This window comes from Sceloporus occidentalis, unplaced genomic scaffold (genome assembly GCF_023333645.1).
Source record: "Sceloporus occidentalis isolate IW3139 unplaced genomic scaffold, rSceOcc1.0.p SCAF_1, whole genome shotgun sequence".
In the NCBI taxonomy this organism is placed as follows: Eukaryota; Metazoa; Chordata; class Lepidosauria; order Squamata; family Phrynosomatidae; genus Sceloporus; species Sceloporus occidentalis.
Genome location: NW_028316981.1, coordinates 154,244,525 through 154,532,882, shown reverse-complemented (window position 1 = coordinate 154,532,882; position 288,358 = coordinate 154,244,525). Strand labels below are relative to the sequence as shown.

Sequence of the window (288,358 nt, the reverse complement as noted above, 5' to 3'; positions counted from 1 at the left end):
GAAGGCAGAAATCATGACCATTCCCTGGACTGTTTCTGCAGTGGAGACATAACATTTAACACTTCTTAGTGCTTGGTCATTCTGATAGATAATGCCTAATTAATCATGCATAACAGCAGTCTTTGTGATTCAATTTGAGCTCTGCTTTGGTGCCATAAAAAACACACTTCCCAGAATTCCATTGCATGGGACCATGGCAGTTAAAGTGGTGTCAAACCAGGTAATTTCTGAAGTCAATGCAGCTTAAAATATATAGCCTCCTCCCTCCCTGCTATCAACCCCCTTAGTGGTTTTGCAACCCTAGTTTCTGTTTATTCTAATCCAATAATTTCCCAAATGGACATTGGATTTTATAGTAACATACTTATTCTCCAGATTGACTACCTAGTGGTGTGAAACTTTTTTGATTAATATATATTGCCCTTCTTAGAATTCTAGGTATAAGTATGTGTTCAGATGGGCTGATTTAGATCTAATCCTCACATCTCTATATTTTAATTAAAATTTGTCTTGGGAAGCTCACTTTTGTACAGGTAAATTGAAATTCTCCAATTCCATTAATTCCTGATTTAGATCTAATCCTCACATCTCTATATTTTAGTTCAAATTTGTCTTGGAAGGCTCACTTCTGAGCAAGTAAATTGAAATCCTCCAATCCCAAAATTCAACTAAGGAATTTTGTAGAGGGGGAGAACTTTGTTGCTCCTACAGTTGAGGTTTTCCAGAAGAAAGTTGTTCTACAATTATTGTATGGCACAGAGATTTGGGGATACAATAATGTTTCTCCTTTAGAAACTGTGTAGAATGCTTTCTTGAAATCTCTGCTGGCTTCCCCCAAAAGTACACCTGCTTCCTTTTTAAGAGCTGAAAAGGGGCTAATCTCTCATAAAGCTGGTGTGCATATGGCACTAAACTCATATTGGCTGAAGATGGCTAGCATGAATGACATCTGGCTCCCCCAAAATTGCTTCCTAGAGCAATTTCAATATCTCGCCCTACATTTCCAGTGAATGCTATCCACCTAGTTGAAGGAAAGATATAATAAAATTCCTGTTCATAGAAGATTTTTGCATTTGTGAGCCAGAGGAAGTGAGGACATCCAGCACTACCTTTTGTAATGTCCTCTCTATACAGCCCCCAGACAAAAGTTTCTTAACTATATTCTCCACTCTCTTTCCAATCAACCTTTCCTTGAGCAGATTGGTATCCTACTGTCTGGCAACAATGCATATACCATTGTTATCATCACAAGATTTGCCAAGAAAGTTAAGATCTAAGCATCAAAATCAAGACTTATACGGGGGTGATGAAGATACATGGTTCCGCATCTGTTTTGTTTTTTAACTTATACAGTTGCCCCTCCATTTTCATGGACTTGAGAGCTGCGTTTTTTGATTATTCATGGAGGGGCAACCTCCATTAAAGTTAATGGTGCATACTCCCGTGACACATGCACATGGCCACACGCAGGAGCACACAGCCATTCAAAGCTATGGGGCTTGAATGTATACGAATTTCCAAATTTTTTTTTGGGGGGGGGGCAGAATGGTCCTCGTGAATTTGGAGGGAGGACAGTATATAATTTTATATTTCTATACTTGTACACTTTCTGTATTGTTGCTGTTGTGTGTCTTCAAGTCCTTTCCAGCTTATGGAGACCCTAAGGCGAATCTATCATGGATTTTCTTGGCAAATTTATTCAGAAGAGGTTTGCCATTACCATCTTCTGAAGCTGAGAAAGTCTGACTTGCCCAAAGTCACCCAGTAGATTTCCACAACCAAATGGGGAATCAAACCCTGGTCTTCAGGGTCATAGTCCAGCGCTCAACCCACTACAACACACAGGCTCTTAATTATTTATTTTCTGTATTGCTTGCTCATTATCTGTAATTTATTTCATATTTATTATTGTTACTGTATTTTATTAGTTTCTTTTTTATCTCAATTATATCATATTGTAATGGCTTATAGCTTTTTGTAATAAGCACTCATTCATTCATTCTTTCATTCATTCCATGGTGTTACACATGGGGTCATTTGGTAGTCTCCCTCGCAAGCATCAGTTACACACAGTTCTGTAGTAACTTTGCTGCTTCCCATGCTCTCAAGTCATCCTCTGTTCATCCCTTTTGGAACGAAATGAAAAATAGCTTCTTAACAGACAGATATCTCAGTGGCAGAATATTAACAAATTTGCCCACTGCTTAAGGTTGCATTTGTTTTCCTTTCAGTCCCACCTCTTTTGTTCCATATTTTTGCTCATTTTACCTTTTGCAAAAGGTCCTCATTGTCTTTGAGTTGTTCTACAATCATTGGAAAGCATGCTCTGTACATCAAAGCTCTTTGGTCCATAGTCTTAAGCATTCCTGCCCTCAAGCACTCAATGGTTGTTGTTTTTGTAGCAATGAGAACAAATAATTCACTGCCTTACTCATTTCCACTATTCTTCAGAAACAAATTAACTTTTTTTTTCTTTTCAGGATCCTGATAAGCAAACAGCTATATAAAATTCCTTTATTATGAAAGAACTAATAAACTCCCTAGTAGTCAAGCTATAATGACCATGACCTTCAGAGAGCTCACCCTGCTAAGCATATTGGCTGTATTATTGGTATGAATAATTTATACTAGCATTTATTATCTATGTTCTTTGCCAAATATGGCACTCCAAAAGTGTACTAAATTAAATTAAATTGCAATTTCAATTTAAAGCCATGAAAGCATTCACATTATGAAATTTAAAAAAACAACCTGAGAATGCCTAAAGTTAATATGCAAAACAGCACCAATCTAGGAACAATGTACTCATATCAGAACTTTAAAATGCCATAAACGTGAAATCAGTTTATTCAGATGATATCAAGCATGGCGTGAGGAATACCCTCACAAAACTTTCTGTCTTCACAAAACAAAAAAATGCTATCAGTAAAAATATCTAAGTAGCTTCTTGTACAAATTGATTCCACAATGGAGACATGAACACATTCAGCTCTCCTCTCTTCAGTGAAAGGCAGGACACAGCACAGACTATCATCTTCTGAACTGTCCCTATTATTCAGCATGAGGCAGCTGCTTCAGGCAGCAGTTTGTGAGAGGTGGGCAGATATGTGTATCAGTTAAAATCCCTAAGGGTGCATGCATCCAAACTGTGGAATAATGTAGTTTAACACCACTTTAATTGCTATGGTTCCATCCTACAGAATCCTAGGATATGTAGTTTTGTGAGGCACCGGCACTGTTTGGCAGAGAAGGTTAAAGTCCTTGCAAAACTACAGATCCCAAGATTCCATAGGATGGAACTACAGCACTTAAAGTGGTATCAAACTGCATTGTTTCCACAGTGTCAATGAACTCTGAGTCAACTCAGGTGAGAGGAAGAATGTTTTCCTATCACCAGAGCTAAAGTGAAATCCAGCTGCCAGTCCCAATGTCTTCTGTATATTAAAGACATCATTTTGTCTTTTGTAGCATTTTGTCCTCTGGCAGCAAACTGACTTGGGTCAGCCCTGTTTTCAGAAGATGTGATTATAGAATACTCCAGGAAGGAAAAGAGAAAGCCATTTAGTTTCCAGAGAATCTTCTAGGAACTGGCGAAAACTCCCTCTATGTGATTGTAATGATCATGTGAATTGTTTATGTAAAAAACGTTGGGCACTCATGAATGTATGATGAGAGATCGCAACAGGAAACCATGGAGAGTTATGGCTGTGTCTCATTTCAGCCAGAATATGAAAGTAGTCTGTGTTGTGTGCCATGATGAGGATTCATGAATAAAGCAACCATCAAAGTCAGTATTAGGTCAGAGTCCCATCAAGTAATTATATAGGGAGGCAGTGAATTATATTGGGAAGGAGATCTGAACATTTTACATCCCTAATGATATTGAATTTGAACTTGACACTTCAAAGTGTGATTAAAATCAGACCCGTGCCGAGTCATCTCTTTGTGAAATGTTGAAACGCTTTCATACTATCTTGCTTTAATATGACATGAAATGGCTTCTAATGTCTTTCTCATTTACTATAATAGGGTTTTGAGTCAGAGGGATTCATTTTCCCAGATGAGCCTCTTTTTATACCCATGTGCCCATCCCACTCCTATGATTAATTATGGGTATGTTGGTCTTCTCTTTGGTGTCTGGGACAGCACTTTGCTCTTGCTTCTAATAGCAGTTGCTGGATTGCTGCTGACCACAGCCAGTAGAAAGTCAGCTGGAACCTTAATACATCAATAAGAAATTAGTTTTTGCCATTTTTAGATTTTTGATCAACTTCCTCTAGATAACAATGTGTCTGACTTTGCAGATGCCATTTGTAGCAACTGTTTGTGCCATTTTAGCATCTGGACATCAGAAACGTGTGCCTTTTTGTTAAACTCTGTGTGTGTGTTTTAAATATTTAAAACTCTTTACATAATATGAACATTAGGGAAAAATAGTTTCCTAGCAAAGACTTGTTGAGAGGATAAATATGAAATGAACAATTCCAGGAAACTGTGCTCTACTTCAAAATTACGCAGTTACAGAAATAGAGAAAAAACTGAATTCATCCTTCTGTGCTGGCACCACTATGTGTAAGGGATGGCATTGTGCATCCCTCCCGATGTTGCTGGACTACATTTCCCAGCATTCCCCAACATTGACTGAGCTGGTTTCTAAGAGTTATAGTAAATAAATACCTGGAAGGTCACATGCTTCCCTCTCCTGATGCATATGGATGCTGTACTTACTCTCTTTCCTCAGTCAGTGGGGTTATCTTATATGAGGAGAAATTGCAAAAAATTGCATTTTTATGGAACTCATAAACTGCACATTGCTTTCCCCATGCAATTGAATCAGTTGGGCTGTTCTTCATGGAGGAATAAATAGTGGTACCCCTTTTAAAAGCTGTACTGAAGACATAACTGCTGGGGGGAGGTGAATTTACAGATTATAGTCAGGGGGCACAATCATGAATTGGGAAAGTTACCTTATGAGCTAAAACTCACAGAATTCCACTGTTTGGCCAAAAATAAGTTTTCCAAATTCTAGACATGGCCCAGATGACTCTGTGTCCTCCCCCCTCACATCCCCACATTCATCTTCCCATGCACTTGGTTGCAGATATAGTCGCCCCTCCTAACTTTCAGGGGATCTGTTCCGCCCCCCTCCACGAGTTAGGAGTCTCACATATAATCAACCCCCATTGAAATGAATGGGCCACACTCCCATGCACGAGCATAGGACATGCACCGTGGAAGTGCCCTATTCACTGCAATGGCAGGTTGTCCCTCTGCATATAATTAAGTCCGCAGATTTCAAGTCCACAAAAGTAGCAGCAGGCTGGTAATCTCATGGAGATATCATTTCATTAGGATTTGGCTGGATTGAAAGGCATTTTTGTTATGCATCTAGAAATTAGACTATGAGTTAATTAACATGTACCACAGATGCTGCCTAAAAACTCTAAAGACACCAGATCACATCTAATTTTGGAAGCCAAGCAGGGTCAGATCTGGTCAGTACTTGGATGGAGATTGCCAATGAATACTGGATGCTGTGGGTGTATTTCAGAGGAAGGAAATGGCAAAAGCATCTCTGAAGATCCCTTGCCTAAGGGAACCCTATAAAATCCATGGGATCACTATAACTCAACAGGTGATTTGAATTCACACGCACACCACAGATGCTTTGAGAAGTGGAGACCTTTGACCCTCCAAATGTTTTGGATTGCAATTCTCACTATCTATTACCATTGGCCATGTTAGGAGGATAGGAGAAAACTGGAGACTAAAATATCTGCCAGAGCACCATCCCTGGGTTCTACAAATGTCACATGCATGAAAAAATTGTAGCATGGTTGGAAAACAACAGGAAGACCAAGCAGAGGTGAAGCAGCCCACTTCAGAGAGCACCATAGGTAGAATAAAATAATGCAGCAGTGAACGAATGAGGCAGCAGAACTTTTCAGAGCATTGGCCCTAGCTAAAGGATGGGCCTTTCAATTCTGCTTCTCTTGGGTTGGCATAGTGGACCCAGCATTGCCATGATTAGGCCTCTAGTCCTACCTGCTTTTGCAAGGCTACACAGCAGCCTGCTCCTAGGAATTAAAATATTTATTCTCACAAGCACAGATAAAAAATTTTCGCCCCCAGGTAAGATTACATGAGATCCACCCTCCACCATTTTGACTTATTAAATATATATATATATATATATATATATATATATATATATATGCATTTTAAGACTTTTTTACAAAAGAAATCACAAAGCGCCCCCTCAAATATAGTATTTTGTGCAAAAATGTTTTAATGCCCGAAACAGGAAATATAAAAAAAATCCTTCATGTAAAATAATAATAAAAATAATCCCAATAATCCCACAGCACAACTCTTGTGTTGGTTGATGCAATTTCCTCCCCACTCTGCAGCATCCAAAGTCCCTCCCTGTCAAATGTATGATTCAGCTCTGAAGACCCTCACTGACCAATTCCACATATGGTGGACAGGATCAGAGAAGCATCTGGTTGTGTTACATCTGCACTGAGATCTTCAGAGGGCCCTGGCAGATCTCAGTATTGCTTTAATCATTTTGCATCTGGCAATAGGGGCATATGCAGATGCTTCTGTGCTCTGAGAAATTATCTCTCATTTATTTATTTGTTAATTTATTCAGGTTGTATCCCATTTTTTATTTTAAAATAGTGCTCATGTGTTGTCATTGTTTATGCTTATGGTATGTTGTTGTTAACTGTTGTCATGGAAACTCTGTGAATGAAACCTCAAAGTCCCATTGTCATCAATCTGGATGTCTAGCCATCTGGTCTTTCTCCTTTCCTATTGCCTTCTACATGACCAAGCATTATTGTCTTTTCTAGTGAGTATATGCTGTTACGATGTGTCCAACGTATGACAGTCTCAATTTAGTCATATTGGCTCCTAGGGAAGAGTTCAGTGTCTTTTGTTCTTCCATTTTTTTGAGAAAATATAATTCTTGCTATTGTGATCATATAAAACAAGATTTTACTAAATTCTTTCTCCAGTCTATCCTCAGACATACCTAATAGATAAAATTCTGGTTTCAGTTGTATTCTAATATTCAGAATGCTGCTAACTGAATCATTTATCATCTTCCAGTACCTATTTGCATATTTACAGGACCACCAGCAATAATAAACACTTCCAGGCATTTCCCTACATTTCCAAAATGTATTGGCCTTTGTTTTTTAAATCCTTGCTATTTTGCTGGGAATTAGATACCACTGGAAGTACATTTTATAATAGTTCTCTCGTAAGTTTTGGGAGACCATGTGCTTAATTCCTTTTGTCCATGTTTTTCCCCACTGAGACTGTTATAGAGTGTACCACATTTCTTGCCAATTTAATCATAATCTTTAATTACTTCTTCCATCTCCAATTTTAGCAATGTTTTGTAATGTTTTTGACAATGTTTTAAATAATAATAAAATAAAATTTTTATTTATATACCGCCCTTCCATCGGATCAGGGCGGTTTACAGCAGTTAAAATACAATACAATAATGAACAATTAAAAGCATAGCACAATTACAAAAAACATAAAAACAAAAGGCCCCAAGATTAGCCAGTCCCGCTGCCAGTGCGGCGGAGGAGGCCTATAGGACCTATTCAGGGAATGCGATCCGGAACAGAAAGGTCTTTAGGTCCCGTCTGAATTGGGCCAGGGAGGTAGCTGAGCGGAGCTCTATGGGCAGCGTGTTCCAAAGGGCCGGGGCGGCGATGGAAAAGGTCCTCCTGGTAGTGGAGACCAATCTCGCCCCGGGAACCCTAAGTAATTGCTGCCCAGATGTTCTGAGGGTGCGGGGCGGAGTGTATGGGGAGAGGCGGTCCTTCAGGTATCTTGGGCCCAAGCCATTTAGGGCTTTATAGGTCATTACCAACACCTTATATTGCGCCCGGAAGCAGATGGGCAGCCAATGGAGATCTTTTAATACCGGTGTTATGTGGCTGGCCCTGGACGTGCCAGTGACCAGCCTGGCTGCCATATTCTGCACCATTTGAAGCTTCCGGGTTTGGTATAAGGGTTGCCCCATGTAGAGTACATTGCAGAAATCCAGTCTCGAGGTTACCAGGGCGTGTACCACAGTTTCAAGGTCCCTCTGGGCCAGGTATGGGCGCAGCTGGCGAATAAGCCGAAGCTGATGACAGGTGCTCTTGACCGTCGCATTCACCTGAGCAGTCAGGCGAAGGGACGAGTCGAGAAGCACCCCCAGACTGCGCACGGAGTCCTTCACAGGGAGCGTGACCCCGTTCAGGACAGGTGGAACCACCGCCATTCCTGGACCAGGGGAACCTATCACGAGTACCTCCGTTTTCTCTGGATTCAGCTTGAGTCGGTTTTCCCTCATCCAGCCCATTACTGACTCCAGACAGGCCACGAGAGGAGAGACGCCATCCTCAGTCACTGCATCAGTCGGAGACATAGAGAAAATTATTTGGGTGTCATCAGCGTACTGATAACCCCGCGCCCCATGTCTCCGGATGATCTCTCCCAGCGGTTTCATGTAAATGTTAAATAGCATGGGGACAGAATGGCTCCTTGAGGGACCCCAGTTTTAAGGGCCCTCTCGTCGGAGCACACGTCTCCCAGCTGCACCATCTGGGACCTCCCGGAGAGGTAGGACCGGAACCACTGGAGCGCAGTGCCCCCGATTCCCACCTCTGCCAGGCGCCCCAAAAGGATACCATGGTCTATGGTATCAAAAGCCGCTGAGATGTCCAAGAGCACCAACAGGGACACGCTCCCCCTGTCGATGCCCAGACGGAGATCATCGACCAAGGCGACCATGGCCGTCTCAACCCCGTAACCCGCCCGAAAGCCAGTTTGAAATGGGTCCAGATAATCCGTTTCATCCAAGACCCCCTGAAGCTGGATTGCAACCGCCCTCTCGATCACCTTCCCCAAAAATGGCAGCAGTGATACTGGCCGATAATTATTATACACCAGGGGGTCGAGGGAGCGCTTTTTCAATAAAGGTTTTACTATGGCCAATTTGAGATCGGATGGAAATTGCCCTTCCCTCAGAGATGTATTGATAATCCGGCGCAACAATAAAGTTACAGCCGGACCCCCCTGGGCTGCTAGCCACGAGGGACAGGGATCGAGAGAGCAGGTTGTCTTCCGAACACTTCCGAGGATCTTGTCCACATCATCGGTACTTACCAACTCAAACCGATCCAGTTTAATAAAGTCCACGGAGGTCCTGGATACCTCTACTCTAGGTTCTGCCTGAATGTCGGCGTTAAGACTTTCGCTTATCCGAGAAGTTTTATCCGCGAAGAAGTTATTAAATTGGTCGCAGCAGGCCTTAGAAGGTTCAAGGATCTGGTTCAGGGCAGGAGGGAGCTGAGTTAGCTCCCTGACCACCCTGAACAACTCTGCCGGACGCGACTCCGCGGACGCGATACGAGCACCATAGAACGAGTTCTTTGCTGCTCGTATCGCCTCTCCATAGTCCTCTAACAGTTGGGCTAGGAGAGTCTTGTCGTCTAAGCGAAGGTGTTTCCGCCAACAGTACTCTAGCCGTCGCAGCTCCCGCTTCCTTGCCCGGAGATCTTCCGTATACCAGGGCTTACGTTTGGAAGCGGGTCTGAGAGGGCGCTTGGGAGCGATACTGTGTATAGCCCTTGAGAGACCGGTATTCCAAATACCAGTCAGGGCATCAACAGAGTCGCCGTCACTTCCAACCATGTGTCCCTCTAGGGCTTCCTGGAACCTTTTGGGTTCCATTAGCCTTCGAGGGTGGACCATCCTAATAGGTCCGCCAACCCCGGGAGGGATCTGGGTAGAGACCTTGACTTTCGCCTCAACCAGGAAATGATCCGTCCATGGCAGGGGGGAAATATTAGATATTTCCACCCACGGATTTTCCACATCAGAACAGAAGACCAAATCGAGAGTATTACCCGCACAATGCGTAGGACCCAGAATCAGCTGGGACAGGCCCATGGCCGCCATGGTATCCATGAATTCGCGAGCCGCACCGGGTGGAACATAGCTGGCTGTGAGGGAGATGTTGAAGTCGCCCAGGACAAGTAGCCTGGGCGTCTCCAGCATCAGTTCAGCGACCAGCTGTGTCAGCTCGTTAAGGGAGTCCGTTAGCGCAGGGGGTGGCCGATACACCAACAGAATCCCTAGACTGTCCCTAGCTTTTAGGGTCAGGTAAATACACTCGATATAGGACGTCTGTCGGATGTGGTTCCTAGTGAGGGGCACGGTGTTCCTATGTATCAAGGCCACACACCCCCCCCCCGCCCACCTAACCTGGGCTGGTCCTTCACCGAGAACCCGGCAGGCAGGGCCTGAGCCCACACAGCATCACCTTCAGGCCCAAGCCAGGTCTCGGTAATGCAAGCCAGATCACAACTTCGGTCCTCCAGTAGATCATGGAGGATGTGGGTCTTGTTGTTGATTGATCTGGCATTGCACAGGAGCAGCGACAGGGTTTGTGGCACGGTTGGAGTGACCCTCAGGTCCCTTGGGTTGGGAGGGGGACAGGAAGGGGAGATAGATATGAGGCATCGATCTTGCCTTCCCCTGGAACGCAAGTCCTTCTCCCACCGCCATACCTCCCCCTGCCCCACACAACCTCAATAGGAGCTCCGCTCAAAGTGATGTTATCCCCTTCCTCCCCAGCCCATGCATCCCCCGCGTCCATGACCTCCCCCCTACCCTACACCAGCAGATTAAAGAGCAGAGGTTAGCCACCACAGGCATCCTCTGCTCTAAGCTAACCCACAACCTCCCAAGCCCAGTAAGAACTGCGCAGCTGCGCAACTGCGGAGTCCCGCAACGGTAGCCCTTCAGTCCGTGGGCGGCACTCCCGGGGCGGTGCGCAGATGCGCACCTCCGACACCCCGGGAGGAGGCCGCCGGCAGAGGCGCGGCTCTGGCTGCGGAGTCCGGCGAGAAGGCAGAGGGGGCGTGGCAGGAAGGTCCGGGCGTCCGGCTTTTAAGCTCGCCGCTCTCACCTGGCGAGCGCTCTCCCTGTCTTCCCCCCAGAAGTCTTTAAAGGGCCCGCTCCCGGCTGCCGCAAAGTGCCAAAGCAGCCAACAAAAAGAGTCCCGCAACGGAGGCCCTTCAGTCCGTGGGCGGCACTCCCGGGGCGGTGCGCAGATGCGCACCTCCGACACCCCGGGAGGAGGCCGCCCGGCAGAGGCGCGGCTCTGGCTGCGGAGTCCGGTGAGAAGGCGGAGGGGGCGTGGCAGGAAGGTCCGGGCGTCCGGCTTTTAAGCTCGCCGCTCTCACCTGGCGAGCGCTCTCCCTGTCTTCCCCCCAGAAGTCTTTAAAGGGCCCGCTCCCGGCTGCCGCAAAGTGCCAAAGCAGCCAACAAAAAGAGTCCCGCAACGGAGGCCCTTCAGTCCGTGGGCGGCACTCCCGGGGCGGTGCGCAGATGCGCACCTCCGACACCCCGGGAGGAGGCCGCCCGGCAGAGGCGGCCTCCCTGGGCCATCCGCTTCATGCATCTGAGGAAGCAGACTGAAGTCTATGAAAGCTCATGCTACCAGTTTCTTTCTTTCAGTTATTCTGAAATATTTGGGTATCATTTTTTTTGTAGAAAAAAGGAAATAAAATTAAATATAACATAAATGTGCATCTTTCACTGTATACACGCCAGGCCTGCTCCTCTCGGATTATAACATGCTTTAAAAAACAATTAGAAAGAAAAGATACCATGCCTACTGAACTATGGTCCCCCATAGTCTGCTGCTCTCTGCGACATCATTTGAGTAGGCCTTGGGCTGTGGTATCCTGGTCATAGGAACCAGCATTAGATATGCCATATCTCCTAGAGTTCTAGTCCAACACTCAAACCATACTGGAAGACCAAGGTTGAAATCCCTGCTCAGCCACTGAAACTCACTGGGTGATTCTGGGGAAATCACACTATCTCAGCCTTAAAGGAAGGCAATGGCAAACCTTCACCAAATAAATTTTGACCAGAAAATTGTATAACAATATTGCCATAAGATGGGGTCAGCTTGAAGGCACATAACAACAAAATACAAAGCTGGACATGCTCAGACCATCCCCCCCCCCCTTTCAGCATAGGATTAAGAAAAAACAGTGGGGAAGAAGAAACACATCAATCATCTGTATCCCAAATGACATAATACACATGGTCAACTAAAGATCCCCTGTATAAGACCATTCAGTTGCACCACTGTCTTTAGAGGATCCAACACTTAATGGCATGGAAAGAGCAAATGAGAATAAAAGATCGTATAACATGTGGCTGATTCATGTTCTCCTAATTGATGTCATTTTGACAACATGGAGGTGAAAAATCTAATAATCATGTTAGTAGGAAAGTGAATTGCTTAATTAGAACATTTAATGGCTTGTGAAGCTAATGCCTATTTCCTCAGTAACACTGCAAGCCCAATGGTATCTGGCATTACCACAGATGTTGTTTGGAAATGCCCAGGGAGGGCCTCAAGCATGCCAAGAGTTCAATAGCTGCCACTACTGAGCTGACATCTTCTAGCAAGATTTGTTCAGAGGAGGTTTGCCTGTGCTTTCTTCTGGGGTTGAGAGTGTGTGACTTGTTCAAGGTCATGCAGTAGGCTTCATGACCAAGCTGGAAACTGAACCCTGGTCTCTAGAGTCCTAGTCCAGTGCTCAAACCACTACATCGTGCTGGCTCTCTTTGGTTCTAGGACCCCTGTGGATATCAAAATTCATGAATGTTTAAGTCCTTGCGGCGGCTTAGTGGTTAAGATGCCAGTTCTGATGATCAGAAGATTGGAAGGTTGGCAGTTCGAGGCCTGAGTGCTGCATGATGGGGTGAACTCCCATCACTAGTCCAAGCGTCTGCCAACCTAGCAGTTCGAAAGCATGCAAATGCAATGGGTAGGTACCATTTCTCAGTGGAAAGGTAACAGCATTTGGTACAGTCATGCTGGCCTCATGACCACCAGAGCAGACACTGGACAATGCTGGCATTTCAGCTTAAACATGGAGATGAGCACCATCCCCTACTGTCGGTTATGACTAGACATTCATGTGAAAGGACTACTTTTCCCTTTACCTTTTAAGTCCCATTACATACAATGGGGAAGTAAAATGGTGTCCCTTATGTAAAATGGCAAAAATCAAGGTTTGCTTTTTGCTTTTTGGAATTATACGTGTGTGTGTGTGTGTGTGTGTGTGTGAGGGGGGGTTATTTTCAATCCATGTATAGTTGAATCCATGGATGAAGAATCTGTGGATATGGAAAACCAACTGTATTTTCCATTTGCACATACTTATTTCCAAAATACATATACTGTATACATATTCATAAGTGAACCAAAACAGGTTGGCATTACCTTTATATGGCTCTATTTGTGTGTCTATCCAGGTACTTCATAGCAACCCCATTGTCTTGTAAACTAACATTTGAACAAGTGAGAGTTATTTCCCTGAAGCCATGCAATATTCATATCAGAAATGGGATTTTCCCCTTTTGAAGTTATCATCATGTTGTTCAGGGAATTGCATCTGATATTCATATGTGGGAAGGAGGAATGGGGGGGGGGAGAGACCTACATCTTTGTATAATAAAAATTGAAATCATTGGATTATGGTTACATACATTTCCTATCCTGCCTTTTGTTTTGTTTTTGGTTTGCCAATTCTCCCATTTGTGTAGATATGTAGCTGGACCTGGATGAACAGCTAAAGAACAGAGATAGCTAAGATCACTTTAGCAAACAGAACTGAAGCCAGAGAGCCCATTTTTGCTTTTCAGCAGTCTATGAAGAGGATGAGGAAAATGTAGCCCCTGTGATGCATGTGGACCCAATCCCCCCTTTTTTGAAACCTCTAGTCTCCCCTGGGACATTCCCCAGGATCCTATGCACTTTTTAAAAAATTCTAGGTGACTTTCCTCCCCAAATAATAATAATAATAATAATAATTATTATTATTATTATTTATATACCGCCCTATGGCAAACCAATCCGGGCAGTTGACAACAGTAAAATATAAAATATAACAATTAAAAACACTTTATCCCTCCCCCCCTTAAGACAATATTAAACAGTATAACATATTAAAAACACAATATCAAGCATAAAAACAGCAATTAAAACTAAAAACCCTGATATCCCTCTGTTGATCCTCGACCATCACTAAGATGGGGCCACGGGAGGAATGAGGGAATCAGGGAACCTGGGCCGGGATGGTTAGTCTGGAAAGGCCTGCTGGAAGAGATCCGTCTTGACCGCTTTTTTAAAGCTGTCTAATGATGTTATCTGACGGATCTCACTTGGCAGGTCGTTCCAGAGTTTGGGGGTGACAGCAGAGAACGCCCTCTGGGAGGTCGCCGCAAGCCTAGATTTTAAAGGCTGCAGTAAGATCCTCCCAGAGGACCGGAGAGCGCGGGGAGGATTGTACGGGAGGAGGCGGTCCCTGAGATAGCTTGGACCCAAGCCATTTAGGGCTTTAAAGGTGATAACCAACACCTTGTACTGGGCCCGGAAGCTGATAGGCAGCCAGTGGAGGGACCTCAAAACCGGAGTAATGTGGTCCCTCCTAGATGTTCCTGAGACAAGCCTGGCTGCCATATTTTGAACCAGCTGTAATTTCCGAGTCAAGCACAGGGGTAGCCCCATGTAGAGTGCATTACAGAAGTCAAGGCGTGAGGTTACCAGCGCATGCACAACCGTCTCGAGATCCCTTACTTCCAGAAAAGGGCGCAGCTGGCGTATCAGCCGAAGCTGATAACAGGCACTCCTGACCGTCGCATTTACCTGATTTGTCATCAGGAGCGACGAGTCAAGGAGCACCCCCAGACTGCGAACACAGTCACTGGAGGAGAGTGTGACCCCATCCAGGACTGGAGGTTGCAACCCAATTCGTGGTTTTGGGGCCGCTACCATGAGCACCTCCGTCTTGTCTGGATTCAGTTTCAATCTGTTTTTCCTCATCCAGCCCATTACCGCCTGAAGACATTCATTGAGAGAAGAGATGCCATCAGAATTCGAGGCCGACGAACGAGATACGGAGAAATAGATTTGGGTGTCATCAGCGTACTGATAACACCCAGCACCATGACTCCGTATTATCTCACCCAGCGGCATCATATAGATGTTAAATAACATCGGGGACAAAATAGCTCCCTGAGGAACCCCACAAGTGAGGTACCTCTTACTGGAGCTACAGTCCCCGAGTAGCACCCTCTGGGACCTGCCCGAGAGGAAGGACCGGAACCACTGCAAGGCAGTGCCCCCGATACCTAACCCCCTCAGGCGGTCTAAGAGGATGCCGTGATCTATAGTATTGAAAGCCGCTGAGAGGTCTAAGAGCACCAACAGGGTCACACTCCCCCTGTCAATGCTCAGACGCAGATCGTCGGTCAAGGCAACCATGGCAGTCTCAACCCCAAAGCCCGTCCTAAAGCCGGTTTGAAATGGGTCTAGATAATCGGTTTCATCCAAGACAGCTTGGAACTGAAGGGCAACCACCCTCTCGATCACCTTGCTCAAAAATGGCAGCAATGACACTGGCCTATAATTCCTCATATCCAGGGGGTCTAGGGAAGGTTTTTTCAGGAGTGGCCTAACCGCCGCTTCCTTTAAACAAGATGGAATATGTCCTTCCCTGAAGGATGCACCGATGATATCCGTAAGGAATCTCATCAGTGCATCCCCCCCCGGATGGCCAGCCACGATGGGCAAGGGTCGAGAGGGCAAGTTGTCTTCCTCACCTTACCAAGCAGCTTGTCCACGTCATCAGTACTCACAGATTGGAAAGTGGTCCAGTATAACTACATCGGCGGAGTCACTGCATTTTTAAACATTGTGGTTTTGCTTCCCTTCCCTCCCACACATTCCCAAAGCAACAAAAACAATGTAAAGCAAAACCTGAAGTGATATCACATTGTGGCAGTGCAGCCAAACAGGGGCAGGTCTGAAAAACTCCTAGATGAGGACCTTATTGTGCAATTGTCTTGTCTCATTCACAGAATTTTCTAAGGGATTAAATATCACCCTCTGGTGTTTTCCTCCTCCCCCCCCCTTTTTTTTTTTTTACTTAACACAAGAAATCCAGGGAGGAAGGAAAAATGGAACCAGTATCTACACAATAGACATGTTTGCAAGCCAAAATAAGACATGGTTCTTTTTCATCATGTTTAGTTGCTTATTCCACAAATTACACGGCAGTCAGTGAAATGGACTGTGACTTCTCTTTCCCATTTCTGCCTTATTTTTCTCCCATCCTATTTCCCAGCTCCATCTTCAGGGAGAGAACTTGCTAAATAATCCAGGGGAAAGCCACATTTCAGATGTCACCATCATAGTTTAAGCAAGCCGTAATTAGTAAGCCAACAAACTACAGGTTTAGATTGCAGTTTGTGACTAGTTTAAAAAACCATGGTTTCTTAGCAGAATTGGGTTTGCATTTCATGACAAGTTATAACATTTGTCATGATGTTTAAATACAATAAATACCTTTCCATTGCTAGCTGTGGAAATCCCCCACCCCAAATCTAGATGTATTTTTCAGTTAAGAAGGAATTGATACAACATTATTCATATCAAAGCTGAATATAGGTGGCTGGATAGCTCTACTGTTGGTAAGTGAAAAGCATTATGCAGTCACATAACTGGAGGGGATTCAAAGGCTTTCTAGTCCAGGCCCTTTGCTTTATAGGTAAATCTTCCTCTCTTTTACATTATCTACAAGTATGCTACAAGGAAAAAGCAACATGTTGCTGAAAGAATAAATGATCTCACATGGCCAAAGTAGGTAGTATTTTCTCTATTTCACAATTTTTGGAAGCGTTGGAGAACTGGGGATAGTTCTTGTGTAACATTATCAATGTCTTAAAATAATTGAAAATTAGTTTTGAATACGGAATCATTTTATAAACTGTATACATTCTGAAACTCTTAATATCTATGGCTCATATTCTATGGCTGTTGCCATACTGCAGAATTAATGCACTCTATCATCATCATCATCAACAAAACTGTTATATATATATCCCGCTCTTCTGTAGCAAGACAATCAGAGCGGCTCACACTACAATATCATACATAAAATTACAATATCCCCCCTTAAAAAAAAATAAATTTATTACAATTAAAAGAGTTTAAAAATCAATTTATAATAAACATAACATAGGCAGGGTGGTAGTAAATACATCGTTTGAGGGGGTAATCAATCTGTGGCCGGGGAATTTATTCAGGAAAGGCCTTCCGGAAGAGATCCGTCTTGACAGCTTTTTTGAAGCTGTCTAAGTTGATAATTCCATAGCCTGGGAGCAGTTGCAGAAAAGGTCCTCTCTGGTCTTTAAAGGCTGCAATAAATTCATCCCAGAGGACCAGAGTGTGCAGGGTGGGTTGTATGAAAGTAGACAATCCTTAAATAGGTTGGACCCAAGCCACGTAGGGCTTTAAAGGTAATAACCAACACCTTGTACTGCACCCAGAAACTAATAGGCAGCCAGTGGAGTGAACTTAGGATCAGTGTTATCCAGTCACTCCTAGAATTTCTGGTAACTAACCTGGCTGCCATGTTTTGTACTAATTGGAGTTTCTGGGCTAGGCACAAAGGTAGCCCCATGTAAAGCAAATTACAGAAATCGAGTCATGAAGTTACTAGTGCATGTACTACAGTTTCTAGACTACTTACTTCTGGAAAAGGGTGCAGCTGGCATATCAGCCAAAGCTGATAACAGGTGCTCCTGACCGCCGCATTCACCTGGTTTGTCATGTAAAGCGAGGGATCTAAGAGCACCCCCAGACTGTGAACACAGTCCTTTGAGGAGAGCGTGCCCCCATCTAGGACTGGAGGTTGCAACCCAATAACTGGTTTGGGGGCCCCTACTGTAAGCATTTTAACTGCTATAGCTTCATCCTATGGAATCCTGGGATTTGTAGTTTGTTGGGGCACCAGGGCTCTGACAGAGAAAGCTAAATATGTCATACAATTACAAATCCCAGAATTCCTTAGCACTGAGTCATGGCAGTTAAAGTGGTGTCATACTGCATTAATTCTGCAGTGTAGTTGCAACCTACATCATCTACTGAGTTGTAGGTGTTTTAGCACTTCACTGTTGTAGCACTATTATTCCACTTTAATTGTTATGGGTGCCTCCTATGGCATTCTAGGATTTGTAGTTTAGTGTGACCTAAGAGCTCTCTGGCTGAGCACTCTAAATTGTCCCCCTTCAACTGTAAAACTCAGGATTCCACAGGGGGCAGCCATAGCAGTAAAAGCAGGAAAATGGAGCTATAATGGTTTAGTGTGATATTGTCCTACGTCAGGGGTTCCCAACCTGGGGTGCCCACACCTTCTGAGTGTGTGAGATGGAATTTCAGGGGGTGTAACCAAGAGTGGCTTGTGTCCTTGAGTGATTAGTCACAAGTCATCACTCAGTTTTTTCTGAATGAATTAGAATCTAAGTGCTCAAATTAGATTGCATTTTATGCACTGAGTTAAAAGCTTTTTAAAGTTCAATTTATTCACTCACAGTATTGTATTTGGTTCTGTTTGTGATTCAAAAATTAGAAATGAGACTTCCTCATCTTCAAATATGGTTACTTATTTTAGAGATGCAAGCATTAATTAAACATTTTCTAGTAGTGTGGAGCATAGAAAAGGTTGAGAACCACTGTCCTTAGTAATTTCTCCCAGCCAGGCCAGCCCAAGCCCCAACTCCACTTCTCCAGACAGCAGCCGCACTGAAATGAATGTCAATTCCACTAGCATTTGGGGTGCAGAAGGATGACATTTCCACTACCCCCCCCCCCCCCCACACACACACCAGACAGCAAAGTTGTGAAAAGATCTTGCATCAAGGTCCTGCTTTTTATGGCCACAGCCTCCTTCGCTGGCAGGTTAGTAAAAGCTGGAAACATCCTCCTCCAGCTGAACAGACCTCCATCTCTCAGTAAAAGTAGTTTGGGGAAGGCATTTACAATGATGGCAATAGTACTGTGATCATAGTGTTAATGAACACAGAGCAGTGATGGCTCCATAACTCTAGGTTATGAATCTGTAACTCCAATGCAGAATGCCAGTCCCCATCTTTAATAATAAAACTTGTTCTCAGCATGGGACTGGAAAGGTAACAAGTTTAAGTACTCATTTCACTGTGTGCTTGCCTACCTGTCTCTTTATTTCCTGTACTTTAAAATCAGCTTTCCATCTCTGAAAGTGTCAGTATAAAAAGAAAATCTCTTCTTTCCCCTTTCTAAATGTGGAATTTCAGGTATGTTCTAGGTCTAGGATATGGGAAGCTGCTAGGTCTTTTTCTTTCTTTTCTTTCTTTTTTTTAAAAGTACCATTGGCTTTCAAGAGAATATAAAGCTGTTTGTGGCTGAAAGCTTTGAGGTGATAGATAACTTCTAAAGGCTTAATGGTTGAAAAAATGCATTTTTAAACAGCATGCGGTTAGTCTTTTTTTTACCTCCCAAAAGATAAGGTTGTTTTGTTGCTGTTTCCTAGCAACATAAATCTGAATGAATAATACAAGAAAACCATTTACTGGAAGCCTCCCCCCCCCACCTTAAATAAAATAAAATACATTTTTGTGCCTTTTAATTTCTTCTAGGAGGAAATTTGTTTCTTTAAACTGAAGAAGACTTCCTCAGCTACTCTGCAAAAATAAAGCAGTTTGACACAATCTTCACTTCCATGGCTCCATGCTATGGAATTCTTGGATTTGTAGTTTGTTGTGGCACCAGAGCTCTCTGACAGAGGAGGCTAAAAGTCTCACAAAACTACAGTTCCCAGAATTCCCTAATATTGAGCCAGAACAGTTAAAGTGGTCTCAAACTGAATTATTCAGTAGACAAGGGAAAATAGATTTTGTGGAAGCATCACTGTGCTTGATGAAATGGCAGATATGCTCCCACTGTGATAGATATGCTAGTGGAATAGGCCACCAATGAGCTGTTCTGCCAGTGAAGGCTAAGTACCTGTAGTACAATGGGTTGGGATGGAGAAGTACAAGGGAGGACGATCTCCTATACTCCACCAGCCCACAGAAACATCACCATCAGTCATATAACTTTATAGCAGAATCCAACCTCCCATTTTCTTTCTTTCACAAACTGTAGTTTCACAACAGAAGGACTGGAATTGTATTTAATTTGGGAGAAAAACCCCACAGAAAAACATGTCACATGCAGAAACCACTATGATGCCCTGTTTATTTCATAATATATTCAGCGCATATCCATACGCACATCTGGTGTTTTCTACTCTTTCACATAAAGTATGGTGGGGAAAATGTAGCCTTCCAGATGTTGACTACAACTCCCAATATCCCTCTCGATTTTGATTGGTTGGAATTAAGTACAGTGGGTCCTCCTCATTCGCTGGGGTTAGGGGCAAAGGACCCACATTAAAGAGAAAAAACCTGCAAATAATAAATCAATAAATAATAAATTCTCACTAGGAATTTCCAGGTCACAACTCTGTGGTCAACTTCCATCAGAGTTGTACTGGAGAACCTAGAGATTCCTAGACAGAACATATTAAATCCACAAATAATCAAATCTGCGCATAATCAAATGCACAAAAATCAAAGCTGTAAATGTATATAAAAATGATAATATTTAAATTGTTACTAAAATGGTTAAAATTAATGAAGCTGGCTTTGTAATCAAAACATTTGCCTCCATTGTATCATTCCATTTAAGCATGTTATTTCAGGGCAGAACAAGCAACTTTCTGAGCTCTCAGTAGCTGCTGGCCTGCCCCTTTCTTTGGAGCACAGAGACAGCAAGCTTGTACAGTTAAACAAGGGACTTGTAATCTGAGTACAGTGTTCTGTTTCCCTGTGTGACCTGCTCCCATGTGACATGTTATGCACCAGTTTCACAGTACTTAGTACATACAGAGGAAAACCAAACAATTTCTTACCCTAAGGTGAGGAGAAAAGTGTTCCTGCTACCATTCTCTACTGTCAGCACCTTGTACACTTGACCACTCCCTGGCCTCTGTTGCACCCATCTGCCATTTTCTAACTCATAGTTGTGGATCTATGGAGAGCAGCCCCATACATACCAGCTGGCTGACAGAAAAGAGCTGTTTAGGCACCAATGCTTGGCTCTGAAGAGTTCTCCCACAGATATTTCACCCTGTATAGGCAATCTCCAAGGGTACCCTGCCCACAAGGCCTGGTTCTTAGGACACAAAGGCATTTGATGTTCACTGGCTCTGGAGACTTGTTGCTCTTGACACTCCATTATCTAATGATAGGGATGGGTGGGGAAGGAGCATTTGTCCTAGCGACACTGGGAGTCAGAGATACTGGTAAGATCTACAAGCCAAGAATATAAATGAGTTGAGATCTCCTCCCTGTTTCTCTTCTGTGTCTGGCTACTAATCAGACAACCAGAGATGTAAGGAAGCTAAACAAAGAGAATAAAAAGAAGCTCAAGGACACCAATCGATTCTCTAGTTGTTCATCTTCAAGCATCTTCTATTTCAACAAAATGTGTAGTGGTCTTGCAAAGTTCTAGAAATCCAGATGACCCTAAAGGCTCGTTATTAATTGGTATATCACTGTTTGTATTGATTTCTTATATAAGTTAATGCTCAGTAAGTCAACCATTGAAAATATATTTACAAACATCCATCATGCAGCAGCAACAAAGGTATGTTTGACACTTCACTGTAAATCTTTTATCACAAAGCCTCTGGACATTGATCCTGCAAGATATTTTTGATGGCAATCTGTGTGGAAAAATCCACTCTCACCTTTGTGAAAGAATGAATATTACTGACAGGATTTATTTTCTTAATCCCTTCAGAAATGCACAAATGCCTTTAATTGGGTTTATGTAATGCTGAGATGGCGTTTGTGTTTACAGTGATAATTTCAGTTTCACGTAAGGAAGTCTGAACTCACAGTCATTCAGTAGCGCCTTTGTGTACTTTAACTCCTCTATGACTGCCACCACAAGGAAGTCCTGGTGGTTGCCAGCAGCTTCCATTTATGTGGGCAGTGAATCCATTCTAGATGTCAGTCCAAATGTTAAAAGAAGTCCTCTTTTAACAAATGTTCTGTTCTAAACTATTTGCAAAGCATATAAGGCAGTGATGGTGAACCTTTTAGAGACCGAGTGCCCAAACTCAGTGACGTTCCTGTACTGGGTATCACCCGGTGCCATGGGGCAACACTTCCAGGGGGTGGACTTCTGAGGGGAAAAATACAGAAGAAAAAGATGGAAGTTGGACCAGATTTTGAAATGGAGGACAGGTCCTGAAAAGGAAGAGGACCAAGTCTGGTCACCCTGAGCTAAAAACACCTATATAGATGTAAAATAAATCCATGCTTCTCAGCCCTGCTCAAAATGGAAGATGGCTTCCTCCCATCTTGTCAGGGAGGGGAGGGTGGAGGAATGGAGCCCATGGTGGTGAACTGTGCTGCATGCTCTCAGAGAGGGCTTTGCGTGCCCTCTGTGGCACGCATGCCACAGATTCACCACCACAGATATAAGGTGTAGAGAAGAGGTGTAGGAGGAAGGATGAATACACAGTCTCTGCCCTTGTTCCATCACCAAAGTGCAACCAAAGTACCAATTTCAAGATGTTGATGGATTAAAACTCCCAGCTTTTCTCCTCACCACTGGCTCTGCTACTTAGGGCTGATGGGATTGACTACCCCTGTTCTATATATAGAGGTCCAAGATGTGGCAAGTTATTCTTAGGTAAGAATAATGAATTCAAAAGGACTTCTGTCCTATCTTTTGGACATCCAGTGGAGATGCGTACAATTTCATCAATGAACTGAGAATACTAATTCAGACAGGATGCTACACTGAATAGATTATAATATTAGTAAATGTATTTGAAACACTGTGTTTACTCCCTGAGTTTTAAAAAACTACTTTAGCCTCGATCCAAATATCAAAATTATGTGAAGCAGAGAAGTCACCATTCATGAAAAATTTGAATGCAAAAATGAACAGCCAGTAATAATTTCTTTAAAAATGCTTTGCAATATAGAGCGGGTAGTTTATTCTGTCTGTGAAGGCTCTCGCTAAAATTTAGCAGCTAGGTTTTCCAGTGTATGTTTTGTTTTCTGATTTGGAATTAGATTGTGTTGTTATAATGGACTGTTTTATTGGAATCCTACATCAGAGACTGATCTAATTTTTACAGCTGGTGCCTGCCATATTGTTGCTTTACATTGTCTTAGCTGCTTTATGTGGTGCGTTCCCCCACTTTCCAGTGAAGCTCCCCCCTATTGCCACTAGCATTTCTTGCTTCTTGGTTAAATACTTATCTTTTGTGCAGACCAGGCTGATGGTGATAAGGTGATAATATATGCATGAATAACAGCCCTAGCAGGTGTGTAGGGTGACTCTTTAAAATCAGCTTAATGACTTGAAATGTTTTTTTTTTAAATGGTTCTATTATGGCTGATATAAACTACCAAGTAGCATGAGGTTCAATTTGCTTGCATGAATCATCTGGAGCCTGCTGTTAACCACTTTCCATTTACCTCAATTAATGACTAACCTGGCCTTGTGAAAAAGTGGTGATAACTACATGGCTTACGAATGCTTTGCATTTCTGATCATTTTTTACTCTTCCACTGTACTCTTTTGAAAGGGAAGTGACTCAAAATGAAATATGAAGAGTGATCACTCTGATGCATGTATGTCTCCCTCATACTTTTTGGAAAAGTTACTGTTTTGGACTAGAGCTCATCAAAAAATTCCTATCTGACATAGCATGTAAGCTGGAAGATTCTGGGAATTGTACTTAATTTTGATTCAGTTTAATTTTATGGGAGTTTTAGTAATAAAAATAACCTTTACAAACACTGATTCTTCAGCAGCATTTGTATACGGCTCAGGTCCAGGCTTTTAGAAGGAGTGTATCTCCCTGTATGAGCCCCCCAGAATACTGAGGTCATCGAGAGAGGCCCTTCTCTCTGTCCCACTACTCTCTCAGGTGTGTTTGGTGGGAACAAGAGAAAGGGCCTTTTCAGTGGCTGCTCCCAAGCTCTAGAATTCCCTTTCCAGGGAGGCCAGGATGGCTCCATCCCTGTTGTCCTTCTAGTGGTAGGTAAATACCTTTTTATGCTGATAGGTTTTTGCATGAGATGGATGCTATGTTGTTTTTGTTTTAAAGAGTTTTAAACTTTAAATTTCAATAATGTAATGTTTTATATTGTTTTAATTGTTTAAACTTGAGTCTCTGTATTGAGAAGAAGGTGGTATATAAATAATAATAATAATAATAATAATAATAATAATAATAATAATAATAGGCAATCCCAAAGTCACTTCAAGTGGCAAAAGTGGATTGCCATTTATGTACCAGAAAATTGTAATGAAAAATAGAGATTTTTCCAGATACTTGCATAATGATGTAAACTGCATCTGCATTGCAGAATTAATGCAGTTTGACTCTGCTTTAACTGTCATGGCTCAATGCTATGGAATCCTGGGATTTTTAGTTTTGTGAGATATTTAACCTTCTCTGTCAGAGAGCTCTGGTGCTACAAAAAACTACAAATCCCAGGATTCCATAGGATGGAGCCATGGCAGTTAAAGTGATGACAAACTGCATCAATTCTGATGTGTGGCACCAGCCCAAGAGAGACAAAACTGTGAAACAGGTAATCTCTGGTCCATTTTTTCTCAGATTAAATTCAGTGTATCCATTCTAGGCAAACCACTGCTTCTCAGACATTTTTTTCTGATATTTTTTAAAGTCCATGGAAGGTCAGAAAAGAATAGCTCAGACAGTGACAGATAAGCCTAAATCATGTTGTTAGTCCTGACTAAAGTAGACTCATTCAATGTGAGTCTAGTCACTATTAAACAATTGATTAAATTTACTCAAATTGGGATTAATCACCAGGATGCTATCTTTTGTGAGAGATAATTGAGCAGTATGGTAGGGGCTGTTAAAAGCATTTGAGGAAGGCTGAGGAATCAATGTTCCTCTGGATGTTGTTTAACACCAACCTTCCTCAAAGACTGTAGCCTCAAGCCCACTGAGTTAAGGAGAGTTAAATCTGCATCACTCTATCCTTGACTGCACCCTTTGCCTTTCCCTGAACAGTGTGGTTCAGTCACAATGCTATTCTTTTAACCATTGTTTCAGGTCTCATTGTCTCCGCTCCTATGAATTCATTTGCATTACAAATCACAATTTTATTTTTGCAAATGCTTGGCAGATAATAATTACTGCTCTAAAATGTCATTTGGAATATGCCCAAACTATGAATGGTATACCCACATGCTAGGTGACTTTACTGTCTGTTCACCACAAAAAATAATTATACTGCCTTGGCGAACACTTTTGAACAAACTGGAGAAGAATGGAGCTAAATGAAAGTGAGGCAACTGATAATTCATTAAAAATGCTTCCTCTCTCCCACCGCACCTTTGTTTGCTTTATCAAGGGCTAGAAATGGCTGTTTTGTTTATTTAAAGTGTACAAATGCTCACTTGCAAGTGTTTGTCAGTATCTCCTATGACCCAAGCTGCTGAATATTATTGTGTGTCCATGTAAGTTAGGTTAAATTGACACATGCATGTTTTATTAGGAGTCTCCCATTTTCTTTTGTATCAATGAATGGTGCTTAACCAATAATATTGCTTGCCTTGAATAGAGCCCTGCAAATGGACCAGAAATGACTTTGTGCTGTGCTTCATGGTGCAATGATATCAATCAGCAGGACTGGTCACTAGGTTTTATTTGTTTTATTTATTTAAGGAATTTATATCCTGTCTTTCTCTCAAAATGGAATTCAAGGCTGCAAGGATGGGTCCTGCCTTCCCCATAAACATGCCTGATCTCCCACAGTCCTATAGGGATTTAATTCTTTGCTAATTTCATTCTTTGAGGGAAGCAAGGAGTAATTTTAACCATGTTTTCATTGCATGAGAAAGTCTTTGAAAAATCCAGTTTTTGAAGATTATTCGCAGTGCAGGATTTATTTTGCACACTTTTTTCCACATGGTCTTTTGCAACAAAAACAGTATTGTCTGTGCAGAAAACAATATTTATGCATAGCAATATTATTTTTTGCACAGCAAGTGCTTTTTCCTATTTCTTCTACAAATAATATGCATAAATAAAAATCTATATATGAGTTTTATATGTTCCAAACTGCAAAGATTCAAGGATCAACCAAGTATTATCCTCGTCAGAGTTTTCTAATACTCAAGAAACACATTTTCAACCATTTCCCCTCCATTGCTACAAGCCTACCAGTCTGTTTACCTTAACAAGGCCTCAAAAAGATGTGCTATTGTCAGAGTCACCTCTCATAGCTCTCTGCCATGTTACATTAGGCCTGCTTAGACATGCTGGAGCCATGTTGGGAGCATGAGCAGCTGCTGGGGATTGTTGTGTGTGAACCAAGGTCATATAGTTGCCTGGAATTCTGTGAGAAAAATGTGGAAGGAAGGAGCAGAATCTATACAAGTAAAACATAGCTTGTTAATTCAGTTTGGGCAAAGAGTGTGTTTCTATGCTGATCTCTCCAATAAATCCATTCTAGTTTCATCCATGAAGTGTCTCCATTGAGTTAGACAGAGATAGGACATTACAACAACAACAGTAGCAGCATTGGAAACAGCATAACAACAACAACAATAACAACAACAACAAGCCACCTACCCCATGGATCAAGGTGAGGAACCACTATAGATTAGTAAATACACTTCAGTTAAAAATACATAAGGTAAAAACACACATCTATTTAAAAGAACAAATAAGACAAATACATATTAAAACAATTAACATTTCAAAGTTCATCATTTAAAATACACAGTTTAAAAATCATCTGGACAGATTTGCCAGAAGGGACTGGTCTTTAATGCTGTTTTAAATTAGGGCAGAATATTCAGCTGTCAAAATCTGGGCACCCAAATACTTTGGGGCTGAAAAGACGAGTGAAGGGAGCAAAGTCACCCAACACTTCCATCATGTACTTCAGAAGTTATGTTCCTTGGCAAGGCCTCACACACCTACATCATGTTACGATTTAGCTAAAACATGCAGTAAAAGTGGTAGGTTAAGGCAAAATTCAGTTGATGTTTCAGTTGACTGATTCAGTGATTAAATAGACTACTGTTCAACAAAGTGGTGTTTTGCTCAGGGGAAAACATAGAAGCTGTTCTGCTTATAGAGTTGTGACCTTTTGTTAAAATATTATCTCATGTTGTCATTAATGTCCAAAGCTTGGTTGAGGCCTCCACACATGTATGTGGCCATATGAAATTAGTTCCTGAATGTAGTTTAATTTCTAGGTGGCAGTGGACTTAAAAATAGCTGATATCATGAATTTCATATTACTATGAGAAACAATTACATTCTTTAGCATCTTGATTGGGGTGCCCCCAAGCTTCCTCTGAACACAAGGTACATCTGAACTCAAGGTACATCTCTCAAGTGTTGTTGTTGTTGTTGTTGTTGTTGTACTTGTGTACCTTCATTTCCAACTTATGGCGACCCTAAAGCAAATCTATCATGAAGATAGTGTGATTTGCCGAAGGTCACCTAGGGGCCATTTCCACTTGTATTTAAATCACTTTGCAAGTCGCATTGACACCGGATCTCTGAATCAATTCAGGCCGATGCATAGTTCCCACTATGGAACCGTATGATTTCATTATTCTTCCTCTTCCTCCTCCGTCTTTGCCTTCACTGCCAGCACTCAACTGCTCTCAACAAGAGGAAGAGCAAAGCATATCCAAAGAAGGGGGAGCTTTGTCCCCCTTTGTGGAGAGGGCATTGGGTCACACTGGTTACACCAAGTTAAAAAGTGTGGGGATCACACTCAAACCCTGGTCTCCAGAGTCCTAGTCCCAACACTCAAGGCACTACACCAGCCTGGCTCTCTACTAAGATGTAAATTCCCCTATTGCAATAGCACCCTAGTGGGTTTCTGTGGCTGATCTGCAAAGTTGTAGCTAGCCCTGAAACCACTACATCATGCTGACTCTCATGTCTGCCCTATGCCAAACTAGATTTTGCATCAGTAACAGACATGCATTCTGCTTTCTTCCACAGTATCATCATGTAAAACAGGATATAAGCTATGATGTTGTTGAGATCAGTTTTATCAGATTTGTTGGCTCTTGCTAGCAGAAATAAAGAAGAATGTGGTGAAGATATCATGTCAGGCACATTTTCAAAAGTAGATGTTATTGGAGATATGCAGAGAAGTCACTTTCATGCAGAATCTGTGCATCCCTTGTAATGTGTAGTTAGTCCCTGAATTATATTTTTAAAGTAGTGTGTTGTTCTTTGTTCTGTTTGCCAAATGCTATGTATTTTTCAGCTTCTCTGAGGTCTAATATGATTTTCTCTCTTTTTTTAACAAATAAACTTCTGTGATCTCTTTTCATTCCTTCCTTCAAACAGCACCCCATAATCGTGTCCAAAGAGCAGCTTCCTGTGATCATTTTATAAGCATATAATAAAGCTAAGGGTTACATTTATGACCCCATTTTCATCTTCTGGCATCTGTCTTGAAATAATTGCATTTGAGGACCCCCTCTTCCCAAGCCCTACTTTTTCTAGAATGACTTTGATACATTCTCTTTAGGCTGCTTGACCCACTGAATTCAAAGCTATGAAGGCTATCTGCTACAGTGTTCCAAATGTTCCTATTGTTTCCAAAGGCTTTTTGTGGAAAGAGAGCTGAAAAAACAGGCACAGTGTTTGTAGCAGATTCATTACGTGGCTGATGATGTGTGCTTCTTTTAGTAGTTTTAAATTTCAGTTTGCCGTAAGTGGAACTGGGGCAAGGCCTATAAAATTATATCTTTCTTGCCTTCATTTTCCCATACCACATGATGCTTTTATTAAGATGATATAGTATTTTTATTTGCCTTGAAATCTTAGTTTCATGATGCTAATTTGGATCAGATGGTGCCACCAGTCACATGAAGTTTTGAGGACTTTGATAGTCTACAGGACAATTAGAATTCTTTAATGGCAAAGAAGAAGGCTTTTTGTTTTTTAAAAAGGGTACTATTGTTGGTTTTTGTTGGCTATTGTATTACATGTAAAGCTCATGGTAAGCTTGCCAAATGAAAATGCCCCTCAACCCACTCCACGTCACCAAAATATGGGGGTATGCAGCAGAGAATAAGGTAGAATTGTGATTGGCTGTTCTGATAGATGTCGGATAGCTGCAGTATTCAGTAAGGACAGTATCAATTCAGTATCACTTGCAATATTCAATAAAGATCAGTATCAGGCCCATTCAATACCAAACCAGGAGTATACCCCTATTATAATGGATTTTAAAAAGTCACTAGTTGCTCTAGATCTTACAAGAAGATCTGGAACCCTCCATTCTGACTCCAGGCAACTGTTTAAAATGTGTCCCATTATATCCCCCAGCACAGCCATGGCAGTGGAAAGTCACTCACTCTGATGTCAGAATGAGATACCCAACTTTGTGATTAAGTCTGGCTGCCTTGTTCTGACTTCAAGGCAAGTGACTCATGGTCACAGCAGCTGCATCCAGTGGCACAGCAGGACATACATGTAAACAGCTGTCTGGCATTGGGACAGAGGGCTCCAGGTAATGGGGCAGGTCAGGGCAGTTCTGGGGCCAGGATAATCTCAACTGCTTTCTGAGTGTCCTGGGTTGTGCAGATACTGCCTAAGATGTAAGACATTTCCTTGGACTAAAGAGTAGCATATCCTATTAGTATGTACACATGTGACAGTAGTACATATCACTTGTATTTGGATATCCGTGGCCTTGCATTTTCTCAAGGAAAATAGAAGGGAAGGGAAAGGAAAAAACATACATGCATATATGCTTGTGTGCAATTGATTTGTTTGCTGAGCCTCTAAGATGGCTGCTCCTGTGAGAATATGGGCATATAACAAACAGTTGATTGCCTTGCAGTAGACTTTCTACAATAGAGCCTCTTTTCCTGGGCCCTGTAATGTAGGAATAGCACTGGGAGGAAAAACAGAGAGGTGGGTAGAGGTTTTAGCAGTTTTGCTTCATGCCCCACATCAACCATATTTCTTGTAGTTATCCAAACATGTGCCCTGCAACTGTCTCAGGTCAGCTGTGACAGCCACACATATTTTTCCACCTTCCCACTTTCTCAGAAGCTTGGGGAAAATACCAATTTCCTCCATCCTCTTCCCGTTGCTTCAACTGATGCAAACTCAGGTTCAAGCTACATTGAAATCAATAGAGGACATTCTACACTTTGGAGAAGAGAATAAGGACTAAAGTCTTACTCTTCCCAGTCAGAACAAAGTAGAAACTAAATTCAGACATTTTGGAGTATGGCAGCATGTGTTACGTAATTTGGAATAAATCTGATTAAGGCTTTTAATTTTAGAATAATGTGCTATTCGGAGTATGGCAGCATGTGTTATGTAATTTGGAATAGATCTGATTAAGGCTTTTGATTTTAGAATAATGTGTTCTATAACATTATATTTATCGGTATGCAAAGGGATCTTGTAGCACTTCTGAGATCAATTTACAGAATAAAGATGGTATATGACCTTTTGTAGACTTGAGTCCACTTCATCAGATGCATCTGAGGAAGTAGACTCATCTCTGTGAGATCCCTTTGCATACTGATTTTCCAGACTAACATGGTTATGTCTTTGAATTATATTTATTGCTGATCATGCTGTGTGCATGTATATATTCCTAAAGAGTACTGTATTTATTGATTTGGGTTTCCAGTTTTTTCAGGATTTCCTAAATTCAGTATCTAAAATCCATGGATTCCCACTGCCTATTTCCAAGGGTTTCCTTTTCTGTGATCTCCATCTCACTGTACAATTTACATAACTTTGATACCACTGTAAATGCCATAGTTCCATGCAATCCTGGGATCTGTAGTTTTGTGAGAGATTTAAACTCTTCTGCCAGAGAGCTTAAGTGCTTCCCCAAATTACAAACCCAAGGATTCCATAGGATGGAGCCATAGCAGCTAGCATTGGGTCAAGATATTATTGTTATTGTTAAAGTTAATAGTTAATTAGCATTGAGTCTGTTATTGTAATTCACTTTGGAGCCCATTGTGGGAGAAAAACTGGATATAAATTCTATAAATAAATATATATGTTTTTAATTATGCAGTACAAAAGATCATAATAACTTTGTTTCTTCCTCATTAATAACTTTAGTCCTCTTGTTACCAGGCCACACCCTTTGGACCACACTCTGATGTTTCTCAGCCATACAAGTCTGCTTTTCATCTGTGAAATGTTGGAGGGTATACAACCCCCAAGATATGATCCAAAATCCTGATTTTCTTACTTTACTTTAAAGTTTGATAAGCTGCTTTGGAGTTCTGTTCTGAGCATGGAACACTAGGTAAAATACAGGTCCGCTAGGTGAAACTCTTGAAGTCTTACTTCAGTCACTCCTAGAGCCAGTAGTGAAACTTAAAATAATGCTTTGCTTTCACATTCAATATCTTTATCCTGTGCATTAATCCTTAAACTTGGTTCCAGTTCAGTCACTTCAAGGAGAGCAGGCCAAAAAGGTTGTGGTCATGGGGATTATTAGATCTCTTTGCTGTATTAGGAGCCTAGATCAAGCCACTTCATGCCATTTATGGTTTTAGTGAAGTGTCAGATCTCAGATAGCCACATGTACTCATAGGTGTTATTTCCTCTCAAAAAATGCAAAGAAAAGTGTTTCTGTGATTTGACGAAAACTAAAACTTTAATGCTTTGTGTGTGGTATGTGTGTTTTGTTAATGGAAAATGGTTTGAGTCTCTATATGTTTTCGTTTTATTAAAAACACTGTAAACTCAGATGCTTCAGCAACTGTGGTTCACTTAATGCCTTGCCTGGTGGTTGGCACTAGAGCTGTTGTAAAATTGAGAAATGAGCTGCTTTTCTTCGAATTTATCTGACAATAGAATATTTAACAAAGAGGAGCAAATTTTATGTTAATGGCAAAATTAGGGCCTCTCAGTTTTAAGCAAAAACTGTGTGAACTCAGGCAGGGGTTATATAATGGCCATTTATTTATTTATTTATTTCACTTTTAGACTTCTCAGTAACCAACATTAACTAGGTGGCTATTCTGACTCATTCCACTGGGATCTCTCTTAGAGAACAATTTTGTTGAAATGGCTCCCAATAGACACTGTGCAGATATTTGTGGCTGAGCTGGCTAGAAGCACTGATTCAATCAAGATTCATGAAACTAATCCAGTAATTCAAAGAGAAAGGGGTTTGTGTAATGGCATTCCCCCATAACATGCCTTTTCTGATTCCTTTTCCTTCCTCATGCTTTTTTGAATTTAGTGCTGCTTATTTCCAGTGAGATATGTATAGGATGTCATGACTGATCTGATATCTCCCTCTGCCCCAGAAACAGAAAACAATTGTGTTATATAGAACTTTTTTTTAATTTGACCGCAAGCCAAAAGGTTTCAACAACCTTTGGGTCTGCTTTCAAGTAAAGCATCGTTACAAAATATTATTATAAAACACCACACGTACCAATTGAAACAACCCATTGCGATGTAAGTGAAGTGGCTTTGGTATGATAATTGGCCCTTCAAGCCAACCCTGGTGAGTGTTACAAATAAAATACACACCAATGTGTCTTTTATTCATGAAAACATGCCCACAGAGGCAGAACAATGTAAGAGTGGCAAATTATTTTTTTGCAGAGTTCTGGATTTTTGGTGCAGAGTACCAGTGCAAACCTTCATACTGAAAGCCCAGAACCAAGCTGACTAGATGTGGTATATACTCCTTGTGTATTGAGTGTCTAAGGAATTCAATACATCCTAGAGTGCCTGATTAGACACCCTCCATGTGTATTTATTTCTTTAAGGTCCTGTAAAAATACAGTTGGCCCTCCATATTCATGGATTCTGCATCTATGGTTTCAACTTTCCACAGCTTGAAAATATTTATTTTTAAAAATCCAAATAGAAACCTTGATTTTGTCATTTAAAATGGGACACCATTGTACTGTGGCAGGGTATATAATGGGACTTGAACATCCACAGATTTTGGGGTTGCCCTGGAACCAAAGCCCAGCAGATACCACTGTATTTTTATTTTCATCAAGTGAAGCTCACCCAACATGTCACTCCCTAGATGTATTGAACTACAGCTCTCATCATGCCTTCCCATTGACCATGCTGAAAAAGACTGATAGGTGTTGTTGCTTAAAACATCTGGAGGGCACAGGTTGGGGAAAGCTGGCTCAACTGGTAGCAGGGCTATTTTAGAGCAAGCAAGCTGAAGGTTTCAGCTGGTGACTATTTCTGCCTGAACAACCCTCCTTTTCCATAGGGGATGTTGCACGGGCCACAGGATAGGTTGAGAACAATCCTTAGATCTTTTATAGAAAATTAATTTCCCTCCAGACAATATCATGTGGCAGACTGTTCACACAGCCAGGCAGCACTGAACTATAAAATAAGTGGGCTCTGGAGAGAAAGTATCTTTGCTAAAATTGTCTTGGTATATCTTAGGGTAGAGTCTAATTATAGAGACTGGCATATATGGCATCCAAATGAAATCTGTACTAGAGTTGAAAGGGGGTGGTCTTTCCCCCCCGTGTGGTCTTTAACTGGGGGTTTAACGTAGGTACAATATACAAACATTTTTTGACAGACTATTAACACCTATGATCTTGTAAATATTTGCAATTTTCTAGATCATAAATATTGCTGCATAAGCAGTTCTTTCAGGACATCATTTATACTCCATTAAAGGTTAATTTACAAGTTAGTGCCTTATAGAAAGAAGATATGTGTACTTTTATGTTAATGCGCTGTAAAGGGAGACTGGTGTCTCCAGAAGCAATTTGTAATTCTCTAGCGGCTGTTCCTTGTGGCACCACTCAAAAGCTCCATGCGAATTCTTTTCATCGGTTCATGTTTATGGCAAGCTTAATCTTCTGTTTTGAAGGAGGAGGGGGAGAAAGAAGGGGGAGAAAAAGATCTTAGGTATTTAGGCTATATTTGAAAGCATCCGTGTGTTTGTTTTAACAGTCTCACATGACACACAGCCTCATTCGTCACAGGGCTCAGATACCTGCTTCTGAACCTTGACACTACTTACAATGAGACTTGGTCACTGCTGGACTCCAAGACCTCCTGATGTCATGGGGTGGGTTGAACAAGCAGGGACTGATGCTCAAAGCTGGAATGACCCAGTCCTAAAAGCAGGCACTCGAGGTTAACATGCATTGGGTGCCACACACTTTAATGTGGCCTGTAAGCTTTTGTCTACAATCCAAAGAAACCTAGTACTTGCTTGCTTTTCTTTTAGAAAAGCTAACTTTTTAGCTTTGATAGTTTGAGATTTTTTTTAATGGAAAGAATGAAACAACTGGAGAGCTTGGGAATTAAGCATTTGAAATAATAATGTTACATGCAACATGTAACAATGTACATTGTAGCAATGTTTTTGTGCAACCATGTTACCAGTGTCTTAACTTTCAAGTAGCAATGTACTCTCATTCAGAACTTTATCACACAAGCCTCGATCTTGCCGCAATTGTTTGATTTAAAGGCAGCAGAAACTAGTTTTGGAGCTTTTATTATCACACCTCTCTTCAGTAGCGCATCTGACCCTTTTTTGCCATCAGCAGCATGCTCTCTTCCACATTCCTCCTTTACCTCACCTCCTTGTCTTGTGTCCTAACCTTTAGGTTTTTTATTTTTATTTGTAACACAATTCTGGTATTATGCAATTTAGAAGCTTATCACATCCATTTTTTCCGCCGTTATGGTCACAGGAAGGAGCCGTGCGGGTTTAAGGAAAAATGCATTTTACTGCACCTCAAAGTGTCCTCAAAATGGCCCCATTCCATTGCCTGGTGCCACACTGTGCCCATTCAGTGCTGAGGAGCATCCTTTGTTTCAGTTAGAAGTCTTCCAACCAAAGGAAAGGACACTCCTCAGCACTGAATGGGGACGGCTTGGTGCTGGGTGATGGAAAGGGGCCATTTTGAGGACACTTTAAGGAGCAGTAAAATGTGTTTTTCTTTAGACTTGCATGGCCCCGAGCAGCTATAAGCTTCTTAGTCTGAGAAGGAGGAAGAGGAGGAGGAGAAAGAGGAGAAATAAACTGAAGGGAAAAGAAAATAGGATGCTTAAGGGAGAGGGGGAGAAAGGGAAACAAGGAGACTAGCACCATCTGAGTACTCAATATTGGGACTGAGGCAACGTTGCATGACAGAGGCAACGTTGCATGATAGGTATTGCCAAAGGTGCTATTCTCTTGTAGTTTAAAATCCAAGTCCTAAGAAGGAGTAATGCTGGTAACAACTTTAGTGGAACAAGGCACATTTACTCCTAAAGTCTCCCATTAGAGGAGGGTGATTTGGGGAATATTTGGCCATTTCTTTATTAAAAACAATCATTCAAAAGTAAACTAAAATTAACTAACATGCTATTTTGTAAAGTATTATGACTGTTTTATTCATGCATATAGCCCACATTTTGCTATCCTGGAACTCAAGGCAGCTTGTAGATAATAAAGCAATGAGCAACACCAACATCAACTAATACAACTAATACAACCAAGTATTTTTTTAAAAAAACTATTTAAAAGGCGAATAGGCACTGATGGAAATTTCCAAGAGAAGCAACCATTTTGCCTAGAAAAGTGCAGTTTGTGGGAAGTTCAGATGAAGGTAGAGGCCACACTTTTCCATCCTCTCACCCAAAATAAGGGCCACATCTCAAAATCACCCACTTCCCTGCCAGTATCCTCTTTCAGTCTTCTGCTGTATGTTTCTCGGTTACACTGAAATGCTGTTTCTGTGTGAAACCATTTATTCTGCCATGCTCTGCATACTTGGAGAGAAAGATGAAAAGTCTAGTGGGTCCAATCTCCTTTGTATGTGTATATCTCTCTGTGTGTATCTTTCTGTGCTTGCTAGTACATGTTACAAGCACTGGAAAAAGAAAGTGGCTCTTCCTCAGCCAAAGTGAGAAAAATTAGTTTTGCTGTCTGTATTTTTTCTGCATCAGAGTTGCTCCAGGGTATTGGAACTTTGCATACTGATATGTGGAGAGTGCCCCGTTGAAACAGACAAAGAGATCCTGATCTTCACTGAAGTGTGTTTGTGTCTGTATGTGTCCGTGACCATTAACTGTAACCAACGGCTCAAAGACTTTCATGGCTCTCATAAATATCTGTGTTGATCGGATCAGGTGGGGAAAGAGAAGAGGTGGAAACAGCAAATAAAAATAACATTCCACACTGATGCTCCAGAGAAGTCTTTTGTGTTTAATACATTATGTAAATGGTCAGAAGTGCAAGCTATTCCAAATATTGCCTAAGGGTACTGCCAAACCCAGTGGACCTTCATTCTGATGGGCTTTGTTCCTGAGAGAAGGTTTTTAATTCCACAGGACTGAAGCTCTTCACAAACAGCGGCTCTCATTCCCATCACACTTTCAGTATAGCTGTGTGTCATTATTGCTGTCTTATCCCATTCTGGAGACTGAGGATATTGTTTTCTTTTTAAAAATAAATAAATAAATAAATAAATAAAATAAACACTAAGTACACTGTGCCTAGTCAACACTGGCTAAGCAAAGCTGCCTCAAACAAATGCCACATGGAGAACTTCCAGGCAGTACTCAGCCTCTGCTGTTGACAAAACTCTCAATTGAAGAAAATGGTTGGGTGAGCATTACGGATGGGTGAGAATTTTGTTAAGCTTGGTTTCAACTTTTAATAAAAGCTTCCTAAATTAAAATATTTCTTCATAAACCCAATGAAAAGGACTTGAAAGTGTCTTTCTTTTTAAAACAAGAACATTAGAGAAAGTGAAACTGGAAGATTTGCCCATTCATATTGAGGACTTAACTCTTTAAAAATGGCATTTTCACTCATGCTTGTGCTCCTGAATTGGGATCACCACTTCTTCTTCTGACAATTGTTGTTGTTGTCTGTTTATTTGTGTATTTATTTATTTATTTATTTATTTATTTATTATATCCCACTCTTTTCCCAGGACTGGGACTCAGAGCGGCTTCACAGCATTAAAAAACAAACAAAAAGTATAATTAAAAACATTTTAAAAATAAATAAATAAATGACGTACATTAAAAAGAATGATTAAACTAGTCCAATATTCCAGCCTGTCCTTATAGTAATTCCTTAAATGCCTGTTTGAACAGGCAGGTCTTCACCTGCTGGCGGAAAGCCATCAAGGAGGGAGCCGTTCTTATCTCCCTGGGCAGGGAGTTCCAGAGTCTAGGGGCAGCCACCGAGAAGGCCCTCTCTCATGTCCCCACCAATTGTGTTTGTGAAGGTGTTGGGATTGAGAGAAGCGCTTCTCCAGAGGATCTCAGAGTCCAGGCAGGTTCATACCAGGAGAAACGGTCTGCCAAATAGTGTGGACCTGAGCCATGTAGGGCTTTGTATGTTATAACCAGTACCTTGAATTGTGCCCGGAAACAAACTGGCAGCCAATGAAGCTGTTTCAACAGGGGAGTTGTATGGGCTCTGTAATCTGCCCCTGTTAACAGCCTGGCAGCGGCTCTTTGAACTGGTTGAATTTTCCGAACACTTTTCAAAGGTAGTCCTATGTAGAGCCCATTACAGTAGTCCAAACGGGATGTAACCAAGGCATGTACCACTGTAGCCAGATCTGGCTTCTCAAGGAACGGGCGCAGTTGGCACACAAGTTTTAAATGTGTGAAAGCACTCCTGGTCACAGCAGAGACCTGAGCCTCCAAGTTCAAAGCTGAGTCCAAGATTACCCCCAAACTGCGAACCTGTGTCTTCAGGGGGAGTGTGACCCCATCTAACATAGGAGTACCTCTGTCTTGTCTGGATTAAGTTTCAACTTGTTTGCCCTCATCCAGTCCATTACTGAAGACAGGCACTGACTTAGAACCAGGACAGCCTCTTTGGACTGAGGTGGAAAGGAGTAGTAGAGTTGAGTGTCATCTGCATATTGATGACACCACACCCCAAAACTCTGGACAACCTCTCCCAGCGGTTTCATGTATATGTTAAACAGCATAGGGGACAACACAGAACCTTGAAGGACCCCACAGGTCAATGGCCAGGGAGTCAAACAGGAGTCCCCCAGTACCACCAACTGGGTTCGCCCCTCCAGGAAGGAACGGAGCCACTGTAGAACAGTACCTCCAAGCCCCATCCCAGAGAGGCGGTCTAGAAAGATACCATGATTGATGGTATCAAAAGCCACTGAGAGGTCCAGGAGAACTAACAGGGATACACTCCCCCTGTCCAGTTCTCTGTGTAGGTCATCCACCAAGGTGATCAAGGCTGTCTGTGTTCCATAGCCAGGTCTGAAACCAGATTGAATGGATCTAGATAATCTGTTTCATCCAGAAACCCCTGGAGTCGGGAAGCCACCACACGTTCCAAAACCTTGCCCAGAAATGGTAGGTTAGACACTGGCCAATAGTTATTCATTATTGTGGGATCCAATGATGACTTTTTTAACAGAGGCCTCACAACAGCCTCCTTTAGGTTGTTGTTGTTGTGTACCTTCTGGCAAACCTATAATAATAATTAATAATTTGTTTTATTTATATACCGCTATTCCAAAGATCATAGCGGTGAACAGCAAGTAAGCTAATTAGCAAGTAAGCTAATTTGCCCCCAACAGTCTGGGTACTCATTTTAGCGACCTCAGAAGGATGCAAGCCTGAGTCGAGCTTGGGCCCTTTTGCTGGTCTTGAACTCGCAACCTTGTGGTTTCGAGTTAATGGCTGCAGTACAGTCGGCCCTTCTTATACACGGATTTTTTATACACGGATTTAAGCATACACGGTTTGAAAATGTTCCAAAAAAGTATAAATTTACCTTGATGTTCCATTTTTTATTAGGGACACCATTTTGCTATGTCATTATACTTAATGGGACTTGAGCATACACGGATTTTGTTATACACGGGGGATCTTGGAACCAAACCCCAGCGTATAACAAGGATCCACTGTACAGGGTTTTCTTGGTAGAATTTGTTCAGAGGGGGGTTGCCATTTCCTTCCTCTGAAGCTGAGACTATAGGTTTTACCCAGTAGGTTCCCATGGCTGAGAGAGGAATACAAACTCTGGTCTCCCAGTGACATCAATAGTAGAACATAGGGCTTTCTCCATACCAGGAATAGCTGTCCCTATTGAATTTGGACAGTGAAGATGCTTTGAATAAGGGAACTGTCTAATTAACAATTTGTAAGCCGCTTTGAGAGCTTTTGTGGCTATAGAGCAAGGTATAAATACTCAAATAAATAAATAATTCATCAGTTCAATTTTGGTTAGAACTTATCAAAAAAAGTGCAGAGTTCTTCAAAAGTGGCATGGAAATAATATGGAAGTTTAAAAAATGAATGTGAGAGAAAGTTAAACTGACAATCTTGTCCATCCCTGGTGGCCATCAAGGATATTTATATTGTACTTCTGTGGCTTGAGTTTGCTGCTCACCTGGTGAAATTAAAGGGTGCTTGCAGTTGATCTTATGGATAATGATAAAGTATGGTGATAAAGTAGTGTCAGAGGTATTCGAATTCGAAATTACCACCATGAAGCATGCCGAAAAGAACAAAGAGGGAACCATCTGAAATGACACACTGAAGTATCTAATTGCATTTGCTAATGTCCTTCCCTTGTTATCCTTGGCTGTCTGTTTTCTCCTTATCCACTATCAGAGTGTGTATAAATAAACAAATATACCTATTGAAACCAATCCATTTTCAGCTCACTTTTTTTTCCTTTTGGGCCAATCAGATCAAGCAGTTTAAAATAAAACGATGCCAGATATATAGAGAGACAAGAAAAATCACAAACTAATAGTAAAATAGTAGTGGTAAATGTAAGCTCAGCTACAGGATTCTAATATCTTTGGGGCAGAAATCTGCTTTTTAAAAACATTTCTGGTCATCTTTAAAGCACCTTTTCAACTAATGGCTATCACCCCACTTTGTTTGCCAAAAGCAGCACCTGCACCCAGAAATCTCTTTTCAGAAGACTTCCACATTGCTCGTAGGATTGCCAGATCTCAGGGTTTGGCCCTGATTTCTCCAGTTTTTACGAATCATTTCAGGCAGGAGATTTCCTCAGTTTTGGTGGGCTCTGCTCCAGGCAAGAGGAAAAAAACTTTGTGCAAAGGCCCTACTCAGCTAATAGGGCCGTACTTTGCTACAATATATAAGCCTTAATTGATGTGTTGCGGCAACTTGCAAAAGCATTCCAGCAGTCTATTCATTTACTTAGGTGCGTTACAGACACGCCGAAGGGCCGTGCTAGGGTTAGGAAGGGGCGTCACTTCCTGATGCCCCTCAACCCTAGTATGGACCGAGTCCGTACAAAATGGTGGCGCCCGTCCACACGGGGCCGCCATTTTGACATCGCGGACATGTAGCATCCGGATGTCGTGCGGCGGAAGTGACGCCGCGAGTGCGCAACTAGCACCTTGCGGCACCACTTCCGGGGCCCAGAAAGAAGTGCCATTTCGGTGCTTCTTTCTGGCTGCGCCCAGGAACCGCACGGTTTGGCCCCTGCGGTTTCCAGACGCAGCAACCGGCGGCAGTGGCAGACTGCCCATTTTGGGCGGTCTGTAACTCGCCTTAGTTAGTAGTCTTTTGCTACTCACTCCCCAGTTGCTGTGGGGTCAGAGCTCACCCTATGCTCTGCTCTGCATCCACCTTTTGGCCAGAAGCAAGTAGTTTAGATTAAACATCTCTTATCCCTTTCCCTTCAGTAAGTAAAAAGGAATAATCCCCTAATTTTTCCTTGATCTTTTAAGATTTCTGTCTTAATTTCCAAACAGGAAAATTTGAATTACAAGCTGTAAGAAACAGCAGTTGGTACTTAATGACAAGACCAGGGACAGCCATACCCAAATATTATCTTTCAAAATTAAGAGATCTTACAGACATGAAGGTGATAGTAGTTTAGATGATGATGATGATGATGATGATGTAGCACCCAGAGCCAATAACAGGGTCTTGGGAGAAAATAAAGAATTACAACCTGAATGTTCATATAAGTTATTGTTGTTGTGGGCTTCCAAGTCATTATGGCAATCTTAAGGTAAACCTATCACAAGATTTTCTGGGGCTGTGTGCCTCACCTAAGGTCACTCAGTGAGCTTCCATGGCCAAACAGGGAATCAGACATTGATCTCCAGAGTTGTAGTCCAATGCTCCAACCACTATGCCACACTGGCTTTATGTAAATTCATATAATGCTTTCTTTATATTTGAGATCCAGTCAACCACTGTGAACTCCTAGTACATTTGAGATGTCCATCATAGCTGGCTGAATAGCTGGCCGATGTTACATTGTAATGACTGAGCTCCCAATACTAAAAGTAATTATTGTTTTGAATGAATATTAAAGCTAAACTTAATTCAGATAAGGGGATTGCATACTTAGCTTCAGTGGAATTATTGTGTTTTTGCCCTAATGTGATATTCAACCCATTGACTCTCTTAGCTGAAAGGCCAGTTACTCAAAAGGCCACCATTATTCTCCCCCGCTTCTAAATCACACATTAAGCAATGTTATAGTTATCAAATATTTCTTTTTTTCTCCTGAGGCAGCTTGGTAAAACAGTATCACATGTCAGCCCTTTGCCTCCTTCTTCCCCCTTTCTTTCTGGAAGACACTTAATACTCACTAAATGAAAGAAATTAGAGTGGGTTATAGTAGAATAATTAGGAAGCTTTTCTTATCCAAACCAGGGCTTGCAGCAGTTTGTTCCTCGAGGATTTGAAGTCACATTGTGGCACACTTTTGGCAAAACTTTGTTTCTCCAGCAAGTTTCCTTAGGATGCCATTGAATAATAATACAAATAATGATAATGATAATAATAATAATAATAAGTACTAGTATCCCACTTTCCCCCAAAAAAATTGCGACTCAAAGTGGCTTGCAATTTTTAAAAAGGAATACAATTATAAACATTGAATAAGTGAACATTGAAATAAAATTAAACTCTATTTAATGCCAGTTCTTGCGATGAATAATAATATATTTCATTGAGAATGTGTATATGGATGTGCCTGATCAGAGTAAAGATTGCTGTAGCAGCCAAGTAAGTCTGGATCTGATGGCTATCCTTCATTCTGTTTTAATTGTAAGCATTGCTTACCATTATTTCATAGGTATTTATAACAAGAAATTGTTAAATGAGGGGGCTGCAAATTGATTTTGATCCTTCTTCCCCAGGCTGGTGCTGCTTCTGAGGTTAGTGCCATATATAACTTACAGGCCTTTTCTTTCTCCTGAAAAAAAAAAGAAAACAAACTAAATTTGGACAACATATATTAGTAGGATTTGTGTAGAGTCAGTGGAGTGGAAGTTTGTTTCAGTAGCAGTGGTCAGCATAGGGGGTATAATTTGTTCCTGTACCAAATCCCAGTGGATAACAAAGACCCACTGTACAATGAAATCTAGAATAGTCAGTGAATAGGCAGCATGTAAGATAGCCCATTAGCATCCCTGTGAGAGATGTAAGATTTGGAAGAAGAAAACAATGCAACCCAGCAATAGTGGTGTGGGGTAAGTGTGCCAGTTTTTGATGTCAGCATTCAGTAGCTGGGAGCTGTTTCAGGCCAAAGGTGAATGACTTGGATCCACTTGCCAGGAAATAGATTCACCTTTACCTGAATTGGCAGTTAAAATAGATCTCAAGATTGAGTTGTATGAGCATTTGGGTATAACTAGACAAAGACAAATGCAGTGCTAGAAGGTCATTTGGGAGAGGCAGAGCTCAGAGACAGGCTGCATGTTTGAAAAGATGAATGGGGAGAGGACCTACTACACTTCTTTCCTTACTATTCTATTTAAATGAATCTGGAGGGATGAAATTCTGTCCCCAATTATACCTGGGATAACATGCTGATTTTGTTTCATGGGGAAGGTTGATGTAACTACAGTTGCTTGAAGGCAAGACATTTGACAGCTGTGTTATAATTCTTGTTGCCATTTATTTGGACAATTTCACATTTATATTAATGTAGTTTATTTTATGTCTTATTATTTTCCTGTCTATAAATCAACTTTGCATTCAGTTGCTTCCTGGTAGCACACAACATAAAGAAAATTGATTATTCAGCACAAATGTTTGAGAATATCCTTGCTGTGAGTAATTTGAGGTGTGTGGTACTTAAAATGAATAAAGTATTTTTTTTCACATAATCTCTATAATGCTTGGCTGATTCCTGTTTGATAGGCCATTTCTCTTATTTCCTGTATTAATAGTGTGTGTTTGTGTGTGTGTATATGAAAGAGAGAGTGAGTACATTGGTGAAAGAGTGATGTGCTCGTGTTTAAAGGTGAACTAAGGGCTCACTACTCACATTCAAACCCAGGTCCAGCCGTGTTCTTAGGCAAAATGCAGCAGTCATCTCAGCTCCCTGAATTTGCGTGTCATTAAAAGGTAGCAAATAAAGATATTAAATTTGTTATTGTTAGTTTTCCTTCCTAGGAGTGGCAGTTTTTGGATTTTCCACCCTAAGGCCAAAATAACTTGTCAAGCCTTCAATACTATGCACATTAAATATCACATTTGAATATCACAATTAGACAAGTTTTGTTATAGTCTTGGGTTGAATTAAAGATCAGTTGTACTTAAATTAGACACATGGAAATGAATGAGACTTGTTACAATTAATTTTTGTCACAGACAACCCATTGGGTTTACTCCCAGAAAACTGTAACATTGGAATCCGATTCTGTGGTTTGTTGATTAAACCAAGAAATGCATGGCAGACAGGTTCCCTTTACTGATAAGTGACTCACTTACCTCTTTTGTTAGATCCTGTTTTAAGAAGAGCAGCTGAAGAAACAAATCAGAAACAAACTGTGGTTATAAGTTTGAATGCTGGGAGAAGCCAGAGTTTAAACGTTTTAAATAAGCCATGGTTTTAGTTTGTAGTTTGTGGGTAGTTAGAAAACAGTGGCTTGTTAGGAAGGGTAGTTCTGCATATCACAGAAAGCTAGATTGCAACAAGCCACACCATAGCTTGTATAATCATTGCAGGTATAATCATTGACTAGGAAACAGCATGGCAGGATGCCACATGCTGTTCAGCCTTGGGCAGCATAATGTTTGAACTAGCTGTATGAATTATTATGACATTCTCCTGATCTGAGTTTCTCTACCGATTAGAGCTCCAAACGATCTGGCCTTATTTCTGAAGAGGAACAAATATCTTACTTAGGGCTGGTACAGACCAGCAAAAAGAGCTAGCTTTCTAGCAGTTTAGGGGCATGGTGTTCAGACAGTAGCACGCCTGCATGCTGCTGGGAAGCCATACAGCTGACTGCACATGTGGCGGCTTCATGGAATTTCTGTGGTGTAGTGTTTACACATGCTGCATTGCAGAAACCTGGAACATATACCATCGTGGTGGCAAAGGCGCCTTTTTTCCCAGAGGAAAAAGGAGCAGCTTTCTGTTACTTCTTTTTGTTCCAGGAAGATGCCAGATCGGGGTCACAGCATGTGGTTGCCACGGCCCTGATTCCGCGCTCAAAGGGGTGGCCAGAAGCCACTCCTTTGGGGAGGTCTGTTTAGCCCCTTAGTTAGCTTTTAAATTTCTGAGCATTGCATAGAACAATTGAAGCTTTTTCAGACTGCATGTTGATTATTTCATAAAGTAAATTCAGACACTGTTTACATAAAGACAGTCTCATTTTGAAAAGGATGACAAGCTTGCCATCAGCTAAATGTCTGCCATGAAAGTCTGCTGTGGATGAGCATATGCTATCGAGAAAAGGATGGTTTGCTTTGCTATTTCTCCTCCCTCCCTCCCTGACTGAGGCTCAAGCTACAAATGATGCTGTGGACACTTATACTTGTATTTCTCTACCACTTCTTCCCACGATGACACCATCAAGTTAAGGAAGGTGATGATTTAGACTGAGGAGAACAGCATGCACCAATGCTCTTATCAAAATCAGGACCCCTTACAGCTATTATAAAGTAAATGCACAAATGTCAGGAGATCTCATTACACATTTCCTAAGTCACATTTCATTTGAGCCAGAGGTGGAATTGTATTAGGAGGAAGAATCCACTTCCAAGTTAAGCTGTGTCTTTTTTTGATCACTTTTCTGAGTACCTTTTCATACCACAGGGCACTTGGGAATACAGTTCTCCAAGTGTCTGATCATTTTTCCTGGAAGTAGTATTACATCTTGTTCCACAGAATCCTGCTTCACCAGAAACTGAGTCAGAATGTAAAGAGTATATTGCTCCTTCAAGATGAGGGAGATTATATAGTGTGACATCAACTGTCTCCTTTACAATTACATAGGTAGGATATCAGAATGAAAGGAAAGGCTATTGCTACTTCCCCCCCTCTTAATGGGGGCCATGATATTTGACAACACACAGTGGGTGGGGATTGTCAGCCAGGCAAAACATATTACTTTAGTAAAATATTTTTCAAAAGAAGGAGCAAAGGTTTCAGAGAACCATGTTTTCATGCAATGAATACTGAATTTTTCAGTTGAAAAGGCCTGCTTACAGTTTAATGACTCTGTAGTTGATTGATAGCTTGATTGCTTAGTACATGAATTACTATTAATTAATTGATTAATGATTAATATACATGTTTTAATCTATTCATTTCTATTCAAAGCTGCCTTGCAACTGGATGCTCTCTCTTTGTTTGTTTCTTTGTCTGTGTATGTGTGCGCCTACCTAGGTTTCACATTTATAGTCAAAGCTGCTTTGAGACTAAATGCTGTGTGTGTATTCCCCCCCCCCCCCCCCATAAACAGGGAGTTGGGGAAAGGGGGATGTAGCTGACTGGTTACGCTAGTTAAGATCATGGCAGTTCCATTTCCCCTTTACATTCAGATTGACAGAAACAGCTCTTCCATAGAAACCAGGCACCTACATCTATGCTTGGAAAATGGAAGCTTCCATTACTACTCTCTAATAAGCAGCGTAATCTTAAGCGGCCAGGTTAAGGGCCCATTTTTCATAGCTATAATTTTTTCAGCCGTTGCAAGGATGAAGTTAACCAAGATGAAAATAGATATGAGAAGCTCTTGACATGTACCTGATTCATTTCTCTCAAGTGACTTGTTAGGGTCTAAATCAGAGGTAGACAACATGTGACTCCTCCAGATCCTGTTGGATTGTGATATCCATCCTCCTCCACCATCTGCTGTGCTAGCAAGGGCTGTAGACAGTTGCACCCTAATAATATCTGGAGAGGCACAAATTGCAGTGATCTATACCAAACATTTTGGCTTTAGGATACCCTCTGCCCGTGTACACACACAGGGGTCACAGCTCCTCTTAATGCAAACTATTTCAGAACAGAATACTCTCATAAGGGCGGCAGGGTTCACAGTATAAGGTACATAGGGAGTATTAATAGTTTTCTTTTAAAAATTCAAACTATGTTTATATTGTATATGATGTGTTACATGTTTTTGTATTGTCAAGATTTATGTGTATAGTTGAAATTTATGTTTCTCTTCTATGTTTGTTCTGTAACTTTTTAAATAATAAAAAAATTCAGTTCCATGCCTTACAAATATGGCAGTCAACTCCCCTGTTCCTTCCATCCCTCAGCCTTTAATTAATAAATATATATCACAGTCACACACAACAAATACAGTCCCACTTTCAAAGTATGCATCTTATTCAGAATGTACCCTTCCATAAAACTGCTTGATCAATGGTGGTTTAAATCCAGAATTTATACAACTAACATGAATATTAAGGGGTCTTTAAATTTATTCAAATGTGTATGCTTTTTCCTCTTCCTAATCTAGCTTTATATGTTAATTTTTTCTGATAATACAGTGGTACCCCGGGTTACGAAAGTAATTCGTTCCGCCGCCGCTTTCGTAACCCGGAAACTTTCGCTAGCCGAAAAAGCCCATAGGCTTTAATAGCGAAAGCCGCGATTCCGTGTGAAATCGCGCCGAAAAGCACCAAAATTTCTTTCGCAACCCGGAATAACCTTCGTAACCCGGAAACAATTTAATTAAGTGAATTTCTTTCGTAACCCGGAAATTTCGTAAGGCGGCGCATTCGTATCCCGGGGTACCACTGTACTATAGGCCAAAATCTATCTACCTATCTTTGAACAGAGAGTTCTGTGAAAATTTTGCATAATTTTCTCATTTCTTATTTTGCAGTATTTAAAAATCGATTTGAGATATTTTTGATTCAAATATTGAAAAGTTTTACTCCTCCCCCTTCCTGGATAGCCCTTTTAAAAATGGAAATCCATATTATTAAAAGATTTGGAAATAGCTGTGACATATCAGTATGAGATTGGTCTTGTTCCCATAACTAGAGGTGAAATAAATTAATATCATTTTGCAGAGGGCGAGTAGCAAGTAAAAATATCATTGTAATTGATTTCATACCTCAGTGACTTTTCTATTTTACTAGCCTACTAGTTTAATTTTCATATCATGCCCCTCAGTGTTTGCCCTTCCTTAACAGTAGAATTGTTCTCTTGTTCTGTGCTGGAAAATGCTACATGATAATTAAAAATGAGCAATAATGCCTAGGAAATAATTCAGCAAATGATTTCTCCCTTCTCATAGGTTGGCTAAGGTTAACCTTTGGTCTTCTCAGCATATTAAATCCTATTGCATGCAGAGCAATTTAGCAATTGCTTCAAAGACTACTGCAAGCAGGGGAATTATGCACCCCTTGATATCTTTAACTGCAGCTCCCAGCATTCCTCACCATTGGCTATGCTGGCTAGGGCTGCTGAGAGCTTCAGTACAAAACATCTGGAGGACCGGCCAATTCATACATGAAGTTTTTGGGTAGAACATACTATATCCACACAAAATGCAATGTTTGTTTCAGAAAATGCTGTGGTTGCTGCACAAAATACAAAATTTTTGTACAACTGAAATTTTTGCAAAAACATGATAAACCCTTGGAAAATGTATGAAACCTTGGTAATCTCATCCAGTGGGAAGAACACAACTGAATTTTTTTCATTCTCTGTTGCACCAACCTTTCCATCCCTGTTCTGGAAGAGCTCAAAAAGGAAAAATTTTCCACTGAAAAGTTTATCCCTAAAAAATCAGGGATAAAATAATTAATTATAATTTAAATTCTTATAGTATGACTATTTGTTAAGTGTCATTTGATATGATTACACACACACGTGTGTGTATATTTGCTCCAGCCTTAACATGAACAATGCATTTAGTAGGGCAAGAGCATTCTCCTTTTACCTGAACATTTTCTTGTTCTTGCCAATGTACATCCTGTGCTTAACATTCCTGCACTTTTTGTGTGTATGTAGTAGAAGAACATTCTATTTTTAGAACTCCTTTGACATTGTCAGTGTTCTCCAAGACTCCAGCTATCTTTCTCTTATTTTCTCTGACTTTTCTCAGCACCTTCCAATAGAATCATGTTTCAAGAGCTGGAAAGCTTATGAATGACTATTAGTTTCAAGCTTGTCTGGGTGTCTTTCAGATATAATGAGAACTTATAGTCCAACTGTGACAGTGGGAAGAAACAATTTCTCCAGACATCCGCACATCATATTTTGTTGTTTTTCCCCGTTAGCCCTATTATATCGAAGTGTTACATTTGAAGCAGGGGTTCAGAACTTGCCCTGTCTCCTGGTAGTTTCATGTAAATCAGTGGTGGGAATTATGTGGCCCTCCTGATGTTAGACTGCAACTCCTAGCATTCACCACCATTGGTGATACTGGCTAAGTCTGCTGAAATATTTAGTTCAACAGCATGCTTCCCACTTTGATGTAGATGTTTAAAAAGTCTTGGGGACTTGAAGTTATGAAAGAAGTCCCAAAGCTTCACTTTCTAAGACTGCCCTCCAAGTTGGGTTAGAGCTGGTTAAATGCCTGTACTGCAGCCATTTACTCGAAACCACAAGGTTGCGAGTTCAAGACCAGCAAAAGGGCCCAAGCTCGACTCAGGCTTGCATCCTTCCGAGGTCGCTAAAATGAGTACCCAGACTGTTGGGGGCAAATTAGCTTACTTGCTAATTAGCTTACTTGCTGTTCATCGCTATGATCTTTGGAATAGCGGTATATAAATAAAACAAATTATTAATTAAAATTATTATTATTTTGGTGGTATGCCCCAAAGCTCAGTCATCAAAACATGTACTAAGAATAACTAAAAAGGCTAAGATAACTAATGGGATTAAAGTCCTCAATCCATTCTCAGGCCCAAGTCATTCACCCTCTGGTGGATGCTTCCATTCCAAAGCCAGGCTTGAAAATAAAATTGGATGGGATCCAAATAACCATTTGCTTCAAATCTAATTTAAACTGGAGAGGTCATCACCAACACCTTGCTCAAAATGGAAGATTGGACAGTAGGGAATGATGGACTTTAATAACTATAGCCTTAAGGGCAATGGAAATTATCCCTTTTCTCAGAGGTGCATTGGCTATCACAATGTCAGTCCAAAGATGGTAGATTTCCCTTGTCCATGATTGGCAAGGATGCAGGGAACATACAGTGGGCATTGGTCCTCCAAATAGTTTATTTGCATTTTCAGTTTGCATGACTAAGGTTGCCAGAAGACTTTTATTGTAAGGGATTTCGCTTGAGAGTCAGAAAACCTGTCCATTATAGGGCTGTCAGGTATCCCATATTATCAAAGATGTTTCCTGTCTGAGGGTCAGAAAGCTTTTCTTCCTATATAGATTGAATAAGATGCCAAAGAAATCTCATATTTTGGGGGCTGTGATGCCTCCACTAAAGAAAGAAATATGTAAATTTTGAATGCTGATAGTATTTTAATTTTACAAATAAATACATGGATAAGTGAACTGAAATCAGTACTTTCATTTCGGTAGAATACACACTTGTTCATGGCTACTTCCTGATTGTCAACTTTGCATGTCATGAATTTTGGATTTTCCATATCGCTATTTTGAAAACCTGGTAACACTACCACAAGCTGAAATATGAATGGCAACAGGTCCAGTTGGTGTTTGAGTTGTATCCATATATGATTCTGTTGAAATGACATCCAATTGCTTGTCTTTTACAATAGGCCCATGAGATAACATAATTTTTGTGTAGAGTTCATTTACCAAATTCCCACTGATTCTGTCAGTTTAATATAATGGGGACTAACACTATAGGCTTTTGTGTACATGTTGGCACAGATACAAATGAATTTGTCCACAAACTGCAGAATGGTCATTGCAGTCCTTTGAGGGTTCCTCTTATATGATTAATTATCACATTAAATAGGCAGGTGTAATATGGCAGTCATTTGAGATACAGCTACCACTTGCTTTGAGAGTTAATTGGGAGTACTCCTGGACTCATCCCTACAGTTGTTATCTCAAATAGATGTGACAGCCAGGAATGCCTTGGTACCAACTTCAGTCGATATGCCAACTGCGTCTCTACCTGGACCAAAAAGAGCTTGAAACAGTGATACACGCACTGGTAATCTCTTGTTTAGATTTCTGTAATGTGTTCTACATGGGGCTACCCTTGTACCAAGTTCGGAAGCTTCAACTGGTTCAAAATGCAGCAGACAGACTGGTCACCGGTACACCTAGGTCTGACCATATAACACCTGTGTTAAAATCTCTTCACTGGCTGCCGATTAGCTTCCGGGCGCAGTACAAGGTGTTTGTTATTACCTTTAAAGCCCTACATGACTCGGGCCCGAGTTACTTGTGGGAATGCCTCTCCCTACACAATCTGCCCTGCACTCTCAGGACATTCAGGAAGAATTTACTAGAATACCATAAGACCAGGCTAATGACAACTTCCCACAGAGTGTTCACTGCTATGGCCTGTAAATTGTGGAATAGCCTATGGGAGGAGATCCGTCTTATTACCACCTTAGATGCCTTTAAGAAGGCACTTAAGATGGATCTCTTCCAGCGGGCTTATTAAAAATGAAATGCTCCACTTCTGACTATGATTGTATGATTAGATGATGGTCTAGCTATTTTATTGAACTCATGTTAGCATTTTATTGACTATATTTTTGCACTGTATTGTATTATTTTATTGCTGTAATCCTGCCTCGATCCACAGGGAGGGGCGAGAAATATAAATAAAATTATTATTATTATTATTATTATTATTATTATTATTATTAATTGCTATATAGTTTGAGATGTGCTACCGTTCCTCCTGCTCTTCTGAATAAAGATCCTTCACAGTTCCTCCCACTCTATTTCCAATAAATTTGAAATTGTATTACATGTCTATATACTTATTATGACAAATGTTATAGTTTGTGATGAACTGAGCAATCAATGAATTTTCTCACTTTTTTCAATTGATTAACTCCATTGTTATCATGAAATACTTCAAAATAACATTTGTATTGTCAAGCTGTGACTTCTGGATTAATTAGCTAGTTAATTAGGTGATAACAGATAAAAACACACTTCAATCAATCAGCAACTTCAGGCTATATTTGCATTCTTCCTCCTCCATCCACTTTTCCCTTAGAATACACTGTATTTTCAAAGGATGAAGCTGTCCAGACTGCACAGTTTGTCTTGATCACAGATTGATCCCATACAGGTCTCCATTCTAGCCTATGCTCTTCTTTGTTATCAGTATGTAGAGAGATCTTGTAGCACCTTTCAGAATAATTGAAAGAAAGAAGTTGACAACATAAGTTTTCATAGACTTGGGTCTACTTCCTCAGATGCTTTTGGTGGAATGGAAGCCAGGTACAGACATATATATGCCATAGGTATGTGAGAATGTCAATTCAAATTCAGAATCCTTTGGTTATGGAAATGAAGTAGCAAGTCTAGTTTTAACAATGGTCATTTGTGGACAAAGACATAGCCATTGGATATGGAAATGATATGGTAAGACCAGTTTGGCCTTGAAAACAGCCTGCATGTGAGGAGAATAGATGAGTGTAGGATGCCCCCATGGGGATTGGATGAGAGAGTGCTGAAATGAGTGTAGTGTTCAATCCATTGCTGAGGGACTGTAGTTTATGGATGAATTCCAATTCTGCTGTTTCTCTTTTCAATCTATCTTTGTAGTTCTTTTGTTCAAGCACTGCTGTTCTGAGGTCTGACATGGAATGCCCAGGGAGATTGAAATGTTCTGTCACTGTTTTTTGTGGATTCCCATTCCTAATGTCTGATTTATGTCCATTTATCCTCTGGCACAGGGACTGATCTGTTTGTCTGATGTAGAGTGCTGATGGGCATTAATGGCATAATATGGGATAAATCACGTTGGAGGATGAACATCTGAAGGTCTCCTAATATTATGGGTTATGCCATTTGGTCTTGTGATGACATTTTCTGGATAAATGTGCTGACAGAGTTGGCATCTTTGTTTGTGGCAAGGCTTGTGGCAAGGTTCGGAAGCTTTCTGTAGGTGAGTAAAAGTCTGCCACTAAGAGCCCTTGAATGAGTGGCATTATTGTCCAGAATGGGTTGTAACTCATTGATGATGCGTCTGAGTGGTCCTAGTTGGAGGCTGTATGTGACCACTAGTGGGGTTCTGTCATTTTCTCTCTTCAAATTGTTCTATAATAGATCAGCCATGAGTACAAGACTTGCCTTGTTTATTTGTTGTTGTTTTTTACTTTATTTGGCAGGTACTGCAGTTTGAGGAATGCTTGTTGTAATTCTTTGAGTTTGGCACCTTTTTCTTGTGGGTCTGAGCAGATGCAATTACAGCATGCCCGATCCTTACGCGGGCGCACCATACGCGGCTTCCGGTTTATGCAGAAGCTGCACTGTAATTGTTTGAAGCCACTGCACGTGCGCACCACACGGTCTTATGCACGAGCCCCATTCAGTATAATGGGGTTTGAGCATAGGTGGAATTTGCCTTACATGGGATCCGGAACAGATCCCCCACAGAAGGCAAAGGTCCACTCTATATTGGAGAGCTTGGCTGTAGATTATGGATCTGGTGGTGTGTTCAGGGTGGAAACTGGAGGCATGTAAGTACATGTAGCGGTCCATGGGTTTGCAATATAACATGGTGCTTAGATGTCCATTTTATGTCTGTACTAAGGTGTCCAGAAACTGAATTTGTTCTGTAGATATTTCTAGGCTAAGGTTGATGGTGGGATGGAAGTTGTTGAAAGTCTGGTGAAATGTCTTGAGTGGGTCTTCTCCACGAGTCCAAATTATGAAGATATCATCAATGTACCTCAGGTAGAAGAGTGGTTTCTGGGTGCAGGAGTTAAGAAAGTGTTGTTCTAGGTTGGCCATGAAGATATTGGCATATTGTGATGCCATGTGCATGCCCATGATAGTGCCATTAACTTGAAAGTATATATTATTACCAAAGGTGAAGCAATTGTGTGTGAGTACAAAGTGGCAGACCTTGGTAGCTAGGTCTGATAAGTTCCCATCTGGAAGGATGTTTCTGATGGTTTGTATTCCATCTTTGTGCAGGATGTTGGTGTACAGAGATTCCACAGACACAGTGGCTAAGATGGTGTTTCCTGGAAGGTTGTAGATGGATTGTATTTTTGTAGGAAATTTGTGGTGTCCTACACATAGCTGGGAGTGTTGGTGGCATATGGTATAAGGACATTGTCCATATATATGGAAGTACCGACTGTAAGTGTACCAATGCTGGAGACAATAGTTTGTCCAATGGGAGGCATCATATTCAGCAGAGAAACTGGCAAATTTCCCAGCCACAGGGAAAATTATGAGCTGAATTTTGTTATTAGTCCCATTTAGTGTACTTGAATTAGTGGGATTTACCTCTATGTATACTGAGTTACCAAGCAACAGTGGATTAAGCAGGTCTATTCTAGTTGGGACTAACCAATAGGATTCAGGATTATGTACTGAAATTAACTTTGTAAGTCAGGATAATTGAAATGTGAATTTGCCTCCCCATTATGACAAAGAATGGCTTGATGGAGAATGTTCCATGAGCATGTGATAATTTCAAGCAGCTAGGTAGCAACCTAGGGCAGGGGTGGGCAACCTGTGACTCTCCAGATGTTTCTGCGCTGCTGCTCTCCTCAGCTCTAGGTAGCATAGCTAATGATGAGGGAAGATAGGGGTTGCAGTCCAGCAACATTTACATTGTTTTGCTATTGTGTACTTTCAAGTCGTTATGGACTTATAACAACCCTAAGGTGACCCTATTAGGTTTTTTTTTCTTGGAAGGATTTGTTCAGAGGGGGTTTGCCTTTGCCTTCCTCTGATACTTAGAGAACGTGACTTGCCCAAGGTCACTCAGTGGGTTTCCATGGTTGAGCAGTGATTTTGAACCCTGGTTTCCAGAATCATAGTCCAGTACTCAAACCACTACACCAGACTGGCCAGAAACATTTGAAAGGACAAAAATTGTCCATGACTTCTTGTCACATCTGTGATGCTTACAGGAGTGAATGATATTTTCACCACCATGATTCATAGCCTCTCATTGGAAAACAGAGGGGGGATATTCTTCCCAGACTGAGGAGGGTCAGCAACCATATTAAATGGTTTAGCCCATATAATTTACCCCCAGTCTTTTCAAGTACTAAGAGTTCTGTGAGAGCAACCTCATTGCAGTAGCATCACTGTGGTGCTGACAACTTGTGAGTCAGACTGAAAATACTTATTACCTGGGAATTGAGAAATAGTTTGGAATATATCTGGGTAGAATTATGGAGAATGTCTCTGGTGTGAGATTTTAGGGCAAGGGGTTGTGATAATTTTTAATGGAACAAGGTTGCAGATACACTTTGTTGGAGCTGGGCATTTACAACCAGTGATTCTGAAACGGCAATTGATCTGTCACTTTGTCTTCTCTAAAGAAGAAGGAATTTGTCCTTTTAAGTCTCCTTTTAATTTCCATTATTGGCATATAAAACACTTGCAAAACTATATACAGCTCCTTTCCTTCAATGTCTTTATTGTTTTTTAAAAAAACAAATAGTAGTATATAAATGTACAGGGTGAAAAAGAGGTGGTATTTTTTTTTGTCTTGTGCTTTTTATTTCAGTTAATTTTCTTTCAGTAACATTTAATATGTTTTCCCAAACAGAGACTATTAAGTGCAGCAAATCGTGTGGAGAGGTGAGTGATAGGTGAAAAACCACCAAATCCTGACCCTGGAGGAAATTAGTTTCTAACAGTGAAACACAAGTCCTTTCTTTAATTAAGCCACCTAAGTTGCTCAATACTATTGAAAATATCTATTAACTCATTTCCAAAGGGCTTACACATTAGTCGTCCTTGTTCTAGCAAGTGCCTGTAGCCATGTGCACTTTGTTTCAAATGAGTATTTAATAAGATAATGTTGAAGTCATTTATAATATAGGCCAAAATGACAATAATAAAATTGTGACACTTTGCTTTGACTGCCCACATGCCTTATATAAAATGGAAGGGAAGTTTGCCTACACACATGCCTGTCAGAAATTTGATGGCTGTTAGCAGGATAACTTGCATGTATGGTGAGCCATCATAGGTATGACATACTTAAATTCACCTTAGACATAGGCTGGAATCCTATTGATGATATTTGTGAACCTATGTTTCTTTTTGGACAAGATGAGAGAGCTGTTCTCTAGCTCTTTTCACTCCCTCAGGCAACCATCAAATATGTATGGGGGTGCTGTTTACCAGTGGGCAGGGAAAAACCAGGGAGGCAGCTCTGAGTAGGGAGCTGATCTCAGCTCTGAGGAGAAAAAAAATGAGACATACAGCCATAGAATCAGAGAGTTGGAAGGGACCTCTTGGGCTCATGAGTCCAATCCTTTGCTCAATGCAGTGCCTCCAGCTAAACCAACTTCAGTGAATAGCTGCCCAGACTCTTTTTGGAGATACCCAGAGAAGGAGACCCTTCCATCTCTCTAGGCAATTGGTTATATTGCAAAATGGCACTTACTGACAAAAAATTACTTCAGTTAAAATCTACACTCTTGTAACTTCAAAGCATTAGACCGGCTCCTATCATTTGTGGAAGCAGAGAACAGTTCTGTACCATCTTCTCTGTCACAGCTCTTGAGGTATTCACAGTGCAGTCATGTCACCCGTCAGTCTTCTCTTCACCAAGCTGAACATGCCCAGGTCCTTCAACCTTTCCTCATATTTTTTTTGGTACTTCTTAACATTAACATTGCCCTTCTCTGAACCTGTTTCAACCTGTCTAAATCTTTCTTAAAATGAGGCACCCAGAACTGAACATAGGACTCCAGTTGAGGCCTGACCCATGCTGAATATAGTGGGACTATTACTTCCCTCAACTTGGAACCTGCTTCTACTAAGCCAGGTTAAAATAGCATAAGGAATATATGATTTTTTTGGGTAATAGGTCATGTCCATTCTGTCCATCCTGTCCCTTTGCTGTCTGAAGCTCTGATTTCCCATGATCTCCTCGGACTGTCATATGGAATACCATGGCATTTTACTGGCATGTAAGTGATCCAGAATATCAAAGTCCCTGTTATATCCTTCTATAGGTGAAACCTTGGTCATTCTCCTTTCAGCAATCTGTCAAAAGTGCTGTAATTGTTTCCTGCCTTGAATACAGCAGAAATGGCCACTGGTAGCCCACCAAGAGCTCTCCTGCAGCTCCTGAAGGTCCCCATGCAGTTTCCTGAGCCCCCACCCTTGCCAAATTTGCTTTTCAAAGGGGGGGGGGAGATAGTCAACATCACCAAGTGTGGTTCTCAGTTAAAACAAGACAAGTATCCCTGAACTTTATTTTAACCCCCCAGCCTCTTTTCTCTGTCTCTTATGGACAGAATATGTACACTAGGCCAGGCCAAAGATGTTCACCTTTCAATGGTGAACAGGGCCTGGAGGTTTTCATAAGTAAAAAATGAGAAATATGCCTGGAGCATTTTACCTAGCCTCTGATTTGTTTTGCAAAATGAATAATGGTCTGTACACGGGGCATCCAACCATAAGAGCAAAGCAATTTGTAGTTGTATTCAACCCTGGGTAGGTGGCCAGTTTCATCTGGGAAAAGTGCTTGCTTGCTACAGTGCTATGTTCTGTGGAATGGTATTGCTAGGACAAACTTGAGAATCCTAATAATCGTAGTTCCTATTGTGACAAACAAAGATGCAAGTGGAGAGAGGCAGTTTCGCTGAGTGTCTTAGAAGCCTAAGGCTACTATCAGATGTTTATGTTTTATTCTCATTATGAAAGAAATCACAAAAACAAGACAGACGAAACAATATACTAATGAAAGGAGACCTAAACTGAAAATGATAGATTCTTCACCTGCCTTTATACATTTTTACTGAATGTGTCTGTTTCCCTTGCTGAGATATGCAGCAAGGTATAAATCCAATTATAGATTGCAGAGGTTTCAGATAATTTCCATTCTGAGGACAATTCTATCTATGCTTGTATCAAAAACCTGTTTGTCAGTTCCATATCAGAGTCATCCACAATCTTTCTTAAACAGCCAGACAGATTTCTCAAATGATCATATGGCCAATCAAATTGAAAATGCCACGCATTGCATTTAATACAGTTATCTAGTTATCTACCACTCCTCCCCACCTCGGCTATCTATTTCTGAAATGCCACATTTTCAACAGGAATCAGAGTGAACATAAGATATTAAAGATATATATTGTTTCAAAAAGTAGTTCCAGCTCAATGTATCTTTAGAATTCATATACCATACCTTCAAGCTGTCCTGTATTGGTAGGAATAATCTTGATTAATCCTCTGCTGTCTAATTTTCAAACTGTTTTTAAAATGTCCAAGGTCCTGTCTTCACTAGGCCAGATACTCTGGGGCTGCCCCCACTTCATGCCATTATCTCAGGCCCTCTGATCCGATGCTGGGCAGCTGTTTGCATGTGTGTCCCACTGTGCTGCCTAGCATGTCTTTCACAGCAGTGGATTGCTTTTCTCTGAGGTCAGAACAAAGGGCCCAGGGACAACCACATGGCTGGGGGGTCTTATTCTGACCTCAAAGCAAGCAGCAAACTGTGGTGGCAGATGCACCAGGCAGCACAACAGGACATGTTTCAAACAGATGCCCTGAGCTGGAATGGAGAGCTGTGGATCTTCTGAAAAGATTCAGAGAAAACAAGGAGCTTCAAAAATGCATGTCAAGAGGGATATATTCTGGGATTGGCACTGAATCGGCTGGACATTGTCTGGTCTGTTTGGGCTATGCATCATTCAGACTCTCCATCAAGAGGAGGGGGAAAGCTAGTTCATTTGGCCCATGCAGACAGGGGCTCAGTTTATCTCTCCTCCTCCCACTTTCCCACTTTGTTCTTGGTTTACTTTAATTGCTGCAAAATTAGCTCAAAGTGCAAAAGATGGCTGTGTGGGTTCCCTCCTTGCTCTCTTTTTGTCACGAGGCCAAGACTTTCCTATTTAAACAGGACTTCAACTTTTTAACTTGGTTGGGGTAGTGCAATAGATAGTTTTTAATGTGTTTCCCATTGTTTTAATTTAATGTTTTATTTAAGAGGATTGTGCTAAATGCTTTTTTTAAAAAAAATCTACATTATTTTAGCTGTATTGTGTTAACATATGGTATGAGCTGCTTGGGTTCCCATATGGCAAAAAAGCAGGATATAAATTAAATTAATAAACAAATAAACAATACACACTGAACTAGAAATGCTAGATAACTTACTTTGGTCAGCACTGAACCAGCATACGATTCTCCAGATTCATATGCAGATGGTAACACAGAAACACTCTAATTCTTTGTTGCTGTTGTTAACTGTCATCAAGTCGACTTTGGCTTATGGCGACCCCCATGAATGGGAGACCTCCAAGTCACCCCAGTTTTCAACAGCCCTGCTCAGGTCTTCCAGACTTGGGGCCACTTTGACTTCCTCGATTGAATCTATCTATCTGGAATGTGGTCTTCCTCTTTTCCTGCCACTTTCTACTCTACCAAGCATGGTTTTCTTTTCCAGCAGGCTTTACTGCTTTAACAGCAGCTTTGCTACCAGAGGCAGAAACAACATGGAAAGATTAGGGATAGGCTCCAGCATCACAAAAGAAGACGGTTAGTTCAAAAGGTTTCAGCAAATAATTTATTCCAAACTAACAATATACACATGTGAAATGAAACAACCACATAAAGTATGCTTTGCATAAATAAACAAAAACATTTTTGACTTTCTAGAGACAACTTGAAAGTCTCGTCCAAAATGCATCCAGGGACACTTTTTTTTCTTTCATCAACCTCCACCTGTCTTATGATTTTCATTTTGGTGACCAAACTTACAGATCTATCTTCTTCTTCTTCTCCTCTCTCTTTTCAAAAAACTTACTGGGAGAAGCTGATAAGGTAGACTTATCTGTTCTTCCTCTTTTCCATTTCATGCATGCTCAATGAGGGAACTAGAAATTTATACTGGTATTTAGGCCTATTTGCTTCTATAAGGGAAAGATGCAAACATAATACAAATGCATAAAAAATAAATATGAATCAAAATTAAATATGAGGTTTCATATGGTTTCAAAAAAATACAGAATGATACAGAGGTTGGATGAAATAAGAGGCTGAAGTTGAAATAAAGGTGAAACTGACACAGACTGGTTATAGGCTGATCCATACATCCCTACACTGAACATCTAAAACTTGTTGATTTTATTCAGTCACATTCTGTAAATGTTGAAGAACTCAAACTGTGATTGTCTTCACAGGATATCATTTGGATCCCTCTAGCCTCCAATTAGCTTTGCCTATCTAGATTTTGGAGGGTAATGATAGCTGATCCAACATAGACAGTTATAGTTGCTAGCTTTGTCTCTCCACCTCCACCTCTGAGGACACCACATAATAATATAAATAGAATGTCCAAGATGGCAGCAGAAAATGGCAGTGGGAGCAGAACATGAAGAGGTAGATACCTGAATTCTGACAGTGGGAGGTGGGAAAAGGCGAAGGAAGGTTGGGAGTTAGTTTGTGTCTGCTTGTGTGGTCATCATTGTTCTGTGACCCAACAAGTCAATAGAAGACCGTTGAGCCATGTGTTGTGTGGATAGTTCAAGACTGAGCTGTATTTAGTAACTTACTTTAGTAGATTTGTATCCCACCTGGATTTTAAGCAGTTTATAGTTGTTGTTGTTGTTATTATTATTATTATGCTTTATTTATATAGTGCTGTAGATTTACACAGTGCTGTACATACAAACAATAAAATAGATAAAGTAAACCTGCCCATGACACACAATCTAAGAAATAATAGCATAATACAGATACATACTACATAACAATACAGGAAAGGGTACAATAAAGTGAAGCAGGCAACAAATTAAAAATGTCAAATAACAAATAATAGTCACACAATGCCTGGGAACGCTTCTCTGAACAGGATGGTCTTCAACTCAGTTTTGAAACTGGTTAAAGAAGGGATGAGCTGTGAAAAAAAAGTATAGACAGTATGTATTAAAAAGGATAAAATTAATATACAATTGAAAAACAATGCCAATAAAAGGATTTAGAACAAGCAAGTTGATTTTGTTTGTTTTTTGTTTATGTGTGCACTCACATCTCTGCATTTATACACACACAAATCCTGTGCCATCCAAATCATTATTCCTGTGACCTACATTTCAAATTATTTGTTGCCTTTACTTCTCCGGGAGCAATAATGGTTCCTTTCCTTAGAGTGACATAAACCATAACAAAGTCTGAAGAAAGATCCTGAGTGTAGGTAAATTCCTATTGGTACTAACTCCTAATCTGTTCTGTGTATCAGTGTAGTTTTCAAGCAATTGCTTCTCAGTTGGGGTCTCTTGAGCCTGAAAAGCTAACTTATATAAGCAATGTCTTAGACACTGTGATGGTACACTCACTAGAGGTAGCAGATATATAACCATGAATGAGATATCTTTGATGCTGTCTGTCTGGACCTTTTTCAAGTGGAATAGGAGAGTTGCATAGAAGCTTGTAGAAGGGAGAATAACAGTGGTAATGGGGAGCTAGGAGGCAGAATGAAGCAAAAAATTGGGAAATTGGGCAGGAGATTAGCAAGATATTTAAACTCCATTCAGGTCTTTTGATTTTGTCCTTAATCAAGGTACAGCGCACCCCCTCCATATGCGGGTGCTCCATACATGGCTACCACTTTACGTGGAAGCCGTGCCGCAATACAGGGAATAGCACATGTGCCCATGGCACACACATGACATGTCACCGCAACCGCAAGCCCCATTCTATTGAATGTAGCTCAAGTTTATGCAGTATTTACCTTACATGGGGGGAGGGGTCCGGAACAGATCCCCGTGTAAGGCAAGGTTCCACTGTACCACGGGAGCTGAATAAGCTTCTTCCCCTCTCATATTCCCACCATCCATCATGAGCTTCAAGTCAGAAATTCAAAAGGCTATCTTAGGGTCTTGACAGACCACCCCAAAAGGGCTGTCTGGAGCTGCCCGTTTTTCCTCCAGAGGGAGCCCGCAGCAGCCAAACCGTGTGGGCTCTCTCCGCTCCAAAAAGAAACTGCTAAAAGCATGTGCTTTTGGGCACACACAGGCGTTGCCATCACTGCACCATTAGCACACTGTGACCTGTTAATGATGCAAGCATGATGCCCCAACGTACGGACACGCCACCGTGCTTGTGTCATCATGGCTGCCCCTGTGTGGACCGGAGGCTGCCATGATGGTGGCGCCGCTCTGTATAAGGGTTCGGGAACATGCGGTTGCTGTGCACTCCTGAACCCTAATTTTGGCCTGCCCATCTGTTTTGGGCCTTAAATAGGTTAAGGGTTTGGGAGAAAACATGATCCTTGAAATATACTCACCTTAGGATAGATCTGTTCACTGAAGTACAATCCTGATATCGCTTGTGGTAATCTAGGGACATCCATCTACTTATCTCTTAATACCATAGCTTTAAAAAACACTTAGCCAGCCAGCCTTCACCCAGGCAAGAAAGCTGGAGTTCAAAAGGAGGTTCTTATTTATCCTGTGGAGTCACGTTACTGGTTCTTCTGCTCAATACCATGCTGAGTAACCTTATTGTGTTAAAACTTTGCTTCAGGGTTCCCCATTCCAAATTCCATTTCAAAACTATACTCCACATTTTTTGTGGCTTAGCTAGTGAATTCAGTCTCCTCATTATTGGCTATCACTGCTTGGGCTGATCAGGACTGAAGGACACCACTTACAGTTATCTGAGGTAGTGGTGCTCCTCAAGGTTGGCAAAGGTCAGGATCATCTATACCAGCTATCCAGGTGCTCACAACCAAGTTTGGAATTGCTCTCCCTTATCTTCCCTCTTTTCTCTGCAGTAAAGTAAATACAGTCAGACCTCAAGTTCTGCAGGTTTAACTTTCAACAGTTTGATCATTCATGACTTTGCCATCAATAATTAAATGGGATTTATTTAGTTAGTTTTGTGGCTTACTGTGGAAATTCACAGATGATGTAATTTCACAGGCAATGCAAAGAAAACTAAAAAAAAAACTAAGGGATGAAGCATATGACCAGGAGGAGCAGCTTCTGTCTGCAATTGGGCTGGGATGACGGTGGCCGCATGGCCCACTCCCAAAGCAGACCACCACCTGTGGTCCCAAGCCATTCCGCCCAGGAGCCGGATTTAAACAGCTCCTTTTTGATCCAGTCCTTTGGACTGGAGTGTGGTGGTGAAGTGGCTCCTGGCTACTTTAAAGCTGTGTGTTATCTAAATGCAATGCCCCCAAAGTGACTGGAAGCTGCTTCTTTTGGCCCATGTGTTCTTGGCCTAAGTCATAAATGCATAAAATAGCACTAAATATCCCTGCTTTCCTTTCCACCCCTGAAATCTCACCTGGCCCTGGTCACTCCACCACCACTGGTTGTCTTCTCTTTGGCCACATCCAGGATTAAAAGACCTGACATGCCCCATAACAGCAGGACAGAAATGGAGCTTTACTCGGGTTCCTTAGCACATAGAGATAGCAATATAGACAGGGTTATGGTTCTGCAGGAGCTACAGACATTTGTGGGTTTTTTATTTTATTTTTTGCAGGGGTCCTATACCCTTAACCCCTGTGCATGTGATGGGCTGATTGTATACCTGTTTCCCTTTCTTTGCCATCAAACTGTCTCTACAGCTTCTTGCATGGTCCAGTTCTTTCCCCACAAAATGTAAAGGATACCTTCTTATGTTTAGCCTTTCAAGAACTGTCCCACCATTCCCCCATCATCTGCCCAGCCCTTTTCCAGCAACACATAACACTTAATTTCTATCTTGCTTTCTTTTTGTTGTTGGAGTTCTGCTGTTAGCAAGTTCTACTGTTGGTGAGATAATATATTCAATCATTTGATTTATGTTTTTTTTAAAAAATGGCAAAATAAAATTCTTGCATTTTAACTGTCTATGTTCTTCTACTTGCATTAATTTTCCTCATTTTATTGAAGTGCAGTGTAAAACCGACTTTGTATCCACGATTCTGGTTGTTGACGTGTGCTTTCCAGTCGTTTCTGACTTATGGAGACCCTAAGGCAAACATACCTCTGCAAAATATCGCTACATCTTTGGGTCTGTCAGGGGCATATGAATTTGAGTAACAATTGTTACTTCCAGCCTCAGATTCCACAATTACATTTGTCAATGCAAGCTGGAACACACACACACACTGTAGCCTTATATTCATAAGTGTTAATTGAAAACTTCCTCTTTCCCATCTTTATCTATCCTGATCTGAGAGTTCATCATAGCACATAAAGTGTGTTAATGAATAATTAATCTATGTTAGTTCATATTCTGTATCTCTAGAGCTGTCAGGAGATACTGAAAACAATAGGAATGGGGTTGTTCAGCATTTCATAGGATCTGAGCCCCACAGCAGTGATACTGCCTTTATTCCCTTGTATAACTGAGCTACAGAAAATACACAGGAGCATTATAAACAATTTTGCAGACAATTGAAAATAGCACGGTTTGAAACAAATGTCCTAAAGGCTGTCTTAATTTTATTCTGTTGCTAGGTGCTTAATAGGACTCCTATGGTTGGCTGAAATAAACCAGGGATGTATAGGACAATGTTTGATCATATTTGTCTTAGATTTCTTTTCTTTTTTAAAACTGCATAGCTGTATTTTTCACAGCTTGCACTTTTGCAATCCTCTTTCATCTGGGAGAATCTGGTTTGTTTGTTTGTTTGTTTGAAATGACACATTTGACTCAGTCTCTTAAAATTATTATCATTACAGTACATGGTTCAATATAGTAAGAAAGATTTGCAGTTAGACCTTACATTCATACACAGATGGAGCTGTATTCAGGTTTGTCTGAAATGATTTCATAACCTTTTGATGGCTAACCTGTTTAGCACTAGCTGGGAACATTCCCAGGATTTTGCAGATGTCCCAGAGCTGTGGATGTGGTTTTTTTGCATTTGTTGCTGTGATTGCAGACAACAGCTGGATTGCAAGCTTGGCAAATGAGAGAGGGCTTCATCAAATGTGCTCATGAACTGCAGGACCAAACACTGAGCTTGGATTTCTTCTCTTCTTATGGATTTCACATAAAACGAATTGTTCTTTTTTTAATGGCTGCCCTTATGTCTGCTTGATCAGTCTGAGTGGCAGTTGCTTACCATTGTAATTTTGTTTGACTCTGGACAACAATTACTTTTCCCCTCTCCTCACCTCTCACTCGCTGGAGTGATCAGTCTAAAGCGAGAGAGAGAGAGAGAGAGAGAGAGAGAGAGAGAGAACAGGATAATAGCTTAAATATAGCATCATATGGCCAGGGGCTTCCTTGACAACATGAACACGACTCTTTGATGACAAGTATTAGCTACAGTGTGAAGAGGCTACAAAAGTATCGAAGAATCAAATTGTGTTTATTTGGCTATTGCCTCATGTTTCTGCTAGAGATTTTTTTGTTCCTTCGCTTGCTTTATGTTGTGCAGTCGTGATCTTCAACTTCAGCAGTTGCTCATGGGGAACATACATTGTTGTCATTGTTTTAATTATTCGTTCAGTATAGGGAAAAGGTTCACACAGTCTCTCTCCCTCTCTGTCTCCGTCTCTCTCCCGGAAGCTTAACTACATGAGAATCCCAAAGAGAAAGCAATGTGATTTCATTGAATGAAAATAGTGGACAATTACCACCAGTACATTTCTCTTCAGCCTCATACTGCAAAACTGGTGAGTGAAATTTTATTCTCTAACCTGCACATTTTCTGATTTTATAGTGGGGAAAGGAAGGGAGAGTCTCGCAAATGAAAGGACATTATGTGATGTTCTCCTACCTGTTGTGCACGCATATTTGAGAGATTCTTCACTTAACAAGTGAACAATTCTAGGTTCCAGCTTGAGTGGTACTGTTTCAATGTATAGGATTGGTGCATGTGGGTTGATCTACCCATATTGCTGAGGACTCCTCGGCAATCTGAGTTATAAGATTGCATTGATAAAGAATAAGATTGTTCATGAGGAAGAAGATAAGAGAGGGATGCCTGAGGTTATATTATGGTTTACATTTTTAGAAATGTACTGCTTTGTGATTAATCTATTTAAGAAAGCCATGCTTGTTGATAAAAGCTGTGTGAATATCGTGGAGGGGTGGACAGTATGATGCCTCCCAAGCATGCTTTGCGTTCTACGATGTACACGAGCATCGGAAGACTTACTGATTTATGCTTAGTTATGGCAATAATAATGGGAATTGCAAAATTAGGGGGAAGGGGTGTCCCCTCCCTTCTATTAGCTAAGCTTTCTGTCGTAGTCAAGCTACTAAGGTATTTACATTCATCATTGCTCTTTAATTGCCATTGTGGAATTAATTCTTCACAAAAGATAATGACACCAAAAGAGTGGCAGCTAGAGGCAATTAGCATATGAGGAACTACGATGCATGTGTGTTATTCCCCCTCCCCCATTCTGAGTTCTGCAGATGTTTTGATCATTTGATCATTGTACTGGCTCCGATAACTGCACTAAGGAGTAGGAAGTACTGTGACAAGTAGAGAGAGCTTCTAGGGATTATACTCACACTGCAGATACCTTATCTAAGCAATGACCCAAGATGGATATTACTTGAAGTTACCAGGGATGAAAGCCCTCCAGTGCATTGGTTTGCTGCACCACCTAGCGTCAACTGTGGCTGTCTTTCACAGCAAAATTGCAGTTTTTAGTTTCAGCAAGCAATTCTATCAATTCTAAAACAAGTATGGTCATGGCCCAGTTGTATCTGATGAGCTACATGAGGCACCTGGATTTCAACCTGCAAATAGAAGCAACTGAGAGAGGAAACCAGTGAGGAGTACATGCAATGGTATCCAAATATGATGGCACTAACCTAGGAAAGAAAATGAAGAATTAGGAGTCTAGGTAGATGCTGGGGGCAAGAGGAGCAGTTGAGGAAAAAAGCAAGAAGATTGGCAAATCTCCAAAGATAACTTTAGCAAAGAGAGAAGTGATGTCAAATCAGTTTTGCCATGCAGTTAAAGGGAGCACCATGATGGAATATTTTTGCTCTCTAATATTTGAGAACTTTAACCACCAGCTTTAACTTCTTATGCTGATTGAAGAAGCATGAGTGGCAGCACAGTGAGATCAATGTCCATGAAATGGACGTGTAAGCTCCCATTCTGAGAATAATAAATAAGTAGAAAGTGTTAGTGATTTCCTCTATCAGTGTAAATTTGTCATAGTCAAAGTTACCACAGAACCAATAGGCTTCTAAAACTGGATGTTTTAATTCAGAATGATAGGCTTCTAGACCTTCTTGATAGTAAGAGCTGTTCAACAGTGGGATGTGCTGCCTCTTGAGTATGGTTGAGTCTCCTTCTTGGGAGTTCTTTAAATAGACCCTGGATGGCCATCTGTTATGAGTGCTTTGATGGTGTGTTCCTGTATGAAGGAGGGGTTGGACTGGATGGCTCTTGTGGTCTCTTCCAACTCCATGATTCTATGATCAAGCTAATTGGTTAAGCTTTTTCTATGATAGGACTAAAACTAAAACAGTGTTAATACTTCTGATATAAGAAGGATCTTAAATGCTACAGGTTTCATCTCAATGGCAATGAGTTCTGGCTTGTTTATCATTGTTGGAGTGTGACCTGGTGGAACTCATATATTTTAACTGTTGTTTGCTTTGCACCATCTCTTACTTGTGCATGTTGAGGTTAGTATAGAAGGAAGGAAGGAAGGAAGGAAGGAAGGAAGGAAGGAAGGAAGGACCGAGATTGAAAGACTGAGAGTATAAATTGAGAGGCAACGTGAAGGCATATACACACATAAGATAGAGGCAGGGAGTGAATGGACTGTTGGCTGACTGAGAAGGCAGAGCAAGAAGAACAGCAAGTCAGTTTGTCTTCTCTGCTAGACTTAGAAGTTGATACATTACTAATCCGAGCCCAAGAGAAAGAGAGGGTGGAAGGCTCCTTATTCAGGCCTATACTGAGCCCTTTCTCACCTGAGAAAGACTAGACCTGAAGTTTTAACTAACTACCCATGATAAAATGAATAACATAATGAGAATGTAAAAGATCATTTTCCCTATTTACGTTAACATAAATTAACTAATTTTTCAACCTCACTAGAATCATAGAATCAAAGAGTTGAAAGAGACCAAAACGGTCATCCAGTCCAAGCCCCCTGACATGTAGGAAAACACAATCAAAGCACCCCCAATAGATGGCCATCCAGCCTCTGTTTAAAAGCCTCCAAAGAAGGAGACTATACTACACTCCATGGCAGCATGTTCCACTGCCAAACAGCTCTTATCATCAGGAAGTTCTTCCTGATGTTTAAGTGGAACCTCTTTTACTGTAATTTGAATCCATTGTTCCATGTCATCTGAAAACAAGCTTGCTCCATCTTCAGTATCACATCCTTTCAAGTATTTAAACATGGTTATCGTGTCGTGTTTTAACCTTCTCTTCCTAAGGCTAAATAGACAGCTCCCTAAGCCACTCCTCATTAAACCCATGAAAGGTTCAGGACCCCTCCCTAGTTTTCATTCTGGCAACCCTAAGGGACACATAAGGATTTAGGCAGGAGTAGTGCATCTGAGGATCTTCCTTCTGTGAGTGTGCTTAAATTAAGTTATTTAAAGACACAAGACAAGGGTGTAAAAGTTTTGCTCATTTTATCATTGCACACCAGAACAAAGGACTGCAAATGTTTTCTCCCCACTGTGGTCATTTGTGTTCCTTTTAAAATCATTTTTCATAGTCCAAAATGGTTTTCTGGGGAAACTGAGTAAGAGCCCAAAATGCACAAATGCAGAAAACTTATCCAGACTGCTGAACATTTACTTGACTGGGTGCCTCATTGTGTGGACCGTCTTGTCAAGATCAAGCCATTAAAAAAAAAAAAAAAAATCCTTAACACAATCCAATACTTGCTTGTCAACCAGCTAGATCTAATGAGCTACAAATAGGCTACTATGTTCACTGTTATTTATGTCAGTCATTAAGTATGCATTTCCCAATGTCTCTGATCAGGTTAAAAGTTTTCCATAATTAAGAATAGCCAACTCCAAAACATCAATCAAATGACCTATCTAGACAAACTATTTATCATGCTGAGAAAGTACCATAATTACATAAACCTGTGGTAGATTAATCAGATGCTATTTCCCCAGAAAATATCTCTGTTCTGAAGAAATCACATTTCCCTCTGAACTCAGTAAATTAGTATAGACACTGCTAGAATCCATTGAGAGTTGCTATACGAATTTCCTGAGGTACCACATGGTTGAAACCCACGTCATTGCTATTAAATAGTTATATATTTTCCATCAATCACACCTACCACCATCCCAAGCTCAGCAACATTTTATATCATTTTTGAAGCAGTGTTTATGTTCATTCAAATTACATTAAAAATATTCAAATTATATATATATATATATATATATATATATATATATATGGTCTTCCCTAGTGCTGATTAACCATGAATAATAGAATCAGAGATGGAAGAGACAACAATGGCCATCAAGTCCAACCCCCTTCTGCCATGCAGGAAGACACAATCAAAGCACCCCCAACAGATAGCCATCCAGCCTCTGTTTAAAAACCTCCAAAGAAGGAGACTCCATCACACTCCAAGGGAGTGTGTTCCACTGTTGAACAGTTCTTACTGTTAGGAAATTCTTCCTACTGTTGAGGTGGAATCTCTTTTTCTGCAATTTGAATCCACTGCTCTGGGTCCAATTCTTTGGAGCTGCAGAGAATAAGCTTGCTCTACCCACAATATGACGCCCCTTCAAATATTTAAACCGGGCTATCATATCACTTCACTTTCTCTTCTCCAGGCTAAACATACCCAACTCCCTAAGTCTCTCCTCATAGGGCATAGTTTCCAGATCTTTCACCATTTTGGTCGCCCTCCTCTGGATACGCTCCAGCTTCTCAACATCCTTTTTGAATTGTGCTGCACAGAACTGGACACAGTATTCCAAGTGAGGCCTGACCAAAGCAGAATAGAGTGGTGCTATTACTTCCCCCGATCTAGATACTATATGTCTATTGATGTATCCTAGAATCACATTGGTTTTTTTTAGCTGCCACATCATCTTGTTGATTCATGTTCAACTTGTCTACTTGGACTCCTAGATCCCTTTCACATGTACTGTTGTTAAGCCAGGTGTCCTCTATCATATATGTGTGCAGGTAATTTTTTCTACCTAACTGTAGTACCTTACGTTTCTTCCTGTTGAAATTCTTTTTGTTAGTTTTGGCTCAGCTTTCTAATCTATTACAGCCATTTTGAATTTTGATCCTGTCGTTTGGAGTGCTAGCTACTCCTCCTAATTTGGTGTCGTCTGCAGATTTCATAAGCATGTCCTCTATTCTTCCTTCCTTCCTTCCTTCCTTCCTTCCTTCCTTCCTTGTCATTGATAAAGATGTTGGATAGCACTAGGCCCAGGACAGAACCTGTGGCACCCTGCTAGTCACTTTCCTCTAGGATTAAGAACAGCCATTGGTGAGCACTCTTTGGGTTTGGCTGGTCAACCAATTATAAATCCACCTAACAATAGCTTTGTTTTAGCCACATTTTACTAGCTTGTTTGCAAGAATATCATGGAGGACCATGTTGAAGGCCCTACTGAAATCAAGATATACTACATCCACAGCATTCCCTTCATTTACCAAACTGGTAATTTTATATATAAAAAACGAAGATATAAGATTGGTCTGGAATAACCTGTTTTTGAGAAACTCATGTTGATGTTTTGTGATTATGGCATTCCCTTCTAAATGTTCACAGACTCTCTGTTTAATGATATGCTCTAGAATCTTTCCAGGTATTGATGTCATGCTAACTGAGCAGTAATTGTTTGAGTCCTGGGCCCAGTGCTATTCAACATCTTTATCAATGACTTGGATGACAGAATTGGGGACATACTTATCAAATTTCCAGATGACACCAAATTAGGAGGAGTAGCTAATACTCCAGAGGACAGGATCAAAAATTCAAAATGAACTGAATAGACTAGAAAGCTGGGCCAAAGCTAACAAAATGAACTTCAACAGGGAGAAATGTAAGTTACTGCACTTAGGGTGGAAAAATGAAATGCACAGATATAGGATGGGGGACACATGGCTGAATGAAACTATGTGTGAAAGGGATTTAGGAGTCCAAGTAAACCACAAGTTGAACATGAGTCAACAGTATGATGTGGCAGCTAAAAAGGCCAATGCAATTGGCTGCATCAATAGAATCATAGTGTCTAGATCAAAGGAAATAATAGTGCCACTTTATTGTGCTTTGGTCAGGCCCCACGTGGAATACTGTGTCCAGTTCCGGGCACCACAATTCAAAAAGGATCTGGAGAAACTGGAGCGTGTTCAAAGGAGGTCAGCTAAAATGGTGAAGGGTCTGGAAACCATACCCTATGAGGAATGATTTAGGGAGCTGGGGATGTTTAGCCTGGAGAAGAGAAGGTGATATGATAGCCCTGTTTAAATATTTGAAGGGATGTCATATTGAGAAGGGAGCAAGCTTATTCTCTGCAGCTCCAAAGAATTGGACCCAGAGCAGTGGATTCAAACTGCAGATAAAAAGATTCCACCTCAGCATTAGGAGGCACTTCCTGACAGTGAGGGCTGTTCCACAGTGGAACACACTCCCTTGGAGTGTAGTGGAGTCTCCTTCCTTAGAGGTCTTTAAACAACCTTTCTGACTTTACTCCTACATGTGCTTGCTATTTCTTTTCATTCCTTTTTGGTGATTTCCCCCCTTTTTCATTTCGTATACATGTCCCATTTAAAACTTAGCTCAGCTGAAATTTTTTTAGTCATCCATCCTGGTTTCTTGAGACAACTTCCATTTTTCCTCCTCATTGGAATTGTTTGAAATTGTGCCTTGAGTATCTCCCCTTTGAGAAACTCCCATCTGTCCTGACCAAGAGACCATAACTAGTATTCCTTAAATTTATTGAAATCGGCTTTCCTAAGGAATGTGTGACAGTCTATGCTTGCTTCCCCTTTCCAGTATATAATAAACTCTAGGAGAACAAATTACTCCCACCTAAGGATCCCACTGCTTGCATCCTATTAATCAGGTCATCCCTGTTGGTTAGGACCAGATCTAAAATAGCTGATCCCCTTGTTGCCTCTTCCACCTCTTGGACAATGAAATTGTCTTCCAGGCAAATGAGGATGTTGCTGAACTTTAATTTTTGGGTGAGTTGCCTTTCTAGAACAAATGATTACACATTCAGAAAGGAGAGGTGTAGTAGTGATCAGCTATCCTGATATTTGCTGAAAGTCATTCAGGATAGTTGAAATCACCCATCACTACTATATCTCTCCTTTCTGAGTGTGTAGTCATCTCTTCTAGAAAGGCATCATTTAATCCCTCAGTCTGGCTTGAGGGTCTGTATTAGACTCCCATAATAACATCCCTCTTGTTTCCTTCCCCTTTAAATTTTATCCAGGTGCTCTCAACCTGACTTCCAGGATTTAAGCCCTGGATTTCTTTATAGGTGTAAATATCCTTGACATATATTGCTACACTCCTCCTTTCTTGTTTGGCCTATTTCTCTTTAAAAGGTTATACCCCCCTATTACTATATTCCAATCATGAGACTCATTCCCCCTGGTTTTAGTGATGCCTATTATATCATATTGGCTTTGTTGTGCTAGGACTTCACGTTCATCCTGTTTATTTCTCATGTTCTGTGCATTAGTGTAGAGACATCTAAGAGCATGGGACTTCCTACCTAGCTGCCGAAGGCCTGTTACAGACGGGCACCCTAGGGCGGACTCAGTCCATGCTAGGGTTAGAAAGGGGCGTCTCTTCCAGACGCCCCTAACCCTAGCACGGACTGAGTCTGTACAAAATGGTGGTGGCCGTTCCACACGGCCACCGCCATTACAATGTCACGACCGTGCTGCCTCCAAATGAGGCGGTGCGGACGTGATGTCTTTGCGCCGCGCAAGGGCACCTAGAGCACCCTTGCCATGGCATAAGAAGGAGCTCCGAAACGGAGCTCCTTCTGGGGTTTGTGTTGCTGTGCGCAGCCTTTACATGGTCGCTGGGTGTCCTTGGGGCTTGAAGCCCCAAGGACACCCCTTTCCAGGCCGCGGGGAAGCGGCCTTTTGCCGCTTCCCTGCGGCCTGCAAAGCAGCGGATCGGGGCCTTGGAGGCTGCAGGTCTGGCAGCTGAGGCACCGATACAGTGGGGAAAGGGGCGGGTGCAGGCCGCCCCAAATGGGCGGTCTGTAACCCGCCTAAATAAAGTTTTTTCCCCTCCCACTGTTGAATCCTTGCACTATGTGCCTTGATCCCTCTATAACAGTTTGACTATTCTCTCCAGCCCTTGATGAACTCCTACCTTCCAAAATGCTGTTCCCTTCCCCCCCCCCCCCCACCAAATCAATTTAAAGCCCTCCTGATCAAATTTTTGAGACTACTGGCAAAAACATTTCTGCCAACTGGTGTGAGGTGCAACCTATCCCTTGCATAAGGAGGAGAAGAATATTGGAAGGATGGGAATTTTTGAAGTTCAGGCATTGTTCCTTGTGGGAAAAAATGCTCATGGGGATTTTGCACAGAAAATAATAAAATAAATAAAATAAAAATTTTATTTATATACCACCCTTCCACAGATCAGGGCGGTTTACAGCAATTTAAAAACAATACATTAAAACATCAATACCATTACAATAAAAACAGAAAAGCCCCGAGTTAGCCATTCCCCTTGCCAGTGAAGAGGAAGGAGGTCCATAGGACATCTTAATCGGGGAATGCATTACCAAAAAGGAAGGTCTTCAAATCCCTTTTAAATTGGGCCAGGAAGGTGGCCGAGCGGAGCTCTATGGGCAGCGTGTTCCAAAACAATATATCCTGTCCAGAAAACAAGTTTCCTGCTCAGAAAAGTAGTGTTTCTGCACAGAAATTAATGTAACTGCCCATAAAATCTGGTCTGCTGCGAAAAAAATAACATAATAATAATAACAATAACAATAATAATAATAGGATTTATTTATATGCCACCCAATCACTGGGAATCCAGGCGGCTTACAACAGAGGGGATAATAGACGGTTCCCTGCCCTCAGGATTACAATCTAAAAAGACATGACACAAAAGGAGAAGGGAGTGGTGAAGGGGGGGGGGGATCAGGTCCAGCATTCTTCTCCCCCTCTGAGGCCTGGATCAAGGCAGATGGACCGGAGGGAGGGCTCTTTTTCTTAATCGATGCCGGGCCCGATGGTGTTGGGTCTGTCCTTTCACTCCCTCTAAGGCCAGAAGATGACAGTTGGAAGGAGGGAGGGGAGAGCTCTTCCTCTTCAGGCCCGATGGCATTGGGCTCCATAGAAAAAACCTTGTGTGCATTTTTACATATTTGACAATCTGAAAATAGCTATTGAAAACTGTACAGTTTTCAAGGAGTTTCTTACAGCAAGGAAAACATGATAAAATTGTTCATTCTTATCTGCAAGAATGAATTTTATGAAGATTTGCATCCCTTCTAACAGTATGTAATTCTCTTGGTGTACCACTCAAGTGCTCTCAAGCGCTGAATTAGTAGAACCTTTAGTGCTCTTTTCAACATTTTTAAAGTGTTGCCACCAACAAGGCTTTTCCTTTTGTGTGTTCTGTTTTTACCACTGAGGAATCCAGCATAACTGGCTTTAAAATGATATGTAGAAAAAAGAGGACAGTGTAGAGGATTATGTCTATAAGCTGCAAGGCATCTCTTCCTTCTTGTCTGTTTGTTACAGTGAAGTGAGAATGGGCTCTGAATTACACCATATCTAAATGTTCTGTTAAAACATATTAAAGATTTCTGAATAATTTGAAAAGGACCAGCATTATGCATACACTCTGTACTGCACTCTCCTCCATTAATCAACCCTATGCTTTTTGTATATCAAAATAAGTTTTTTATTAAAAAGGCACAAACAAACAAAATGAACAAAAATAAGCCAACATACAACAAATTTTTAGATATGCTTTCTGCATAGATCACCTATAATTTCCCATAAACAGCAAAACTCTCAAATTTCAATAATATAATCATAATCCTCACTCCACTAGTTTCATCATTTCCTTGTAACATTTTATTATACAAGTTTGTTCTTTCTACTTTATTTAACTATATCAGTTTTTCCCCTTAACTATCTTCTTCTCTATTCTCCTTTTTATATAACCTTATATAACCTCCACTCTTTTCTCATCCTCTCTTCTTCATCTTAAACTTAGGCCCCATACAGACAGTCCAAAATAAAGCTGCTTCGGGTCACTTTGGAGGTATGCTGTTTAAATGTTGTATGCATCCCAAGAGTCCAGAAGCTGTGCCAAAGCCATAATCTAATCCTAAAGATTGGAGCAAAGCATCATTTAAACAGCATACCTCCAAAGTGACCCGAAGCAGCTTTTTTGGCAGTCTGTATGGGGCCTTAGTTTCCTATTCTTCTGGCTTTATTATTCTTTTAATTTCTTCTTTCTACGTAATATTTCTTGCTTATCATACCATTTTCTCAATGGAGGAATGAGGGGTTCCTTTTTCTCTATATATTCCATGTTCTGTTTACTTCTTTTTCTTAATTTCTTATCTGTATGCAAAATCTATATTAAAACATCCAACCATACCAACCTAAATACATCTCTTACATGACTGCAAGTAAATTACCCAATCACTTGGGCAACACAAACATAACCTAACCCAAACCACCCATACTCAAACCAACATTCATTCCATTCTACCAATTCATTCATTCACTCGCCCTTACTTTTGACTTTAATTTACAAGTTTGATTGTTTTGGGGGCTCCAAATTTCCTACTTAATTCTCACATTTATGCAAGCTTTATCTACATTACCTTAAATCCAGCTCTACAATAGTTTCTAATTATTATATTCCTTTTGTAAAATTATCTGATTAAATTGGCTAACCATTCTTACTTATTATTCTTCTACTTCATCTAAATTTACACCTGCTAATTTAACCCCTTCTAAATTCACTTTCTTTATTATTTCCTACCTTCTCCGCCCCCCATTATTTTCTACTTTCTACATTATTTTATATATCCGTGTATTTAGTCTTTGCCAAATTGACTACAGACCCTTCTGAGCTATTTTAATTTTTAATTATTATTGTTGTTGTTGTTTTTATTTTATTATTATTATCATTGTTGTTTTTTGACCCTCTACTCATAATACTGTATTTGTCTTTATAAGTTATAAGTTCCATCATAAGGAGGAATGGCATTATCCCTTGCATTTCTAGTAGATGTGCACAGGGAGAAACAAGAGAAGAAACACAGACTCGGAGCATTTCATGGTGGAATGGAAACTGGCCACAACTTCATTTGCTTCAAATTATGTAGAATTTGGGTGCTCATGTGGAACAGATTTGATCATCAGTCAGCCCTACATTAAAGTCAAGCTAGACAGCAAGGAAACTGATATAGTTAAAGATTTCCTGTAACTTGGATCAAATTGATCAGAATAGAAACTGCAGTCAAGAGATAAAATGAAGATTAAGATTGCGAATGACAGTCATAAAAGAATTAGACAAGTTTCTAAAGTGTAAAGATATACAACTGAACACTAAAGTTAGAATCGGCCAAGCCACTGTATTTCCCCCATCACTATGTACAGATGTGAAAGCTGGACAGTGAAGAAAGTGGATAGGAAGAAAATCAAGTCATTTGAGATGTGGTGCTGGAAAAGAATGCTGAGGATATTGTGGATGGCCAAAAAGACAAACAAATGGGTCCTTGAAAAGATCAAACCAGAAATCTCCCTGGAAGCCAAGATGATGAAACCAAGGCTGTCGTATTTTGGCCACATAATGAGAAGGCATGACTCATTAGAAAAGACAATAATGCTAGGAAAGGAAGGAAGTAGCAGAAAGAGAAGAAGACCGCACACCAGATGGATAGTCTCAATTAAGGAGGTCATGAGCAGGAATTTACAAGACTTAATCAGAGCAGTGGAAGAAAGGGGTTTTGGAGATGTCTCACCCACAGGGTCACCATGAGTCGAGGTTGAGTTGAGGGCAGTTAACAACAACAACCCACTCGTTAGCCAATGCCCTTCCCTGCCAAACAGAGCAGTTCCAGCCAGATCCCACTCTGTTCTGGACCATTGTGTGGTTCTTTCTCATCACCTGAGAGTGAAGCAGACATTTCAGATCCCAAAGATGGCAGGAGACCTCATTCCTAAACCCCTCAGGAAGACAGTTCAATTAGGGGAACAGGTAAGCCTACCAGCTTCCTCAGCATGGAACCAGCCCAGTGCCATAATACCTTACACTGAGGGTGGGCATAATACAGCCCAGGAAAGATTTAAAAAGATATTTTAAATTAAGTTTTAAAATTTAAATCTTTTTTAAAAAAATAAATCACATAAATCACATTTTCTTAAAGTTATTCCTTTAAAAAGAGCCTTAAACCACCATGAATAGTAATTATACAAATTCTAATTATATTCTCTAAATATGTTAATATCCATTAATAAGAAGTAACCAGATCAGTACTTGTTCTGCAGGTGATGTACATGAAGTGCATGTACTCTCTCTCTATCCCTCCCTCCCTCTCCTTTGCCCCACTTTGAATGCAAAGATACAGAGGGTCAGTGAACAGAGAATTTGTGATCTGAACAAGAAGGAAGATCCTGGATAAAAATACAAGGGATATCCTTTTTAGAAACTGAAAATTAGTCTGAAAACCATTCAGAATAATTGCTTTGTGTGTATTTACCTTCTAATGAAACTTCCATCTCTGAATATGTATTAAGGTAATATTAAATAATAATGTACTTCTACTAAAAATGATTAAATAGAATCTTCCTCACTAGAAATTTAAACTGTGATTTAAATTATTAAAATAGAGTTCTTCAGGGAAGCAATTTTAATCAATTTGATTTAACTCACATCAACCCTGGTACAGTTCTCCAGATGCTGTTGGAGAGTCTTCAGTTCTAGCCTGCATAGCCAATCCTGGGGGAATGAGGAGAATTGCGGTTCAATAACACCAGGAAGAGTGCATTTTGCCCATCTCTGCCATACACCACCAATTTCTGCAAAAAGAGAAGCATACATTATACAACTGAGAGGAGGAAATCAGGCCAAATGAGGTGGGGAGGCAATAAGCCCGTGAGCAGGTAGCCACTGTTGTCCAGGAGTATATTTGCTTCCCAGCCTCAATAAATAGTGGCTCACCAGAACTCTTGAGAATATGGGTTCATCCTTAGAGAAGGTTGGTTGGGAAATTGATTTTGGCACTGAATAGTGTGTTAACATCAATACAGGCATTGGTGGGGAGGGAGAACAGAGCTGATGAGGAACTGCTCACTTCAACTCCATCACTATGTTCCCATCCATATGCTTTTCAATCCTAGCACGCTGTCTGGTTGCACAGATGCTAGGTTGTGCCAGTGAGAGGGCGGATTATACAGGAGGAGGCAGTCATGTAAGGTAATCTGGATCCAACCCATGCACAACTTTAAAGGCAATAACCAGCACTTTGTACCTAGCCTGGAAACTAATTGGCAGCCAGTGGAATGATTTCAGTATTGCTGTGATATGATCACTCCTCGATGCACCAGTAACCAATTTGACTGGCATGTTTTGAACTAAATGAAGTTTCTGAATTTATACAGAGGTAGTCTATTGTACAGCACATTGCAGAACTTCAGCCTTGAGATTACCAGGACATGCACTACAATATTTTAAGTCCTCCAGCTCTAGGAAGGAAAGCAGCTGGTATGAGCAGAAGCTGACAGTAAGTACTCCTGCCCAGTCACATCTATCTGGGCTGACATTTGGAGTGGCAGATTCAGAAGCACCCTTAAGCTGCAAGCACAGTCTTTCACTAGGAGTGTAATTCCATCCAGGATTGTTTGACACACCTTCAACCCTAGGTTAGGACCCTTGACAGTAAGCACTTCTGTCTTGTCGAGATTCAATTTCAGTTTGTTTTTCCTCATCAAGCCCATTACCTCTTCCAGGCATTCATTCAGAGGAGACACACTATCCTTAGTGGAGGCTATATTTGAAAGCATGGAGAAATATATTTGGGTGTCATCAGTGTACTGATAGCACCCCATCTGATACCTCCAGATGATCTCTCCCAGAAGTTTCATGTAGATGTTAAAGAGCATTGGGAATAGAACGGCACCTTGTGGTATGCCACATAAAAGTTCCTTTTTTGAGGAACCACTATCTGCAAGCACTACCATCTGGAACCTGCCTGAGAGGTAGGACCAGAACCACTGAAACACAGTACCTCCAATTTCAAAATCCCTCAGGTGTTCCAGAAGGTTACCATGATTGATGGTATTGAACACAGCTGAGAGATCCAAAAGCATCAGCAAGGACACACTCCCCCGATCAATCCTAAGGCAAAGATCATCCACTAAAGTGACCATAATGGTCTCAATTCTGCATCCTGTTCTGAAGCCAGATTGAAATGGGTCTAGAAAATCTGTATCATCCAAGACTATCTGGAGTTGGATGGCAACAGTCCTCTTAATCAGCTTGCCTGAAAAAGGTGCCATATTGATCTATATACTGATCAATGATTATCAGTTTCTACATACTATGTAGTTGGCCAGTCCAGTATAACCTTACTCACCCTAAGATGAAGCCTTATAGCCACCTAGATGGTATCATGTTGTGCTCCCTCCACTATCTGATCTTACAGCTGCCACTCCCATGCCAGCTGAATTTATCAGTATTATAATGAATGATATCCGTTCATAAATACCCAGTCAAGTAAAACTCTCATAATGTACTAGTGGGTTTCTAATATGCAGCAATACAATACATCACAAGACACAACATAACTCCCCACTCACTTCATATTAGCTTCTCTCACCCCTTAGACCTTTGCTGCTGTTTCTGTTCTGCAGTGTCGTGTGTCTTATTCCAGTCTCCCCTCATTTAATGTACAATGTGCATTTTGACAGGAAACCAAATGGGCAATGCTATGGGTCTCTGCTGGTTGGGCATGCAAAACTGCAAAAGAAACACATTACAAACAACGCACTGAAATTTGTTACAGCTCACTGTAACAAATGCTTTCAAACTCTTGCTGTAATATCATTAAAGAGCTTTAGTAATATTGCAGTAGAATGAAGTATCAAGAAGTTCCACTAATGGGGGGAATATTTGAATTCTGCAGTGTGGGCCATAAGCCATTCAAAGCTTGGAACTTTCAAGCATGTAGGTAGAGTGGAAGGTCTTGGTAGATTGGATAGTAGCGGTGTCATCACATAATTGTGTTTTGACTGTATGGCAGGGAAAAGCCTTTTATTATATATCCTTCACAGATGAAAATTGGGACACACGTGTAAAGGCATCATCAGAGTATGGTCAAGATGGCAAATGGTATTGATGAAGAAGAACAGAGAAGCTAGGAAAGGCTGCAGCTATTTGCTTTTGCTATTTTTGCACTTTGAATTCTGTTTGCAGCAAGTGAAGTAATTTGAAGACAAAGGGGGATAGTTGGAGGGGAAGAGAGAAACTGGGACATTTTAAAATCATCTGAAAAAGTGGGATGACAGAGGATTAATTAGGATGGTCCCTACCAAAATCAGGACAATTGGTGGGCATGTTATTACTGCTTCAGAAGGAAAGGGGCACTTTGCTTCCTTTCAGTCTATGAAGATCCCCCCTCTCATCTGTGTTCAAATATATACAATAAACTGGGGCATTACTAGGGATTTACAGGGGTACAGACCACACTGGGTGACACCTTAGAGGGGGTGAACACCTGGTGGAGTGGTTGCTGGTGGTAAGGGGCTGACCTTCTGGGTTTGGCAGGGCTGCTGCCCAGACAGAAAAGGGAATCACTAGGGGGGCGTTCCCACTTGCCTGTAACATGGATCATGAAGCGTATTAAGAGGTGTCGTTCCCACTGATGCCCAAATTAGTTCCTCAATGCCCCAGAATCGTTTCCACTGCGATTCGATTCAAAATCAAATTATATCGTATAATTCGAATTGGACGCCTATAAACCAGTTTTAAAAAATAGTAGGTTATAACGCAGGTTATTTTTGAAAGCGGGGTACTATTTGCGGTATCCAAATGGGAACAAAAGGGTGTCTGATGTGGGAACCTGGAGATGGGAGGAGCAGCGTTCAAGGGGCTGGCCTGGGAGTGTCACTCTCTTTGTTCTCTTTCTGCATCGCCAGTGCCGTTTTCTTCCATTTGCATAGCCTTTCCCCCCAGTGGATTGCATCCTCCCCTCTGCTCCTCATTCATAGACCGATGTGTGAGGAGAGCCATTGAACACAATTTTTAACTATTTTTTTTTCTTTTTTCGACTCTGCCTGAGCGCCTGAGCAGCAGATGGGCTTTGCAGGACATCCCTGCTTGATCGGCCCCCAGGCAGCCCAGGGAGCAATGGGGGAGGCAAAGGGATTTTGGGGAAAGGAGGCTCCTTCCAGAGGAACTATGGGATGGGCTTTGCAGGACATCCCTGCTTGATCGGCCCCCAGGCAGCCCAGGGAGCAATGGGGGAGGCAAATGGATTTTGGGGAAAGGAGGCTCCTTCCAGAGGAACTATGGGATGGGCTTTGCAGGACATCCCTGCTTGATCGCCCCCCAGACAACAATGGGGGAGGCAAAGCGATTTTGAGGAATGGAGAGCCTGGATGCCCAGGGATCTGGGGGGGGGGGGGGTCGAGCCTTATCTTCTCTCTTTCCTAAAGATTCTCACTCCAATAATGAAGCCCGCTGCCTTCTCCTCCTTGATCCGATTTGTCAAGCCTCCTTCTAGTCTGGGGAGACACAACAGAAGAGCCTTGGATGCAGCCGATTTTCATTGGCTGCCCTAAAAATTAAAAAAAAAACCCTAGACTTGTGACGTCTGAAGCCTAGGCTCTTGATTGACAGCTTGTGGACACAAATGGGAACGGGGAGCAAGTTAATCTGCTTTAAAATAAAGCAATTTAAAATAAATGGGAACGAAAACAGGGGCTAAATGAATCGAGGTAATTTGCCCCTTTTGGTAATGGAAACGATGGGAAAAATCCGAATTATTCCAGGAACATAATCCGAATCAGAATTGCGCCAATATAATCCATTTTATCTGCCAAGTGGGAACGCCCCCTAGGTGTTTGTAGGGGTACATACCTCTTGTCACCTCCCTTTCCTGCTCAGCCAGCAGCCCTGCAAGATGTAGAAGTGTCTGCCACATGGCGGCAGCACCCCACCCCCACCATGGCAGAGATAGTCTAGCTAGTTGAAAGGAGAAGGTGGGAGGATGCCAGGCAGCCCGGGGGTGACAGCTTGAGTTATCATACTGGGGTGACTCTAACTCTAGTGATGCTACTGATAGCATCTCTCTCAACCTTGCCAGTGAACTGAATCAGGGCAAATAAGATATGTAGGGAAACATGCACATAGACTTTTGCCACAATGTTACAAAATACTATTATTAAAAGGGAAAGGTAGAAAATAGATTTTAGCATATGTAGCTTGGAACTGAATTGCACAATTGCAGAAATTAATATTGATGGCAGAAATCAGCTTTCTCTTCTTAAAAACAAGCTTCTAGTCACCAGCCTATAAAGTCAGACAATTCACTGGGGGCACAGCAGGATTTGTTTTGGCCACAATGGGGCTTCCTCACACCTATCTGACTGATGAGCAGAAAGAGAATAAAATGGACAAAATCAGCAAATATATACACAGATGCCAATTCTGCAGTGGAGTAGAATTCAGTCAATGAAATAAAATGAAATAAAATTGGCAGCGTACACTTTGCTTTCCAGAGCTTCATTCCATCTTAAGTAACAAGCCAAGATCCATTCAGGGCTGAAATCCCAAAAAACTCCCCACCTCCCCCCCTTTTATTCTTACCATGGAAGGGTTCCTTACTGGGAGGTGGGTGGGATTTCTTTTATCCATAAATGTTGTTATTTGGATTCAACGAAGCACTTTCCTTGTTGTTGTACATCCCAATTATTGGCCTGTCTCTCAGGAGATGTTAATCATTTAGGTGATTTGTCTGTTTGCAATACTTCATTAGTTGAGGAATGTGTGAGACTCTCTTTGTGATCTGACCAAGTCATGTTTCAAGAGGTCTGCTGTCATTGCCACTGCCACTCTCAAAGCAATTGGAGTGAAGTCAAGAGGAGTTTGTGGAACTGGGGGCTGAATGTCATCAATAATGAAAAAAACAATTAAGAGCAACAAACTGTAACAAGTGAGAAAAACTTGATGAAGAGCAATGCATAAACCTTTCTAATAATAATAATAATAATAATAATTTGTTTTATTTATATACCGCTATTCCAAAGATCATAGCGGTGAACAGCAAGCAAGTTAATTAGCAAGTAAGCTAATTTGCCCCCAACAGTCTGGGTACTCATTTTAGCGACCTCGGAAGGATGCAAGCCTGAGTCTTTGCTTCTGAAAGCAAAGACTGTATTGGCTGTAACAGAGGGAGTGGAGGGAGGTGGACCAGCAGCCTTCCAGACAAATAGTCCACTCTACTCCCACCCATCCCATTGCTGGACCCTTGTGGTGTCTCAAAAGAAAGGAACTTTTAACATATAATTTTTAGACTGAGTAATAAACTGGCAATTTAAATAATTTTGCAATCCATTTCTAACTTTACTTGGAAGTAATTCCCTTAAAATCAATAGGACTTGCTTGCTTGATTTAAACATTTATATTACAACCTCTATTCAAAAATCTCAGGGCCATCTGACGATTTAAAACAGTGCATATAATTAAAATTATTTTAAAAGGATATAACAGTTTAGCAAGTTAAAAAGACAAAAGAGTTAAAATAGTTTAAAATAAATAATAACATAGACGAAACTATGCATAGGATGGAAATGTCAGTATGAAAATCTTGTCTTGTATCACTTTGAGAAAGGTAAAACATGAGGCAAACCCTACTTCCACCCCTTTCTGTACCCATCTTCTTTTTGTTTGGACTTTAGACACTCCAACTGCTGGATAGAAACTGAATCTTTCACATACTTTTAAAGCATGGATTCCCATTTGTAAACCAAAGCCATTCTCCATCATCTCACAACTGGACCAAATGTGGAAGATGAAAATTCTTAGTTAAATATTTTTTGGTATGAAGGGTTCCCCCCTCCCCCCCCCCCCCAAAAAAAAAGACTGCTTAATTTATTTTTTCCTATGTGTTTTCCCCTCCAGTGTCCATGTTTATGACTTTGGTTTGATATACACACTGTATACAACAGAAGTGGTCAGAGTGTGGCTCCCCAAGGCTGTTCTTGCACCCACTGTCCTCTACCAACTCCTTGGCCCACCACTTTTTTGGCCTAAAGAAGGTGACCTCCCTCTACAGGAAGCATCCAGGACAACAGTTCCCCTTTTAAATTGGTTGCAAGCCCTTCCTGCATTTCTTAACATTTAAAAATATCCTTCAAAATCAGAAGTGGGCTTCGAAAACTTTTCCAAGGGCGGCAGCGGCAAGGTGGTTTTTGCAAAACATGGAACCTCTGGAGGGGCTCAGGGCAAAATTAAATGAAATAAAAAGCCTCCTGGACCTGCCACAGTTGCCCATCTCTTGTAGACTGGCATTCCTCCTGTGTAAAAAAAAAAAAAAATGGTGTGAGTTCAACATCTGGTGTTACACTATACGTTTGCTCTCTCACGTTGTCCTGAGAAAAAAAATGCTCACAATTTTACCAGCACTTTCTTCCTGATTCCCTTTTGCAAATGCATCTGAGAAATCAATGCCAATGAGGCCAGATATGCCAAATACATGTATACTTCAGTTGACAAAGTTGATGTGTACCTAAGCATTACTTCTCTAACAGAAACTTTGGTACCAGGGGAAAAGATCACATGGAAAGAATAGGGACAGGTTCCTACACCACAAAAAAGAAGAGCAGTTTAATAGGTTTCAGCAAACTTTTTATCCAAAACTAACAGTGTACACATGTGAAGCAAAACAACCAGCTCAAATAAGCCTTGTGTAATTAGAATATATATATTTTCAACCATCTTAACAGCACTTGAAAGCTTCTTCCACACCTTTCTTATGATTTATGTTTTGGTGGTTAAACCTGTAGATCTATGGTCTCTCTGGCCTGAAACAGATGAGCCAAAATATGTGGCTTCCGGCCACTTCGAGGGTGGGGCAGGCAGAGATCGCATGCCCCTGGAGTAGCCAAAAGCCACTCTGAGGTCACCACAAGGCAGCCTGAAGCAGCCCATTGAGGATTGCAGCAGCAGCAGCCGGCTTTGGGGCCATGGCATCTGGTTGCTGTGGTTCCAGGCTGATCATGGGCCAATTGTGGCTGGAGCAGCCAGTGGCCATTCCAAGCCACCCATTTATCTGATTTCCACCATTATTATTATTATCATTATTATTATTATTATTATTATTTACAAACTAGAGGAGCTGATATGTCAGGCTTATCTGTTCCCTCTTTTTGCATTTCATGCATGCTCAGTAAGGGATTCTGGGGTGAGCTACTATTTACTTTGTTTGTTGTAGGCAAGCACACACACCTATACTTTGATAGGCTAGAGGAGAATCCTACTTTTTCTCATCTTAATATTAATTGCATTGTTTACTGCAGACACACTGCTGCATACTGACAATGAAAATATGTGTTTCTCCAGTTGTCCATCATGCTCCCAGTGCCAATACTGCTGAAAAGCATTAAATTAGACAGTGGATGAGGGGAAAGGGGGGACCTGGACAGGCATCAAAACACTTGGTAGAAAGGAGCTTCTTTATCAGAGATTTTGTTAATGGAAACATACCTGTAGCTATGAATTTCAAAATTTATTCTTATTAAGTAACTATGAATTACAGGGTTTGTTTTTAAATCCATGCCACAAAAGTCAGACCAAATGGTGATGGGCTGGAATAAGTATGGGGATCAAGTAGATCAAGTATTTCAAGGAAAGCAAAATTTGTAATGCCTTCTTTTTCTAGATGTTGAATATTGTGACTTCATGTGAAATTCCAGTATACCAATGAAGTGCATATGTTCTGGTAACAGAGCTGTGCCTTTTTTTCTCCTTAGGAACTACCACATGAAAAATGACCCAGCAAATGCAGAGCCTACAGCTTACCCAGACAAAAAAGAACAACCCACCATCATCTCCCAATGCTGCTAAACGACTCTATCGGAATCTGTCAGAGAAATTGAAGGGAAGTCACTCATCTTTTGATGAGGCATATTTCAGAGCCAGATCAGACCGTCTCAGTCTCCGAAAGTCTTCAATGGTAATGGTTTTTTTTTTATTTCATTTGATAATATAGGAGAGGTTCAGATTAATCACACATCTCTCTAAGATTAGACTATGTATCATTTTGCATGCCCATCTCCAGCTGTTCTCATTCTTTCCCATTATATTTTCCTTCATGTGTAGATCTTTGAATCTCTATTTCATCTTCAAAAAGTGATGGAGAGAATATGATGATGAGCCAAGAACCTATGCATGCATAGAAAAATATGAAGGACCACTCCTGAGGGCAAAAATTCTTTTGTTGTCTGTAGAAAAGGGACCATAGCTGGGTAAATGGACAGATGGAGGAAGAAGACCAACCTTCCCTAAATTAGTGCCTTCCAGATTTTGGAATACAACACTTAACCTCCAGCCAGCATAGATCCTGCATAATGCAGCCTTGTCTCCAACTTCCCTGCACATACTGTCTCTATCTGTGTGTTTTGCAGAAACATCTGGAGGGGACTTCTACATCTTTTTGGGTGGGGTGGCATAGAAGACTGTGCTATCAGCCACTGTCATGGAGCAGATTAGAATGAAGTGGAAGGAGATTATGGGAATATGTCTTGTCCATGCCTCATTGCAGTATGTCTCCACGTTTAGCCTTGCCATTTCTTGTAAGTGCCTGAATAGGGCTTGAGATGCTGAATTGTTCATGGATGGAAGCAGCAGTCAGCAGACATGGCCAGCTCTTGAGGATCTGAATGGCCTGGGGGAAGCCAGGCATGCTGAAGCTGAAGTGAAATTTAGCTTGGTATTTACTAAATCTGTTAGGTATATTCAAATAAACATTTTTGTTATCATCGTCAAAGAGATGTTTTCACCAGATAATAACACCTATGAGCATCACCACCATGGACCACAGGATGTCAGAGCCTATGGATGACATTCAGTAGAAAAGGCAAAATTCCACTAGGAAATTGTCTTTGAGCCCCACTGAAATGAAATATTTCTTTATATTTCAACTAGGCTTGAGGAGAATCTCTTGGAACAGATTATGCCCCATTTTACCCAATGAAAAGAGAGATGACATTTTGGTTTGATTTTCTATTCCAGGAATCAATTTATTGATTCCTTGTAGCTGATTTGTTGACAGGTCTGGGTACACTGTCTACTCTGAAACATACTCTGGGCTAATTTAAAATTCCTTGGGATTTCTAAGACTTTTACTCTCCTTTTGGTAGTATAAAGAAAAAGCACTACTACTATGTGAGTAAAGAAATGTTAGGTTGACTGGACAGTTATGTACCTAGAAAATCTAGATGATAGGATTACTCTTAAATGAGATGATAAACTGCTGCTGCTTTTGTTGTTATTGTTTTTAATCTGGATAGTTACTCCAAATGTGCAGATTTTCAAAGCTTGGAAATATACTTTTAAAGAAGACTGAATATAATGACATGCTGAAGACAACGTCAACTGAGCAGTGGTAGGATGATGGACTGGGACCCAGAAAGGCTGGTCTGATTCAAAGTTTGGACAGCTTCTTATTCAGTCCAGATTCTCTATACCTCTGCAAACAGTTATGCTAAGACAGTATTTCTGTCTGTACTAAATCATTCCACCTATTTTGAGTGATAAAACCATGATGGATAGCTTCATGATGCATATTTGAGGCAGGACACAGGGAGAAAAATGGCAAAGGCAAGAAGTCACATTCTCTCAGCCTCAGAGGAAGGCAATGATCCTCCTCTAAACAAATCTTAACAAGAAAATCCTGTGACAGGTTCACTATCAATCAGAGGCTGTTGCCACACTACAAATTAATGCTGTTTGACATGGCTTTAACTGTCATGGTTCTATTCTATGGAATCTTGGGATTCATAATTTGTTGTGGCACCAGTGCTCTCTGACAGGGAAGGCTAGATATCTCACAAAATTATAAATCCCAGAATTCCATAGTCTTGAGCCATGGCAGTTAATGTGGTGTCAAACTGCATTAATTCTGAAGTGTAGATACAGCCAGATTCAATTTAGAGGTCCATAACAATAACAGCAATAAAACCAACAAATCAATGGTCATGCCCAGTCAAAATTCAGCTAGATTGAATTTATAGGGTATAACCTCCAACTAATGGACAGGCAATATCATTATTAGCATTGAACAAAATTTGCACCTGCAAGTATTGCACGTACTGGGGAAAGTTTTTGAAAGCTCTTCACCAGGCAAGAAGTTACAAAAGGTAGAATGGGGGTTGAGAAAAGGGGGCAAGTGATGAGGTCTATGTATAGTAAGAGGAAAAATGGGGAAAGAGGCAAAGACTTAAGTGTGTTAGATGACACATAGGCCACATCTAGAATGCAGAATTGATGTTGTTTGACACCGCTTTAACTGCCATGGCTCAATGCTATGGAATTCTAGGATTTATAGTTGTGTGAGATATTTAGCCTTCTATCTCAGAAAGCTCTAATGCCACCAGAAACTACAAATCTGAGGATTCCATGGGATGGAACCATGACAGTTAAAGCGGCATCAGACTGCATCAGTTCTGCAATGTGGCAGCAGACTCAGATGCCAAGAAAGTTTCATGTTACAACTTGGATTGCTGGAACAAACAAATGCGTAACAGCTCCTTTTCTCATTTTTGACAATACAGATGTAAAGAATACTCACAGATTTCCTTATGTTCAATAAGAAAAGATGTTTTGAGAATATGATACATCTCTGTGGTGTGGTGTGGGGTGGGGGAAATAGTCATGAGATTCTTCACCCATAGGCAACAGTGAAAATAACTGTTCTTTTTTCCCTGTCATCAATACAGAAAAGGGAGGTGTGTGCAAAAAGCATCCAGTTTTGTGCAAAGACATTTTATTTTGCACAAGAAAACCAATGTTTTGCACAAAAAATACTTTGTGAAATTTTCACAAACAAGGTCCACAAATGCCAAAAATCATTGTAAAACGCATGAACACTATTTTCATCCTGCCTTGCAAGGAGAAAATGTTTGAAGCATGAAAACAAAGTAAGAAAAGATTTACATCCCTTTGTTTTAAAAACATCATATCCAATAATTACTCTGATTTGTCTCCATGGGTATTTGGATAAAAGCTATAAAATACCCAGTTTTCGTATAAGATATGAAATATTTTTGTCCTGCTATGCTGTGCATCTATCATACTTTTTTTTTATAGAAAGACCATTAATTGCTTTGGTGTAATATTCATGAACTATGGATGAAGTGATAATATGATACCCAGTCTGGTGGGTGGGGAGCCTGTATCTACAAAACCAATAGATGGCTAGTTTAGAATTCTCTGTGACATCTAATTTTCTGTGAGAAGAGGGGCGTTTGAAGGAAAAAAACTGACTATATGATTGATTTCCCACCTTTGATTTGAAGGTGTGTGGAACTAGGCTTTAATTCTGCCTTGTTTCGAGTTGAGTTTTATCATGTAGAGTTGATGTGATGTCAGTTCAGTTCTGTTCTCATAAAAGCTACTAGCCTCAGTGTTCTACAGAGAAGTACGTTCTGTGAGATTCATCAAAAGTGATACCTAATGATAGCTCATGGTCCATTCTGACATTTTCAGGAAGTATTAGGAGCATTGTGGGAGGCTGTGTCTGTCAATCATATTATTGCTTTCTGCCCAAACTGTTTAAAGATGTATTATGTGGTACAATTCTAACCACAAAAGAATAGCCAAACATTTAATTGCCTTCGATCCTGGAAAAGGATCATCATAGGTTAAGATTTTTGGTCACTTTTGACCTTGTGTGGGTGGGACAAAAAGCAAAAAGGCCCATGTGGAGACAGAAACCTATTTTTCCTCTTCCTTTACTACTCTCCATGTCTAAAGTGAAAGACCTGGCTGTGATTAGAGATGGGGTGATTTATATTCCCAATGACATCTATGTCATTGACAAGGGGCCCTGGTGGTGCAGTGGTTAAATGCTGGTACTGCAGCCACAATATTGTAAGTTCGCTTCTAGAGGAGGGCTTCAAGGCCCACTCAGCCTTTCATCACTTCGTAGGTCGATAAAATGAGTACCCAGCTTGTTGGGGTTAATTGGCTTGCACATTGTAAACCACTTAGGGAGTGCTAGTTCACTGCTAAGTGGTATAGAAATGTACTTGCTATTGGTTACAATTTCTTTCAAAATATACCGAAATGCAACACATGAAACTGGAAGCCGTATGGACAAAATGCCTCTAAAATTATTTAAAAATGATTTTTTTAAATAACATATGGGGAGTAGTCATTTTAATTTGCTGCAGCCAAAACAGCAGGCTTGTAGCACTTGAAAGACTAACATGCTTTATTTGGCATATGCTTTCATGGACTGCCATCCACTTCATCAGATGCAATCTTATCTGCTGAAGTGAGCTGCAGTCAGCAAATGTATATGCCAGATAAAATATGTTAGTCTTTAAGGTACCACAAAAATATTTGTGGTAACTAAAATTTTTCCTCATTACACCAATAATATAAATGTTCCCAATTATTATGCTACATTTTGCAATGTGCCATTTCTTTGTGGGTTTGTTTAATACCTCAACTTTCCCCTTGTACAGGATCCAAGGTGGCTTAAAAGCATTTACATACAGGTAGAGTTAAACAATTATTTATATAAAAGTTAAACAATTAAACAACAGCTCGCTTAAAAACACAAAATTGAAGCAATTTAAAACATTGAAAAGATTAAAAAATATAAACTCTTTAAAAGCCCCTTTTGCCACATAATTTATAAGCTGAAGTCGCATCTGAATAAAAAGGTCTTTGCTTATGAGTGGGACTGGTGGTCGGGGGCAGCTGAACCTCCTGTGGGAGGAAGTTCCACAGTTTAGGAACAGCCACCAAGATAGCTGTCCCCTGTGCCAAATGTGCCTGTGGTGATGGTAAGACCAAGAGAAAGTCTCCATTGCCCCAAAGGACCTTCTACAGATACATAGCTAGTAACATTTCCAAGTTCTGCCCAGTATTTACACCATTTAGAGAGGTAGAGACTGGCTCCATGTCAGTGGGGCAATGAATCCTTTCCAGGTTTAATGCCGACCTTTCAAATAGCTATCCAAAGTCCTGAACCTATTTGGAGAATACTGTTCAGCAGCTTTATAGATAACAACAACAATGACAACAACAACAACAAGGAATCTTCTGTTTGAGGGACTATCCAGGACCAAATCCAGTTGAAAAATGAGAATGCAGAGCAGGAGGGGGCTTTTGTTGTTGTTCAGCAAACAGTTGACACTTGGGCAGCAAACTGAACAATTTCCCCCTCCCATGTGATGAAATGTATTGTATTGCTATTTAAATGACAGTAATCATTTCTAGCTTTGCACATATAAATATAAATCAGCATACACAAATTGTATGCCAATCTGTCTCTTCTATGCTTTTTATAGTGCTGCATCCCCCCCCCCCCCCGCCTTGTACTGATACATAATTGAGGATGCTAAGAGTATCTCTATGGAAAATCTGACTTTTTTATTATTATTTTTTTATTTAGGTATTTATATCCCGCCCTTCAGCCCTAATGGCTATCAGGGTGGCATACATTTATTATTATTTTTAACCAGACTTGAATGCTTGATCTTCAGATACCCCATTATGCTGCATTTGCATCTGCCCTAACACCTTAGAAAGGTTACTTTTGGGGGCTACAACTGCCAGAATACCCCACCTACTTTAACTAGTGGCCATGTTATTTAACAGATCTGGTAGTCATTGTAAAAAAAAAAGTAATTTTCCTAAGCTTTGCCAGGCTGTTTAGTAAGCTGCTCCACCCTTTTTACAACTTGACAAACCACCTTCATTTCTTGATGAGTACATATCAAGTAATAAAATGCACCAAACACTTATCCGTTTACCTTGAAAATGATGAAGGACTGGTAAACATTTATTGTGATTCCTTATAAACCCTTGAGGGGTTTTAACAATGCTCACATAGAGTGCTAACAAATCCTCTGTGGTTGTAATCCATGAAAGCTTATGTTGAAATAAATTGGTTAGTTTTAATAGTACTACAAGATTCCTCTTTCCAGCACTACCCCCTTTATACTGAAACAATCATTTTAATTGTAATGTGTCTTCATTTAAGTAAGCATCAGATCCAAAATGGAAAGCTCCCGACTTTGAAAAATGGCTGCCAAAGCAAATTCAGGAACCCACATTGGAGCCGGGTTGTACCTGGATGGCGGTTTTGGGGAGAAAAGCTGTGCGATAACACCAGGGTACAGTCCAAATGAAGCTTCAACTCAGCAGCGGTAAGACATGTTCTTCAGCAGTGCGATAATCCCCAAAGACTAACACAGCTGTGTTTTGAAAATTGCTCAGTGGCAATTTAAATCAGCTTATTGAAATAAGCAACGTCTTTATAATAATAATAATAATAAATGTTTATTTATAAACCGCTTTTCCAATGATCAAAGCGGTGTACATGTCGTTAATCAAACAGTAAAAACAGTAAAAAAGAGTCTACATCATAAAATACATATTAAAATAGAATTAAATTCAAACGACAGTAAAAGCATAGGATAAAAAACTGTTAAAAACATAGCGATCTATTAAAACCAAACTGCAGAAACAATAGGGGAGGTAGAATCTTAGATGGAATTGGGAAGGTAGGCTTGTTGAAAGAGATAAGTCTTTAAAGCCTTCTTGAAGGCTTCCACTGTTCCACTGTGGCGGATATCTTCAGGGAGGGCATTCCATAAGGAGGGCGCTACAGCTGAAAATGCCCGTTGCTGTGTTGTTACCAATCTCACCTTAGGGTGGTCGAGTAAACATTTTCCTGTAGTTCTGAGCGTTGTTCTGTTGATCACAAGAGACAACTTTAAAGATACTATACGGCCTAAATCAGCTCATGGGGAAACAGGCATCAGCCTTATCTGTGTAATAAGATAGTCCCCAGCACTAGATTGTTGATGGCCTTTTACCAGCCATTTTTATGCATGCCATCTGTTCAGTATGGCATGTTGAAATCTATGAAGATTGATTTCCATTCTGGATCTGATGCTTACTTAAATGAGGCCACATTACAATCAAAATGAGTTTCCAGCATTCAAGTTGGGTGGGGGACGATGTTTTAAAATGCTTCCCAATCTTTCAGTGACACAGTTCTTCACAGTTATACAGCTCCATTCTGTGAGATGATGATGAGAGTCTGGAGACTTATATGCCTAACTTTGTAGGCACCTCACCTATTAGGAAATGAGCAATTGACTCACCATCTGAGACAATGAATAATGCCACTATGAGGGAGAAAATCCAGCCATTATACTGTCTTGCATTGCCCCAAAATTTAACCTAGAGCAAAATGGATTCCTCCATAGAAGAAATATGTAAAGATTTATACATGGAAAACCTAAGAGTGTCCATAAAACTAGCATAAGATAAGATAAAAAAAACAAGCAAGCAAATAAATAGTTTTCTGTGTTATCTTAAAAACTGAGAGACATATTGTTATGGTGGCATAAGCATTCATGCTTCTAACAAAATGAACAAGGAGTGACAGTATGTTTTGCCTATCCATTTGGTTGTTTTGCTTCAGGAGTCTAGCATGGCTTACCCCTGTGAAGTATGACTAATAGTGGGGAGGAGGTCTGACCATCCCCAAAGTGAAGTTTAAAACCAAATTTGGAGGTTTTCCCCATGTGAAACATCAGGAATATACTGAAGGCAGCCAAAATTGTTTCCTAAGACTAGTGACACTGGAAATTGGTCAGGTTCATGCATATTTATTCTCTCCTCCTTTTTAGATCTCACCCCTGTTCTGGAAATAGATCTCACCCCAGTTCTGTAATACACCAAACAGTATCTCTTGATCTCCCTAATTGGAGCTTTCTCTCTCAAATTCTATGTCTGCATAATGTTTGTGTGTATGTGTCTTCACATTGCCTGGTGACTTATGGAGACCCCATTAATTTCATAGGGTTTTCTTGGGTGAGAAATACTCAAATGAGGCTTTGCCACTTCCTTTTCCTTTGAAATATAGCCTACAGCACCTGACATTTGATACCCACCATTTTTTTTTAAAAAAAAATATACAACACAAAACATTCCCAAAGAAAGCTGCTTCATTGATGACAAACAGATTTTTGCTAGACAAAAGTCATCCACTCTTTTCTTCGCACTCCAAGGGATAGACATATAGAGTCTCTTGCTCTCATGTTGTTAGTCTTTAGAATGGGGAGCACAAATGACCAAACCACCCTACCCAAACAAACCAACGCAACAGCTTGTGTGAGGCAATTATCTGCTCTGTGTTGTCCACAGCAGCTCTCATTTCTCAGCTCAGAATATTGTCACATACTTCCCACAGTGTTTCCAAAATGTTCAACTGGGTCTTACTTTTCATCCATTTTTCCTCACTCTTTTCTTCTGGCTAGAAGAGCGCTGATAGCTAATGATCACAAAGGGACTCTGAAAAGGAATTCTGAGGAACTTGGCCAGACCCCACCACTGCAGAGCATTAGAAGGATGTTCTTGTAAACAAAAACCTACAGGCCATATTATATTGCTGCACCTGCTTCTCTCCCATTCAATTAGGAGATGATGTGCTTCCTGTGTTTCCTGTGGCTTGTCTTTTTCTGCACATCTCATAGACTTAAATGTTGTGAAAAGGGAGGTATGATGGTTCCTTTGAATAGTTAGCACTGAATAGTTAGCTGTGCAGAAGATGGAAAGCAATAAATATTTTGCAGATTGTCCATCTGTCCCCATGGTCCAATGGTCCAATATTTGTATATCTTCTGATTGCTCTGGAGCTATGAGACCACACCAATGACCTCAGGAATATTTTACATATAAATTTACATATTTATATATGGCTTTCTGCCAAGGTGTACAATATATTTATTGATTAATTATTAGATGGAGTGGTTAGATTGGTGTGTCTATCCCAAATAAGACCTAAAATAGGTCAGAATAAGTAAGATAATCTTGGGGAGGCGGTACCTTTCTTTTTTGAAAATTACTACAATCCTGCATTACACCAACAAAATTGAAATACTTTTCATTATGTACTCCACTGTCTCTTTATAGAACATCCAGGGGAAAATTTGCAAAATGCATCAGCACAGAGAGAATATTTATTTTAATTTGCTATAGCTAATGTCTCCATACTACATTTTTTTCTATACAAGGATTAAACTACATCTAATATTAAATGCACCTTTACATGTAATATGCAGGCTTTTAAAAAAAGTGAATTGCATCAGTTGCAGGACCTGATTAATTATTATCAGAAAAAGGAAGGAGGTGAGATTTGGCTTTTTCTTTCATCCTATTGGGAGACTGTGGTATTTGAGGCTGTACTTCTCAAAAGGGGAAGGGGTTTAAACTATCCAGATGATACTTCTTTTGTCCGGGACTATTTTCTGACAATTTCCAGCACCAGCTACAACATTTTATTCTTACCCTTGAGAGGAGGAGGAGGAGGGAGAAGAGGAGGAGGAGGAGGAGGAGGAGGAGGAGGAGGGGGAGGAGGACCTGAACAAAAACAAATCCTTCTCCTCCTTTACTTTTAATTTTTTTTCTTATAGTTATAGTGCATAAGTGAAATGACATCTTTGCACTATAACACTGTTGTAACTCTAAGGCCAGGGTGAGAGGGAGAGAAAACCTGCCCTTCAAATAGGGTTGCCATAAGTCAGGACCTCCAAACCGGGACAAATGTAGGGCAAATGTAGGACAACCTTTTCAAATGTAGGGCACATTTTATAAAAATGGAGGACATGCGGAAAAAATTGATGCTTTTTAAAAATGTTAATATAAATGCATGTTTCTTAGGCATGATCAAAATGGAGGACATTTGGGCATTATTCCTAGTCAGATGGCAGAAATGGACTTCCTTTTCTGCCCAAACCACCCCCCTCCATTCCAAAACACACACAACAGCACATTTGGGCACTTCCCGTGGCTTTACTTAACATGGCCTCTTGCATAGTTCAGAGGCTTATTCCATAATCAAACCCCTTGAGTTTAACACTTAGCACGGTTTAACATGGCTATGCATATTGAACATGTCAAGGTGGTTTCACAAGAAGTGGATTTGCCGTTTCAGGTTTCTTGCACCAACTCTACTTCTCAGAAGTGTGTACTTAGTCAAGGGACTTTGATTTTTTTTCACTGCACATGAGTTTGTAAAAATCAGAGCAGCTAACATTGGCCATGCCTGAGAGGCTTACTGATATCAATATCACCATCACCATCATCATCATCATCACCATCATTGTCACAACAAGGGAGACTTGTTAGCATTAAAAGCACAAAAAATACACCAAAACCACCCTTTGGAAGGTGACACTCTCTCAACTTCAGAAGCTGACTCAAATCACATCATCACCACACTATCATTGTCGAAGCAAGGGACAATTGTTAGCATTAAAAGCATCAAAAATACACAGAAAAGGCACTTTAAAATGCACTTTAAAAATACAGTTTAAAAAATACAGCTTAAAAATGCACTTTAAAAATACAGTTTAAAAATACACCTTAAAAATGCACTTTAAAAATACAGCTTTAAAATGCACTTTAAAATACAGTTTAAAAATACAGCTTAAAAATGCACTTTAAAAATACAGTTTAAAAAATACAGCTTAAAATGCACTTTAAAAATACAGCTTAAAATGCACTTTAAAATACAGTTTAAAAATACACCTTAAAAATGCACTTTAAAAATACAGCTTTAAAATGCACTTTAAAATACAGTTTAAAAAATACAGCTTAAAATGCACTTTAAAAATACAGCTTAAAATGCACTTTAAAATACAGTTTAAAAATACAGCTTAAAATGCACTTTAAAAATACAGCTTAAAATGCACTTTAAAATACAGTTTAAAAATACAGCTTAAAATGCACTTTAAAAATACAGTTTAAAAATACAGCTTAAAAATGCACTTTAAAAATACAGTTTAAAAATACAGCTTAAAATGCACTTTAAAAATACAGCTTAAAAATGCACTTTAAAATACAGTTTAAAAAATACAGCTTAAAATGCACTTTAAAAATACAGTTTAAAAAATACAGCTTAAAATGCACTTTAAAAATACAGTTTAAAAAATACAGCTTAAAATGCACTTTAAAAATACAGTTTAAAAAATACAGCTTAAAATGCACTTTAAAAATACAGTTTAAAAAACACATACAGTACTTCCTCCTTCTCCTTCTCCTTCTCTTCCTCTTCATCCTCCTCCTCCTCCTCCTCCTCCTCCCTGGCACCAAAAAAGGGCAAAGGAAATGGCCCTTTCCTTTCCCCTCTGGCTGCAGCCCAGCCCAACAGAGGAGGAACTCCTCCTCCTGAGTCTGGCTGGCCAATGGGGGCAGACTGGGGCTGGAACAGCCCCGCCCCCTGCCAGCCCTCACAGGCTGAGGCCTGGAGGACCCAGCCTCAGGAGGAGGAAGTCCTCCTCATTAGCCCTGCGTGCAGCTCTGCAAGGGCCAGCAAAGGCAACCTCATCCACCCGGGACAAGGAGGAAACCGTGCAGGGACGCCCCCTAGTGGTCAAAACCCGGGATTGTCCCGCCCCCAGCCGGCTTATGGCAACCCTACCTTCAAACCACAGGTCCACCTCAGAAAACTCTGCTCCAGTTTTTAAAACCTTTTGGAAATGTTGTAGTGCAGAACCAAAAAATTGCCTCAAATAGCCCCCTCTCCCATGGAATGGTAGAATGTGGAGACAGTACAAACCAGCAGACTCCAAAATCTAAATCACAAGAATGCACAGTTCTCCAGAACCAATTTGGAGGAGTACGGAATGTCACATATAGTTTTACCATGAATTTCAACAACTCTTCCTTCCTCTAAGAGGGAAAATTATTGATTATAGTCTTTCAGCCATTTCAGTACAAACTTGGGAGATTTCAGCTGTTCCTTAGTTTCACCAACCCACAAAACTAGATCAAATTTACTTACAAGAATGAACTGCTTAGAACTGCCTAAGTATGTTTATTTCAAAGTGAATAACAGAACCTGAAGTAAGGCTTTCTTGTAGTCATTTGGGCATATCATCAAGAAATCACAATTTTTAAAAATGGATTTTGCAAGGAAATGTAGAAAAGATTCCAATTGGCTACAGCTGAGTGTTACCCAAAGAAAGTTGAGGGGCAGGGGGTCCCCACCAACTATTAGTGTCACTTTGATTGTTGGGGAAATTACAAGCTTGCATGAGGCTGCATAACCTTTAGGACTGTTGGCATCTATGTATACTGGCAATGACTGAGGAGGATTCCAGGTCTGGGTGAATTAAGAAGGTTTCATTTAGTAAAATGCAGAGTCACACCCACACAATAACAATTCAAACAGACACAGCATTCTGAGCTAACCGAAATGAAAATGTGGAAACTGGATAACGGATTTTTAGGGGTTTAAAGAGGTAATATTTCCCTGTCCAAAGAGCAGGCCATGGAAAGTATGAGTGGCTCAGACTGAGGTCTGAGAGCAACACCAAACACAGCCTGGAACAACTGCATGCATACTGTGTGCACAGAGGCTAGGTTTTGGGGACCATAACTGAAAACTAGCTTCTGGGGAATGTGCTGCCTTGTGAGGTAACAAAAAACTTGATGGCTTTTTTTGGGAATCAACAATGGGATTCTGGACTGGTTGCTGGTTCAGGATTACAAAAGCAGCAACTGGATCAGCACAACTCAGGGGTGAACAGACAGAGAGGGTGGCTGAAAGCATGGCAGGGGGTAGGCAGAGACAACTGGCTTACTATTTCAGTGGAAGGAGACCTCCTTTGTCTCTTGGTGCAAGAGGAAGTGCAGAGGTCCTGGGGAAAGTAAGGAGCTCATTTTTCACCCAAATATAGCATGGGGTATGCAGCATGTACTAATATGAGGCCAATAGTGTGGCAAAGCTAAGACACACAATTGACATTTCAGAATTCATATGATATTGCCATTTCTTGCCAGGAAATAAGGGACAGGGCTCCTACATCTTTAACAGTTGTGTAGAAGAGGGAATTTCAGCAGGACTTCTTTGCCTGACAAGCAACACTTGCAGAAATTCAGTTCTGTTATTATTATTATTATTATATCCAGCTTTCCCCCCAAAATTGTGACTCAAAGTCATTACAAAGAACAATACAATTTAAAACACACAAAAAGTAAGCATTAAAATAGAATTAAACAGTTGCAGTATTAAAACACATCATACATTAAAAGAATACAATCCAATTTAAAAAGATAAAAGTGATTAAAAACAGTACAGTTAAAACAATACAACACCCCCATTCTGTTGTTTAATAACTTAAAAGCCTGTCTGAATAAAAAAGTTTAAACCTGCTCATAGAACAACAAGGAAGGGGCCATTCTGGCCTCCCTGGGAAGGGAGTTCCAAAGTGCAGAGACAGCCACCAGGAAGGTTCTCTCTCGTGTCCCCACCAACCATGCTTGTGATAGTAATGGGACTGAGACTGAGCCAGAAAATTGTTTGACAGCCTATTATTCTCATTGGCAGTAAAAATAGAGCAATCGTTATTTAAGTGATTACCTATTAGCTTGCTTTTCACTACATTCAGTAGTCTGATTCAATTACCTTACTCTGACTAATGGTGGGGCTGGTTCTGATTCAAAAATACAACTTCACTGAATGAGAAGCATGCTTCTGCACCTGGAAGCAGTCTCCAAACATCCAGTTCTCCCCCTCCATAGCATATAGTTAAGGGATCAAACATCAATTGTGCCGACATTCTTACATTCTGCATTTCCCCACACCCTGCGGCTACCACTGTCAGGAACAAAGACATGTTATCCAGGTTTTGTTTATTCAAAATGCTAACCACCTTTTCCCAAGATTTCAGAAGTTGCTATGAAAGATATAAAATCGCAAGAAGAATCTACACCAAATACAAATGTAACAGAACATGACAGTTGTTTAATTAGCTTCCAAGAGGCACTCAAAATGGCGGTGGGAAGTTGGTTGGATGAGTGGGTGGAAATGGTTGAGATGCTGGAGCACAGCTAGTGACTATACTTTAATTCATAGAATAGGTGATTTCTAAAAATAGAAGTATGGAAGGGCACAGAACAGATAGTTATTTTGACAGTTTCCTTATTTATTTTCTTATTGATGAACAGAACTTCCAGTGCTGTGAAGCTATGCTGGAGGCCGTGGAACAGCAGGACATGGATACAGTCCAGATTCTCCTCTATCAATACACGCCTGAGGAACTGGATCTTAACACTCCTAATAGTGAAGGATTAACTGCACTGGACATTGCTATCCTGACAAATAATGTGCCTATTGCGAAGCTCCTTTTGAAAGTTGGGGCAAAGGAAAGTCCACATTGTAAGTAGAGCCGAATGCAAATTTTTGCCGAATTGTACAGAAAACCCTGTAAAATATAATGGGAAAGAGCTCCCAAGATATATGGAACAGAGAGCACAATTCCTTGCATTTGAGAAAGGCTAACAAGTGAAAGTGTTTGGCGAAAGGTGAGAAAAATGAGGCCCATGTCCCATATGCACCCTTTAGGGGACCCAGTGTACCTACACACCAACATTTGTCCTTAAAATTTAAACAAACACACACACACACACGCCCTCTACATCCTATGTGTAGGAGGGCAATTTCACCAGGTTCCTGCCCCCATGAACTGATAAGGCCACTCCCAGCTTTGAAAAGAGTTTCTTCCTAGGATTGAAACAAACACTGGTGAAATTGCCCTCCATGGAGTTGAGGGTATTTTGAGTAATAAAATAACATAAAATAGATATGGAGGCATGAGGGAAAGATGCAGCCTTCCCAGGCCCAGTTCTATGGGGAGGCACTTCTGTGATCCTGGAGAAGTTACCCACCCCTGTATTTGACAGAGAGAGATGGGCTTGTGTGGTTTCACAGCTTTCCCCCCAAAGAGAGTATAACAGAGGGAAAATATGTACTTTTCATGGCTAACTGGTGGACCACTTTGAGGAACTGGATTTGGTTTGTCCATGCAGACTCCTCCATGCATGCACCACCACTGACAATAATGGAGCAGGGCAATCTGTGGACACTTGAGTCTGCAAATGGCTAGCATGCCAATATAGCAGGCCCACTGTATTACAAATTAGGATAGTGTTAAAGTATGGCTGCTGGTAAGATTCCCTTGCTTCTATCTGGGTGCTGTGGAAATATCCAGATTAGTAATTACATAAATGCTTCACAAAAGTAAAATTAGCAGAGTCATGAAACTGGGCAACATTGAAGATCCTGAAGGCATAGAAATATTAAAGCAGCATTTTCTGTGCAGGAAACAGCTTTTTCTTCCACACAGAAAATAAAATTTCTTTTACAGACTAAGGGCCCGAACAAACAGGCCAAAATAAAGCTGCTTTGGGTCACTTTGGAGGTATGTTGTTTAAATGATGCATACGTCCCAAGAGGCTGGAAGCCATGCCAAAGCCACGCTCCAGTCCTAAGGACTCCAAAGTGACCCGAAACAGCTTTATTTTGGCCTGTCTGTTCAGCCCCTACGTCCCAAATTGTGAATAACCTTTAAAAACCTGTGCGGAACAAAATTGCTAAATTTACACATTGTTTCCTTCAAGAAGAAATTTTAAAATTTTAAAAATGGATTCTGTGAAGTCTCTAAAGTTTAGGCAAAAATCCTGTCTGCAACTTACAGTAGTTTTGTTTCAGTGAGGCATACTTTCAAAACCTTTCCAACTGAGGGTTTGTACAAATAGCCCCTAAGTGGTTACATGCAGCTGCCTCTTTACTAGCTGGATCAGAGCCTCAGCCACCATGCGCCATGGCCCTGATCCATCTTCCAGAGGGTGAAAAAAGGAGCCGCAAAATGCAGTTCCTTTTTGCACCCTCTAAAAGGCTCCACAGCTGCAGTGGTGCAGCTTTCTGACAGCCTTTTGACGCTGCTTCATCTACATCCAGCACCAGGGTCGCGCCATGATGCCACGCACCATCTAGAACACTGTGCGGCATCATGGCATGAGGGGGTGGAGTCATGCTGTTGAGCGTGCGGATGCTGCACTGTGACTCCACCCACAAGCCAGCAGTTTGTGCTCATCTGTACCAGGCCTGAGACTCCTATGCATGTTGCTTTTCTTCCAGAAGTACATATATGCATTTATATATCTGTGTAGGTATATATGTGTCCTCCTCCACACAAAGAGTGGATGTTCTGCAAGAATTTCACAAGAAGACTTGTCTACCATTGAGAACTTCCTTGGGCAGCACCTAGCCCTCTCTTGGCACCACTTACCTATTAAATAATATCAATTTGTTCTGTTAACCATTATGAGAATTGAGTGGGCTGTGAAACTCAAAAACAATTGCTGATGGCTGTAGGGTTATTTGTCTTTGATAGCACCAGTCCATACAACAAATTGAGCTAGTGGACAATAAACGAGTCAACAAATAAATAAATCCACAATGCAGAGCTTTGGGACTGTTTTTGCTTTTGCACGATCCTAATGAAAACCAAGTGAATTCAGTTGAGCTCTAGTTGGGAGGTTAAAAATTGACAGCCAGCAACAAATTGAATCCTTGTATTTTGTGTGTGCATGTGTGTGTGGCTGTGTGTGTTGTGCCATGCTGGCTTCAACGAAAGCCAAGCCCTGTCCAATATCAGCAGTAGACTAATACACTGAGAGTGCTTAGAGTGGGTTATGAAACTGCCCTTTGTCTTCTTTCATAGGACTGTCTCACTGCATTTTCCCCCCTCGTTGTTTGTTTGTTTGCAAGAGCAGAGCAAATGATTTGCCGAGTCCATTAATCACGCTTTAAGCCATGACACAAATTCTGACGCCTTACCTGTGGCTAAAAATACACTGAAGCCTACGGATTTTGCTCGAAACTGTCAATGCCTATATTTAGGCCTTTCCCAGCAAGGCCATAATGAAACTGTGTTTTCAGGGGTTCAGACCCAGCAGACTCTGCCATTAATTTGGAGTTAGTTAAATTAACAACATTTAGTAGTGACCTGTCAATCTCTGAGCTCCAGGAAATTGCACCTTGAGGCTACTAATATTGCCGATTTTTTTCCACTGGGCTGCGTGTGTATGTGAGGGTGTCTATTTCTCTCTGCCGCCACGACTTTTTTGCTGGGCCTTCAGAATCGGTGCACCTTTATAGCTCTGCTATGTCCACAGCACTTACATTATCATTTATCCTGGCCTCCTTTAAATTTCCCCAGGGGTTTTTCTCCCCTCTTGTATAGTATGGCTGCTCAATGAAAACAGTTGTGTAGTTTTGTATTTATTTGTTTATATTTCTGTGATGGTTCGTGACGGGGGGGGGGGGGGAACCCAAGGGTGACAGGGTTTGGAATACATGATTGACGGCTGAAGCAACATTCATTAGGCATGACAAATCTACAGGAAAACACAGCCTTGAGTGTTCTAAATAGCAGTGTTTTTTTTTTAAAAAAGGCTAAACTAATTTTTCATTGACTTCATCTGTAAATAAATGCAGGCTGATGGCATGTGAGGGCAATCATAAATTAGTATTCATTTCCTGTCATTAATACCAACATGCCTATGAACACAGAGAATATGAATGTATAACCACTTAATTTCCATTTTAAAATACCATACATATCACTATGTTTGTAAAAATGTGGCTTTTCAGTCTGGCATAACGGCCAGCCCTGCATGCATGTCCTCACTGAACAGGGAACAGAACTCACCAATAGATGCTGCTTATTTCCTTCCCTTTCTTCCTCCAGCAGTTGAATTTGGGGTGTAAACAGCCATGACTCTCTTTCACACTACACAGTGCTAGCACTTTGATTCCACGTTTCTGGCCATGGCTCAGTCTTATGGGATCCTGGGGGATTTGCAGTTTCATCAGAGGTATTAGAGATGCTCTATGGCTAAGTATTCGAAATATTTCATGCAACTAAAAATTCCAGGATTCCATGGCAATTAAAGTGCTATCAAAGTATTACAAACTGTGTGAAAGAGGCCGATTACATACCCATTAGATAGCTAAACTAGAACTGCCAAGAAAGAGTAACTCAGTTTTTTTAAAAAATGCAGTAATTTGAAGACAAATAGGCTCATGGAGTGAGAGCCTGCATAGTATAGTGCAGTGATGGTGAACCTTTTAGAGACCAGGTGCCCAAGCTCAGTGGCATTCCCACACCGGGTGTCATCAGGTAGCAGGGGCAGGACCTCTGGGGGCAGGACCTCTGCCTTCTGCGGGTGGGACTTCTGGGGGGAAGACCCAAGGCATACTCTCTCAGCCTCAGGTTAGCAATAGCAAATCCATCTCTGATGAAACTTGCCAAGAAAACTCCATGATAGGTTCACTTTAGGGTCACCATACGTCAGAAACGACTTGAAGGCACCACTCATACAAGTCACATACTTTCAGCCTCAGAGGATAGTAATGAATAACCCCCTCTGATGAAGCTTGCCCTGTGATAGTTTCACCTCAGGGTCGCCAGGAACCGGCAGTCAGAAGGGAGGGAGGGTGCTCTGGGCCCATATGTTGGATACGACTTGGAGGCACAAAACAACAACAACAATAAGCATAATAAAGCACAGAAGGCACAGTGCCAGAACAAGAACAAAGAGAGCCAGTGGTTTGAGCATGCGACTATGGATACCAGAGCTCAAATCTCAGCTTGGCAATGAAACCCTTGGGAAAGTCACATACTCTGAGCCTCAGAGGAAGGCAATGGCAAAGCTCCTCTGAAGAAATTCTCATGGCCATGAAACCCACTGGGAGACCTTGGGCAAGTCACACTCTCTGAGCCTCAGAGGAAGGAAATGGCAAACTTTCTTTGAAGAAACTCACTTGGACATGAATCCTACTGGGAGGTCTTTGGCAAGTCACACTGTCTCAGCCTCAGAGGAAGGCAATGGCAAACCACCTCTGATGCAACTTGCTAAGAAAACTCCATGATAGGGTTGACTAGTGCACTGGGAGACCAAGGTTCAAATCCCTGTTTAGTCATGGAGATCATGAAAAGTCACACACCCAGTCTCAGAGGCAGGGGCCATACTAGAAGGTGTGAGGGGTGCAGGCCAATATTCCCCAAACAACTGCCTTTTGGCAGAAATGGCCTGTGGTGTTCATCAGCGTCCCTTTGAAACACTGAAGAGATGGTGTGAGTGGGACAAGGCTCTGTGGGAAGAGAAAAAAGAGGCCCCAGGTTTTAAAAAATTAAAATTTTAATTAAATTAACTTGTAATTTAAAACAAAATTGTGTGTGTGTGTGTGTGTTCTTTTCAAATTTTCTTTCAAAACATCACATTTTATCATGTTTTCACTAACCACATGAAACAATGCACACATAAATATATTTAGTCTGTGTGTATGGTATTGCAAGTAGAGATGTGAAGGCCCAGAAAAAAACGGGGGGGGGGGGGAGGGAGGAAAAAAACAGGAAAAATTGGGGGGGAGGAATGAAAAAAGGAAAAAAAATATGGAATGTTTTATTCACATCTTCACATCTCTAATTGTAATTTAAATGTACAATTTTAATTTTAATTTTGCTAGTTGTTTATGTCGCAAGTATTACCATTATATTCCGTGATATACGAGAATTATGATTTATGAGTAACTAGCATAAAAACATAACCTTGGGGTCATCACAAGACAGAAATGACTCAAAGGCAACCAACAAGAACAAGTAGCTCTATCCTTACATATAGTGGGACCATCCCATTTGTGTGGTTTTGATTCTGGACCACCACCCACCCACCCTCCAGATGGGGAAAAAGTGGGAGCTCAAGCCTCTGATGCTAAATAGGAGGTGACATGTGCATGTCCATGTCAGCACAGCTGTGTGCATGCACTTCCATTGACCAATATGGGGTGGAGCAATCTGTGGGAGCTCCAATCCATGGGTGGCTAACCTGCTGATGAAATGGGACCACTGCAATCACTCCCCCCCCCCCCTGATTTGCTTCCATAATTCTTTGATTCTTCATTGCTTAGCTGTAAGAGGAAATCCCACTGAACTCAATGGGATTTCTGATCAGAAATACACAGGATTGTTGGATTTATTTTAAATTCCTGCCTCCCACCTTCATCTCTACAAGACATTCTTATGTATTTCACTAGTTTGCTGTGGAAAAAATGAGGCAAACAATTTAGGCGTACATGACAGCTTCCAAATGGTCTGCCATGGTTTCAATGGTGACAAGTGACTATTTGGCATCAGAGGACTCTATTCGCAGCATAACCCTGTGCACATATACTCAAGAGGGGCTTATTTAGCTCCACTTTTAGTTCTACTCAATTCAGATCATTTTAATCAGCTGAATTTAGACTAAAATGGAGGCTGCATGTACTGTACATGGCTTCAGATCTTGCATGTGATTAGCCTTGATTTGAGACCTGGGCTTATATTAAAATAAGGACGGAAGCTTTTACTATTTGAACTGAACTTAGTAGAATCTACTTTAAGAACTACAACTCCCAACATCATTTACTAATGGCTATGCTGGTAGTAGTTTTAGTCCAGTATCATCTGGAGGGCTATATTTTCACCACTTTGTCATCCGGAACAGCTCATTTCATAATGTTTCTGCCTGTACTTGTGATAAATCTAAATCTAAATTCACTCAGAGGGCTGAGTATAGTTTGAGCAATTTCTCCTCTTTTCAGTATTTTAAAGGAATTAAATGTGTCTAAAATTCAAGGTGTTGATGGGTTTGAAATAAATAAAGTATCATACTGAAAGCTGATATTTAGTAATTCTGTGTCAAAATAATCAGCAATGCCACAGATTCAGTTATTGTTATTATTTAAGTACTAGTAAAAAATCAAAAATTTAAAACAAAGTTTGCAAATGTGACAATTTTAATCCAATGGTTAGTCACAATTAAATCCAATCAAATACTAAATCTAATTGCTAGTCCAAGTCACAGCTTGAGTAGGCACACTGAGTTAAGGGGAACTCAATACGCATGCATATTATACTGTGTCTATTGTAGTCATGGCTAGCAACTGGACTTAGGCCTACATTTTAAATTTCTGTGAAATGTTATTCTGCCCTAATGGACTGCTCTCTGTAAATCACTATTTTGAATCACAGGGGATTAACTCTATGAAGCAGCATTCAGTACAAAGTATGTCAGTGTCTGGAGGGCTACATTTTCCCCAGTTTGCTGAAACATCACATGCAGTGCGATAAAAAGACTGTTTCACAATAGGTGTATGCAGGTTCCAAGTTGAAGAAAGGAATCAAAGAATTGATGGTGGGAGGAAACATTAGAGGATAGACAATATATCTAAGGCTTGAGACACACTGGCCAAAAGCAGCATGCCGGTGCCGAAACTAGGGTTCCAGAGCACATTGCAACTGCACACTCTGGAACCCTAGTCTGTACGGGCAGCGGCATCATGGCAGTGTCCTGTCCACATGGGCGCCGCCATGATGACACCGCCGCTGCACAACATCTGCATGTTGCTGTGCGTTGCCAGTGAGTGCCAACGGTGCACTCAGGATGTACGCAACATGCCACAAAAAGAACCTGGAAGAACCGGGTTCTTTTTACTGTGGAGGGATGCTGCGTGGTTTGGTGGCTGCGGTGTCCTTCCACCGTTAAAATGGGTGACTTCAGCCCGCCGTTTCGGGGAGGTCTGTACTGCCCCTAAGGATAATATGATGTGCCTTTCACCTGTGATCTTCTCCCACATTTTGCTGCCCATGCTTTGAAATAATCGACAGGTGTCCCCAGGTTAGATGGCAGCCAACAAGAGGCCTATTTCATTGGGATGACCTAATTTTATAGTATTACTTTAGAACTGTTAACTTGGGGCCTTAACCAAGTGGGCCTTTGGTATCCACTGGGGCTTGGTTCCAGGACCCCCTGTGGATACCAGTATCCATGGATGGTCAAGTTCCATTAAATACAAAGACATACTAAAATGGTGTCCCTTATATAAAATGGCAAAAGTAAGATTTGCTTTTGGGAATTTATAATTTTTTGAACATTTTCAAGCCATGGATGGTTGATTCCGTGGATAAAGAATCCGTGGAAACAGAGGGCTAATTGTAGTTCTAAATGGTCCAATTCTTTTGGGCAGTTGTGGCTAAGCTATTATACTGCTTTGCTCTTGTTGTTTGATTGTGCCACTGGTGTTTCCCTCTCTGGTTTCAGGAACTTTCAAACTGTTGTCATTTGTGTTGCTTAACTTTTTTGTAGCCATGGTTTTCATTGTGGCTATAATCTGTTTTAGAAGTTGCACCAAAAGGCAAAATAGGAATGTGTTAAAATGAATGCCAAGAATTTTAGGATGCAGAATTATGGGACGAGTTTGGACTTGTTTAAGAGGTCACATCATTGATTCACCACAGTGCCAAAGCCTGGGCTGATTCAGCAGAATCACCTCATATGGTGGTGGTGGTGGTGGTGGTGGGGACAGTATTTTAAAAGTGATGCCTATCTTCCCATAGATCAGATCTACACTATGTATGACCCAGGGCCCTAACCATGTGTTGCGGCTTGCCTGGCTGTTGACGGCCACTTAATGTCCTTAGCACTGGGCAGGTAGCTGAATTTGTGGGGGCCCTTGTTGGGTGCCATACTTGGCTTGTTGCTTAAGAACTTAAAAAGCTCTGCTTTGGCAGCACTAGTCCCACTGTGTTTAACTAGAAGCCTCTAGAGAGGATGAATATTAGATCATTTTCTCCCCAGCACTGATTGTTCATGTTTCTGAATTTGGAAGTTGCATATGTCCCTGCGTTATTATTAGCCACTTATAGACTTAACATCTATGTATTTATCAATCATCTTTTAAAACTGACTAAGGCCCCATACAGACAGGCCAAAATAAAGCTGCTTCGAGTCACTTTGGAGGTATGCTGTTTAAATGATGCATGCGTACTAAGAGTCTAGAAGTTGTGCCAAAGCTGCGCTTCAGTCCTTAGGAGTGTTCTCTAGGGGTTTTTTTTTTGCGGGGGGGGGGGTGTTGCGGAGGAGGAGCACATTCACAGAAGAGTCTAGAATTCATTACTTGCATCACAGCTGTATCAGTCAATGGTTTGTTAATGCAACTAGCCAATATGTGGGCTTCATTTCCATCTTGCCCTGAAAACTGATGAAATTCAAGATTCTCCTCAGCAACTTTCTAGCATTTAATACCCTGCCTTTTCCCTCACAGTTGTTGATATGGAAAGCAGGTCAATCCACCTGAACAACTTAGTTGAAGAAGCTCAGCAGCGAGTGGGTGACCTGTCTGCACACGTAATGAGTGAAGGTCTTGGTACAGACAGCTGTGAGAAAGAGAAGCAACTGAAAGCCTGGGAATGGAGATACCGGCTCTACAAACGCATGCAATCAGGCTATGAACATTCCAGTAAGGACAAACTGTGGTAAAATGCATGCATGACACAAACTAACTAGAAGAATAGCTTTGAAGTTTATAGCACAGTAATTTGCAATTATTCTTCAGTAGCATTCATGTTGAGCAGTTAACTTTAATTATATAGGTGAAAAAAAAGAGGAGCAGATAGAGCAATTAGAACAAACGTAAAACAAAGAGAATGGCAAGATTCAAGAATCTTATACAATTGACTTTTTTTTGGAGCTAGTAGGTAGCCATTTTCCATAATCGTACAGAAACATCTGGATTCAGTCCTATTAGTAATCTCAAATCAATGGGATTTACTTGAGTGCTGACTCACCATTCTAAAATTGATTCAATGGGTCTACTCTGTTTGGGATTACCAATAGTGGTCAGGCCTCTGCAGTTATTTTGGGACTGTTTCAATTGTCCCAATTAAAAAGCTGGGTTTTTTGTTGTTGTTGTTGTTTTAGAAATTGTTTTGATCTATTTTTAGAGAGTGTTTCATATCATTTTATCTGTTGGTCATTATGTTAGGAGTTCTGGTGAGCTGTGAAGAGATGTTTTTCATAAATAAATAAATATAATTTTTAAAGTCTATTTTGCTGAAATAAAGAGGAGCTAATCTTTCCCTGAAACCCAGCTGCCTAACATTTCACATCTACTGCAGTCAGCTTCATCAGATTCACTGCTACTGTTAGAAAAAAAAACTTGCCTAAACTTCAGCTTCATGTTTTGTACACTGACAACCTTGAGTAGACAGTACTAGGAGGATCAGTAATATGAACTGGTACAGACATAGTTACAGTCATCCCTCCGGATTTGCAGGGATCCATTTCAGACCCTCCCACGGATATCAAAATTAATTAATACTCAAGTCCCATTGGCTCCAATGGAGATGTGTGCAAGTAGCTGTTCTGCCATTAGGGACAATGGGACAAGACCTCCCTCTTCCCTCCCTTCCTTCCCTCTTTCCTCCCCCTGCAATGCTTCCCTGGGCTTAGCTTTGGAAGCGGAGACTGGAACCCCAGAGTCAAGGTTTGAGATTGAGAGCAGAGGTTCCAAGACCCAAGACCCTGTGCTGGCTCCTTCAGCTGAGGGGCTCCAGCCTCCTCCTCCAAAGCCAAGCTGAGGGCAGAAGCCTCCCAGGGGGAGGAAGCTTGGGGGACCAATTGTCTGCCCCTTTCCAGGATGGAGAGCCACCTTGGGAACCAGGCAGCTCTCAGTCCTGGAAAGGGGTAGGGTTGGCATGCACACTCTTCCTGGCTAATCTCTCCATCCTGGGCTTTTTTCCTTGAAGAGAAAAAGCCTGGGAGGGAGGAGGAGGAGTGCACCTGCACATGGCAGTGGCCTTGACCTCGTGAATGATTGAAACTGTGAATGTCAAGGGCACAAATGGTGAGGGATGACTGTGTTATAAATCTCCTAATTTCTTGCTTCCTTCTAACAATGACTGGGGTATGATTGATTAAATATCACACTTTGGGGCTGTGCAGACAGTCGCCCCTTTTACAGCCACACCAGGGCCGTGGCAACCACACACTGCAGCCCAGATCTGGCCTTTGCAAGGCATAAAAAGGAGCCAAACGGCATGATAGCCATGGTACTACAGCTTTACGCCACTCCTTTGGCACTGCGTTGTGTGGATGCAGTACCAGAGGAGGGCTGTGATGCTGCACGCTGTGCCGTGTGGTGTGGCACATGGCATTACACCACCCTGGGAATGTATCTGGGGCATGTGTCATGCAGATGCTACAGCCCGAGTCCACTCCAACCTGGCCCAAACTGCCGGTCTTCACAGGGTCTTCCTTCTCTATTTGAGCCAGAAGTTTGGTACTGAGGTTTTAGTAATGTCCACATTTACATGTAGTAGGTTAATTAATACTTAATCAGCTAAAAAGCAAATGATAGATCGATTAAAACATTTAATCTTTTATTAATTTACTGTTCTTTTATGACATTTCTGTAAAGTTCCTTTCTCTGTCTTTTCACATCCACTGGTGTTAGGAATTAACAGGAATTAAAAATAACCTAAAGTGTTCCCTCTTTTCCTTTCTTGTTCACCTTAATGTAGAGTTTTCTGGTTTCCTCATACCACTATTTGCGATGCTATCTGTACCAGAATACTGTGGTTTCATTAACCCTCAAAGCCACTATTACAAACTACTGTTAGATCATCATTTTCTTGAGTTCATCATTTCAATTCATTTCTATATTTCTGATCCTCCTCCAAACCATTTAATGTCTGTTGCTAGTGCCCGTGACAGATTCAGTGAAATCATCAATCATTCCTGGAAAAGGAGGAATATAATTTTCTGGTCCCCCCCCCCCAACCAAATATATTTCAGTTGCTGCATTTGAAGCAAACTAAATCTGCAGTCCTATATATAGTTACCTGGGAGAAAGTCTCAATGGCATGAATAAGGACATCTGAATAGACAAATGAGTAACACAACCAATAACCCCTTTTTCACAAGGAGAAAGTATTATTTAAGATGGATAAGATTGCTTATTTAACAATAATGTGGACTGAAACTGAAATAAATTAATGAGCTCTTCTGTTTCTTATCTGCCCCCTGACTTACATGTTGGAAGATAGAGGTGCTGCCATTAACCAAAACAGATGAAGCCACCAGAGAAAAGAATATCAGATTTCATGAGCAAGGACTCCTTGTTAGTGTTCAAAAGACAAATACAAACATCTTTAAATCAAAGCTCACCATAACTAGCTCCAGGGTTTTGACTTGCTTCTTTGATAAGCCAGGGCACTGTTTGAAAGGCATTTGTTCTGCATGAGATACAATATTTTCTCTTTGTTCCCAGGAGTCCCAGAGGCACCATCCAACATCTGCCTCATGGTAACAAGTAGTACATCACTCACTGTCACTTTCCAAGAACCTCATAGCATGAACTCAGCAGTGGTGACCAAATACAAAGGTACTACTGGATTAATTTCTTGACCTTTTGCGCACGCGCGCAAACACATTGTTGTTGTTGTTGTTGTTGTTGTTGTTGATGATTAAGTTTGTTTATATCCTGCTCCCCCACCCCAATTGGGACACAAAATAGCTTTTAAAAAAAAGAACAGTACAATTAAAAATATACAAACGTGAACATTAAAATAGAATTAAACTAGTACAATATTAAAACATCACTTATTAAAAGAATAAAATGGAATAAAAAAAATAAAAGAGCTTAAAAACATTACACATTAAAATAGTTAAAAATACTAAAATACATTTAAAAATATAATAAAACTACATACATATCCTTGAAACATCAAAACCCAGTGCCACACAATATTATGAGCCTAACCTCAACTGTCTGTGAAGGCTCAGCCGTACAAAAATGTTTTACCCTGCTGCTGGAAGCAGCCACCTTGTTGTTACCAAGCAAGCTTGAAAAGGTAGTGGAACAGAGCAGAGAACCTCTCCAGAGGAATTCCCCAGCACCACCCTCCAGGAAAGAATGAAGCCACTGTAGAACAATATCTCCAAGCCCCATCGCAAAAAGGTGGCTCAAAAGGATACCAAGGTCAGTGGTATCAAAAGCCACTGAAGCATCCAGCAGAACCAAAGGGACACACTCCCTTGTCAGAGTAATTATGCCTTTAACAACAGAAAAATATTTTGAGTGATAGATGACATGGAATGACATGGAATGAATATTCCATGGGACTGCCACAGACTGCTGAGTCAGGAGCATATGGCATGGTGTAAGGTTACAGCAAGGTTGCATCATGCTGTGTGGCAGTGATTAATGACCACCCTGCTATATAAGTGGACCAAGAGAGTGGTTGCATGCAAGTTACTTGAGTTGATTTGGAGCATGTAGATTAGTTGTTTGGAAGTTGTTGGAGAGTCAGTGTGTTTATATATTGTATAATATTGTACACATTGCAACTGAAGATAAAGCCTCCAGAACTTTGGATGAATCAACTACATCTGTGAATGTTTCTTTTGAGTGTGAAAAGTGGACAGTACATTGCTAGTACCAATAGCTGGGTGTTTTTTTTTGTTTTTGAACTCTGCTACAATATAGTTTTGGTTGCGTTTGGGTAGACTTGTCCTTGCCAACAAGTGGTTATGGGCCCAGTTTCGGCCAGTATACCCCAGTACAGGCTGGTATTGTGCTGCTGGAGTGACCTGGGTTCCAGAAAAAACTGTCCCACAGAAGTTTTTCATTTTGTTTTTCTCTGTGCTTTTGCAAAAAGCAGGCAGGCAGGTGGTATTTGGCTTGTTTTGCTTTACTTTTGCCTGATTGTTATCTTTTCACTGAAGACAGAACAACTTTCAATAGTTCACAAATCTTTTGTTTGTTTTTGTTTCTGTGGAAGTGTTTTGGAATAGCCTGTATACATGGCTGGCAACACAGGAACTTTAAGTTTTGAGAAATTAAATGGCTCCAATTACCATGCATGGTCCGTTATGACATAAATTTTTCTAATTAGAGAGAATTTGTGGGACTATAGAAAATCCTCTGGACAACTGAGAAGTGATAATCAACAACAAGCTGATAAGAAGGTGAGAGCTACAATAATATTGTCATCAGAGCCAAATCAGCTAGTGTATGTGAAAAGTATGACCACAGCATTAGAATGCTGGGCAAGTTTAAGGGGTGTTTACCTGAGAGATTCTTGTGTGCCTTAGATTATTTTAACCAAAAGACTGTACAATACCAAACTGAAAGTCGGCGATGATGTCAAGGATCATCTAGACAAAATCAGGACTCTGTTTGTTGAGCTGGAAAACAGAGGAATTAACTTTCCAGAGGATCAAAAGTTCTATATAGTTCTAGGCAGCCTGAATGAATGTTGGGACTTTCTGCTGCACAGTTTGCAGAGTTTACCTGAAGGACACTGGACAGAGGAATGTTGTCCAGTTTCCTATGCAGGTCATCCACCAAGGCAACCAGTGGTGTCTCTGTTCCATTACCAGGTCTGAAACCAGACTGAAATGGATCAAGATAATCCACCTCATCCAGGAACCCCTGGGGTTGAGAAGCCACCACATGTACATGTCACTTGTCCAAAAATGGGATGTTGGAGACCAGATTATAGTTATCTAGTACTATAGGATCCAGGGAAATTTTTTTCAAAAAAGGTCTTACCACAGCCTTCTTCAGGTGTGTTGGGACCATGCCTTGCTGTAAAGAGGCATTAATCACTCCCCTTACCCACTCGGCCAGTCCTCCTCTGGCGTAATTAGCCATGAAGGGCAAGGGTCTAATACACATCGGATGACTCTTACTTCTCCAAGCATCCTGTCCACTCCAGGAAAATATCCAACAATACTAGACAAGAAGGGGCCAAGGTTACATCCAGCAGAACTGTATCAACTCTGGCATCTAAGTCAGAGGAAATCCAATGGATTTTATCTGCAAAATGGTGGGCAAATTCTTCACAACGAACTGTTAAGTGATTTACATTCTCCTCTGGACCAGATCATAACAGATCCTTGGCCATTTGAAACAGCTCTATTGAGCTGTTCTGTGCAGCTCCAGTGGTTTTAGCAAGAAAACCATTTTTGCTGCCTTTATTGCTCCACCACAAGCCTTCAGATGATAGCCTGTTTTTGGTTGTACTCATTCTGAGTTTTCTGCCACTTTAGTCTCCAACTTGTTCATTCACTGCTGTCAGTTCCTTGGAAAACCAAGGGGCTGGTTTAGTTCCATTCCATGAAATGGAACACTTGAAAGTAATCGTGTCAACTGTCCTGATAATTCAACTATCCTGATCATTCCCCATTCCAGAGATCAACCAGGGTTTCAACAGGATTACCTGCCAAGGGAGCAGGAAACTCTCTAAGAGCCATCAGGAATCTGTCCGCCTCCATAAGCCTCCTGGGGTGGACCATCTTAATGGGTCCACCACCCCTGATGAGGTTCTGAGCCCCAACTACTCTAAACCTTACCAGAAATTGATCTGTTCATGACAACAGAGCAGTAGAAAGCTCCTCAGATATCCACCATCCTGCCCCCATGTAGAAAACAAGGTCTAGAGTGTCCCTAGAAGCATGACCATAAGTGTGAGTACTAGTTGGTGCAGCTGCCTGCCTTCTAGGATTAGGGGTGGTGGTGGTGGTGATTTGTGATAACTGCAACAATGCCTCTTATTCTATAACCAGCTTCAAAACGGAGTTGAAGACCATCCTGTTCAGAGAAGCGTTCCCAGACATTGCATGATTGTCACTTGCTATCTGATGTTCTTTTTGTTGCCTGTTTTATTGAACCATTTCCTGTATTGTTATGTGTTTTGTTTGTATTATCCTATCATTTCTTAGATTGTACGCCATAGGCAGGTTTACTCTTTTATATTTATTGTTTTTATGTACAGCACTGTGCAAATCTACAGTTCTATATAAATTATAATAAATGACCATAAATACTGCTTCATGTAGCTTCCTGCCTTCTAGGATTGCAGGGTGGGGGTAGTATGTGATCATTGCAGTGATGCCATGACCATAAATGTGAATACCAATTGAAGCCACTTCTGGCTTCTGAGATTGGGAAGGATTTGTGATAGTTGCAACAATGCCATGACCATAAACAATATTTACAATGTCAAAAGTCTTGCTTACAATATCATAAATACTGAAAAGGCTTTCAGGCCAGGTTTGGTGCTTCTGATCAATTATATAAATTAATATAGCATAACAGACAGAAAAAACACTTCCACGTGTATAGATTAATTGAGTGACTAATGATATTGTGACTATCTCATGCATCAGGTAGAATATATGGTAAGAGATGTTTTGAAGGGACATGCCTGAAGGGAATGGTTGAATTAGAAGGATAGGTGTATTAAAGACCTTTAGACCCCTTCTCTTTTTACCATTCCTTGTGATATAAGATTAATATCTGGTGGGTATCCAGGCTTAATAGCTCAGGAAGTTGTAGTCCACAGTTTGTGAGTAACACTGCCTAGATGTTTGCGCAAGACTGTATAATTACCATACATATGTTTTGCTAAAAAGCCTGATCTTAGCTAGCAAGATAGAACTCATCCTCCAAAGGAATAAAGACCTGGAATGAACACAGTCATGTAGACACAGAGGGTGTTTTGATATCTAAAATAGGCTATATAAATGGGTCTAAAATACAAACAAAATGAAATAATGATCCGATGTATAATATAATATCCAAAACAGTGCATACCTATTCTGGGTTGTAGGTATGTCATCCAGAAGACTACATGGGTATAGAACAGGAATGGGGAATATATGGGCATTCCAGATGTTTTGCAGCAATTCCTATCTTTCTGAGCCAGTATAGACAATAGTGAGGAAATATAGGACTTGGAACCTAGCAACATTTGAAGGGGCACATATTCCCCATTCCTGACATGGAAAATGATAGTTTATTCACCAGTGAAAACAGAGAATAATAGTAACTGTTTAACAATATGTAAATTCAAGGTTTGTAATCAAGTTCTGTTGTTGACCTTTATCTAGACGTAAAGCTCCAAAAACAAGTTCTAAAAGACATGGAAGTTTTAAAGCCCAATGCTACCTTGTTCCAATGAAGTTTTTCAGGACTTCATTTCCAAAGGTCAGAATAAGGAAAAGCTGGATGACCAAGAATTTATTCCAGTGGAACATTGGCCTGGTACAGACGAGACCTGAATGACCCTCATCACGTGCTAGGGTTGCCTCAGGGCGGAGCGTGCGCACGCCCCACAACCCTAGAACGTGATGGCGGCATAATCATGGCAGCTTCCCATGATGATGTCATGCATGCGTTGCGTCCAAATGGCACAGCGTGTGCGTGACGTCTCCGCGCCTCCCCAGGCCACTTATGGCAACCTGGGAAAGGTGTGGGAAAGAGCTCCGAAATGAAGCTCCTTTTGGGTGCCGCCTCATTCCCGCAGCAACTAAACGGCTGTGGGAACGATGCCAGGGAGAAAGAAGCTGGGCAGCCCCTTTCTCCCATGTCTGCACCTGTTAGGGTGTCCTGGGGCATGAAGCCCCAAGGACACCCCTTTTTGGGACCATGGAGAAGCAGCATTTTGCCACTTCTCCGTAGTCCCAAAAAGTGCTGGATTGGGGCCTCTGGGCTACCAGTGAATCTGACCTGACCCCAATACGTGGTGCAAAGGGGTGGCTGTACCACACCTTTGATTCAGGACTTTTCAGTGTGGGCCAAATAAAACGGCCTTCCCTTACTTTCACAGTGAGCTGCCCAGAGAACTCGGGCCTTATCCCCAAATCTGGTGCAATCATTCCAGGCAACACAGAGCCCTATCAGCACTGAACCCACGTTATATCAGCCTTAAAATGGATTTTAAAATGTCGCTGTTTGCTCCAGATTTTGTGGAAATTCTGGTGTTTCTTACCACCATTTTCCACAATGTCTGGGCCAATTACCAGCCCAGAACAGTGACAGGAAAGGTTTTTCCCTCCTCACCACCACCACTTGATCTGAGGTCAGAAATGAGGTACCCAGCCATGTGATCAATTGTAAAGGGTAGAGCTGGGCACCTTGTTTCTAACCAAAGATCAAGCTATTGTGTGCTATTGATGGCGGTGCAAAGCAACACAGCAGTGACACATGTGGACATCTAAATGATGTCACTGCAGAGTGCCCAGGTGATAGGGGAACTCCAGGGTGGCTCCGGGGGCAGAATAGTAGAGTGTCTATTTGGAGGCTTGTACCTGGCGTAGGCCAGTAGCGTCACTGGTGCAAGCAGTGCGAACCACATCAGGTGACACCTCACAAAAGGGATGATACCCTGGTGGGGTCCTCCTCCCACTGCCACTCCCCTCTCTGGAGCCCTCTTGCATTGGGTATCTCCAAGCCTGGTGATGTCAGTGGTGTAGATTCGCCCTCAAATTTGGAGCAACCAACTTGGATCATGTTCTGAGCAGTCAAATGATGAATTGGGTCCAAACCCAGATCACCAAACTGGCCCCTGAAACCAAATTGGCCCCCAACCATTTGAGTAGCAGGTGTGCCATGCCCCTCTTCAAACACTCCTATACAGCTGCTATCCCAGAGCAAGACACAACAGGGATCATGCCAGTTCCTTTCCCTCTTATTCTTTTCTCAACTAGCTGCATTTGCCAACACCAGTGTTCTTGACCTACTTTTACTTCTCAAATCTAACTCTAGGATACTTCAGTTAAAGAACATAGTGAGGTGGTAGGGTGGGAAAACTAACATTTAGGAGATTTAAGTTTTGTTTGGCTTTAGCATCATTATATAAGCTATTTACTTTGCTTTCAAGCTGTAAAATGTTTTGAATAAATGAGAGAATCATATGAGGTAAGGGTCAAGCACTGCCCTCCTTTCTGCTACTTTCCTGCCCTAAAGGCACTTTGAAAGAAGAAAGGACTATTAAAGCTGTGTTACATATGGCCAGGATATAAAAGGTAACTTGTCCCCATAGGGATTAATCTTTGGTTTACATTTTGGCTGCTTTATTTATGCATAATTATTGCAACATATTTTTTATCTTTAAAAGCCCTGTGTTCAGGAAGAGCCTTGATGATGTTTCACATTAAAATAATGTCATACTATTATGAGCATTATAATGCATTAATAAGACTATTAATAATTAATGGGTCAGATGGATAAATATTAATTAAGCATCTTTCTACCAAATTACAATTCACAGTTTTAAAAGCATCAAGTGTTTTGGATAGCATACTTCTCTTATTAATCACATACGTGGTTTTCTGTATTCCCAGTAAACTGGGTTGGACTGAATAGATATGGTATTGTTGGTCACTCGCTTAAAACCAACAGATAGGAAAACATTTCTGTGTGTCACCATTTAAGCTGGAGGTCAGTGGCATTGACCCCATCAGTGCTATCTTCCACAGGCTCCTGTATTATGTGAATTTTAAAGCTGCATTTGTTTTAACCTTTGTAAGCCACCATGAGTCCCACACTAGGAAAGGGGCATTAGATGGATAAATGAGAGAGAGAGAGAGAGAGAGAAGGAAATAATAGGGCTTTGACCTCCCCACATCTCTCCTCTGCCTTTCCAGGACTACCTTTGAGTCCCACGTGAGTTGAGAGCATTCTTCAGAGGAAAGGGAAGGGATCTACTAGATAAAGAGCTGGGCTCTTCTGTTTTCCAACCAGCCCAAACAGAAGGGGCCAAAAAAAAAAAAAATGTGTGCCTGGTACTTTTTGGAAACTGGCAGGAGCAGAGCAAGGATCAAGAGGGTAGGAAAGCCAATGAGAAGGATGCCATGAGAGGAGAAACCAATGGGGCAGAGAAAAACAGTAGAACATCCAGTGAAAAACAGTAGGACATCCAGGGGAAAACTTCATATTCAAAGAATTACATTGTTTTAGCATTACTAGTTTGCCATTCTGTGAAACAGATGCACTGTTGGAGTAGTCAGTGAGATTGCTCAATCACATTGGCAGCCAGTTTGTGATTTTTGTGACAGTTTCAACAACACTTTCACAAACTCCCAAACATCCTCACAGATGCAGGAAGGTTACATAGCTCTGTTTTAAGCCATGGGTACCATGGCTCATCCTACAGAGGAAAAGGACAAATTATATCCTCTTCATTCTAGATACAGAAACCATCTAGGTTGGCAGGTGAGGATTACTGCAACATGGCAACAGAATAGCATCCTCCAGACCAGCAGGCTAATTGAAGGGAGTTGGAAGCACACTCAACTCTGTCCTTCAAGAGGCCACTGTCAGAACAGAACACAGAGAAGCAGAATGGTTCCCAGTTGGCAAAGGGGTAAGACAAGGTGGAATCCTTTCACCCTAGCTGTTCAACCTATATGCAGAACATATTGTAAGAAAAGCAGGCTTGGAGACAGAAGGAGGAGGAGTGAAAATAGGAGGAAGGAATATCAACAATCTAAGATATGCAGATGACAATAATTCTAGCAGAAAACCTCACAGACTTGGAATAATTGTTAGGGAAGATCAAGGAAGAAAGTGCAAAGACAGACTTACTGTTGAACATAAAGGGAAAAAATGCCCATGGAGAATTTACATAAATTAAACCTAGACAATGAAGAACTAGAATAGTAAAAGAGTCCTCATACCTGGGATCAAACATTGATAGGAATGGAGGCTGCAGCCAGGAAATCAGAAGAAGATTAAGAATAGGGAGAGTGGCTATGAAAGAACAAGAAAAGATCCTAAAATGCAAAGATATACAACTGAGCACAAATGTTAGAATCATACAAGCCATTCTATTACCTGTTGCCATGTATTGATATGGGAGCTGAGCAATTAATAAAATGGGAAGAAAGTCAATTCATTTGAGATGTGGTGATGGAGAAGACTTCTGAGGATTCTGTGGACAGCCAAAAAGACAAACAAATGGGTCCTAGAGCAGATCAATCCAGAAATCTGAGGCTATCATACTTTGGGCACATCATGAGAAGGCACAACTCACTGGAAAAAACAATAATGTTTGGAAGGTTGGAGGAAAGTAGAAAGAGAGGATGGACTCTATTAAGGAGGTAGCAGGTATGAATTTGCAGTAACTAAACAGAGTAGTGGAGGGCAGGGAGTCTTGGAGATGTTTCATTCAAAGGATTGCCACTCGAAGGCAGTTAAAAAACAAAAGTTACCAAAAAGGCAACTTTTTATAGGAAATTGTGTTACCTGTGTTTTCTGAGGTGAAACCTCTGAGGCATTTCCCAAATAATATGCATTTTTTTAATTGTCTTCCTTGGTGATTCAGTCCTGCAAAAGTTGGATCAAATGATTCTGCTGATGTGTAAGAGATGGCTGACGAGGAGAGTGGTAACCGATCAAGCACCTAATCCCAGACTAGACAGATCTGACAGTGAGAAAATCTCCTCTGCTATGTCATTATGTATGTCATTATATAACACTAAACGACATTTAAAAGATCACTGTTTTTGTTTGCTTTTGCCTCCCTGAGTTCTCACTCAGAGGTCCTGGCCAGTTGCTGTGGCTTTTGATTTCCATCCTTCAATTCAAAGCTAGGTCTTTTGTCAGGGAAAGTGGAGATTTTGCTGCTGAAGAGGCCCCATACTGAGGAGAGAATTTCTTTGATCCCTGAATATATTATAGGAGTATTTTAATAAGAATGGAAGGATTTACAGAGGAAAGTTGAAGGGGAACTAGTTCTAAGTACTAAATGTGCCTTACTGAAAAAAGTCTCTGGATTTTTTGTTTTAACTTGTTTGCTCTTTTATAATATTCTAAGGTCCTTACGTTAAAGTATTCCATTTCATGGAAGGCTTATATCAGAATTGCTTCTTATCGGAAGATGCTGTGAAAATTTTCATGTCATCAGATTGGGTGACAGGTGGGTCAGGAGCACCGGAAGAGCCTGTGTATATGCATTTGAGAGAAGTTGTTTGAAGCCATATGAACTTGAGAATGATAAGCAAAAATGGTTTCTGAGTCAGTCTCTGGGGCTCTATTGACAGCACCAGTTTGTGTATTGCCAGATCATAGATGGTACTGTTAAATGTAGGAAGAGGTCTTCACCTGAATTCACAATGTTGCAAATTTCTCAGTAGATATAATACAAAGAAAATTCATTAAATGTCTTATAAGTTTATTAGAATGTGAATTGAAGGAGGTAATTTTTAAAAACTGCTTTGCTGCAATTAGAATTGTCACTGAAAGTTCAATGAAAGTGAGATTCAGAATAGATGCTTTTCTTTGGATAAAAATGTCAGATAAATCTTGAAAGAGAACAAAAGAGATACCGCAGATAACAAGGTCCCACTGAAATAACTATGAAATAATAATTTTTGAATAACAATAAAACTTAACTGTAGCAATGCAGATTGTTGTAATATTCCAAATTGTTAGTTATTCTAAAAATGACTTATTGTTGCTGCTGTTGTATCAAGTGGGATCTACAGCAAAATGCACTGGTATCCTTGCTTTTAAAGTGGATTATTTATCTAAGTGTCCGATTCTAGCAGGCATTCTCTCTAATTAGGACATGGTACTATGACCCTGCTTTTTCTAAATGACAGTAAATCTTCTGTGGCTACTCGACATGGAGGGGTTGAAATGGATCTTATTGGGGAGTCCTACAAATACTGGGGTTTGGCAGAGTATGCAGAAACCTTGCTTCTGTCTCTTAGTAGTGTCATTATAAACTTGATTGCTGTTCACCATTTGAGTTTACAAGTAGAGAGAGTAAAGGTTTATTATTTATAATAATCATTATCCCCTTTGAAATAATAATAATCATGATGATGATGATGATGATGATGATGATGGCAAGACAATAGGAGGAGGAGGCAGGAAGGAGCTAGAGATTGGCTTGTAATAATGAAGTCAACATTCCAGCAATGCAGTACTAAACCATAAGGTTTGGATCTTCTGTTCCCATAAGCAGAATTCCTCTTATGGCTAACCTCTGACTGGTAGAAATGAAGAACTGATTATCATCAGTTCACCCTTTCCCTGTATCACCATATATCCCTGCCCCCAATAGGCTCAGAAGGTTTGGCCCACCCTCTGGGATAAGCTGCTGGGTTTGCAAGGGGATGACAATTCATGACTCAAGTCAATGTGTAATACAGGCCCAGTACAGACCGCGGAAATGGGGCGGTCCACAGCCACCCCTTTCTGTGGAGGATTGGGGCCAGGGCCCCAATCCAGCGCTTTTTCAGGCCACAGAGAAGCAGCAAAATGCTGCTTTCCCGTGGCCTGGAAAAGGGGTGTCCTTGGGGCTTCGTGCCCCTGGACACTCTGAGATCCAGAGCCATGGGGAAAAGGGGCCCTTCGGCCCCTTTCTCCCTGGCATTGTTCTGGCAGCCGTTTGGTGGCTGCGGGAACGAGGCACACTCCCAGAAGGAGATCCATTTCAGAGCTCCTTCTGGTGCCGCAGCCAGGCTGCCGTAAGCGGCCTGGGTCAGCCCAAAGACGTCATGCCTGCGCCGCACCATTTGGATGTGGCACATGCGTGATGTCATAATAGCGACACCCATGTACACAGGGCACCGTCATTATCATGCCGCCAGAACATATTAGGGTTAGGGAGCGTGTACATGGTGTGTTCTCCCTAACCCTAATACTGATGCTGGTACACCGCTTGTTGGCATTCTGTACCACACCATAGTTTATCAAACCCAGCACAGCAAACAGCATAGGGAGAGCTGGCATTATGCCCTCCTCCCTTGCAGAGGAAAACGTTAACTTATTTTCTTAAAAGCTGCTGTGGAAGTCATCCACATAGACTGAGGGAGAATATTATATAACGGAAAATATTACATTGGGATAATATAATAAGGGAGAATATTATAGCTGAGAGCTTAACTTTCACCAGGGAATTTACACTGGAGTATTATGACATATTTGCAAATAATATGCAGTATATGGAGACAATCATATAGGTCTAACTTTCAACACTTTGGGAGAATTACTAAGATAATGTACTAGAAGACCACAGGCATCCTTTAAAGGAACAATATAGTTGTTAAGTGAGTTCACACTTGAGCTTAAGTGCAATATAGTAAAGAGGTTACATTTTTATGAAGGAAGAGGGCTCATTTTCCCTTTCCTCTGACACATTATGCAACTTGCAAGAAAAGCAAGACTTTTATGTAGGGCTTGCATGGTATTTCTCCCCTGTTTATGCCCTTAAAAGGCCAACTCATCAAGACCTGATTTGCCTTAGGAGTTTCAATATACTGCAATATTTGCAAGGTAAATGTCTGGACATACAATTAAAATGAATCAGGTGTTTTCAAACTGTGATGTCTGATAACATTATCTGGTATAATAAAAGACCACTCACAGCACTTGAATCTCTACATTTGACAAAGTCTGAAAGATTGATTCCAGATATTTACTGCATTTTGATATAGAGAAAACATAGTTATTATCTTAGCCTTTATGTAGCACTCGGAAATTGATCATTAAATTTCAATTTAAAAATCAATAGAAATAATTCAAAAAGAAGTAAAAAGGAGCTGGTAGTTAGGCACAAATTCATGGCGTTTGTTTGAGTTCTTTCATTGTGTAGCAATATATAGAGCAGTCATACAAATCTCCACCTTTATCTTTTGAATTTGGCAGTCTGGATAAACAATAAGCCAAAAGGCACTTTCTTCCAAATGTGGCAGAAATGTCAAATGATACAGACAAAACTTGTTGGCCTTGTCCTATTTAAAATGTTTAGGCAATATTTCATTGCATTTGGGCATCTGTATGCTGATATGTAAATTAAATCCCACGTTTGCTTCTTATTTATTGTTAGCAACTAAGGCTGCATCCACACTGCAGAAATAATCCAGTTTAACACAATAGTCTAATACATTGCAATACAAATTCTCAGGAAACTATTATGAAATAGGAAATATTTCCAATTAGCCAAAATATGCATGTTTGCTGTAAATGACAGAAAATTAATAGCAATCCTGTACATGTCTAATGCAAAGTAAGAGTGCCCGATAGAAGCCTCACATGGTATTTGTACACGTACCTACAGGGGACTAAACCCTATTAGCTGAGTAAACCCTATTAGACACAGGCTGCATCTGCACTGGAGAAATAATTCAGTTTGACACCACTTTAACTGCCATGGCTTAATGCTGTGGATTTCTGAGAATTTTAGTGTGTTGCGGCACCAGTTCTCTTTGACAGAGAAAGCTAAATGTCTCACAAAACTACAGTTCCCAGAATTCCATAGCATTTAGTCATGGCAGTTAAAGTGGTGTCAAACTGGATTATTTCTCCAGTGTGGATGTAGACATAAGGGCTATCTTGACATATCATTGGTGTGGCTTTACTAAGTGGCTTCATGAATGGTAGTCACACCTTTTCTTTATGTCATTTAAATGACATTCTGCACCTCGTGGGCTTTTTTGCCTCTTTTTTGGCTTTCTTTTCTAATTCTTTTGTTCCTTTTTGAAACTGACTTAAAAAAAACGTAGGTGCTGCTCAACAGGTGTCTAATGTGGTTCATCTGGTCAATGCAGTTTGGTTCATTTGTTGGCATTTGCTCATGACATGGGCTGTGATGTTAGAAGTGGATGAATCCTTTCGCTTTCCCTCTCTTTCAGTTTTGCTTTGGTTTCCACTTACACTTCCAGTTTGGGCTCCTCCTTTCTGGTTTTTCTTTTAACATTCTCTAATAAGAGCTCTTAAAGACATGGGAGCACCACTACATTGATAGTCCTGTTGAGAAGTCTGTACTTAAGATGATGATGATGATGATTGTAAACCGCTCGGATTCCCAGTGATTGGGAGGTATATAAATAAATCCTATGATGATGATGATGATAATGACAAGAGGCTACTGTTAGAACAGAATATGAAGAAATGGAATGGTTCCCAATTGGCAAAGGGATGAGGCAAGCTGCATTTGATTTCCCTATTTGTTCAGCTTGTACACAGAAAATATCATATGAAGAGTAGGTTTAGACTCAGAAGAAAGAGCAGTGAAGATAGGAGGAAGGAATATCAACAATCTAAGATATGCAGATGACACCATACTACTAGTGGGAAACCTCATAGACTTGGAACAATTATGAAGGAAGATAAAAAAAAGAAAGTACAAAGGCAGGCCTATTGCTGAACATAAAGAAAATAAAAATAATGACCATGGAGGATCTACAAAAATTCAAAAATTGATCATGAGGAAATCAAAATAGTTAAAGATTTCCCAAATGGATCAAATGTTGATCAGATCAGAGACTGCAGTCAAGAAATAAGAAGAAGACTAGGAATGGGAAGGGCAGCCATGAAAGAACTAGACAATATCCTAAAGTGTAAAGATATACAACTGAGCACTAAAGTCAGAAGCATCTAAAGCAGTGGTTCCCAACCTGTGGGTCGGGACCCCTTTGGGGGTCGAATGACTCTTTCATGGGGGTCGCCTAAGACCATTGGAAAACACCTACTGGTATTTAATTACAGTTATGAAGTAGCAACGAAAATAATTTCGTGGTTTTGGGTCACCACAAAATGAGGAACTGTATTAAAGAGTCACAACATTAGGAAGGTTGGGAACCACTGATCTAAAGCATGGTGTTCCCTGTCACCATGTATGGATGTAAGACCTGGACAGTGAACAAAAGTAACAGAAAGAAAATAAACTCATTTCAGATTTGGTGCTGGAGAAAGGTGCTGAAGATACTGTGGATGGCCAAAAAACCAAACAAATGGATCCTAGAATAGATCAACCCTGACCTCTCCCTGAAAGCCAAGATGACAAAACTGAAGCTTTTCGTATTTTAGCCACATCATAAGAAGACATGACTCATTAGAAATTCTTCCAATATTTCTGATGGGCAGATAGGGGTCCATAGTAGGAGAAATGTATGCAGATATACACAATGAAAACATACCACATATTAGAAAACCTATCTGTTATTAATCCTTTGTAGACTTGAATATGGCAGATTAATTTCTTTATGAGTGTAATTGTCTACAAGCTATATATATCTGGGTGATATCCAAAACAATCTGGGGAAGATTTCTCAGCCTCATTTTTTATAAGAACCAACAGGATGTCATGGTTTGAGTGTTGGATTAGGACTCTGGGAGACCTAGGTTGAAAAACCTGTAAAAAAGTAAAGATAAAGTTTTTCCCTTGATATGAATGGCTAGTCATAACCAACTGTAGGGGGTGATGCTCATCTCCATTCCTAAGCTGAAAAGCCAGTGTTGTCCGACGACTGCTCTGGTGGTCATGTGGCCAGCATGACTGCACTGAATGCTTGAAATCCCTGTACAACAGTGGAAACCCACTGGGAAACCGTGGGCAAATCACCCTCTAAATCTCAAAGGAAAGCAATGGCAAACCACCTCTGTATAAATCTGGTCAAGAAAACCTTCTGACAGGGTCACTATAAGTTGGAATCAACTTGAAGGTATCTAAGAACAACAAAAAAATTTGTAACAATACTGGAACAAAATAACTCACCATTACCTTGAATTATCTTGCTAAAATGAAGTAATGTCACAAGGAATATACTGTATTTTTGTGTGTGCATGGAAAGACCTTCTCTAGTACTCAAAACAAATTCTGGGACTCAGAATTCTTTCATTCTACTGTTTGATGTTTGCACCAAAGTTTCCAATGATTAGATCTCAAATTGATCTGGCAAGGCTGAGAGCTTGCACATAGGCCTGCGTCAGAACTCCTGCACTGCACTCCAACCCATCATCAAGGGCATACATGAAGAGAGGTTTAAAAATAGAAGCATCAAGCTGAGACAGAGCATGACAGGGAGCCAATATAAATGTAAAGACCTCAGCAGTGGGATGAGGAGATTGTTGTGACAGAAGGGAGTAATGAAAACAGTCACACCATAAAGGGTTGGAATAGACGTATCTCTGTGTGTGTGTCAGTCAGCATAAGACCTGGAGGCTGCAACCTGTTTTGGCTGGAAGAGGGAATAACATTTGGTTTGGAAATGCTCATTCTCAGCTTGCAGATAGTTAAAAAAGTGAGGTTGGGGTTGGGGTGGGCTGGGGAAGGGGGGAGGTGAGGGGAAGGCTTGCAGTGCTTGAATGTATACACGTATATATCTGTGACACACATGCACACGCACACACACATGCCTGACCAAAATAAGGTTTGCTAAATTAAGTATACCAGGCAGAGCTGTGACTTGTATATAACGATTGACATGGCTGTTTATTTAAAAGTCACTGCTTACCTTGGCGACTTTAGCAACCCATGCTGCTCGCTAGCTCCAGAACTTATGCCAGAATATAGAAATCCTAATTTAAAGTATGTAGCTAGCTACCACAGACCCCCTCCTGCCCAGCCATAAAGTGAAGTGTCAGATGGAAACTTGTGACAGATAAACCATCCCATGCACTGGACAAAGCTATCCTTTTGCATGGATGAGAGATAGCTCAGCTTGGCCCCATCCTTAATTCACCCAGACGCATTGGACTGGTAGATCCTACACAGAGGAAATGATACTTTGGAGAGGGATACTTAGAGCCAGATCATGGGAAAGTTAATTTTTTTTTAGATTATAATATCCTGACTCTACCAGCCAACATGGTAGATATAATCCAGTTTGACATCACCTGAACTGCCATGGCTCAATGCTATGGAATGCTGGAATTTGAGTTTTGTGAAATATTGAGCCTTCTCTTTCGGAGAGCTCTGGTACCACAACAAACTACAATTCCCAGCATTCCATAGCATTGAGCCATGGCAGTTCAAGTGGTGTCAAACTGGATTATTTCTGTAGTGCAGAGTTAGCCATGGCTACTGTTGCAAGTTGTTGTTGTTGTTGTTGTTGTTGTTGTTTTCATTTACCTAACCAAGCTCTCCTCAGGGTGGTGGACTAGATGGCCCTTGTGGTCTCTTCCAACTCTATGATTCCATGATTCTATAATTCTATGCTATCGGGTTTTCTTTCTGTTTTTGAAAACTGGGACTTCCATGTGAGCCCCAGGTCCTGGTTCTCTGAAATTCCAAGTGCCTCTTCTTCTTTGAGTTACTCTCTCTTGGCAAGGAATGCTATTAACATTAATAAAATGAATTTCACACCGAGGCAACTAGCTTTTCTTTTAGTTGGCAGCAGGCTTTACCTCTTTTGCACCAGGCAGCAAATTTCTACCTAAAGAGAAGTGCCATAGAGTTGTGACAAACTCTATGTTGCCAAACTGCTGTAAAATGAAGGTCAGAGTTGGGTAATAACCATTATTAGGATAATTTAAATATCACATCCTAAGCTGTTTCCCCCCAATGTCCTTCATGACAGGTGAGGGTGAGAGCCAACCTTCACTTCCAGTTTCACTCCCCAAGTGGCTGGTGCAGGACAACAACTTTGGATCCAGGGTATATTTGGGAAATGCCCCCCTGACACTCCACTGTTGCCTTACCCTTCACTGTGAGACAGTAACATACAGTAGTGTAAGATCTAGTGGCTGGAGGAAGCCTGCTTAGAATGGGAATACAAGTGAGCCTGCTCTACTGACCCCCAAGCCAACAGTGAAGGTAGACTCTGACTTTTCCATGAAAAAGGCCAAGGCTGTTGCCATTTTGCAGAATTAATGCAGTTTGACACCACTTTAACTGTCATGGCTCCATCCTATGGAATCCTGGGATTTACAGTTTGTTGTGACCAAAGCTCTCTGACAGAGAAGGCTTAATATCGCAAAAATCACAGCTCTCAGAGTTTCATACCACTGAGCCACAGCAGCTAAAGCAGTGTCAAACTGCATTTATTCTGCAGTGTAGATGCAGCCCAGTCTCTAGCTTTTTTAGAATGAAATATACCAAGAAAAATGTAAAAGCACTACCTGAATAAATATGTAACTTGGAAAGTAGCTTTGTTTGCCTTAGCAGCTAAAAAAATCAGGAACAAGTATATAACAGGGATAGCCATAAACTGTAAAGGCGATGACTATATTTGACAAAATTTTTAATGCATAATGACAATTGTTGTTTGTTTGTCTAGAAATCCTGTACCAGATATGAGATACCCGCATTTTAGACTTAATTTACATGTATTTTTATACTGTTATATTGTTATATGTATTGTTGTATGGTTGTGCTGTGCAAAGACCTTTGGTCAAAAGCAATAAAATTTGAACTGTGAACTACATTAGCCAGTTTCACTCTCACATTTCAGTGTTTCGAGCCAGTGAGCAGCTACAAGTATGATAGACATTAAAGAGAGCCACTAGCTTGATTGGTGGACTATGGGTTATGATTGTTCTGGAGATCTGAGGGCACCCAGAGTTCTTATATCAATACCTTTGTCCTGATAGCTTCACACTAAGGATTTCTCTGGAAATCATGCCCTATGAGGAGTGGTTTAGGGAGCAGCATATGTTTATCCTGGGGAAGAGAAGGTTAAGAGGTGATGTGATAGCCCTGTTTAAATATGTGAAGGAATGTTATATTGAAGATGAAGCAAGCTTGTTTTCTACTGCTCCAGAGATTAATATTTCTAGCAGTGGAGTCAAGCTACAGGAAAAGAGATTCCATCCAAACATTAGGAAGAACTTCTTGGCAGTAAGAGATGTTCAGCCGTGGAACACACTCCCTCCGAGAGTGGTGAGTCTCTTTCTTTGGAGGTTTTAAACAGAGGCTGGATGGCTATCTATTGGAAGTCCATTGATTGTGTCTTCCTGCATGGAAGGGGGTTGGATGGGATGGCCCTTGTGGTCTATTCCAACTCTATGGTTCTGTGACTATTTGAGGGCTTATAGAGCCCCTCCTCTTCCAACATCTTGAACACAGACAGGTAATTAAAAAGCACTAGGATTAAGCTTGTACATACGTCTGATGGTCCAACTTTGTGGACCAGTTTTGCAGCTCCCTTTCCCTTTCAACAGTAAACCCCACCATTAGAGTTTCATTCTGGTTTCATTCGTGCATGAGGAAAAAGAATGCCCTCAAATTGTTGCCCATCTTTTTTTGTGTGTGTGCTTCTGACAAGATTACACATTCCTTTTGTTTGACATTAAACAACCAAGGATGGTCTTCTCCGATTTATGTTGGCATTATAATGGAACTTGTCTGTTTTAGCAGCTTGTATACCTAGCTTTAGTTCTAAGTGATTTAATGCACAGGAGTTATAAAGCCCAGAAAATTGTGGTTTTCAATGGAAAATGTGACAGGCCATCAAGTATAATGACACTTACAGGCATGCCATAATGAAAGGCGGCTACACACAGATGAGAGAACCCCTACAAGATGTTGCGTTAACAGCCTCTAAATTTTCATAGCGGTGGCTGGAGATAGTACTATGACTCTCAATAAAGCCTGTGGTGCTTCTGTTGTTAAATCCTCAGGGAATGCTGGTTTAATGGACAGAAGTTAAAGTTTCTTTGACTTGGAAGTGCTGCTTCTCACATTATGTTTCAAAGGCAGGGTGTGCTCTCAGAAGTTGGATCAATCTCTAAAGACCCATGGAAAATATAATGTAGAATATATGTGTCACTCCTGGCCAGCCTGAAAGTAGAATCCTCATGTAAATGGATATCTCCTTCACTGCAGGGCATGGCTAAAATAAGTGAGCCAAACCAAGTTCTCAGTTGAAGATAACAATTACCCCAGCCACTGGAAGCTATACTTCTTACTCAGAGTGCTTCCAAATGAAACTTTGGCTATGTAGTTGTGCTGCCTTGTTCATAGAGGTTTACAGGAGAGCTTGATAAAGCTTTAATTTACAGCACTCCCATGTTTTCTCATTGTTTTTTCTATCCTTTTTTTCATTGCAAAGAAAGGCAAAAAGATGGAATATCTGTATCATGTATTTAAATTGTGAATGCTAAGAATGCTCTGTCTGGAAACCCCCTTAGGCTGTTAGTCCATCAAGTTCATTGTTCTCTGACAGGCAACAGCTAATAGATAGGTGAGTGACAAGTTAAGGAAGGGCTTCTTAGTGGTGGCACATGAAGTACTTCCTTATTCACCTGTTGACCTCATCAATGCATCCAACCTTATTTTGAAATGACTGGATTTAAGGAGTCACTGAAGGATTCAGGAGCATGCCAAGTGAAGATGGCTTCCCCATTCAAAGGTTGAGAAGGTGCCTTGTACTCATGTGGTATCCGTATCCTGGTCTCCCAATGAAGCCAAATGAAAGCAGAACTTTGAAATAATACTTTTTGAATTACAGCTTCCCAGATCCTTCTGACAGCATGTCTAGTGTAATGCTTTCTGGGGAATTCTAGGAGTTATCATCTAAAAATGTCACATTTTCAGGCTTAGAACAGAGTGACGTCAATAGCTAAATAACAAATGGAAATCAGTACAGAACAGAGATCAGAAAAGTTACACTTTTTGGACTACAAATCACAGATCCCTCACTCACTGATCTGGCATTTGTTTGTTTGTATGGAGTAAGAAGGGAATAGGAAGAAAGGAAAAAAATGGCAACCAGGAAAAGTAAGAAACATTATCATTTCACCCCCCAGATTCTATCAAAAGGCAGAAGCACCTGCAGAAATGTGGAGTTTGGGAAGAAAGATAGAAAGGCAAAGAAAGGAAAGATAAACTGGTGTTTTTTGATTAAATATTCCCCACTCCAAACCCTTGGATATCAAGCTGGACAAGTTTTCAGTATAATTTTTACTTCTGTCTTAATTCACTGTACATTTGGTTGTGTGGAAGTGAAGGAAATATGGTGTAAAATCAACTTACACTAAAGCTTACTAGACAAGTAAACAGCTTTTATTGGGTTGCTTGAATTGTGAATCCTATTCAAGTCATCTTCCAAGTATGAATGCCCCTTGCTGCTTTGTAGCTGGGAACTGCTCCCTTAGCTCGCCACATTCCCTTTCTTTTATCCATTTCTGTTTGCTAGAGTAAATTGGTTAAATAAGAGCAAATGTTGACTTGACCTAACTTGCATGCCAACGCTTAAAAACTTATTTTATTGTTATGCAGAAGTGAGATAAATGATGTCGCAGCAAAACGCAAATATCTCTTGTCATTGGACATTGATACCTGAATTACCTTCCTACTGTTTGTTTTGTTTTCTAGTGGAATGGAGCTGTTCAGAAGACTTTTCCCCTCCGGCTGGGGAAATCATCATGGATAATCTTCAGTCTTTGAGGTGCATCATCACTGGCCTCACAATGGTAAATGGCAAAGTCATTAATTTTGATTGCCTGTTCCCCAAACACTTGCAGAACTCCTGCTTTTGAATTTAAGCTTCTCAAGGAGAGCAGCAGAGTGCCCTTCTTCCAGCAAGAGCTGTCAGTCATTAAGTCCATTATGGCTGGTATCCAGAATCTAAAAAACACAAAGAAATGGCATGCAGCACAAGTTGTTTTATAAGTTGCTGTATTAGTGAGAGAGATCAGACTAGAAGCTGCTACTCTGTGGCTCATGGTCTGATCCCAGCACAGATAAAAAGCTTTGGGAGAGATCTGGGCCACTGCCACAGCACAGAATTAATGTAGTTTGACACCACTTTAACTGTAATAGTTCAGTGTTATGGAATCCTGTGATTTGAAGTTTGTTGTTGCACCAGAGTTCTCAGAGAAGGCTAAGTATTTCACAAAACTACAAATCCTAGAATTCCATAGCATTGCACCATGGCAGTCATAGTAGTGTCAAACTGCATTAATTTTGCTGTGTGGATGCAGCCCCAATCCTGACATTTAGGACACTATTGCATGCAAAAATAAAGCAACTTACCCCTGCCAGGATACAGTTGCTTTTGGGGTGCAGTCGGGAATTATCGCATGAAGCTCCCATGTTTGCACATCAGCTGGCTGAGTGTGGCTGGGAATCAGGATGCAGCCGGGATGCATTTGCCTGGCAGTATCAGCAGTATTTTTCATATGATAATTCCGATTGCATCCCATAAGTGACTGTATCCCGGCAGGGGTAAATTGCTTTATTTTTGCATGCGATAATCTTACTGCTCTAACAGCTAAAACAACAATTCTACAGCTCCTACTTTATTGGGAGGGGAAATGTCACTTACCACAGTAGTGTAAAAGTGTTGAGATATGTTTTAATAAAGATTAAAGGTATGTGGATGATGGACAATGATCTCCACATGGACAACCTTTCTGGCATGAGGCTTTTTTTAATGGAAGTCACCTTCTTATATCTTTGCTTTCATCTTCTGTCCAACCTTCAGAAGCTGTTTAATGTGATTTTTTACAACAGTGACAAAAAGCATTTTTAAAATTAATAATAATAATAAGAAGAAGAATAGGCATTGCTATCTGTAAGTAAAAGTGAAAGGAACAAGATTCTCCCTTTCTTCATGTTCTCCTACTTCAGCACTGTTTCTTATCCAAAACCTATTTTATCATCTTTTAACATACATCCTTGAAAATTCTCTCAGTTATGAATGCATGTGTGAACAGGTTTGTACAAAAGTATTGCTAAAGTTGTAGAATCAGGGTGTGAACATTATTTATTTTACAATTAAGAGGCTAAGATGTTAGGAGTGTTTTAGAAGTCCATCTAAATTAAATTAAATTTTAATTTTTTATTATTTCTAACGTTCTTGGATGAGATGAATTATCTAGATCCATGTCAGTCTGGTTTTAGGCCTGGTTATGGGACAGAAACAGCTTTGGTATGCTCTATCACTCCTTTCCACCTAATTCCAAGGAAGCTGTTTCTGTCCTAAACCAGTGTATGTCTGCTGTAATGGACTTGATGAGGGCAAACAAATTGAAGCTTAATCCAGACAAGACAGAGGTGCTCCTGGTCAGTCAAAAGACAAATCTGGGAATAGGGATTCAGCATGTGTTAGGTGGGGTTACACTTCCCCTAAAAACTCAGGTTCATAGTTTGGGGGTACTTCTGGATTCAGCACTGACCCTGGAAGCTCAGCTATTGGTGGTGACCAGGAGTGCCTTTGCACAGCTAAAACTCATGTGCCAACTGCGCCCATTCCTGGAGAAGTCAGACCTGGCCATGGTGATACATTCCTTGGTTACGTCCTGTTTGGATTACTGTAATGTGGGGCTGCCTTTGAAAAGTGCTGAGAAGTTTCAGCTGGTTTAAAGAGCTGCTGCCAGGCTGTTAACAGGAGCTGGCATACAACTCCCTTGTTGCAACAGCTCCATTGGCTGCCAGTCCATTTCCGGGCACAATTCAAAGTGCTGGTTTTGACCTATGAAGCCCTATATAGCTTGGGTCCAGGCTATTTGAATGACCATATCTCCCTATACATGCCCCCCAGAATACTGAGGTCATCAGGAGAGAAGTAGTATAGGGTGGCCCTTCTCTCTGTCCCACTACTCTCTCAGGTGCGTTTGGTGGGAACAAGAAAAGGGGCCTTTTCATTGGCTGCTCCCAAGCTCTGGAACTCCCTCCCTAGGGAGGCCAGGATGGTTCCATCCCTGCTGGTGTCCTCCGGTGGCAGGATAAAGACGTTTCTATGCCACCAGGCTTTCACATGATAGGGATGCTGTTTTGTTTTTGTTTTTAAAGCATTTTGAACTTTAATTTTTAATAATGCAATGTTTTTAATTGTTTGAATTGTTTAATTGGTTTTTAAACTTATATTTTGCCTGTTTTCAAGTGTTTTAACTTGGACTGTTTTAGATTTGTTGCGTCCCTGTATTAGGAGGAAGGTGGGATATAAATTAGCATAATAATAATAATAATAATAATAATAATAATAATAGGTTCAAAGTTGAAGGATTTTTTAAAAAGAATTTTACTTGTAAAGAAACACAAATACTAAAGCATAAAATTCAAGAGAAGCCAGATATTGCACTAATTGAGCATTTCTCATAGATAGTTCTCCAGTGACATGACTATCAGAGGCAACAGCAGTAACCTGTGATGTCTGCAAATACACTCACTTTAGCATTATATTTTAATACCCTCAATGAAATAGGTCACTCTCAGAGAAAAAAGAGGCTGGCAGAAAGTGTGTTCAGGGATCAAACATCCATTTTAGGAATAGTCAGGGATCCATTCCAGACATGAGATTGACTTGAAAAATAAGTCAAATTACTCATTTCCCCCCCTTAAAATTCCCAACTCTTGCCTGAAACAATCCAGGATGGGTTCAGAGGGGAAGCTTACTGCCATTAGTGCTGGGATGGATAGACATTAATCCAGATCTTGTGGCATGATGGTCAAAAATTTATTGGTCGGTTGGGATAACTTGGAATTACATCAGCATATATATGCATATATGCTGTGAATAGTAGTATCTAATTCCTCCTTAGGCTTTGCCCCCATAAAGAAGTTAACATAAGCATCATGGAAGCATGGATCATTTAGTGGCTTGATAGGGTAGGGTAGTACCTGAGCAGTGTCTGGTTGCTGTTTTGCAGTCAGGAGAAGTCACGTTTCTGGATTTCTAACATGTATGTGTGTACATGGCTGAAAGTGATGCTTCCATGCTGCTGATGCTTCCATTTATTTCTGTATTTCTTTATAATTTATATCCTGCTTTTCTCCCCTACGGGGCCCAAAGCAGTTTACATCATACATTAAAACAGTCTGCAATACAAAAATGTAAAAAAGCATTAAACAGAATCCACTTAAAACATTAAACTAAAACAGATAAAAGCACATTAAAACCTTTTGCACATTAAAAACTCTTCCAGGTCATAAAGCAGCTCAGAGTGTTATGCTCTGCCAGCTGCCATGTATAGTATCAGCCAAAATTGTTTTTGGTATTTAAAGTGAAGGGGGATATGCACACACCAGCATACAAGTATCCTATACTAGCATGTAGAAGAAGGACACACACACACACACACACACACACACTGCATATTATCTGAGAAGTGTGATAATTATTGGGATTTTAGCAGGCATGGAGAGGGAACATAGCCATTTGTTTCCCTGGCTTCTTCAGAAAAATCCCATTTTTGAAGTGGGTATGTACTTTAGGAACATGTGGAGGATTTCCATCCAAAGCAGCTGTTAGCCTCTGTGGAGGCATTTTCCTTAGGGCTGCAAACTGCAAGGGCAGACTGCAAGGGCAGAGCAGACACAAGAAAGGTCAAATTATCACTTGTCCTTTTTATCTGTTTTAGCTCTTCTGTTTTAAATTTAAATTGTAAGATGCTTTGGGTCTCATTTGGAAAAAAGATGGTATATTAATTAATTTAAGTGTTGTTTTTTTAAAAAACCATGCACATTAAATGCAAAATCAAACCCACTGTGGAGTCTAGACTGGTCTTTAGTCTAGAGATGATGAAAAGTAGAACAGCACTCTCCTGCATTTGTTTCTAGTGGGGAGGTTGAAGGGATGGGTCAAAAATTTGACACTTGCTGTGAAATTTTAAGTGTTGTTTCAGTGATTGTTGGACCAAATGCTTGGAACCATTTTGTCTCTCAGATAAGCCTTCTTTCCAAAGACCTAACTCCCCCTATCCTCCCTCCCTTTTTTGTGTTTACAGTCCTCATCCTTATTTGCCATCATGCCTGTTTCATTTGGTGCTATTGCAAGCAGCATAATTATCTTAACAATGTTAGGACACTGCATTTGGTACCATTACAAATGGCCATTGGACAATCAAACAATCCACACTTGGTTCAACAGATGATGTTGATTTCAAAGCAGAATTAGGGAGTTTGAAGAAAAGTAGTACTTGGGATCACTGAGTTAATTTCTTTGCCAGGTGACTTTGGAATGTTCATTTGAGGCATCTTCATAACTTTGGTGTTTTCTGACTTGTTTCTTGTTCTTTTTTTAATTCCAGGGCCAACGCTATTATGTCAGAGTTTACGCTTATAACATGAAAGGCTGGGGGCAGCCTCAGACTTCAACACCCCCCTGTGCTTCTCCTTCTAGTAGGTTAAGAGCTTTCATTTCTTTCAGCATTGATTGGTAATGTTATTTGACCCAATGTTCTCTCTCTCAACCTCTCTCATTCTCTCTTTTAAACTAAGTTATATAAAAAGCTAATTTTAAAAATGCCAATAGCAAGAAATGAAATGTTTAAAAGTGCCTCTTTAGAGTATGTGGTTCTTGGTTCAACATGTGCTACTATCATTCCAATTACTATGCTGTTTGGTTTTCTACAAAAGGTGCCACTTTTCAAACTTTTGTGTGTAAGATTCTTTATTCAAATGTGTATACAGTGGAACTGGTGCACATGACATTTTGTACAGAACCCCTTTACCCTAAGGACATACAATATAGGAAGATGTAGGAGAAACAGATATAGAGTGAACATTAAAGAGGAAAGTAAGAGGCAATAATGCAATTGTGTGTTCATTTGTATTGGCTGTGAGAATAATGGGTGACCAAAAGCTTTCAAAATGGATAAATTTGGTTAATATGGTCATATCTCAGCTTAAACAGCTAAGGCGGGATACAGACCGCCCAAAAAGGGCGGTCTCCCGCCACCCTGGTTTGCTCCGCGAGGGAGCCACAGCAGACAACCCATGCAGCTCCGTCACGGAGCAAACAGAACCCACAGAAAGCGGGTTCTTCTTGTGGCGCCTTTGTGACACCGCAAGGCGCCAATGGCGCGCTTGCAGTGTCACAAAGGTGCTGGGACATGCAGACGCTAGGCATCCGTCATGTCAAAATGGCGGTGCCCGTATGTACAGGGCGTCGCCATTTTGACGCCCTCGTCATGTGTGAGGGTCGAGTCGCGTCTGGAAGTGCCGCCCCTCGCATTTAACGATGGCGCCCCGTAGGGCCCGTCTGTACAGCGCCTAAGTCATTTTTAGAAAGGCCTTTGTCATCTCCTTCGCTCTTTTCTTCACATAAGCTCTGATTAAACCAGGAAGTGTTCAGTTAACCATAATTTGCCAGTTGCCTGAACTATCATAACAAGCCTAGGATCTTAAAACAACTTCAGATTATTGTTTAATATCCTGATTTGTTCTGAAAATGCTAGCCATAGTTTCTGATTCATATAAAACAACAATATATGTTTAATTTGAGACTTCTTGGTTTAATATCAATTTATGCAAAGGGAAGAACAAAGGGCATGCATAATCAAAAGATTCATCCAGTTCTCAGTCATTCAGCTATGGTATGATTGTCTGCAGCATTCATCAAACAATATTTAAAGTGTCTCAGCCGCCTTTGGAAAATATTAGAAAAATGACTTCTTTTGTATGAATAAAATATTGTTTTAAAAATTGCACAGACAATCATTCTTTTTTTATTGTGGCATAATAGCATCCTACTGTTAGTCATTTTTCAGGTAATACAATTCACTGCTTAAAATTGACAGTGCCCACGCTGACTGCCTTTATACCAATCATGGGCTAATGGGTTCATTTAATTATATTATTTGCATTTTTATTGGTATATTAGAACAATTTAATAAACCTGTAAGGTAAGCAAGACTGCATTGATACCTAATAGTTGAGAAGCACTGTCTTCTCATCAGTATTCTCAAACTCACGCCGGTTGTGTATTTCAAATGAATTTCCAGTGTGGCTAAGAAGTCCAATACATCATAACTTTGACAGGTTATAGACCGCCGCTTTGCGGCGGTCTCCCGCCGGCGCCATTTGCTCCGTGAGGGAGCCGCAGCAGCCACACCGCGCGGCTCCCACGCGGAGCAAAAAAGAAGCTCCATTTTGGAGCTTCTTTTTGTGGCGCCTCTATGACGTCACGAGGCGCCTGGGGCGGACTCGCGACGTCATAGATGCCGTGCGACGTCCGGATGCACAGTGTCCGATACGTAAAGATGACGGCACCCGTATGAACAGGGCGCCGCCATCTTGTACGTATTCTATACGTACTAGGGTTAGGGGGGTGCGGAAGCACCGCCCCTTCCTAACCCTAGTACGTATAGAATACGTACTAAATGGCGGTGTGTAACCCGCCATAGGGACACAATTTTGTTTCAGATCTCACCGGGAGATAATCTTTGAGAAGCTTTCTGCTTCATTCCTGTTAAAACTTTTCTGTCTGACAATGTGGATGAAACAGTGTGTGTATCCTCAGCATATCTAGCAGAGAATTTGACATTTAACAAGGGAAGCTCTGCTCCATTTAATAGGTGTGATGGAGAGAATCAAGCAGTTAATGCATAAGTCTCTCTCAGATGCTGATTACTATCTGATGAGATAAAAATACTGAGGTTGAACTTTCCTAGCCTTACTTATTCAAGGTCCCCTCCCCACTTATTGCCTTTCTGGATAGGATCTTTCCTGGTTCTGTCATTAATCAGCCCATGAACAGAACCCCAAGTCCTCTATAAAAAATTAATTCTGGAGCAAATGTAGAAAATGACACTGGTGTCTGTATGTTTAGTTATGAAACAGCATTTCCAAATCCATGTCCTTGGGACTTCAATTTGGCAAAGAATTGATGCATTCGGCTCACAGCAGTACATCAGTACATTTCTTGAATCTACCTACTCTAAAAGTGTATGTTTTGGCTTGGTGTTGAAAGTTAAATTTAAATTATTCAACACCCTTGAAAAGGAGACAAATGGATGAAAATAGGCAGCCAGTCCAAACTCAGAATTAGGAAGCTAGTCAGTGTTTCTTCCCATTACTATTTCATTCTCTTTTCTTTCTCTCTCCCTCGTTATCTGATGGCTGGCTAGTTCTAGTGTACTCTCTATTATCACTGTCACTGCAAGTGGCACTGGCTAAACAAATCAGAGAGCTTCCATGTTTGTTTATCATGATGTCTGCACCCAGAAGGACCCAGCACTCTTGACTGGTCCCTCCTCTGACAAGCCAGGGAGATAAGCCTGGGACAAAATTTGTTCATGGCTTCCTGAGAGAGAGACAGGCCAGACTGGCTAGATATTATGGCTAGAAGGTGAATGGTTTGTTTAGCCTTTCTCACTAAACAGTGAGAATGATGAATCTGCATGCATCAAAAGCAGTAACTCAGCTTTGTCCAGAGACTCCAACTCAGTTTGATGTCTGAACCAGATTATATTGTGTTCTATTCAGTTAATCAATGTTTATATGTGTTTGAGCATGGTCCAGTCCATTGTCTTCCACATCACCATGTACAGATGTGGGAGCTGGACAGTGAAAAAATCTGATAGAAAGAAAATCAATTCATTTGAGATGTGGTGCTGGAGAATAGTGCTGAAGATATCATGGACAGCCAAAAAGACAAACAAATGGGTTCTAGGCAGATCAAGCCCAAACTATCCTTGGAAGCTAAGATGACTAAATTAAGACTTTCATATTTTGGCCACATCTTGAGGGGAAATGAATGATTAGAAAAGGCAGTGATGCTAGAAAAGGTGGAAGGCAATCAAAAGGGAGGAAGACCACTTGGTAGATGGTTAGATTTGATCAGGGAGGACATGGGTATGAGCCTGCAGGACTTTAGCAAAGAGGTTGAAGACAGGGGTCTTGGAGATGTCTCATCCATAGAATCACCATGAGTCAACGTTGACCCGAGGTCAGTTAACAACAACAACTACAATAACAAGTGTTTCAGATATATGAAATAGTCTGATCTCTACCTGAGGATTCTAAAGTAATCTTGTTATATTATGCTTTAAAAGCATGCTTGAATCAAGCATACAACACAGTTCTGAGCATGTAGAGGTAAGGCCCTCTGTGTCTAATAGGGTTTACTCCCCTGTAGATATGTGTACAAATACCACATGAGTTTTCAGTTAGGCAGTTTTACTTTGCATTAGACATATACATGATTGCTATTAATTATCTATCAATTACAGTAAACATGCATATTTGGGCTAATCAGAAAAAATCCTGTTTCAGAATAGTTTTCTTGAGATTTTGGACTATAATGTATTAGGCACTGAACTATAATCTGACAGGCTGATAGGTTTATGGAAGATGGGTTTTACATAGCAGGTTTTCTATAAAGGACACTTCATGTTTGATTTGTAGTATCCCTGCATTATGCTAAAGGGCGCAGAGAATTTAGCTTGAGTAGATGTAGTTCAGATTCATACAAAACCATATATCTGGCAGCTTCCAGCAAGTAAGAGTTCCCTCTAGAACACCAGATGCCTCTCTTTAGGTCACAAATTATTCTTGTTTGGAGAGCAGTGTTGCCAATTCCCAGGATTTTCCCCAGGAATTTTAAAGTTTTTCCATGTCATTTCCGGGATTGCTTAATTTCTGGGAAGATTCTGGGAAATTCAACCCAGCCAAAAATACCTTCCCACCCCAAAAAACCTCCCGACATACCTCCCATTATTGAAGTCCCACCTCTTTAGCCTTCCCATAGTGTCTAGCGCCCCCCGACCCAGAAGTCCTGCCCCAATTCTGGGAAATTTGGGGGCATTCCGGGAAGCCAATCAGGGAATTTCCTTCGAGGGTGATTGGCGGCAACACTGTTGGAGAGACATTGGCTAGCCATTTATTAAAATTGTTATAAATCCACTACCACTTTCCTATCTGCACATTGCAACAGTACCCATACCCTTTGATACTTCATTGCCCAATATATTTTTTACTTAGTATGTATTTAATTATTTTATATTTTTACCTTTTTGTATAAATCTGATGTTTTTAATTGTGTTTTAAAAATTGTGCTGGTTTTTAAAGCACCTTTTGTGAGCTGTCTTAGGTCAAATTTAGGATAAAGGTGGCATATAAATAAAATAAATAAATCATTTATAATGTATTGGAATAAGAATCTTCAGGACTATACTTATTCATTTGAATTCTTTTCTATGCCTTAATTGCCTCCTCTTCCTATACATATTATCATCTTTACTTTCTGCCTTTCCAGTCTTCATAAAGAAAAGGCATTGATGCTTTAAAACCTCTAAAAAGGTATAGAGGCTTCAGAACTTGCACTAGTTTTACCAGGTACAGAGTGCACATTCTTAATCCCCCAAATTAAAACAGTAACATTAATACAGTTGAAGAATTTTAAACCTCCATTTCTGGAAGGACTGCACCAGAATCTGTAGGAATCTCCATGGTTCATGGAAGTTTCCTTGATGTAGTAAATGTCATCATAGGCATTCAAATTCCTTCTGTCCAATAGCAATATTTCAGTTGATAGAGGATACATTTTTGCATATGAGGTTTTCCAGAGGCATTGAAACATTGCAAAAATTGGAAAGTTCAAGGCTGAATTTGGTCTCTGTAATCCAAGACAGATTTTGGAATGGGAGCTAAAAGAGCAGTAGACAATTCTTCCCCTCAGCCTAAAATGCAAGAAAATATATTCCAAAACAAAACTGATAGATTATGTCTGTATTTTGTGTATTTTGGGGAAATATGGTAGAAGTTATCTTCTATCTTCCCTTCATATAGTACAATCTTGTGCCTCTTTAATTATAAAAAGCAGTGCTACTGGGAGCAAATGTAAAGTTTACTTTCTTGCACTCCCTGGTAAGTATGCTTAGGTAAATTTGCTTATAATTTTATAATTTTAAATAAAATTTTAAACTTTAAAACACATTGGATTATGTAAGAGTATTAAAAAGAGCTTCTGAAAATATTTTCTATTAAACTTTCATAACATAATTTCAGCCATGTTTATAAGTGACCCTTACTCTGTTCGGCTTCTATTTGGTGCTCACCCCAATGCCGATTCTCTCTCTTTCCATTATGCACAATGACTTCTGGTGAAATACTGCAGGTTTCCCTGGTTAGTGTGACTTTGCTCTGGAATTAGCAAAGTTGTGGGACACATAAGGGGTCCCTGAAACCCTGGGGTTAGTTTTATGGCATGTGAACAGCTGCATCAGGCCCAATTTGGGTCAACCAGCTGTTTGCATGCCAGGCACCACACCATTCCCCTTCTCTGTGCTGAGCAGCATGTGGAAAGGGGATGGCTTGTCCCTGGAGCAATCATCACTGTGTCCCTTACCTGCAGAAGCTCCATGGGCAGACCTACTGCCATGCATCTTTGCTTCGTTGGAGGGTGGACTAGTCCTTGTGACCACTGAGGAAATAGGGAAGAGGAACACTCCAATCATATGATGGAGGCCTCCAGAGGTCCTCACCTTGTGATCAGAAGTTCCATTTACCCTCTCCTCTCACTGGTCACCCAAGTGAGTCCACTCTCCAGAGAAGCAGTGACATGCCAGGAGGCCTGTCCACTGAGCTCCTGCAGGTAAGGGATGCAGTGGCAGCAGCTCCGGGGACAGGGGACAGGTGAGCCATGTTGATGTGGTATCAGCCAGGGACGTAACCGGGGGGGGGGGGGGTGTTCCATAGGGTCTGGGCCCCCCTTCCATTAGATACAATGAATGGCATGTGTCGCTGTGCCCAAGCCCCATTATAATGCTGGCACTTAGTCTGGACCCCCCCCCCCCGCCCAAAATCCTGGCTACGTCCCTGTGTCAGCCCATCTAGCCTGTGCAGGCAGTGCTGTGCCATCACACTGGCTTTGGATCAGTGCATGTGGCCACCTTGTGGTCAACCAAGGGCCAGTTCCAAAGTCATCTTCTGCTTTCTTGACTACATTCTCCATATTCATAAATGGCTGAGCCAAAGTATAGAATATCTTTGACTTCTGACACTATTTTCTCTTCAGATGCATGGGATTTTTGTACAATTTTGTATCCTCTGAAGAGAAAAATTAAAATATGGAGTCCTTATCTTGTCTTCTAGAATATCCCTATTCCATGGGCTAATAGTTACTTTCAATGTCACTTTTATCATTGAAGTAAGCTAGAAATGGCTTTGCAGCTTTCCCAAGCTACCAACATAAATTGTAATGCTGATCTCATGGTGTGCTACCTGCCAGGGAACATTTGCTCACAAGCACCCAGCTGCTGCCAAGCGCATGATGCAGAAGATTTACCTGGTGCTGAGCACTACATGTTGCTGACTTGTGTGGAAAATTCATCATGCAGAAACCATGTCTAGCTTCCTCTGAGCACTAAAGATAACACTAAGCCATATCACAGCTAATATGTTGGTGCACTGAAAACAGCATTGCATTTGTCAGAACTTTTTTCTTTAAATTACCACAAAGTTATTTTACAATACAATCTTATGCTTGTTTACTCATAAACAAGCCCATTATGTTCAGTGGGATGTACTCCCAGGCAAACATTTATTGGATTCCAGCCTTAATGAATGAAGGGATGACCATTTCCAGAATTTGGTAATCCCCAAAAATGGCTTTATTTCTCATTGCCTACACTTAGAATCCCATCCCTTCATGAACCTTTTCAGTTTTAATACCATACTTGAAACCATCTACCATTCAAAGCAATTTCCTTTTCTTTGAAACCTTCTTGATTTTGTGATAGCCTTCCAGTGCTTAAAACATAAGATTTTTCATCCAGATTCTGATCTGGACCAACTCCATGTTTTACATAACTCTGAATGGATGATATATGAAAAGACTGAATAGCTGTGGTATCATCCCCTGAATCGCTTGGTAGTAAATGGGAAAGGTGTGGGGAAAGGGGCTCTTTATTTCCCTGGAATGTCAAAGCCTTCCAGTGGAACATTGGCTCGTGAGCTTGCAATGTAAACTAACACTGCATGCTCCGTTTGCAAACAGCCAACCAATTGGAAGCTGTGAATACATTCACATAACCCTGTGCCAGCTAAGCAAAGCCAATCTGCCTGGCTTTCAGATGAATCTATCAATAGGCAAACATGTTGGCAGCATGCTTTTATTTACAGAGCTGCGGTGGGTTAGTAACTTTATTCTTTTAAAAAAGTGTCATGAGGGGTCAAGAGAAGTGCCCTAAATCTCTGACCAACAGTTTCTTACTGACTGAAGACTTGGATGAGAGGTGTGTTAGGGAATGGGTTTGTCTGGGCTATTGTAAAAATTAAAGTATTAGATAACAGCCACAAAGAAGGTGCTAGCAAAAAAATCTCTCAGAAATGCCACAAGAGCCTCACTTGCCAATATGGCATCAAATGTATTCGCCAAAGTGTTAGATTTTGGAGAAAGGGACATGGGGCCTTTCACACTATGAAATTACAGTGCTATGACTCCAGATTACCTGCCAGAGCTACATCTTTTGAAATCCTGGGGGAGGGATTTTTGTAGTTTGGTAAGAGGCACCAGAGGAGCTCTCCCAAAAAGGATCCCAGTGGTTCACATTTTTTTCTAAAATTTCTTTAGAAGTATAGTTCAAGGTAGTGGACTAGAGCTTTGTAACACATATTTCTAAATACCTCATCAAACTACCAGTCCTGGGATCCTGGTATCCAGCAACAGATACATCAGAAATTTGCAAGAGGGGGCAGAGAGAGGGGGGGAAGAGGGAGGGAGGGAGGGAGGGGGAGAAAGAGAGAGAAAGAGAGAGAGAATTCAGTGTTAGGATCAAATGTCTCTTGGTCTTTGTTTTTCCTGTTTGATGAATTAGGTCAGAGCTATACATTATGGCTAAAATCTTGTTGATTACATATACTAGCAGAACTTCTTATTACACCAATGCAAGTACTTTTCAAAGGCTCTGCAGAAAGAGATAACCAATGCCACTTTGTTCAATGCCCCATTTTTGTAGAGGGGATGGGGTGTAGGTCTTCCCAGCTCCAGCTCTCTCCCTATTATTCAGCTGCAAGGGTGTGCCTGAGATACTGACAGGCCTTGTGAATCTGAGTAAGAAGGAGAAGAGCTACTGTGAGGGTTCGGATTGTTCTTTCTTCTCCGTGTGCCCTTAAGCAGCTAGAATATACTTGTACACCCCTCACAACAATCAGTGGGATGGGGGGGGGGGGGGATGGAGTTGGTTTGGATCCAGGAATAAAGCAGGAAAAAGTAAGAACTAATAGACAGCCAATGGACTTTCTCAGCTTCTGAGAAAGGTGGGACAGCCACCAATAATGGCCACCCATATCGTACTCTGTGGGCCAAAAGACACAGTTTACATGCCTTGATTCCATCACACTGCCTGTGCTCCTTCTGCTGGAATTTGGAAATAATTCTTTAAAACTAATTTGCTGTCTCTTGTTAGTTAACCTTTTAAACAATGATATTTTAAAATATTTTATTTTCATTGTAAAATGACAGCAACATAAACAGGATAAGTAGCAATTAATAGTGCCCTTTTAATTTGTTACTTTGGGAAAGATGGTTTGAAGAAGTATTGATTGATTTCCCTGTTTAAAAGCAGCACACTACTAATGCATCTTTAATTATTAATGCAGTGATTAAATAGTGCATTTTCTACCTATAAATGAATGTGATTAACAGAGTAAATTTAAAATCAATACTAGATTATCATATTAGCATGATAACAAAGGTGGGAATTCATTGGTGAATCCCAGATAGAGCAGCCTTTTGAATCCATTGTTGGATGGCGTGATAACAAACAGGTAAATCCTATTGATTCAATGAGTCTACTCCAGTTGGGAGAGATACTGTATATACTCATGTATAAGTGTAGAAATTTTAATTAAAAAAATGACCAAGAGCCGCTGACTTATCCATGGACCAATGTAAATACTGTACTTTAACTCTTATGAAAAGGGAACCATCCCTTGGTGAAAGGCAAAAGTGTAATCTGTCCTGAAAGCACTGACCCGCCCCCCTCTGCTCTCTCATCCATCCAGCCTTTAGTGGGAGCATAAACAGTTATGCCTGCTGGAATTTTGTTAAGTTCTTTTGCATCATTTTCCTTTGCTTCATCCTAGAGATCTTTTGTTACATGCTATTTGACTTATACATGGGTCATATCAAAATCCATAATTATATCCCCAAAACCTACCCTCGATTTATCCACGAGGTCGACTTATAGGTAAGTATATGCTGTAATAGGATTTAGGCCTAATGTTTCCAAGTTTTGTTCCTGGTCCACGTAATTGGGTGCTACTGGCCAAGCAGAAAAACAATGTGTGCAACCTACAGTTAATTAGACCACAAATTATAGAAAAGAAGAAGAGAACTTTTCAGGGAGCTTCCATTTCTGATAACCTGAAGTTCCACCTGCAAGAGGCATGGGGCATGTTGGGAATAAGACTGTATGGGTAACAGTAGCCTAAATATGTTTCTCCCACATTTATCACTGGAGTTACAGTTGGACATTCCCTATCACACAGGAAAGTTTACAGATAATCTGAGATAATCAGAGATGGTAGAGTTAATATATGCACACACTGATTCACATGCACAGTAGCCACCGTGGTAAGGCAATGGAGGAAATAAGGCCTTCTTGCCCTTTAATACTCAGTACTGCAATATATGAAACCAGCATGGCATAGTGGTTGGAATGCTGGACTATAGCTCTGCAGACCAGGGTTCAAATCTTGGCTCTGCCATGGAAACCTACTGGGGTCCTGTCTGCACTGGCCAGACACTGACTGTCCTCAGAGTATCTTTGCTCTGGAACTTCACCCCCTTATCTTAACCTCCATTCTGATGGAGGGTAGCTGTTTGAAACACATCCCGCTCTGCAGCCCAGTGTGTTCACCAGTGCAGCACAGCGCAGCACTTCTTTTTGACCTCAGAGCAAGTGACTCATGGTGGCACCAGATGCTCTGGGTGGTACAACAGGATGAATTTCAATCAGACAGCTGACATCAGAATGGAGGACTCTGGATCTTCCAGGGAAGATCTAGAGGAAACAGGGAGATATTTTAAGAGGGGTATACCCCAGTTCTGGTGCTGAATAGGCAGATATCGGCCAGGCTGTTTGCACCAGAACCAGGTTTTGGACCAGGCATTCTCTGGTCCCTCTGCCAAGAGGATAAGGGGAGACATTTTATTTGGCCCAAGCAGACAGGACATGGTTGACCTTGAGCAAGTCACACACTCACAAGTCACACACCTTAGGGTCACTATAAGTTGGAAATGACTCACAACAACAAAAACATAAAAACTGCAAGGTAACAGTACAAGTAGAGGAGATACACCATGATTTTCATAGTTCCAGAATAGATGATGACCTCATTGATATTGCAGCTTCCATCTCTCCTGCATGAACTACTGCATTTGGCCACTATTGTCCACTGCATGAGACAATTGGTTTTCTTTAAGGTTTGGGTTATGACCTCTCTATTGCCCCTCTTGGAAATTATAGTTATGTGTGGCTGGCCTCTTCTCCTATGATGACATACCATGGCCATTAGGTTCACATGGTGAACATAATGAACCACCTTAGTGGCTACTCTGGAGATCACTGAATTTTTTCTAATTAAACCTACACATGGAGGACCATTGCACAGCTGTACTGGAACTGAGTCACTCCATCAATCCCTGTTTTCTGTATGTTTACTTTATAGTAGATTTGTTGTTTTGACACCTTGTTTATATAGTGTGACATAGCCATAGTATATAGCATGGCCAATGTATGACAGCCTATATTTGATCATCTTGGCTTCTAGACGTATTTCAGACTTTATCTGTTCAAGGACCCATTTGTTCATCTTTTTGGCTGCCTGAGTTATCCTCAGCACTCTTCTCTACCACATCTCAAATGAGTTGATTTTCTTTTTATCCACTTTCTTCACTGTCCAGCTCTCACATCTGTATTCCCCTCATCATGCACAGATGTGAGAGCTGTACAGTAAAGAAAGTGGATAAAAAGAAAATCAACTCATTTGAGATGTGGTGGAAAAGACTGCTGAGGATACCTTGGATAGCCAAAAAGATGAACAAATAAGTCCCTAAACAGATCAAGTCTGAAATCCCTTTAGAAGCCAAGATGTGGCTGTCATACATTGGCCACATCATGAGAAGACACAACTCATTAGAAAACAACATAATGCTAGGAAAGGTAGAGGGTAGTAAAGAGGAAGACCACACATCAAATGGATATACTCAATCAAGGAGGTCACAGTCATTAATCTACAACACTTGAGCAGAGCAGTGGAAGACAGGGGGTCTTGGAGATATTTCATCCACAGGGCCACCATGAATCAAGGTTGACTTGAGACCAGTTAACAACAAACAATGAAAGGGAAACAAATTATTTATTTAATTAAATATTGTCTTTGTACTGCCAGGTTCTAAGGCTCTTGTGGGAATTTGTCTCATCTGCTGAAATAGTTTGGCTGACTCTAGATATCTCCTCCATTTTGTCATGCAGTGTGTATGGTGGGAGGTGGGGGTGGGTGGTCCATTTGCCACTTCACTTTAGGTAACATTTTTCCAGAGCCAACCCTGGCCAGACCAGTGAGCTCATGGCTGAGTAGAGAATGAAAGTGGGGACTTCCATATCCTCAGCTTGTGCTTTTTACCATTATGTTGCAAGTAAAAGGAAGCACAGAATAATAAACTACAATACTTATAGGTAGTATGCACATGTACATGTGATGAATGAATGAAAAGATAGAATAATAGATATATAGATAGACTGAGCTATAGACACAAAGTAACAGCAGTAGCCATTTGCTAGGGAAACTGATGTTCACAGGGTTCTCACTATGGGCAAACTTAAAAACAGACTTGCTGTCCAATTCTCTCTGGATTCAAGAGACACCAGGAGGAAATAATCCCTCAGCCATGACTCTCTTTCCTTTGCTGCATTTTCATTCTGTTTGTTTCTTTTGTTCACTAGACTGGAAAGACTGTGATGGCAGGGAGCCGAGGCACAGGGGACAGATTGAAGCTCTGGAACGCTTGCTGCAGCAGGTTAGAGCGTCTCATCAGAGTTACAGTTGCCGAGGTAAGGATAAAGTATCCATGTGGTAGGGCACCAACCGAAGCCACCGTGGCGCCTGTAATTTTAGCAGCTTTCTATCTGGGTCATACCTTCTCATTCATCAGGAAGAGAAAGATATTAATATTGGCCCATCTGGAATCACTTTAGCAGACTATCTTGCTCTTGCCTCTCCAAATTGGCAATGCAGCCAACATTTGAAAACACGCTTTCACTGAAGCACTTCTCTCTCTCTTCCTCTCTCTTCCCCCCTCTCTCTTTTCATTCTTTCTTCTCTCTCATAGGACAGTAAACAAAACCCAATTAAAATGTTTAAATGCACGTCAGTTTTTTCTGTGTGTATAAATAATATACTATGTTAAAACTGATATTTTCTTTCTGAGGTTCGCTTTGACTAAAGGCTATTGTGCTTTCATTGTTCTCCTATGGCCTGTGACAAAAGAAAGCATGTACAAAATGTTTTCTCTTCCTGCAGCATATCCATAGAAAGGCTCATACAATAGCTGAGATTAATGGAAGAAGCACCTAAGGCAAGGGCTATAGCATCCATCAGCACCTCTAACTACAGTCGACTCTTCTTATACACAGATTTTTTTATACATGGATTCAAGCATCCGCGGTTGAAAACATTTTTAAAAAAGTATAAATTTCAAATATCAAACCTTGATTTTCCATTTTTATAAGGGACATCGTTTTGCTATGCCATTATATTTAATGGGACTTGAGCATCCACAGATTTTGTTATATAGGGAAAATGTTGCATTGTAACTGAAATAGTTCTCTGCTCTACCCAATGGAGAGACTAGAGAGAGTTTATGTCCTAAGAGGTTCTTTGCTCATCTTTGATAGGAACCAGACTACTTTTCAAACCAGGAAAAGCAGGGCAGCAGTCTGAGAGATTTTTAAAAGCCCTGTTTTTCCATGAACTGTTGAAATGGGATTTCTTCAGATTCAAAAAAGAAAAAAAAAATCTACAAAATGTGACGACTTGTTGAAATTATGGCCTTGTAAAGCAAGAGTAGGCATCACACTGTTTACCATGTGTTGATCGTCCCCCTGCTGTTTCACCCATTCTAATTGCTGGTTGAATCAATATTATTCAAGTTCACTGGAGTATTGTGAGGGCAAAATGAATTCCCTGGCAGTTTCTGCAGGAGAAAACCTTGATTCTTTTGTGCACAACTATACAACAATTATGACCATCAAGGGCCTGTGTGCTCCTTTCTTGTAACTATAGCAACATTGAACACACACACACACACACACACACACACACACAACCACACACGATAAAGGAAAAATTCCCAGTGAAAAGCATTTGAGAGGGTGCATGAAGATAAGTGCTTTTTCCTCTCCCCACTAATTAGGATCCATGGAAGCCTTCTGGTTCATATTGCATTTTGAAAATGTGGCAAATATTACACTTATCTCTCTAGCTTCTGTTTCTGTGAGCAACAAAAGTAGACCCAAAAGGTAGGCTACTATACAACCTTCCCTTTCTTCTTCCTTCATGATAGTTTGTTGACCTTTGTGACTATAGAACATAAGCTCCTTGTGGAAGAAGTATATGGAATTAATTTACAAGCATGAAGTCTGATCTTTGGAGACAATTCAACCTCTTGGACATGCAGACTCCTCCCCTTTTCGTAAAATACAAAGAAGCAGTGAGAGCGGCTGGGTGAACAATTTGCACATCTACGTTGAGGACTAACCCTGCAATTAAACAGAGTGAGGCAGCTGCCTCAAGCAGGTGGTGTCATGAAAATGAGCTCTGAAACAAAGCTGTGAAAATGCAGTACAGTCATACTTTTTTGTGAGAGGTGGAGGTAGCAACTTCAGCTGCCAGGAATGGAGGGATTTTCTCTCTAAACTAAACTCAGAGACCTCAGGTACTATATATCTTGACTTGTTGTGTTGAGAGTGGAAATGGGGGAGATCTGCTTTGCCTCAGATAGCAAAGTTTCTTGGGATCACTATGTTCTCTTTTCAGTAGTATAACTAGCATGTCACAATGTGGGATAGGAAGAATATTTGAAAATATTCCCCCAAAATTGCCAAAACTCAGTGTATTTGAAAAGATGAAAAACCCTGATGAGAAGAATCCTGGACTGTCAAGGATCATCATAGTCCAGGATTTATTCTGCACAAAATTCACACAGGTTGTTTTCTGCAAAAAACAGCAAAAAAATTTGCCCAAGAAGTACCATTTTCTGAAGACTATGCTATGGGTAATTTTGCATGGAAAGCAGCATTATTTTATTTTATTTTATTTTTTTGCACAGAAAACCATTTTTTCTGCACGGGAAATAATATTCTGATGCAAAATACGTGTGTACCAATTTTGTGTAGATTAAGTGCCAAAAGTGAATACTCTTTGAGTTTTCAAAGACTTTCTCACAACAGGAAAAAGGGAATAACTGATTGCTTCCTTTGAGAGGAAATTTAATGAAGAATTACATCCCTAGTCACAATAGGGGCAGATACCTTTAGTAGTATTTGGACAGGAAGATAAAAGTAAACCTTGATGATCATGCAACATACTGACTATATAAGCCACATCATTATTTGTTGCTTTCTTTCCTAAAATAGGGTGTACTTTCATGCTATGGAGAAGAGGTATGAATTGTGTGGGCCTCAATAAATTGCTGGACTGTAACTTCCATCAGCCGTAGCCAGCAAAGCCAAGTGAAAGTAGTGCTGAGAGTTGCAGTCCAATAGCTTCTGGAAATCTTCCCGATTCCCACCCCTGCATCTAATGATTGGTTTTGTCTAGGGATATAAATTTCCATAAATTTCATTCTTGCAGACTAGAATAAATAATTTCATTATTTTTTTTTCTCACTGTGAGAAAAGTGTGGAAAACTGTACATTTTGGAAGTGGGATTTCCTGTGGAGATGTACTGTATTAATTTCTGCATAGAAGGAAACTGGTTTTCTGCACAAAAATTGCCATTTTCTATGTAAAAATGTCATTTTTCACATACATTAATTCCCAAACTGCACAGATTCTCCCCATTTAGGATTCTCTTCATTGGTTTGCCTACTTTTGAGAAACTATTTCTCAACCATCTTTGAATATATTTTCAAATATTCTTCCAATCACCCATTTTTTCCACACAGCTAGAGAGTGTTCTGCACTTACCTTGACTACACTGGTCTTGTGAAAGCAAGGCTCTCAGGGTTGAAGCACCAGAGTCTCTTAAGTAGGAGGACAGAGTACTTCATCTGCATGCCTCTCTCAAGTTTTTCTTTTCCCCTGAGATTGGTTGTGAAAGGAAATCCTCACAGTAGCTGTGGGGAATATGGATATTGCCAGTCAGTTATATTGCTCTCACTTATACACACTGTAAACCAAAATAGTTGCCAGTTGGTTGGTCTTATGTGGGTAACTCAATCCCAATTGGGTTTAGAAAAGATTTGTTCTTGGCAGACATGAAAACTTCTAGAACTAGACTACTGACCTGGGTCCACAAAGTTCCCTGCCTTTTGGGGACTCTCCTATGGGAATGTTGCAACAAACAGTGGCACTCCAGAATTCACCACTGCTTGAGAACTGTGTGTTTGCTGAGGTGACACGCATGCACTGATGGAGATGATATGCACAAACAAATCAGACAATGAAGAAGAGGGGCTGAATTTTGCTTGTGCCTCTGCCACTCCTCACAGCAAATATACAGACCCACACATAACACCATGGGTTTATGTCTGGTCCCTAAGCCAGGGGGAAATCAAGAGGTCGCAGAAGTATTAAGTACCCCTCTCTCCCATCCATCAGAGATCTCCTGCAGATATCCTTCTAGCCCCTGTATTAACATAACAAGAAATATACATTGTTGGGATGGAACCCTGTGGTTTGTTTTAAAATAATACATAGTTCTGTCCTTCATGAGAACAGCAAATGTCACACTGTTGCTTAGCATTAATTTTTCTACTGAACAACTCATATAGCAATCATGGGGCTATGTCTCCATTTCAGACTTGGTTTAATATAGTCATTTCTCCTCCCAGGGAATGCTAGCAAATGTAGTTCTGTGCGGGGAGCAGGAGTCTGTCTTGCCAAGTGGTGACTAGAACAATTATACAAAGAGAGGATAGGAAAACAGTATAAGGCTTGTTCCAGCAGAGACTGGAAAAAGTGAATATAATAACATGCTTAAGCCATCCATAACTGAGCTTAGGTAGGGTACTAGAGCATACTCTTTCATAATGTACCAAGTTCTACATTATCAAATGATGATGTAAACAAAGATATATCCTCCAACATTTCATATGAAAATTGGGATATGTATGGCCAAGCAACATCAGAGGGTGGCTGAGATAGCAACAATTGTTAATGAAAAATAAAATAGGCCAGTTAGGAGAGGCTGGGGCAGTTTGCTTTTGCCTGAACCTATTGGGAAGGGGGAAATCACGCCCCCTCCTCTCCTCTTCTCCATGCTGAATTAACTGAGTACAAACTACTTTTGCACACTGAACTCAGCTTGGAGCAATTGAAGTAACCTAAGGACAAAAGGAAAAGTGGGAGAGGGAGAAAGAAACTGGCACGTGTCAAAAGCAGATGAAAAAGTGGGATGATAGAGGCTTAACCGAGACTCTCCCTGCCAATGCAGAGCAGTTGAAGGGTATGCAAAAATGCAGAAATATTGCAAAGAAGCCTTACAGTGCTGTTGTGCATATTTCATTTAAGAGGGTTTCCATATAGACCCAATGTTGCTTTTGAACCTCCATAGTAATATGATAGTGTCCTTAGAGAAGGAGCTTTGCTTTCCAATGTTTAATCTTCCTGGGGGGAGGGGGGGACTATTAGTGATTACAAGAAAAAAGATCATCCATTTGTGTTCATGACTACTATAACCAAGTTTCTGTGATTACTGATTGCTTGGCATTGTGTAGCTCTAAGATCTTAGGAGTCTCATCTTCCCCATTCTTAGGCCTTTCCTTTGATCATTATTCATTTCAGATAAATTATTTGTAGTTAAACGTAACTGTCGTGATAATCTAAGGTGAGAAGGAAAATTAAAACTTTTTCATTATGATACTTATGCTTTATTCTCTTTCAGTGGCATTGGTCCAGTAAAATCCTGGATGGCTAAGTCCAAAGCTAATCCTAACAAATGTTTGAATAGTAATTTGATCTGTGAGCTGCAGAACTGGCTCTCTTACCTCATCTGGCAAAGAGCAGAGTTTCACACGTTGGACAGCAGCCTATTTCAAAGCAAGGCTAGAAGAGAGGGCATAGCTAGGAAACACGAATGAGGAGGCCTATTCTCATGACCTTCTCTGGATGCACATGCTTTTTAACTATGCCAAGTTAGTCCTGTGAATACCAACCCATGAACAGAATTTCAGATACTCTCACACTCCCTGCCGTTTTTTTGCAAGAGGCTAGAATGTGTTTCACACCATCTTGTGTACAGAGTAGAGATGTGAAGCTTTCTCACATTATTATTTACTTTTGAAGAGACTAAGACATGTCAAGTCAGCCTGCCAAGAATACACTAACAGAGAGAGAGGGAAGAAAGGAGCCCTGCAAAGTAGCCCAGTTATGCAAAATGTTACGCCCATTTGGCTGTGGCAATTTGAAGACTCTGTGACAACTGTTGATTTAGCCATCTCATCTTCAGTAACAACAACAATTCCCTGCCTTTCCTCAAGGCAGGGTACATCATATTAATACAAAACGCAATTAAAAATACATAAACCCATAGTTTAAACACAACACTATGCAATCATTAAAGTACACTTACAGAGTACATATACAATTAAAAAGTCATGATTTAAAATTGATTGTGTAAGTCTACCAGAAGAGATATGTCTTTAATGCTGTTTGAAATACAGTCAGCGTTTTCAGCTCTGTTCCAGCAGGTCATTCCACAGTCTGGGGCAAGCAGACAACAAAGCCCTCTGGGAAACCATTGGTAGTCTAGTCCTGGGTTGTTGGAGCAAACATTTCCCAGGGGACATGAATGTACAGGGCAGATTGTACAGGAGAAGATGATCCTGTAGTTAACCAAGGCCCGAGACAAACAGGTGGGAAGCACTGTCCTCAGGCCAATTTTAGGGTTCCGGAGTGCACAGCATCCGCACGCTCCAGAACCCTAACACATATGAATGGTGCCATTTTTATGTGGTGCCATCCATATGTGGCACACATGCACGACACACGCTCTGTGCCACATCCACACCTCTGGGTGCCACGCTTGCATCGTGGACGTGTCACAGTGTACCAGTGGTACACTGATGACATCATCCTTGCATGCCAAAAAGAACCCATTTTTGGGGGGTTCTTTTTGATCTGGAGGGACACTGGGAGCCTCCAGCCTGTCCCTTTGGGGTGGTCTGGACAGCCCCCTAGACTCAAGCCATGTAGGTCTGTAAAGGTAATAACCAACACTTTGTACTTTGCCCGGAAACTAATGGCTAAACCTCTCTCAGAGCATGGAGTTTTGGGGAATAGAATGTTGAACCGCTGGTAGTGATGGTTTGGCCAGGCTCCCTCTCTGCCTGCTTGCTGCTCGACTGGCCACCTACAAACTGGCCACAGGGATGTGCCCAAGTGCCATCTGTCTGCCCTTATGGACCCAGGGAAAAAGAAGTAATTTGACTCCTGAACTGCAACAATAGATGTTTCTATTACAGAATTCTAAAGGCTCCTCCCTACACTGCAAATCCCAGGATCCCAAGCTCCAGAAAAAGAGATTGTGCCTAAATGTTAGGAAGAACTTCCTGAAAGTAAGAGCAGTAAGTAACTTGCTCCCTCGGTCGACATATGTTATTTGGACATGCCTCCACAAGTCTTTGGCCATGTGTGCATGTGTAAGAGAGAGCATTGTGTCAAGAAGCCACTGGTTGTTTTACTGTACCTAGAGCTCAAATATTGCATAAGAAGCATATTGGATCTCTCCTTGAGCAACTGATTGCCAGTGAAGGGGATTGCCTTGGTGTAACCAACTGCCAGTGTAGGATATTGCTAGAATCCCAGACATATTTGGGACTTCCTTCTGATGTGCTGTAGATCCTTCTTCAACCTCTCTCAAAACACCCACATCACAGTAGTGTGAGCCCCAGTTCTTGAAGTGACTGGGGCATCTCACCATCTCAAGCCACTTCAGGAAGTGTGACAATCTGCCAGCCACCCTTCCTAGAACAGCTACAACAATGTCATGTCTGTTTCTAATCTAAATAAAATTGCAGTACTTTTCACCCATGGGAGATGACTACAACCAGATGTCCTTTTCACCTGGCTAGTTTTCTCTCCATGTGTTAAAGGTAGATGGCAAACTTCAAAGCCCTTGCTCTCTCTCTCTCTTTATGATTATTTAATGATAAGATGAAGCCAACCAGACTGGGATTGGACAGCCTCTAAAATATATAACTGTGCTCTGTAATAAATAAATAAAGGATGCAACCACTCTACCAGCTATACACCAGAAATCCCATGTCTCCTTTCTTCCCCCTATCTCCCCACTTGCATTTGTTTTTATTTAGTGAGACATGAAAGGATCACTTATGTTTCAACACCAAAACATAATCTGAACTGCTTAAGCATAGGGCAGGTTTAAATGTTTCTTCTCATAGAAATCTAAGGTCTAGTTGTTGTTTTTCTTTCGGGTTTTTTCTGTTAATTTCAAGTGTTTGCATGAAAGTTTTCATTGTAATAGTCCCAGCACCAATTTGCCTTATCATTTATTGATACAGCTTTGCCTTTAAATATATCTTTGCTGCCATACAATTAGTACCTTGCCATGTTATTTATTAGCTAATTAAATGGCAGGCCATTCAAATGCCTTCTTCCTGTGGATCCCAAATTATTTTTTAATCCCACTTCAGTATTTCTGGCCTCTGTTTATACAAGGTCATAAAAACAAAAGCAATCAACAGGGCTGGAATAGTTGCGGTAGTTCTTGTGTGTGTCGGTTCTTTAGTAGCAGCCGTTAAAGTGCTTGTGGAGTGGAGCCAAACCATTGACTAGCTAAGCAGCATATTTTTCCAGTGTTAAATGTGCCCTGCTATTTATTTTGCTGGGATAACTGCAGAGTAGGTTTCTTAAAGTACCGCAGTGCTTTTTCTTTCTTTATTTATTTTTAAAAAGTCAAGTCTCCCATTCACAGCAATGATCCTAACCTTTTCTTCTGGTTGCAGGGAATTAGCAAATAAGCAAGAAGGAATCAGTTGAGAGACACCTGTTGTACATCCCCTCTCAGTTTCACCAGCAAAACCCAGCATAATGCCATGGAACTTCAGAGCTCTATCCAGTTGTTCTAGAACATGTATGAGGGTTTAGACTGGGGAGCAGAGGCACATGTGAGCCCTCTGCCCCATGTCTCTGTATACTTCAGCTCCAGAACTCAGGAAATTGACTTTCTGAGCAAAGGGCTCAAAGTATAGCTAATCACCACAACGGTTGCATTTCTAATAGAAATTCTTTATTTTCTTGTTATTCAAAAGTAACCAGATAATTACTTTGAATTACTTTAGCTACTTAGCTGCATTTCCAAAATAAATTCTCCACTTTGTAGTCATTCAAAAAAATAACCAAACAGTTATTTTGGGATTCTACAGACCACCCTAAAAGGGCAGATTGGAGCCATTTGTTTTTGTTCCTGAGTGGTACCGCAGGAGCTAAACTGTGTGGCGTCCCTCCACACCAAAAAGAACCCGGAAAAAACGGGTTCTTTTAAGTCCATGCAGTGGACGTCACAAGTGTGCCATTGATGCACGTGATGCATTAGTGATGTGAGTGATGTGTAGTGGCGTCTGTACGCTGTGCATCACTTATGTCATGATGCCGCCCCCCGTGTGGACATTGTTACATGCTAGGGTTCAGGAGCGTGCTGTTGGTGTGCGCTCCCAAAGCCTAGAACTGGTGCCGGCACGCTGCTTCCCGCATGTCTGTCTCGGGCCCTTGAATTTTTTTAGCTAGTTCCCATTGTTGTTGCATGTTGAAAATAAATTCTCTACTTTCTTATTATTCCAAAAGTAACCAAATAGTTACTTTCAGTTATTATTAAAAAAAGCTATCAGGCTGCAGCAAGCTATTGGCCTAAAATAGTAGGAAATTAAGTACTGTTGAAACTAAAATATTGAAGGCTGGGCAACAGATATGTACTGAAAACTGACACACATATATGTGGACGTAAGCCCTATTGAACAGGGGCTTACCACTGAGTAGATATGTGTAAAATGGCAATGCCTTTGCTTCAGAGAAGGATTTCTTTACCTCCATGCCTTACCATTGCTGTGATCTGTGGATGTATGCAGAAATATGTATTTTTTGCTCAGACCATCACTTTTTTCCCGTTTTTCTCCATCCATTCAGTCTAGGCACTCTGTCTCTCTACAACTCCCTTGAGGTATACCTAGGTTCTGAATGCCTTGGAGTGAAGTCCACTTTTTAAAAATCTCCATCCCCATGGAGAGTCCTGTATGTGCACTGATGCACAGACGAGAATTCTGTCACACAAATTGGGACCCTCATGTCAGGCAGTGAATCTTAGAATCATAGAGTTGGAAGAAATCACAAGGGCCATCTAGTCCAGCCCCCCTGTCATGCAGTAACTCACAATCAAAGCACCCTTGACAGATGGCTATCTAGACTCTGTTTATAAACCTCCAAAGAAGGAGAGTCCACCATACTCTGAGGCAGTGTGTCCCACTGTTGAAGAGCTCTTATGGTCAGGAAGATCTTCTTAACATTTAGGCACAATCTCTTTTTCTGGAGCTTGGAATCTTGGGATTTGCAGTGTAGGGAGGAACTTTTAGAAGTCTGAGAGAGAAACTTCAAGTGTTGCAGTTAAGAAGGAGTCAATCTCCCCAGAGAATGCCAAGCACCTCACAATCTGCAGTAGTGTAGTACAGCTGGCCCTTCATATCACAGATTCTTAATCCATGGATTCAACATCCACAGCTTGAAAATAGTAAAAAATACAGTATATACAAATTCCAAAAAGCAAACCTTAGTTTTACCCTTTTCTATAACAGACGCCATTTCACTATGCCAGTGTATTTAATGAGACTTGAGCATCCACAGATTTTGCTATCGATTGAGGTCCTGGAACCAAACTCCAGCAGATACCATAGGCCCAATATAATGTACTATTCTGTAGGATGGGACCATCACAATTAAAGGAATATCTAAGTGTTAGGAGCTGCATTTAGGTATCTTGCATGCCATGATTTTAGGGGCAGGCTGAGGTATTATGATGATATATGTAGTGAAGCAATTACTGCAAGGCAATGGTCATCACACAGGTGATATGATGATAAAATAAATGAGGCAGGCATGAACCAAAACTACCCAAGGTCATTCTGCTGGGAAGAAACTGGATGAACAAACAAGGAAGGGGCAGTATGTGAAATGAGAGAACCAATGTTGTTTTGAATGTGTAATAATGAACAATTGGTCTACCAATACTTTGAAATTGTGTGTGGTCTAATTAGACATTGCTAATGTTTAGTTCTGACACCATACGTCTCTGGTGAAGATGCATAATTACTGAATAAAGGTTTGCTGAGTTTTAACTACTGAAGCCTGAATTTCTGACCTTGGTTAACTGACATCCAAGCAAATTAGGCATTATGTAGGTTATTCTGCTTTCCTGCCTTTCATGCTGTTTATAAAAAAGAAAAGAAAATTCATTTACATTTGATTAAAAAAGAAGAAGCTATACAGGATAATGATGCTAACATTGTGCCTATTTTCATCCGTTTCACTGTGCAAACTAGGATGCAAATGAATTCATTTAAAAATGTATTCTGAATGCTTACAGATATAGTTTTTGATAGGAACAAATGTGTTCAAACTTGTTCAGAAGATGAAGTCAGATATCTTCTTTTGACACAATAAGTTTAGGAGATATCTTCTCTTTTGAGAATATCCAAAAAGCTGACAAGATTTTTTTCTTCTTCTTCACTTCTTTTAGCAACAAGGAGAGGTGAGCATGACAACAGTCTCAGATTTAACCTGGGTCCTTGTACAGATTTTATCTTGCTAATCAAAACAACAAGGGTCCATAAAATGGAATCATCAGTCTCTCACAAGGAGAGGAATCAAAAGCTCATGTCTAGTTTTTATGAAATAAATGAAAGATAATGAAAGATAACGAGATCCAGGATGCATCTCCACTATAGAAATAATGCAGTTTGACACCACTTTAACTGCAATGGATCCTGGGATTTGTAATTTTGTTAGGGACCAGCACTCTTAGGCAGAAAAAGCTAATGACCTTGGATTCTAGGATTCCATAGGCTGGAAGTGCAGCACTTAAAGTGGTGTCAAACTGCATTATTTCTATAGTGTAGATGGGCCCTTAGATACAGCAAGATTTGTTAAGGTACACAGCATTGTTTTAACTGTCCTTTAAACTAGTACTAACCAGGAGTGATTCCTAGTGGAATGAGATGCTCCAAATTTTAACAAGTCTGAAGAAAACAATGTTAGAATTCGGCCTCCGAGTGGCCTCTCTGAGTGGGGTATTCTGGGAAATGTAGTATAAAAAAAGAACTTTTCCAAACTCTGGCTTAAAGCAGGGGGAGTGAACAAGAACCTACAAATATTCTTAGATTGCAGCCCCTATCATCACCAGCCAGTATAGACTATAATGAGAGATGATGGGGTTTGACATCCAGAAACATCTGGAGGGCTACAAGTTGCCATCACTATAATTAAAAAATGGGTCCAGAGTGCAAAGGTACTCCTCCACTAACACTCTTGCACCAACCAAATATCAGGGTTTTAAAGAAGAGAGACATAAAGGGCCAGGACCAAACTAAATTCTATTCGGGAGAACTATGATTAGAAGTCTCTCTCTCTCATTTTTACTTTATACCAGATGGGTGTGATTGGGATTTCATCAGAATAGTCATGAAATATGTTGGGGAATATTTGACGCTTTCCTCCCATACATTTCTGCCCTGCATCCACCCTGCACCCTCAGGTCCTGGGAGGAATTTATTGTAACCCATAAAAAACAGACTAACGGCAACCTCCCAGAGAATATTCCCCATTGCTGCTCCCAGACTATGGAACACCTTGACAGAGGAGATCCGTCAAATTACCAGCCTAGACAGCTTCAAAAAAGATGCATCTCTTCCGGCAGGCCATCCCAGAATAGTTCAATCTAATTTCTCTACTCTCCCTACTTTAAGTAACCACTGCCTCTCCTAGAAAATTGCTGTCTTTTGAACAGGTTTAATTTTTAAACTGTATTGTATTTAATACTGTTTCGGGGGGGGGGGGGGGGTGTCAATTTATTTATTGAAAGTATGTTTTATTCCAACATATTCTAGTCACGTAAGCTGCCTTGATTGCTGCAACAGAAAGTCAGGGTTTAAGAATAAAGTTTATTTATTTATTTTATTATGTATGTACATTTCTCAATATAAACTCTCTCACATGTGCATTCTCTCTCTCTCTCTCTCTCTCTCTCTCTCTCTCTCTCTCACACACACACACACACACCAGATAGACAGACAGACAGATAGAAACAGGCAGGCATGGGACATCTGTACCATCTGTAGTGTCTGAGGTTTGTTTTCATTGCTAGAGTTTGTTGATTTTATTAATCTACAGTTCTATTATTGAATGGGGTTGTATCATGTTAAGTTGACTTAGGAGAAACAGCCTAAAAATATTTTAACTAGCAATATGCACATGCACACACACTTACACATCCCTGTATGTGCCTTCAAGTTGCCTGTTGACTTATGGTGACCCATTCAATTTCAAAGGGTTTTTTAAGGCAAGGAATACTCAGAGGGTTACTTCTTCCAAAATGCACCTGGTATTCACTGCCCATCTCCCATCCAAGTACTAACCAGGACTGACCCTGCTTAGCCTCCAAGATCAGACAGGCTTTGATGCCTTTAGGGTATTTCAGCTTTGTATGCATACTTACAATACAGTATGTCACCCCTTTACTTGCTATTACCACCTTCTTTTTCTTTGAAATAAAAATGTGTAAGAAACAAGAAGGAAGGAAGGAAGGAAGGAAGGTAGGTAGGTAGGTAGGTAGGTAGGTAGGTAGGTAGGTAGGTGGTTTATGGACTAGGGGGATACCTCTAACCACCATTTTAGTGTGAGTTTCGTCCTCACCCCCTTGTCTGTAAGACACCACTGTATGTCTTAGTTAAACCTTTCTGTTGATGGTTGCTGTGGCCTCAAAAGAGTTGTGTTACATAATATTTTCATTACAAACCAAATTTACTTCTTCCCTCCCTCATGCCATGTTTTTCTTTTATTTCTTCCTTTCGCTCTTCTCTTTCTTTAAATGTCTCTCCACTCCAGATAGTTCTAAGCTGCAAAATGCTGGTCGCAAGCAATCTGTCTCAAGAAGCCTGAAGCATCTGTTCCATTCTTCAAACAAGTTTGTAAAGACTTTGAAAAGGTTTGTTTGACAACAGCAGATTTCCAGTTTTTACAGTTGAAACTCCCAAATGCATCTCCCTTACATAATTCAAAGTTTGTTCTCAGAAATTCTTTAGGATTCAGAAAAACATTGTGAGCCAGAGCAATAGCTATAAGCAGGGCAGCAAAGTCTCCCTTTGGAATATTCCGGGACCTTCTGCCAATTTTTAACTTTGGGTTATTAAAAAAAAACTTAGTTGGCATGCAGTTTTGTACATCAGGGGTGGGGATCATACAGCCTTCCAGATGTTGCAAGTCCCCATATTTCTCACCACTAGTTAGGGCTGATGGGAGTTGCAGCCCAACAACATCTGGAGAGCCACATGATTCCCACCTCATGCTTTACATTCCTCCTCTGAAGGCATTGAGATGAATGGGGCTTACACCCAGCTAAGTCTGTGGCTGCAGTCCTATATGCACTAAGGCTGCAGTGTATACATACTTACTTGTGATCTCGTGCTATAAAATCTGTATTATTAAATAGCTAGCAATAAGTGCTTTAAAGTGGGGGGGGGGGGGGCTATACTTTTTCCTTGCAGTGAAAGTTCTTCACAATTTGCTTTTTAAATGCCATCAAAACATGTTCTGCAGGCTGCTGCTTTACTTGCAAACCCAGGGGTGGGTTAATGTTTTTGGCTGTCTTCTATTGCAATGTAACCTTTGAGAGGCAGAACCTACCTAGTTCTGCATTTCAAACCTTTGGTCTCCATGAATGAACCTTATACACGCTGCTGGATTATGTCTTCTTTCATCACCAAGACACTTCAGCTTGACTTTTGTCTTCTTTGTATTTTGAAAAGAGGTTGGTTCTTTCCAAAGAGGTCCCAAGGGGTCCTTCAGTTCACTAAATCCACTGATTAATGTATTAACTAATTACAAATGTAAATATTTTAAAGGAATGGGTTTTGTGTAAACATTACTGCAGATACACTGGACAAAATGATGCTCTGTTACACTGATGTAAATCCAAAATAACCCCATTGATTCAGGTGGATGCAATACTGAATCATATTGCTGTACATCTCAGAGTGCTGTGATTTACGGTCTTCACACCATGACCAGGGGAACCTTTGGAAGCTAATGAGGGGTTCATCAGTGGGACTAAGTCTTTCTTCAGGAAAAAGGATCACTGGAGAGGAGGGAGCTTCCCTTAAGACAGTTTGACCACCCAGAAATGATCTTCCCTTGCAATTCTTTTAGGTCATATACTGAATCTGTGCTACTGCTTGTACAAGCAGAATTTATATATATATATATTTAAAAAACTGACCTCATGAGTTGTTTTGCTTCAACAAGGAAGGCAACACCATTTTTGACATTTTTGAAGCTATTTTGTAGTATTTGCTGGAATTTGGTATCATGACATTTCTGGGAATTTCTCCCTCACAGGAACAATATAGTAAAATCTATTTCTTCAGTTAGTTTCCAAGCCAGAAGAGGAACATAATAACTTGCTCTTGCTCCACAATGTTCAAGTCTTTAGCCTTCCCAGATCAGCTTTCTAATTCTGTTTTTTCTTCTTTGGTTGCAGAGGACTTTATTTAGCTGTGATATTTTATTACAAAGATAACATGTTGGTAACCAATGAAGATCAAATCCCGATTGTGGAAATCGACGATTCTCATACCAGTTCCATTATGCAAGATTTTCTCTGGTTCACAAAGGTACAGTTCCAGCCTATATACCTTTCCTCATTTGACTAAACTCTCCAGCTCCAGGGTCAGTGCAGTGAGTGATATGTCTCCTTTCTAGACAAGCAGCCAGACTCCTGCTACATGTATTTCCATGTTGCATGAGGAAGTATAATAGGGTAGGCCATAGAAAGCATGTAGTAGACCTGTGAGCCTTCAGTTTTTTGTTCAATCTCCAATCATTCCTGGCCAGAATGCTCAATGATAATGGATTATAGATGCTGTTACTTAGCAAGATCTAGGGGGCTGAAGGTTGCCCACCCCTTCATCTTGAGAAACCAACATCAGTACAGCAAAAGGGAGAGCCATGACTCAAGGGGACATTTTTCTCCTGTTGCTTCCCTAACTGAAATATGTTTGAAAGCTCACTGGGGCTCATGATACAGACTGAGGTGGGAGAAGGGAAAAAGGTAGTGGAAGGAAAAGTATTGCCAGGCTTGGATGATGTACCGCTTGGGTTGCTATCAGTCTAGACATTACATGTGTTCAGACCCAAAGGTACTATAGTTGCATGGATACTGTGCATGCACAGGGAGGTGGTTCAGACTGATGGAAACAAAGGAGACATGCAAGTTGGGAGAAATGAACCCTCTTCATGACCCAAAGTTTGTCCATTATTTCTCCAGGCACCTTTATTCCATCTGGATTCATTTTTAGGGTCAGACAAGGATGCAGGAAAGGGGATTTTAAGTAATGGGTTGCTGGGAGGTGAGCCATAGGGCAGAGGATTGGGGGCTTCAGCTTTGCTCAATCAAGTGCCATGTTTTGCTCCTTAAATCAGATTCCCCTACCACCCAGCTTCAGATTACCTAAAGTAGATCTGGCTTTAAAACTCATGGGCCTCCTTCTGTCCCATCTAATTTAGTCCCTGGGGCATAAAAGAGCTAGGAGAGAGGAAAATATTGGGATTTTCTTGAGTAATGGAAAGATAAATCAGATGACAGAGGGTGAGCTTAAAGTCTAATGAGCTGGACCCTCAGTCAGGGAGAGGTGCTGTAAATATATTGTGGCTAAAATAAGGGCAAGGCAAATATATCTTTGTATAGCAGCAATTTCCACAATGGTTTACTGCTGTTTTAGTAATGTGCTTCATGCATGCATTTCCTCTGCTTTCTCATAATTGTTTCTAGACAGCAATATCATTTGTTCCACAAACAGGATTTGATGGAGAGAGTCCCCTTGTGATGTTGTTCTAACTCCAAATGACGCAAGGGAATAGATGTTTTTCACGCCATTTTATTTTATTTTATTAAAAGGTAAATACAATTAAACATGGCTAAACCAGCTTAGTGGAAGTGTAAGGAAGGAGCCGTAATAACAGGGTAGACATTTGTTAAGAGTTATAAGTGATTGATGTAAATGGACTTGCAGCCTTTCGATGTTGCTCCTGGACCTCAGTGATGCCACACTGACCAGTTTCATAGGATGGCACACAGATAGAAAAATGGCAAGAGATACATGTTGGTTAATGGTGGCTGATGGTGGTTTATGCCATATCTCTCTGTTTCTTTATTAATTAATAAAGAATTACCATCAACACTCTGCTACCAGCAGAAGCTAAAATGGAAAAAAAAGTCTTTTTGGAAAACAAACATTCATTCTCTCTCTCTCTCTCCATCTTTCCTCTCCACACTTCCCAATTACCTTACATTTTGCAGCTATCTTGTATGTGGGATGATATCAGGTGGCTGAGGCAGAACATGTCTGTCTCCATGTCCTCATCTACAGTGCTTCAAGCCAGGCAGAAAATGCTCTCTGCAACAGCCCAGCTACAGGTTAGTGTCATCATACTCTTTCGGACAGCAGGTTATAGCAAGTGGATGGCCTCAGAGGGAAAGAGCTGCCAGCTGTCATCTGCTTCAGCCCTTTTTCCCACCAATGGTTTTTTCTCTGGGGAAAAATTATTATCTGCTGTGAAGCAAGCAGCAAAGTCTGACACCCCAGCCAGTGCAAACAAGTCATCCATACACCCTAAAGAAGGAAGTAGCAGAAGATGGAATTAAATGTGACACAGCAAATGCACAGTAGTTTGTCCAGGAGTACTGGTTCAGTAAGTACATAACTCAGTAGATGGAGCTCCAGGTATTTGTTGAATTACAGCTTCCATCACCATTAGTCCCTGGCTGTGATGGGTTATGCTGATGAGAGTAGGCATCTAAAAATATTTAGAAGATTGTAGCTTTCTCATGTGTGTTATAATCCACTCATCCCATGCTGATAGAAATAAATAGGTCAAACTGAGTTGCATGTTACCCAGCTGGTGGGGTCATTGCCCTGGATCTGGCTCCTCATTCCAGTTTCTGACCTGGTAGGACCACCAACCCTTGAGTACACGCTTCTGAGGCATCATTTGGCTTTGTTTTTGGAAATCCACTTTCTAGGGGTGTTCTCAAATAGTGCAGTTTTCGGACCTCAGTGATAACACACTGACTAGTTTTTTAGGGTGGTGCACAGATGGCTAGATGGTGAGATATACATGATGTTTATGATGGTTGGGTGCCACAACCCTGTGTATTTATTAACTACTAGCAACATTATACCACCCACAGAAACAAAAAAGAACTAGCCCATCCTAGCCCCACACATTGATATCATAACAATGGAGGGGCCTTGGCAAGAATGTAGGTGAAGTCCCAGGACTGCCCAAACAAGTGTGACATCAATGCCTCTTACAGCCCTTCCCAGCCCTGTGCCATCCAGTAACTGTTTGGATTATAAATCCCATTGTCTCTGATTTATTGGCCATGCTTGAGTTGATGGGCACTGAAACTTAGAAGATTTAGAGGCACCAGCATGGGGAAGAGTAGAGGTCTTAGAGTAGAAAATAGACGCACTTTGAAGTATGTGTTAGTGCCTGTCCATGGGCCCTTTCACACTATATAATTATAATACTTTGATTTAACTCTGACTGACATGGCAACATCACATGGAATCCTAGAATTTGGAGTTTAGAGAGGGGAATTTAGAATTCTTAGTCTGAGAGCTCTAGTGCCCATCATAATATGAAGCCCAGGATTTCAAAGGGCAGAGCCATGGCAGTTAAAATGAAATCATAGTGCTATAACTGTGTAGTATGAAAGGATCCTAAAAGCACTAAAGCACAGCTGGGATGGGGAAAGCTGGGTGGAAGAGATACCTTTTTGGTCTAGAGATCACCACAACTAGCTGAGTCCCCCAGAGAGTTTGACCAAGCAGTAGGATTCTGCAAGCTGTAATTCAAAAAGTAACTTTTGTAAGCACCTACATAACTCAGGAACGATAACAGAATTCCATTGCCTTCTGAATGCATTGAAGGATGGGTGAGGAGAAACACACAAAATCATAAGTCTTCAGAACCTGGACTAGAACTGAAAGAAGCAGCATAGGATAAGTGGTATTACAAAATAATTCATTTTCTTATGCACAGCTTCTTCTAGTTGCTGGACTGAGAGCCTGAGGCATATATAAAGAATCAAGGTGCTGAATAAGCTGAGAACATGTAGGGTTCATTTTTCAGGTTCTTTCCCCACAAATATAAAAGGGCAGATTCTCGGTTCTTTCTTGCACGGTCGTTTCTGGTGTCTCTAAACTAGTATAAATCTTGGCATGGATTAATTCCATGTGATTAATTCAGGGCATTCTGAATACTGCTTTTGGTCAAGGAATTGATCCATCATAAGTGTTGCATGGGAGACAAGAGATCCTAAACCTGTGACCTGAGAGATGTTAGATAAAAATTCAGCTGTTACTAATTTGTTGGTGTTATATGCCAACTGACTCAAATTTAAGGTAACCATATCAGAGGAGGTTCACCATTATCTTTTTCTAAAGCTGAGAAGGTACAACTTGCCCAAATTCCCCCTGTTTCCATGGCCTAGTGGGGATTCAAATTCTCATTTCCCAAACTCCTAGTCCAGTACTCAAGGCATTCCAGCATTATTTCGATCTGATCAAAGAAGAGAATCCAAGAGGTAGACCAACCAAACTAGAAACGACTTAAAACAACAAGCTAAAGCAGGTCATTAGTATTCCCTGATCTCTTTTTTAAAAATGGTATCAGCCTAATGCTTGCAGAAAAACGGAAATCCGAAGATTCAATTGACAGTTGGATGCTTAAAATGTTGGAAGCTTCTGAACTAGATTGGACATCAAATGCAATTGATGGGAATGCTAATGAAAAACAAAAGAAATGCTGGAGGTTTTTTTTTTTTTTAACATACTGTGAAGAAACCTGGAGCTGTACAAACATAGAAAATTAAGAGAATTTTGAACTAGAAGTACTGTGGAATTAATTTCTTAAGGACACGCAATACACCAAAGAATTTGAAACATATCTTGATCTATCAGAGAAAGAAGTAGTTAAACATAATTTAATATCTCACACCATTTAGACAATGTACTTGGAAGCTATAGCGCTTAAGTTGAGCAGGTAAATCTTAATTTTCCCTGCATCCACCAGAAACCACTAAAGATGCAGCACTGGAAATAAATTATTTAAAAAAGAAGTCAGATGCTATTTTGAGTGCCAATACCATGTTTCCTATAACATGGTACAGTACTCCCCTGATGTTAAGCTATTTGCATATTTATGCATTTAGAAGTAACCTAGACCAGACTTGCCACATCTAGTGTTCTCCAGCTATTTGTAATACAACTCCCATCTGTCTTAGCTGGCACAGCCAGTTGTGGTCCAAAACATCTGGATGGATACAGATTGGGTAACATGTAAAGATATACAGTCTGTTCTGGACCCCCTGCATAAGAGGAATTCCACATATGCTCAAACCCCATTTAAATGAATCGGGCTTGTGCACATAGCAGTGTGGTGGCGCACGCGCACCACAGGCATGCACACCATTACCTCTTATGGGGCACGCTGCCCCTTTCCCCAGCATGGCTTTCAGCATATATGGTGTCCACTGTACAAGTGAGCAAGAAGTTAGACTTGTACAAGCCACTGTATTCTCTATTACCATATACAGATGAAAAAGCTGGACAGTGAGGAAATCAGATACTCTTATCAAATCAATTCATTTGAAATGTGGCGCTAGAGAAGAGGGCTGAGGATACCATGGACAGCTAAAAAGACAAACAAATTGGTCCTAGAACAGAGGAAGCCTGAAATCTTCCTGAAAGCCAAGATGATAAAGTTGAGATGGTTGTACTTTGGCCACATCATGAGAAGGCACAACTATTGGAAAAGACAATAATGCTAGAAGATGTGGAAGGATGTAGAAAGAGAGGAAGACTGCATGCTCGATGGATGGAGTGTATTAAGGAGATCATAGTTATGAATTTGCAGGACCTGAGCAGAGCAGTGGAGGACAGGGTGTCTTGAAGTTGTCTCATCTACTGTGTCTCCATGAATTGAGATTGACTCGAAGGCAATTAACAACAACAGTTTGGGGAAGGCTAGACAATTAAAAGCAAGACTATGAAGCTACATGTTATGTATCAGATGTGCCATCCATTGTGTGGATACCAATGAATACCATGATGAATCTGGTTTGTTTGTTTTTCAAAAATCCCACATTTACTTGAGTAGGTGACCAGCCATGTAGCAAACCTGAATTATAAATTTTGTTTTTCTGCTTTGTTGCCTCATGGTAGAAGTGAACACGTTGAGAGGGTCAGCAGGCCAATTTTGGCTCTGCCACAGCTTTTGGAATAGCCCCATCACTCCCAGTGATATTTCAGGCACTTCCATTCACTCTGGGAATGTTGGGGGGGGGGCTGTTTTCTTGCTATTTAATGGTAGGAACGGGCTTAGGAGCAAAACTACCTTCCAGATGGCATTTTTGGTTGGAAAATGTGGGGTTTCCCCCCCAACAGAACACATTTACGTGTTTTTTTTTTGGGGGGGGGGGTTGGTCAGGGGAATCAAGGTCTGATGGGAGCCCCCACCCCACAAAGGCCACATGATTACCACTCCTGCCTTATAGCAAAAGAATAAGATTGATCTTCATGTCTTTATACCCTCCATATAGTACAACACAGAGGCACACAAAACCAAATAAGCCTGTCTGAGTCTGAGCAAATCTTTACCAGCAGGAGAAGAGGGCCCATAAGGATACAGAACGCCTACTGTGTGCATTGGATGGGGATGCCTAAAGCTAAAATAGCTACTTAAAGCCACTTCTAAATGGCAGTCACTGTGCTGGCTGTTCTGGAGTTCTCAAGTTATAAACAATTTTAATAATGCTGTTCAGAAGCAAATAATGCTAAGTGCAGATCAAGTCAACTCAGGGTGGCTTTATCTATCAGATGAGAATGTCATTAAGGTTAATGTGCAGTCCCTCAGCTTTCATACATGTACAAAGTGCCACATTGTCAATTCAGCCCCCCCCCCCCCCCAAAAAAAAACCAACAACTCCCATGCCTGACAAGGTTACTGTAGATCTTTTGAAAACTTCCAAAGTAAGGAGTACTGTGTATTTAAAATGCTAGGGATTTTTCTTTGAGACATCTGGGCATCACTTCAGGAACTGCTGTGAAGTTAATACATTGGCCCATATATGGAGCTGCCTTATGAAGGATAAGAAAAGCTGTGTCAAATCAGACCAGGAGTCTCTCTAGTTTTGAGTGGTACCGAAACAGGATCCTTCAGGACACTGACTGGGGATGATTTGACAAGAAGTTCTCCTGCACAAGTCCCATTGCAATGAAATGCTGTGGTGGCTAAAATTCTATTAGTGTCTTACACATGAATAAGTTCCCCTATGGAAGTGATTTTTTTAAAAAGGTTGCAGAAACAGAGTATAATTGTGTTTGTTACTTATTAATTTATAACTTGCTTTTCTCCCTAGATAGGACCCAAAGCATCTTACAGTATGTGGTGTCATTTTGAGGAAGATGCACATATGCATATAGGTCAGCAAATGACACAAATGTGATCAGCACATCAACTTTGTAGATGGCACAAATCTGGGATGGGTGGGAACACATTGGGAGATAGGAACAGAATGCAAGAGGACCTAGATAAACTAGAAAACTGGATAGAAATTGATGAAATGAAATTAAATGGGAACAAATGCAAAATACTTCATATAAGTGACAAAAGCCACATGCATAAGTATAGGATGGAGGACACATGGCTCAGCAGTACTTTATGTGGAAATGACCTTGGGATTATTATTGATCATAAATTGAACATGAGCCAGCAGTGTGATGCTGCAGCAAAGAAGGTGAATGCTATTTTAGCCTCTGTTAATAAAAGCACAGTTTCTAAGTCAAGGGAAATAATGGTCTCACCATATTCTGTGATGGTCAGGCCTCCTCTGGGGTATTGCTTCCTGTTCTTTACAAAAGATACATGCAAGTTGGAGAACCTTCAGAGAAAGACAATTCAGATTACAAGAGGCATAGAGAACAAAACACATGAAGAAGGGTTGAAGGAGCTGGGATTGTTTGGCTTGGTGAAGAGAAGACTGAGGGGTGACAAGATCGCACTGTTTAAATATCGCAAGAGCCATCAAGGGGGTGCAGGCCTGTTCTCTGCTGTCCCAGAGGGTAGGACTGGGTCTAATGATTTAAAGTTACAGGAGGTTAGGTTTTAATTGAACATTAAAAGGAACTTCTTGACAGTAAAAGCCGTTTGGCAAAGGAACCAATTTCAAGAGAGCTGGTGGGGTTTCCTTCTCTGAACATCTTCAAGAAGAGGCTGGGGATGATTTAGCTGGATGCTTTACCCTTCCAACCCTGTGATTCTATTATTCTATTATGTACATATGCATATGATGCCCAGGTGGATTAGCATGCCCATTAACTTGGGCGTTCAGTCACATATTTGGGTGGGTGAGAGATACAGTTGTACAACAATGCAATCCAACACAATTAAGGTGTAACTCCATACAGAGATTCGTGTGATGTATTCCTGGTGTAGACTCTTACCCATGGTTTTATAAAACAGGTTTTTGGTCTACCATGTGTTTGTAAAACTAGTCAAAACCACCTCGTGTTTTACGATTCTGCTATTTATGGAAAACACTGGGTGATCTTGAGCAAGTTACACTATCTTACTCTCAGAGAAAGACAATGGCAAAACTCCTCTCAACAAATTCTGCCAAGTAAACCCCATGATAGGTTTGCCTTAGGGTCACCAGAAGTTGGAAATGACTTGAAGGCAAACAACAACAAAGTTATGTTATCAACAACAACAGGTGCATCCAGACTGATTGACAAATCCCAGATTTTGTTCCTATTTTTTTCCAATTTTATGTGGGGGAGCTGGTATAAAAACTCCCCAATTGTACCAGGAGCTGACAGAAAATATTCTAGGTTAAACAAAATGTGCATGGATCTCTAAAATAAAATAAGAAAGAACAGGAACAAAATCTGGAACATTCTGCTCTTTTTAATCAGTTGAGTGAATGTTGAGTGCATTCAATTTTAATTCAATGCACCCAACAATGACTGATTGAGGGAATTAATTAATTAATTAATTAATTGTGATATGGCCAATAGTTGTGCTGATGTAAATCTCCAATATTGTTTGCCTTTAGGTTAATATGATTTGTTGTTCTAATGTTTTCATAGAAATATAGAATCATAGAGTTGGAAGAGACCACAAGGGCCATCCAGTCCATCCCACTGCCATGCAGGAACTCACAATCAAAGCACCCCTGACAGATGGCCATCCAGCCTCTGTTTAAAGAACTCCACAGAAGGAGAGTCCACCACTCTCTGAGGGAGTGTTTCACTGTTGAACATCTCTTACTGTCAGGAAGTTCTTACTAATGTTCTTCCCTCATCTTCATCACATTAATTTTGTTAGATTATTTTTTCTCTTGATAAGTATATGTTTGGGTGTATATGTGCCTTCAAGTCACTTGTTGACCTATGGTGACCTTGTGAATTTCACAGGATTGTTAGGAAAACTGCTGCTGCCAAACTGCAGAATTAATGCAGTTTGACACTGTTTTAAAGGTCATGGCTCCATCCTATGGAATTCTGGGATTTGTAGTTTGTTGTGGCACCAGAACTTTCTGACAGGGAAGGTTAAATATCTCACAAAACTACAAATCCCAGAATCCCACAGCAATGAGCCACAACAGTTAAATGAGTATCAAAGTGCATTAATTCTTCAGTGCAGATGCAGCCTCCAGATGTTTTAGACTACAACTTCTGCTTGCGTGGTCAGCACAGCCAGGACTTAGAGATGATGTGATGTGTAGTCCAAAATATAGAAAGCACTGGGTTGGAGGAGGCAAACCATTCCTCCAGATGCTCCTGGACCATCTAATCAGAGTTTTTCTTCTTAAATGTACTAAGACACAAATGGAGAGCATTTTTGATTATCGCCATGTTGGACTAATTATCTTTTCTTTGACTTATGTGCTAAAACAAAACAAAACATTAGAATCTGTTAGTAAAGATCTGAGCTTATGGATGTGATTCATTTCCATTAAAAGTCAGTGAGAGTGTGGCCATTGATTTCAGTATGATACGATATTAGGGCTTATGTCAGACAAGTTTTCATTTGCTTTTTTCAACCCCACTTTTTCTCTGTCTGTCATTTGACCAACACCAATAGAGCAGAATGGGAAGATTTCTACTGCCTTCTGGCTGGCATCCTGTAAATAACATACGCAAGTGTAAATCAACCTTATACCAGTGTATGTCTTTTTTCCTCATTGTGGAGGTTCATATTCTCCACCCTCTCTTGTGACCAAAGCCCCCTCAGGACTCACAGTTTTGCTGTGATAGCCCTTCTGAATGGTCATTCTATGACTGTCAAGAACATGGGGGATAAGAGAAGCATCTACATCTGTGTGTGCCCCATAGCCAGATATGGAACAAGGACATCTTCTACTGAAACCTAGCAAATCTCAGGGGAAGTTGCCAACAGTCTTCACTGGTCACAAAATGGTCATCCAGGAGGCTATCACAGCAAAGCCATGAGTCCTGGGGGTGGTGAGCAGAGAGGTAACAGAGTTCCATCTAGAGAATTCTTACACAGCACTAGACAATATGGGATCTCAGCCCTTGGTTGATAGGGCTAATAAACTCAGTATTCCTGATGGATTTCAAGAATAATGGAACCATTTTTCATCGTTTGCTTTGCAACACTCCGGAATTCCCCTCTCCCCATGATGGAGGTTTGTGCTTCAGTCAGCCTTAGTTTTTTCCCCTGCCATATAACATTTGAGTTGTACCACATTCGACCCAGCAAAGGCTGCATCAACCTCAGTTTCTTTTCTTACTACGTAACAATTGGTTTGCACATCAGTCAAACCAGCAAAGGCTAAAGTCACACTGTTGAACCCTTCACCACATTGTTTGCACTTTTCTTAAGTACATCATTGAAAATGAAGTAAGCAGGTGTCTCTCTCCCCCTGAAAAAAAACCCTGCATAATTTTCTGTGTGTAGTGAAAAGACAGCTGGCATGGGTTTTCACAGCAAAGCAGCAGTTTACAAAATCTGCACTTTATGTCATGCCAGGAACAACAAAAAAAAATATATATATTCTTGCAAGTTTCAGAAACTTGTGCCATTTCTTTTTTTGTGCATGTTTCTTGAGAATTAGGAACTCCAAATTGGTCACCAGCCAGCAATTAACAAATTCCTATTCCATCTCTACTGCCTGGTGCCATAGAAGAGGTCATGTAGGTCCATGGCAGAATATGTTTTGTGTGCAGAAGATCTCTTGTTGAATCACCAGTTAAAAGTTGAATAAAAAAAAAGCTGAACAAAGAGTAGTAAAACAGATTTTTGTCTGAGTCCCTGGAATGCTGTCCCCACAGAGTAGACTGTATTGGACCTAAGGAACAGGTACCAGATTCAGGGAAGAAGGAAGCATCATGCACATGTTTACTGCAGTGTTGTGCCCCACAAGGGACATGAAACATGTCTTCCTTTATCAGTGTATTGTGGCTGTACGTTTTTAACTCTGGTTACATAGTAGTGGGACAGATTATACTTCCACCCAAGTAGTCTTTCATTACAACACATTTACATATTTATCAAGAAAACTATAGCCAGCCACTCAGCAAATGTGTGTGTGCCTTCAAGTTGCCTATTGATTTCTGGTGACCCCATCAATTTCATAGGGTTTTATTAGACAAGGAATACTCAGAGGTGGTTTTGCCGGTTCATTTGCCTAAAATATAGCCCACAGCACCTGGTATTCATTGGTGGTTTCACATCCAAGTACAGTGCGCCCTTCCCTTATGCAGGGATTCGTTCCGGACCCCCCCCCCCCTACACACACACATACACATAAGGGAAATTCTGTGAATGCTTGAGCCCCATTGCAAACAATGGGGCTCATGCACGTGACACAGTGCACGCGCCATTGCCTTTTCTGGCATGTGGCTTTCAGCATAAGCCAAAAGCCGCATATAGCATGCCTGCTTATGATGTGGGCTCATTGTACTACCAAGGCTGACACTGCTTAGCTGCCAAGATCAGATGGGATCTGGGGCCTTTAGAATGTTTAGGTTACCTTCATGCAAAGTCTGAAAAGACTGAAAGTTATTTTATGGAGATGTGAAGGGCCAGCTACTGTAATTTCTACATTCCATTGATTTGGTTAATTATGGTGGTAACTTATGATATCAGTAGTTCTGTTCCCTCTTCCCTCATGTCACAATGAGTGAAGATGTGTGTACCAGTTATTGTGAAAAAGAGCTAATAATCATAAATTCTGTTGTTTTAATTTGCGCCTATCTTCATCGTCCCACCACAGAATCTCTTGGGAACACACAACTTGGGCCGTGTCTATTATGAACCAATCAAGGATCGGCATGGCAACATTATTATTGTTACAATAAGAGAGGTGGAGACTCTCTATTCTTTTTTTAATGGCAAATGGATGCAGATCTCCAAGCTACAAAGCCAGAGAAAATCCCTTTCAACGCCAGAGGAGCCGACAGCATTAGACATCCTGCTCATTACAATCCAGGTGGGTCTGCTGCTCTTTGTGTATGTAAAACATTTGAAATGCTGGTAGCCAAATGTTCCCTTTGATAGATAAGCCCTTGAAAAATTGGGGCCTTTTCCAAGGTCAAATCCACCCTGTCTACAAATCTATACCAACCAACAAAGAATATGATAAATTTCCAGGTTTTGGAGCTTTTGCTGGCTTATGGGATCTGTAGAAATCTCTTATTTATGATTGAATGAACACTTCTCTCTCTTCAATGAATCTCTCTCTCTCTCTCTTTCTCTCTCAAACACATATACACACCCCCATACCTTGGACTAGTTGCTTTTGGAGATTACCATCTACCAGAATCTTCCAGCCAGTATGGCCCCTGGGAACATCTAATTCAAACCACTAACTTTTCCAAGAACCTTATCAAGAAACAAACTGTATGCAAAGGGATCTTGTAGCACCTTTGAGACTAACTGAAAGAGAAAGGTTGGTAGCAAGAGCTTTCATAGATTTGAGTCTGCTTCCTCAGATGCATAGGATGGAGTGGAAAGTTCAGGGACAATAAAAACTATGGGCATCACCTTCACAAGGGAGAAACATTGTATGGAATATGGATTGGATCGCCTGATAGAGGAATTAGCCTGTTTCTTCTCTGTGTCACTTTCTCTTTGTATTCATTAATTCAGTTCAGTTAACTGCACATAAAATAAGTCAATTAAGTCCAGTTTTTGTATTAGTATGCAGTCTTTTTAAAAAAAAGAGAGAGAGACTTAATATCAGCATTTTTGGATCTGCCTTTCCTGATATGTGCATTTTTGTGTGCAACTTTCCCTAATATATTTTTGTATTCAGCTTCGGGGCTACATTCAGAGGGCCCTTATGGATATTTGAGGATAACAAACAAAAAAATAAAATAAAATAAAGATGTCCCTCTCTAATCTGGTATAGGTCAAGTTAGTTGAACTTGGTTCCCATTAAAATAATGGTTCTTCAGTTAAGCTCTTAAATTAACTTGCCTTATTGATTTTAGTGGAACCTAAATCAAGCTAATTTTATCCAGACACTCAGAAAGCTTTGCAAAAGCCCGGAACATTAGGAAAACAAGGCAAGTCAAGAATTCCAGGGCAAAGAGTTAGAAAAAAGCATATCTAGCTCTCCCGGGAAGTCACCCAAGATAGCTGACTCAGCCACCAGTAAAAGGACAGTTCTAGACAAGCCAACAGAAGCCCAGAGACAAGCAGCTCATCCAGAAATAGCAGAGATGGCTATGGCACTTTAACAATAAAAACCAACCAAGGGACTCAGTCTTCCTGACATATCATGATATTATGTCCCTTTCTTCTTCAGCAGGTCCTGCTTTCCACATAGCTGGCTTAACCTGAAATGCCAAACTGGGAGAGCACATGCAGACAAGCCCTGGTACCAGAAACCTGAATAACTCCCTGGCTTAAACTGAGTCCTGTTTATATCTCCCTCCAATCCAGTGATTCTAAATTAACTATTGCAAACATTAATCTCACCATGCCATTTAACTCCAAAGTGGCTTCCGAGAAGCCAATTGAACTAATAAGAAGTAAGTGCTGCAAATAAACAGTTAATAATAACTCCTTCCCCCCATTTGGTTGGTTTTTATTTTTGCCTCATTTAAAAGTTATCTGCATTAGATTATTGAAAACTGAACTGTGCAATACTTGCATAATTAAAATGTATTTGTAGATATATATAAAAGCAGGACATGGAGGTCTGAGCACATTTTATATGAGGAAACCCAAGTCTAACGGAGTTGCTACCAGCAATCTACTGGGGCTGAGGAGGAGGGTGTTCCCCTAATAATTTGTGCATTTCTATCCGGTGTCCACCCTTTCTTGGAATGCTTGTTGAATCAAATGGGCATTTTGTTGATGAAACTGTTGGGACAATGAAGACCTACTTGCACTTTTAGGAGCCAAGTGTAGTAATGGCAGATAATATCATGGTTCCAGTGGAGAAGACTTGGAGTCAGGTGCTTCATGCATAACTCAGAGTAATCTTCACCTTCATACACAACTCAATATAACTCAGGGTAATATGGAAGGAAGGAGGGAGGGAAATTGTCCTGTTAAATCTTGCATTATTTTCCTCTATAGACATTAATTAAATGTATGTCAATACAGGATGCCTATCAGAATTTTTCTGATTATAAATGTCTTTATGTCGGCAAATGAAAAGTGACTTCTTTTGGATAACTGCTACCCAAAGTGAGGGGTCTTTGGACTTCTGCCAGTCCCTGAGCCATTGGTTGCCAATTGGTGGTGAGCTTCCAGAAACAAAATAAACAATTGTACCCAGTGGGCACATATATGGTTCCAATCCCTGGGCACGTTGGGGGGGGGGGGAACCCTGCAGATCTCCCACGTTCAACAGCTTAAAAAGCACTGTTGCAGATCATAGAATCATAGAATCATAGAATCTTAGAGTTGGAAGAGACCACTAGGGCCATCCAGTCCAACCCCCTGCCATGCAGGAAATCCAAATCAAAGCATCCCTGACAGATGGCCATCCAGCCTCTGTTTAAAGACCTCCAAGGAAGGAGACTCTATCACCTTCCGAGGAAGTGCATTCCACTGCCGAACAGCCCTTACTGTCAGGAAGTTCCTCCTAATGTTCAGGTGGAATCTCTTTTCCTGTAGCTTGCATCCATTGTTCCGGGTCCTGTTCTCTGGAGCAGCAGAAAACAAGCTCGCTCCCTCCTCAATATGACATCCTTTCAAATATTTAAACAGGGCTATCATATCACCTCTTAACCTTCTTTTCTCCAGGCTAAACATCCCCAGCTCCCTAAGTCGTTCCTCATAGGGCATGGTCTCCAGACCCTTCACCATTTTTGTCGCCCTCCTTTGGACACGCTCCAGTTTCTCAATGTCCTTTTTGAATAAAGCGAGCACACAATAATTGCACACATGAAGTGGATACAATCAGATGACTGATTTTATTCTGGTTTTAATACTGGTTGGGTAGATATGTGCAGGATTTTCCTTGACATCACTAGAACTGGACCTATGGCATTGCAATTGCCTTTCAGTCACAGAACAGAGCAGTACTCAGTACTCTTTCCTTTGGAAAGTTTCTTCAGGGTACTGAGTGTCTCAGCCTCAGCTTTTTCTGTGAGGTAACATACTGGACTCTTGAGAATACAGTTGGGAAGGGGGTGGGTCAGTGGGTGGGTGAGAAATTCAGCTTCACTATTTGCAGCAAGTGGTTGGAAAAGCCTTTCTTCTACCTCCCAGGTAGAACAGACAGATGTCCCTTATGTAACAGATCTTATTGCAGGACATTTGAGCTCTTGATTGATGGATGATGTACTCAGCATTGACATTTCTAGGCCACTACCACTGGGTGGCATCAAAGGCCTATGCATTTACTTGGCTGCCATCTCCTGGCATCACTACCAAGTAGTATCAGAAGAAAGGCTCATGCACTTACTTGGCTGATATCTCTAGGCACCACCACCAAGTGGCTGACATTTGAAGAGAAGCTCATGCACTCATTTGCCTGATGGCTCCTTGCAGCCAAGCACTGAGGGAGGCCCTAGTTGGCACCATACAGGCATTAAAGTGTTGCACTTGCACAGAAGCCTCTGATAATCTGTATGGGCCAACAGAAGTAACAGCAGTACTTCTGAGGACTGAATCACAGGCTGTATTTCACCTGCCAGCAAATTTAGGGAATGATCTCATCGATTCTTATCACTATGAAGCTATTCATGCCTGATTTCAGCTCTTTTGGATGGAGTTGGGGATGCAAGCAATACCTAGAAACAGTGTTTGTTTTCAAAGTAGGAAAGAATGCAAACTGTGCATGATATTTAGAAGTGAGGCCCAGGGAAAATACTTGTTGGGTTTGCATTTTGATGCTAACAGACTTAACTCTCTCATCCTAAACCAAAACATTAGCAGGAATGTAGCTGTGCTCCAAAACCCAGACATTCTCAAAAGACTGGGTAAAGACAATCAGCTATGAAATGCACACAATAATTGCACACATGAAGTGGATACAAAAAGGTGGTATCAGACAAATGTTTTCACCAAAGGATTCTATTCTATGGTGATGGTGGTGGGGGGTTGCAACTTTTTTAAGGTAAATAAATAATGTTAGTAAGAATGTATACATTGGGGGAATTGCATAAAAAAGTACATGCATTTGAAGAAGTGTGCTAAACAAACACGCGCATGAACTTTCCTGTGGATTTTTTTTAAAAAAAAAAACATGCCCAGGTCAGTGTGGAAATTGGACTTAACAAATTTAATTGTGGAAAATATGATAGGCTGCCCTAAAACAAAATTGGCAGTCACCTAGCCCCACTCACCACCAGTTTTTGAGGGCAGAAGCTCTCGGGAGACAATGCATATTCTAATTGCAAAATGTCTAAGGCCAGCAATATGATTGCCTGTCTTTGCCCTGTGGGTACAAACAGTGTTCTGATACAAAACTAATTTCAGATAATCTGCTTACCAATTTCTCTGTCCTGTACCAATCAGTTCATGTCTGCAGTGCTCATATGCTGTGAGAATAGATGTGTGGATTAGTACTAATTATGCAAGCCATAGCTGAATTTTTTTTATTACTTAAGTCACAGATTCAGTATGAGCAAAGACCTCTATATTTGTTTGTTTGTTTGTTTTTTGAGATTAAAACTTGCTCACAGTTTAGGATGGAATTCTTCCCTCCCTCTGAGAAATTTTGCTAGTGTCAAGAGCTGAGCCATCAGGAGACATCTGGTGGGAGCCAGTATCATTGGCCAAATGAAATCCAACCTTGGATAGGAAGCCTCAGTAACTGTTTCTGTTGAAGAGATGGACTGAATCCAACATCTACCTAGTTAGATGCTTTCATGCATAGACCTCAAGGATTATCATACAGAACAGTTCCTAGTTCTTGGCTGAAATGCTTTGGCTGTTTCTACTAAGAAGAATCTGCCAATTTTTTTTGAGGTTGTTTTAGGCTGACATTTGCAGCAACTCTAACAGTATAGCTCTTAAAAAAGTTGCACAACTTTTATAAGAGCTATAGCAATATAGATGTCAAAACCTTTGAATGGAATACATGTGAAACCCAGAAAAGTTCCACGTAGTTATCTAGGTTCTATTAACACCCCCCCCCCCCCACCATTGTCTGCAGATATTTTATCTCAGCAGGTGCTTCCAAATTCATCTCATAATTTCACTGATTAATGGCAATTTAGATATAGGTTGATAGATATCTCCCACACACACACACACACATTCCTACAGAGAGTACTATTTGACGCTAGGGGGAACAACAGAAACCATGCCATAAAAGCAGCCAGTCCTGGCAACTAAGTGAATTGCTCATGACTGGGGGACTATCAGTACTATCCAACACAATTGCAAAGCAATTTGTGTGGGAGGGAGGCTGATTAGTGCAGAATTTTCCAAATATTAATTAGAATCATGCCACTACTCATTTAGCACTAGCCACTTAGCTTTATAGGAGCAGGAACTTTTGCCAGTCTAAATTCAGGTATGAAATGCTGTCAGCAATCTGACTGTGAATGCTTTGGCAGATTCCTTCTACTGTCAGAACCAAGGCTTCCCTTCTACCATCACAAGAGAAATACAGTAGCCTCTCCATTTTCGTGGACTTTGAATCCACATCCCTCGCCCATTTGCAGGCAGCAAACTGAGGGGGATAAAATGGGGGGGTGCCATTCAAGCTAATGGGGTTTGAATATTGACGATTTTCCATTTTTGCTGGGGGGGGGGTCTGGAATGGATCCCCCATGAAAACAAAGGGACTACTGTATTCTGCTCTGTCTGTTCCTATTAGTCAAAAGATGAACATATGGAAGTGGGATCAGCCCCACATCTGCAGACCCTGCTCTGACCTTCACACTTGCAAGGCCAGTACCAATCCCTGACATTGGGGAGCGTGAGGCAATAACCTCAAACAGCAGTAGATGGGGAAGCAGGGACAGGGAAGAACATGTAGAGGTACAGTGCCTTTTGGGCTGCTGCTACACTGCAGAATTAATGCAGTTTGACATTGCTTTAACTGGCATGGCTCTATCCTTTGGATTCCTGGGATTTGTAATTTGTTGTGGCACCAGAGCTGTCTGAAGAAGACTATCTGACAAAACTACAAATCCCAGAATTCCATAGCATTGAGCCTGCATATCAAACTGCATTAATTCTTTAGTGCAGATGCAGCCTTGTGCACACAGCCTGTCCTGTGTGGAAATAACAGTTAACAGCTTCTTTACAGGGGGCTGGCATGTTATTTACCTCACCTGCAAAATGTCTTGGGCTGGCTGTGCTCTAGGCACTGTCTGACCAAATAGCCTATATACACAGTGCCCTATACACAATTCACAGCTTCCTTTTTTTCAGAGAATCAGTCATATATAGTGGTACTGTGTGTATTTGGGGGCAGACACATTGAAATCTATGCAAATCTGATCCTTAACCACACCGAGGCTGGAACCAGTAAGCACAAATATTGATGCAAATCTTATTTGGTACTGGTCCCCTCAAATTTTTACCTTAAAACAGAGACTGAATTAGCCCTCCAGTTGATATTGCACAGCAGTTCCTAGCCACTCCACCCTGTTAGACAACTATGTAGAATGATAGGACCTGCATTACAGCAACATTTGGAGGGCCACATAATTCTCACTGCTGCCATAAACATAACACCCCTCACATTGGATTTCAAGAGAAACTGTTCCTAAACATTTTTGCAGGGGGCAAAAAAAGAGCATTTTCTTCTTTTTAAAAAAGAAAACCTCTTAGATCTTGCATTTTTATTTTGTAAAGAAGCAAATTCAGGACAACTTTCTAGCCTGGTGATTTTCTCTTTTTCTTTATCAACAGGATATACTTTCCTATCACCGAAGGAGCCAACAGCGCCTGGCTCCTGGCCTCTATTTCGGCTACCTGAAACTCTGCAGCTCAGTGGATCAGATAAAAGTGCTTGTGCTACAAAAACTGCCCAACATCTTATGTCATGTTAAAATCAGAGACAACAGCAATGTCTCCAAGTAAGTGGAGAATACCTTTCTCTCTCTCTTTTGGAGTTAGCATGTCAGGACTGCAACCGTATACATGCTTACTTTGGGTGCGTTCCCACTATGATTTAAAGCAATTTGCTGATCGGATTATATGTACCTCATTCACACTTGAAACGGTTTCAGAACCGACTGCACTTGGTTTGAACTGCTGCAAAGCAAGGCAAATGCAGAAAAATTGCTTTTTTTGAAGATGGAGCATAAAGTGGTTCTTTTTAAAAGAATCAATTAGCAAGCGTGTTCAGAAAGTGGGAACAGACCTAAATCACATTGCACTGGAGGGAGAGACTAATGGCAGGTGGCTGGCAGGTGGTGTAACCCATCTCGCCCCTGGTTTTTGGGAAATCTGCCATTTTTCTCCTCTCCTTTCCCAGGACCCGTCCTACATTCCAACCAGGAGGCATTCCAAAACATCCTCCATTTTGAGCATGACTAGGAAGCATGAATTTATATGTGTATTTTTAGCTTTTGGGGGTGTGGGGGTATGTGGAGATGTGATGTCACCCATTTTTGCTGACAGGTCCTCCATGTGAGTTGAATGTTTGGCTATGAAAAGAAACCCCCCCTCTCTCTTTTCATCTCTCCTCTCTCTTTCTTCCCTTCCCTCCCTCCCTCCCTCCCTCCCTCCCTCACTCCCTCGCTCCCTCCCTCCCTCACTCAGTGGCTTCTCAGTGGCTCAAATCCCTTGCCATTGGGGTCCCAGTGATTTCATGTGATGCCAGCCTTAAATACGAGTGCAAGGGTTCCAGCACTAAAAGCACTCATATATAAATGTCAATTCACGCTTCTTAGTCCTGCCCCAAATGGAGGACCCCTTGTAATTCCTCCTAGACAGAAGGTGGAAATGAAGATGTGCCCTGGGAAAGGAGGACGACCTCTGGTCACCCTGACCTGGAGTCATTTCCCCAGTCTTTCCATTTAAACAATGGTTGTGAGAGTGGGAGAACACACCTAGAGGCGCGTGGAGGGAATGGAGCCCCAAACCTTTTAATTTGGCTCCCGTAACCAGGATGACTGATGTCCTCACCACCAAGGAGGACAAGGCTCCCCCTTCTCTGGATATGCCTCGCTCTCTCTCTTGTTGAGAGTAGTTGGGCGGCAGCAATAGCAGTGAAGGCAAAGGAGGAAGAGGAGGACCCTGTCACTGCTAGACCTGCTCCTACTGCTCACCAAGGACGAGGAGAGGAGCTTCTTTGCTCCTCAAAGGCACCCATGAGTGCTGCGGAGACCTCCTCCTCACCACCGATGACATAATTTGATTGACAGCAGCGCAAATCAAGTGGGAACGATAATTGTGTCAAAAAAGACACGAGTTCATGGAATAATGAAATATCATGCTTCCATAGTGGGAATTACGCATCAGCCTGAATAGATTCAGAGACCTGGTGTCAATGCAACTCACAAAGTGATTTAAATGTAAGTGGGAATGGCCCCTTGGAAGTGATTTCCACTTGCTTCGGTAGAATTTACTTCTAATCAGGCTTGCATCCTTCCGAAGTCGCTAAAATGAGTACCCAGACTGTTGGGGGCAAATTAGCTTACTTGCTAATTAGCTTACTTGCTGTTCACCGCTATGATCTTTGGAATAGCGGTATATAAATAAAACAAATTATTATTAAATTATTAATTAGAAATGCTTAGGTTTGAACTGTTTGTTTTTTTTAATCAGTTTGCAAACTACTTTACAATCAAAATTGTGCTGTGCAGTCTACAAGGATGATAGACTGGTGTTATTCCCATTTTACTCCTGGGAAACTAAAACTGAAAGACAGCAGCTGATATAGAGTCAAACAAGGGATCCATAGGATACAACCATCTCAACGTCCCAGTTTCAGGTCTAGCTTTCTCTCTATAGCAGGAATGGGGAAGGTAGAGCCCATGGTGTACATACAGCCCCTGGGGGCCTGTATTGCACCTAGATCCCTCCATTTAAAAAATGGCCTAAAACTGCTACCAAAAAATCACTGTTAGGGCCACCTTGCCTCCACTATAGCCACAATCCTCCCTGCAAAAAAAAAAAAAAAAAAAAAAAAAAAAAAAAAAAGGGGGGGGGCTGTATTTTAGATTATTTCATTTTTGGTCATACCAGAACCAACAGTGCCAACTGTTGTGGGGTTATCATGTGGGGAGGGAGGAATGAGCCTCCCTCTCTCTGAAATTGCTGAAAAGCTTGAAATGCTTGTACAATTGGCCATTTATAAAGCTACTGATAGGTTTATTAATTATAAGCATGCCCTTCCCTTCCTTCAGAAAACTCAAGATAGCAGAACCAAGGTTCCCAGCGAGGCCCAGACTTAATTATTGCTACTCTCCAGCTGCCCTGATTTGACAGGGTCAGTTCCAATTATTCCTCTGCCATCTCACATTTTCATCTGATTTTAAAATGTCTCAGTTTCTCTCTCCTCCATCCACTTTCACCCTTTGTTCTCAGTTTACTACAAGCTGAGTTCAAAGTGTAAAAATGGAGAGGAGAGGAGAGGAGAGGAGAGGGTGGAATCTTACCCCTCCCAGTAGACTCAGGCAAAAGCAAACTGCTGCAGCCTCTCCTAATTTGTGTATTCATCCTTATTAACAACTTTTGCCCTCTTGAACACACTGTCATGTTGCCTGGCAACACATATTCCAGTTTTCAACTGTGAAATGTTGGAGGGTTTGTTATAGTCATAAATGGACTTACAGAAAATACTGTTAATTCCCTCACAATGTCCTTCTCACCATGGGGTGGAAGTGACCTGAGTCCTTAAAAGCCATTCTTGTGAAGCAGAAACTCTGGCATGTTCTACTGGGCTGGTAAGAGATTGCATAAAGCTCCAAGGGCAGACTGTGTGTTACCTGAGAAGCACCTTAGCTAAGTATAAAGAGGATCAGCACCAGACAAGTGATCCATTATTGGAATTTATTGTTTTATTTATTTATATCCTGTCTTTCCCCCCTCATATTGGGATTCAAGAGAGCTTGCACAACTAAATGATGAACTGACTATAAGAATTATGTGTAGAATTAGTGCAGTGAGCTTTGGTGGATGGACTCTCCAATTTTCAAAGTACTTTTAAATCATTATGGGACAACTGTTGCAGAAGTGCAAAAATTCTCCTAGGAAGGTACACTTCCAGTGATATTTCATGTTTTTATACCTCCATGATAAAATGGCAATAACTTCATGCCTGCTTATTAATGCCATATTAATGACATTTGACCTGGTGCCTCTGCATAATTGAGCTAAACTGAAAAAAGAAGAAATTCTTTTCAAAATATTTGAAATATTTTCAAAATGTTCAGTACCATTACAGTTCCCAGGCCCCCTAAGTAGTTTCCGTATTTTCCAGCGTATAAGACAACTGGGCATATAAGACGACCCCCAACTTTTCCAGTTAAAATATAGAATTTAAGATATATTCGCCATATAAGACTACCCCTCTTCCAATGCACACCAAATTAAAAAAAAATCAGATTTGATTTCAATATGGTAATTTTAATTCAAATGCTTATGACATGCAGGTACTTAGCAGGAAAACTTGTTGTATACAAAGCCTGCTTGGATTGGTCAGTTCTCCCTGCCAGACCAGCCCTCCCTGTCTCCAAGACTGTCAGAGCAGTAGTGCAAACACGGCTCTTTTTTCCAAACCCCAGGCATCCCGGATGCCTGCAGCTTGCTCTGCCCTTCACTTACACCTTCCCAGTGAGGTGCTCCCTCACCTCGTCATCAGGACCATGTTAAGTCACTTCTTTCCACGAATCTGGACGAGTGTATTTTCTTCTACTGTACTTTTACAGCGCCGCCCTTGCTGCTTTCATGTGGTTGCCTCATATGGCGGGGATGCAGCCATGGATGTTTTTGAGCTCCTGCCACCATATGTGGTGACTGCAGATTCTCCAGTCTGGCTCGGAGGTTTCAGCACCTGCCCTATAAAACGACACCTGGTGTATAAGACAACCCCTGACTTTTGAGAAGATTTTCCTGGGTTAAAAAGTAGTCTTATATGCCAGAAAATACAGTAGTTACTGTTATGGTTGCACTTGTAATAGAGCAGCTTTTTACTTTCTTGTTGTTCAAATGTAATTTTAAAAAAATCAGAATAATACAAACCACTGGCCTGAGGTACAAGGCACACTTAAATTGTAAAGTCACAATTGTCTTTTAACTATACAAGTACTTTTAACAGTTGCACCCCAAAAAGGATTCTGGTCCTTGCCAATGGCATTACTGTCCAGGACGTCACCTGGTGCAGGAGGTGGGCCAAAAGGGGCATACCCGCTCACCTTGCAGCCAAGAGCTAGTTTACTCATGAGTAAAATGGAGCATGGTGTGTGTGTGGGGGGGTGCTCTGGGCACTCTCCCTCCCTTCCAGGCCCCATTTTACACATGAGTAAATTGGGGTGCTCTGGGCATGTTCCCTCCCTGCTGGGCTCTGGCTTACTCATGAGTAAAATGGTGGGCAGCAGAGAGGGGGTGAACTTGGACTCCCCACACTCCCCTAGTGATGCCACTGGTCCTTGCCCAGCACTGCTCCATGCAGGTGGCTGCTAGTGGGATGGCTTTTACTACACCCCTCTTTCTCCTCCTCTGCTGAGTTAATTGAGTGCAAGCTACATTTGCCCTTTGAACTCAGTTTCTAGTATGTAAAGTAAGGAGGAAACTGGGAGGAAAAGAGAGAAACTAGGACATGTTAAAACCAACTGAAAAAGTGGAATGTCAGAGGATTGAACCTGTCAGATTGGGACTTTTGGAAGGTTATGAGGCTGAGGACTGAGAGTACTAATAGCTGTGCTAGCATGTGACAAAGGGCTGGTGTCTGGGAGAGATGTTGTGCTGCCTCTGGGATGGAACTCCAATTTGCCTCCATCCATCTAGTGACCAGCTAGATCATGTTAGCGCATGGAAATCATAAGTAAGGCTGTCGCTTGTAACTGTGGCAGAGAGAGGAGCCTTCCTGCATAAGAATACAAAACAAAGCAAAACCCTTGCATCCTACACTGCCCATTTGGGAAGCCTGAGCTTCTAGACCCCAGGCCTCCAGCTAAATGGAGGACTCCCCCTGCTGTGGAGTCTGTTCATTTTCTTGCTCTCACAAGGGAACATTAAGCCTCCAGGATGCCCCCAACCATGTCTTCCTGGCTAAGGGTTTAGCATCCTCTTCCATGGAGTCATCACTGTGTCACTTTTTCAGATAACACAAGTTTTAATGATGCCACATTCAAAAAGTAATTTAATGAGTAAGAGTAAAGTTGCTTTATTGGAGTAACAATGAATGGTTTCTAGCTATTTTCAAAAGATATTTTGCATGGGCATTTTAATAGACATGTTGAGAAGAATTTTCCAAGCTTTTATTCCATTCATTCTTTAATCAATCTGAGGGGGAAGAGGTCTCAAAAAGTTAACAGAAATTAATGCCAAAGCAGTAAATGGCACAACATGTACTGTAACAGATTGGTTGATTTCATAATAGCAAAGAGCTACTTTGCAGTGAATAATGGAACAAAATGCATTTAAAAGGTAACTTTCCATATTCTGGATCAGGGGTTTGTGTGTATGCCTATAAAACTACAAATGAATGAGGATGAAAAATTCTGGGTTACTGAATGGGCCTTCACTTCTTCTGACCCCATGATGTCCCCCACCCCCACCCCGGCCTTGCCTTTAAATAAGGTCAGGCCTAGTCCGCTGCCAAAATGTACCCTTGCCTCACCTCTTCTCCATACAGTCATAGGCAAAGCTACCTTATCCTCCCACAAGTAGAAAGGGAAAATAAAGAAAGAGAAAGGAAAACATGTCTAGCAAAACCCAAACAATTTTCACTGCCTATATTCAGCACTAGAAAATTGAACCCCTCTGGAAAAATGCCACTGTAGCCCAAGGCATGTGTGTTAAAAAATTATAGAAACATGGAACAGCCCACATGTCAAAGAAAGCTGAAATATTTCAAAGGCGTGTGTTGGGGGGGGGGGGGCAGATATTAGTAAAGAAGTCTTCATCTTGATGTGTATGCTCAAAGAGAATGAAATCAGAAAGCCGGCCCTTTTTTTAACTACAAACAATTGGGCCTGTTATAAGTTTAGAGAATTTTACTATCTGAGAATGAAAACCTGAACAGAGCCCAAACATACATACAGTAAATTCTTCCTTGTGCTGTGAACCTTTGTTATATTTCTAATTTTAACCTCACTCTGTATACAGAGAGGAGTGGGACTGGATCCAAAGCCTTTCTGGCTCAGAATCTATGGAAAATATGGATCATTCTGCAGAGTGCCCAACTCGACTGTTCTTTGAGCTCCAGATGGCAATGAAAGCTCTCCTTAAACAGATCAATCTACCTCTGCGACAGGTATTATGTTTTGTGATGCTTACACCCCTGTTCATTCCAAATGGTTAGGGTGATTTGAAGGAATACTATCTGATTTTATATGGTTTTCTTCCCCCACCTCCTCCATTTGCTTCAACAGTCTAGAACAGATTCAAGATCAATTTTGTTTGCCAGGAGTGTTCTGTTTATTTAGGATGTCTGCATTTTGCTCCTTATAGAAAGGATGCAGGAAGGCTCTATTATGGACTTCATGCCTAGGTTGCCAATGCATGCTTTCATCATGCTGCTCTGAACTACACTCTGAGCCCAAGGTGAAAGCCCAGCATAAGAGTTCACGGCATGCATGGTTGTAATTCCCACTGTCAAAAGTAGTGGCCTTTCACAAGGGGCTAAGCTAATTTAGGATTGGCTTCTGAGTGAAATGTTGTTTGAGGTTATGTTTGCTGGGCACTGGTTTCCAGTGAGTCAGTCCTGTGATTTCTTCTATGTACATCCAGGTCCCTAGTCTTCCGTGTGCAAGAACATTTCACTGAGCCACACAGAATTATATATATATATATATATATATATATATATATATTCTCTCAGGGGAAGGCAATGGCAAACCTCCTCTGAAAAAATCTTGCCAAGAATACCTCATGATACATTCACCTTAGGTTTGCCATAACTCAGAAGCAACTTAAAGACACACAACAACAACAGTGATAGACAGACAGACAGAGACCAGACAGACAGACAGACAGCTTTATATACATGGTATTTTATGAGTCTGTTATGCAATCCAGTTCAGCTGTGATATCTGAGAGCAAACAGGCTTGAAGCAAACATGTCCAGTGGTCAATGTTTCACTGTTTACACAGCCTCCTGAATCAGGAACATTATCTGATGACATATATCCATTCCATTATAGAAAATATTTATGGAAATGTAGCTTATGTGTTTACAGAGACAACAGCCTATTGTAGATGATATGACATGTGTCAGTAAATCAGTCCACAGGGAAAGAGAAAAGGCATGGTTGTTTTTCTTTTAATGTTTATCTTCAAGTTTTTCACAAAACAGAGTTTTGTCAAAAGCAGACCACAGTAAGCTTTTATTACTGTTATTCATTAAATTCATCAAATTCATTGATTGTGTCTACTAACCTCCATGTTCCTCCTGACCTCCTTGCATGGATGGAGCTTGCTTACCTACTTGTGAGTACTAGCACAACATGCTGCCCAATGTGTATAGATATATAGCTCAGAAGAAAACTTCATGCATACAGCTTGAACTTGTAGGCAATGTACAGGAAAGCTGGTCATTCTGTGGAGGAGCCCTGGTGGCGCAGTGGTTAAATGCCGGTACTGCAGCCACAATGTTGTAAGATCCTAGAGGAGGACTCCAAGGTCCACCCAGCATTCCATCCTTTTGTAGATCAGCTAAATGAGTACCCAGCTTATTGGGGGCAATTGGTTTACACATTGTAAACCACTTAGAGAGTGCTAGTTCACTGATAAAAGATATAGAAATGTACTTGCTATTGCTATTGGAGATTAAAAAGTATGATCCCACTTTCCAACATTGTTCATGCTATTTACATAGGACTACAACTATACTGATCCAGAGACTAGATGCTATCCAGTTTGTGGCTTTCCAGATACTGTCTCCCATCAGCTTCACCTGTGCTGACTAGGGTTGAAAGGAACTGTACTTAGGCTACACTTCCTCTACATTCATTACAGTTTTTTGTATAAATCAAAACCACTTCTTGGCTACACTATCCACAGACCAAGTTCAAATGACAAGGGCACATGAAGACACATTCTCAATAGGTCCCTCAGAACTACAGAACTCTCTTGCTCCTTGCTGACATTTTGTCTGGAATCCTATTGGTGATATAAGCTGACATAAAATTCTATGCACTTCATAATTAGAATATGGCTGGGAAATTGCATTCTAGATATTGTTGTACTACAACTCACATCATCCCTGTCCACTGGCATGCACACTATGGTTGATATGAGTTTGAATCTAATGCTCAGAGGACCACAGTATCCCCATTAGTGCTTTAAAAGATTTATGTGGCCTTCTTTGTTTTGAAACATGCATATTCTGGGCAGCACTCTCTTGTACATAAAAGTCAGGATTTCTCTTCAGGAATCTTCTTCTGAGATGTACACCTATGTGTTTGTGCTTGTCTGAAATGAGCCAAGTTTTCTTTCTTTTTCCTAAGTGGTTGTTATACTGAAAAAATGTATCTCATTTGGAAAAGGCAACAAGGTTAGACATAGCCAAAACTGATCCCACACCTTAATTTTGGATCAAAGTGGATTTTGCTCAAATATACACTGTGGACCATTTGATTTAATTTTTTTTCCCATTATGACTTATTAAATCTCTTTCATTGCCCCATTTGGTGACAGGCTAAGGGTGGCTGGGGGAGGAAAGTAGGCAGCCAAAAAGACGGGCTGGGGAGGCTGCACAGCTTTGCTAACCAGCTCCTAAATTGAATGTTAAAGGTTTTTAATTGAATTCATTTTCTTGTTTTCACATAATTATACAATCATAATCTTGAAAAGCTCATGGAGTGTGATCGTTTTCTGGCTAATAAGAAACATAAATGTTATTTTCTGGGGGGTGGGAAGGGTGTGTTTGTGTGTGTGTGTGTGTGTGTTTTACTAGGTGTGTGTGTTCTAATGGAACATTACAGCTTTAAATCTTTATTTTATGAAGTAAAATTAACACAGAGAGAGAGAGACAGGCACGCACACACATATATATTTATGTTTTATAATAAATGCCAGTCTTAGTGTTATGCAACTTTGCTCTAAATGCTTTACACCAATGTGTGTGTGGGGGGGTGTTGATATAAATACAGCGTTGTAACTTTTGCCTCCCCTTCTCTTTCCCCCCACCCCCATTTCTTCTCTGTGCGTGTCCCTCTGCAGGCTAAGCTCTTCCGTCTGTACACACAGGAGGTGTTGGAACTGGGTCACAATGTGTCCTTTCTTCTCTTGCTCCCTCCCTCAGACGACGTCTGCACTGCCCCAGGACAGAATAACCCTTACACCCCGCACTCAGGATTCCTTAACCTCCCTCTTCAGATGTTTGAACTCGGTATACTACCTTGTTTCACCTAGAAATATTAGCCCAGTTGCCTTATAATAAAAATCACAAAGTTGTATCTGTTCCCTTCCAGCCCTTGCCTCCCCCCATCCCAGAGGAGAGTCAATAAATCACGTGATGATTTCTTGGCAACAACTTTTTTTTCAATTTCTTACTCTCTGTCTGACTACAGACAAGGAATAGAAGAGGTATAGCTACCAGATTACATGCTCTAGGTCATAACTATTGGAATGCAAAAGCCAGAAGTTATCTCAAGCAACAAGCAACCTTTTACCATAAGCAGATAGAATAAGCCCTACTGAAAGGGACATGCTAGGCATTGTTCAGTGGAAGCAAAATGATCCACACTGTCTTAACAGTGCTTTTGTCTTTAAATTACTGTAGGAAAAGACCCTCTTCACAACTGGATCTCACTTTTTCTCAGTGACCACACAGGACAGAATTTGATGTACCCAATTACCCTAACATTCAGAATTAAGCACACAATGCTTATACCAACCACAACCAGATTTGAAGTCAGCATTTCTAACATCAACACCCTTTTAATCAAATATTGAAAATTCACCAAATTCCAGTTTTGAACAATAAATCCTGCATTTTTTTTCAAAAGTGTGCAACAAGTGGTCAACTGGCATGTTAGGCCTGCCCTGTCACACAACATGCTGTGCTGGGTGGATCATTGATTTATTTTAGTATAGGTTTGCTTAGTTCACTTCTTCTCCCTCACATATCCAAAAACTACTTGAGGAACTAAAAAGAGAGATTACAGAGTAGACTGTAGCTAGAATACTGTTGGTGACATAGACACACTTTATGTGTGCATGTATGCTTTTATAATCCTTGTGCAAGGAGCTATCCTTTAGTTCCATGTGCACTGCCCCCCACTGCTCTGCAAGCCTGCTGCACTGAATGACTGGGACCAGGAACAGGATACCTGGGAGGGGGAAGAAAAGATCCTCGTCACTCTGCATCCATGAGTGAATAGCAGTTCTCCCCCACCAGGGCACTCACTGGATATTCAAGAGATGCTATTCTTGAACATCCAGTAACTACCCTGGTGGGGAAGAACTGCTAATCACTCATGGATGCAGAAAAGCAACTAGCTGGTTCCTGAGCACCCACACGCACCCACACTCTTCCCCCACCCACTAAATGGCCAAAGGAGCACAAGGCTGACTTTTCGAAAAGGCTGGTGTGCCTGGAAACCCTGTGGCCAGGCAGAACTGAATGGACAGAGCACTGCGCTCCACCCCACAAGATGTAAGAACACAACTTGAACTTTTTTTTTTTTGCAAGAACAGTAAAGCAAAGGAAGATCAGCACTAGCACTGCCTACAGTAGAACTATAGTGATTGCAATGCAGATTGCATGACTCAGTGATAGACCATGTAAGATACATACATATATACATACATACATACATACATAGGTTATGTATATAATCAAGCTCAGACCCTCTGTCACTGAAATCCAGATGTTAAGATCCAACCACCCATTCTGTTCCTCCTCCCTTGATATCCAGTGCATTTTTCATTTGTAAAATATAAATTCTCTGCAAAATGACATCAGGGTAGAGTGTAGACATTAAACATAAATGCAGGCAAATGCATAAGTACACATTCACAATACATAAAAATCAGGTCCTTCCAATGCTAAAGTAACTCAGCCCTGCTCATCAGTGATGTTTTTTCATTAGCCTTTTATTCCCTCACCACCCCCCATGTCATTCAGTTCTCTCTGCCCTTCAAACCTTGCCTACCAGTACTCTTGCTGGATTTTTGCTGGTAAAGCAAGGCTGTTATTCTCATCTGTACCCCAGATAATTATGAGCTTTTATCCTCACTTGACTGTCACCCTCACAGTACCAAAAATCAACATCTGATGGCAGTCTTCCCCACAGGATTGTTATCATTGTAGAACATTTATCATCCTTGTAAAGATCAAAACTTAAACTGGGGAGCATGCAAAGCAGGCAACCATGGGACTTCTTTTAACTAAGTCCTCCTACAAATCCCCCAAGAGCTTGGAGAATACTGGAGTTTATCAAACGGGAGGAATTTCTCTTAAATTTGAATGAAAAGAAAGTGGGTCCAGAACGCATTCACTTAAAGTCGCTAGTTACGTGCAATTACGCGAATACACATTGCATTTGAACTGGCTCCCCATTGCCCAAAAATAGCATGTCATTGCCCGAATTTGAATGTGGCAGTCTATCACGCAATAACGTGAAACCACATGATTGCATTCAGACTGACTTCCCATTGCCCGAATTTGCGTGTGGTGGTCTATCATGCAATAACATTAAACCCCATGATTGCATTCAGATTGCCATCGGCTTATACTTCCAATTCCCCTTGTCTGATAAACTCCACTGTTTCTGTTACTGTTATGAAATACAACTGAGGAATTCTGTGGGTTGTAGTCCCTAACAGTAACTTCTCCAAGCTCTGAACATCATGACCAGAGATGGAGCATCATACTTAGATTAGTGCAAGCTTTGAAGACAGCAGAACAGTGTTGTTGTCCACAATGAGGATTAAGCAGACTTTGCTCATTTGTCTCACTGCTGTAAATTTATGTTGCGGGACTGTGGGGAGAATTCCAATAAAAGCTCAATTTTACTTCCCCAACAAAAAGTAACTGATCGCATGCCCCAGAGCAGGGGCCATTTTCTGTCTGATTTATTACACGTTTCTCCCCAGTGCCCATAAAATGGCTGTGATTCACCTCCCAAATATTGGAAGCTTCCACTCCCCATTAGTTGGTGGCTACCGGATCTATAATTGTGAAACCACAAAGGGGCTACACTGAAGTAACATTTGTTATAGTAACATTAAGAGCCTGGCTCCCAACCACAGAAGCTAGACGCTTCAGTTCTGAAACTGAAACAGCAGCTGTAATTTTACTAATAGTGCCACAGGCATGGGGTAAGCTGTTAGACCACATGCCAGTCAAAAGACTAATACAGCAGCTAGCCCTGTTGAAAGAGAAGGAGCTAGCCAGGGCTTCCTCCTCCATTTTCAGACTTTTGTGGGCTCAGCCCAGCCTGCTAGTAATCTTATTGACAAAAATGCATATACAGTTTTGATTCCAATTTAAAATAAACACATTATCAGAATCAGATATAGAGATTTTTGTCTCCAGGCTGCAGACAGATGATAGGATTTTAGAGAATTTAAAAAGTAATGTTGCTTCCCATGGTGTGGCATGTGCCTTTAAATCACCTGTTGACTTACAGTGACCCTCATGAATTTCATAGGGTTTTCTTAGATGTACCACATCTATAAATATGACATCTCAGTTTCACCATCATTTATGGTCAACTAGGTCTGCCAGAGTTTTTTTTTTAAAAAAATATCCCCTCCCCATCCAGCAAGTAAGGCATAGTGGTCTGAATATTGGACTGCACTCTGGAGATCAGGGTTTGATTCCTAGCATAACCATGAAACCCACCAGAAGACCTTGGGCAAATGACATGCTCTCAGCCTCAGGGAAAGGAAATGGCAAACGTCCTCTGTACAAATCTTGCCAAGAAAACCCCATGAATCAGAACCAACTTGAAGGCACACAACAATAACACAACAAAGACTTATTAAAGCCAACCCATAACTGAGCTTGGCTAGGCACACAACAAAAGCCCTGGCAGGATTTTAAAAGAATATATCCCCTCCCCATCCAGGAAACCTTACAGGAAAGTTAAGGAAAGTTTACCGAAGTTGAGGAAGATTACTGAACATGTTTATATCAATCAGACCTTTCATGAATTGCCATGTTGGGTTAGAGGATAGTTCACCAATCACCAACATTATGAAAAAAAATGTCAAGAAACAGTGTGACTGTCTAGTCCATGTGCAAAACAACATGGATCTGGTAGGATCCCATTTGTAAAAGCAGCCCTGATAAAAAGAGAATCTGGCAACCCTTCTGTTGCTTCTCTTGTTCTGCTTCCCAACCCCTGCCTTTTTTCCAGATCCATGAAAGGGAAAGTAATACCTTGATTGTTAAGAATTTAAAATCTATGTTCAGAAAGATATATAAATTGGTTATAGTCCTTTGGGAACTGCCTATGTGTGCAAAAGAAGCTTTTAATAATTGTGCTAACCTGCTCATATTTCTTGCTCACTGATGGATATGTTTTTAAAATGTTAACCATTCTATTGATTGATTGACTCTAGGGGGAGTGGGTTCAAAACTAATAATAGTATTTAATTCTGTTTTAATTTTTGTAAGTTGTCATGAATCTCCGAACCCCGAAAAGGTGGGGAATAATGATGATAATGATAATAGGTAAAGTGGAGGGTTTTTATTTTTTTAAAAATGGGCCGGCATATGTACATTTGAAACTTTGTGCATTTTCTAATGGCATGGAATTTTTTATCAAGCAGAATGCAAAGGGAATATTATCTGATAGCATGGTGTAATAGTTTGAGCATTGGACTATGACTCTGGAGACCAAGGTTCAAATCCCCCCTCAGCCATGGAAAACCACTAGATGACCTTGGGCAAGTTAAACTCTCTCAGCTGCAGAGGATAGCAATGGCAATGCCCTTCTGTTGAACCTTACCAAGAAAACCCTGTGACAGGGCTGCCTTAGGGTTGCCATAAATTGGAAATGACTTCAATGCACATAACAACAACAACAGGTTTTGGGAGTAAGACTGGATATTCTTTTAAATGTGACCATTAACTTCAATAATATTAGGTGTGGCAAAAAGAAAGTGGAGGGAGCCATCATTAGGACCTGGTGGCCATCATTTTTGTGGCAGAAGGGGGGAGTAGTATAACCCTGCACAAGATATGTCCTTCTCTCCCTTAAGGAATGCTTCCAGTAGTAAGAGTGCATTCACCATGCTCCAACTAAGGATAGGTGGGAATTTCATTTCTTTTTATTCCGATCAGCACTTACCAGCATTCACAGCACTGAAATGCTGGAGAAAGTGAAACTGACAGCATTGCCTATCCCTTTCAAAAGGGTGAGAATTTTGTTTCAATTCACTGTTGACTAGATTTTTCTGAAATTCACAAAATTTGAATGTGAGAGAAAGTGAAACTGACAAATCTACCCATCCCTAACTACCATGCATCTGTTTTAAAAGAATATGGGTGGAAGGGATGCGGGAAGTAACCATCCACAAGTGCAACACAATACAGTGGGCCCAAGGTATCTGCTGGAGCTTGGTTCCAGGACTCTTTGTGAATACCAAAATCCATGGATGCTCAAGTCCCATTATATACAATGGCATAGTAAAATGATGTCCCTTGTATAAAACGGCAAAATCAAGGAATGCTTTCTGGATTTATTCTTTTTTTTAAAAAAAAAAAAAATCAAGCCATGGATGGCTGAATCCCTGGATGCAGAATTTGTAGATATGGAGGGCTGACTGTGCCACCAAACAGCATGTCAAACATTGAGAGAGCAAAACTTTGACCAATATCTGTGTGAAATGCAAAATGTTTGGTGATTAGATTGGTATCTTATGAATGTCCAAAAAGACTTTAGGACAGTGGCAGCTGATGACAGTGAATGTGCTCTGGGATCTTTTCACTAAGGTTCTGAATCTTATTTTTGACATAGGTCCAGCACCTTGGAGAACTCCTTTAATATTTAAGCTAACACCTTGCACAAATTCACTGCCGACTGCCATGAGAACCACCAGCCACCATTGCTTGAGGGGCATGAAAGGAAGGGATCATATCTTGCAGTTCCTAAAAATCTCAACTTTAAGAAAATATTAGGTATCGGGTGCTAGAAAAGACTTCTAACTCAGTGGCTAGAATGGTGCTGCCAGGTGGAGTAGAAGCTTTCAAGTTAGATGGACAAATGACAACATGGGATGAGGTCATTATCTGTATTCCTGTTCTCAACTCACAAATGAGAATACCTTTCCCTTCTCAGAATGGCAATGACCACAATGCACATAAACATATTATGTGATCAAAAAATAACATGTTTGTCAGCTCTGTGGTGGCTCCAAATATGCTAATCTTTGCTCATGTGCTCGGCTGTGTTTGTTTTGCATTCTAGCAAAGGGGAAGTATTCTCATTTGTAGCCTCAACCCATCAGCTTCCCAAGATAACACTGAGCAATATCTTAGGACCTTATCAAATGGAGGTACTTACCGTGGGTAAAATGCTTGCAAAATATTCCTGAACTGTTTCAGAAGCATAGTGTGATTGTCCATCGCTCTTCTCAAACATCATTGAGGCATCCCACTTCTCTCCCATGAATGAAGTGTTTGTGAAGAAGCCATTTTTTTAATAATGGGATCTTCTGTTATTCCGCTTTGACAACTGAAGAAAAGCAGGATGCCTCAATGATGTTTGAGAAGCATGACCGACGACCACACATTCATGCTTCTGAAACAGTTCAGGAACGTTTTACCCATGGTAAGGCTCCATATGATAAGGTCCTTAGTTTGTGTTGATAAGGGTTCTTGTACCCAAGTGTGGATTAGGAAATTATCACACTACACACTCTTAAAGCATTGCTATTCCACTTTAACTGTTCTGACTGTGTCCTGTTACATTTTCGGGTTTGTAGTTCCATGAGGCCTAAGAGTTCTCTTGCTGAATATTCTAAATGCCTCTTCCTAAACTACAAGCCCTAGAATGCAACAGGAGGCAGCCAGAGCAGTTAAAGTGGAATAGCAACATTTTAAGAGTGTAGTGTGATAGGCAGCACATAACACCTACAAAGTTAAACCAAGGGTGAACAACTACTCCAGATTATATTGGATGCAACTCCTACTGGTTGTGCTGGCTGGGGCTGATGGGAGTCCAACAACATCTGGGGGGCCACAGGTTTCCTAGTTATATTGTCTTTAACCAAGAATAATGTGTCTTCAGAGGGATGAATTCGGTTCACACTGAACCTGAGAGGGATGTAGCAACAATACAACTGAACCAATGGCCACATATATATGGGTACAGCCTAGAAGTGGCCACGTAGCCACTTCTCTTGCACACATCAGATGTGCAGCTGACAGGTGTACTATCCAAGACATTTGCTCATCAATAAGCATCTGTTGCACCTGTCATGCACTTGTGGGTCCGTTCTTGCTTCCACTGAGTAGGTTGGTACCCCTTGCTGGCACCTAGATGAGTTACTACCACTGGCTAACCCCCTCCTTTATCCTTTTTCCAGTGCATGAAACTTTATTCTATACTGGCAGATATACTAATATGAAGAGGAGGAAACTGCAATAGAGTGTGTAACTGGTATTAGATCTGTGACATTTCTATGCAGAACCCAAATGCATACAAAATGAACTATTCACAATAGTGAGAATTGTAAGAATAATATGTGCTATTCTTATTAAACACCTATAGTAGTGTGTTAGATTCAGCTGCAATAACCCTGTTGGACATAAAGGCACCACATGTTGTATTAAAAGTAAGACTGAGAGAATTGGTGGTAGTGGGGAATTAGGGCATACTCTGGTTTGTGGAATAAATGCAAGCAATGGTGATTTATCTGTATTGGGAAGGTAGGTATTTTGAGAGACCCCCATCTAACACACTTGCTTCTGTGCTTTGTTGTCTCCGCAGTTCATTTTTGCAGTTACAAGGAGAAATTTATTAGTCTGTATTGCCGCCTTTCTGCTGTCATAGAGCTAGATTTTCTGAGCACCCAGCAGTCCCTAAGGGAAGCAATTTCAGACAGTGAAGTCGCTGCAGCTAAACAAAGACACCAGCAAGTCCTAGATTACATACAGGTAACCGTCTGTTTTCTGACTAGTCAAAGGTGATTTCTAGCAAGAGCTGTAATTTGGAACCTAAATGGAGAATTGTTGGGCAAGGCACAGCATAAAGACGTTTAGTGTCAAAGTACAATTTGGGTTTTATGAAGTAGCCACTCCGCAGCTCTTCCCTCCCCCCTTCCCTGGGTTGCTTGCTTTCTGAGAGAATTTCATGGATAAAATCATATGACAGTTACACTGGAATTTTATAGAGAAGTGTGTCACTTGGGTTATAAAACCCATTCCCTTCTAATATGAGCAAAAGCTGAGTGCTGCAATGGAGTCTGTATCACAGCCTTTCTTCTTTGATGTGAAGCCTCCCCCTTGCACCCAGCTGTCAGTCTGAAGTGAAAAACACCCCCCCAGACACACACACACACACACACACACACACACACACACACACACACAAAAACAAAACCTCTCTATTTCTTTTGACAGAGGTGGTCATACCATGAGGTAATCTGAAGCAGCACTGTTAGGTAGCAGAATCTGGGAACCATGAAACACAACAGAGTGAGGGACAAATGTCCATCGTGAGGTACAAACCACCAGTAATTTCTCCTGTGTATGACCCATTAAATCTGTAGGACTGGTGCTCTTGCTCAGATCTGTTCAATGGGGCTTACACAGGAGATTGTCTCAGTGAGTTATGCCCTCATGCTCATTAGATTAATGGAAATTCTCTTTAAACTGCAGTGTCTACGCAGAAGTATGCTCCTTAGCTTGCAGTCTTAGATTTTCAATCTCAGACATGAATAGTCTTTGGCTGGCCCTGTCTTGTCAAGGTTGCATGATGCAGATCTTACCCATACGGACTACAAGCAGAAACTTTGCTGAATGATCCACACTCCAGTAGCTATTTCCAAAAGCTGAAATAAAGGCGCGTTACAGACCGCCCAGAAGGGGCAGTCTCGTGCCGCTGCCGGTTGCAACGTCCGGGAACCGCAGCAGCCAAATGGCGCAGTTCCCAGACGCTGCAAAGAAGGAGTGCGAAAATCGCACTCCTTCCTGCGCCCCGGAAGAGACGCCGCAAATGCCAAAGCGCACATTCGTGGCGTCATTTCTGGGGCGCGACGGATGGCAGCGGCCGTGTGGAACAGCCGCCACCATTTCATACGGACTCAGTCCGTGCTAGGGTTAGGGGCGTCTGGAAGAGACGCCCCGTTCTAACCCTAGCACAGACTGAGTCCGTCCTAGGGTGCCCGTCTGTAACGGGCCAAAGTGAATGCTGCCTGGACACAGGCCATGTTAGTGTCAGTGTTGTGAACCACAAGGCAAACCTTGCAAAAACCAAGTGGTAGAAGAGCTAATAGGAGTCAGTAGTGTTTATCACACAGCGCTTTTTGGAGATTTTGCAGCTCAGAACCGGGGTGACTGCGGGTCCAATGATGCGGATTCACCTCATAACGTGAATGTGTTATCAGACGAGATTCCTTTCTATGGGCTCTCCTTCCGTGGCGCTTCCACAGTAATTCCAAAGTGACTCCTCATTTTGGTGAAATTGGAAAAAAGTGAATTCACAGAATTCGCTTTCAAGCTCACTTTGATTTCACTTCGAATTGGTCTGGTGTGGAAGATCACTCTGATGTCACCCCCCTTAGCCCCCTGCTTCCTGCTCCTTCATCCCCCTCCTCCTCCTTCATGCCATCTCATCTTCTCTGCCACCGTGTGACCTATCCCATCATCTCCTGGATGCTCCTTGAGCCCGATCCTGGCTCCAATGACCCCCTGCGACCTATCCCATCACCCCCTGCCTGCTCCTTGAGCCCAATCCTAGTTCCAGTGACCCCTGAAACATATCCCATCATCCTCTGACTGCTCCTTCAGCCCGATCTTGGCTCCAGTGACCCCCTGCGACCTATCCCATCATCCTCTGACTGCTCCTTCAGCCTGATCCTGGATCCAATGACCCCCTGAAGCCTATCCCATCATCCCCTGACTGCTCCTTCAGCCCGATCCTGGCTCCAGTGACCCCCTGCGACCTATCCCATCATCCCCTGCTCCTTCAGCCCAATCCTGGCTCCAATGACCCCCTGCGACCTATCCCATCATCCCCTGACTGCTCCTTCAGCCTGATGAAGGATGACAGCTAAGGAGGGGGCAGGGAAGGAGGACAGCATCCAGAGCCCTACTGAGCATGCACAAGGATCCCAATCCGAATAGTTGAATCCACATGGTATGCAACGGTGTGGTAATACAATTTGCACTCACTCCGCTTTGCATGAATCCACATCACGTGACTTGCCTTGGATTCGATTCCCTCTCGATTCGGAAGGGCAACGGAAGGGCAACCAGGTGTGACAAAACATTCACGTTATAATGTGAATTCGCATAGCTGAACCAGGAGTCACCCCAGATCTGAGCTGCAAAAAGCCCCATGTGATAAACCGCAGCATGATGTAATGGAACGAGTGTTGGACTGTGACTCTAGGAGACACGGGTTTGAATCCCCACTTGGCTGTGGAGACCCAGTAAGTCACATAATTTCATCCCAAAAGGAAGGCAATAGCAAGATTCCTCTGAATAAATCTGGCAATGAAAAACTTTAGGAGAGGGCCTTTTGACTTTAAGGCACAAGTGGAGCTGATGAGTAAGAATTTAATGACCTAGAGTTAACTCTGTTACTCACATCCTACCTGACAATCCTCCTGGTAGGAATGGTCTTTTTGCTCCTTGCATTTGCCACATACCAACTAGGTAACATGCTCCTCCTCACCAACCATTTCTCTAAACTGAGTTCAGACACAAGGGTACCACAGAGAAGCTACTTCAGAGGTTACCACATGGCACCTCGGCATCCAGACTTGGGGATTCCTACTTCTGTTCAGCTACTTAGAACTCCAAAGAGGCAGAAATGCTCACTGAAGGCTACCAAGAGCTTTACTGTGTGAGAAAAGAATACTGGAATAAAGTGAGAAAGAAGTGGCGTTCTCCTTGCCTCTCCACATGCTGTTGAAGCACTTCCATTTTCTTCCCAATGGAAATGTTGTAAAAACATGTCTTTTGTCTCACTGGAAAAATCCATTTGGCAAAAGGCACACTTTTACAACTGTCTCCCTTGGGAAGTATGCCCAGATCCAAGAAGAAAGCTGCTTCTCTCTGGCTCCATTTTGGCTTTCTTTTCTCATGCAATAAGGCTCCAAGGATTACTTCTTCATGTGATGCTGCACAGTATGAACTGAAACCAATGTTGCATGTACACTTATGGATCCATGCACAATTTGGGCTCTCACTTTTTCCAGTGTGGAAGTATGGGTTAGGAAGAAAACCTGTGGTATCAAGAGCCAGTTCAGGGCCCACTTCCCTAACTGCCTACTTGAGTAGGCAGCTGTGGATAAAGAATTTTTTTCTGCCAGAATATCTGCCTTTCTACAGGAATGGGCCTACAATTGATCTACTGTGAAAGGAAGAGGGGGAGAAGAAAGAAATTGGGAAGGAGGGCAGAGGATCTGTGGATTGTTGCATTGTGTAAACAAACCCACTGTGTTGCTGTTGCTACTTTGGGGACTCACCACAACCTGCCAAATCCCTGTTACCTTTGTGAATTTGGCCATACTTCTGGAGATTTAACAGTAGATTGACAAAGGTTGAGGCAAATTATTGGTGTATCAAGGCACAATCAACTGTAAGAAATGCAAGTGGGACCCATAACCAAATGCTGCCATGTAGGATGGGTGCTCTGCCCCATCTGTCTTTCCCCTTTTGTTTCTTCCCTCCAAAGGCTTGTAACATTCTGTAGCCCCTAAGTATGCTCAGCCTTCATGAGGCTTTTTGCATGGCAGAGTTCAAGGATGCTGGTTTTCAAATTTTTCTTGGAATATAGCCAGATGTTTTTCTCCACACAAACTACTGATGCCAACATACTTTATATTACAAGATATTTTTGTTGCTTGAGGCAGCTGCCCTTAATGTCAGTCCTTGCCCAATTTGCAGTCCAACGCCATGATATTTTTAGTTCATAAGGTAAGTAATAACTTGGGGCATATGACTGAAAGTGAGCCATCTCTCTAACACAACCTTGAGCAACAATTTTAACAATTTGATTTTGTTAATCTGTTTGTACCCATATCAGCTAATTGTCATCTACGGGCACTTTGTTTCAGTGGACACTTATTTTCTTTCTAACCTTGAATCTAAATCCTCCCATCTATTTTACAATCCACAGAGCAATTTCCTTGTTCCCAACCACTGTTTTTATAACATGCTGGGCACTCCAACAAGCAAAGCAGAGACTTTGAGAGAGATGAACAGCAAGCAATTTTCTCCTTGTTACTGAAAACTAATCCCAGGCCAAAAACTTTGGCAATAATTACAAAATTAGAAATCATGCATGTCCCCTATAAAAGGTGACAAGGCACAGTGATCATATAACATGATTTATAGGGACAACAAGAAAATTTAAAATAATGAAATAGAAAATACTAGGAAACCCTACAAAGGGGCCTTATTGCAGTCTCAGCCTAAATTTCATAAAGACAAAAGTTTGAGGCTCCAGGTTTCATGACTGTCTGTAACTGATGAAAATACAGCAGAATTTCTTTAAACCACAGGTTTTTATACCAAATTATGGTGACAGTGTATTAGACTTGTCAGGTTCCTTCTTAAATTAAAAACAGCTGTATTCTACCTTTTGGCAAAAAAAAAAAAAGCCCCCAACAAATCAGCCCAACCACATACCACCGTCTTCAGCAGTGACCGCAAAACCACAAGAGCATTTGTATGATCCTAGATCTAAGACAGTGCTGAAGTCTCTACACAAACCAAACATTGTAAAGAGTGAAGGGAGTCCATAAAAGCTGTTCTGAAATGAGAACTGGAGAACAACCAGAAAGTAAATATAAATACATTTATAGGAGATAAGGTACATTGTGTCTAAAACAGGCAAATGAACAGTGGAGAAATAATTATTTGGGGAATAACTAAAAAATGTAGACTGTCTGGAGATGAATTTGCAATTAAGTTAGAATTGATATGTACGGTAATGTGTTAGACACTCTTAAGAAGCATAGCACACATGACTGTGCTTTTACTATGAAGTTCTGTTAGAAGCGTGTTGGCGACAAAGCCAAAGGACTCCAGTTGTTTTCTCTTAAATACAAGCAGAGATACCCACCTTTGCTTAAGATAGAACTGCCTTATACCCTGACCCTGGTGCTGTTTCCCTCTCATGCACATAGGTGCTCTTCTTACTGTGCATATAATATAAAATGTAATTGCAAACTCAGCTTTACTTGGCCAATCCCAAAGTAATTATTTTATCACAAGTCTCTTTCCCTCTCTTCACCCACTAATGCAAGCAGTCTTCTTCTCTTCACTCACTCACCACCTCTGCTGTTCCTTCCTTCCCATGGTGCCAAATGCTCTTCACACACATACACACTTTACTCACCCAGGTGTTCTTTCTGTCCTGCAACTCACTCATATAGATTATCTCTCTTCCATTCCTCCCTGGTACTCTTTCTCTTTCCCTCTGCTCTTTGTCCCCAAACCTTTTTACTATTCTACTCCCCACAGTGCTTCTTCAGGCTTGTTCTATGCTCATGCTTCACTGCCTTTTACCAGGCAGATGGACCTTCTCTCTCAACAGTTTAGAATCTCTGCAGAATAAAGCAACAATTGAACCAGAATTGTTTTCTCTATCCTCTCTCTGGCCCATTGGAACTGCCTGGCTTAACTGCTAATTTGTTTGCCCTGCTAAGGGAAGTCTGCCACCTAGTAACTGAAGATGGCAATGCATACCTTAGACAAAAATTACTTTAACTTTTTTTAAAAGCAAATAATATTAATGTTCATATTGCTAGATACCAATCATTTGGGATAGCTGGAAGAGTTGTCCATCAAGTAATAGGTCATCAAAATGTTTCATACTATTCTCACTTAGAGGAACTTTTTGTTTGTAGGAGGGGGGGACAAAAAAAAGCATTTAGCTAAGAATGTGAGGTTTTGCCTTATAATCTGCCCTGAGGTTTTAGATTGGGTAAAGATCATAGAATCATAGAATCATAGTTGGAAGAGACCGCACGGGCCATCCAGTCCAACCCCCTGCCATGCAGGAAATCCAAATCAAAGCATCCCCAACAGATGGCCACCCAGCCTCTGCTTAAAGACCTCCAAGGAAGGAGACTCCACTACATTCCGAGAGAGTGTGTTCCACTGTTGAACAGCCCTTACTGTCAGGAAGTTCTTCCTAATGTTGAAGTGGAATCTCTTTTCCTGTAGCTTGCATCCATTGTTCCAGGTCCTGTTCTCTGGAGCAGCAGAAAACAAGCTTGCTCCCTCCTCAATATGACATCCTTTCAAATATTTAAACAGGGCTATCATATCACCTCTTAACCTTCTCTTCTCCAGGCTAAACATCCCCAGCTCCCTGAGTCGTTCCTCATAGGGCAAGGTTTCCAGACCTTTCACCAGTTTAGTCGCCCTCCTCTGGACACGCTCCAGTTTCTCAATGTCCTTTTTGAATTGTGGTGCCCAGAACTGGACACAGTATTCCAGGTGGGGCCTGACCAGAGCAGAATACAATGGAACAATTACTTCTCTTGATCTAGACACTATACTTTTATTGATGCAGCCTAAAATTGCATTGGCCTTTTCAACTGCCGCATCGCACTGTTGACTCATGTTCAACTTATGGTCTACTTGGACTCCTAGATCCCTTTCACATGTACTTTCATTCAGCCATGTGTCTCCCATCCTATATCTGTGCATTTCATTTTTCTGCCCTAAGTGCAGTACCGTACATTTCTCTGTGTTGAATTTCATTTTGTTAGCTTTGGCCCAGCTTTCTAGTCTATTCAGATCATTTTGAATGTTGATCCTGTCCTCTGGAGTATTGGGTGGGTTATAAACCGCCGCTTTGAGGTGGTCTGCCGCCGCCGCCATTTGCTCCGTGCGGGAGCTGCAGCAGCCACACCGCACGGCTCCCGCACGGACCGAAAAAGAAGCTCCAAAATGGAGCTTCTTTAAGCGGCGCCTCTATGACGTCACGAGGCGCCAGGGGCGGACTCGCGACGTCATAGACGCCGCGACACGTGCGGACACACAGCGTCCGATACGTAAACATGGCAGCCCCCATGTGGAAGGGGCGCCGCCATGTTGTACGTATGGAATACGTACTAGGGTTAGGGGGGTGCGGAAGCACCGCCCCTTCCTAACCCTAATACGTATTCCATCCATATTTTTTGGCGGTTTGTAACCCGCCTTAGCTATTCCTCCTAATTTGGTGTCATCTGCAAATTTGATAACTATGCTCCCAATTCTGTCATCCAGGTCATTGATAAAGATGTTGAATAACACTGGGCCCAGGACAGAGCCCTGTGGGACCCCACTGGTCACTTCTCTCCAGGATGAAAAGGAGCCATTGTTGAGCACCCTTTGGGTTCGGCCGGTCAACCAATTACAGATCCATTTAACAGTTCCTTTGTCTAGCCCACATTTTACAAGCTTGTTTGCAAGAATGTCATGGGAAACCTTGTCAAAGGCCTTACTGAAATCAAGATATACTATATCCACAGCATTCCCTTCATCTACCAAGCTGGTAATTTTATCAAAAAAAGAGATCAGATTTGTCTGGCATGACTTGTTTCTCTGAAACCCGTGTTGACTTTTTGTGATTATGGCATTGCCTTCTAGATGTTCACAGACTCTCTGTTTAATGATCTGCTCCAGAATCTTTCCTGGTATTGATGTCAGACTAACTGGACGATAATTGTTGGGATCCTCTTTTTTCCCCTTTTTGAAGATGGGGACAACATTTGCCCTCCTCCAGTCTGCTGGGATTTCTCCTGTTTTCCAGGAGTTTTCAAATATGATTGCCAATGGCTCCGATATTACATTTGCCAGTTCTTTTAGTACCCTTGGATGTAGTTCATCTGATCCTTGAGATTTATACTCATTTTGATTAACCAGGTATTCCTATACTATCTCTACTTATTCTGTGCTGAAATTCCCCTATTCTGTCCTCTACTCCATTATCCTCAGGTTGAGCACCCTTTGTCTTTTCTGAGAAGACTGAGGCAAAGAAGGTGTTGAGTAATTCTGCCTTTTCTCTGTCTTCTGTTAGCATTTTGCCATCTTCTCCATGCAGTGGCCCTACTGTTTCCTTCTTCTTCCTTTTGCTGCGGACATATCCAAAAAAGCCCTTTTTGTTGTTCTTAACCTCTCTAGCAAGCCTGAGTTCATTCGGCGCTTTAGCTTTTCTGACTTTACCCCTACACATGCCTGCTATTTCTTTGAATTCCTTTTTCGTGATTTCCCCCTTTTCCCATTTCTTATACATGTTCCGTTTCAAACTTAACTCGGTTGAAAGTTCCTTAGTCATCCATCCTGGTTTCTTGAGACACCTCCCATTTTTCTTTCTCACTGGAACTGTTTGAAATTGTGCCTTCAGTATCTGTCTTTTGAGAAACTCCCATCCAGCCTGAACTCCTTTATCTTTTAGTATTTCTGACCACGGGATCACCCTCAATACTTCTCTAAGTTTACTGAAATCCGCTCTCCTAAAGTCTAGAATGCATGTTTGACTCTGCCTGGCTTCTCCTTTCCATTCTATAACAAACTCCAGGAGAACATGGTCACTTCCAGCTAATGATCCCACCACTTGCACCCCATTAACGAAGTCATCCTTGTTGGTTAGGATCAGATCCAAAATAGCTGACCCCCTTGTTGCCTCTTCCACCTTTTGGACCATGAAATAGTCTTCCAGGCAAGTGAGGAATTTGCTAGACCTTGTGGATTTGGCTGAGTTTGATTTCCAGCAAATATCAGGGTAGTTGAAGTCGCCCATCACTACTACATCTCTCTTTTCTGACTGTGTGGTCATCTGTTCTAGAAAGATATCATCCAATTCCTCAGTCTGACTTTGGGGTCTGTAGTAGACTCTCACCATAACATCCTTGTTGTTTCCCTCCCCTTTGATTCTTATCCAGATGCTCTCCACCTGGCTTCCATGATTGATGTCCTGGATCTCTTCACTGGTGTAAATATCTCTGACATATAGTGCTATTCCTCCTCCTTTCCTGTTTGGCCTATTTCTCTTAAAAAGGTTATACCCCTCTATTTCCACATTCCAATCATGAGACTCATCCCACCAGGTTTCAGTGATGCCTATTATATCATATTTGCTTTGCTGTACTAGGAGTTCAAGTTCATCTTGCTTATTTCCCATTCTCTGTGCATTAGTGTAGAGGCATCGCAGACCATGGGTCCCATTTACTTGTTGCTTGTGCAAGTTTAGTTGCCTCCCACTGTTGTGTGCTTGCACTTTTTTTCTTGTTTCCTCTATGTCTGTTTGACTATTTTCTCCAGCCCTTTCACCTTCCTTAATATTGTCTCCCTTCCCCACGGAACTCAGTTTAAAGCTCTCCTGATCAAGTTCTTGAGACTGTTGGCAAAAACATTTCTTCCAACTGGCGTGAGATGCAACCCGTCCATTGCAAGAAGTCCCTCCTCATGGAACCGCAGCCCATGATTGAAGAATCCAAATCCTTCTCGGCGGCACCATCTGCGAAGCCAGTTGTTCACATCCACTATTTTCCTCTCCCTTCCTGTACCGTGCCCTTCGACTGGCAGAAGAGACAAGATGACAACCTGTACATCCATTCCTTTCAGCTTCCAACCAAGCGCCTCGTAATCCCTTTTGATGTTTTGCAGGCTGTGTCTTGCAGTATCATTGGTTCCCACGTGGACCAAAAGGAAGGGGTATTGGTCAGTAGGCTTGACCAGTCTTGTCAGCCTCTCTGTCACATCACGGATCTTTGCCCCTGGAAGACAACACACCTCTCAAGACATCTTGTCAGGCCTACAAATCACTGCTTCTGTACCCCTCAGCAAGGAGTTCCCCACTACGACCACACGCCTCCTACGAGGTTTAGCAGCAGCTGTTCCCTCGGGTGGGACTCTCAGGCTTGCCTGCTCTGTCCCTGAAGTCTGTCCATGCTGCTCTTCTTCATCCTCCTTGATAAGGGAAAGAGCTTCAAATCGATTCTCTAGCTGCAAGCTCCCCGAACAATCCCTTCTTGGCCTACTTCTCTGTGTGACATTCCTCCAGCTGTCTGCCTCCTGTGTATGTGAAGTGACCTCCTCGGCTCCAGCATCTTCCTCTGCGTGGTATTCGTCCAGGATTGTTAGTTCTGTTGTGTCCAGGAAATCCTCCTGCTCCCTAATATGTTGAAGTGTAGCTACTCTGGACTCCAACTGCTGCACTTTCTCCTCCAAGAGGGCTACCAACTTGCACTTGGGGCATGTGAAGTTCTCCACTTCTGTAGGCAAGAAGACAAACATCCTGCAAGTGTTGCAGGTGACTGCCGTGGTTCCGTCAGTGTCCATACTGAAAAGTCTTAGGAAATTACTGGAACGGGACTGTGGGCTTCCTCCTGAAAAAAAAATCCTCCAGAAAACACCAACGTTAAGCCCCTGATGTTTCAACAATTCGTGGCAGTGAGCTCAATCAATTCTGCCTCTGCTGTAGATTTCAATGGCTTCCCAGCTACCTCTCTCCTAATCCTATCTGTAGCAGGAACTGCTACATTAATTAATGTATTAATTAAGAATAGAATGAAATCAAATATTATTCCCGTCTCTCCATCTCTCTCACACACACTCTGAAATGAAACCTTGCTATTAAAGAAAAATTGACTTAGGACTGCATACCCTCCAACATTTTACATCAGAGTGTGGTCAAGATGGCAAAGTTATTAATGAGGAAGAACAGACAAACTAGGAGAGGTTGCCAAAGTTTGTATTTTCCTGAGCCTACTGGGAAGGGCAAGACTCAGCCCCCTCCTCTCTTTTGATCCCTGCTGAGTAAATTGAGTACAAATTATTTTTGCACTTTGAACTCCGTTTGCAGCAACTCAAGTAAGTTGAGAATAGAGAGGGGAAGTGACTTGAGAAGGGAGAGATTCTGACATTTTAAAAACAGCCCAAAATAGAACAATAATGGATCCATCAGGAATGTCCCTGCCAAATCAGGAAAGTTGGAAGGTACAAGGCCAGTGAATACAACTGCTCACTTGAAAGATGACATCCAACCTGTGTGAAGGCAGGGGTACAGTCATTCCTTCCCACTTTCCATATCAGACTTTTGCTAATAACTAGCCATATTTTGAAGCAACTGTGTTAGAACTAGGGATGTAGGCCCCAGGGAAATAGGCCCTAGCATACCTGGAACTTTAAAAATATATAATCAGCACCATATATTATGTCCAAACAGAGCTTGGAAGAGTTTTGTGTTTAGAACTCCCCTTAGCCACTGTGCCCAAGGGCCATGCTCATTGATGGATTGGGAGAGTTCCAGTCTAAAAAAGTAGGGTTCCCCTCCCCTGATCTCTGGTCCAGATTCTGGAGTATTTTACTGAAGGAAGACTTAAATGTTACATGTAAATGTAGCTAACAGAACTTCAGTTAGGGATTTTGTTGATGAGATGTCACTTTGGGGTGTGAAATGTACAACAGAAAAGCCAAGGTGACAGTGTTTCATCTTTCCGCCAATCATTGCTTTCTAACTAGAACTCCCTCTTCTGGCTTTCCCTTCTATGTGTCTCAAAAGGAAGCCACTTGATCCTTGCAAAAGCTCATCTGTCGCCATCTGCCAGGGATGCTTTGATTGAGATTTCCTGTATGGCAGGGGGTTGCACTGGATGGCCCTTGTGGTCTCTTCCATCTCTATGATTCTATGATTCATCTGAAATTTCATGAAGAAAAAAGAAAGAAGAGCTGCAGCAGAAAAGCTAAACTCTTTCCCACTCTTCATTCACTTCACCCCTTCCTCCATGTGGCTTTTCTCCAAGATAATCAACTGTTTGTATATTGCAACATTTCTTTGCATCTAAAGTTTGGTTCTGCTGTGACAGAGCATCCTTTTAGGTTTCAACAGCAGAAGTAGCCTATGTACCTTTCCCAAAAGCTGCATCTTGTAGAAGACCTGACAGCCCCACAAATCTAGATGTTAGCAAATCATGAGTTACCCCTGTCAAGTCCCAGGCAGAAGAAAACAACTGTATCTTTCTCCTCAGATGGAGTTGATATACCCACCCTTTACCAGAAAATTGATGGTTGAGGTACAGTGATAAGCAGAGCTTGGAGAGCATTCATACTTTCAAAAGCATTGACCTTTTGAAGAGCTTAAGTTCATTAACATTAAACCATTACAAAAATGTCATCAAAATTAATTTGTTTATTGAATCATTTAATTGTTTGATTTTAAAATAGTATTTAAAATTACTGTTCAGTAGGAAATTGTTACTTTAAAGAAAAATTGAAAAATAAAGAAAAATTGTTGCTTTAAAGAAAAAACATGGGGAAGACAGAACTACTCAACTTTAGCACTGTTTTCTACTTTTTTCCAGCATGTTTTGTATTGTGTTGTATAACATTCTTTGTTTGTTGCGTCCAAGTACCAGGAAATTTACTTTCCTGAGCATTCTTTTACTTCCTACAATGTAGTACAGACCCAAATCCACAACTATCGATCGATCATTCAATCGATCAATCAATTGATCTATGAATTTCCCTGCATGCTCCATCTAATCCACCCACCCCTCTTTTTGGCACCCACATGTTACAACATATATTTACATCCCCTCAGGGCTCATCTGAGAAGAACAACAATTTTAAAAATCATTGGTGAAAATTTTAACAAATAAGTAGTAATTAATTCACTTTTATTGAATTATTTCCAGATTCTGTTGACCCCTCATTTTAGTGATCAGGAAAGAGTCTGAACCATATCATTGTCAGATTTCTTGAACTGTTCCCTAGGTCATTGGTTCTCAAACAGTGGGGCAGGGCCCCCGGGGGACACAGGAATTGCTCAAGGGGGGGCACAAGACCTGGAGGCCCTGATTCTCCCTTCTTCTTTCTCCTCTTCTCAAACATTTTTTGTCCTGAAGAGGAAGAGAAAGGTATCTCCTTTGGCATGTGACTTTCTCACACACACACTCAGTAGTGCTCTTTTTCTTAGTCTCTCTCCCTCAAATACATTCATTCACACGCTGGCTCACAAACAAATTTTGTTAAACACAGCCATCACACTCTTCAGTTCTTTTTTACATACTTGCATATGTGCTTGTGTATATTTGCATACACACACATGTGCACGCATACAGTGGGCTCTTGTCATCCACGGATCTGAGCATCCACTGACGGCAAGCCCCACTGTTTTCAACGGAGACATGTGCATGTAGCCATGCTAGTGGCCACACACACATCGTGCCACCAACTGGGGACAATAGGACTTGGGGATCTGCATTTTTTTTCTTATCAGAAGGGGGGGGGGGCAGAACGTATCCCTCATGGATACAAAGAACTGACTGTATGTATGTGTGTGTGCATATCTTTTTTTCTTGTGTATACATAAGATAATTCATGTTTCTGTATGACTGTGTGAGAGATCAAATGAGTATGTGTATGAATGAAAGAAAAAATGAAAGAGCATGACTTGGTGTGTACATATCTGTGAGCACTTTTGTAACTGTACGTGAGACAGTATGTGTGAACTTTACACATATGTTAAGTATTGAATTTATTTCAATAAAACTGCTAATTTGAATGATTTTATTTCCTTATAAAATGTAAAAATATGAATATACATGAATGTGCAAATAAAAATATGCACACCAAATAAACAAAACATTTTATTTATATACTACATGAAGGGGAGGGGGATGCCACAGCTGCATGTAGATGTAAAGAGGGTCATGAGGACAAAAAGTCTGAGAATCTAAGCTATAGGAAATGCGAGACCTCATGACCCTTTTCTTGTTATTAACAGTGGATTGTCTATTTAAATGTAGGGAACAAAACCAAGTCATGTTTATTTGTTTGATCGTTTGTTTGAATACTCTCTGCACTATCTTCCTCTCACAGCAAATTGATGAGATTTGGCGTGAAATGAGATGGATCAATGAAGCACTACAGTATGCACGGTACAGACAGCCAGTTGGTGGCTTGCCAATAACAAAGATTGTGGATCTGTCAGAAGAACCTGTGCAAAAGAAGATAAGCTCAACATCCTCCCATCTTGATTGTCTTCCATCACCACCACCTTCACCCGAGACAGAAACCCACAGGAGAAAAGCTGTGAGTGGTAAGTAAGAGGAAAATATTTTCATCCTCCCCTGTCTAGATAACACAATCACTTCTGATTCAGAAAAAAAAAATGACTATCATAAGCTATGGAGATGTGGAGCTAGGCAGTGAGTGGATATCTCTGTGGCAAGGCTCCTCCACTCATTCCACATCCAAATTCATCCTGTGGCTATTGCCCATAAGGTAATAAATGTCTTTACTATAGGGGCCACCAATACAGTGCAAGAAAACATTATGTAATGGGTAGGATATCTATGATGGACCCTTTAAAATGTTACAGCTGATGTGTTTACATGAACTCACCATGCATGTACTGATCTCCATGACCAAGGAAATGAACATAACTATATATTACAGTTTGGACAATGTAATGCATGATCAGTGTTGTACATAGATTAAATCTACAGTTTGTTCTCCTTCTCTAGTTACCCTAAGTAAACAGCATTCATTAATTGGATCTGTTCTAATTGGGATTAAAAATAGGATTTGGGCCTCTTTTTCTCCCTAATCATAGAAAGTCTGTTAAGGATGGAAGGATGGAATAGCTGTATAAGTGTCTTTTGATTTATAGCAAGAGGAACCTAGTATCTCAAAGAACCTCTATAGTAATTTAATCCTGTTGTTTTGAAAATGTGTGTGTAATCTTGTTTCATTTTATTTGGGGGGGGGGGGGGTCTATGTTTTATATCCAAATAAAAATTTGCTATAGCTCTGGACAGTGTGTTGAGATGGCTAATTAATCTCACTGTCAACAATTTGCATTTGCATCCAGCTCTGTGTTGTCTGTCTACGTTGTCCAGCCTGGGGCTATCATCATGCCTTCATCTGATAGTTTATTGCAACACAAAATTCAATGTTCCGTAGAGAAATCAAAAACATTTCAGAGAAGGAGGAGTTAATGGGTCCATTTTCTTTCCAATTTTGGACATCTCCTTTATCCTTCTATCTCCCCTCTGGCTGTTGGATAATTGGATAGACGGCAGTGCATATGTATAGAAGGATTTTGTTTAACTGACAGTCTTCAATTGCACTCAGGTGATCTGGTAGGAACCACTGTACAGAATAAAACACAAACACACACAATAAACCATGCATCTGTGTAATGTCATTTTGCTGTACATCATAGCTGTGCTAAGTAATTTGAAAAATGAATCTGATAGTAAAAATAGAGAGGAAAATAGAGGGTCCATCCAATGGGAAGAGCAGGTTTTAAACTACCTGACTTTTTTTTTTTTTTTTTTTTTTTTTTTTTTTTTTTTTTTTTTTTGGAGTGCAGAGACTTGGGGGCAGGGGAAGAATTCTCACAGCCCAAAATGGTTGTTAAGAGATAAGATGTTGTGGGGGGGGGGAGATAAGAAAACAAGACCAGCAGCAAAATCCTTCAAAATGATACTGTACTGCCTCTTCTGGTGAACCATTTAGAATTACAGATTCAATATTTCTCAGAGCTATGATGTTTTCAGAAGTGTCATTCAAAATAATTTAGGACCTGTTCTGTTTATTTATTTATTTTTGCCAAACAATGTTGATAAAAACAATTCTTCATTGGAGAAATGTATGTAGATGAGTCCTTGTCTATAGCGGAGGGGAGGATTCAGGGTTGGATGGTCTCCAGATGACCCTGTTCCTCCCTCCCTCTCTGCTTTTCTCCCGCTCTCTTCCTCCTTTCTTCTCTCCTGCCTACCTTTCCTTCCATGACAGAGGCTGCATACAAGGTGGAAAACAACTCCCTTTTCTCCTCTTCCTTAGCCATTCCCAGTGGCATACACACTGCAGCATAGCCAGTGCTGACCGGGAAGGCTTTTGGCTTTCTCCTGTTCCTGGAGGGAACAGCTGAGAATGAATCAAAGCAGGTGGCCCTTTGAGGTGGAGGGCACAGTGGAACTTTTTATTTTTATTTTATTTTTTGTCTCCACAACATGCAGTTAGGTGAACCTGACCCATTTAAACAACCAGTTTGGTCATACCAATATGAACGAGCTGAATTCTGCTGCTCGATGTTCTCCCTCAAGTGCCAAAAGGTTTCTCTTTGCCCTGGCAGTCCATTAGTTTCTCTGTCCCCAGACCTGATAGGGCTACATGAACTTTCATGTCAAGCTTTGCCTTTTGGGTGCAGCTACATTGCAGAATTAAATCAGTTTGACACTATTTTAACTGCCAAGACACTATCCTATGGGATCCTGGAATTTGTAGTTTGGCGAGGTATTCAGTCTGGTCTGTCAGTGCACGCTCTGGTGCCTCACTACAGACTACAAATCCCAGGACTGTAGGATAGAGTCATGACAGTTAAAGTGGTATTAATTCTGCAAAATGGCTGCACCCCTAGTCTGGCCACCAGTCAGTGTCACCATATCTGCCTGGTAACTATTTCTGGCTCTGGTTTATAAATCCACTTGTCAGTCCCACTGAATCAATGGAACTTATATAAGTGCTGGCTTACTCAGTGAGCTTATTCTAGTTGGGACAAACAATCGGATTTGAACATTTGTTTATTTGTTGCATTCCTTTTGGGCCCTGGGCCCAGGAGCCTGTTCCTTTTGCAGGTACACCAGGTTGCCTAATTTCTACACTGCTTGTGATTCAAAAACTCACCAGAGAGATAATGACACATTAGGAACAACAACTGCTAAGATATAATGTATATCTCTAGGTACTTTTTAAGCCTATTTTAGACCCATTCCTTAAAAAAAGTGTATTAAAACATCTAATACTGGGAATTTGGCAGGTTGAACTGAATTTGGGATGAGATAAAGAAAGAGAGTCACTGCTCGCTTACAATCTGAAATTAAAGTATTTTTCCTTTGAAAGTAAGAAAACATAGAGATTGCTCTGTGGCAGTCTCTTTTTTCTCTATGGGTAAACAAAATTAAGGCCAAAAAAGTAAGAGACAGTTCTAATAATCCTTCTATCCACATAATCCTAACAACCTATTTATCGAAAAAGTAGTGGATTACCCAAAGCAAAGCCTTGGCAGTGATATATGGAGCACAAGGAGAGGCATTTCCAGACTTGATCTCAGCAGGAAGCAACATCTCTGAGCTGAGTTCCGAAACAGCAGAAAAGTTAATTTATCCTTGGACATCCCAATGTCAGGGTACTGTGCAAGTCTTGGGTAGTAAAAAGGATGGGGGAATCTTGTCGCCTTTATTTTTTCCTACATTCATTTTTCAAATGTTTTAAAACTTAAAACATCAGGTTCTTTGCATCCCAAATATGAAGTCTGCGAACTTTTGGCAAATCCTTCAAAAACAAACTGAAACCAATTGTTCCACCTTTTCAGAAGCCATATTCCATAGTTACAGCTATTCCCAGGATGTGTTGTACCTGTTTACTGCACAGGTATTAAAGTAAGGGCTGGCATCCTGTTGACTAAAGGAAAAACCACTGGGTTTATTTTTTTACCTATAAAAAACAAGGGAAGACTTAGGTTGCCAGTGTTGAGATTGGAAGCAATTAAGTTTAGATTTTTAGGTGAGAAGTCTAATAAAATGAGTAAACATTGTTGAGAATTTTAAAGATATTGAGCATTTGTATTTTTAGGCTTGGGAAGTGGGAATCAATTTTAATTAGTGTTAATTATGTTTGTTGGAGTTTATGTTGATTGTATGTGGATTGTATTAGATGCAGTTTTAGGGGGAGGGAAAGAGGGAAATTGGGACTGGGTGGGGAGTAGTGTTTTTACTTTGTTTTAGTTTAGTTGTGTATTTAGGAGATATTTTATTTTGTTGTAGTTTAATTTGATATAGGAATATAGATTAGAACAGGATAAGTTTTGTGTGTGTTTTAGTGCTTTTTATTGTGTATATGTGTTAAAATTTAATAAAAATTAATTTAGAAAAAGGAAATGACATGAAGGAATACAACAACAACAAACAACTGTACATGAGAATTTCCAGCAGTTAAGAGATCATAGGTCCATTTTATGATCACAAAAGGTCTGTTTCTTCCAATCCTTTTTTCCTACTTATGGCTATCCAAAGGCAAACCTATCACAGAGTTTTCTTGGTAGATTTCTTCAGAGGGGGGTTGCTATTTCCATCCTCTGAGGATGAAAGAATGTGACTTGTCCAAAGTCAGTGATTTTTCAGTGGCTGAGTGGGGAACTGAATCCTGGTTTCTAGAATCATAGTTCACCATTCAAACCACAATGCCACGTTGGCTCTGATGTCTGAATATGACCTCAAAAAGATATCTTTTTCAGTCAGGCAGTACAGTAGAATCCCACTCTTTCCCACCTCAAGCTTTTATTGAATTGTTCACCACAGACACACTGCTGCAACCAGTCAGCAAAAGTTAGTGTTTCTCTAGCCCTCTTCCACCATCCTTCAAATTCTGATGCTTCTGAAAATAAAATAAAATAAAATAAAAAAAACCTACAACAACTTCCAGTTATACAGAGGACAATGTGGAAGAGTGGGGCTGGGCAAGTATAAAAAGTCTTTGTAAAAAGGAGCTTCTTTGTCAGTTTTTGTTAACTGAGGTATGCCTATTGGGAGGTATGATACCAACAGTAAGATTTGCTGTATGGCATGGCATTGAACTTAAGTATGCAACCTGCCAGCTGCTAATCTTTTTCTTTTCCTTTTAATCCTTCTGCTTCCAGACTCTCAGCCTTATTCAGATGAAGAAGGTTGCTCTGAAGTATTCCTTCCAACTGACAGTGACTATGATTCCAGTGATGCATTAAGCCCTAGAGAGCTGGACTTGGTTTATTCATCCTCCCAGGACATCTCCCATCAAGCCGTGAGCTGTCTGAGTGGCAGTGCACCAGATGTCCTCCAGGTCCATGACATCAAACCTTGCCTGACTCCAAAACAAAACCCAAAAGGGGGTAGCGGCTTAGAGGCAGATATCGAGCAGTCTACAGAATACATGCAGAGCCTGTCGATAGGAGGGCTATCTCCGAAAAGTACAGAAAAGAATCCAGGCTTGAGGCAACCGTTGAGTTTCTTAGGTAAAAAAAAGCATGGGAAACATCAGCACTATAGTTATTTCAGCAGACACCATCGTTGGCTGCGTGTACACAGCGAGTCCCAGTCAGTCTCCCTTTCAGAGGGTCTGTATACACAACATCTCACACGAGCCATGGAGTTCTCACAAGAGCCTACCTCTGGTGAGCAGATAAGCATCTCTATTGATTGCCCGCGCAATACTTTTTTACCTCATGCTTCAAGCCTCCCAGAAGAAGGGAAAGGCAAATATGAGGAACTTAGACCGAGCATTCACAGGATATATGTCGAGCCTCTCAAGAACACACTCCCCAGTGAAGAAAGGAAATCCTGGGCCCTAAGCAGCCAGCCAATAGGACATGAGGATTTGCACAGTCCCACAGGCCAGAGAAAGGTCTCAGAAGATCACTCCAACTCTAACATCACTGAAGTATGCAGCAGCAATCTCTAGGGATAAATGTTTCCTGGTGGGATACCTCCCAATCCTATCTCTCCAAATGGGATTATAAGTATTACCATTTCTTATTTCTACAAAGCAATCTCTGCGTACAAAGGTTCCAACTCTTGTTCTCAAAGATCAGGTTTTCTAAGATGAAGCATGCAATGTGGCTTCTCTTTTACAAACATGCCTGCTTGAATAATCCTTTCTAAAACAGGGTGGCTGACCCCTGACTGTTAAGTATTCATCTATGCTTTCAACAGGGCAGAGGGAAGCATTCTCCAGTGAATGTTTTCCATGTGGGTCTTTATGGAAAGTAAAATGTTTCCTGAAAGACCTACCAATGCAAAGTTACAGCTTTTTCATCCTCATTTACTTTTGTTCACAGCCTTTGCCGGCTGTTATATCAACACCATTTTAAAAAATGGCTCTCCTTTTTCTTAGTAACAGTGACACAATCATGTAATGGTTCAGATCAGGCTGCTTGGTATCATGGAAGATGAAGAAAGATAATTAAATTAGAAGATAACACATTTCTTGAGGAGCAGTCACTCTCATACTGAATTGGTTTCCTTAATCCTCAGTAATATGACACAAATTCTGACTGATGACATGCCAAGATTATTCATGCTAGGAAGAAGGAGATCAGTCTGAAGAATAAAATGCTGTTGATGCTGCAGCCAGCTAGGCCTGTAAAGAAGCTCATAATGAGGACAGGCACAGAAAGTATATGATGTTGTACTAGATAGTAATTTCTCTCTCTAGTAGACCGCTATTTAAAAATAATAATCATAATGGTACCTTCAATGCCAAAAAAAGTGTTGAAAGGGGTAGGAGTTGGTGGGGTGGGAAACTGAGAGAGAAATGCTAGACAAAGCATTTCCTCAGCTTTTGCTCTTTTCTAGATGTTAATATCTCCACCCAGGAAAAAGGTGTTTGACTTGCCATTTTCCCAGCCACAGAGCTTTAAATGTTCCCTGAGTACATATTTATCTTACAGAGTTAAGCTGTAGCAGTTCCTGTAAAGCAGTGATTCCCAAACTGGGTGGTACGCCCCCCAGGGGGTGGTGGAACGTTCCAGGGGGGCAATGAGAGAAAATTGGGGCTCTATATGAGGGGAAATGGGGGGGGGCTTTATTCAAAGTATTGGTGTGCAAGAAAGACAAGGGGAACCACTGGCCTTTAGGACCATGGTGGGGGAGAGGGTTGCACGAACCTTCTTTTCAGAGTCCTTTAAAACCACAACACAGCCTCGCTGATCATTTTGTGTGGTGCTATCTCCCACTTTTTCCCTGCCCATGAAAGCTCACTCCCTTACTAGCATCTTTCACTAGTATGGAAGTTGGGAAATTCTCATGGGGCTTGGGCACAAGGCAACACTACTCTGGCTCGGAGTGGCACCATTTTGGGACAGACTGGAGCAAAGAGTTAGAGTACATGGTGCAGGGGAAGAAGTGGTGGCAAAAAGGAGCTTTCAGATTTGGGGGCCTCCTTAAGCTTTGTGAGCTTTGCTAGGAACTGGCTGGCAAGTTGAAGTTGTACTACTTCTCCTGCTTTCAGACAGGCTGAGAGAAGAGGTAGCAGAAGAAACCATATTTTTTGTGGGAGAGTGGACATTTGCAGCTGTGTGGGGAAGACATTGAGAGTATTTCTAAAGAACAGGGTATACAAACAATAAAAAATAATAATAATGTCTCTGGGGAAGGAGTATCTATGCTCAATTATTGGAAAGAGTCCTTTGTCTTGGAGCAACTCCTGTAGTTAAAATCTCTCCCTTTCCAGCCCACACCAGTCTCCAGTCAAGAACATGTGGCCTCTGTAAACCCCAACATACACCCTGACTGCACCTTTCTCTGCCCTGATGAAGGATTGAGAGTCCCTTCTATCTGGGGAGAAGCTTCTCCCTTGCACCTAGTCACCCTGGGAGCAGACACTTGGTTGCCTGAGAAGCACCCAAGAGGCCTCTTGTTCACACTGGCCTTTGCTGCAAGGCTGGCACAGGTGAGAGGCTTTTCGGTTGCTGTTCAGCCAGCTTCTTGGTTGCTGCTCTCAAGGTGACTGGGTACAAAGGGAAAAGCGACTGAGATTGGCTGTTTGGAATTTGCAATAGAACAGTAGATCTAAGATCCAAAAAGATGCCCCAGGGAATGGGACACTAGGATTATCACTCAAGAAAAAAGGGGGTGGTAGGCTGAAAAAGTTTGGGGACCACTGCTATAGAGGATTGTCTCTGCCACACCTGTCAACAGTTCACAAGCTAAAGTGATATCCATATAACATGGTTTGGTAGCTGAGATGTAGTCTCTGAGTCACAAGTTAACAACCCTGTTTCCAGGAAGCCTGCCATCTCATCTTTTGTATCTTAATATTACTAGGCAATAGGATTTGACCATTTATCACCATTAAAAAATGAAGAATGAGAGCAGTGGGAACTAATAACTTCCAAGTCAGCAGGGCACTGCATTTCAGGAGTTTATCTTGCAATGAAAGAAAGCAGAAGTTCAGATGAATAGTAGTGACTTTCTACATGCCTTATTGCATAACTTTGTAATGCTTGAGACAGTTCTCTTCGCATGGGATATGGTTGTAAACTGAGTCTTTTTTCTAGATGGAAAAATATGTTTGACAAAAGACTCACATTTATGACTATCTCTCACAGGAAGAGTGCTCCCACTGAAGCACTACAGCATCATTTGGTAAGGTACAGTGCAGCCACTGTGCACCGGAAGAAACAATAGCATGTGTGCCTGTGGCGCATGCGCCACCGCTGCCGCACGCCACTGCAAGCACAAGCCCCATTACTTGTAATGGGGCTTGAGCATACACGCTTTTGTTTTACAGGGGGGGGGTCCGGAACGGATCCCCCATGTAAAAGAAGAGTGCACTGTACATAGAAAGGTGCTACTATCCGACTGATCTTCCACCTTTTTCCTCTGCAGTAAATTCCTTAGTCTGAACCTTAAAGAAACTATTTAAGGTGTTGAAATTTATCTCCAAAAGAGCTTCTGCAGTTGGCAAATGACCTTTAAAGTTTGGACTAAACCCTACAGGGTAGCCATCAACTGACACTGGATGAGGGGCATAATTTTGCTAGTACAGCCTGGGAGTAATCGTGAAGACCAATGTTTTGTGTTTTTCAATTTTGTTTAAGGCACCATTAGAACTAGCCCTGTAGTTTAATTTTGTTTCTTAGTAAAAAGTATGAATCCAAGTTTTTAAATGTAACTTGACCTTTTGAAATAATGTAATTTGAATTACCCTTTGTTGATACAATTCCTCAAAATGCATGCACATGTTCATGTAAGGTCACAACTTCCATGTAGCCCCGTGGAAAATCCCAGTGGACAAAGCAAAGTTGTTCAGGCTTTTTTTTTTTCTATAGAGGCTAGAAATCTGATCTTTAATTCATTATTACTTAGAGAGTTTGGATAATGAAGCAATCTATGAAGTCAACTGAAGGGTGAAATTAATCTCAATTAACTAAGTTGAAAATATAGTAAATCTGCCTGAAAATAATAGCACCAGTATTGCAGTCTAACATTTCCTAAGACAAAACAAAAGCTGATTCTTTTGACTCACACACACATACACGATGTTACTCCTGGCCTCTCCTCTTTGCTAATGTTAATCAACCAAAGACAACATTTTGATGTCATTCTTCGAACATCAAATTATGGCATTAGTCTCTCCATAAGACTGGGGACAGTACTTTTTGAGAGAGGTGGAAGTATTATAATAGTAGGGTTAGCAAGGTGGTATATACCTGTGCAATGGAGCCTTTCCTTATGCAGGGGATCTGTTCCGGACCCTCCCACATAAGGCAAATTCCACATAAGCACAAGCCCCATTCAATAGAATGGGGCTTGTGCTTGCGGCAGTGTGGGGATACGTGCCATGGGCGCGCACCCCATTCATTTGTAAAGTGGAAGCTGTGTATGGTGTGCCCGTGTATGGAGCGGGCGCACCATACTAATTTCTGTTGTCCCACCTTGTATGGACAGTATTAATTCTTCTTCCCCAGAGCAAGATGATTATATCCACAGTGGTAAACAAGACCTCTATAATATCACACTCTCAAAAATAATCATGAATCTTTCTCCTGCAGGGGTTACATTTTCTTATCACATTCCTATGACTATAGTTTCACATGGGCTCGACAGACCACCGCTTTTAGCGCTGGATTGGGGCCACAGCAACTACATGCCACGGCCCTGATCTCTCCTTTCTGGGGCGCCATAGCCACCGGCGTGCAGCTTTTCGTGTAGACACAGCAGCAGAGGAATATCGTGATGCTGCGCACTGTGTGGAGCGGTGTGGTATAGAAATGTACTTACTATTGCTATTGCTATAGATCAGTACATTAATTGGCTGGTTGTTAAGAGCAGCTTCTCTCAGCTTGGTGTTTTCAACACTTTTTAGTTACAGGTCCCACTAGTCCTAACCAGCATGGCCATAGTCAGGAGAGAAAACAGTTGTAATCCAAAAACATCTGGGGGATACCAGGTTGGGAGATATTGATTTAGATGCATCCAAGATAAAGATTATTATTCTGTATGAAAAAAATGTAAATGAGCATATGGCTGACACCTTCTCAGTCTGTTGTCTTCAGAATTTCATTTCAACTGTCCTGGTCCTATTAATATCTCATTACTTAGACCCACTCCTTTGGAGTGGTTACAAAATTTATATCAGCTGATATCTGCTGACTGCAGAGCTTTGAGACTGATTTATCTAGAAAGTATCAATCCACAGCAAAAGAAAAAGGGGAAAAAAGGGGTGGGGACTGGCATCCTATAGTTTTTATGATCAAACAAGCTTCATTTATATAAACAAACAAGCTTCATTTATATACCGCTTCATACTGCCTAAGCAGTGTCTAAGCGGTTTACAACTGTAAGCTAATTTGCCCCCAACAATCTGGGTACTCATTTTAGCAACCTTGGAAGGATGCAAGCCTGAGTCGAGCTTGAGCCCTTTTGCTGGTCTTGAACTCGCAACCTTATGGTTTTGTGTGAGTGGCTGCAGTACAGGCATTTAACCACTGCATCACCACATTCTAGCTTCATCCTGAGTCATGGGGGGGGTATTTTTCTAGTACAATGTGTCTAACCAAGAAAATTATTTGAAAATGTTGACATTGTGCATATGCTCAAATGTTTATAGCATATATTTATGGAATCTTTTAAATACTGTACTTTTTATCTCTATTTAACGTCTGACAATACTTGACTTCAGTATTTTTGTTTGGATCCAGACTTGATCTTCCTTAGAGCAGACAAACTGAAATCAAGCGATCATGATTACTTTAAATCCCACTGGATATGATTAAGAACAGAGTCCTCATAGTGACTTAATTATTATTATTTTTTATTTTTGACTATTTATTTATTTATATGGTGCCTTTGTCTCAAAACGGAATCCAAGTCAAAATGCAACCTCTTAAAAATACAATTAAAAAGCTTTCAGTACAAAAGCCAATTAAATCAAATTTCTATTTTTTTTAAAAAAAATAGTTAAAATGCAGCTTAAAAACAGTTTTTTAAAAATACATATAAAATATAATAAAAGAGAAACAACACTCCCCATTAAAAACTTGTTCTGCCACATCAAATTAAAAGCCAAAAGCCTCTTTAAATAAAAACATCTTTACCTGCTTGGTTCAAAGACAGCTGAAAGGGCCCCAACCAAACCTCTAGAAGGGCATTCCACAGCCTAGGAGCAGCCATGGACTTTTGCTGGCATAATTGGCTGTTATACCAGCAACAATACTTTTCAGACATTGCACAAAGAGATATCCAACATCTTTGACCACAACACTTTTTCACAATCTGTGCAGTTCATGTTGAATGGTGCCAAGAGCACCTCAATTAATCACTGCACCAAATGCATCTCAGGAACTAGGCTCAAGTCTATGAACGTTCATGATACCAACTTCTATCTTTCACTTAGTCTCAAAGGTGCTGCAAGATCCCTTTGCATTCAGATAATCACTGACTGGCTTGTGGATTCGCTTGGACAGTTATCTCACACCATCATCCAAGTTGTAGCCATCACCCACCCAGACCTCCACAGTAAGTATGCTGGTGCAGCTTAACACTCCATCAGCACCAGCATCAAATAGGCTGTCAGCCTGGAGCCAAACTTCTTGTTGCAGTATTTGACAGCTGACAAATAGTAGAACTTCATATCTGATAGTATTTTGGCTGAAATTTCATAATTAATGCAACTAAAGCAGTCAGGAGATGCCAGTTTGTCTGAGATTGCAATCCTACGTACATGCGCTTCTGCAGAAGTGTTCAGGATTGTACTGTACATGTTAATCCAGTTGAGAGGAGTATCAAGTAATATTTCATTGTTCACAAAGGCAAATTCAAATTTCAAATTAGAAATGTTAGTCAGAATTTATACGGCAAAGTTATACATTTCTACAAAATTTTAATGTGGGAGTAATAAAGGCAAACAATGTTCCCTTGGCATCTTACATTTTAATCAGATAGGCACATTGGTGCAAGTCATTCTTGTTGAGGGGAATAATGAGTAGATGTAGCTGAGTTTGAAAAAGAGGTAGGTGCAGCCTATACATGCTTATTGCAGTGCCTGTTAATTTTAAAGTGATTATACTAAAATGAAAGGAACTGAGGTGGTTCAATATAGTAAATAATTGGCATAACTGGATCAGGGTCATGACATATCTCTAAGGGCCCAGTCACACTGCAAAATTATAGTGCTATTATTTCACTTTAACTGCCATGGTTCTGTCCTGTGGAATCCTGGAAACAGGTTGTTGTTTAGTCAGAGGCACTGGACTGCTCTAAGAATTGCAAATGCCTCTCCCCAAACTTCAAATTCCTGAATTCCATAGTATGAAACAGAGCAGCTGAACTGTGCTATAATTGCTATAGTGCTATAATTCTGTAGTGTGAATGGGCCCCAGTTAATTGTTGCATGCTTGAACTTCAGTTCTAACAAGAACCTGAACCCTATTTGCACCCTTCTTGTTTATACTCATCTGTCATTATTGAAAGTCCACTCACTGAAATCCTGGCCCAAATGCACTCTAGCAGAAAGCATCACCTGCTGTTTGCCTTCTAAATTAGTAGTGCCTAGACATACATTAATGATGTTTTGCATGCATATCCATAGGCAGCAAAGGCACCCCTTCCAGAAAGCTGTAAATTACTACGTCATTGCTGGTGTAAATATTTTTAAATGGAGCCAATGAAAGATACAAAGTGATGTATATAGGTAATGAATGGAACGTTTATGCTGTTTAAAGTTAAATGTTTTGGAAAGAAATGGTGCATCTCTCTATTCCATGTGTTACGAGAGACAGAAAAATGCACTTAGTTGCTGGTCAACTCTTTTTAAACACATGGCTCATGACTGTTATGTAATTTTATACACACACACACACACACACCACCGCCTTATGAACAACAAGGATGTAGTGTATTTGAAAAAGATGCTGCACAGCCTGGAAACTACTTCTAGCATTCTGAATTCAGTTTCTGCAAGGTGTTGAACTTTGCCATCAGCAAAATATATTTTTAGAACAGGGTCCTTGTGTGTTTGCGTGTGGTGGTTGTACTGGCAAAATCTAGCAAGATTTGTTTTCTTCTTGTTTACAACCATTACACTCTTACTTCATGAGGCAGGAAAATGGAGGCCTTCTCTTCTGATACTGCAGTGCTACAAAGGTCAGTCTCCCCTGAGTTGGCTGAGTATTTGGCTCTATTAATGACTTCTAGACTGAGTTCTTGTTCGGCAGTAACAGCAACAAAGATTGGGTACTCTGTAGGGTGCCAAGAACCATATCATGGCACAATGACACTTGTTCTGAGCAGAAACTGAACACACCTGCTACCAGTTTGTTTTTTAAATTGGCAGGGAAATAACTAACAGGCTTTGAAATAAATCTCACATACTGCAGATTGATAACCTATGCCACTATGTCTCGGCCTCTTCCCTTGTGGTGAGAATGAGATGCTGATGAATTTCTTCCAAGTAAAAATAAATTGAAGATGGAGAAACGAGAGTTGTCTCAGATGTACATTAAGAATATTCATTAGCTAGGTAAGACAGAGTAGCTACCAAGGTCATTATGGGAAATAGATCATTTGCTGTTTTTCTTGCTCTGTGTTTGGCTTTGGATGAAGTTACCAAGCCGAGTGCAACAGTGAAATTACACTATTCCAAGATAATTCATGGATGTCAATGGCTGTATCCCAAAACCTTTATGAGCTGCATTTTTTGACATGCTCTAATCCCGCAATTTCCACAGCCTTATTACCCAAGGAATTTATCAGACAAGGGAAATTGGAAGTATAATCCAGTGGCAATCCGAACGCAATCATGGGATTTAACATTATTGTGTGATAGACTACCACACGTAATTTCGGGCAATGGGAAGTCAGTCCGAACGCAATCATGGGGTTTCACGTTATTGCATGATAGACTACCACACAAAATTTTGGGCAATGGCAAGCTATTTTTGGACAATGGGAAGTCAGTTCGAATGCAATTCGAATTCACATAAATTTGCTGAACTAGCGAATTCACGTGAATGCATTCAGGCCCCACTTTCTTTTCATTCAAAATTAAGAGAAATTCCACCCATGTGATAAACTCCCAAGTTCCCAGGAAATTAGTAAGGAGTCACCACTGGTGCTAGGCTTTTGGGATTTGAGGGCAAGAGAGAAGTGCACCTGACCTATGACCAACCTGAATTTTCTTTGATCTAGTTCTGGAACCCAACACATGCATGATTACAGTATTAGGAATGAAAAGAATATTAGCAAACCTTCTAATCCTCAATGCATGCAAAAAAAAATTGTACAGAAAAAAAACACCTTTCAGAAAATGTTTGCAAATAAAGATGACAAAACATGAAGCATCATTGAAAATGCACAAAATCCGCATGTGATTATACCCACGAGGGAGCAAACTTTTGAAACAAAGATTGGCAGCCCCAATTCTTATTTGTCTTTAAAAGAAAACATTTTTTGTGGTTTATTAATCTAGATACTAATTTTTCCCCCAAAATAATAAATAGTCCTCTTAAGAAGATGGAGCACCTACCAGCTCCCTGCAGAATGGGGATGGGGAGACGTTTCAACATTCTGAGATACATCCCCAGTTCCATCCCAGATTATGGATTCATCTTCACTGCAGAAATAATGCATTTTTGACAGTATTTCAACTGCCGTGACTCAATGCTATGGAATCCTGAGATTTGTAGTGGCACTAGAGCTCTCTGACAGAGACAGCAAAATATCTCACAAAATTACAAATCCCAGAATTCCACAGCATAGAGCCATAACAGTTAAAGTGGTGTCATTATTTCTGTAGTGCAAATCTTTATTGATCCAAGACCCAAAGAGGTACAAGGAATAGAAATGTGAGCAGCCACCAATGGCACAATTTGCCCCACTACTAGGTGCATTTCAGGCTAAAATGAGAAGTGGGAAGAATGTTTCCCACTTTATTTCACTTTATCCCAAGTTTAATTGAAGAGGTATAATACAGAATAAAAGTATAATAGAGAAAACAGTCTACAAATAACAAATGAAAAAATGAAACCAGAACAAGAAAAAAGAATGAAATAAGAAAGAATCAGAAGAAGACGTAAAAGAGACTTCTAATCTTTTCTTCAGATGTATAGCCTAATCCTGATTTAGCCTCCTTCATTAAAAAAAGGCAAAAATATACTTCCTTCTATCATCTATCAATGTACACTGTTGATTAATGTACACTGTTTGACTGACAATACAGTCACTTGTCTGTGTGGAATGGGAGACCAGGAGCCATCTTGACCTTCTCTGGCAGCAAAATGTCTTGGGCTAGTCCTACTAGACTGTGAAAATGTGACTGTCATGCCCTCCAACTGTCCCAATTTGGCAGGGATAATCCAAGTTAATCCTCTATTATCCCACTATTTCAGATGATCTTAAAATATACGAGTTTCTGTCTCCTCCCATTTCCCCTCTGTCTTCAGCTTACTTTAATTACTGCAGATTGATTTCAGTATACAAGAGTCATTTGCACTCAACTAACTTAGCTGTCAGGAGAAAAGAAGAGGAGGCAGAGTCTTGCCCTTCCCAGTAGACCCAGGCAAAAGCAAACAGCTACAGCCTCTTCTAGCTAGTGTGTTCTTCCTCATTACTAACCTTTCTTCTAGCTAGTGTGTTCTTCCTCATTACTAACCTTTCCCATCTTGATGACACTCTGATGTTCGTTGGCCACACAAGCCTTCGTTTACATCTGTGAAATGTTGGAGGGCATAGAGTTTATCTTGTAAAACAGTGGTCGAGAGAGCTGGCAACATGCTTTATGGAGCAGTAGGAAGGAATTCTCAAACCCTATTCAACTGTTAAAAGGTTCACACAACAAGGCTAAAGAGGAATATGGTTGCAGGCCCCTCCAATATCATTTTGCAATCATCAGCCAAGCCCCATACACTGAAGGCTGAAGGTTTACAGTGTTCTAATATAGATAGACACCTGTGTATTAAGCCCCCTGTGCACAGGCTTTCTGAATTGTGTAGGTGGTCCACATAAGTGTGGCTGACTCCATGCTGCAGACCTTCCAACATGTGGCTAGTAGCTGCACACCAAGCACCAGGGAGAGCAGGGGCAGTGAGTGCATTCCTCCCTTCCCATCACTTTGGCTGGCTTTGACTCTTGGATAAGGCAATCACTTCTCTTCTTGCTCAGAACAGGAGGGGAGGAAGGCCTCCAGGGGGAAAGTTTGAGATATATCTAATGTCAGATCTAGCCTGACTACAAAAAAGCTGGTCAAGATTTTTAGGGCTACCCCTAAATACTCTAAAGGAACCAGATCCCATCTGATATTAGAAACCAAGCACAGTTAGTCCTGGTTAGTACTTTGATGGGAGACCTCCAACCAATACCAGGTGCTGTGGGCTGTATTTCAGAAGAATGAACTGGCAAAATCACTTCTGAGTATTCCTTGCCTAAGACAACCCTACGAAAGAAACAGGCAACTTGAAGGCACACACACAGACATACACAGACGCTGAAATGAAACAGTAGGGATATAAGAAGTGTGCCCACAATCCTTTGTTATGCCTCAATGTATGTTGGGGCAAATCGTTTTGACTGCGCAATGCATCTTTTATGGGATGCAAAGTGTCTTGGGCTGATGTTGTGTATTGCTAACCAGCCTTGTTTTGTATATAGCAGTTTGGCTGTTTATTAAGTGTCTTTGTTTTTTATCGTAAATTGTTGCTACCCATGCAACTGAGTGTATGTTTAAAATTTCAACTTTGGTACATTAAATGCACAATTTTGTGTGCTTAAAAACTCTGTAAATACACAGATGCACAATGAATACTGTGTTAAGTGTTATCTGGGGATTTTGCATCCCAAACAGTATTTTCATGTTTACGTCTCTAAAAGTATTGTTTAAAAATACTGATGTGTCAGACATGCCTCTTCACTTGTGTTTTGGAAAGAGGCTTGACTCTTACACAAAATATGAAATGAGTCTAATTTTTGACAACATGTATTTTTGATAATTTCAAATATAGGAAATACTATTTTAAAGACAAATTTGGTCAGCCTAAGGAATATGAAATCTATTCTAGTAAAATGTATTCATAGCCATGCAGGTTGTGGTTTTTGTTTTAAACTTGAATATTATTTTGTGTCTATTGAGATATTATGGATAAAGATTCCTTTGGGAAATCGGAAGACATGAATAATTGTTTTAATTCTTGTCTGAATTCCATTTTCAGTTTATTTTTCCTTCCAATATTTAAAGAAACATAAGCTATTGATTTGATTTTCTGATCCATTCATGTCTACAAATCCTTTTGATTAGCATGCTGATGTTTCCAAATCCATCACTTTCAATATTATTCTTATGTTTCCAAATCTATCTCATGATCATAGGATTTGCGTTGGCACCATGCTCTTAGAATTGAGCGGTATGTTACCATATATACTAATGCATAATAGGAAGACCACCACTGCCATGACGTGTTTGCAAAATTGTTGGTTGAGCTTCTTTGATCAGCTATGGCTTTTATGTGTGGAAGATGTGAAGCTCCAATGCTCTCTGATGTTTCAGAGAACAAGTTATTCTGTTGAATTCTACAGACATTTTCTCACCTGTCTTCAAAAAGCTCTAAGGATATCCTTCAGTCCTAAGCAAGGAGCTACAGAGAGCTTGAAAAATTACTTTTGGGGGCTACTGCAGGATTCCCTTGGCCATGTGCTTTTTTATGTTCAGGATGTCTTTCCATTGTTATCCAAGCCTCGCTAAACCAGCTAGATATACATATAGTGGTCCCTTGGTATCCACTGGACTACCAAGGACCCCTTCCCTCAGAGATCAAAATCTGGGGATGCTCAATTCCCATTACAGACAATGGCATAGTAAAATGATTCTCCTTATATAAAATGGAAAAAAAATCAAGGTTTATTTTTTGGATATATACATACACACACACACACACACACACACACACACTTTACACACACTCACACATACATACATAAATACAATATTTTCAATATTCTATGGAATATTGGATGGTTGAATCCTTGAATAAAGAATCCAGAAGGCCAACTGTATTTTTAATGAAAATGAAGATGCACATATTGATCTGGGCCTGCTTTCATATATTGCACCCACAGCTCAGAAAAAAGTTACTTTTTGAGGCTACAAATCCTAGCATGGTCAGGGCTTCTGGGAGCTTTAGCCCAAACATGACTTTATTTATTTATTTACTTCAGTTGTTTTTCAATCATGTCACTATAACTGGACTCTGATGCTGTTGTTAACAATGATGAAACAAAAACCGACCCTGGCTGAATGCTTCTGTAAATGCCCAGCAGTCAGTATCCATTTTGGCCAACCTGGCTGGTGACATGTTGACCACAGACTGGGAGGGTTAAAAGAACAAGACTGAAGATGCACACTGAAGCCCATATGCCAGGAATTGTTCTTTCATGAATGAAGAGAGACTGAATTGGCCCAGAACTGCAAAGCTGGATTTGTTTCATTTCAGAATCAGAGTGTTGTCTGTCAGTATATATGGTAACAAATGTCCATGTTAAAATCCCCTTACAATACTGCAAGTCTCCTGGGTAAATCAAGTGTGTATACTGTAGGCTTCATATTGCCACAAAGAGCATTTCTAAAACATATTTGGCTGCTTTGATGCAATGGGGGGAAAATACAAAAAGGCAGCCAAGGAGTCTTGAGCAAAAGCCAAAAGAACTCCAACATCATGCGTCTTTCCTTGAGTGTTTAATTTCCAAAGACAGCAGTTTTGTTGCATGTACCAAGTTAAGCAAAAAATGAGTAATGAAACCTTTTACAGTGACATAAAGGTGGCCCATCTGCCACAAAAGCCATGCCACTAAAACAAACAATCTAGCTTGTGTGCATGTGTCTATAATGGCTCTGGTACATTTCTGCACAAATCAGGATGCATTGGGAGAAGGGGAGTTGATTGGTTAGTTGTTCCTGCTCACCAGAGTTTTTGATTTCGTGTTTGCACCCCAATCCATAATTGTGGCGAGCATTTGTAACTTCCACAAAACTCTTCTCTGAGGTGTCATGTCTTATTTTAAAGGAAGGCCTGTGCTGTTTTCTAATTGCCTCTGTGTGTTGTACACCAAAATGCTTTTAAAAACAACTGAAGAAAACAACAACTGTGAAAAGGACCTGCTTTTAATAGCATGTTTGTAATTTGCTCTTCTGATAGCAGCAGCCGTAGCTTTTCTGTTCTCTTTCTCCAAATGTGTTGTCTTTTCCTAGGTAAAATGTTGCTTTTAATTTGATTCTGTCTTCAAATAAAAGATCTTTTTATATTGAAAAAAACCTGCAGAGAGATTTAAGTTGTTTTATTAGCATCCTTTTCATAATGGTTTTCCTTCTTCCAAAGAATTCTGTTTTCATATTCAAATCCAATTGGATTTGACATAAGAAGAACAATTAATTATTGACAATATAACCTGGGATTGTTTTTTGTGGGTTTTTTGGGCTATGTGGCCATGTTCTAGAAGAGTTTATTCCTGACGTTTCGCCAGCATCTGTGGCTTCTAGAACATGGCCACATATCCCGAAAAACCCACAAAAAACTATGGATGTTGGCCATGAAAGCCTTCAACCTCACATTACAGAGTTCCCTCCTATTGTTCCATATGGATGAGAAACATAGAATAGTTTGATATTATTTTAATTGTAAGGTACTTAAACACCTCACTGAGGGCCTAAATAGATGACCCCAAGGTGGTGGCGTCACACTACCCTTTTGTGCACTGGATTTGGGCTGCAGCAACTGCACGTCCCAGCCCCAATCCAGCGATTTGCTGGCTCTAAAAGAAGCTGCAGAAAGCTGCTCCTTTTGGAACTGGAAAAAAGCTGTCCCTGCTGCTGCCGCAGCAGCTTTTCCACATTTCTTCAGTGTGGGATGTCTAAACGCTGTGCTGTGGAAATGGCGTGATGCCACTCATCATCTGGTCAGGTGACAGCAGCATTGGGGGAAGTCGGGGCGGGTGGTGTGCAATTACCACATCCCCACTCCACCCTGATACCGGCTCTTTATGCTGGTCTGTATAGCCTCTAAATTACAGATCTCAGAACTCTATGGGATGGAGTCAAGACAGTTTAAACATTATCAAACATCTTCAACTGTGTTACCTTCTAATAACTAAGGGCATATCTACATGGCCAATTAAACTGGTCCTCCTTCCCGGCCCCTCTGCCTGCCCCCACACTGCGACCTGTCTATATCATATAGGGCCAAATACTTGATTCGAGCGAAGACTGTCTTTGAGAGGTAAGACCAGTTTCACACAGAATCTGCCCTATCCCTGCCTAAATAGAATTTTAAAAACTTAATTTTTACTTTGGAGTTTGCAGGACACTTTGCAGCTACCAAACCCCCCACAGCACTCATCATATGATTCCAACAGCCCCCTACACACACACATACACACACGCAACTATTCTGTGGCTGACCAATGCAATTTTAGGCTGCATCAATAAAAGTATAGTATCTAGATCAAGAGAAGCAATAGTGCCACACCTGGTCAGGCCCCACCTGGAATATTGTGTTCAGTTCTGGGCACCACAATTCAAAAAGGACATTGAGAAACTGGAGCGTGTCCAAAGTCACCCTCTAAAATGGTAAAGGTCTGGAAACCATGTCCTATGGGGAACGACTTAGGGAGCTGGGGATGTTTAGCCTGGAGAAGGTTAAGAGATGATATGATAGCCCTGTTTAAATATTTGAAGGGATGTCATATTGATGAGGGAACAAGCTTGTTTTCTGCTGCTCCAAAGAACAGGACCCGGAGCAATGGATGCAAGCTCCAGGAAAAGAGATTCCACCTCAACATTAAGAAGAACTTCCTGACTTCGACAGTGGAACACATTCCCTCAGAGAGTGGTGGAGTCTCCTTCCTTGGAGGTTTTTAAACAGAGGCTGGATGCCCATCTGTCGGGGATGCTTTGATTGAGAGTTCCTGCATGACAGGAAGTTGGACTGGATGGCCCTTGCGGTCTCTTCCAACTCTGATTCTATGATTCTATAATTCTGTGGTGGAGGGTGGAGAGTGGAGGGTATCACAGGAACAGTAGCTATGTTCACACAGAGAGATGCTGACGGATGATTTCATCTGTCAAAACCTCTGGAAGCCTCCTGCAGATGTTGGTGGAAGATGTCCTTGGTTTGTGTCTGGCAATGGAAAATAGCCAGGTCTCCCTCACTCCAAGATGTCCACCAGCTCCTGGGGACAGCTACCAAAGCAACACGTTGAATTGTGAGGTTGTTGATGGAGTGTCATAGTGGAGTACCACACGTGAAATCTTTATGCTCTGCACAACCATATACAATCTTGGTCTATGTCAGCAATAGGGGGCATGGACATGCACAAGCCAGCTATCCAGGCCATAAGACTTGTCTGCCCTTACTGATGTTTCCACCAAAGAATTGCTGATATCATTTGCAAGGATCCGCTGGGGTTCCCAAGAACTCCATTTCAGAACCACTGATTTAGAAAGAGAAAGGAGCAGGATGGTAAATGGAGAGACAACTGTATTCCAGATCTGAATCACATTCCTAAACATATACACACATCAGTCAGGCCTCTATGCTGCAGTGGTTAAGTCAAAACGTTTAGACTCCTGGGAGACCATCACTGGAGTACAACCCTGGGATTGTCAAGCCTCCCTGTAGCTAGCCATGCAGCAGACATTCTAATGGCTCTCTTTGAATCTTTTGGAGCTGAGCCAAGCCATGAAATGCAGCTGCCAGTATAAGGTGGCCTCCGTTGTTCACAGAGAGACGGCTGAACATGCCTTCCTCCACCCCCACCATCCAAGGAAGGGCTGGTTTTCTTTCTGAGGAACATTATTTATTCTACTTTTAAAAGAAAAGGAAAAAAAGCAAATATGCTCTTTAAACATATCCAGGTGTTGTACCAACTGTGGGTGTCTGCCATTTTGGTTCTAATACTGAGCCCACTCTTTCATCCTTTAAGTACTATATGTTAAATTTTGAAATCTGGAAAGTTACAGTATTTAAAGAACTAGATTTGTGCATTCCTCTGAAGTGAGAGTTCATTGGAAATTACAACAAAATTGAGCTCTTTGAGAGACAGAAGCTACAGTGGATCTGCATAATTTGTTGTGTGACCAACCAAGTTCTTTGGGACCTGTCAATGGTTTATAGTGATGGCCACATTTGTTTCCATGGGCCATACATTGTGCAAGCTTTTATGAAGAAATCAGGAGCCTATTACCTTGTGAGAGGTGATGACCATATGAGAAATAAATGCCAACATTATATTTCAAATATGCAATTTTAAAATTATTTCTGCTGTGCTTCCTGTTGAACTGCGGTTGACTGACAAATTTATGTACCATACCGTTTTTTGTAATATAACTAATTTAACTTATAGGTTTCTATATATCTCCCTAACATGGAGACGCAACACAGGCCTGCAGCACTGGAGTCATCTTTTATAGAAAAAGACAGAGGAATTCTCTACTCTGCCCTAAGTTTGATGGGCCATTAGCTGCCCCATTGGGACTGGTGCTGAATATAGTACAAATACAATTAAGGGTGTTCATCAACATATGTGTCCTCAGGGCCCAGTTATACTGAAAGAATTCCCAGAATCCCCAGTGGTTTTTACACTGGACATGTGCCATTTAATAAGCACTGTTGCCTATACTGAACTCCTGGGATAGCATGGCCTAGGTACCTGAACTGTTGGTAGATAAGCATAGATTGAAGACTTTGTTCAATGGTTAATGTTCATATGTGGTTTTCTGCTATCATTTTATAGGCAGACAAGCTACAGCCTTCTATAAATGTTTCAGGTGCTGGTGTGTGGTGGGTTTTTTGTTGTTGTTTAAATCCATTGCTCACTTGAAAAAAATCAGAAATATGTTTAAAATGGTTGAAAGGGACAAGGAACCTTCCTCTTTGGAGCTCTCTCTCTCTTTATATATGGTTTGAAGTTAAGTGAGATGATGATAGATAGATAGAGAGAGAGAGAGAGAGAGAGAGAGAGAGAGAGAGATAACTTAACTTCAAACCAGTCCTAGGATTTAATTAAATCAGTTGAAGGAAACACTTGTGTTATGTACTGAAAGTGAAAAGTGTTAAAGAAAAGTGTACTCCTTCATCTATACTGGGTTAATGGTATTGAATTAGAGGCCCATGGAAGGTTAAATTAGGGAACCCACATTTATTGTGGAAAGCCATTTTCTGTAACTAGAAAGGGAAATGGCACAAAACAAATCAATTATCATGGCCATAACTGTAACGAGGGCAGGAAATGAGGCTTGTCTAACTGAGTCTCATTCATAAATTAGAGAACAGTCGCTCCCTTTGCGGGTGCTCTGTTGTCCTAGCTATAGCTTGGTACTGTTACATTTCTGGAAATTCTGATGCTGTGGGGAAGAAACCCCACTACCACACAGTCTCTTCTGCTTCTCCTAGGAAAAAAAAAATCAAATTTTGAGGGGAAATTGGAAACTTATGCTGTCCCTTGCTTGCTGTCCAGTTCCAGCTCATAAATAATTTGTGGTGTAGACAAGTCTAAATATGGTTATGCTGATAAGAACATAAGCATGTAGCAAAATACTGATATAAAGTCAACATCTCTAAAAAAATTGGGATAATACATCCTAGAATTTCCCTAAGCAATGTGCTGGCCCATTTCCCTAAACAGATCTATTATATGGGGTATACAGAAAAGACTGCATACTTAGGGAGAAGATGAGATTCAGACAAGGCTTGGATTTGAGATAGGTTTTGAAGCTGGCACTGACAGGGTATTGAGCTGATAGAGACAGAGTTTTGGATATGAGGAAGAAGAAAAAACTGCCTATGATACTGGGGAGCATAAAGAATAAAATATTAAAGTTTATTATTTAATACATCTATTATTGTTGTTGTTTTAAACCTGTCTCTGGCTGGCTGTCAAATCTTAACTGAAGTCAGGTCATGCTTTCAAAAATAAAGAACCCACACAACCACAAGTCCACATCTATAGGGCTCACCCTGAGGCCCAGTAACCCGATCCAACAAGGAAAGAATTGGGGAGGAAAGGGCAGGGTGAGTGGCAGGATTCCTAAGGGTTGGAGTTTTGGGGCCAGCCTGCATAAAGGGGTATGTCACATACATGACAGGCAGGGAAGCAGGGTTACTCATGGGAGATGAATAAGGATTTTGCATACTCTGAGGTTCAGATTAAACTCTGAAGGAACTCTGGCTCCAAGATCAAACAATCTAATGCTAGGTTATTGTCATTCATAATTTAGCAGTGGTAGGATAATGCCCTAAAACCCACAGCATCATCCTCCATTGCTCAGTTAGGAATGGTTTCAGCCTGCTCACATTCATTGTTCATTTAATAATTAAAAAGCTCTGGTAGAGCAGATCCCATAAAAACAGAGATAGAAAAGTTGGTAAGAAAGAGTTAACACATTCATTCACTGTGTGAACTCAGTACCTTTCTCCTCTGTTATAGCTCAGTAAGAGTTAATGGTTACCTCTTCTCTGCTAAGCTTCCCACCTCTTCTAAAAGGGGAGAAAGGGACACTTGGATGATAGAATCAGAATCTTAGAAGGGACCACAAGTGCCAACTTGTCCAATCCATTGCCATGCAAGAATACACAACTGAATCATCTGTTTCACACACTGCACTAAAACCAGCGGTCATTATGGGCTACCATGTTCGGAGGGAAATGAATCTACTCCAGGTTTTACTCTAAATTTCAGAGGACCTATCCATGCTGCCAAATCTATTTTAGGGAGAAGAATCTGCACCCTGGACACTGGGTGGCCTTGCACAAAAAAGGCCTAAAAACCCAATGATAAAAAGGTAGCTATCTGAGGGCTAAAACAGACAGCCATATAGGTGCGACTTGACACTGTCCCTTTGAGCACCAAATTGGGGCCACAGCAACCACACATCATGGCCCCAATCCAGCTTTTTCTGGCACAAAAAAGAAGCAGCAAAATGCCACTCCTTTTTGCACTGGAAAAAGGGCGGCTTTTTCAGCGTGGTGGTGGCTTTTTGGTGCTCCTGCAGTGAGCAGCTTATAAACACCATGCTGCTGGAGCACCACAATGCCGCCTGCCATCTGGTCAGGCAGGCAACACGACGCCGGCTTGGGGGCAGTGTCAGGGCATGCGTCGTCTAAATGCCATACTCCCACACCGCCCCCAAGCTGGCGTATTGTGCTGATCTGTTTCACCTCTTGCAACAAAAGGATTATACATTTTTTATAACACGTAATATCCAAGAGCTGGTGTGATATAGTGGTTTGAGCACTGGACTACAACTCTCAAGATCAGGGCTTGAATCCCCATTCAGCCATGGAAACCCACTCTCGGCCTCATATGGAGGGAAAGACAAACCCACCCTGAAAAAATCTGGCCAAGAAAACTGTAGTGTCACCATAAGGTGGAAATGACTTGAAACCACACAACAAAATATTAATGCTCTGCTCTAAAAAGGATGTTTTCCCCTTAGAAGACAAATGAAGGCATCCAATCTCATCTTATCTTGGATGCTAAGAAGGGTCAGACCTGTTTAATACTTGGATGGGGGACTGCCAAAGAATGCCAGGCACTGAAAGATATGTTTCAGAGGGGGACAATTTTCTTCCTTCCTGCTGTAACCAACAGCCACTTCAAGTTGCTAGGGAAAAAACCCAAGCTTCTGCCATGACTGGGCATTCAGAATGTGGTCTTCTGTACTTTATTGGGCTGGCATTGTGATTGCACTTCCCTCCCAGGCTTGTGATATTCTCTCCTTTACATGTGCATGTGAAGGTACCTTCATGTTGCTTGTCAACCTGTCATTATACCATGGATTTCATAGTGTTTATGAAATGAGCAAGATGAGTTTTTCTTTCCTGTGTTGTCTATGGCTACTATTCAAAATAATATATATTTGCTATCCGATGAATGAGAGGATAACAATCACAGTTTGTGTCCTCACTGCAGAATAGCAACAAGCAAATTGACTGTCACAGAGTGAGATATTCCTTTTTTGCTGCTGAGTCTCTCCTGCACAGACTCAGGCCTAAATCTGAGACTATGTAGATACCACACCAGTCCATTTTAAGAGCTGGCTGTCAGATTGGGCAAGGGTGAGCCATTCAGTTGGTGATCAAGATGCAAAGAGGATAAGACACAACAATCAGAAGCAGGACTCTTATCACAGGTCCTTGTTGCAGCCTCACTCACTGGTGGGAGGAAGCTGGAAATAACATCCTTCTAGCACCTCAATTGCTAGCTGAAGAGATCTCCTTTGCCTGATCCAGCAACTGGCTCTTAAGATGGATGGGAGGGTTGAGCCAAAAGACGTTGTTACATCTCCTTAACTAAGTAACTGGGATAGAATTCTGGAGCATACTGATTGACAGAATGGATTGGACAGTGATCTTAAAGCTCCTTGTGTAAATCTACAGCACTATATAAACAAATAATAATAATAATAATAATAGCACAGGATGCTTTTGGTGTCCTCCTCCAAGGTGCAGACAAAGGTTTAGCCCGAGAAGGAGAAATCCAACCTTATAAACCCAATCCCAGCTCATTGCAGAAGCCTTCACAAGCATCCCTTGCCCTTCTGATGGCATTATAGATGAAATGATGGCATTCCTTGGACATTACAGATGAACTGAGGGAAATCACGGATCCACAAGAGTCTGACACACTTTAGGAATTGGAGGAATGGGTGCCAACACTGGAGCTAGCAGGCAGAATTTCCCCTCCCAATGCAACCTATAGGAAGGTAATCATACACGTAAAAAACTAAAAGTAGAACCTAATAAGTGATGGAGAGGGAGTGGGGGAAATGTCTTTCCTTTCCTCTACTAATGTGACACCAGCAGATCATCTGATAAGACTACTGCTTTTGGATCTCAAACCTCCTGTCAAATCCCCAGATCTCCCCATGTTATATATCAACACAATATAGGGTCATCAAGTTGTCTCAGTTCATTTGAAACTACTGCTGTGCTCCAGCTAAATGAATGTGGAGCTGACCAATTCTTCTGACATCCTCTCCCAAGAGCACCATGAGAGCACCATGGAGGAGCAAGATGAAACCAGAATAGATGTGCATTTCCCTTTGGAAGTAATGATTCAGCAAGTCTTATATATTAATGAGCTGGTGCGGCAGGATTATCTTGAACCTTTCTCCTATTTCTGTGGGTTTCTATTTTTCTTGCAAATTAATATAAATTTCCCTAGAGGCATTAAAACACAACTTGCAAATATGCCCAATTTTTGTACAGATGGGTATTGGGATATTACATAATGTTGACACAAAGTTAAGTAACATTGTTTTCTCATGAAAAAGAAAATGCTATGCAGCCAGAAGGAGGGAAAGGAGGAGGGAAAGGATGGGTAGTAGTGCCCAGGGGTTTCTGGGACTCACCAGTGGCCTGGGCCTTGGCAGGTCCTCAAAGTTCCTCCCTCAGTGTTGGCTGTGGGAAGCACAAACAATCCTGTATGATTTATAAACAGTTCTTACCATAAGCCAAATCTGGAGGAAAGGGACATTAACGCATGTAATACTAAATTTTTGGCATCTAGTCTGGATTTTTAATTATTTCAAAATAACCATTTAATGATTTCACTACATGGTGGATCTCGTTTGATCATATGGAGGCCCTCTTGGTCCCTAGTTACTAGTTACAGAAATCAAATCAAGCCAATTAGGCACAAAAACTGTGAACATTATTATCATGCCAAGCTCCCAACCTACCAGGTGCAAAGAGAGTTGGTGGCATGATCTGCCTTTAAACAGATCCCAGTAATAAACAGCTGGATGCTTTTTGGAGAACTTTCAGTCCAAAGTTCTGACAACATTTTTATGCCATTAAATTTGCCCAAGGAGATGGAACATATTTAGCTCCCAAACATATCCCCTACCCCACTCCTAGCCATGCAATTCACCTGTGCCACCACCAAGCCCTAAGCTTTAACCAGACATGATTGCCTCAATAAAGGCACTTTCTTTCCAAATGGACAAACTAATATTGCATTTTAAAATATTCAATAAAATGGTTATTTAAAAAATAAGGGGTGGGGGACTGAAAAGTTGCAGTGTATGAAAGAACAAGAAGGGGCAACCAGAAAGAATGTTGAGGTGGTAGTTTCCTTTGACTTGCTCATATTTATTTCCAATGCTGTAGGGGTCCAGCAAAACAATTTGGGAACAAGGTCCCTATACAAATCCCAGCCACTGGCTTGTAAGCATAGGGGCCAGCTTGTTTAGAAGTCTTTTTTTCTGTGCACCTGTGTGTTCTCTCCAAACTCCCCCCCCCCTCTGCTGGTATGTGTGGCCTGTGTGTGTGTGTGTGTGAGAGAGAGAGAGAGAGAGGATTGTGGACTGAACCCAGGGCCTTCAAGATCTACCAAGAGGCTGATTTGTTCAAATTATGTCCGGAGATATAAGCAGAAAGGAGGGCAAGACACAACTGCCTATCTTAGTAGACATATCTAAGATAGGCACTGTGTCTTGCCGTTTTCTTTTCTGCTTATAACTCCAGGCTTGTTTTGAACACATCAGCCCCTTGGTTCTCAGCCTGGATTGGATACAACAGAAGATTTCCAGAATCTCCAGTGAAAAGAATCTGGGCAAATAGGGTTGGGAAAGACATAATTCTCAAATTCTTGAAAATCAGTGATGCCTGTGTTCTGTACTTATGACTCAACCCCTGGATTCAAATGTATATAACACTTCTTTGTAGACATGCTCCTCCACATGGACATGCAAACTTGTAAACATATGTACTTGGCAAACCTAAACATCTGCAGAGATGTAGTGTTTGCATGTGGTTGATTGTGCAGGAAATTAGTTCACCGGCAACAAATAAGTAAAAAAAAAATGCAAGTTTGATTTTATTTCAAATATATACCCCCACTATTATCTCTGGGAGTACATGTAAAATCAAAATAATGTCACTTCTTACCCTTTTCTTCTCTAAGCTTAGCATACCAAGCTCCCTACGTCACTCCTCATAGGGTATGGTTGTTAGGGATGATGGGAGTTGCAGCTCTTCTCCTGGCTTTCACTCTCACCCCCTGGTTAGCAGAAGAACAATCAGCTTGACCAGTAGCTCTGAGAATTGGCTGAAGGTGTCTTCCAATCTTCTCTGGAATCTGCTGGTTCTTGTTCTGCTCTCAAGACACCAGTCAACACAGTAGTCTTCTTTAAAGATCTACTTTTATTCTAATATATACACTATGCACAAAACAATTCACTACTCACAAAACCCACACTACTATACTCCTCAACACCCACAAAAAGTATTGCCATACATTGTTGCTTATATAGACATTTGTCTCTCTATTAATTATACAGTTGCCACCTCCTGGGTGTGTACATACATTATGATTGACATACAATACTTGGCTCAATCTTGACCTCACATTGCATCATACATTACTGTCCACTCAATGACTTTCAGGTGATATCAATTTGCACCTTTTCACTTTGTCCTTGCCACATATGTCCTTGGCTTTTAGGACCTTCTAATTACATTATATGCAACACCTATGTGACATTTCAATTGCTTTTGCTTTGTCATGTTACTTTCAAATACATCCATATACATATTATATTTCTTGTGACTATATATCCCATGTGGCTTTTTCCTGACAATGGTTTCTGAACATTTCATCATTTTGGTCACCCTTTTCTGGACTCACTCAAGCTTCTCAAAATCTTTTTTGATGCCCAGAACTGGACTCAGTATTCTGGGTGAGGCCTGACCTAAGCAGAATAGAGTGGTACTAATACTTTTCTCTGTCTAGACACTATACTTCTGTTGATGTAGCTTAAAACTGCATTGCTTTTTTTAGCTGCTTCATCTGGAGATGAAAGTTGGGTTGACTCATGTTCAACTTGTGGTCTACTAGAACACCTTTCCTTTCACATGTACTGTTGTCAAGCCAGGTATCCCGCATCCTATATCTGTGTGTTTCATTTTTTCTGCCTTAGTGTAGTACCTTACATTTCTCCCTGCTGAAATTCATTTTGTTAGTTTTAGCCCACCTTTCTAACCTATTAGGGTCATTTTGAATTTTGATCCTGACCTCTAGGGTATTAGCTACTCCTCCTAATTTAGTACTATCTGCAAATTTGATAAGCTTTGCCTCTATTCCTACACATCATATTTTAGCACTGAAGGCATTTACTCCCTCTTTTCATTTTATACACACATGCCTATCATTAAACGATGTCCAGGCTACATATCAAGCCTCAGAAAGACCTTTCCCAGGCAATCAAAATCCATTTTAAAACTCCGCAACCAATTCAAGTACAACTCTGTGGAGATGACTGTTCAGCTTAATGTGCAGACTTAAGAAACTGGTTTTAAGTCTTCCTTTTATTTTATTTTTTTTAATGGTGGTGCTGGTGGTATACATTTTTTACACCTTCTCCCTCCCTCCCCCCTCTTTTCTTGTATCAAGAGATCAATCATTAGGGATTGTAGTTACAGGGGTAAAATGAGGGATTGCCCCCACAAATAAAAATTCTGCCCCCCCAAAATATGAATTTTTTCCTTCAGCCCCTAAATTTCTAACATTACGAAGAATGAGGCACTGCCAGCCATTCACACGTAGAACTTTTCTATTTGCTGTGTTCACATTCCCTTGGTAGCTTTGTCTGCCCCTTTTCTTTGGATGCCTAAACTATATTTCCAAATGCTTAATTAAAGTTTTAAGTTACTGCAACGCTAGACATTTGGAGCCTGAAAGAATATTTCTTGGGGGGAACAGACTCCTTATGGGGGGGAGAAGACTCTCAGTCTCCCCTCCACGCATCAACATGCCTGTCACCTTTCCAAGTGGGAAGGGCACCTTTCCCCTCTTCCATTTCTTTCTTTTAAGAAGGAAACTTGAAAGTCTTTTCATTTGTTTTTATTTTATTTCGTTTTTCACTTGCAAGACTGACAATGAGCTTAGAGAATTATTATCCAGCATCTCTGGAGATGAAGGCTGGGTTGAGCCAACCAGCTAATGAATCAACCATAAAAACTGCCTCCTCCATGGATCTTCAAAGGCCTGCAAAAAAGAAAACAAACAGCCCTGCTCCCCTTTAGGGGCAGCCACTACTAAACATGAGAGCCATCCTTTTGTGAGGCCACATGGGGTGAAGAGAACATCCATTCTCTCTTCACACACACATACACACACACCCCGTTTGTTGGTAGGAGCAATTTGGAAAAGCGGGACTGGCCGGCAGGGGAGTGGGGTGGAGAAAGAGCCACACAAGAAACACTAGGCTTTGCTTTGTTTGAAAGCATAATAAATCCTGTATACCTCCAACAAAGCCTCCAAGTGTCAATGCAAGATTTAAACTGGGATAAGCGTGACCACAAATGCTTCTTTTGTGGACATCAGTGTGACAGATCACCAAAAAACCCACACACAGACAGATCTTGGTGTCACTATAAAGTGGGGTGGGGGGACATTTAATGTCATTAAAGGACGAATGTATCATGGTTAAATACAGCAAAGACAGTTGTTGTTGTTGTCATGTAACTTCAAGTCATTTCCAGCTTAAGGCAACCCTATCACAGGTTCCTCTGAGGGTGAGAGTAAGTGACTCACCCAAGGTAACCCAGTAGTTTTTCATGGCTGAGTGGGAAATTGAACCTTGATCTCCAGGGTCATAGCCCAACATTCACACCACTATACCGCACTGGCTCTCAGCAAAGATAATAGTAGTCATAATCTCTATAAGGTCTTGATGCAGCAGAACAGCCGCCGCTGCTGCTGCTATTCCAACACTTGTTCCTCAGCCAATTACATTTTATTTTAAAATGCACACTCCACTTTTCAAGTATGCATATACATCATGCAAGTATCAGTGTGGAGCTGCATGTTTGAGCTGTCAAATACTGTAGGATTTTACCTGACTAGGATGCCAGTGGAATGTACACAATGCCAATGTAGGGCTGAGATTGAGGGTGATGGACCAAGATGTGGAGGATCCATCTTCTAGTCTCCACAAAGTCCCACTCACAGGGCTATTGCGAAGATAAAATGGAGAGGAGGAAGATGCCTTGAGGAGATCCTCATCCTGGCTGAACAATGACTGAGCACTGTCATTCACAAGCAGGAACCGCTTGCTGCCACACTTCTTTTAGATTTAAGAATTTGTGGTTTTAGAGGATGCCTTAAGTATGGCTTAAAAATGTGGTAAGCCAGCCCAGTGGCACTTAGAGGTACTCCTGCTCATTCTGTCCTGAACTCCTACTTCAAAGTTCTGCTACCCAGGGAGGACTATGCTCATGTGTGAGCGTCCCAGAGGGGTTGGACTTTCTAGTGTGGGAGAGAGGATGCTCAACTGGGTGGATTTTTTTATTGATCTGGCAGTGCTCTTTGTAACTTACATTCATATCATTGCATATCCCATCAAGCCCAAGACTGTCCATGAGTTTCCTATGAATGAAAAACAGCTGGTTAACTCCTCTTTATTCATGGGATAATAATGGGATTATCACAACATCACACAACGTCATCTGATTATCTCCACACAATTGTGTGAAACTGACAGGAGCATCCCGCTATGCTCCCATCACTTTTGCCCGTCTGAAGATCTTCCTTGTTGCTTGAAGCAGCTCTATTGGTGTGACATCTGTTCCTGTAAATTTATTTCTCCCAAGTACTCTGAATGCAGTTTCCACTTCATTTTCTAAAATTGTAGGTTCATCTTCAAATGGTTCTTCTTGAAAGAACCTGTCATCTTTTCACTTCATTTATATAGTTCTTCATTGCATTGTTTCCATCTTCTTTTTATTTTTACTTGGTCATGTAATGTGTTCCCATGCTGGTTATATAGTATCCCCACCCTTGGTTTAAATTTCCCTTTGATTTCTCAGATCTTGTGAAGAGGTCTCTTATTCTTCCTTTTCAGTTTTCATCTTCTATTTCACTGCACTGATTATTTTCTCCTTGTCCCTTTGCACAAGTTGTTGAACAGTTGCATTCAGAGTTCTTTTGACCCTATTTCCATCTCCTTTTACTTTTCCTTCTCATCTGCCCATAACTCCTTGGAGAGTTTCATCTGTAATTCATTGAAACTTTTCCCACCACCTTTTTTTTCCTGAGGAAAGAAGAAAACAAAAACAAAAGGGAGATAAGAACAAACTAAGAACTATGAATGCATCAATACAATAGCTAGTGCGAAAAGATGAAGAAAACTACTACAATGACCAATGCAGAGAAACAGAAGACTAAAGAAAGAAAGAAAGAAAGAAAGAGAAAAACTAAGGACCTATTCCACAAAATCTGGGAAATCAAAGGAAAGTTTAAATCAAGAGTCAGGATACTGTGTGACAATAAAAAAGACATAATTCAAAATCAGGAAGGAATAAAGAGACATTGGATGCAATACACAGAAAGGTTGTATAAAACAAATTATAAAATGAAGGACACATGGAATGAAGAGCCATATGAAGATGAACCCCAAATTCTAAAAAGCAAGGGAGAAACTGCAATAAGAGAAATGGCAAAAAACAAATCAGGGACAGATGATATTCAGCCACAGAAGCTGGTGAAACATCAGGAATAAACTCTTCCTGAACACAGCCACATAGCCCGAAAGAGGCATTTCATAAAGAGGAATATCCCGGAAATTATAATTGGATTAAATATGAAGAATGCATATTAAATATAAAAGATAAGATGAAATTAAAAGATAAGGAGGTGTTGGTACAAGAAGGGGAAAAAATCAATTGGTTACAGTATGCACAATTAAAATTGGAATTCAATAAAGATTTAAGAAAAAAAGGCATAGAATTGGGAAAAACGGATTTGGATAAAATTATAATGGAAAAAGAAAAAGGTGCCATTAAAAATATATATATAAACTACTTTTAGATATCGATCAGGAAGAAGAAACAGTCAAAGAATATATGGTAAAATGGGTGGAAAATATAGGAAAAACAATACCTTTAGAAAAATGACTGAAATCATGGAAAATTACACAAAAATTTACAAAAGGGAATACCTTGAAAGAAAATTATTACAAAATATTTCATAGATGGTATTTGACCCCATCAAGACTAGCGAAGATGGTAAAAAAGATGGTAAAAAATATGGATGACTACTGTTGGAAATGTAGAGAAAGAGTAGGAACAATGTTCCATGTATGGTGGCAGTGCGATCAAACTCAAAAATTTTGGAAACAAATACATAAAGAAATACAAGAAATAACCGAAATACGAATACCCCTAATTCCAGAACTATTTTTATTAAACATGATAGAATCACCACACGCAAAATTAGACAGAAACCAAAATAGCTTATTATTGTACCTCATTATGGCTGCACGCATGGTGTTTGCTAGACATTGGAAGGGAAGGGAAATTCCAGAAATGTTTGAGTGGAAAATAAAGGTAATGGAATTAAAAGAAATGGATAAAATGACTATGCATAGTACAGGGAAAACAGAGCAAGAATACGAAAAGAAATGGGGAAGGCTTGTAGGAATATGGAATTAATGGATAGTGAGGAACATACTGGAAAAATAGAGATGACTATTCCTTTTTATGTTTTCTAGTATTTTGCAACCTCTTGTTAAACAATGAAGGGGAATATGTGGGGAAAAAAGGTGGAGGATTTAAGGTGAATTTGGTTTATGTACTTACAGGTAGAAAATTGGGCAGTTTAGGTAAATTGCCCTTCTTCTCACTGTTCTCCATCCACATATTATGACAGAACTGGAAATTGTGGGGGTTTTTTTCTTTTTCTTTTTTTCTTTTTGTTTTTTTCCCCCCTTTCTGGTTGTGAACATAATGACTTAATACAAAATCAGAGAGTAAGATACTTTTTTTAATGTATATAAAAATTGCAATAAACATTATAATAATAAAAAAAAACTCTAGGACCATAGAACTAATCTCCCACGCAGCAAAATCATGCTCAAAATTCTGCAACGGTGGAGATTATCAGACAGGGTGAAATTGGTGAAGAAAAAGAGATACTCCTGGCAAAGTCACACGATCGGGCTGAAGATTTTCAGATGATGTTGCACTTATTCAGGACTTAACCCATGAAGATTTAGGAATGTTCCAGCAACAAACCATTCCCAGGACTTCAGCGTGAATGGTTTGCTGCTGAAGCATTCCTGGATCTTCATGGGTTAAGTCCTGGATAAGTGTGATGTGTCTGAAAATCTTGAGTGTGATCGTGCAATTTTGCCAGGAGTATGCCTTTTATTCCCGGCTCCCCGACCCCCCTGGTCTGATAATCTCTATAGACTCCAGCCATACATGGAGACAGAAATCCCAGGGGTCCAAGCAGGATTCTGGAAAGGAAGAGATGTAGTGCTGGAGAAGAGTGCTGGGGATTCTGTGGACAGCCAAAAAGACAAACAAGTGGATCCTAGAGCAGTTCAAGCCAGAAATCTCCCTGGATGCCAAGATGACTGAGGCTGTCATATTTCGGACACATCATGAGGAGGCATGACTCATTGGAAAAAACAATAATGCTAGGAAAGGTGGGGGGAAGTAGAAAAAAGGAAGGCCACATGCTAGATGGATGGACTCTATTAAGGAGGTCACAGGTATGACTCTGCAGTGGAGGAAGGAGGGTCTTGGAGATGTCTCATCTACAGGGTTGCCATGGGTCGAAATCAACTTGAGAGCAGTTAACGACAACAACAAAGAGTAATCCTCCCTGATAATGTAGCTGACTTCAGTTCAGAGTCCTTCCAGCTTCCGGTCAATTGGGCTTAATAATTCAAATCTTTTTTCCCCCTTTTTTTCTTTTTGCATTAGCTTTCTATTCTATGGGGAAATTCTTCAGGTTGTATTCTAGCACAATGGTTAGTTTAGTGTTCTTCTTGAGCATTTCTCTAATTTTTGATATTAGCACACTCTGCTCCTGTTTTTTTGGGTTGTTTTTTTCCCCTGAGAAAATGGAGCTTCTCTGTCTTCTGCTTCCAGTGTAGTCTATTTGATTTCTAGACTGGCCATCTGGTGATTTCTATGTGTACAGTTGCCTCTTTACTTTCTTGGAAAATGTGTTTGTGATGAAAAAACTGCTGGCTTCACTAAATTCAATCAGTCACTTTCCTGCTTCATTTCTTTACTCTTGGCCAAATTTTCTTGCCATCTTTGATTCCTCTCTGTTTCCTACTTTTGCATTCTAATTGCCTATGTTTAACAAGTCCTGTTTTGGTGTGTGATAAATTTCATCTTGGACTTTCAGTTTCTTCTGCTGCTGCTTCAGTAGCTGGAGCATAAACTTTTATTATGGTTATAGTGTTGGGTTTCCCCTGAAGTTTTATTGATAAGATTCAATCAGACTGCATTGTATCCTTTAACTGCTTTTGGCACACCTCTCCTTGTTATTAACATCACCCTGTTTCTTCTTAGATTTTCATTTCCAGAGTATAACACTGGCCTCATTCCCACTTACCTCTTGATTCACTTCTTGCACCAATTCCTGAAACTGGTTCAGCAAGCACAGTGGTTTCCACTATGTTTGCGCTGGTTTCAAGAATCAGTGCAGTAAGTGACAGCCGTGGCTTCCTCGCCATGCCTCCCTCTGTCCTCTTGGCCATACCAGGGACAGAGGAGAGGCCGAGGTGGAAGGAGAGAGGCAGGCCAGGAGGATTGAGGACTGAGGACAGACCATAGAGGTATGGCCAGGAAAGTCGCTGCCAGTGGGAACCATGGCAGATTTGAATCTGATTTGATTCTGCCTAGTTCCCACTTGGGCTGAATTGATTTATTTCCAAATAAATTGATTCAGTCCAAAAAACACCCCATTTTACCAGTGCCTCTTTGACATGGGTTAAATGGGTGAAAACTATGCCCCCCCTTTTCGAATCGCTTCAGAGATTCAAATTAAATGGGAACCCTCATGGTTTAAACCAGAGCACGATCCGGTTTAAACCATAGTGGGAACAACCCCACTATGTAATTATCTAACTTACTAAGTCCCATACCTGTCCACTTTAGCTTGCTCAACCCAAATATTGCAATGCGTATATGTTCCATTTCTTGTTTTGCTATGTCTAGCTTCCCCTGATTCATGCTTTTCACATTCCACGTTTCTATAGTAAGTGCTGTGCAGCTTCAGACTTTGTTTTCATCTCTGATCACATCAACAACTGAACATCCTTTTGGCTTGAGATGTGGTGCTGAAGAAGAGAAGCAAATGGATCTTTAAACAGACAGCCAAAAAGAGAAGCAAATGGATCCTTAAACAGATCAAGCCTGAACTTCCCCTGGAAGCCAAGATGAATAAACTGAGGCTGTCATATTTTGGCCATATCATGAGAAAGCAGGACTCATTAGAAAAGACAATAATGCTAGGAAAGGTAGAAGGCAGTAGAAATAGAGGGAGGCTGCACATTAGATGGATAGACTGAATTAGAAAAGCCATAGGCCTTAATTTGCAGGTCCTAAGAGAGTCAGTGGACGATAGCGGGTTTTGGAGATGGTTCATGCACATGAGCTGGGGTTGATTTGAATACTGTTAACAACAGAAATTGATCTCCTGAACTAAGGGCTATGTAGAAATCATGAATATGAATCACAGGTGCTTGAAAGGAGGAAGGAAGGACAAGGGGAAAACAGAAATGTGACAGTATCATTAAGACCAATGGGTTTTTATTTTTGCATGAGATTTCTTCAGAACGTGTAACTCTAAGCTGTGCATTTGTAACTGCCCAACAGGATTCTGGCCAATGATGTTCCAGGAGCATAATCACAACTGGTAAAGAAAGAGAAACTGTTCTCTCTAGGTGGCACCCCAAAAACAATAGTCGGGCAATTTCCCTTTACTAGCTTATAGAATTAGAGAAATTTCTCTGGCCACTTTCCTGGTTGGTTCGATCTAGTGAGACATTTTGTCCAAGTGAATTATCAGTCTCATGATGGTGGTGGAACTGTGAACTGACCTACATTTGTGCTGTGCCTCTATCCTTTATGAGGACACATTTTTGCATATGCATGGAAAAGAAGATAGAGTTCTATAGATCTTTTCAGTGAAAATATGCTTTTTAGTATCTTTATCAATCCATCCTCACTTCTGAATGTCAGCCTGTTCTCCTCCAAAAGTACTCTTTACTGGTCACACAGCCATATTTGCAAGTGACCTACTTGGTTCATTTTGCCTGTGTGGTTTCTGAAGTATGTCTGGGGCGGGAAGACCTTTGCTCAATAGTGCAGCCTCTTCCAATGGTCTTCGTCTGCCAAAAGCTTGTCAGCTTTTGGCTTCCACAAAAGCTCAGGAGAGCCTCATGGCCAACAGACTTGTTTGTCAGCCCACCAAGCCTTGGATGTAAACTGTGTGCTGATTGTCAGAGCTACTCTCCTGGCCTAACCCAGAACATCAACAGTACTTTGTCAAGCCTGCATGCAGCTTTAACGTGTAAGACGCTGAAGTATCTATTCACTGGGAGGCCTGCCAAGTTTACCAGCTCAGGCATATTTTCATAAAGAAATATGCAGCTCCACTTGTGGCCATCACTGAAGGATCTGAGCTGTAATCAACATCAACACCACAAAAGGCACAATATTTTTCTCTCCTGATTACAACATGCTCATTTATTTTGGAATTCCTTGGCCTGCTGAAGACTACAGGGCAGGGACAGTGGCAGAGCTGTCTGAGTGCCAAAGAAAAGAGAGAGAACTTTATGTATACTCCTGTTTTGCTGGAAAGCAGGAGGAAGGCTAGCAAGCTGTTTGGAAGAGCATCCTTCAATAGGCACTTTCAAGGCAGCATTAGGATCTAGCCCAGTGAGGAAACAGCTGACAGTGCACCCAAGTGCAAATACAGCAGATTGCGAGTATCAGAAATAGCAGAGACTTGCAGTTTGCTCATGACGCAGAAGAACTACAATGGGTTGATACAGCAACCTAGAGTATGTTTTGGAAAAGAGTGGTAACCCATACTACTGGGGTTAGCAGAGAGCCTTCTATTTCTGTTCTTTTCATTTTGCGTATCTTTAACAAACAACTGGGAGTAAGGCATGTCTGGTTTGACAGACCTGGAGGTAAAACAAAACCAGTGCTTTTAGAACAGCTGATAAGGCTGCTCCCAGAGGATAATAATAATAATAATAATAATAATAATAATAATAATAATAATAATAAACAATAATAAATTTTATTTATATACCGCTTTTCCAAAAGATCAAAGCAGTTTACATAGAGTTTAAAACCAATTACAAAACACATCATAAAATAGATAAAACCAAGAGCACTAAATACAATATACAAATCTAAAAACAATCATTCAATCATTGAATAGGGTGAAGTAGAGAGTCAATTAAAATCATTAATCAAAATTAAAAAGTCATATTATATAACGTGTCTCTTAAGCACACTATTTTGCTACCAAAGATTTCTGCTACCTCACTCTCCCACCCTTCCATTATAAATATTCATTTTCATAGTCTGTCATATCTCTACCTCAGTTCTCTGACTAGTTCTTCCTGAGAATCACAGTGATAGCTGAACCAATATATCAATCCTCTTTCCCATGGCAACAGTAAAATGTTGAGAATTCAGTGGCATTAGCCCAGAAACACTGATGGAAATAGCACTATTGATTTAAATGCTTTCTAAATTGTTAATCAACAGTGGTTTGCTTAAAGAATGGTAAGTGAAAGCCAAAAGTTGAAATCGCCATTTGGTTTTCTGATTTGTTCTCACTATGCATAGTTTAAATTTAAACAAATTACTGTTATAACTACATGGTAGCTAACCATAGGGGAGCACCTTTGAACTGTAACTAATTATCTTTTACAAGTAACTTTCCAAGCTCTAAGAAAGTGACAGGGGTATTTTACATGCAATTTCCTGGCTCATTGTCACTATGCACCGTTTAGAATTAAAAGAAATCAAGGCAGACTTTTGAGTTGCCATGTTGAGCTGCCAACAACTCAGCAGAATTTTAGTTGTTAAAGAGAGAAAAAGGAGCCATCCACTGTGGTGTGGCAGTTCTTCAGAAGTGATACAACTATGGTAGCATTCAAAGATATAGCCGTGTTAGTCTGTAGAATCAGTATGTGGAAAGATCTTGTAGTCTCAAAGGTGCTACAACATCTCTCTACAACTATGGTAACACACTGACCAACATTTCACAGATGAAAACTGGGACACGTGTGGCTAAGCAACATGCAAGTGTTTCAAGATGGCAAAAGTTAGTAATGAGGAAGAAATGTGGTTGCAGCAGTTTGCTTTTTTCCTGGTAATACTCAGAAGGAGGAGACTATACCCCATCATCTCTGCCTGCTGAGTTAATATTATAGACTGTTTTTACACTTTGAACTCAGTTTGAAGCAATTGAACTTAGCCTAAGAAACCCCTATGAAATGCTTGGGATCACCATAAATCGACTTGAAGGCACAAAAGAATGAAGTAGGAAAGGGCAGGAAGAGAAAAAGCTGGGACATTTTGAAAGCAGATGAAAAAGAGGGGTGACAGGATTAACTGGGACCATCATTGTCAAATCAAGACATTTGGAGGGTATGTGGCAATATTGCTGCAGACTCTGAGAGAAAAATCCAAGGGAAGCAGGGGTTTTTTATTTGCCCCCTAAGTCTGAGATAAGGAGCCTTAACAATCCTATGATTTCAAGTGCCTATTAAGCAGGTTTAACAACATCCAATTTAAAAGAAGTTGCCTGATACAGCTTCTGACTTTAGACAGTAGCACAAAGTCTTCTTGACTCGGCAGATAAAACCAGAGGGATTGCTTAAATTATCATTGACATTAACATTTTCTACAGCTTAGGCTCATACAGTCTTCTTGAATTAGCCCTGTTTTTGAGGGTGAGGGGGATTTCCTTTTTATTAGTGAAAAACTGAGATCTTAATGCATGGAGGGGGATAAACAGGTGGAGGAAAGCAAAAAAAAAAAAAAAAAAATTGGCCTTCATGGAGTGGGGCTTAGTGCTGTAGAGGAAAAGGATAAGAAGGAAACCAAAAGAAAAAAAAATCTTCAATAAGCATCTGCAGAATTAGCAAGCTCACTAAGTTACATAACATCCAAAGTACTGCATTGTGAAAACAGTCTAAAACAGTCCTATAATTTAACCAGAACAATTTATTGAGTTACAAAAATGTTGGGAAGAAATCCAGACTAACAAATCAATCTTTGTGCAACCAACACAGTTTAGATTTGGCTAGAGGTTTCTCCTCATTTGTCCTTGAATGACATGGTAAGCCAGGGATCCACGGGAACCTTGGTTTATCATGAACATCCAGCATTCTAGGACATGTCCTTCCATTCACTCATTCCTGCTTGCAATGTGAACTAAATCAGAACAAGTCAGATGTTGTCAGATGGAGGGGGGCATTTTTTGACCCTCAACACCCACTGTATGATTCACAAGGCTCCAAAATATCTAAACTTTTAAAAACCAAACCATTAGAGGTGGTTGAATGCCTACTTCTGGTTCCATTTCCCCCCACATTTTGGCTGGCTGGGGGAAGGCAAAACACAAAAGTATTATTCCTGGAAGTCTCCAAAAGCAGGGAAATGGGATGGAAGGTTGACCAAAGCATATTTTTTTTCAGAGTGAGGGGTATCAGGGTATCAAAATGGCATTGGGGGCCCTATGCAGCCCAATGGCCACACTTTGTCTACCTCTGAACTAAACAAGCCCTTCATTTTCTTATCTGGAGAAAAGAAGCAGTTGCTGGTCTGGTTTCTTCCTCTCCCAACAAACCAAAGAAGGAATTCCTAAACTGTAGATTCCTTCTTTCATTTGTTGGAGAAGAAATAAACTAAGAGATGTAGGTGCTTATCAAATGACACTGTTCTATTTTTATGTGTGTGTGCATGCCTTCAAATTTCCTGTTGACCTATGGTGACTCCATGAATTTCACGAGGTTTTCTTAGGCAAGGAATACACAGAGGTGATTTTGTTAGTTTCTTCCTATGAAATACAGTCTACATTAAATGGCATTTGTTGGTGGTCTTTTATCCAAATACTAATGAGGTCTGACCCTACTTAACTTCCAGCGTTGGATGATCCCACCTTTGCCTCAGCCTTTATTGTGTGACATCAACTATGGAAGTATTGTTTTGCCATAGAGTCATTGGGAATTGGATTCTTTATCATACTGGAAATAATCTCTTAATGACCCACTTTTCTGATACAGTATAGTAACACATTTGAGTGTGAATGTCTTATTCCACTTCAATGGAAGAATGACTGTGTACTGTGTACTGGGTGTGAGTGTGATTCCCAAGGAAATCTCCAGCAAGCAAGCTTTAGACTATTTGCACTGTTTGGTGGGAAGGACAATATTTCCCAAGAGAATAGCTCTGTTTCCTGATCGGTTTTCTATGCTCTACACTCTTGACACCCTTTATAGATCCCTTGTTATGATTCTTATCTTTTTAACCTTTGGAAGATGACTTTGCTACATTGGGGTGTTTCCCAAAGATCTCTTCTCTGCTTTCTTGTGCTACCATGTGCCACAGTGTTACTGTGGGGGTTTTTTTTAGTTATTTAAAATTATTTTTAAAAAATGGGCAATAGAGTAATGGTCCTGCAACATCCTGACATAACTACATTATTATGGCTTTTCTTTCTTTCTTTCTTTCTTTCTTTCTTTCTTTCTTTCTTTCCAAAAAGTTAATGATGATTCAGGAGGTGAGGCAAAGAAGACAGTGCACATGGTATTGCCTATATTAAGGAATTTATACTATAGAAAAAATAATAATAGAAGGGCCTGTACAGCTGGGGGGAAAGGGGTGGACCGAGGCCACCCCTTTCTCCCCAGGATTGTGGTTGCATCAACCAAACGTTGCAGCAATGATGCACCATGAAAAAGGAGCTGCAAAACACAGCTCCTTTCTCCGCCTCTGCTGAGGCACCATTAGTGTCCTGGAGCAGAATGTTGATGTCCCTTGTATGCCGCACCATTTGGACGTGAAGCACCAGGCATGTCATTGGCGTTTGCACTGTCTGAACACATGAGCGCCAAGATAGCACCTGGACAGTGCAGTAGGGCCTGGGAGCATGTGGACGCTCCGCTCTCCTGAGCCCTAATTCCAGCACCAGGCTGGCGCAAAGCACCAGTCTATACCGGGCAAAAGTTAGGCTATTAAAGTGCAAAAATGTTGAGGATGTGAGAGCTGGGCCAGAACTAATGAGGTGAATTTCAACAGGGAGAAATGTAAGGTATATCGGATGGGTAACAGCTGGCTTCACAACAGAACATGAGAATGAATCTGGGAGTCTTAGTAGACAACAAACTGAAAAGGAGTCAGAAATGTGATGCGGCAGCTAAAAAAAGCCAATGTGATTCTAGGCAGCATCAATAGGAATATAGAGTCTAGATTGAGGGAAGTAATAGTGTCACACTGTTCTGCTTTGGTTAGACTTCACCTGAAATACTGAGGCCAGTTCTGGGCATCTCAATTCAAAAAGGATATTGACAAGCTGGAAAAAGTCCAGAGGGCAACCAAAATGGTGAAAGCTCTGAAAACCATGCTCTGTGAGGAGTTACTTAGGGAGCTGGGTATATTTAGCCTTTAGAAGAGAAGGTTAAGAGCCCTATTAGCCCTATTTAAATATGTGAAAAGATGTCATGCTGAGAAAGGAGCAAGGTCGTTTTCTGCTGCTCCAGAGACTAGAACAAGTAGCTATGGATGCAAACTACAGAAAATGAGATTCCACCTCAACATTAGGAGGAACGTCTTGACAGCAAGAGCTGTTCAACAGTAGAACGCACTCCCTCTGAGTGTGGTGTAGTCTCCTCCTTTAGAGGTCTTTAAACAGAGGCTGGATGGCCATCTGTCTGGAGTGCATTGATGGTGTTTTCCTGCTTGGCAGGGGGTTGGACTGGATGGTCCTTGTGGTCTCTTCCAACTCTACAGGGACGTAGCCAAGGGGGGGTTCTTGGGGTCCGGACCCCCCCTTCCATTAGAAAAATGAATGGTGTGTGCTGCTGCGCTGCCGCAGTCAAGCCCCATTATAGTGGTGGCACTTAGTCTGCCCCCCTTCCTAAAATCCTAGCTACGTCTCTGAACTCTATGATTCTATGATACACAGTATCAGCATTTAGCTATCTTCATGAGTATGGCTTTCAACAGGAATAACCTGAAACATCTGATAGTGTGATAAGCACCTTAGCTGTGTGTGGACTTGGAGAACACAGTAAAGAAACCACAATGTGAAGCTCCACGATTACAGCCAATCCATGATGCCATATAAAGCATAGCGGTATGTTCCTGTCAATATTATGCAATAACGTGAAGATTATCACACAACATTGTGTGATATTGCGATTATCCGGGAATGCCTGAGGGAGTTAGGTATCGGGGGCACTGTGCTCCAGTGGTTCCGTTCCTACCTCTCGGGTAGATTCCAGATGGTGCAGCTGGGGGACGTCTGCTCCGATAAGAGGGCGCTTACATCTGGTGTCCCTCAAGGAGCCATTCTGTCCCCCATGCTATTCAACATTTATTATTATTATTATTATTATTATTATTATTATTATTAACCTTTATTTATAAAGCGCTGTAAATTTACACAGTGCTGTACATACAATCTTTTTAATTGGACGGTTCCCTGCCCTCAGGCTTACAATCTAAAAAGACACGACACAAAGGGAGTGGTGGTGGGGAAGGGGCCTCTCTAGTAGGATAATACATATAAAATACATAGCAATATAGGAAACAATTCAATAAAACAGGCAACAAAAGAACATCAAATAGTAAGCGACAATTCTGCAATGCCTGGGAAGGCTTCTCTGAACAGGATGGTCTTCAACTCCGTTTTGAAGCTGGTTAAAGAAGTGATGGCTCTTGCTCGCGGGGAAAGAAGGTTCCAGGAGTGAGGGGCAGCGAGTTAAATGGGGCGAAACCGAGATGGGGCAGAGGAAATCCTGGGCTGGGACAGTAGACCTTGACTACCAGAATGGAGGGCCCTAGTTGGAAGGTGAGCAGAAATAAGGTCTGATACATGAAACCACTGGGAGAGATCATCCAGAGACATGGGGCGCAATGTTATCAGTATGCTGATGACACCCAAATATGTTTCTCTGTGTCTCCGACTGATGCAGTGACCAGGGATGGCATCTCTCCTCTAAATGCCTGCTTGGAGTCGGTAATGGTCTGGATGAGGGAAAACAAACTCAGTTTGAATCCAGAGAAAACGGAAGTGCTAGTGATAGGTTCTCCCGGCCCGGGGGGGGGGGGGATATTTGTCCACCTGTCCTGAACGGGGTCACGCTCCCCCTGAAGGACTCAGTTCACAGTCTGGGGGTGCTTTTGGACTCGTCGCTCCAGCTGACTTCTCAGGTGGATGCGACGGTCAGAAGCACCTGCTATCAGCTTCGGCTGATACGCCAGATGCGACCCTACCTAGGCCAGGGGAACCATGAAACAGTGGTACATGCCCTGGTAACCTCTCGGTTGGATTTATGTAATGCGCTCTACATGGGGCAACCCTTGTACCAAACCCGGAAGCTTCAGTTAGTACAGAATATGGCAGCTAGGCTGGTCACTGGACGCTCCAGGGCCGACCATATAACACCAATTTTGTATGTTCTCCATTGGCTGCCTGTTCGCTTCCGGGCACAATACAAGGTGTTGGTTATAACCTATAAAGCCATAAATGGCTTGGGCCCAGGGTACTTGGAGGACCACCTCTCCCCATATAATCCGCCCCGCACACTCAGGTCATCTGCGAACAGTTTATTGCGGATCCCTTCTACAAGATGTAGGTCAACCTCTCAAAGGGCATTTTCCATCTTGGCCCCTGGGATCTGGAACACCTTCCCCGAGGAGCTCCGCACTGCCACCTCCCTGGATCTCTTTAAAAAGAGACTGAAGACCTTCTTGTTTCATCAAGCCTTCCCTGATGTTCTGTGATATGTGCCCCCCCCCCATATGATTAACATCTTCGAGTATATTGCTGGCTTGGTTTAATGTTGATTTTATGTATACTGTGCACTGTTTTGTAAGTTTTAATTATCTATTGCAATTTTTATCTTGTATTGTATCGTTATTGCAATTGTTGTACACCACTGTGATCGAATGGAATAACGGTATATAAATAAATTTTATTATTATTATTATTATTATTATTATCATTATTATTATTATTATCCTGTGATTATCCTGTGAATAAAGAGGAATTCTAGCACCACTTTTTATTCATGGGAAAATCCCGTGAATAAAAAGTGGTGCTAGAATTCCTCTTTATTCATGGGATAATTGCAATATTTCACAATGTCTTGTGATAATCTTCACGTTATTGTGCGATATTGACAGGAGCATCTCACTATGCTCCTGCTTTTTTTGCCTATGTGGTAAAGTCCTTATAAGCAGAGTGACCAGATGTCCTCACCACAAAGGAAGCAAGACACCATAAAATGTAGGATCTTCCAGAAATATGTCAGACATGACCAAATAAAAGCTCAGAACCCTCACAGAAATATAAAATTTTGCTTCTTAGTGCTGCTCCAAATGGAGGACATTTTGGCATGTCCTCCTGGCCAGAAGGTTGAAAGGTAGGACAGGTCCTGGAAAAGGAGGGCCTCTGGTCACCCTGCACATAAGGCAGAATTAGGCGATTTAAAACTACAATGGGGCATTATTATCTGCTAGGGTTTAGTTCCAGAACCCTCCATGGATACCAAAATCTGTGGATGTTCAAGTCCCATTCAATACAATGGCATAGTAAAATGGTGTCCCTTATATAAAATGGCAAAATCCAAGGTTTGTTTTTTGGAATTTCTATCATTCCATTTCTATCAAGTAGCTGCTTGAGAGAAAAAATCCATGGATACCCAGGGCCAACTGTAAAACAAAATTCAAAAGTCTGTGAAATCAGTACATAGAAAGATCTTGTAGCACCTTTGAGACTTAACTGGAAGAAAAAAGTTGGCAGCAGGAGCTTTCCATAGGTAGATATGTGTCTGAGGAAGCAGACTTAGGTCTAGGAAAGCTCATGTTGCCAATTTCTTTCTTTCAGTGAGTCTCAAAGGTGCTACAAGATCTCTCTATGTACAGTGCAACCTTGTTATCTGCTGAGGTTTGGTTCCAGAACCCTCTGTGGATAACAAAATCTGTGGATGCTCAATTCCCATTAAATACAATGACAGAGCAAAATGGTGTCCCTTACATAAAATGGCAAAATGACAGTTTACTCTTTGGAACTTTTCCTTCTTGTGAATATTTTGAAGCCGTGGATGCTTGAATCCACAGATTAAAAAATCCGTGGATAAGGAGGGCCAACTGTACTGTCCAAGAAAATAGTCAGGGCAGATAATAGAAAGCATTTAAAGCAGACACACACCCTTCACAACTCGGTTATTTGTTTTATATTCTCGGCAGAAAGAGCCCACTGACAACAACGGGCTATTGATGGCACAGAGAGACATAGCTGTGGCCTCCTAATGCTCCCCCATCCCCACCCTTTCCCTCCCACCGAGGTGTCTGCTAATTGAGTCCTTTCATGCCGGCGGGGGAGGAGATTAGAACCCAGAACTTGGGAGGCCAGGAGGCTCCCTTGATTTGGCATGCTTGCTCTCGGACAAGGGGGGGGGGGTTTGAGGAAAGGAGACGGCCCAGGCGACCCACCAGAGGAAGAAGGGGGCTGTCTCTTTGGGGAGGAAGAGAGAGGGGGGCTTTATAGGGTGGGTTCCCCCCTGGAAACACTGTCCTCCGCCTCCATGACTTTATAAACACAGGGGCAAGAGGAGGATCCTGGCGCCAACATCAGCTGGGGGCAGGGGGAAGAAGAGGGGCCCCCCACACACACACCACATTTTCTCCTCTTCCTCCCTCCAAATCAAGTGTTCTTGTTGTGTGCCTTCAGGTCCTTTCTGGCTTGAGGCAACCAGTTGGACTAGGGGTGTTATCACATAAGAGGAAACATATCCCAATTTCAAAACAAAAGAAAGTAGGGCCAATTCGAAAATGAACACTATTACGCAGATGGTTATCAAATGCACTGAAGGACACAGCGCCCATCTCAAACCCAAAATAGGGCGAATGCAAAAGAAATGATCATATGAGTACGTACCCTTCATAGTCTAGAATTTGAATTAGCATACCTGCACATGCGCAGTGAGGGCAGAATCGGATTTTGACCTGTTTATACTTTCTGCAGGGCTTGCATCCGGTTCCCGTGGTTTTGCCCTGTTTCACATTATTTATGGACTATGACTCTAGAAGGCAGGGATGGAATCCCACTGGGTGACCTAGTGCAAGTCACACTCTCTCAGCCTCCTCAGAAAATGGCAATGGCAAACCCCATCTGAATAAACCTGCCAAGAAAACCCAAAAAGCGGGGTAGGGGTCTCCAGATGGTTGTGTGTGAGAGAGACTGTGGAGTTTATCACATGGGACAGGAGGCTCTCAAAGACAAGGAGGGGTGCTTTTAAAGATGACTGCTAAGCCATTCTCCCCCTTCTTCCAGGTTCAACTGCTGGACACGAATATAGCTATGGAGGAGAGCCAAGAAGACATTGCCTTCCTTCCAAATAAGAATTTGCCCCTTACTATAACATTTTCCTTCATCCCTACATTTCTAGCATTGCAGTAAATTCAAACTTCAGGTGGAGATTTAGAAACATCACTTTAGACAACCAAAGAAAAGATGCAGGCAGTTACCAAGTAAACATGGACACAGCAAATGGAAGAGTTCTACCTGTGGACAGTATTAATTGTCTTGTGTTGCATCTACACTACAGAAATAATGCAGTTTGACACCACTTTAACTGTTATGGTTCAATGCTATGGAATGCTGGGCTCTGTAGTTTGTTGGGGCACCAGTGCTCTCTGACAGAGAAGGCTAAATGTGTCACAAATCTATAAATCCCAGCATCCCATAGTGCTAAGACATGGCAGTTAAAGTGGAGTCAAGAGATGCATTAATTCAATAGTGTAAATGCAGCAGTGGTCTCTGCAATGCTAGAAATGGGGCAGGTGAGGGAAGAATTCTTATTTGGAGAAGGCCCTCATCCCCCACCTCCCATAGCTACATATAGGCCCGTTAGAAACGGGCATAAAGTACGGACTGGGTCCGTATTAGGATTAGAAACCCTAACCCTAATACGAACCCAGTCCGTACAAAATGGCAGCGCCCGTTCCACATGGAGACCGCCATCTTTACGTAGCGGACGCACTGCGCCCGCACGTCACACAGCGCATATGATGCTGTGAGTGCGCCATTGGTGCCTCACGGTGTCATATCCGCGCTGCAAAGAGAAGCGCCATTTTGGCGCTTCTTATTTGCAGTGCAGAGGAGCCTCGCGGTTTGGGCGCTGGGGCTCCTCCGCGCTGCAAATGGCAGCGGCGGCAGACCGCCCCTTCTGGGCGGTCTGTAACGTGCCATTATTGATCATTTTATTCATTTGTATCCCACCTTTTCCCTCATCTGGAACTCAAGATGGTATACAAAGGTGAGACAATACCTATAACACCTACAGATTAAAAATAGGGGGGGGGGGAAGCAAGTTTCATGGCTCAGTGAGGACTTCAAATCTCAATCCCACAGTCTGATGATGAGAGCACACTGTTAGCACCAACAAGACTTTGACAAGGTAGCACTAATAGTCCTTCTAGAAGAAGAGATTTCTCTTTCTGAGATTCATGATCTTTAGGAAAAGATGATATTTTTTTTCTGGACTAGAACTCTTACGTTCCTCAGTTGCATGACTGTATTTCCTTCCCTTCCCATGTGAGACGTAAAAGCTGGGTGAGCAGGCACAAAAAATCAGTGAAAACCCCACATTTTAATTGGTTTTTAATGCCTCTTTTTAAAAAATATGGAAAATTGAAATTGTAAAAAAGAAATATATTTGCTTCCCAAAACCACTTAGAAGTAATGGGGCTCATGATTGCGGTAGTGCATAGAATTCAAAGACATGGGACTATATCACAGAGGGACAATTGGAAGTATAAAATGGGATTATCCCATGAAAATCATGCATTTGCAATTCAGATTTTCACACGATGTTGCGATTAAACAGTCATTATCCCGGGCATATCCCAGGAATATTGTGAAATTGCGATAAAGCTTTTCACACAACATCACACTGAAAAGCAACTAATGTGGCATTAACCCCTGAATAACCAGGCAATAAACAGCAATAAATCATTCCAGGGAAAATACTGGAAATGCTTTCTTGCTATTTATTCCCTGTTTATTCCCTAGTTATTCCCAGGATAATGGCTCTTTTATCACACTGTGTCTGAAAATCTTAATTGTGATTCAATAGTAATTGCATGATTTTCATGGGATAAACCCCGTTTAAACTTCCAATTTTCCTCCATCTGATAAAGTCCATAGCCATGTTAGTCTTAAAAAACCAGAATGCAAAGGTATTTTTTCAGACTGACATCTCAGAAATAATACACAATATATTTTGTTTTCCTGAAGTGTGGCTCTCATTCTGCAAAGTGTGCTAATATGACATACACTATTTTCATTTTTCTTCTGAAAATTTCCTTTTTTAACCTTAAACGGGGGGATTGTTTTTCTGTAGCTTCAAATGTTCCAGAAATTTAACATCTCAGTCCCTGTAGCCTCTCCCTCCCAAATTCACTGATGATATCTTGAGGAGAACAACTACACCATGGCTTCCCATGGGCAAGATAAATGGGGTGCATTTTACTCAGAAGATGAAGCAGTGGCCTCCCAAATCAAAAGCAGCCCCATCCCATGTTGGTATGTGCTTTCAAGTCACATGTTGACATATGGCAATCCCATGAATCCCCATCCCATGCAAATTAAAGCCCTCTGGCATCTAAATTTTCCACACCAGAATGTCATGTATCCAGATCCCTGCCAATTTGAAGTGAATGAGTTTTGTTTTGTTTTTAAATAGTGTAGACAACCTCTAAGTAATAGTTCTGGGTACTAGAGCTCAGCAGATCTCATTGTTCTCATAGACACCCATGCCTATGCATTTTTGGCTAGACACAGCATTTCCCTGTGCCCTTAGGATAACAACATTTTCTTGTTGTTTGCAAACTGAGAATCAGAAATCTTTGCCAATCTACTGAAAATCACTCAGACCAACAGATCCAGATTTACCTTTTGCCTACCTCAGGATTAAACCCCATATTTCTTAGCAGGATTAGAGATAGTGATAATTATTTCCAGGCTGTCTTAATCATTTAACCTACTGCAGAATATGTTAGCCGTATTTCCATCACACAGATATAGACAGCAAAACTGTGTCCATTGGCTTCAGCCTTCACGCCTCATGCAAAATGCACATGTGACTGTACATGTACATAAATTAGCTCTGCTGAACCCCACATAATAATGCATAGAAGTTGCGGGCATACCTCTTCCACACACTGACATTCATGGGTGTGTCACATATATAAGGACACTTCAGTGCAGTAACAGAGGGCTTGTCTACATTTTTTTTAAAAAATCCTCACTCCTCCACTCCTCGAACTGATGACAATCTGGACACGTGAGGTTCTAAGCAATTTGTAGACCACACAGAGTTTTCAGATGCCTGAGGTCTTATTTTACAGATAGTTTGGGAAGAGGAAGCAATCATAATTTTCTCCCGATTTTCCTGGAAAATCCAGATCTGCAATAATTGTGGCCAACAGATTTGCATTGGCAGTGACAAAGAAACCTGGGCTGTGTGGGTGGGACACCAGGACCATTGCCGCCAGGAAGTGAAGAGTCCCTAAGAGACACCTAGAGGGTTTGAGTCGCATAATTGCCACTTTTCTTTAAAAGGCCGTTGCATTTGTGTGCATAGCCACATATAAATATATCTGCTTGCCTGATATATTTTACCTGTGCTTTTCTGCATGAGAGTCTGATAACAAAAGTGGGAATACATGTGTGCATCCTTGATGGACAGGTACAAATAAATAAATAGTATGGCGCAGCCACTGTCATGTGGCCAAAAATAATTTGGGGAATCTTACTATTTTTACTCTGACACAACCTCTGAATGGGTGGACATGTGGCTGCTTAATCTGAATTTACTACATATAATCTCAAGGACACTTTTAATAGTATAGACATGCTGCAGGGTCACTGTGAATTTGGAAAAACTGGGGAATCCCAGATTTTACTGTATGTGTGGGCAACCCCGAATTGTTCATATATGTATTCACCCACAGGTAAGTCTCATTGCATTCAAAGGGGCTTTATTGTTTGTTGCTGTGTGCCTTCAAATCATTTCTGATTTATCTTGACCCTATCATTTCTAGGCAAAATTTGTCCAGAGGGGGTTTGCCTTTCCTTTCCTCTGTGGCTCAGAGGATGTGACTTGCCCAAGGTCACCCAAGGAGTTTCCATATCTGAGCAAAATTTGAATCCTGGTCTCCAGATTCATAGTCCAACACTGAAACCACTGTCTCCATGTAAATAGACATAAGACTGTCACTTCAGCCATTATATCATTTACATTTATATCATGCAGTTATCACAGGGTAGTATATATGACTCTCCTCCTCTCTTCCTCATGTTCATAACAATCCATGAGGTTGGTAAGATGGAGAAAGATTGAGTGTTCCAGGTTGTGGCTATTTACACAGCCTTTACACAGACCAATTGGCTGAGCACATGCAATGCATTAGAATCTTCACAATCATTCTAAGTATGTGTAAAAGAGAGAGAGAAAGAATATACTATTGAAGCACAGCGCTCTCAGCCACGGAAACCCATTGGGTGACCATGGGCAAGTCATGCTCTCCCAGTATCAGAGGAAGGCAATGGCAAACCCCCTCTGAAGAAACCTGGCCAAAAGAAACCCCCTGACAGAATTGCCTTCAGCTTGAAGGAACATAGCATAGGCAGGGCTACTGAAAGTGATGGTCATAGACTGGTGCCAGGTCACAAACCATTGGCTGTCAGTAGACAGTGAGTTTCCAGGAGATAAATAGTTGTAAGCAGTCGGCATAAATATGATGCCTGTCCCTGGCATACTGGGGTGAAAAATACTGGCACCCCACATCAGATAGGCTGAATAAGGGAGGCTGAGACCATGGGCAATTCTCAGGCTTTATGAAGCTCTAGGGCGACCTTTGCTCACTTCTGGCCTAAAGATGAGTTGTAGTTTGGTCCTTGGTCTTGCTGTGGTCCAAGGGAAGGAAGGTGTTGTGTTTTAATTTAGATGCATAAACACACTCACGAGATAACTGCAGAGACAAGGAAAATAAAAGTAATTGCATAGAGAGACTCCTTTCTCTTGAAACGGATGTAAAGAGAGGCTGGATCAAAAGGTCTGGTTTACTGCAGTCATGCTTCATTATGGAGGACAAGGGAGGGGAGGGCCAGCTGCATTCTCCCTGGGAGAAGAGTTTGCAAGAAGAGTAAAACTCTACCCACATTACTTGGCCAGACAAATCCAGTGGCAGGGCCCCAAAGTCCATGATTCTCAATCTACTGAGAGCATGTCCACACTGGACATGGAAGCACCTACACCTCCATTTCCATCTAGCCTTTTGCAAGCAAACATACATTCAGGAACACAGTTATACTACTTTCATGGCTGGAATGAGACATTTTGCTGCCCAAAGTAAAGTAAAAGATTTCCTACTTGCTTCCCATTTCGATTTCTCTTTTCCAGAGCCTGAGGAAGTTACTTTTGAGGCCACAACTCCTAGAATCCCACAGCCAGCATGGCCAGAGTGGTAGTCACCAAATCTCTGTTCAGCACTAGCAGGTCCACAGCACTGAAGGACCATAGCTTGAAAGTATATAACATGCCACTTGTAATAGATTCCTTTTTTGCAATAAATAAATTGTAACTAAGTGACATTACAACCACAGCACAATGAGTAATAAAGGCACTCCTTTCCTAATGTAATTTTAATAGTTTTCATACACTTGTTACAGTAGTTTTAGCCTCCCAAGGTAAGTATGTATTATACTAATGTACTTGGTAGCATTCTGATGTAGTAAGAATAAGTTACAAAGACAACAAAGATCCTATAAAACAAATATAGGACCGGAAGAGACCGACAAGTTAAACCACATTCTGGGCAGCTGGAGAGGATAGCATTTGCATGCCACATGCTCCCAAGCCACCCAGAAGCCGCCAGGACCATAAACATTAATTTCAAGCAGTTACAAATGTGTAAGTCCAGCTTATACATTTGTAACTGCTCCATGGAACAGCAGCCAACTACAAGTAAGTAGTTATTTCTGAATAGCAAGAAAGTAAACATTTTTGAAGTAAAACTGTTTAGAAATGTATGGAACAATAACTGTAACAAATTATTTTTTATAAGGAACTTTCCAAGAGCTGACAAGTAAAGCAGCCCATGTGTGGCATATATAGCTGTATCTTTCCAACACCTTGTTGCCATTTCTTGCCCAAAAGCATTCTGTTTAATGGCAGGGCCAGCCTTGCCTCCTGTGCCTTCATGGTACTGGATTTCACAGATCTGTACCCAGATAGGATACTGTGGTCAATTGCACATGGGCACCCTGTTGCTCTGGGTGCATCTACACTGTAGAAACGATGCAGTTTGACAACTTTAAGTATTGTAGCTCCATCCTATGGAATCCTAGGATTTGTAGTTTTACAAAGTGTTTAGCCTTCTCTGCCAAAGAGTGCTGGGGAAAGCCTTGCAAAACTACAAATCACAGAGTTCTGTAGGATGGAGCCAAAGCAGTTAAATTGGTATGAAAATGCATTATTTCTATAGTGTAGATGCACACACAGTTTCATTGAGCGTGCACATTTGCCACCTCAGATTACTTCAGAGATGTAAAGAGGTAGGTCCTCTTGTACCATCTGCTGGTGAGGCTTCAATATGTAAGGAAGACACAATATTACTTGTTTGTAGATTATCCTTCTTTCTAGACTCCTGTAGTGGCCAGCCCAAAGACTAGTTGTAAAAGTCTGCAGGATAGTCCTGTACTTGTACATCATCATGTTGCTGAAGAGACCAGTAAACTGGTTCAAATGACTTCCTTCCCCATTCACTAGACTCAACAATCCTTTGAAGCTCACCACTGCATTATCAAGAGAAAGCTGACTTTTGACTTCCTATGCTTTTACAAAAAATGAAGATTTCAAAACTGTGGGCCAAAACAGATGGAGTTAGTGCTTCCAAATCTGCTTCTTAAATTTGTGCCCTTCTAGTTATTCAGCAATCTATTGTTTCTCTTGATCTTCTTCCATTCAAATGGCCAGGAAAGGAATAGTCCATGGTGAGGTGGAACAGCAAGCCATGTATCCATACATGCATGTGCATACACACACACACACATTTTAAGATATACTTGAAAGAGCATTTCAAACCAGGCAAGCTGTGCCAGCACATGCATCAGAAAGTCCCACAAGCACCCCATCTCTGAAAGTAAAAATACATGAACAACAGCTAAATAAATAACTATGTGTTGCTCTTTCCTGGCATCCAGAATCTGTTACCTGAGACAGCCACCTCAGTCAGCCTAATGGTAGGACTGACTCTCAGCCAGAAAGATTCCCCCACTTTTTATTATGAAGTCTTCTTTGTATAAAAACCAGCTCTTGACATTAGCATTATGAGCAATTAACTGCATATTTAGCGGCCTTTCCAAAGCGGTGAATTACAGGAATCAGACAGCCAACATGGCCAGAGTGGTAGTCACCAAATCACTGAAGGGACATTGTTTTCCACAGCACTAATGGACCTTAGCTTGGAAGTAACTAGCATGTCACTTGTATTTATTCCTTCTTGCATCAACTATATTATAACTTATTGGAACTTCTAAAAAAAACTGACCTTGCCCTGCCCTGAATATGCATTTAGTGGAGCTCCTAGGCAGCAACAAACAGATCTCCACCATACCTGGTAATGCCCCAGTGAAGGAGAAGACACAGGAGACATCAGTCTTGCTCATCTCCTTTTAGGCCCTGTCCCTGCTGTATGCCAGGAGTCCATGAATTCCTCCTGACTACCATGGGAGACAAGGGGAAAAAACTATAGCCAAAATGGATAGGAAGCCACAACAATGTTCTGTGAATGACTGGATTGGTAGCTAGATGTGACAAGAAATACAGTCCTGGCAAGTAAGAAAGCTGGCCAAAGATGGAGAGAGCCAGAGGAATGTCTTGCCAATAGACAAAATGAGACAAGTCCCTTAGGCGACAGGCAGTGGGAGGCAGCAGAAAGGTGCAGGAAAGCAGTGTACAGCTTGCCTTGCCCTGCCCTGCCTAAGCTACTTTCTTACCTTCAGGTGTGGTAGAGGATGCTGTCCCATCACCAGTGCTGAAGGAAGATTCAATTGCCACTCCAACTGGCTTTTGAGTAGTGGGAACTAATGCCTTCCATGTCAGTGAGGTCCATCTATCTATGGTGCAAAACATTACCACCAAAACAAGTTCAGCATTTGGGACCCAGCCTTTAAAACTGAGACAAAGTCAGATTCATAGAGCAGATCAATTGACCCAGTGACATGGAGGAGACCAGCAGCCCCTGCTTTTGAACCCAGAAGGAGAAGTGGGGATCAACATGCCCTTCACCTCCAGAAGCAAAATGCTTTGGCCTGTCCCTGGACAGAGCTTTCTGTCCCTGCTCTACCAGTCAGACATTTTTTTAAAAAATGCAAGCTAGAAAATTTGGTGAGCTTATTTAAAAGGCTGTTCTGGCTGCCTTGCTTTCTGTTTCATCTGATGAGGATTTCCAGGCAGTGGCTCTGACAAACTCCTAGCATCTGTTTATCTTACTAAGGACTGGATATGATGTAGCTAATGGCAGAATGTGTAGGTGGTCTGATCCAGCCTACTAATAATTCAAATGGCCTATGGAATAAACAAGTTCAAATTTGCATTTATCTCCCCCCCCCCCCTTCCCTCATTTCAGGAGGTGAAAAGAAATAATTCAGTGTTTCAAAATATAGGTTTCATTCCTTAGTGAACTGTAGTGGTATAAATCCACCTTTAAACAGTCTCAACAGTAAAATGTTTGCATTAGGCTAATCTTTTGCTTTATATATATATTTCTCACAAGATTTGTGTGTCTCACAATAGATCTTGTATGTTGTTCGATTATCAGGGAAGCATCTAACATGTCCAGGTTCAAATTCTAATAGAAAACCTCAGTTCTTTTCAAGAGTCAGCCTCATAGCATGGATCCTACCAAGCCAAGTCTCATAAGGACATAATGAAAAAGCATTTCTTATAAGGACTGGGAATGGTGAATACAGTGGTATATTGGAGGGAGCAAAATTAGAACATTGCTCCTCCAATAGGAAGCTTTCCCCCTGCCCACTGAAATGTTCCTTCAGTCCCCAAATTTCTAGCATTGCAGAGAGTGAAACACTGAAAACCATGAACAACTGGAAGTCTTAGATTTGCACTGTTTGCATTCACTTGGTCACTTTGTCTTACCCTTTTCTCGGGGTGCCTAAATTATTTCTAAATCTTTTCCCTTAAGTTACTTAAATGCAAGAAATTTGGAGACTGAAGGAAATTTTCACTGGGAAGGGAACAAAATTCTTATTTGAATGGGCAATGTCCTTATTTTGCCCCACCCACCCTCAACGTTACACCCATGACTGAATGTTAGGCTAAAAACCAAATAAAGCTTTTAAATGCAGGCCCTACATTGGAGCCAATGCAAAAAAAAAAAGGGGGGGTGGGGAGTAAAGAAAATTGGTTTCCTTTTTCAGTCAGCTACCAATCCATCATATGAAATGACAAGAGCATCAGTAATAAAATGCACAAAGGTGCCAATAGAGTGGAGTGGGGAAATGTTGTTTTCAGTCTTAGAGCTGTGAAATGTTACTGCTTGGTGTTACTTAAGAGCTTTGATCAATTAATCATTTGCAGAGAAAACCTTTGGGACGGTGGTGTAAAGATTCACAGTATTCTTCCCTACCTCACCCCCATCCCTTTGGATTAATGACAGGAAACCTGTCTGCATTCAGGTGCATGTTATTTAGGCCCAGAATTTAGAAACCTTTTTTCTTATCTGTAATTCTTAGAATCATGTAGCCAGCATTACTAGTTTTGGGGGTTATTGTTATGTGCCTTCAAGTTGACTCAGAGTTATGGTGATCCTTTCATGGGGTTTTACTGGCCAGATTTATTCAGAGGAGGTTTGCCATTGCTTTCCTCTGAGCTGAGACAATGCAACTTGCCCAAGATCACCCCGGGGGTTTCCATGGCCAAGCAGGGATTTAAATCCTCACCTCCCCAAGTCCTAGTTCAATACTCTAACCACCATGCTGGGTCTCCTTCTTTTGTCGGCAAAGCTTTATTTCAGCATGTCTGGTACAGTACCACCATTTAGTGTACCATCTGTATAGTAAACATATGTGAATGGACTGAGCAGATCCAGTTGATTATGGCTCTTGACTGCATGGTCACTATGTTTATAAAAATTTTATACTGTGGAAAGAAATCCCTGAAAATGAATCTCAGGAGAATGATCACTGATGGCTACAGACACCAGATACCATAGCCCCAAGGAAGATATTTAAATCAAAATACAGAAAGCTTCTCACAATGTTTATTTCACAAGAACAAACTTTCCAGCTCATTTCTTGGTTTTGTTCTGTTTACAGAATTCTGCATCTCTTTGTTTCTGCCTTCTGAAGGTCTTAATGCATAGGGTTTGTATGAAAGCAAGGAGTACTGCAACGGTGAACATTAGCTGGGAAATGACCTGTTCCAAAAACACAAGGCATACAAGATGTTTGTGATATATTCTAAATCAAACCTTATAAGAACCTGCATTGTGGTGGTGATATACTGTACTCTAAAGAAAATAACTTGTCTAAAAATATAAGTAATTTGCATTAAGGGATCTTCCGCTACATATCTTGAGAGTTCTGTCTTCTCCCATCACCCAAACAATTCTGACTTTAGAATTAGCATTCATTTTTCCTTTGACAATCACTGCTGACAAAGACAGAAACTTTGGGATGCTTGCTCACTGCCCCCCCCCCCTTACAGATACACATCTCTCAATCTCTGGAGAGAGCAGATCTGTCTCCTTTCCTTCCTCTTTCTGTCCAAGTTGTGCTATGTCTGAGAAAATACTAACACGGTGAATTTATTGCAGAAGATACTGCTGCGAGAGACAGGCAGACTGAGAGGGTTAAGTACACCTTCTATGATATATAGAATGAAGAACAGAGGTATAAATACCTTGCCTCCACCCCCACCCCACTCCTCTTTTCCAAAAAAAAAAAAAAAAGAGGGGAGAAGGTAAACACTCAAAGTCTTGTCTCTGGCTGGTTTGTGGTAAGGCGCCCTCATAAAAACTAAGATAAACAGTTTATCAGGAGAATGCACAAATGCAGTCCTCAAGACAAAAGTCTCCACCTTTGAGAGAGGAAAATTAACTCTAGATAGTATGATTATTTTTATATATATATATATATATATATATATATATATATGCACAGAGAGAGGGGGGGATAATCGGGGGGGAGGTAGGCTGAAAGATGAACAGCAGAGTAAGTTTCCTGTCTTCAGTATCTCACACACATACATGAAGAAATGTGTTTGTGTACTGTGGAGATGGGGAAGTCATTGCTTAATTGTGAGTCTCCTAACACCCATATTCCACAAATAATTGGTACTGTCCGGAAGGGGTATTAGGGCTCAGGCTGTATTCTGTATTTTAATAGCAAGAGCCTAGCCTAATATAACAGAAAGGGTACTCTGTCAGGGATGGGATTCTCTTCCAAAACTGGCTTTAATTCCAACCCTCCCCAAGAGTTCTTTGGTGCTCATCACTGATATGCATTCCTATTGTGAGACACATTCCTCAAAAATGATGCAGCAGATGGTACACAAAAGAGAAGCATCCCAGCCCTTTTACTTATAGAATCTAGCATCCCCTCACCACTCACTAGTAATTCAGTTCCCCATCACTGGCTCTATGAGGACCCTGAACTAGTTGAACTGAACTAGAGGACCCTGAACTAGTTGGTATGCACCACAACCAAGGCGAGGCTTATGGAAGATAAACTTGCAAGGATTACATGGTGCAGAAGCAATCAAAGAAAATCAAAGTGTGCAAGCATGAAACCCCACACTCCCAGCTATAAGAAATGCCCAAGCAAGTTAGTAGCAGAGGAAAATTAACTCCCCTCATCTATTCTCAACTTTTATTTCTTTCCCCAGCTGCCAGGTTAATAAAAGTATCAAAGTCACTAATACAAGTTAGCTCTTTCATGCCACTGGAAAGTTATTTAACATTTGGCCATGAAACCAGGGAGGACTCTCAAACCCATCTGCCTGATTTCAGAGGGCCAGCTCATTATAAGTGGCACAGTCTCTCAGAGTCAGGCATGTAGGCTCACACATTCACAACTTAACACTTTCTCATAAGAATAAGTGACATTCATGTCTAAGGAGGGAAAAAAAGTAGGGTAGCCAATTAAGTAACAATAAAAAAGGAAAGCAAAACTAAAAAGGAAGAAAGCAAATAAGCACACCAATACCTCTCGGGTAGATTCCAGATGGTGCAGCTGGGGGACGTCTGCTCCAATAAGAGGGAACTTACATCTGGTGTCCCTCAAGGAGCTATTTTGTCCTCCATGTTATTTAACATTAACATGAAACCGCTGGGAGAGATCATCCGGAGACACAGGGCACGGTGTTATCAGTACGCTGATGACACCCAGATCTGCTTCTCTGTGTCCCTGACTGATGCAGTGACTAGGGATGGCATCTCTCCTCTAAATGCCTGCTTGGAGTCAGTAATGGGCTGGATGAGGGAAAACAAACTCAGCCTGAATCCAGAGAAAACGGAAGTACTGGTGATAGGTTCCCCAGGCCCAGGTAGTGAAATTTGTCCACCTGTCCTGAATGGGGTCATGCTCCCCCTGAAGGACTCAGTTCGCAGCTTGGGAGTGCTTCTGGACTCGTCACTCCAATTGACATCTCAAGTGGATGCGACGGTCAGAAGCGCTTGTTATCAGCTTCGTCTGATAAGCCAGCTGCGACCCTGCCTGGACTGGGGGAACCTTGAAACTGTAGTACACGCTCTGGTAACCTCTCGATTGGATTTTTGTAATGCGCTCTACATGGGGCAACCCTTGTACCAAACCTGGAAGCTTCAATTAGTGCAGAACATGGCTGCAAGATTGGTCGCTGGATGTTCCAGGGCAGACCATATAACACCTATCCTAAAAGATCTCCATTGGCTGCCTATTCACTTCCGGGCCCAATACAAGGTGTTGGTAATTACCTATAAAGCCCTAAATGGTTTGGGCCCAGGGTACTTGGAGGACCTCCTCCCCCCATATAATCCACCCCGCACACTCAGGTCAGCCGGGAAGAATCTGCTGAAGGTCCCAACTGCGCAATATGCGGTGACCTTGAAAAGGGCCTTTTCCATCTCAGCCCCAAAAATGTGGAACAACCTTCCCAATGAGCTCCATTCCACCACCTCCCTGGATCTTTTCAGAAAGAACCTTAAGACCTTTTTCTTTCACCAAGCTTTCCCCCCATGAGATGTGATATTATGCCCTCTTGCCCTATTGTGTAACGATTTTCGCAATGTTTTTGATCTATTCAACCAAGCTGGCTGTGTAATAGTTTTTAATATGAAATTTTTACATTGTTTTTATTGATATGTATGTATTTTTATGTTGAATTTTAATCTGTAAGCCGCTTTGATCATCGCGGAAAAGCGGGATAAAAATAAAATCTATTATTATTATTGTTGTTGTTGTTGTTGTTATTTAGTATGGTAATTCCTTACTGTTATTCATTACAATGAGGAAAAAGTAATGTGTTGCTCATTCCTTTTGTGGATGGAGTTTGGGACTGATAAAAGGTAGGAAGAAAACCTTTTAAAATTCCCATTGAAATAAATCTAAAATCTGCCAAACAGAAAACTTTTAAAAGTAGAAAACGTCATTCATTTGACCAAGAAAGTAACTCTATTCCTACTCATTTATGTTATTTTTGTTATATGATGTAACACCCTCAGTACCAAAACAAGTTACAGTTACCGTGTTGCTCACTTGTATGTTGCTGCATCAAAGCTCTGTCTATTCCTGTCAAATTTTTATGAAAAATATATACATGTAATGTAGTGCGGCTGAGAAGGGGAATCCTTCCTTGGTCTTGTGACATTCTGAGCTGTGTGGTTCAAAGCTGCTCCCATGAAACCTTATGGCAGCTGGTAGAGCAGTTGTACCAGTAGATGCCTCTGCCAACTCATCTCTGGGATCAGCCAGCAGGAAGGCTTCTGCATATTCTTCACTCACTTTATCCAATCATATCTTTGAATCAGAGGACACAAAGACACAATGACTTCAGGGAGGTTAGGAACAGGCCGAAGCTTTGAGGGTTTAAGGGATGGAGCTGAATTAGGCCAGATCTAAACCTCTCCCAGGCAGCCCACTGATACGTAATGGCCTTGATTCTATTGTAAATCCGGACTAATGCAGAACATGGGATTTAGCTTTGTGTTGATTCACCATGCAGTCACTGGGTCTACTCTACTTGGGATTAACCAAATGAATTTCACCCCTGCTGTGCTGTCACAAAGTAAGGCCAACATACCCTCCAACATTTTAGAGATGAAAACTGGAACAACTGAGCCACATCAGAGCTTAGTTGAAAGTGTGCAACCAGGCAAGAAGAGGGTTAAAGTTATTAATAGGGAGGAACACACATAACTACTGTTTTAACCAGAGAAACTCTTACTATCTCCTCTCCTCTCCCTCCTGCTAATTTCATTTTTGCACTATGAAATCAGCAGCAATTGAAGTAAGTCAAAATGAAGCAGGAAAGTGGGAAATATAAAGAGTACAACTAGAGACTTCCTTATCTAAGAAATTCCTATGAAATTCATGGAGTTGCCATAAACTGACAGGCAACTTGAAGGCATGTACAGTACACATATAGGGCATTTAAAAAGCTCAGAAAGTTGTACAATGAAGGACTGACCAGGCCTCCCTGCGAAACCAGGACAGTTGCAGAAGGGTATAGGCCAAGCAGCCAGAGCCACAGTAATCCTTTGTAATTTACAGCACTCCTAGGCTGGAAGGTGTTTGGACTCAAACTGGCCATCAGCCATATTGGTAATTTAAGATTAACCTCCAAGACTACCCTGCGACGGCCTGAGGGCCTTTTAAAATTGAGTCCTTTTTGTTCTCTTGATGAGTTAGGGTTTCACTTAGGTCTGATCTACACTGCAGAAATAGTGCTTTTTGACACCACTTTAATTGCCATGGCTCAATGTTATGGAATCTTGGGATATGCAGTTTGTTGTGGCACCAGAGCTCTTTGACAGAGAAGACTAAACATCTTACAAAACTACAAATCCTTAACACAGTACTGAGCAAAGCAGTGTCAAATTACATTATTTCTGTATCGCAAATTAGATTTGAGTCCTTAATCCCCACCCCACCCAATTTCTTTGGACCAACTGATCACAAGGCCTCATTTGGGCTCATTTGTTTTTGTTGTGTGCCTTCAACTCATTTCTGATTTATGGCAAACCTAAGGCAAACCTAGGGTTTTCGGGGCTTAGAAGCTGTGAGTTGCCCAAGCTCAGCCAGCAGGTTTCTGTGGATGAGTGGGGAATTGAACTTAGACTTCCAGAGTCCTAGAAGGTTATCGCATGGGGGCAAAACCGTCCCCCGATGTGTTCTAACGAGCACGAGCGCGGGCGCGCACGGAGCGTGATGGGAACCTGATGGGGCCCAGAACCCTAGTTTACCGCACGGTGGAACGCCGCCACTGCTGCCGGGCGTTCCCATCGGGTTCCCGATGTGTTCCAGGAGGCGCCATTTCTGGGAACAGTTTCAAAAGCGTTCCCAGAAATGGCGCCTCCTGGAACACATCGGGAACCCGATGGGAACGCCCGGCGGCAGCGGCGGCGTTCCACCGTGCGGTCAACTAGGGTTCTGGGCCCCATCGGGTTCCCATCACGCTCCGTGCGCGCCCGCACTCGTGCTCGTTAGAACACATCGGGGGACGGTTTTGCCCCCATGCGATAACCTTCCTAGTCTTATGCTGAAACCACTACACCACACTAGATCAACAGACTGCACAGAAGACTGAACTAGATAAACTAAGAGCCTCTACAATATTAAATAAAATTAAAATCTTCAGCATATTTTTCAGGGAAGATAAACATATTGATACAGGTAGGGATTGTCTCTCAGTCACCATGAAAGCAAGAATAACAAGTCGGGGTTGTTAACAGTGTTCTTACTGGAGTTTATCAGACAAGGGGAATTGGAAGTATAATCCGATGGCAATCTGAACGCATTCATGGGGTTTAATGTTATTGCGTGATAGACTGCCACACGCAAATTCGGGCAATGGCATGCTATTTTCAGGCAATGAGGAGCCAGTTCGAATGCAATGCGTATTCACGTAATTGCGCGAAACTAGCAACTTTAAGTGAATGCGTTTTGGCCCCACTTTCTTTTCATTCAAATTTAAGGGAAATTCCTCCCATTTGATAAACTCCAAAAAAAATATTTGTAGGTCAGCATCTTCCCCCCTCCCCATGTAACAGATTTTGCAATAAACAAAGAAACAAATAATGATAAACAATTTTAGTTATTCTTTTTCATTTATCTGGAGTTACACCATCTTGAAACTGTTTTGAAAACAAGTTGCCATGTTCCTGAGTGTAAGATCTGTAATTGTCATAGCAGGTTGACTATACATCCACCTAGTCTGATTCTCCACTTTTCCTGCTACGGAAGTGGACTCTGACCTACTAAAGCTTATGATTTTTTAAAAAATAAATATCATTATTCTTTTAAATGTCCCAGATTCTTTATTTTCTAATGTGAATCTTTATTTTCTCTCCAGATACTATTAATAATATGGCTAGGCCTCATCTATTTCTATATGTTGTCGTTGTCTGCTTTCAAGTTGTTTCCAGCATATGGCGACCCTAAGGCAAACCTATCACAGGAATTTCTTTGCAAGTTTCTTCTGATGGGTTTTTCCATTGCCATCCTTTCAGATTGTGAGAGTGTAAGTTTCCCAGGGTCACCCAGTGTTTCCATGGCCAAGCCAGGATTCGAACCCTGGTTCCCAGTGCCCTAATCCAACATTCAAACCATTACACCACACTGATTTTCATATGTAGTTTGGACAAACTGAAACAATGCTAACAGCTTTAAAAGAGGAAGCATGAAATAGGTTTTTGTTCAGCTAATGTGCATTTATTCCATTGAAGAAGCAAAAACTGGGGAGCATTCGATGGAATCCATGGAAGAAACTGAAGGTATGTTTCAAAGTGGTTACTTTATCAGTAAAAAATGCCCAAGTATAACAACAAAAACAACCATATTTTGAGCATCTTTTGACGTGTCTCCAGTTTCTTCTATAGTTTATTCTGATGGCCAGCTTCAGCCAACATGAGATCTTAAACTGGCAAAGTTTTTATATCAACACATGTACACACACACACAAATAACAGTTGTATTTTGTATAGTGGGAAGTATTGTCTAATAAATTAAAATGGAATTGCAGACAGCATTCAGAATCTATTCATTTCCTTATTGGGTTAAGGAAGGGTGTTCAAATTAATAGCGTTATATCTTCCTCTTTTTAGAGTAAGAACTTTTTTGGGTATGAAGAAGTCTTTTGGATATTTCAAAAGCTGGTTCAACAGACTGTGATTTCAGGTTATTACAGTCAGCCCTCCATCTCCACAGATTCTGCATGCATGGATTCAACCAGCCATGGATTGATCAACCACGGCTTGAAAATATATGTTTTTTAAATCTCAAAGGCAAACTTTGATTTTGCCATATAAGGGACATCATTTAACTATGCCACTATATATAATGAGATTTGAGCATCAATGGATTTAAGACAGAAGGATCCTGGAACCAAACTCCAACAGATATTGAGGGCCCACTGTACTAACAAATGTAATGCTTTTGATGTGTGCTAATTAGCAAATACTTATAGTGTGCTATGGAGGTGTTCTCCTCAATGAAAAGTGTGCATCTTAAAATGAAGCTGTGATCACCATTGTCTGAATATCTCTAACCGTGTGTATCATAGACTGACTTGCCCCAGAAAGCAGATTTAAATGTGTATGAGATGAACAACAACACCTTAAAGACAAGTATTCTTTTCAAAAACCAGGAAAATCCAGAGACCAAAAAACCTGCTTGGACAGATTTAAAGCTATTTCATGTTGGCTCATGCTCCACAAAGACAGGAACCTAACCTGCATGTAGCCTGCATGTTTGCTGGAGTTGAAATTTTGCAGCTAATGCACTGTGGAAGCTCCTTGTGTCTATGGTTCAAGAGCTTCCTTAGTAATTTTTAATTTTCATTGAATAAGTACACCAGTCATCCCAGGATTAACTCAGCTCTAAATCATTTATTTGGGAGTTTGGTTTTGAACTATGTATTATTTATTGGCCTTTGATTATTGCTTCTTCAAGTGCCCTGCCAACTCCATCTGTCCCAAAGTTTCTTTTTTTGTCTGTGTTCTCAAGTACTATATAACTTCCTCAGGAGTCCTATCCTATGTCTTTCTAAGGGTGGCAACCTGTCTCCTAAAGTTTCTTTGTCAGCCTTCTTTAACTGGGACCTCTCCAGATGAGTAAGACTACAACACCCATGATGCCAGTCAACGTGGCTAACAATTATAAGGGGGGGGGGTCAATGGGAGATGTTGCACGTCTAGGGTGATTCTCCATCTTCTGCTCTGGGGCTGCATTAACACTACAGAATGAATGCAGCTGGACACTGCTTTAACTGCCATGGCTCGAAGTTATAGAATTCTGGGAGTTGTAGCTTTGTGAGATATTTAGCCTTCTCTGTCAAAGTGATCTGGTGCCACAACAAACTAGAAACCCCTGGATTCTATAGGATGGAGCCATGGCAGTTAATACGATGTCAAACTGCATTATTTGTGCAGTGCAGATGAAGAAGGTGATAGTCTGTTCCATGTAAGGTGCCCCCCAAAATTTATGCAACCTTTCCTAGAGGAAGAAATTGGAATTTCCAGCTGTTGTTTTTGGCTGTAACCCCAGAATCTCTTCAGAACACAGTCATCTCATCCTCCAAAACTGGTGCTTTGTAAAAAGAAAAGGAAATACATTCATAACAAGGTTGCTCAATGTTGCAGACATCTATGAAGTATAAAAATGCAGACATTTCCTTAAGAATCTTCTTAGAATCTTCTTCATCTGCATTACAGAAATAATGCAGTTTGACACGAGTTTAACTGCTATGGCTCAGTGCTATGCAGTTCTGGAATATATAGTTCTGTGATATACTTAACCTTCACTATCAGACAACTCTGGTGCCACAATAAACTACAAATTCCAAGATTCCATAGGATGGGGCCATGGCAGTTAAAGCAGTGTTGAAACTGCATTCATTCTGCAGTGTAGATGAGGTCAGAGTTACAGAAAATAAAAATATTTACCTCCAGGATTCCTGAAAAAATCAAGAGTACAGAAAACACACCCTCATGTACTCATGCCTCTGTGGATTTCAGTCTTCAGTCCTTCCTGGAAAAAGCACTGGAGTGAATCCACAAGGTTTGCCCTCAAAGCACCAGGACACTTACACTCTTTCCCTTCTTCTACAGCAGTGGTTCCCAACTTGTGGGTCGGGACCCCTTTGGGGGTCGAATGATCCTTTCATGGGGGTCGCCTAAGACCATTGGAAAACACCTATTTAATTACAGTTATGAAGTAGCAATGAAAATAATTTCATGGGTTTGGGTCACCACAACATGAGGAACTGTATTAAAGGGCCGTGGTATTAGGAAGGTTGGGAACCACTGTTCTACAGCCAGATGAAAAAGAGAGATGCCTTTCCCTTTGCCTTGCTATTTCCTCTGGCCTCTTCTTGGATCACTTGCTGTATCCCAGCTAGGCTCTTTTTTGTAGTTATAATTCCTTGCAAGTATTAACCAAAGACTCCTGGAAGGCCAGTCAACCCCATTTTCAACTCCTCTGAAGGGCCACAGCTTGCTGCTATGCTCATAATTTTGAATGATCACTAGAAATGGTGCTGCATCATTCCCAGTTATCTTTCCAGCCTCTTGGGGGGGGGGGGTGGTTTGCTATTTTTGTTGCCCCTTCCGTTTTGTTGCCCCAACAGTTAAGTCTTGTAGATTGTTTTAAAGGCATTTTTAAAAGTTGTGGTAAGTGTTTTTTGACAGGAAAATAATGACAATGGCTTGATTTTGTATCAGAGAATTGCTAGGGGATGGGAAGGTTAGTCCAAAAAGGTTACCTTTTTGGACTACAACTCCCAGAATCCCTCAGCCAGCCTGATCATCCTGGCCAGGCCAGTTGAGGGATTCTGGCAGTCAAAAGAAGAAGAAAAAAAAGGAGGGGTTGGAGTAAGCTTTCCCACTCATGGACATTTTTAAATCGTTTGATTCCAGTGTTTGGGGCATAACGAACAGATGAAGAAACCAAGACACTGAAAGGTCAAGTAACATAAAGAAGCAGACAGAAAAAAGGAAAACAAGGATTAAAGGATCAATGACAAAACAGGTCTCTGGACATCAATACTGAGAATGTCAGCTTTAAAGCTTTCGATTGGATTATTGAGTGACATTTTCTGCAAAATGTCTACAGGACCTTGAAATGTTCCATTTTCAAACAAACAGGGAAGAAACACATTGCAGGCAAAGGCCTTACTTCAGAATCAAAACCATAATCTTAACCCTCCTGTCCTTTGGCTTTGTTTACTGAAGAAACACCATTTTTAACAACTGTTTACGCTGTAGAATCAATAAAATAGAGACAAGAATGAGGTGAATCCCTTCATGCACCATTCACTTCATCCTGAAAATGTTTAACTGCAACTAAACAGTCAAGTGTGTCTAATTGTGTATTCAAGATCGCTTAGCGTGGATTAATTACCCCGTCGACATTTGCCCATCTTTTTGTAGACACAGCTAATAATATGTTTGTTTGCTTTTGATCATTGTAATGACCATCCCAACCCCCAACCCCCCAAAAAACGTTTAAACCAATTTGGCAGGGACAGTTCCAATTAATCCTCTGTCATGCCCACTTTTTCAACTGCTTTTGACATGTCCCAGTTTTTCTCTGCTCCTTCCTCTTTCTTTCTTTGTCCTCAGCTCACTTCAGTTGCTGCAAATTTGCATGCAATTAGCTCAGAAGAGAGAGTTGAGAAAGGTGGACAAAATCTTGCCCTTCCCAGTAAGCTCAGGCAAAAGCAAACTACAGCAGCCCCTTCTAACCTGTGCATTAATTAATATTTTAATTAATAGCTCATTAATAACTTTTACCATCTTGACCACACTCTAATGTCGTTGGTATACACATTTCCCCATAAAATGTTGAAGGGCATGATACATTATTCTGCTCACATTTTGTGCTATGAGGAATCTGGGCTTTACTGTTATTGCCTCTTACAGACTATATTAGCTCAAGAGCAGGGGAAATCAGATCTTAGCCATCCCATTGTCTTTCCAAAGTATTCTGTATGATGTAGGCAGCTGCAAGGAGTTCAGACTATCATTTATATAAATAATAAATAGGGACAGAAAAATCTGTCAGCTTTGCTTTCTCCTGTCTTCATGTTTTTAAAAACTCAAATTCTTTCTGTCCCAATTCAAGTGTTGCTACATTCTTCCAGAACAACTGGAAACAAAATTCTCCCCCATTTGTACTGGCCAAACTGAATTATTTGTTGTTGTTGTTGTTGTTGTTGTTGTGTACCGTCAAGTCGTTTCTGACTTATGGTGACCCTAAGACAAACCTATTATGGGGTTTTCTTGGCAAGATTTGTTCAGAGGAAGTTTGCCATTGCCTCCCCCAAGACTGAGAGAGTGTGACTTGCCCAAGGTCACCCAATGGATTTCCATGGCCGAGCAGGGATTTGATCACTGGTCTCCAGAGTCCTAGTTCAGCGCTCAAACTACTAAGCCACACTGACTCCCCCAAACTGAATAACAGCTCCTATTTGCAACATAGAAAAAAGCCGTGTTGTACCTGCATGGCATGGAGATGTTAAAAGGAGGACAGGTTCTAACTTTAATTCAGCTCTAATCATTGAATCCACAAGAATTCTGACTCAGGCTTTTAAAAACCTGTATGGATGGATCTGTCAGTTCCGTTTTCTGATTTGTTTGTTTGTTTGTTTGTTTCTAATCTCACATTTGTTCCAACCTGCATTTCCAAATGCTGGCAATTCTTGCTTCTTCTTTTTTAATGAACTGAACTGAAATTCTCAGCCAATTCTAGCAATAAAACAACTAACAATATGAAAACTAATCTTTTTATTATTAACATTGCCTGGCAATGTTTAGTATGTAAGCTTTCCAAGTGTGACATACTTATTTATACATCACAGACATTCACTTTTCTAAATATAGATTTCCAAGGTATTTCTCACTTATTTTAAGGTATATTATTTTGCCAGATACAAAAGTTTTTATAAATGTTGAAAGATGTTCCTGGGATGCCTTCCCAGTACATTTTATTTCAGTGAAGTCCATTCAGCATACTACTGCTTTCTATCCTATGTGGAATCAAGGACCAGATTATAGTGTTGTGATTCCGCTTTAACTGCCATGGCAGCATCCCATTGGAATCCTGTGATTTGTAGCCAAAGAGTGTCTCTGACCAAACTACAAATTGCAGGAATCCTATAGGATGCTGTCATGGCAACTGGAGTGGAATTCAATACTTTATTTGTGTAGTGTGACTGGAACTCAGCTACTAAATGCAAGAGTTAAAATAATATCTGGTCTACTTGAACAGGTATAACTAGATTGCTTTGTGGGCTTATTCAAACCTGTTTGGGAGATAAGGTTCAATACTTTGAAAGTTCTGATAAAACACAGAATAGATTCACTATCCCATTGGCATGGAAACCAACAGTAACTTTATCTAAACTGTATTCTTAGGTTTACTGATATGAGTGTGTATGAAATGAATCCACAACATGTTTTCCCCATATCAGTGGCAACATCTGTACTTCTAAGTAATATATTAGAAGGGAAATTGGCTATTTTAGAAAAAGGAAAAAGAAAAGAAAACTGGGGAGAGATTCCCTATATTTCATAGTCACAGAAATGTGAACCAAGAAATGGGTGCTGTGATCACATTTGCTATGACTTTTGATATAGACCAGGGATCTGAATTTTCATGTCAAATTCTTTGGATTACTCTCAGAACATCTGGATAAGACGGATATATATATATATATATATATATATATATATATATATATATATAACAAATAAGAATCACATCTGTTCTTCATTTTTAAAAACTGAAGAAATCATCATGGTCATAGCTATGTTGGTTAATTCTTGGAAATATAATTATGGTATGAAAAATTTGGGGAGAGAGAGAAATTACAGTGAAAATTACTGCCCAACTACTGCGCTTTCTTCAAAACAGAAACACATGCATGGATTCACATCAGCAGCTTCATGAGCATAATGTTCTAACATCTAGTAAAACACTTGCACCCATGGGATGCTTTCATGGACTGTACAAATTATCACAGTGGTTTGCAGATCAGGGATGACAGAAATACCTATTAAGCTCCTATTTAAACAAAGTGTTTAAGTTCAGTGATTGACTTCAACAGATACTTGGAATTAATCATCTGCACCGCCTTAATTGAAGACAGTGGTAGGTCTACTATTAAATTTTAATACAAATGGTTCTAGCACTATGCTGCATAGATACCACTGACAAAAATTTAGCATGGATGTTATATGCAAAGGGTAACCACCTTCCTACATGTGGTGTTGTTGCTGTTAACTGCCAACACGTCAACTTTGACTTATGGTGACTCTATGAATAAGAGACCTCCAAGTGTCCTGGGCCCAGTGCTATTCAACATCTTTATCAATAACGTGGATGACAGAATTGGGGGCATACTCATCAAATTTTCAGACAACACCAAATTAGGAGGAATAGCTAATACCCCAGAGGACAGGATCAAAATTCAAAATCACCTGAATAGACTAGAAAGCTGGACCAAAGCTAACAAAATGAACTTCAACAGGGAAAAATGTAAGGTACTGCACTTAGGGTGGAAAAATGAAATACATTTCAGATATAGGATGGGGGACACCTGGCTGAATGAAACTACGTGTGAAAGGGATCTAGGCATCCAAGTAAACCAGAAGGTGAACATGAGTCAACAGTGTGATGCAGCAGCTAACAAGGCCAATCCGATTTTAGGCTGCATCAATAGAAGTATAGTGTCTAGATCAAGGGAAGTAATAGTGCAACTCTCTTCTGCTCTGGTCAGGCCACACCTGGAATATTGTGTCCAGTTCTGGGCACCACAATTTAAAAAGGATGTTGAGAAACTGGAGCATGTCCAAAGGAGGGCGACCAAAATGATGAAAGGTCTGGAAACCATGTCCTATGAGGAACGACTTACGGAGCTGGGGATGTTTAGCCTGGAGAAGAAAAGGCTAAGAGGTGATATGATAGCCCTGTTTAAATACTTGAAGGGATGTCATACTGAGGAGGGAGCAAGCTTGTTTTCTGCTGCTCCAGAGACTAGGACCCAGAGCAATGGATGCAAGCTACAGGAAAAGAGATTCCACTTCAACATTAGGAAGAACTTCCTGACAGTCAGAGCTGTTTGACAGTGGAACACACTCCCTTGGAGTGTAGTGGAGTCTCCTTCCTTAGAGGTCTTTAAGCAGAGGCTGGATGGCCATCTGTTGGGGATGCTTTGATTGAGATTTCCTGCATGGCAGGGGGCTGGACTGGATGGCCTTTGTGGTCTCTTCCAACTCTATGATTCTATGATTCTATCAACAGCCCTACTCAGGTCTTGCAGACTCAGGGCCAATGCTCCCTTGACTGAATCTATCCACCTATAATATAGTCTTCCTCTTTTCTTACTGCCTTCCACTTTGCCAAGCATTATAGTCTTTTCTAATGACTCGTGTCAGGTGTATCTGCACAATACAAATAATGCAGTTTGACATCACTTTAATTGCCATGGTTCCATACTACAGAATCCTGGGATGTATAGTTTTGTGAGGCACCAGGACTCTTTTGCAGAGGAGGCTCTAGATCTTGTGAAACTACAAATTCCATGATTCCATAGGACTGAGCTACAACACTTAAAGTAATGTCAAACTACATTATTTCTACAGTGTAGATACACTCATCATCACCCAATGTGACCAAAGTATGACAACCTCAGTATAGTCATTTTGGCGTCTAGAGAGTGTCCAGACTTCATTTCCTCTAGGAGCCATTTATTGGTCATTTTGGCAGTCCATGGTATGAAGCCTTCCTGTGTATATCCTAGTGAAATGTTTATAGTGTAGTTATATAAAAATGTTATGAACCATTTGACACAAACACCTAAATCAGGTGCAGTAACCTAAGTCTTATTCATATGCTTTGACTTCTATATACAGCACACACTTGCCATTTGTGGCACTTTGGTTCTGGGACACACACACACACACACACACACACACACACACCCTGGGCAGATGAGGAAAAAATGTGGATACTCAAGCCCCATTACAGTCAATGGACAGTGATGTGTGTATGCTGACATGGCCACGTGTATGTGCCACAATTGACAATCACGGGGTGGGGTGGAGTGCTCCATGGATGCTTGAATTTATCAATGGCTAGATACAGCTGTCCCACTGTATAGTCAAATATCTAGAGACAATCAAATACCAAAGTCAGGATCATTGATGTCACAGTATTTCCGATTTCTTTCTATAGGTGTGAAAGGTGGACAGTGAAGAAAGCTCACAGGAAGAAAGTCATTTAAATGCTAGAAGATACCATGGACCTATTATTATTATTATTATTATTATTATTATTATTATTATTATTAAACTTTATTTATACTGCGCTGTAGATTTACACAAATGAATGGGTCTTAAAATAAA

At 41.1% G+C, this 288,358-nt stretch overlaps 1 protein-coding gene across 1 annotated transcript; it reads left to right on the top strand.

The window, feature by feature from the left end:
- Positions 1-64,871: 64,871 nt before the first annotated feature.
- On the top strand, positions 64,872-220,083 carry ANKFN1 (ankyrin repeat and fibronectin type III domain containing 1). Its single transcript, XM_089508231.1, has 18 exons — positions 64,872-64,941; positions 85,236-85,438; positions 99,466-99,676; positions 108,449-108,643; positions 111,455-111,568; positions 132,024-132,121; positions 136,682-136,772; positions 149,327-149,434; positions 162,714-162,813; positions 164,365-164,497; positions 166,183-166,299; positions 176,191-176,406; positions 183,249-183,415; positions 189,618-189,765; positions 192,675-192,843; positions 200,402-200,568; positions 214,462-214,681; positions 219,287-220,083. Exons 2-18 carry the CDS (start codon positions 85,253-85,255, stop codon positions 220,081-220,083), a joined length of 3,237 nt encoding a protein of 1,078 aa, XP_089364357.1. The 5' UTR covers positions 64,872-64,941; positions 85,236-85,252.
- The last annotated feature ends 68,275 nt before the right edge of the window (positions 220,084-288,358 follow it).

Coding starts and splice junctions, on each gene's coding strand:
- ANKFN1 (XM_089508231.1), top strand. CDS start 85,253: ATGACCCAGCAAATGCAGAGCCTACAGCTTACCCAGACAAAAAAGAAC. Junction 111,569..132,023: donor AGTGGTGACCAAATACAAAG/GTACTACTGGAT, acceptor TTTGTTTTCTAG/TGGAATGGAGCTGTTCAGAA. Junction 132,122..136,681: donor TCATCACTGGCCTCACAATG/GTAAATGGCAAA, acceptor TTTTAATTCCAG/GGCCAACGCTATTATGTCAG.